The 288,358-nt window shown below is 40.4% G+C and overlaps 1 protein-coding gene and 3 non-coding genes across 8 annotated transcripts; 2 read left to right on the forward strand and 2 right to left on the reverse strand.

Moving 5' to 3' along the window:
* Nucleotides 1-18,549: 18,549 nt before the first annotated feature.
* On the forward strand, nt 18,550-231,791 carry PLD1 (phospholipase D1). 5 transcript variants are annotated; one of them, XM_039480331.2, is made up of 27 exons: nt 18,550-18,643; nt 98,251-98,436; nt 98,667-98,794; nt 101,360-101,505; nt 102,027-102,132; nt 103,874-103,939; nt 112,541-112,599; nt 113,693-113,785; nt 124,045-124,197; nt 127,930-128,079; nt 128,782-128,865; nt 135,085-135,166; nt 143,684-143,794; nt 147,666-147,866; nt 148,888-149,101; nt 149,669-149,782; nt 159,390-159,518; nt 160,261-160,379; nt 162,287-162,400; nt 174,863-174,973; nt 177,702-177,790; nt 188,881-188,994; nt 191,436-191,485; nt 209,521-209,655; nt 218,274-218,427; nt 226,744-226,861; nt 228,854-231,791. In XM_039480331.2, the coding sequence occupies exons 2-27, from the start codon at nt 98,277-98,279 to the stop codon at nt 229,076-229,078; spliced, it is 3,225 nt and encodes a 1,074-aa protein (XP_039336265.2). In that variant the 5' UTR covers nt 18,550-18,643; nt 98,251-98,276; the 3' UTR covers nt 229,079-231,791. The 5 variants fall into 5 exon arrangements, with proteins under 5 accessions (XP_039336265.2, XP_074261537.1, XP_074261538.1 ...); XM_074405436.1 differs by lacking the exon at nt 18,550-18,643 and adding an exon at nt 33,372-34,524; XM_074405438.1 differs by lacking the exon at nt 18,550-18,643 and adding an exon at nt 58,272-59,007.
* Nucleotides 61,479-61,585, forward strand: LOC120368404 (U6 spliceosomal RNA). Its single transcript, XR_005582549.1, has one exon. It is a non-coding gene; the product is annotated as a U6 spliceosomal RNA (small nuclear RNA).
* Nucleotides 142,383-142,486, reverse strand: LOC120368372 (small nucleolar RNA U13). The gene has a single exon (XR_005582527.1). It is a non-coding gene; the product is annotated as a small nucleolar RNA U13 (small nucleolar RNA).
* Nucleotides 231,792-245,371: 13,580 nt separating the features above from the next.
* LOC120368397 (U4 spliceosomal RNA) lies at nt 245,372-245,512 on the reverse strand. The gene has a single exon (XR_005582545.1). It is a non-coding gene; the product is annotated as a U4 spliceosomal RNA (small nuclear RNA).
* Nucleotides 245,513-288,358: the final 42,846 nt, after the last annotated feature.

A 288,358-nucleotide genomic window follows, 5' to 3' on the forward strand; every position in this document is an offset into this window, starting at 1 on the left:
TTTTGAAAATAAATGCATAAGGAAGAAAACAAAGCCACACGGAGTCTCACCTCCCACAACTGTATGCATTTTGGTTCATTTCTTTTCAGCTTGTTTTTTATGTTCACTCATCCCTACTCCATCCCTGACCTCAGGCCTTCCACACATCTCATGAAATCCCCTCAACTGTTCACTCTGTTCCTGCCCTTCCCCCAGCTCGAACATTGAGAGGGTATGAATACAACAAAACCAGAAAAAACGGTGAGAAAATTCAGAACATTAAGGTCAAAAACTGTGTCTTAAATAGAAAGGTTTGCATACGTACTTGTAACAGTGACTATTTGAAACCAGGTCAGAGAAAGCCAAGGAAATCTGAGGTACAGACTTAGAGTTATTACAGCCAGGGGCAGACCAAGATCAAGAGAACACAGCCTCAGCCAGCGCAAGTACTACCTGTCACCTGTGCCAGGGAGCCACGTGGTACCCAGTCTTGCTGATGTCCAGTGGAAGCCACCGGCCAATAGTGGCCAGTAAATTGTCTTACATCATAACCTGCGGCCAAGGCTTTGCCCCATTTGACACAGCCCTTTCTTCAATGGCCCCAAATAATATCACAGAAGAGATAACTCAACTTCAGTGCAAAGCCTTACCTGCATTAAGTGAATTTAAGACCCAAGTAAAATCAGTGCCATCTCCTCTCCAACATATGTATTTTGGGGAGTCACTATGTTTCTGTCAATCTGAGGCTCTGCCAAAACAGCTACTTTATCTCTGCCAAAGGGAGGTGCTGCCACAAACCCCAGAAGCTGGAGACCTACTGAATGCCTTCTTACCCATCCAGCCAAGGCTGCACCCCCAAACATCAACCTCTCGCACTGCTTTGTCCTGATGCCTTCAGCTCGCTTGGTGCCTGGCAGCTCAGTGTCTGCTCCGCCAGCATCTAGTTAGACTGCTCTTTTGATACTCACACAGCTTTAACTCCTCAGGCACAAGCAAGTCCAGGACTTTTCCAGATCCACCAGAATATGTTTCTTAAATCAGATGCCTGTGATCCTGGTGGCACTCAGTGGTGTGCCAGAGGGACTCAATGCCTCAGGACACCCACAGAGCATCTTTCGGAACATCAGTTTAATGTAAGGATACGAGAAGGAACTTTGGCTTTATATTAAAAATAATTAAGGAAGCACCGCGGATTAAAATGCAAAACGTGAATTTCGATGAAGATGAAACACCAAGCTTGAAAGCAATTTGATTGCCCTGCATTCTTAAATAACACACCTCTACCTATAATACCACTTTAGGGTTATGTGATTACTGTCCTCGATCCTCTGAAGTACATGGCATGACACATTTGAGATCCTTTTCCTGCTGTGCTGGAAACTTGCTAAATTCAGCTCAACTCACCCGTCTCCTATTTACTCTGTGACATATAATCACCCAAGGACCCCAGAGCCCTTCTCTGCAAACCCCCTCCTGTTTCTTGTCCCCTATGAGTCTGCCGGACATATCTGTTGTATCTGAACCCGAATGTGGCTGTGGTGCAAATATTTTTCTGCAGAAGGCTTTTTATGTCTAACTCCGTGCCTGTAAAGGTAATTGAAAGGAAAGGCTTTGCTTAGTTTTACACAGCGATTCTCAGGCCCGGGCCAATCAGGTTTTGCATCTTGATTTTAAAATTTAAGTTTAAATTTTGATTACTTTTATCACATTGGTAACTATCATTCAAAAACATTATTTTAAATAACTTTATGGCATTTTATTATTGTGCAAAAATTTAGATACACATGATAAAATTTTTATGTGATTTCCATTTTTTGTGATTACAAATCATATCATAATTAATATTCTTATTTTTAATTTTTAAAACGAATTCATAGTTGTTACCTTAGGATAAAAATCCTACGATTGGGATTTCTAGGCTAAAAGGGTAAGGAAAAGGTTTGAATGTATTGATAGGTATTTGCCAAATTATCCTGAAAAAAGTTAAATTCCCAACGACGAGTTCACCTGCCTGCTTTCCCTCGTTCCACACTGGCTAACAAAGGTCTTATCGACAGCAAAAAAAAAAAAAAAGTTTAGATTTAATACATGTTAGCATGCTATTTTATTGTGCTCTATTTTTTTTTGTTTCTAAACTCCCCGTGAGGCATGCACTTACTGATTTATTCATTTGCCATTTTATTTTTTTGTTTTGCAGACTGGCCACTGTGTATCTCATTTTTCTGTTTTCTTTTGTGTGTCTACAAATTACAAGCAAGCCTTTTTTTTTTTTTTCAACTAGTCAAAAAAGAATCTCTTTAAAGCTTAGATTTCCTGAAGTCGCTGAAGAGTCTTGACATTGAAAGAAGCAACACGCGCTAATTCATGCCTTCCCTGGACTATATATGGAATTCCCACTGTGGTAACTTTTTCAACAACATTGTGAAATCCAAGAAATCCTGGGGCTCTATGTGGCTCAGTTTACACAGTCCTAGTCAGAGTCACCATGCAATGACCACATGCATCATTTGGAGAGATAATTTTTGTTATTTACTTATCACAGTGACTGTAAAGTGGGATCCAGTTCATACCCCAAGCAACAAGGGTCTCAAGCCCTCTCTGAAGCCACACTGCATCCTCTGGGCTAACACTTTCTCTCTCCCCTATTCATATGCACATTTTTCTTCCTCTCCTTTCCTCACTCTCCTAGATCTTTATCATGTAGATTAGCTCAGCCTCTCTGCCCAGATCCTTCCCATCTTCACGTTTGTCTCTCCTGCCCAGTTCCTTCCTCCCTCTTCTCCTGAATATGGATTAAAAACAAACAAGCAAACAAACAAAATAAGGAAGTTGAGGAACATTCTCGGCACAGAGTACTGCAACCTGCTAGCACCCACAGGCCTTTGATACCACCAGAAACCACAGTCTGCCCCTGCGTGGAAATAACTCTGCACAGCACCACAGAGCTATTAACACTTCCCGCCAATTAACTCCCACCCTGCCACTCATCCCAGCTATTCTCAGCCCACCCCCAGCACAGATGCCCCAGTTATTCATCCTCACGTGTGCTGGGTACGTCTTACTCATCAGCTCCCATTGCTAACTTAGGCGTCTTACTCCTTGTGATGGTTAATAGTAGGCGTCAACTTGAGTGGATTGAAGGCTGTCTTGGTTGCTGGTACTGTTTTCTGCGGATGTCTGTGAGGGTGTTGCCAGAGGAGACAGACATTGGAGTCGGTTGACTGGGAGAGGAAAACCCACCCTCAGTGTGGGTGGGCACCATCCGATCAGCTGCCAGCGGGGCGAGAACAAAGCGGGTGGAAAAAGGTGGCATAACCTTGCTTGCTGGGTCTTGTAGCTTCCTTCCTTCCTTTTCCCATGCTAAATGCTTTCTTCTGCTCATCCTACCCTTGGTTATAAAATTTTAGGTTCTTCGGCCTTTGGACTCTGGGGCTTGTACCAGTGACTTGCCTGGGGCTCTCGAGCCTTGGGCCATAGACTGAAGGCCACCCTGTTACCTTCCCTGGTTTGAGGCTTTCGCACTTGGACTGAGCTACTACTGGCTTCTTTCTTCCCCAGTGTGCAGACAGCTAACTGTGGGACTTTGCCTCGTAATCGTGGGAGCTAATTCTCCCTAATAAACTCCCTGTCATATATACATACATTGTATTAGTTCTGTCCCCCCGGAGAACCCCGACTATACTCCTCTGGAGCCTGTGTTCCTTTGTCCTCTAAACAAGCTTCTCGGCTTGAACCTCTCGCTGAATAATATTATATGTCTTGTGCTCCTGCAGCCTATTCCATCCATTGCGGTCCGCCGGAAGGATGCCTCCCTAAGACAGAGCAGTTCCTCAAACAGTCCTCAGCTCCTCAAAGCTTACCCCTCCTCTTTTTGCCAACACCACTTTGAAATGATTTTATCTTCAGTTTAAAAATGTTTTGACCTTTCTGTTTATGAGTTTGGGTTGCTCACATGCAAAAGTTACAAAGGAAAAAAAAAAAAAGGCAGGACAATACATATTTGTTAAATTTATGGTAACATTATTTTACGGGTAAGTTATGGATACTCACACAATACATAAAAGAAGGTCATCTCAGTAAAGTGCCCACGAGGACAATGAAGGGCATTCTCTAAAAATGTTAAGAATAAGTTGGCTGGGGCCAGGCGCGGTGGCTCAAGCCTGTAATCCCAGCACTTTGGGAGGCCGAGGCGGGTGGATCACAAGGTCGAGAGATCGAGACCATCCTGGTCAACATGGTGAAACCCCGTCTCTACTAAAAATACAAAACATTAGCTGGGCGTGGTGGCACATGCCTGTAATCCCAGCTACTCAGGAGGCTGAGGCAGGAGAATTGCCTGAACCCAGGAGGCGGAGGTTGCGGTGAGCCGAGATCGCGCCGTTGCACTCCAGCCTGGGTAACAAGAGCGAAACTCCGTCTAAAAAAAAAAAAAAAAAAAAAAGACTAAGTTGGCTGGGATGGGACCCAGACCTATGATACCGAGTGTAATTCATGTGCCAAGGCAGGACCCAGAGTGTGAAGAAGGTGGGATGGGAGGCCCCTCTGATGGATGAAGAGCAAAGGCCTCTCACCCTCAAGATGGTTAAGTAAGGCTCTGACAGCAGACACTTTGGCCTGGGCGTTCTATGTCAGACTACCTCCAACAGAAGAATTCAAAACCTTAAACAAGCCATCATAAACCTCCGAACCTTCCACCGTGAAGCTCCGTGAGTTTTCCTGCTGTCCGTTCATCTGTCAGTAAACCTAGGGAAGTTGTGTAAGCTGTTCTTCCTTTTTTGAGGGTTCCTGAACACGACTACACAAAATGAACTGCTTGTCCTTCCCCGTCTCTTTTTTTTCTGCTTTTGGTGTAAATAGTGGTGGGGCCTTGTGTCTCTGCTTGTAATTCTTAAGACGCTTTGAAGGCTGGGTGCCGTGGCTCAAGCCTGTAATCCCTGCACTTTGGGAGGCCGAGGCGGGTGGATCACGAGGTCAAGAGATCGAGACCATCCTGATCAACATGGTGAAACCCCGTCTCTACTAAAAATACAAAAAATTAGCTGGGCGTGGTGGCGCGTGCCTGTAATCCCAGCTACTCAGGAGGCTGAGGCAGGAGAATTGCCTGAACCCAGGAGGCGGAGGTTGCGGTGAGCCGAGATTGTGCCATTGCACTCCAGCCTGGGTAACAAGAGCGAAACTCCGTCTCAAAAAAAAAAAAAAAAAAAAGATGCTTTGAGGAGGAAGCTGGCTGTAAAAGAGAAATCCATAAATATATTTCACAGAATTTTAAATTTCAGACCCAACACAACCACTCATTCTTCTGTTCCTCACAATATGTCTGTTCTGGCCCATTATTCATAGTTTCAAACTGTGACGCAATATTTTAATCCTGCCTCTCCGTCTAGCCCCTTTACATCAGCTGTTTTGATTGTTTGCCTGTCTTTTGCTTTTGCTTTTGCCTTTGATGCTATCTCAATAATCAAACTGGGCTTGCAGCTCTGAAATACTTGGAACAGTCCCACCCCAGTCCTTGGATGGGTGAGTTCCCTGGACCCCTCTCTGAGCTCCTGCATCATCATGAGGATACTGGAACAACACCATGTGGATCCCGAGGCAGTGTGGGGATACTCCTAAAATCACTCTCTTATTTCCCAGTGACTACCCTTCTATCCCTATGCAAAAAACCCTGCTCCTTTGAGGTTTCTGCTACCTGACTGCACCACAATCTTGCCATTCTCATTTTCAGTTCTTGACCTTCTGGTTAATATTCCACTTTGAGTATGGGCTTTAGAGCAGGGCTTACAGTCTGACTCACAATGCCAACTCTTGCTATCATCTGTAGTGCCTTCGGTGGCTTTGTGGATGATCCATTAAAAGCCCCAGCCTCATAGATCTTTCATCTCTTCAGCTCCAACAGCTTAAAGCCCTGCTTGATTCTAGACATCATTCTCATAACTCAAGTTTTTCTGTGGCCAGCTGGACTGGTTCGATTGCAATTTGATGCAATGCAGAAGGGCATAAAGAAAGGAGTGACAATCACTGTTGGTGAAAGAAGCCAGAGGCCATCGTCCGAGAAACAGGAGAGTCTCAAGTCTAGGGGATTAAGGGTAAAGGCAAGAGATAGACAGCTTAAACTGGAGAATGACGAATGACCATGTTTGGTAAATCCACGGTAGTGAGCTCCAGGACATTAGTACAGATGCATTCACATACACACATGCAACTTCAGGGGCTTTGGAGACCCAGATTAAAGACAGCTCTCTTGAAGGATCAAGTTCATATTCCATAGCATGTACAGAAGACCGTCTGGTTATGGCTTTCCTCAACCTCCACTGGCAAGCTCCGTGTCCTTTACAAATGTTACTTGGATTCAACTGAAGCTCACTGAATGTGCCACGCTACTTCTCAAGCTTGTGCCTTCTCCCCATTCTCATTCCCAGCATTTCCGTCTGCTAGTGAAGGTCTTTTTATCTGCACTGAAGCCCTGCCTACCTCCCTGGGTGCCGTCCCTTTCTGCTCTCCATAACACTATTTCCTGTCTCCATTGCAGCATTGAGCTCTATTGCAGCAAGGTAACTTCTTATATTTTAATCTGGGCTCCCCACCAGAATGCAAGCTACTTGTGGGTTAAGGACCAAAATTTCTTATCATTGTATTACTGAAATCATGCTCAGCATTTGGTATATGTTAGGTGTTCAGTAAACTGTGATTGAATGAAGTTCATTAGTACATATTATCTAAAGTCACATTTTCTTTCTTTATGAAACCCTGAACAACAGATCCAGTCTTCTGGTGACTCATCTTCTCTCTGACTCCTCAGATATTACCAAGCATAAGTTCTGGAAATGCATCTATAATGTTTTTAACGTCCTAGAATGTCAAGCATCTGTGTTTGAAGACGGGAACTTAGAGAAGCTAAGAGTTGTCTTTCTATCTGAGTCTTCACTTATCTTAGACGTAACCTTTGCGGCTGAATTGTTCAGCATGAAAATTATTCCCTTTGATAGGGACAATGCTAAAATAACAATTAAGTAATTGTGCATTCTCTTTTCCTGGTCTGATGCAGTAATGGTCTCATCTCTTCTTCCTCCTTTTTCTTGCTCCAAATATAGCTTTATGAAATAGTTTTAAAGCATGAACTTAGTATTTGTCATGAGTCTTTTGTTATTCCAGGGTTCCATCTTTTTTAATTTCTTTTTTTTTTTTGAGACAGAGTCTCGTTCTGTCGCCAGGCACCAGGCTGGAGTGCAGTGGCGCGATCTCGGCTCACTGCAACCTCCTGCCTCCTGGGTTCAAGCAATTCTCCTGCCTCAGCCTCCCGAGTAGCTGGGACTACAGGTGCGTACCACCACGTCCAGCTAATTTTTGTATTTTTAGCAGAGACGGGGTTTCACTATGTTGACCAGGATGGTCTCGATCTCTTGACCTTGTGATCCGCCCACCTCGGCCTCCCGAAGTGCTGGGGTTACAGGAGTGAGCCACCGTGCCTGGCTGGTTCCATCTTTTAAAAACAATTCTTACTCTTTGAATATATCCTTGCTTTTGGGTCCCTCTTTCTACCTTGTCTGTTTGTTCTTCAGAGGGACAGAAAACTCTAAGAACTTCCCTTAAGACTCTCTCATTACACAATCATGCCAAAATTTCTTTAAATAATTTTTTGAAAACTGCGTTTCCAACGTTTGGAGTTTGTACGTGAGTAGGCTCAGGGTTCCCATTTGTTGTAGATGTTAAGAAAAAAATACACACTTTCTGCCAAGATTCTGCTTATTCCTATCTTACCAACCAGTTCATCCTTGTGGGTCAGAATTAAATCCTCAATAGCAGATCTCATCATTACAAGCAAGTTATGAACATGGCAAATCAAGAATGTGTTAGACACATCCCTTGTACCAGAGTGAGACTTGCAGAGAAAGCTGTCACTCTGTCTTCCTTGTGAACCACAGTTCAGACATTACCCAGAGTCTCTAGCAGGCCAGGTAATTTATAACTTACTCCTAAGACAATTATTTCTTCTTTGTCTTTCTCTTCTTTGACTCTTCCCCGTCCCTTTGGTTCATGACCTCCCTACAAGTTTATGCTTTCTTAATTTAGAGAGTTGAAGATTCAGCCTTTCTGTTCTCTTTCTTTCTTTCAACAGATTTAACTCATTCACTGTTGTCTTCAATATTTATATGCAAAACTTTGGTTTTACACATGTAGTTTGTGTAAGACTACAAATTATTGCTTATTATCTGTCTGCTCTAACTGATGTCCAGTTGAATCACATGGAGAAAAAAATTCCGAGGACAAAAATGAAAGAAAATAAATGAGCATATTCTTCATTTACATTTATTGAACATAATTGCATTTCAACTTTCATTATGACAGTCTATTTCTCTTAAGTGTTAGCCTAATGAATTTTTTAAGTTCTAGATTGTTAACAAATTTATGAGAAAAAATTCTTTGTTTTACCTATTATATATTAACATCAAATAAATCTATTTTCATAGGGCTCAAGTCTATAGGAATTACTCCATTATAGACAAGAAGACAGAATTTATGAAAGATATTCTCCGATTAGAATTTATTTCTGTTACCTGTAAAATCAGAATTTCTAGGAGCAAATATTAAATTGTATAACTAAACAAAAGAACACCGAGTTTCACAACTCTCTGCAGAGTAGAAAGCATTAAATTTTAATTTATTTTTGTTTTAAAAAAGAAATTAAGTTAATAAAACGTGGATGAACACAGGCACCCTCTTTTAAGTTTTTCTTGCTGAAGTAAAAATAACTAAAATACTGTAAGAAAAACAATATGGCAACCAAACATCAGGAAATAACTTTGGAAGATGCATAAATAATGCTGTAGAAGAATTTAAGGAACAAGTGTTAGAACAAACTACACAGTGTGGGATGCTTGCTAGAGCGCTGGAGGAAAGAATGGACATATTTTTTTCTTTTTTCTTTTCTTTTTTTTTTTGAGACGGAGTTTCGCTCTTGTTATCCAGGCTGGAGTGCAATGGCACAATTTTGGCTCACCACAACCTCCGCCTCCCGGGTTCAAGCAATTCTCCTGCCTCAGCCTCCTGAGTAGCTGGGATTACAGGCACGTGCCACCATGCCCAGCTAATTTTTTTGTATTTTTAGTAGAGACAGGGTTTCACCATGTTGACCAGGATGGTCTCGATCTCTTGACCTCGTGATCCACCTGCCTCGGCCTCCCAAAGTGCTGAGATTACAAGCTTGAGCCACCGCACCCGGCAAGAATGGATATTTCTATAATGTCTTTGCTTATGCTAGATTTTGCAGTAATTATACATTAGAAGTAATTTCTGTATTTTATTTAAGCAGTGGCAATCAGCAGAGGGCATACTGCATCCTTGGGGCATTTTGGAAATAGGGGGACATCTCTGATCAACACAGTGACTGGGAGGCACTTACCAGCATTTAGTGGCTAGAGGCCAAGCTTGCTAGAAGTCCTTGTAGGATTGGGCTGGTCTTATTCACTGCGAACTGTCCTTTGTCCTGAGCAACTTCCAACGGTCTTACTGGACATTCAAGTAACTGAAAAACCTGTCAACTCTCTGAGCCCATATCTAACTCTGTTTTACGTATAAACCTTAAATATTGTTTGCACACTTTTAATATACACTACATTTCTGGGAAATGTCACTAGTATGCAAATGGAGGAGAGAATGTACTTTGTTTGGAATTTTGCTGACAGTTGCTCACTACCAACTCTTGCTTATTTAACAGTCATGGACTCATTGTTCATAACTCCCTTGGCAGCAAAACTAGACCTGAATTGATTTGAGGCTATTTGGAAAGTTATATCACCGACAGCAATAGTTTCATCAGGCTGCAGTTGTAACTGTCATATTCAAATGTCCATGTAAAGAAATGATGTTGATTCTCTCTATTCAAAATGTGGTCCTTGGACCATAGCGTTGGAATCACTCTGAGCTGGCTAGAAATGTCCCACCCTAGACATGTTAAATCAGAATCCATAGTTTCACAAGATCCACAGGTGACTTTTATGTACCTAAAAAATTGAGATGCAATAATGTAGACAATTATTAGATAAAAATTGTTATACTCTTTTTTTGAGATGGCCTCAACCAGTCACCCAGGCTGGAGTGCAGTGGTACGATCTAGGCTCACTGCAGCCTCAACCTCCTGGTTTCAAGTGATTCTCCCACCTCAGCCTCCTGAGCAGCTGGAACTACAGGTGTGTGTTACCACACTAGGCTAATTTTTATATTTTTAGTAGAGATGAGGTTTTACCACATTGGCCAGGTTGGTCTCAAACTCCTGGCCTCAAGTAATCCACCCACCTCAGCCTCCCGAAGTGCTGGGATTACAGGCATTAGCCACCATGACTGGACCCTGTTATACTTCTTAAATAAAAATATATTCATCATAGATAGTACAAACATCTGACTCCTTTATTATGTCTTTAGTGTGGTTTCTTCAAGAATTTTATATATCAAGAGACATTCTATTTTATTATAATTTATTTTTTCTTATTTTGCTTATAATTTATTTTCTCTCATCTTTTGTTTATTGTCAGTGTATTTTACGTATTTTTTTAAAATTATGAATTAATTTCATTTCAAGATGACAAAGAGGATAATGCAAAAATAAAACGGTGTGTTGTTCTGATAGGGCTGAGAGCTACTGAACAAAAAAGAATGATGTATTGAAGAAGAAAAATCTATTTCCAGTGCGTATGATTTCCACTATAAAAACAATGTTTTATGGAAAAAAGCTGTCTCAGTGCACCAACAGAAGAGCTGCTTTGGCTGGAATAAAACTTAAGTTCTAGGATAAGGATACAGAGATAGCTCCAAAAATAAATTTATTCACTGCTTTTAATAAAAAAGCAAAATGTTCTTGTAGCAAAGAAGTTGAAGCTAGAAATGCATAAATTTGCTATAAGATTTCGTTGATATAGTCATTGGTTAATTTTATGTGTCAACTTGATTGGGCTAGGGGATGTCCAGATAGCTAATAAAACATTTCTGGATGTTTGTGAGAGTGTTTTTGGGAGAGATTAGCATTTGAATCCATAGACCGAATAAAGAAGATCACCCTTGCCAATTTGGTTGAGTATCATACAATCCATTGAGTTCCCAAAAGGAACAAAAAGGCAGAGGAAACATGAATTTACTCTCTCTGAGCTGGGATATTCATCTTCTCCTGCCTTAAGACATCTACATTTCTTGTTCTCAGACCTTGTAATCTGAACTGTGACATATCCTATTAGCTCCCTCTGGTTCTTCAGCCTTCGGGCTTGTACTGGAATGGTATCACCAGCTTTCTTGGGCCTCCAGCTTACAGACTGGGGACTGTGGAACTTCTCAGTCTCCATAATTGTGCAAGCCAACTCCTAATGTAAATTCTATTTTATATATCTCTCTGTATATCCTATTAGTTCTGTTTCTCTGGAAAATCCTAACACAAATAGATAATATTATCAGAGACAGGCATTTGTAGTAAACTATTCACTGTTCTTTATAGAGATGATGAGTGATTACGAAAACATTCTGTATCATGGACAAGATCACTGGTTATATCATGGCAGAGTATGTTTTGCCATTGTCAAATTTATTTTCCTACTCGGATTTTCTAAAAACACGAGCGCTCTACATTCTGTCTTTTCTGTTACAACAAGTATCTTTCAGTTCTACGGTAGTAAAGCAGAATTGTTTTTAAATATTAGCATTGTCTCTTCAAAATAAAAGTGTCACTTTAATAACAAATTAGAGAGTTTCCACTTTTGAAGGCAACTTAGGCTATGGTGAGAGCATTCTGAAAGCAGACCTTTTTAGGTGCTTCTTTCTTAAATGATTAACTTCTGAAAATACATATCCTCTATAAAACTTCTCCTATCTGCTCACTTTAAAAAGCTTGGAAATAGGCATTTCTAATTCAGTTAAAAAAAAAATCTTCCCAATGATGACTCTAACGTGGGTTTTGAATCTGTTTGTTACACACAATTGTTAAAGATAAAAAAATGCAAAATCTCTGATTAGTTGACAAAAAATATTGATCTCTGAGATACTGGATGAATTGGTTGTGGTGGAATAGTCTTCTTAAAGAGTTCTTGCTTGTCTGCAGAGTCTACTCCATTCTGTTTTAATTCAGGTCCACAATCACCTGTTCATAATTCTAAAATCCAAAATTCCTGAAAACTAAAGTTTTGTTGTGACTCACTAGGCAGCAAAACCTGATCTGAAATGATTTGAAGCTATTTACGATCCATTTTTCCATGCAGTGTGCCTACTCACATCTTTTGCTGCAGAAATATGAGGGTGTTTAACTATAGGGTGCAGCCCCAGACCTCATCAGGGGCATTACATAATATATGCTGAATGAATTGTATATAATTTCTGAAATCCATAGAATTATGAATATGATAAATTGATCTTATCCTAGGAGTTAAGTCCCAGCACTGAATAGAAGATGAATAAAGAATTGCAGTGTTCTTGACATGCAAGGGTCTTTTCCAATGTGTTTTAATGTTAAGGGTCTATAATTCTGAAATTTTTTTCCCTGATTTTTTGTTGGTATAAGGATAGAAGAACAAAAGTTCACAGTTTTGGGCAGAGGTTCTGTAACTCAGGGTCAGCATGTAAGTCAAACAGATTATCCCACAAGGAAAAAATATGTGTGTGTGTGTGTGTGTGTGTGTGTGTGTGTGTGTGTGTATACAAACTCCCCTGTAGGAGTATATATTTACATACTCCTACATATAATACATATTTTTTCCTTGTGGGACAATCTGTTTTTATATATACTCCTACAGGGGAGTTCTGGTTCCCAGGAACGCCCTGAGCTTGATTGGATCTGAGACATTCTTTTGCTTTATGTGGGGTGTAGGGAAAGGGTGTTTTGACTGGCCTTACAAACTAGCCTAAGGCATGAGTTTAAAAGTGCACCTTTAATGCAACAGATTGTACAAGTGTGAAAAACGATACCAGCAGCAGTTTAGTGTGTCCACAGGATGACCTTTCTCTGGAAAATGAAGAATGATGCAGGAAGATGAAAATGTTTTCCAAACCCCTTGGCTATTAGCAAATGTTTGCCAAGAAAACACTTCCATAATTCTTCAGGGGTTCTAAATAATTAGAAAGGACACAGGCAGGGATCCAACTGACTCTCATCCTGGGAAGTTTTACCATTCTTACAATCATTAAACAACATTTATAACGAGTCTTTCTATTTGTATTCTTTTATAGAAAACATTTGCTTAGAAAAAGCAATACTAAAATTTATATGGAACTATAAAAGACCCAGAATAGCTAAAGGTATCCTAAGCACCAAGAACAAAGCTGGAGGAATTACATTACCTTACTTCAAATTATACTATGGAGCCATAGTAACCAAAATAGCATGGTATTGGTATAAAAACAGACACACAGACCCATGGAACTGAATAGAGAACCCAGAAACAAATCCACACATCTACAGTGAACTCAGTTTTTACAGAAGTGCCAAGAATATCCACTGGAGAAAAGACAGTCTCTTTAATAAATGGTGCTGGGAAAACTGAATATCCATATGCAGAAGAATGAAACGAAACCCCTATCTCTCATCATATACAAAAGTCAACTCAAAATGTATTAAGGAGTTTTTTTGATCCAACGATAGTTTTTCTTACGATTTACAATTAGTTTTCCATTAAAAGCTATGCATACAAATGGCTCCCTTCATAATCCTATGGACTTAACCTGTAAGTTGCTATTATCTTTTATCTTATTTTATTCGTCAAATAGATAAAGACTTAAATCTAAGACTTTAAATTATGAAACTACTAAAAGAAAACATTGGGGAAAGTCTCCAGGACATTGAAGTCAGCAAAGATTTCTTGTGCAGTTTATGGATTTTTTGGTTCAGTTGGGTTTATAGTTCTTTAATACAATTGCAGAAACCATTTGGCATATAATGGTGTTATTCCAAACAAATCTTCATTTTAAATGGCTTTTTGCATGCTTGCTTTTTTACTAATCATGCTAGTTTGCATAAATATGCAAATCCATAAAAAAATTCTAAAAGTTACGTAAACATTGAAAATACAGAAATATTTCAAGTAAGTTATTAGACAGGGGGAGCTGGATCCTTTTGGGCTTGTTAAGCTTCACAGGGGACTGATTATGGGTGACTGAGAAGACTTATCTCGGGTATTGCCGCGGGAGCTGTCAGCGTCAGTGTGGGGCCTTTATAGTCACATGGTAGACAGCTCACAAGTTGACCGTTGCTGGAAGAAATGATGAAACATACAAATGGGCCACAGGAAGCTGAAATGAGGATACAGATACACAATGCTCTGTACATCTTGGCAATATCTGCTGTGTTCCTCATTCTCTCTTGAGATTTTTTGGTCTTAGCCACTGTCAGTTTTTACTGTTACGCTGGTTAAAGTGATTTATGTCATCAGGTGACTGGGGATACAATATCTTGCTCTATATTCTGTGTCTTCAGAGATATGTGTGCATTGGTTAATTAACATTAGCAATTAGACATTTGTGAATGAATGAATGCAATGAATGGTTGCTAATCCAGGGACTGTCAGGTGGACTGAAGGCCATAGAGGTTTTACAGACTATGTCAGTGAGGATTACTGGGGACAAAGAATGAATGCAGATTTGCTATCTGAAGGAAAAGGGCACCAGTGTCTCAGAATCAAGACAAAGTGGAAGGATAGCAGGAACCAAGGAAGCGACAAATGATTGAAAAAAAAAAAAAAAAAAAAAAAAAAAAACAGAGAAAAGACCCACAAAATTTAGGAAGTAAAAGTTTCCTAGGTTTTACTGGTCAGGATGAAGCTGCTGCTGGAACTGCCTCTCTCTCTGTTCAGTAAGCTCAACCCCACAGATCACAGGCTCCATCATTTCCTGAGTTTCAGGTCACCTGAACTCTAGGGTAAATGGAATGGCAGTGGGACTATGACCTTCACTTTTGACCTTGCTGCTTGAAATTACTCTCTTGCCTGGACTGTGCCTATTTGGGGAGAGGTAATTTTCTGTAAGAAAATGGAACTGTCAGACAAGATGACAGATGTTGGTATCCCAAAATGACCTAGATGATCTGGATAGCAGTGTTTACATAAAATGTACCATAAGAAAAAATCTGGGAGAACACCATTAGTATGTCACTTTTATAAAATAGTTCTGTTTCTGCTAGGCACAGTGGCTCACGCCTGTAATCCCAGCACTCTCGGAGGCCAAGGCAGGTGGATCACGAGCTCAGGAGTTTGAGACCAGCCTGGCCAACATGATAAAACCCCGAAACCCCGTCTCTACTAAAAACACAAAAATTAGCCAGGTGCAGTGGCAGGCGCCTGTAATCCCAGCTACTTGGGAGACTGAGGCAGGAGAATTGCTTGAACACAGGAGGCGGAGATTGCAGTGAGCCAAGATCACAACACTGCACTCCAGCCTGGGTGATAAGAGTGAGACTCTATCACAAAAAAAAAAAAAAAAAAAAAAAAAAATTACAAAGCAAACAAAAAATAGTTCTGTTCCTGTTGAAAGCATTATTGCAAATTAATAAGAAATTAATTTGCCATAGAAAAGGATAGAAAAAGAACGGGCACTGGACACGAATAGATCATTTTCAGTAAATGATACAAATAATAACATAAAAAAATAGTGTTCAGCATTACTGATTATAAAATGGTGATTAAAAGAAGATACGATTTGATTCATGACACTTTCAGGTTGTAGGTAGCGAGGTAAGAATACTGGAAGTTATTTTTGCAGCATCACATGGCACCTTAAAAATGTTTCTAAATGTTGATCCAGTATTTCTCCTTTTAGGAATCTATCAGAAGAATTTAGAGATCTTGACAAAGATGATGAGTGCAGTGTTCATTCTAGCATGATTTGTAAACTGCAATAAACTCTGAAAATATCCTAAAACATTTGACAAATGATTGTAACATTCTTCACCCATAGAAATGGTATCTTAAAGAAAATTTAATAATAGTCAGTAATACTCAACTTATAAATATTCAGTGAGATAAGGAAGATTCTAAACTCTGAACAGCATGGTGTTAATTTTATAACAAACCTTTAGGCATAGAAAAATAAGGACATATACTAAAATGCCAATAGAGGTGTGTATGTGGGAGTCATAGGTGATTTTAATTAAAAATGTTTTTCTATAGTCTCTAAAGCTTTGTACTGTTTTAAAATATAGATGTAAAATTATAAAAATCAACACATTTTATTTTTATTATCGGAAGAAAAGATAAAAGTTTAAAAGGATTCCAAATACTGCTTTGACAAAAATGTCAAATGCATATTGAGATGACTGTATAGCATGATTTCTTGGTCATTGCTTCTTGACATCTTTGAAGATATGAAAGATTTGGAAAAAAAAACCCGCAAAATTTCTCAGGAAAATAAAAATAATTATATAAAAAATCATACTACTTCTAAAACTTATGATTGGGAGTCCATAAGCTTAAGTTCATCTCTAACCAACATACGGCATTTTCCTATTTTATTCCTCTATCCCAGGGAGGCAGAAATTCAGTTATAGTAAGGGCAGTTAGATAATTTTCTTTCTTTCTTTTTTTTTTTTTTTTAAATGGAGTCTTGCTCTGTCACCCAGGCTGGAGTGCAGTGGCACGATCTCAACTCACAGCAACCTCCTCCTCCCAGGTTCAAGCAATCCTGCCTCAGCCTCCAGAGTAGCTGCGATTACAGGCCTGCCACCACCCCCACCACCCCTGGCTAATTTTTGTATTTTTAGTAGAGACGGGGTTTCGCTGTGTTCCCCAGACTGGTCTTGACCTTTTGACCTCAGGTGATTCCCCCCATCCCTCGGTCTCCCAAAGTGCTGGGATTACATGTGTGAGTCACTGCTCTTGGCCTAGATAATTTTATTTTTTAAAGAAAGAGTGTCGCTCTGTTGCCCAGGCTAGAGTGCAGTGGCGCGCTCTCAGCTCACTGCAACCTCTACCTCCCGGGTTCCAGCGATTCTCCTGCCTCAGCCTTCCAGGTAGCTGGGACTACAGGCACCCCACCATGCCCAACTAATTTTGTAGTCCCCATGTTGGCCAGGCTGGTCTCGAACTTCCGACCTCAGGTGATCCGCCCACCTTGGCCTCCCAAAGTGCTGGGATTGCAGGGGTGAGCCACTGCGTTTGACCTAGGCAATTTTATTTCTAATTAGATTTAGTAGAAAGACCTATGGTTGGAGACAAATGCCAAATGTTTTCATAGTGACAGTTAAGAATTTGGGATGCAGTTTTATAGACTGCTGCTTCTCAACCATAAGCATTATAATTTCTAAAGACAAGCTTGTAAGAATGCAGTTACGTGTGCACAAGATTTATCAAACCATCTGTGATTAATAAAGCTCGAGAAAGAGGGGAGGAGAGACAGTATTCTGCCTTCCAGTAACATGCTTGTCTTAAACTTGCTAAACTCCTCTTGGGCAATCCTCTGCTCAGAAAGCCATGTGTTTAATTGTAAAAATCTGTCGGTATCATAGGATTCAAAAGACATCAATCATTTATGTCAACAAGGAAAGAGTGAGGGTTGTGTGACTCTTCTATCATTAGGAAAAGATGTGCTCAAGAGACAAAAATGTGGTCTAAGGAGGGCTGAGCAACTGTAGGTTACAGGAAAACCGAGTTCCAGACGATAATCTGACTCCCCTCCCCCGCATTTGGACAGGAATATTGTATTTTTCATTTCATGTAATGCCATGTGTGCAGTAAGACATTATGTAACTTGGTCAGTCTCGGTTGGGTAATATCCACTAAATGCTTTAAAGTGGCTGACGTTATTAGCAGTTTGGTACATGGGGAGGCCATTGCTTCCCTTGGCTGTGGCGGGATGCAATATCTTGTAAATGAGGTTGGAACTGGCCTATATTCAAAATTACGTTCCCAAAGGGCTGCTGTTCAAGCCACATGACAAGTGGTTCTCTTAAGACTTTATTCTAAGTGGACTATAAACAGCAAAATTGCCGCGTTTGAACACTGCCATGGGTGCAAGGGGTCTTTTTTCTGTGTTGCTCCCAATTTATTATTTTATGCTAAGATTTTTGAATTATACCCACTTTTAGAGACATCGGAACACAAATTCCCGTCGCCCTCCATCTAAGCTGTGTGACCTCAGGGTAGTTACTTCTCCATTCTGAGCCTTCATTTCCTTACCTGTAAATTGGCAATAACACTACCCCCTAGCGAGGAGCAAGAAGGCTTCTAAAGACGCCAACAAAGCGCCTCTTAATTATGTCACCTGGGGCCAGTTATTGAGCCGTTTGATTTGCTGATTGCTTACTTGTAAGTTGGACCAGCTGCGGCTACTATCCGCCGTCGTAGGCGAAGCTCCGGGGCGGCCGGCCCTGGGCGGTGCGAGAGAACCAGATCATGGTCCTGCTGGGGAACGCACATGCCCCAGGCTGCAACGTTCGAGTTCAGAAACTTTGGGAACAAGAGAGACCGAGGAACGCGGGCGAGCGCATGCCGGGCCGCGAGACCGCCCGCCCGGCCGGGGCCGCCAGTCTGCGCCGCGCCGCCCCGGGCCCCGGCACCGCCTCGCTCCACCCCTGCGAACCCCGGGCGAATCCGGGCAGAGAGATCCCGGCGGCCGCGCGGCCACGAGCCCCCTCCGGCCCCGACTCCCGCGGAGCTCCAGCCGTGCCCGCGGCGCGCGAACCCCGAGAGTCCCCCTCGCCCCGCAGGTAGGAGCCGCGCCGAGGGGAGCCGGGTTTCCGCCGCCCTCGCCCTCCGTCCCTCCTCCCGCCCAGCCCGGGCAGCTGGCCGCTCCCCGCCCGACTCGGACGGGACGCCAGCGAGCGCGTCGGCGGCGGGTTCCCGGGCGGTCCCCAGGGGCCCCCCTTGCGCGCCTTGGGGTCGGACGCCCGCGGGGGGAAAGCTGACAACTCGGGCTCGCACTTTCTGCCGCGCGGGCGGCTGCCGGGGGAGCAGAGCCGCGCGGGCCCCGGGCTGAAGCCGGGGCGCCCTGTGCGGGGTGTCTGGGGTCCCCGGGTCCTCCGGGCGCCCTTGGCTCGCGTGCGCGGGGCCCTGGACGGGCCAGTGGGGGCGATGGGACCCGCACCCCGTACCGACCAGGAAGCGCCCGTCCCGAGGCTGAGAGCCCGGCGGGCAGAGGTGGTCACGGCTGGGCGCTCGGAGGGGGTGTGGTCTCGGCTGCTGACCGCGGCCCCCGCCACGTGATGCGGCCGCGCAGAGTGGGGCGAGGGGCCCCGGGGCCGGCAGCCGGGCGTGTGGTAAGGATCTGGTTTCCCACAGTAAGATTGAAGGCATTTGGGAGCTAGGGCTCAGATCCAGAGCGCCGTCCTCCAGGCCTGCCATAGATTTCACGACGCTTTGCGGAGCCGCCCTTGCAGGCTCAGTCCTGAACTACCGCCACGCCTGTGTTTGCTTCTCATCTTGGATTATTGCTTTCTTTCCTTCCTCTGTGCAGCACTAAATACACTAAATAGCTTCTTAAGGACAGACCGCAACAGTTTCTGCGTTTGCCCGTCGCGAAGTCTCTCTCTCCAGAATGGGGAGTTCCGTTAACTTTATCGGCCAGCCCTGCCGCCAATTTTAGTTAAGATAACCCTTTGGGGGCCTCTGAGAGACTAGGTACCCAGAGACAGCTGAGGTGTGTTAAATGGTTTAACTGGTGGTGGTGCAACGAAAACTTAAAGAAGAAAAGGAATCTGCGTTAGAACTGTTAACAGACACTGCCTATTTGAATAAGAATCTCTTTAGGCTATTAAATGTTTTGTGACAAACAAGTGAATGTGTACACTGTCTTTTAGCTTGAATTTGTGGACAGGCTTTAAATACTCTCTGGGGATCTTTGGACTAATTGTATAAGCGCTCAGTCTGGCTTCTCAAGAACCAGTACCGTTAACAATCCATATAAAAAGTTTCAGTGCTGGCCGGGTGCAGTGGCTCACACCTGTAAATCCCAGCACTTTGGGAGGCTGAGGCGGGCGGATCACCTGAGGTCAGGAGTTCAAGACCAGCGTCGCCAGCATAGTGGAAACCCCCGTCTCTACTAAAAACACACAAAAATTACCCTGGCATGGTGGCGCTTGCCTGTAATCCCAGCTGCTCGGGAGGCTGAGGCAGGAGAATCGCTTGAACCCGGGAGGCCGAGATTGCAGTGAGCCGAGATCGCGCCATTGCACTCCAGCCTGGGCGACAGAGTGAGACTCCTGTCTCAAAAAAGAAAAACAAGTTTGAGTGCTAAGGCTTTAAGGTAAAAGTGTCCTTACAATGTTTGTCCCTGAATAATTATGAATGATAGTAAGTGCTGTACAATGCTCATTTAGGTTTGTAGACATATTTGTAACCATGTGCTGGGGAACCCTGCTTCTTGGAAGTTGTGTGATTACTTAGTGCGTTTCTTAATTGAAACATAGTTACAAATTTTGTTTGCTTTAACTCTTAAAGGGTTTTAATTTTTGTTCCAAAGGAAAAGAAGGTTTGTCATTATTATTTTTTTTAATACTTTCAAACTTTATTTTAGATTCGGGGGTAGATGTGCAGGTTTGTCACAGGAACATATAGCATGAAGCTGAGGTTGAGGGTACAATTGATCGTGTCACCCAGGTAGTGAGCACAGTACCTGGTAAGTTTTCAACTTTTGCTCTCCTTTCTCCCTCCCACCTCTGTTAGTTCCCAGGTCTATTGTTGTCCAATCTTTTTTTTTTTTTTTTTTTTTTTTTTTTTTTTTTTTTTGAGATGGAGTTTCACTCTTGTTACCCAGGCTGGAGTGCAATGGCGCGATCTTGGCTCACCGCAACCTCCACCTCCTGGGTTCAGACAATTCTCCTGCCTCAGCCTCCTGGGTAGCTGGGATGACAGGCACGCGCCACCATGCCCAGCTCATTTTTTGTATTTTTAGTAGAGATGGGGTTTCACCACGTTGACCAGGATGGTCTCGATCTCTTGACCTCGTGATCCACCTGCCTCGGCCTCCCAAAGTGCTGGGATTACAGACGTGAGCCACCGCGCCCGGCCTGTCCAATCTTTATATCCATAAATACCCAATGTTTATCTTTCACTTATTAGTGAAAACTTGCAGTGTTTGATTTTCTGTTCCTGGATTAATTTGCTTAGGATAATGACTTCCATCTGCATCCATGTTGCTACAAAGGACATGACGGTGTCACTATTTATGGCTGCATGGTATGCTGTGATGCAGGTGGACCACATTTTCTCTTACCGTGTCCACAGCTGATGGGCCTCTAGGGTGACTCCATGTCTTTGCTATTGTCCATAGCGCTGTGGTGAACCTGTGAGCGTGTGTGTGTTTTTGGTGGGACAACTTACTTTCTTGCGGATATATACCCAGTAATGCGGTTGCTGGGCTGAATGGTAGCTCTGTTTGAAGTTCTTTGAGAAATCTGCAACTGCTTTCCACAGTTGCTGAACTAATTTACATTCCAACCAACAGTGTCTAAGTGTTCTCTGACAGGGTGTTTTAAAAGTTTTTTAATTTCATTTTTGTTGTGGTAAAATATGCAAAAACATGAAATGTACCGTTGTAGCCATGTTTAAGTGTACATGTAGTGGTCTTACATACGTTCACATCATTGTGTTACCATCACCACCATCCATCCGCAGGACTCTCTTCATCTTTCTTACAGGGTTTCAATAACATTTCAATGATAATGATTGTGTTGCAGGCTTTAGTTTTTTATTTTTATTTTTCATTTTTTAAAAAATTTATTTATTTAACTTTAGGTGTTTACTATATCTGGCATTTCTCCCCATGTTCTCCCTCCCCTCCCCTCCCTTCCCACTCCCCGCTGTCTCTCCTCTACCCCCCCAACTCCCCCCAGTGTGTGATGCTCCCCTCCCTGTGTTCACACGTTCTCATTGTTCAACACCCACCTATGAGTGAGAACATTCGGTATTTGGCTTTCTGTTCTTGTGTCAGTTTGCTGAGAATGATGGTTTCCAGGTTCATCCAAGTCTCTACAAAGGACACGAACTCATCCTTTTTTACGGCTGCATAATATACCATGGTGTATACGTACCACATTTTCTTTGTCCAGTCTATCATTGATGGGCATTTGCGTTGGTTCCAGGTCTTTGCTATTGTACACAGGGCTGCAGTGAACATACGTGTGCATGTGTCTTTATAGTAGAAGGATTTATAATTCTTTGGGTATATGCCCAGAAATGGGATTGCTGGGTCAAATGGAATTTCTGTTATCACTATGCAAGGATTGAGTTTCTTCTCCTAGCGTTAGAGAAGTGCAACTTTTAAACTATTGTTTTGAGACAGGTCTCACTCTCTTGGTCAGGTTGGAGTGCAGTGGCACAACTTCGGCTCACTGCAGCCTTGACCTCCCAGGCTCAAGTGATACTCCCACCTCAGCTTCCGAGTAGCTGAGACTACAGGTGCGCGTCACCAGCCTTGCCCAGTTTGGTTGGTTTGTTTTTTTGTACATATGGGGTCTCACTGGTTTTTTTTGTAGATATAGGGCTGGTCTTGAAAAACTGGGCTCAAGCGATCCTCCTGCTTCGGCCTCCCAAAGTGCTGGATTACAAGTGTGAGTGACCATACCCAGCCGAGAAATGCACTTTTTAAAACAGGAAAGGTAAAAACCTTGGCCAGACTGCTTAACAAATCTTATCTACGGCAGGAAAGGCCTAATACATTACTGTTTGAGGGTAAGCCTGTGAAGTATTTAAATTTGTGTATAAGAGTATTGTGTGGTTTAGCTATCAAGAGGAAGGAACATGTAAGGGAGTTATTATCATTGATCATTTCCTTTCCTGAGTATCAGAAAAATAACGATTGTCAGTGTTATTCCCTTTAGCAGTGCAGTGGTACCTATCTAAATGATACTTGAGCTCAGATAGTGCTGCCTCTTTAGTAACTAAAAGCTGCATCCATCGAGCTTGGAGCTAGATGCAGCAATTTCCTGTCCATCCCAGATGTTTACTAAAGATCGATGCTAGGGGACCCAACACATAAGATATGGCTCTTTAAACTTGCAGTCCAGCTGAGTCATTGTGTTCACAAGAAAAGCTGTAGCTGTGCAAGGTCTGGTTTGATGTTTACAATCCTCTAAGTCTTAGGACCACAAAATAAAATTTATTTGCTAGGGTGTGGTTAAAAGTTGTTGCAGGGTGAAAATGAGAAACATGTAAAGCTAACTTTCCCATAAGCCTGTGACATTTCTGATTACAAAGAGAATCCTACAAATTGCATCTTACGCTTCAGTGGGGACACATTCCAATGTGTTAGTTTCCCGCAATTCACAGTGCAGTGTAAAGTCTGGATCCCAGCTGTTTTACTGCTGGTTATTAAATGAAGGTATATGTTATGTAAGTGTGTCATAGAGTCACAGGTTTTTTTTCCTGTTGTGAAACTTAATTTTTAAATTTATTGAGCAAACATTAGACAGAATAAAATGAATTATTTATTTAATAAACACTTATATCATGTTTATTTTGTGCCTTGCACTAGTCTAAGCATTTTATAAACATGAATGCATTTAACCCTCAAAACAGTCCTTAAAGTAGGTAATCTTATTTTGGCCATGTAGTTAATTAATTTTTGTTTCATTGCATTTTGTTTTGTAGAGATGGGGTCTCGCTATGTTGCCCAGGCTAGTTTCAAACTTCTGGGTTCAAGTGATCCTCCTACCTTGGCCTCCAGAAGTGCTGGGATCACAGGCATGAGCCACTGTGCTTGGCCTATGCCCATTTTATAGATGAGGCAGTTTGAGGCATGGTGAGATCCCACAACCAGCACGTGGCTGAGCTGGGGATCCATCCCAGGCAGTTTGCACCCAGAGTTTTGGCATTGCTGTCTGTCTAGAAAAAAACATAGCCTGTGATTCCATCCTTCTAACAAACTTTTTTTAGTTTTTTTTTTTTTTTAGACAGAATTTCGCTCTTGTTCCCAGGCTGGAGTGCAGTGGCGGGATCTCAGTTCACCGCAGCCTCCGCCTCCTGGTTTCAGGCAATTCTCCTGCCTCAGCCTCCTGAGTAGCTGGGATTACAGGCACGCACCACCATGCCCAGCTAATTTTTTGTATTTTTAGTAGAGACGGGGTTTCACCATGTTTGTTGGGCTGGTCTTGAACTCCTGGTCTCAGGTGATCTGCCTGCCTTGGCCTCCCAAAGTGCCAGGATTACAGACGTGAGCCACGGCAACTGGCCTTTCGGTTTCTGTTTATTCCCATTTTGTCCTTGTTCTTTGACATAATCACAATTATAGTACAACTCAAACAATCTAGTCAAGTCTTTTATTTTTCAGCAGAGGAAATTAAGGTGGAGCATGGGTATGTCCAGGGGTAGAAGCAGGGGGGCAGGGTCCTGGAGACCCTCTGCTGGGCCAGGCCTTAACTCCTGATTGTGAGGAGAGGGGAGGGTCTGGGAGGCCAGGGTTGTATTTGGGAGAGGTTGCGTGTTATTTGCCAATCCAGAGGGAAGCATTTCAATATTTTAATAATTGTTATGACCAGGGCCGGGCGCGGTGGCTCAAGCCTGTAATCCCAGCACTTTGGGAGGTCGAGGCGGGTGGATCACGAGGTCGAGAGATCGAGACCATCCTGGTCAACATGGTGAAACCCCGTCTCTACTAAAAATAAAAAAAATTAGCTGGGCATGGTGGCACGTGCCTGTAATCCCAGCTACTCAGGAGGCTGAGGCAGGAGAATTGCTTGAACCCAGGAGGTGGAGGTTGCGGTGAGCCGAGATCACACCATTGCACTCCAGCCTGGGCAACAAGAGTGAAACTCCGTCTCAAAAAAAAAAAAAAAAAAAAAATTGTTATGACCATACTGAAGCTAATCTGCTAAATAAGGGCCCAGGTTATGGCCGACTAGGTCACGGGAGGTCTTGCTCCCTAGCGCTCCAGAATCCTGGATTGCTTCCCCTTTGCTGCTAATGCCCATGACCCTCAGCTCCCCTCTGGATTAGTGAAATATTTTATTCCGCACTCAATCAGTTTTTGAACTTTTTGGATCTAGAGTTGGGAACCTTCTGAAAGCCTCTGACGCACCGAAGAAAATCAGCCAAAAGCAACATGGAAATAAAAATAACTTGGTTCAGTCGGTTCTTTTGTTAAGAGAGAGAGAGAGAGACTTCTAAGGGCGTAAACTGGCGAACTTTAAATCAAGAACAGGAAAATGAGGGTCCAGAATTGAACAGTCATCTTTTGCGGAGTAAGCTCTTACAGATGGCACGTTTGGATGAAGGAGAATAGGAATAAACATGGGGAAAAGGAAAGTGCTGGAAAGGGAGGAAAGAAACGAATGTGTTGGCAGATGGCCACAGATTGGGAAGCAGGGAGCGAATACCTGTTAGTTCTTTAGAAAAAGCCTTGCGTCTCAGTGTGTTACCACGGGACGATGCCTTCAAAATATTGAAAGCAGTTGCACATGATCTTTCCTTTCGTTTATCTTGATGGGATCCTCATGTTTAAACGGTCGCTAATCAGCAAAGACTGTGGACAGTCAGACACGCGGGACCTCTTAGCACCTGCCTGGGATCTTCATAGCAGTCTAGTCTAGTTTGGTTTATGCCACTTTCCATGGGTGGGTTATAGATGTAGTGTGATATTAGAATCGCTGGATTTGCCTGTGTTTTTTTTCTATGGACTGTCTTCTTTGTGAGAGGGCAAGAGGTCCAGAGGTCACAGACTGTATTTTTGTCATTTTTGTGTCTCCAGGTCCATTGTAGTGTACGATAGATGTTAGCTGAATGAAAGGGTACTTTTAATGGATGAAGGGAGAAGGTGTAATCCATTTTATTCAAAATAAATAGGTAGTTCCGGAAAATAAGTCTTCATAATTGACGTTTCACTTATTTATTTGCTCCGTGGTACCATTTAACCACTCTTATAAATGTGTAGATGTGGGGTGGACACTCTGTGGCATTTTGGGTAAACAGCTGGACTCACTTCATTGATCTTTTTCTGCCCAAGTTCTGATGAAGGAGTCCTTTGAAATAAAGAGTCTGAGTAGGTAGCCATGGGTTGGGATTGCGGATTCATGACTTGAAGCAGAAAAGCATTTCCAGATGTGTAGGACAGTCCTCTGCTGAAGATGCAGACCCAAAAGTGAGAAATTTAACTAAAGGGGCTAAGAATAGGGGAAAAAATTGAAGATAAAGTTTTAGATATGTTTTTTAAATATCACCATTATTCCTGCTTTGGACTAAAAAGAGACGAGGTAATGTAAGAGTACAGAATTTGGGCATGAAGTATATTTTTGGCACTAACATCACTGTGATGTTAAAAATATTTTTAAAAGATGACAAATACCCACACCTCTGACCACTAATTATTTTACTAAATTTACTGCTCTCTATGCTATTTCTGTTTATTTTTTTAACATGGTAAAAATACTGTAATTATTGCGCATCTTCCCCAAACTGCATGTTCTAGTGATACCATGTGGGTAACTTGGAAATGGCCATGGTAGGAATTTTTTTCTTTCTTTTTTTTTTTTTTTTGAGACAGTGTTTCACTCTTATTGCCCAGGCTGGAGTGCAATGGCATGATCTTGGCTCACTGCAACTTCCATCTCCCAGGTTCAGGGATTTCTCCTTCCTCAGCCTCCCAAGTAGCTGGGATTATAGATACATACCACCATGCCTGGCTAATTTTGTATTTTTAGTAGAGACAGGGTTTCACCATGTTAGTTAGGCTGGTCTTAAACTCCTGACCTTAAGTGATCCACCTGCCTCAGCCTCCCAGGAATATTTGCACCATGGAAATTGGCAGACACTACAGTTAGGGCTTCTCCTCCACCCAGACCTGATTGCTAAGCATTTGTCAGCACACCACACTGGCTTTGCCCAAGGGGAATATCCGAGCTTCTGCATCCCTTCTTTCTTTCTCATTATGACCAAAGAGATTTGTCCTGCACTTTTCTTTCAAACAAACGCATTTGTTTCTAAATTTGGGGATGTGGTTTGGGGGAAAGGAATACACTTAGTTATGCAATGTTCTTATCTCTCTCTGCCTGTCATCCTGTACAGTTACGATTGGTACCAAATATTTTAGGTTTCAATTGCATTCAGTTTAACTCTCGATTCTATCCTTTTGTAGATTTAGAATTTTCCCTGCAAACTCCTGAAGCGCTGGCCTTCCCTCCTTCTCTATCATGGTAGTTCCAAGGTTTGGCTAAACAAAATCACCTGGGAATCTATTAAAACACTAATTCCTAGGTTCTATCACCAAATGTAATAAATTCGGGCAACCGGGTGTGATGGCTTATGCCTGTGATCCCAGCACTTTGGGAGGCCAAGGCAGGTGGATCAACTGAGGTCAGGGGTTCGAGACCAGTTTGACCAACATGGAGGAAACCCGTCTGTACTAAAAATACAAAATTAGCCGGGCGTGGTGGCACGTGCCTGTAATCCCAGCAACTTGGGAGGCTGAGGCAGGAGAATTGCTTGAACCTGGGAGGCAGAGGCTGTGGTGAGCCGAGATCACGCCATTGCACTCCAACAAGAGCAAAACTCTATCTCAAAAAAATAAATAAAAAATACACAAATTTAGATTCTTGGGATATGGGACTCATAATAGTGGTTTGTAAGTTCCCTTGGGAGTTTGATGATTACCCCATGTAATCATCATGAGACAGAGTCTTGCTCTGTCACCCAGGCTGCAGTGCAGTGGCATGATCTCAGCTCACTGCAACCTCCACCTTCTGGGTTCAAGCGATTCTCCTGCCTCAGCCTCCCAAGTAGCTGGGATTACAGGCACCCACCACCACACCCAACTAATTTTTGTATTTTTAGTAGAGATGAGGTGTCACCATGTTGGCTAGGCTGGTCTCGAACTCCTGACCTCAAGTGATCCACCTGCCTAGAGGGGCTTTCTGGGCCCGTCTTGTGGGCTCTTGCTCCCCAGCCCTGGCACCTGTGTACCTTGCTCAGAATCAGGTCCTTTGGGCTGCTGGAACCTGGCCACATTGTAGGGTATCCTTGACTTTTTTGTTTGAACTCAAATTCTGATCCTGTGAAACTCAGAGGCCGCTCTTTGCCCCATTGGCCTGTCATTCACACCAGAGGCTGATTTCCTGTGCTCACTTCTTTGGAGCCTGGGCGCCTAGCTAGGGAGGCAGCTAGTGTGTTGCAGAGCGACTATCAGCAGAGTCAGGTATGCTACATTTCATTTCTACTTGAGGATCTGTGCCGTTGTAGGGCCTTTGAATTATGCTTTTCCCTCTGCCTGGAGCACACTTCTCCTAAGTCTTCACCTGGCTTGTTTCTTTTTGTCATTTAGATCAATGACAAATGGGCAAATGTTACCTCCTTGGAAAGGTTTTCCCTGACCATTGAAAGCTGCCTCCCCTCACAGTCCACATGGCTTTGTTTGCTACCTGATCCGATTCCAGCTTTTTACCTAGGGTTATTTTCATGCTAGCGTTTACCACTGTCTGAAATTCTTTTTCTTTTCTTGTATGCTTATCAGGTTTTCTACACAAGAACTTAAGCTTTATGAGAGTAGGGACTTCCCTAACACACAGTAGGTGCTCACTAACTACTTGTTGAATGACTACCCTTCCAAGTTGTTATATAAATAGATGATGTTAGTGTGAACCTTGCTTCTCAAGCAGTTCCTTTTCCGAATTGTTCTTTTCTGACGTCACAGATGTTGCTGTTTTTATGACAGTGATTCATTGCTGAGATACTACTGCAATTTAGAACAAGTGCTGTTCTCACCTGATGAGAAATAAAATTTGTAGCTTTCTATGTCAATGACTTATTTCATTTTCAGAGAGCTTGCAAAAACTTGTTTCAGTTGCATCTGTTTGTCATATGAGTGTATAATCTGTGATAGAATGGATCAATTAAACGTGAAGGTACCATAACGTAAATGAGACTGATTTGGGGAAACTCCTATTTCCTCCCTTAAGTTCTACCAGGGGTGGTTTTTGGTTGAGTGATGAGGACTAGGGAGGTGTGTATCACTTTGTAAGAAAGGCAGGCCATAGACCGGGTGTGGTGGCTCACACCTGTAATCCCAGCACTTTGGAAGGCCGAGGCAGGTGGATCACTTGAGGTCAGGAGTTCGAGACCAGCCTGGCCAACATGGTAACACCTCATCTCTACTAAAAATACAAAAATTAGTTGGGTGTGGTGGTGGGTGCCTGTAATCCCAGCTACTTGGGAGGCTGAGGCAGGAGAATCGCTTGAACCCAGAAGGGGGAGGTTGCAGTGAGCTGAGATCGTGCCACTGCACTACAGCCTGGGTGACAGAGCAAGACTCTGTCTCAAAAACAAAAACAAAAACAAAAATAAAGGCTTTCCAGAAATGCATGTTGGAGATGTTCATCCTACCCGATCTCACCAGATACACAGGGTAGGTTTGACTAATGGTTAAGTAACGTTTGCAAATCCATTCCAGGAAGGCCAATAAGGTTGGCAGTGAAAGCTTTCAACCTGTATTTGCAGTAGTCCGTCTTCAGGATGGTGCTGAACAATTGATCACCACAGAGGCTTTTTGGTGCTAACACAGTGCTAGACCTAGGCTAGTGAGTCTAAAATGTGGTTCCATCACCACAGTTGATAGCCTAATGCAGTCACCCAAAGGCAGGTCTGAATTGTACGACAGAATCCCACCAGGCCACCTGAAATGGACTGACTTTTATAACGATAGTATGTTCCAGTTTTCCTTGATAGTGCTTTTCAAACTGCTTCATTTTAGGGCAGTGCAGTGGTGTGAATGTTTCTATCTTCCTGAAATTCATATGTTGAAGTCCTCACCCCAAGGGGTGATGGTATTAGGAGGTGAGATTACTGGGAAGTGAGTAGGCCATGGTGGCTCTGCCCTCATCAGTGGGATAAGTGCCATTATAAAAGAGGCCAGAGAGGAACCTCTGACTCTCTTCACTATATTATGTGAGGGGTCAGTGAAAAGGCAGCCATCAGGAAAGCAGGTTTTCACCAGACACCAAATCTGCAAGCACCTTGATCTTGGATTTTCCAGCTTCTAGAACCGTGAGAAGTAAGTTTCTGTTGTGTATAAGCCACTTAGCCTATGGTATTTTGTTATAGTCACCTGAATGGATGAGGACAGGTGGGCTGGAATTGGAGTAGAGATTGGATCTGGAGATGTAGACAGCAGAATTCTGGAGCATCTGTAAACTCCACATTCAATCAGAGCGTCTCATTTAGAAAACGTACTATTGTATATTTGCCTTTTAAAAATTATGTTTGGGCTGGGCACGGTGGCTCACGACTGTAATCTCAGTACTTTGGGAGGCCAAGATGGGTAGATCACTTAAGGCCAGGAGTTCAAGACCAGCCTCACCAGCATGGCAAAACCCCGTCTCTACTAAAAATACAAAAATTAGCCAGGCGCGGTGGCACACACCTGTAATTGTAGCTACTTGGGAGACTGAGGCAGGAGAATTGCTTGAACCAGGGAGGTAGAGGTTGCAGTGAGCCAGGATCATGCCACTGCACTCCAGCCTGGCGATAGAGCAAGACTCCGTCTCTAAAAATAATAAAAAATAAAAATTGTTTGTTTTAGATTTGCAGAAAAGTTGTGAAGCTATTACTGAGAGTTTCAAAGTAGTACACGGTTTTCTCTATTATTTGCATCTTACATTGGTATATGATACATTTGTTATAATTAATGAACCAATATTGATGCATTATTAAGTAAAACCCGTATAATTAGATGTTCTTAGGCTTTCTCCCATGTCGTTTTTCTGTTCCAGTATCCTGTCCAGGATACCGTGCTGCATTTCAGAGTTGTGTCTCCTTGGTGCTCCCGTGGTTATCATGGTTTCTCAGACTTTCCTTGTTTTTTTTCATGACCTTGATCGTTTTGAGGGGTACTGGTTAGGTATTCTGTAGAATGTCCCTCAGTTGGGATTTTGATGATGTTTTTCTCATGATCAGATTGGGATTATGGGTTTGGGGAGAAATACGACAGAGGTAAAATACCACACTTATCACATCATATCAAGGGCACAGACTATCAGCGTGACTCATCACTGCTCACGTGGACTTTCATTGCCTAACTGAAGTTGTAAAGTTTTCCATTGTAAAGATACTTTTCTCCTCCCCTCTACACGGTTCTCTTTGGAAAGAAGTCACTGTGCACAGCCCACAATTTTAGGACTTATATGCTGTACCTACTAGAGAGGGGAAAATGTCCTAAAAAGGTTTCATTCCCTTTACTTCCTTTAATGTTACAGATTTTCGTTTGTATTTCATTAATTTTGGTCTAAAATAGAAAAGTGGTACATGTAAGTGGTCTTGTTTCTGTGCTAGTTCGCAAACACAGAAACACTTTAGAAAGTGGTTTTAGTTGCAGGCAAGTCCCTCTTTCTTTCTTTCTTCCCCCTTTTTTTTTTTTTGAGACTGAGTCTTGCTCTGTCTCCCAGGCTAGAGTGCAATGGCATGATTTCGGCTCACTGCAACCTCCGCCTTCCCAGTTTAAGGGATTCTCCTGCCTCACCCTCCTGAGTAGGTGGGATTACAAGTGTGTGCTACCACACCCGGCTAATTTTTGCATTTTTAGTAGAGACAGTGTTTCACCATGTTGGTCAGGCTAGTCTTGAACTCCTGACCTCGTGATCCGCCCGCCTCACCCTCCCAAAGTGCTGGGATTACAGGCATGAGCCACTGTGCCTGGCAAGTCCCTCTTTTTAAATGAAAGTTGTGGACAGACAATTATGCTCAGAGACCAGATAATCTGGTCAAAGGGACCAGAAAGATTTCCCTGAATCAGGTGTTGGTTAGTGGCTTAGTGTGTGGTGGCTACCCATGAAGCCTTTGTGCTCTGATGCCTGACTGAGGACTCAGTCCTCCTAATAAAGAGTATGAGGCCCATCCCAGCATGGCAGACTCTCTAATGGCTAAGTTCACTTGGATCTGTGTGGCTTAGCTCTCAGGACAGTCAGGTCATGTGCCCAGAGCTGGGCCTTGGGATCTGGCCAGACAGACCTAAAGAGTTTTCTGCTGCAATCAAATAAAGAAGAACAGTATTAATTTGGAACATATTGAGAAGACATTGTTGTAATTAAGCACAAGTTAAGCATACATAATAAAATAAGCACTTCATAAAATTGACTAGAATTATTTTAACACAACCAAAGCAAAAATCCAATTCTCAATCTTTCTCTCTCTTTCTCATGCCAGTGACCATTATTGTGTCTCCTGATTTCACCAAGAATTTATTTTTCAATTTACTTGTTTATGCTCTAAGTCATAGCACTTAATATGATGACTTCTATATAGCAAAGATTTCCTTAGACCTGATTTCCCAGGACCAGGGACTCAAGGAGTCTGTAAAACTTGTCTATAATTTTAAATCGACCATCTGTTCAATGAGTAGGAGAGTTGATATGAAGCAAGGGAGGTATCATAGCCCCAGCCTAAGAAGGTCTCTAGACCCTTTGCTCTGTGCTGCAAAAATAGGTTTAGAATTCCATTTATTTTTTATTTTTTATTTTTTGAGATGGAGTTTTGCTCTGTTACCCAGACTGGAGGGCAGTGGTACAATCTCGGCTCTGCAACCTCTGCCTCCCAGGTTCAAGTGATTCTTCTGTCTCAGCCTCCCGAGTAGCAGGATTACGGTCATGCACCACCGTGCTCAGCGAATTTTTGTATTTTTAGTAGAGATAGGGTTTCACCATGTTGATCAGTCTGGTCTCGAACACCTGGCCTCATGATCCGTCCACCTCAGCTATGTGTCAGTGATTGTAATTCACTGAGTACTCCCTTATCACTTAGTTCTGTATCCCACCGCGTTTTCATCATTCTACTTTGATCCTGTCCGACCACTTTCCTGCCATTGCTGATTATATAATAGGACAATCTTACTTAAGTAGGAGTGAGTGTTACCTGGGTTCAGTGGCCAGAAAATTTTTCCCTTCCCTTTACTATTTCTTTAGGTTTCACATTCTAAGGGTCAGTGACACTTAACTGTTATCTATTCTTTCCCAAATGAGTCATGGAAAAATGGAAAATGAGTTTGAAAATTATCCTCATGTGGCTGCCATCACGAAACTTACAAGGAAAAATGGCACTCAGAGAGTAATAAGCCTCTAAAAAATTCTGAAGATTGAGGAGAAAAAAAATAAACCCTCAAAGAATTTAGCGGACTTCAGTCAGTTTTAAATAGGAGGCCCAAAATAAATGAGAAATTTGAAAACTTCATTCACATCAATACATGCCAGCTTTTTTCATATTATTAAGATATTTGCACATATTTTGGTCAAAAGCTGATTAAAATATATATTCAGAAGAAAAATGTTCATACTATGCTGTAGTATTTTTTTAAAAATTTTTCCTGAGACAGAGTTTCGCTCTTGTTACCCAGGCTGAAGTGCAATGGCGCGATCTCGGCTCACCGCAACCTCCACCTCCTGGGTTCAAGCAATTTCTCCTGCCTCAGCCTCCCAAGTAGCTGGGACTACAGGCACATGCCACCATGCCCAGCTAACTTTTTTTTTTTTTTTAATTTTTAGTAGAGACGGGGTTTCACCATGTTGACCAGGATGGTCTCGATCTCTTGACCTTGTGATCCACCCGCCTCAGCCTCCCAAAGTGCTGGGATTACAGGCTTGAGCCACTGTGCCTGGCCAGTATTTTTTTTTTTTTAAGACAACCTTCTAAGTTTGCCTCTGAAACTATCCTGGGAGCAACTGTCCTCTGGGGATTTATGGTCTAGTGCAGTGGTTCTCACACTCTACTGCGCACCAGAATCCCTGGAGGACTCAGGAGAACCTGGAGCCCTGGGCCTCGCCCTAGAGTGTCTGATTCAGTAGGTCTGGGCTGGGCAGTGAATTTGCATTTCTAACAAGTTCTCAGATAATGCTGATGCTGTTGGTTTGGGGACTACAAATTGAGAATCACTGATCTAATAGTTTAGCTGACACATCAGTAAACACAATTCAAAGATTAACTGTTGTAAAATAAGTACAAGTAACATGCAATGGGAAATCGGGTGTAGAAAAGTGAGGTAAAAGATGAATGAACAACGAAAGATCGGAGAAGCCATAGTGGAAGTGGGAAAGGTTAAGCAGGATCTTGACGCCTTGGCAGGTAGCGCAGGGCATTTTTGGAGATGACACTCTCCTGTTGGGAGGGAGAGTGCAGAATGTATGTCAGAGTGACAGTGTAGTCTAGCAGAGGTGGAGAGCAGGCTGGTGTGAAGGGAGGAACAACCACGAACAGGTGGAATTGAGAATGAGAGAGCTGGAAAGTTAAATGAACATGTTCTTGGTTTTTGGAGTTTGGCAGCAATGTAAAAGCATGATCAGAGCCATACTTAAGAAGGGCAGCTCTGGCATTCCGATGGATTGTGTAAGAAGAGAAAGAGTGATTTCGGGAGAATCAGTTAAGAATTATTGAGGCAGCCCAGTCCAGGAGCAAGGATAGGCTGAAGAAGAGCATGAAGGTGGGAGGGATACAGTCATGTGAGGCGTCTGTAGCAGAAGCCACAGTTTGGTAGTTGATTAGTTCCTGAAAATGAGAGAGAGGGAGGGGTCGAGGGAGAGTGAGAATTCAGAGTCTGAATTGCTGGAGAAGAGTGGTGGTGGTGGCCGGATCTCTCAGAAGAAATACTTGGATAGAAAGCAAACCTTCTGGGCCTTGGTTTCTTCAGGTGGGGAGTGGACTAGATACTCTTAAAGGTTCCTTTGTAATTGTAATTAAGGGTTTGAGGGTTGTTGGTTGTCTGAAATATGATAGAACATAGTTGTACAAAAAATTAATGGCTTGTATGTAACAGGCACTCATATATTTGTTGATTGGTTGATCCATGACAATCATTGGCTCTGAAATAGTTACATCTGCAAATAGTCTTCTTTCTGAGCTCTTCATTTTGCTATGCTTTTCTTACTGTGTTGACTTACTCTTCCTCCCATTTTATAAACTATGAATATCAACCTTTTTTGCATATGTGCTCTATGTATATATTATTTATTTATTTATTTTAAAAGATGGGGTTTCATCATGATGGCCAGGCTGGTCTTGAACTCCTGACCTCAGGTGATCCACCTTGGCCTCCCAAAGTGCTAGGTTTACAGGCGTGAGCCACCGCACCCGGTCTTCTATGTATATATTTTAAACAAGTACAACGTATAATTTAATTATCTCTTTGGTTGTTTCTTACATGTAATACTTATACCACATATTGAGATATTTATACACAATTCTGTCTTTCCCACTGGATCATAAACTCCTTTTGGGTAAGGGACACCTTACTCATTTTTGTCTTCCTTGCTGCACTTACCGTAAATACTTATAAAAAGTGGTCAGCAAATGTTTGAGGAATTGGATTGAATCATTGAGTGAAAGTAAATTACTATCTGTTCTTTTGGAAGAGACAGTGTTTCAGACAATAAAGAGTAATAGTTTAAAGGGAAATGGAAGTCCATATATCCCAGGAGATAGAAAGAGGAAACACATTTAGTTCAGTAGACTCTCCGAACTAGAGTAGAATTATTTATGGACACTTTAGGAACTAGAAGCAAAAGCCCATAAAAAGTAGCCAGTGTTTAACTCTATCCTAAATTAGCCATTGAAAATCTTGGGCCAGATCTTTTCATGCTGGGCCTCCATTTCCTCCTTTGTAATATTGAGGTTGTACTAAACTACAAAGTTTCAGAAATCTCTGAACACCCTTCTGGGAAGAATTCTAAGCAGAGGGAACAGCATGAGTAAAAGATAAGAGATGGGTCATAGTACGTGTGTTCTTTGTGACCAGGTGTGACATGCTAAGAAATTAAGCAGGAAAGGCAGGTGGAGGCCTTGTTTCAGAGGGCTGTTTCTCCTGAGGAGCCTGGACCCATCCTACGATGATAGGTGGTGTTTTGTGCAGAGATTTGTGACAGGCGGTGTAATTGGGAATGTCATCCAGGGAGCATGGGTGAAGGGCCAGGGACAGTCATCCAGGGAAGGAGGCAAACGTAATACAAGGAGGCATTACTGAGGTGCCATTGCTATAGGGAGCTGGTTGCGTTATTCCAAGAAATCATCTGAGAAGTTCTATGAAATACACTCGGTACAGTTTATGTAGAGGAAAAAAGGGAGAGGGTTTTATCCATGTTTCTTGTCTCCCATTGAACAAAGGCGGATTGCACTTCTGGATTGCACATGTATGACTGCCAGGTTCCCATAGGGGACACATGAAGCAGCAACAGAGGAGTCTCGGGCTGAGTGGGCCTGTCAGGTTGCACTTGTGTGAAGCTGGTTAAATTTTTCATGGAACTGGCTGCAATGGTAATGCAGGGATAAGAAGCAAGTTTGAGAGGATTTGAAGTAGTGCGTAAAAGGAGGCCAATACAGGGAGCTACTGAGAGATTTTAAACAAAGGAACATTTAATCAGAATTATGTAATGGTGTGCTGGTAAGTGTTTAACAACCAGCTGTGCAGAAAAGGTGTGTGCAGGTACACATAATAGACATGTGTCTATTATAAATTGTACTGATACAAAAGATGTGTAGCACACAATTTAAAAGGAGTAATACAATACTGTGTATTGTTAAATCTATCTAGCTAATTGATTTAGACAGATTTCTGTTGGTTTTTGTTGAATTCTTGTATCCATAGCCTAGCTATGGTTACAAAGGATGAAAGAGCATATTGATATTTTCTTTTTACATTATTAGGTTGAAAGTGAAAGCAGCAAAGTTGTATCCCAGAACTTTACTTATTCATGAAACATCTTTATGAGTGGGCCAGTATGTTTTTAATACTAGAAGAATATTTCCTTCTTTTTTTTGTTTTATTCACGATATAACTACTACAAGCACCACACATTTGATTAACATTTTCTTCGTCACCTTCTTCACCCTGGACAATTAACAAAACAAAAACGATGTGATCATGGTGTTTGTCAATTTCAGTATGAAACGGTCCTCATCACGGCCAATATCAAGTTACAGGGAATTGGGAAGACAGGCACAGTAGCAGCACAACACAACATTACACAGTCTTTTCACATCAGTAGTCTACCCTCAGCCAAGGGGGAAATGCTCTGAGACCCCAGTGAATGCCTGACACCTCAAATAGTACTGAATCCTATACACATGATATTATTTTCCTATATATACATACCTATGATAAAATTTAATGTATAAATTAGAACAGTAAGAAATTAATAATAATAAAATAGAACAGATATAATGATATACTGTAATAAAAGTTACATGAGGCTGGGTGCAGTGGCTCACGCCTATAATCCCAGCACTTTGGGAGGCCATACTGGGTGGATTGCCTGAGCTCAGGAGTTCGTGACCAGCCTGGGCAACACGGTGAAAGCCCGACTCTACTAAAATACAAAAAAACTAGCTGGATGTGGCAGGGTGTGCCTGTAGTCCCAGCTACTGAGGGGCTGAGGCAGGAGAATTGCTTGAACCCAGGAAGCAGAGGTTGCAGAGAGCCAAGATCGCACCACTGCACTCCAGCCTGGGCGACAGAGCGAGACTCTGTCTCAAACAAAAAGTTACGTAAATGGGATCTCTCTTTCTCTCTCTCTTAGAATAGCTTATTGTACTGTAGTCACCCTTCTTGTGATGGTGTGAGATGATAAAATGACTGTGTGAGAAGATGAAGTGAGGTGAACGGCCTAGGCATTGCAGCATAAATGGAAACGCCAGAAATAAACAAGTCATGTTGAATGTGCACCATTCTGAGTAGTGTGATGAAATCTCTTACTCCCCAATTTCTTCCTGTCAGGATTTCTAGTCACTTGGTAACCATCTCTTGGTAGTTATCAGATTAACTGTGGTGGTATCAGTATCACAGTGCTTATGTTCAAGTAACTGTATTTTACTTAATAATGGATACAAATTACAAAAGTAGTATTGTAATGTAATACTTGTAATATATGTAATATTTCTGGACCATGGTTGACTGTGGGTAACTGAAATTTTGGTTACATGAAACCACAGATAAGAGGGGACTGCACTGCAGATAAAATAGGCATAAGTAACGTCAAGACAATAGATATTATTAAAATGTAGAAAAGTAATAAGTGATAACTTGAGGACTTTTACTTTAATACAATTTATTTTATTCTAACTTTACATAATTTAATTTTTAATAAATTATTGCTGTATTCAAACTCTGACTGGCAAAATTGCTGAAAATTTCCCAGTCTGCTCTCAGGAGCCGGTATGAGCCAGCCCAGAACACTGCTGGAGTTAAAATTTTGGAAGATGACCTTGATAGCAATCTGTAGAAATGTTTTGTAGGGGAGCTATAGTTGAGGTCAAAAGTAGGAGACAGATTATGAAATATCTTCAGACCCTGCCAGTGCGAGGGTTCAAATGATGTCTCGTCAGTGGAGCTTATGCAGATTTCACTGGTTTGTGTTTCCACGTGGATCTGTAGGACCTTTAATGAAAGTCTCCTCCAGGTATTCCTGGTGGTGTCTTGGTATTGTCTCACATGTATTTTGAGGGCCCCACTCCCTTGGGTGGCCTTCCGCTTTGGCTTCCTTGTTGACGACCATGGGCCAAAGGGCTTTGTGGGTGAGGGGCCACCTCAGCCATAGCTGGTATCCTCCTGAAGAGGATTTATGCCAAGGGGAGTCACACGCCACGCCTTGTTTTTTCAAGTTTGCAGATCTGGGGGATGGAGGGGGCAGAGCTCTAGAAAGATGCTGGAACCTGGCATGTGCCCTGCAGAAATGTCCTTGACTCCCTTTGTCACCAGGAGCCTGAGGTTACTGTGTTTTTCTGTGACTCACAGAGGCAGGGGGAAAGACAGTCCTCTCCACTTCTTCCTAGGCTACTTGCTCCATCAGCCTCAGCTACTCTGGGGCTGGGCAGGGAAACGGGTCCTCTTCCTTCTCCTGGTTTGCCCCCTGCTTTGCTCAGAGAGACCTTTGTGTCTGAGGGCCCCCTTTCTCACCTTGCAGATCAGCAGGTGCAGTACTGAATACCAGATGGAGGGCCGGGGCCCCCGATCCATCTGCATTCCCAGAATGCAAGAATCTCATTTGGGGCCATCCAGCCCCCACGACTCTTAGTAGATGAAATAAGGTGGAATAGATAAGAGGAAGGAAGTGGCCTCTGGGTACATGATGGGGCCAGTAATGGAGGTACAGGGTGCCTATGTGGCTGGGCTGTGAGACAGGGAAAGAGGGGGAATTGAGATGCAAGGTGGGAAAGCATGACTGTGTTCAGTTTGAGACTTGATGAAGTAGGTACTCGTGGGGCAGGCAGTTCGGTAGGCGCTGGGCCTTCAGGAGAAAGAAGGAAGGAATGGTGGCATTGGGAGTCAAGCTGTGGGTATGAATGAATGTCTATGAGACTCCTCTCCTATGAGGATGTAGAATGAGGAGACACAGTCTACAGGTAGACTCGTTCAGAAGCCCAAGAACACCAGTGTTTAACAGATGGTGTTGGGAAAGGGGGCCAGGCCAGCCAGAGAGGAATGCCCAGGGAGCTCTCAAAGGAAGGAGATGGCATGAACCAAGGAGCTGGGGCACAGCAGTGGGGACTCACCAGGGAACACTCCGGCCCATTACATTTATGCTTATAGTTTCCCAAGTTTATCTATTCAGGGTTATAATTATGTTAACCTCACCTCCCTTCCTCCCCCCACTTTTTTTTTTTGAGATGGAGTTTCGCTCTTGTTACCCAGGCTGGAGTGCAACGGCACGATCTCGGCTCACTGCAACCTCCTCCTCCTGGGTTCAAGCGATTCTCCTGCCTCAGACTCCCAAGTAGCTGGGACTACAGGTGCGCACCACCATGCCCAGCTAATTTTTGTGTTTTTAGTAGAGACAGGCTTTCACCATGTTGACCAGGATGGTCTCGATCTCTTGACCTCGTGATCCACCTGCCTTGGCCTCCCAAAGTGCTGGGATTACAGGCGTGAATCACTGCGCCCGGCCTCCTTCCTCCCTTTAAAAAGAAAACCCAAAACCCAAAAAACAGTCAAAGACTCTTCAGTATCATGAATGACCCTGGGTGAGGAAGACATCTGACACCTTTATATCATGTCAATCCTTCGATCCAGCCTTCTATAGTCAGTGTGAGGAGAAAACAAATTTACTTGAAGCTAAAGGCCTGGGAAGTGTCAGCTGTTTCCTGTTTGATGTTTCTTGTTGTGTTTTCCTTATTAATCACTTCATTTTCCCCCTGGTCACAGGCCTGATATTTTTCCTTCCACGTGTCAGCTGCCTCGTGTGTCAGGCAGTTATTCACTGTGATATAGAGACAAAACAGAGTTGGAGCTGGCAAGGTTACTGCCAGAAATGTGTGTCACTCTTGATGGTTATGTTCACGAGCATCCAGAAAGCCCAGTGCTTCTGAACTGAATTACAGGCTTTGAAATGACCATGTGGTTTGCATTCAGCAAAAAAATATACCCCAGACATGTGCAAGGGTTGCTGGTTTGGGGAAAATTAGATGACTCCAACGTGAAAAGACAGCCTATCTAAAGAGATAGGAGAGCGAGGTTTTTTTTTTTTTTTTTTCCCCAGAACAAATCTGTTGAATAAGTGGATTTGGATGTAACCACAGGCTTGCCATATGAAATTCTATTCCATGGGAATTAAAGTTTGTGGCTTTGTGAAATCACTTATTGCAGACTATGAAAATTTCTCGTATTCTTTTGCCAAAACATAGAAACATGGAGGAAGACGAAAAAGCTTTTACTGTGGCTGTCTCCCCTAATCCTCTTAAACACTTAGCATGTCCCATGTACATAGAGGGAAATGAAATACAGCTATTCCTGATAGTGTAGCAACTTAGATGTGGACGGCTACTGCTAAGGGAATAGGAAGACTAAAGAGAAGAATTCTTGTATCAGTTAGGAATTGTGTTTTACTGCAAGGATCAGAGCTCCCAGGTAGTGGCTTTATTTGTCATGTCTAAGCAGTCTGGAAGTAGTCCGTCAGGAGCTGGCATGATGGCTCTACAAGTCATCAGTCTCTAGAGCTCTCCAATCTGCCACCTCCAGGATGTGGCCCTTGTCTCATATGGCTGCTGGGGCTCTCAACATCACATTTACATTACAGACAGAGGATGGAGGAAGAGGGGAAGACGGGCATGCCACCTCCCTTTGCAGGCCCCGCTTCATAATTTCCAGTACTCCCAACTACATCTCATTGGCTAGAGCGGAGTAGCATAGCCTCACCTCACTGTGCACCTCTAAATTCTCATAAATCTCATTTTGTGAAAAACTGACTCACAGTCTTCTCCTGTCGTGACCAGTACTGCAAGAGATCGGGAGAGTGCTCGTACAACAGTGAGATTCTTTCGTGACTTTCTGGATGATTCCATGCCAAGAGGTCTTCCTCTGTGTCCTTTCAACAGTAATAACTGTAACATCACGAACCAGTCAGGGTTTACCAGAGATGTAGACTTAGCAGGTTACACATATTAAGGGATTTATTACAAGGAATTGGCTTACTCAGTTGTGGGACTGGCTAAGCAAGCTTGAAATCCACGGAGCAAGCAGGCAGGCAGGTAGAGCAGGCTGGAGCCCGGTGAATGGAGCTGAAGCTTGGAGTATCTGAAGCCAGGGAGGGCCTAAGCCCTCTTTTAAAGGACTCAGCCTACTCAGTATAATTACATCAATTCTACTCAGGATAATCTTCCTTTCGACTAACTAAAATCAGCTGATTCGATATCTTACGTCTGCAAAATCCCTTCACAGCAGCAGTAGATTAGTATTTGATTGAATAACTGGGTAAAGGCATGTGTGTACACCCATGCCTCTTTTCTTTTCTCAACTCTCAGGAGAGAATATCCTTTCACCCTAAGTGGACGCCCACAAGAAAGGGAATTGTGGGCAATGTAGTTCAGCCCAGCTATATCACGTACTATTATTTAGTAGTAATGTAGAGAGAGACCTAGGTAAAAACAACAGTATTTCTTCATTCTGATATTGGCAGCAGGTGCATCATCATTATTGGCTAAAATCAGGAACTGGTATTAATGCGTTTTGTTTTCTGCTTTATTCTCCTCTGTTACAGATAGTGAAGAGTTAGTGAAGAATGTGAGGGTCATCAACCATTGTGAACTCATCAAAGTTAGTAGCACTTAAAATTTACAGACACTTTTCAAAAGAAGACATTTATGAGGCCAAAAAACATATGAAAAAATGCTAGAGAAATGCACATCAAAACCCATTGAGATACCATCCCACGCCACTTAGAATGGCGATCATTAAAAAATCTGGAGACAACAGATGCTGGAGAGGATGTGGAGAAATAGGAACACTTTTACACTGTCGGTGGGAGTGTAAATTAGTTCGACCGTTGTGGAAGACAGTGTGGCGATTCCTCAAGGATCTAGAAATAGAAACTCTATTTGATCCAGCAATCTAATTACTGGGTATATATCCAAAGGATTATAAGCTGTTCTGTTATAAAGACACATGCACATGTATGTTCATTGCAGCATGGTTTACAATAGCAAAGACCTGGAACCAACTCAAATGCCCATCACTGATAGACTGGACAAAGGAAATGTGGCACATATACACCCTGGAATACTGTGCAGCCATTAAAAAGGATAAGTTTGTGTTCTTTATAGGGACATGGATGAACCTGGAAACCATCATTCTCAGCAAACTGACACAAGAACAGAAAACCAAACACCACATGTTTTCACTCATAGGTGGGTGTTGAACAATGAGAACACATGGACACAGGGAGGGGAACATCACACACTGTGGTCTGTTGCAGGTGAGAGGCTGGGGGAGTGATAGCGGGGGTGGGGAGGTTGGGGAGGGATAACATTAGGAGAAATACCTAATGTAGGGGACGGAGGGTGGAAGCAGCAAACCACCATGGCAAGTGTATACCTAGGTAACAATTCTGCAAGATCTGCAGATGTACCCTAGAAATCAAAGTATAATTAAAAAAATGTACTTTTAAAATGAATGAAAAGGTGTCTAAGTTTTTAATAGCACAAATATTTTTTTCTCATCCGTACCTTTTCTTTGTCTTCCGTATACAGATATTTCCACTGTGGCCACTGCCCAAAGGGGCTGTTATCTGAGGAATACTGCTGGCTCTGTGTCCACAGGTTTACAGAGCAATCTTTCCGAAGCACAAATTAGATTACATTATTCTACAGCTTAAATTCTTCTATGCACGTCCCATCACCCAAGAGTAGATCTAAAACTCCTTAGAGTGGCATTCAAGACCCTGCTCAATGTGGGTGCCATGCATTTTTTCAATTTTATTTCCAGCCTTCCAATATATATAGATGCATCTTCCTCCCACACCCTCTGCAGGCTTTTCAGTGCCATGTGCTTTTCTCCTTTGGGGCTCTTTGAATAGGATGCCCCTCCTCCTGTGACTGTTTATAGATAGAAACATCCTGTGCACTGGAGGGGTCTGCCCTGAGCACCATTTTCCCAGCATGCCGAATTACTTCTGTTCCTCTGTGTTTGCACAGCTTTGTTTGTGGACAGTAGAGTTTCGTCAGAGCCATGTAGACTGACCTCCTTCATGAGTTTGCCAGCTTTTTGAGGCCAATGTCTGTCTGATTCATCATCGGATTCTCAGTGCCTAGCAGAGTGCATAGCATGGGTGGTTACGCAGTAGATACTGGAGGAAAGGAATACAATTCAAATAAACAGTTTCATTAACAGATACAAACCAACTCCTGTCATGACAGCAGAGAATCTAAGCTCAAACAAGTGATCAGAGTTGGCAGTTGAAGTGCTATATATAGACGGAACTTAATAAATGTCTGTCTTTGTCTTAAGCCCTTGATGATAGTGATGTGTTTTTGTAAATGTAGATAACCACAAGCAGATGTGTCAAAGCCTTTTTGTCCAGGAATAAACTGAGTTTCGTCATCATCTTGACAGCACTTTCCTGGATTAGTGTTCAGGAAACATGAAAAGTTTTTAGAACAATTCAACAAATGTGTAATAAAAGTTTGTTATCTTATTTGTTGTTATATTGTCTCTTGGCTTGGGTTTTTATGTGGGAAGCTAATAGAGAGATGGGATATTAGAAAACCAGAGACAAACTGCTGGGGTTATTGAAGCACTAACTGAATGAATGCAGGTATATGAGTAATCCAGGAATCCTATGCGTTAAGGAAAAATTCATTTCTATCTCTTCCGTATTGTTGTTACCTTGTGAACCTGCCTTGTTTTTCTCAGCAGTTGGTAAACTGATAAACCTGTTTCTCACTGTTACTTACTTCATCAGTTTACCAGCCCAGAAATCCTCCTTTCAGTCTTTACAAAAAAAAAAAAAAAATGCAGATGCACTCCCAAATACAAGAGTTAATTTTCTTTTTCTTCTTTTTCTTCTTCTTCTTTTTTTTTTTTTTTTTTTTTTTTTTTTTTTTTGAGACAGATCTTTGCTCTTGTCACCCAGGCTGGAGTGCAGTGGTGCTACCTCACTGTAACCTCTACCTGCCAGGTCCAAGCGGTCTTCTGGAGCTGCTGGGATTATAGGCATCTACCACCATGCTGGGCTAATTTTTGTATTTTTAGTAGAGACAGGGTTTCACCATGTTGGCCAGGCTGGTCTCGAACTTCTGACCTCAGATGATCCACCAGCCTTGGCCTCCCAAAGTGCTGGGTTTACAGGTATGAGCCACTGTGCCTGGCCAAATTTTGTTCTTGAGGCTGATAATCATACTCTTTTTTTAAACAAAATATTTTTGTTCCCTTTTTAAAAAACCAAGTTGGTTCTAGTAATATCTAAATTTCATTTAATTATCAGGGAAAAATACTTTCTTTTCCTAAATGAGAATTCGGAGATAATATGCTTGCTGCTCCATGGAAGATGGCTGTTCTTTAACCTGCATCAACCTTCCTCATTTTCACCATGCCCCCAGTGCACACACACACACCACACCATCCCATGAACATTAACAAGGGAAAAATGGCCTGAATTTTATTTTCTGGGAATGATGACATTCAAATGAGTTATAAAATATGCAAATATATTTTAGATTCCTGATGCACAAGTCCATAACATTTTCTTCTAGGTTGATAATATGGTCATCAAGTTCTTAGGTGCTGCATTTTGTACAGTCAACTCTTGCAACGTGAGAGAACCATCAGCCACTTGGGGGCACGGAGATATTTACTTAATGAAAAACAAAAGAAGGCATTGCTGAGGGAAAGTAATTTGATCACAAAAAATAAGAGAATATACTCAAGGCACTTAGTCTATTCCAACGTTACGAATCCAGAAAGTAGGCCTGTATAGAGCAGAGATGACCATGTCCTACAGACATCTAATGTACCACACAGACTCAGTGAAACCCTGGCCAGGGGCTTGTTAGCTGGTACTTTGGCACAGGCCTGCAGCCTGAGAGACAGAGGGGGCCAGAGGTGGATAAGCAGAATGGGCAGTGATTGGCAAGAGAATTCAACTGTAAGCTTTTCAGGGCAGGGACCACATTTGGTTGACTCTCTGTTGTGTGCTGGGTGCCTAGCACTCTGCTGTAGATACGAACTCAATAATATTTGTTTAATGAATGGCTGGCTAGATGAGTTGAGAGATTCTAGAAGGAATCTAACAGGGAATGGATGGACAGAGACTGGAAGGTTTAAAGCAGTGTTAACTTACTGATGAAGGGAGTTAGCATGAGGCGTCACTATGGAGGCATTGCATGTGAAAAATCTCTTTGATTGGCTGGAATGTTTGCATAAGAGTTAAGAATTCATAAGGAAATTCCTATGTTACCTAGTCTAGTTGCAATTTTGCCAGATGAGATATTTTGTTATATTTATTATATATAAAATAAAGACTTGTTGATTCATATTTTGAATAAGTAATTAAACTACATAGAAGTTTAACTGACATGGAAGCTTGAATTACAAATTTTATGGTACCATCCTGAACAATAATGTTGCTTTGAGCAAAAGAAATTCTGAAATGCTGTTTGAGTCCTCAAACAGAATTCAATTATGATAAAAATATCTTAGTGTTCCTAATTCTTTATTCTGTCTAATTCTTTGAAATTAGGATAATTACGTCTAATACTTCGGATATCCAAGTATTTGCTTAGACAGCTCGCTTGCTGCATTTCTCCCTGACTCTGGGCAGACAGGATTCTATAATGCAGAATCAGTCTAACCAGCCATTTCTGGATGGACTTGGGGGTGGCTGCTGCTTCATTTAGAAAGACAGTCTTACTGAATCTTTCTTTATCTTCCTGGACTCAGAAATTCACTTTCATTAGTTCAGCTAGGGATGAACAAACCCTACAGGTTTGTCTAAAATCAGATCCACTGGGGACTGATGAAGACTAGGATAATAGTTAATTATTCTGAGAAATTGTTATTTCCAAATAGCTAGAATAGTTTATTGGTGGGTAACTGTTCTTCTGCCAGGAAAATCTGCCATGAACCTACATTGAGGTGACAAGATAGTTTGGAGAGTACTGAGCCTGACGGCCTTAATCCTACAGTACTGTTTCCAGTTTGGAAAGTCAACCCAAGAAACATTTATTGAGGGTCTGCTGCATGAGAAGGAAAAGAAGCTGGCCGTTATTGAACCCCTCCCTGTTTAGTTCTTTAACTTTTTGGTTTTTTACGTGCTTGTTGCATTTAATCTCATTTAATGGGTAAATCACTGTGGAGAGTACAGGGCTGAAAGAAGCAGCCTGTAGCCCCAGGGACGTTCTAGACCTGTACTGCCCAGTATGATGTCCCCTAGCCACATGTGGTTATTTGAGAATTGAAATGTGGCCTGTCCAAGTTGAAATGTGTTCTAAGTGTAAAATAGACACTGGATTTCCTAGTACACAAGAAATGTAAAATATCTCATTAATAATTTTGGTGTGGATCACATTTTAACATTACACAGTATTCTGGATAAATTAGGTTAAAGAAACTGTCATTGAATTATTTTCACCTATTTTATTGTGGCTACTAGAACATTTAAAATTAAATACGTGGCTCATGTTTGTAATTAATACTGTATTCTGTTGGAATAGGAAACAGAATAGAGGTAAGATATACGTTGCTGAGATCGGGGCTCCCTTCCAACTTTATGACAAGCATTTAAATTGGGGTAAACATTTTGAAGGATACTTTGGCAGTGTCTCACAACAATAAAATCTGAATCTTTCCAGGAATTACTATAGTATTCCTGTAGTGCAGTGTCTGTACTTCAGACACAGAATGCCGAGTTTAACATAGGTACACCTAACGTTGTATTTAACTTTTCCTTATGATTCTCTCGAAAATATATATTCGTATGTTATTAGCTGTTAATTGACTATAATATGTTCGGCACTATGTGAGGTGTCCACTACAGTGGTAGGTAAATATAGAGATCTAGATTCAAATATTAGACGATTCTAAGGTGGAAGGTTCTAGAGCTATTCGCTATCTATAAGCAGCTATGATACCAGATACAAAGTGACAGATGCCTTATGTATGGCAGGTAAAGAGCTTTAGTGGTCACTGTCTGGCTTGGAGCCTGTTGAGCTGGAGCCTGAAGGACAATGGGACGTCCTTGGGCAAGATTGGGCAGGTTTCGGTGGTGGTGATCCAAGGGAGGGAACAGCAAGAGAAAGGCTCGGAGGTACGACATTCTTTGGGAAGAATGGGGCTAATTCATTTTCCTGGGACATGGCACGTGTGCTGGGAAATGATAAGAGACTGGACTTTAAAAGTGGATGGCCAGGCTAGGGAATGTCGATGTTTTTTCTGAGTACTTAAATGTTACTCAAATGGTTTCTTAAATACGCAATTAGCGGTCCCTCTAAAATTATGAATGCCTGAAAGTGTGGTACTGTCTTTTTTTTTTTTTCCTTCTGAGAGTGAACTGACTTAGTGCTTACATGTTTTTAGAATAAATTTTGTTGAAATAATTACTTTGAGTCTAGTTTCTTCAGATCCTCCAAATGTGGTATTTGTTTTGTTCCAAGTAGCAACATGTTCTTTTTAGGAATGAGAACTGTAAGACACAAAGATGTGCTGAGACAGGAGGATCCATTTTCCTCTGATAGCCAATTTCATGAAGTGTTAAAAAAAGTATGCCAGCTCTTTATGTCTTATATTTTCCATTCTATGAAAGAAAAACACTTCCATAGAAATTATTTTTAAGAATATGAAGTCAAATAATACCCGTGGGTCTTGAAAAGACCAAATGGGTACACGTATTTTCCAAACACAGAGAGTACATATAGACCAAAAGTCCTGAAAGTGCTGGAGAGTGTTCCAGTTCAGAGGGTGGGCGGGGCACAGCGGCTCACACCTGTAATCCCAGCACTTGGTAGCCTGAGGTAGGCAGATCACTTGAGCCAGGAATTTGAGACCAGCCTGGGCAACATAGGGAGACTCCATCTCTACAAAAACACTCATACAAAAAGTAGCAGAGTGTGACGGTGCATGCCTGTAGTCCCAGCTACTCGGGAGGCTGAGGTGGGAGAATCACTGGAGCCCAAGGGGCAGAGGTTGTAGTGAACCATGAATGCACCACTGCACTCCAGCCTGGGTGACAGAGTGAGACCCTGTCTCAATAAATAAATACATGAGCAAGCAAGCAAACAAACCCCTGTTTCAATCAATCAAATAAAATCAGGAGTCAGACGTTTGGATTTACATCTCAGCTCTACCATCTGCCAACTTTTCTGCTCTGTCTTCTAATATCCTCAGATCAACAATTGTGTTACGTCCACTCCTTTGACTCCGCCACCTTTTTACTTTCCATCAGTGCCCTGTGTAGTCCAACGTTCCGCTTTACTCACCTTATCTACTTGGTCCACTGTCGTGGTTACTCTACTCGCCTCCCTCCTCTTTCTATCCTACTCTCCCGCAAAACAAAACCCTGGTTAAAATCAGGGTTATTCGGGCATAACTCGCCACTTTCTTCCAAACAGCGGAGCACACCTGCAACACACACACACACCACTCTGATGACATTAAATTGATTACCCTACCGTCCATCCCTGCCTCTGCTGACACTCGGCTCTCTCTGGCAACCCTACTGCATTTCCTGGTAAATAGGAAATCGTTTCCTAGAAACTAAAAGCAGTTTCCCAGCTCCCATATCCTCCTGCATCCATCCATCATCTGTCCCTCATCCCTTTCTCTTTATCACGAACACATGTGCGTCCTCCTGGTTGAGGTCCGTTGCACCCCAGTGTACCTGATCTGTTGCTCTCGCCTGTTCAGAACTCTGCTTCCATAGCATCTGCCCACTATCTTCATTAAAGTACCTCTTTTTACAGGATCATTCTTATTCAAACATTCTATAATGTCTCCCTTCTTTGCAAATACCTCCTCTTAATTCTTTATCTCCCTCCAGATTTGCCTCACATCTTTGTTCCTCTTCAAAGCAAAACTCTGATAAGTTATCAGTCTATTCTCACTGTCTCTAATTCCGTACCCCACACTCTCTTCTAACAATATCTTATAAACATTTCAAACATGCAGGGAAGTTGAAAGAATTTTAAGGTGAACACCCATAAACCACTATCTAGATTCTACAATCAATAGTTTGCTTTATTGCTTGACTATACGTCTTGTCACCCATCTATCGCTCTATCCTTCTGTCCATTCAATTTATGTTTTAGATACATTTTAAAGGAAGTTGCAGGCATCAGTACACTCACTCCTAAACATTTCAGTGTGCATATGATTCATTTGCTTCCCTGTTTGTTTCTAGTTCTCTTTTGAAGAAAAATGTATATACACTGAAATGCTCCAATCTTTAGTATACCATTCAGAGTTCTGAAAAATGCATGTACCATCTTTGCAATCCAAACCCTTTTCAAGGTACAGAACACGACCATTGCCACAGAAAGTTCCCTCGTGTTCCTTCCCAATTCGCCCCCAGACCATCCTCTTATACTCTGCCAGAGGCAACCACTATTTTGATTTTTTCCCCACCATATGTCATTTTTGCCTTTCTAGAAGATTATCAAATTTGAATCATACAGTGTATGTATTCTTTCATGTAAGGCTTTTTTCACTCAGCGTAATGTTTCTGAGATGTTTTCATACCATGTATATCAGTAATTCATTCCTTTCTGAGTGAATCCATTCCTTTCTGAGCTGCTAAGTATCTTTTTTTTTTTTTTGAGACGGAGTTTCGCTCTTGCTGCCCAGGCTGGAGTGCAATGGCGCGATCTCGGCTCACCGCAACCTCCGCCTCCTGGGTTCAGGCAATTCTCCTGCCTCAGCCTCCTCAGTAGCTGGGATTATAGGCACGTGCCACCATGCCCAGCTAATTTTTTGTATTTTTAGTAGAGACGGGGATTCACCATGTTGACCAGGATGGTCTCGATTTCTTGACCTCATGATCCACCCGCCTCGGCCTCCCAAAGTGCTGGGATTACAGGCTTGAGCCACCGCGCCCGGCCTGCTAAGTATCATTTTATCGTTTGATTATTCAACAGGTTGTTTATTCATTTTTTTAAGGGCGGATGCCTGAGTGGCTTCCAGGTTTTGACTACCATGAATACATCTATTTGTGTCTGTGTTTTCTTTTCTCTTGGAAAAATACTTCAGAATGAAATGACTGGGCCATAGGATAGGTGTATATTTAGTTTTATAAACAATGGCTAGAATTTTTTCTAAGCTCCTTGTAGTTTTACCCCCATGGTGAATGTAGTTTTACACTCTGACCCATGGTGAATGAGAGTTGTGCTCTCTCTGCATCCTTGCCAGCATTTGGGTTTGATGGTCTTTTTAACGTTCACTTGTTCTGGTGGGGTTGTAGCAGTACCTCATTGTGTGTTTCTTAAATTTCCTTGATGAATATTAACATTGAGCACTTTTTCATGTGCTTATTGTCACTAGTCTATCTTCCTTTGTTGATGTCCAGTAAATCTTTTGCTCACTTTTATCAAATTGTAGGCATTCATGATGTATTTGAAAATATTAGTTCTTTGTCAGATATATGATTTGTACATATTTTCTCCCAGGCTGTGGCTTTCCTATTTAGTTTTTAAACAGTGCCTTTAAATGAATAGAAATTTTAAAAGTGGCTTATTTTTTCCTTTTATGTTGATTGCTTTCTAAGCCATATCTAAAAGCTTTATAATTTTAGTTTTTACATTTATGTCTATGATCCATCTTAATTTTTGAGTGTGGTGTGAAATCAGGGTTGAGATTTATTTGTTTTTGCTATGTGGATATTTAGTTATTTTAGCATCATTTGTTAATAAGTCATTTTTTTCTCTGTTGGATTTTTCTGTCACCTTCATGAAAATTGAATGAGCATGTAAGTGTGAGTCTATTTGTGAGCTCTCTATTATGTCTCATTGATCTATTTGTTGATCCTGTCCTCATACCACACCGTTCTGATTACTGTAGACTTAGTATGATGTTTTGAAGTCAGGTAGTGTGAAGTCCTCCAACTTTGGTTTTATTTTTTATGATTGCTCTAGATAGTCTAACTACTTTAAATTTCTATACACATTTTAGAATGAGATTATCAATTTGTACAAAACAGTTTGATGAAATTATAACTGGGATACTGTTGAATCTATAGATCAGTTTATAGAGAAAAGAAAACTTAAAAATATTGGTCTTTTAATCCATGAACATGGTATATCCACTTATTTAGGTCTTTAATTTCTCTCAGCAATCTCTTGTCACATTCTCATTTGAGCTCACTTTTTAGGCTTTTGCATAAAATTCCCCTGAGCCCACTCTTGAGGACACCAGTGACCTCCATGTTTCTACATCCAGTGGTCAGTTCTCAGACTTAGGTATCCAAACCCCAGTCCTGAATCTCAGACTTATGTATCCAAGCCTTAAACTTACATATCCAGCTTCCTACTGCTCTTCATTTGGGTATCTAAAAGTTCTCTCAAACTTAACCTACCCAAAATGACACTCTTGATTTGCCCCTAAAACTTACTGTTTCTCCTCAGACCCCCACCCACAATGTTCCCCGGCTTAATAATTAGACTTTTCTCCCTGTTACTCATTTGAGTCCTAGAGTCTTCCTTGGCATTTCTCTTTCTTTTACACTCTGCCTCACAACCCACATCAGAAAATCTTCTTTGCCCTATCTTCACAGTAGATCCTAGATCTGACTACTTCTCTTCATCTCCCACCTGGACTACTTCAGTGTTCTCCTAAGTAGTTTGCCTTCTCTCAGTCTATTCTATTCTTTTTTTATGTTTATTTTTCATTGAGACACAGTCTCTCTCTGTTGCCCAGGCTGGAGTGCAGTGGCACGATCTCGACTCACTGCAACCTCTGCCTCCCCATTCAATCAATTCTCCTGCCTCAGCTTCCTGAGTAGCTGGGATTACAGGTGCCCACCACCATGCCTGGCTAATTTTTCTATTTTAAGTCGAGAGAGGGGTTTCACCATGTTGCCCAGTATGGTCTTGAACTTCTGACCTCAAGTGATCCACCTGCCTCAGCTTCCCAAAGTGTTGGGATTATAGGCATGAGCCACCGTGCCCAGCCCTTCTCAGTCTATTCTTTACCTACCCAACTTGACTTATCTTTTCAAATGGCACAGTGTTTCACTGCCTTAATTAAATTGTTTCAGGGCCTTTTCATTATATTTAAGGAAAAGACCAAATGAAACTATGCAATGGTTTCCAAAGCTGTACAAGATCAGACTTCCCAGTTTCTTCTCTCAACACACCCTCTACTGTTGCTCTTCCTTTCACAGCACCGACTACACTGGCCTTTTTGTTGTTCTTGAACATAACAAGTCTGTAGCCTTTGCAGTTTGTTTCTTCTGCCTGGAACCTTTTCCCAGGTGATTACATGGCCCGTCCCCTTACTTCGTTGAGGTCTCTGCTCAAGTGTCATCTCCCCATGGAGGCCTTTTCTGACCACCTTATCTAAGGAGTGTGCCACCTCCCTACTTACCCCATCTCTCTCCAGTCCCTTACTCTGCTTTGGTTTTCTTAACAGCACTTAGTATTATCTGGCTTTATATATATTTGTTTTAATTTTTGATAGTCAGTCTTCCCTAATAGAATATAAACTCCCCGAAGATAGAAGTTTTCTGCTTTCATCATTAATGCTGATAACAATGCCTGTCATGTAGTAGGTGCTCACTAAGTACATGTTAAATGCCTGACCTTGGGAAATTTAAACTTCTTGGTCCCATTTTCATCACCTGAAAAATGGGGAAAATAATGGTATCTAACTCATACAGCAGATGTGAATGTCAAGTAAGATATTGATTCTAGTAAGATATCATGGCAAATAGTTGTTTGGCAATTATCATTAAGTAACATAAATGATTTAAATATCTTATAAACCGCAAATACATATATGAATGCAATGTAAGGTAGCATTTTTGTTATGTGCTTTTTACAAGAGTCGATTTCAGAGGTATAACTCATAATATGTAGTTACTGATAAGTAAGTGGGAGGAAGTCGGTATAAGCACATGAAAAGTTAAATGCCATCGCTATTTAAATAACCCATCCAGATCAAATAGAAAGTCACAAGGCATAATTTGTTGCCTAATGGATTTACTGCTGCTGATTGCTGTAGTTGTTGAGCGATTTTTTTTTAAAGCAGGGTGGGTGACCTGAAAATACTTTGTAGGGGACAAGGATTTGGGCCGCCCCTTGAAATGCTGGGGAGAATTTGACTCCCTTTACTGCCGAGGAGGGGGAAGGGCATGGATGCAGTGGGGAAAGTGGCACAAACTCAAAAGAAAGAGCTGCGCAATTTGAAAAATGGAATAAGCCAGTTTGTCTGGAAGGCGAGGTCTTGTGAGAAAGCAGATCGAGAGCAATACAAACAACAGGGTAGGATCTGAAGCAAATGGCTTCAGGTTAAAGGAACTGCCAGGGCAACAGGAAACCCTTCCTTAGGTTGGGTAAGCAAGGAAGGAAATGCTTCTGGGCAATTAGGAAAGAAGGCAAATTATCAAGGGCTTGTTCCTGCCAGGTTTAGTACCCTCTTCCCTTATAGTGGGGGCAGCTGTGAGTGAAACCTCCGCCTTTTGTATAGCGGATGGGTGTGCCACGTCCAGAGACAGGCAGGAAGGCCAACTCTTCTGATCCTGGGATGCAGAAACCAATTTTGAACCCTTTTTTAACCACAAAAATTCTCACTCTAGTTTTTAGGTGACTGATTCGAAGGCAAGTGACAATTTTCACTGTGGCTCCTTATTTTAAAAAGGAAGAAAATAATAAGGAAATTTGGAAATGAAAGATCCATCAAGCAGCATAGTAATTTACTTTTTAACTGCATATTAAGAAATGTTCAGCTTTTTTTTTTTTTAAGCAGAAGTTACTGTATTGTGTCAGATTAGTTATATAAAGCCACATTCTCATTGTGTAAAAGGAAGACATGTATTATCACATGAAAAGGGTCCAAAGTCATCTGTGAACTGATCAGGTTATTTAAAAAGAGAGATTATCTAGTTAACCATGAGATAAAATTTGTTCAAAATTATACAGTGTTACGTAAAATTATAGTAATTTAAAAGGGCGCCATCACATGCACCTTCAGTTTTTTGTTATTACAAAGTCACAAAATGATGTCACGCTTCGCAGCGTTAGATTTCAGAGCAATTTGTAGTAATTAAAAATAATCTTGTAAAAGTAAATGAAGCAAAATAAAATATAGACGGGAGCCATGACAGATGTTGCAGGATAGGGAAGGGATGTGAAGACAATAAGCGCTGTTGTCATTGCCGCAGCCCTGGCAACACGCGTCACAGATTAAATAATGAATGCCAGTTTGTGGGCACAGAGACGCGAGAACAGAGAGCCCATTGTTTCAGCTCGTCCATCTCATTTCAAACCAATTGCTTAAGTAAAGGCTTCTCTCTTGGTTAGGGCCAATGGCAAATTAAAGAGCTGAAATATTGCAAATCTTGTAATTCACCCTGAATCACCAATGAGAAGAACTAAATAAAAGAGCTTTGAGCACAGAAACAAATTAAATTCTTAGCGCTGCCTGCAAGTAGAAGCCTGGAGAGAAGTGCAACTCAGTCATTTGGGTGGGCAGCCGCTGCGCCCTGCTCTTGCGATCAGGTTCTAGCTGGTGTGGCATGAGGGAGGGGCTCTCATCTCACTCTTCTGTGCCCATGACTACAGCTCCGTGGAGTGGGGTGACAGGTGCCGCCGTCCGCTGCAGGACCGGGGTAGTGCGGGGGCCCAGGAAGGAGGCAGGTTTGGATTCCTGCCTTTTCCTACTCTGGATCACTGTGATGAACTAATGAGCTAATAGACGTGAAAGACGCCCCCCTGCTTTTTTTTTTTTTTCACACAAATGAAGGGATTACTGTTTTTATAATTTAGAGTGTGGAGTCAGGCGGTGGAAAGAGCGCAAAGTCAGAGGTCCCGGGTTTGCATCCTAGCTTTGAAAGCCGGCTCCATCTCATACTAGGTCCCCCTTTTCCCAATGCTGTTTTCAAGTGTTTTTCCTGTGCCTTTTGCTTTCCCCTTTCATTTAAATTAATTAATTAATTTTGAGACAGAGTCTCGCTCTGTCATCCAGGCTGCAGTGCAGTGGCGTGATCTCAGCTCACTGCAACCTCTGCTTCCTGGGTTCAAGCAGTTCTCCCACCGTAGCCTTCTGGGGCCTGCTGGGTATCCTTCCTGGATGGCTCAGAGGACCTCAAACCCAGCCTCCCATAGTGAATTCCTTGGCTTGGGCATCTCCCCACTCGGCTCCCACCAGCCTGCCCTTCCTCCTCGCCCCTAGCTCTGTGAATGGCATCAGCAAACACCACGTGGCTCCGGCCCTGAGCTGGCTTGACAAGGGAGCCAGTGAGCTCCTGCTGCTGGCAGGGTTACTGCACAAGCCTCCTTGATACAGTTTATGAGGGCATACACTTGTACGTTTTACAGCACTGTTCTGTGCTTGAGTTTACCCGGAATGTATGATTTCTTCTCACCCAGCAAGGCCTCATTCCTCCTCCTTATCCTTTCAACATACATATCTGGTCACTTTCTGGTTTCGTATCCCTTGGTGACACTTCTTTGCTCCATGATGTGACAGGAGAGGATTCTGTCTTCCTCACAGCGTTTTCTTCTGCTGGTCCCTGAGCCTTACTAAGGTCCCTACAGGCAGTCCCTGCAATGGCCCCCACCCCACTTACCCCTTTCCTTTGGCAGACTGAGCAAGTGCCCTCTGCCTGGGGACCCCTTCTCTTCCGTATCGCTTCCAGGTCTCAGTTCTGTGGCTGCTTCTCTGGAAAGCCTTTGCAAGGACTGTGCACAGCGCATGTGTTGTCTGTTGTCTTCCCTCCCTCGCATTTGACCGGGCCTGGCAGGGTTTAAGTGGTATGCACTCAGGAAGACAGAGTTATGAAAGTAAATGGCTAGCGGCACCGACCTGGGTTCTAATCCCAGCTCTGTCTCTAACTGTGCGATCTTGCCAGTGTACTTACTACCTTTTGGATGCCTCAGTTTTCTGTCATCTGTAAAACTGACATAATAAAGTGGTAAGGTTTAAATGAGTTAACACTTATAAAGCACTTTAGAACCAAGCTTGGCTCATCATAAGAGCTTAAATAATAGCTATCCTTATTCATTTTAGTTTTAGTAGTACTCCGTGGACTCATTTAAGAGTCATATTGTGCTGTACACTTAGTATTGCCAGGGTTTTATTAAAGAATATAGTGTCATTTGGGGCCCATGACTTAACTTTTCATCTTCATTAAGGTTAATGTCAGATATTCATTTTAGTAGAATTAATTTATATGTGACAAAAGGAAATAAGTTTTTACTGAACGATAAGAACAATTCTGGGAATACAGACATACAGAATTGTGGAGAGAGTCCCAACAGTAGTTTATCTAGCCGAGTTGGAGATTTATTCACATTTCTTCCATTTCAAAGATTGTGCTGGTTTCCCAGAAGTATTTTTTGAAGCTCTTTGTGTAGAGGAGAGATGGATACTATTTACCAGAGGATTTCCTTGGCCATGCAAATCATCATGTATGTTTGCAAACTAGAGCCACGTAAAAGAGATGGCTTTGAATATAATTACTTTTGTTTTGCATGAGCATTTTTACATCCTCTAGAAATATTTCACTCTTGTGGGGAAACAATTCAATAATCTTTAATGATATATCGCATGTGACATTAATGCGCTCGCATAGCTGATCCTTTCCTGTTTTTCTTCCAACATCAAAGTAGTAACGTTTCCCCTGAGGTTTGCTCAGGTCACCCAGCCTTCTCTTGCTTCTGCCAGCAGGTGGGGTACGAGCTCCTTTGAAAGTCGTCAGCACGTGTCTTCAGGCTTGTTTTTTCTTCCAGCGGTGCAGTTGATTGCCTTGTCCACTCATTCTAAAGTGACCCCATGAGATCCTGTCCAGCCCTGATCTGGGAGTGGGTAGAGGAGGTGGGCAAGGTACGTGTTAGATCTAAAATAGTATCCAGGATTTTCATGGCTGAATTTGTTAAGCTAATGGCTTATATTTCATAGGTTTTGAGTAACTTGAATTTTACCAGAAATTCATGTAAATCGATTTGGCAACAGGTGAATCAAATTTTACTTGGCATATTTAGTCCAATCTTATGTCTTAGGAAAAACAATAATTAAAGTTCAGAAACCTTGACCATTGTGTTATTATTATTTAAACAAAACACAAACCATGGCAAAAAGCCGTTAGAATTAAATCTGTTCTTGGAGTTGAAAACTAGGGGAAAATGTATACTGTGAACACATTGTGTAAAAAGCTAAGCATAGATTCTTATTCTTTTATTTATTTATTTTTTTTGAGACGGAGTCTCGGTCTTGTTGCCCAGGCTGGAGTGCAGTGGCGCAATCTCTGCTCACTGCAACTCGGCCTCCCTGGTTCAAGCAATTCCCCTGCCTCAGCCTCCCGAGTAGCTGGGACTACAGGTGTGCGCCACCATGCCTGGCTAATTTTTTTGTATTTTTAGTAGAGACGGGGTTTCACCGTGTTGGCCGGGATGGTCTTGATTTCCTGACCTCATGATCCACCCGCCTGAGCCTCCCAAAGTGCTGGGATTACAGGTGTGAGTTACCATGCCTGACTCCAGATTCTTATTCTTTCTTAAGCAGTATGCTAGAACATACTGACTGCTTTAAGATTTAACTGCTTTAAGAAATTGATCATCATTTTACTAAAATGAAAAATAAGTTTAATTTCTTACTTTGAAATTATAGCGAGTGGTATTAAGTTCCATTGTAAAAGGCAAGTAAAAGATCCATGTCAAAAGACATGTAGTAGCTTATAAATCTGTTCTAAATGTAGGTGGTGCAACCGAATTATAAGAATGTTTTAGCCAGGTGCAGTGGCTCAACCCTGTAATCCCAGCACTTTGGGAGGCCGAGGTGGGTGGATCACGAGGTCAAGAGATCGAGACCATCCTGGTCAACATGGTGAAACCCCGTCTCTACTAAAAATACAAAAAATTAGCTGGGCATGGTGGCATGTGCCTGTAATCCCAGCTACTCAGGAGGCTGAGGCAGGAGAATTGCCTGAACCCAGGAGGCGGAGGTTGTGGTGAGCCGAGATCGCGCCATTGCACTCCAGCCTGGGTAACAAGAGTGAAACTCCGTCTCAAAAAAAAAAAAAAAAAAAAAAATAAATAAATAAATTAAAAGAATGTTTTAAGATTCACAGGCACTCAGAATCGGAAATTAGAAGATTCTTTGACAAATTTTTCTCTTGAATTTAAAATTAATCTTTGGGTTCGATGAGGTTTTTAAGCATATTCAGTGTTATCTGGAAATAGTCACAGTATCTACATTTGATTATCAGAAATGATAACTTCAAAAGTCCCTCTTCTGCAATGTGAAATTACACTGCTATCTGTTCCACAACTGCCACCCAACTTGGACAACATAAAAGTCATCTCATGGCCCTAAAGGAGGGCAGGCTGTATTCCCTGGTTTAAAATAAATCAGTCACTTTAATTTTCTTGGGCAGCAGGTACAGAAGTGCAGCCTGAAGCTGTAGCTCATTCTGTCTGTGGGTTTTATTTCTCACAGCAGTCCAGTGTCTATTTAACATATGGGGAGTGGTTTCAAGTTCATTACTAAAGCTTATAGGCTAAAGTACTTTGTGGGTTTGGCCACGACTTAAGTCGCCTTTGGGGAGTCAGCCAAAACTGGGCTTGGGAACAGGAAGGCTTTCCCCGTTTATTTGGATTCTCAGGGTAGTCGGTTTTGCCCCCTCTCGGCTATCAGCTGCTTTGGAGATTGGTTTCATAGTAAGGATTCTTTCTTTAAAGTGATATGGAGCGACTTCTTTCACAGGGGCACCAGGTTAGTAAATAACGTTTTGCACTTTCGGCTGCATGTGTCAGATTTTCTTTCTGAGCTCATGGTGTGATGATAGGACAGACGGGGTTGCTGCGTTCTTTTAGAAAATAATGTGAGTTTGTTTAACCTGCAGAGGTATAGGCAGTTATGTTTCTCTTTGTAATATATGCATTGTTTGACCATATTAAATACAATTGGAAGCCAAGAGGAAATGACATACTAATATATGTGTTAGATTTGCAGTCTAGAGGTCTTGTTAGTAAATATCAGTGCCCTCCCCATTTTTTGTTTGTTTGTTTGTTTGTTTTTGAGACAGGGTGTTGCTCTGTCACCAAGGCTGGAGTGCAGTTGAATGATCCTGGCTAACTGTAGTCTTAACCTCTTGGGCTCAAGCAATCCTCCCACCTCAGCCTCCCGAATAGCTGGGATTACAGGTGCCTGCCACCACACCCAGCTAATTTTTTTTTAAAATACTTTTTTTATAGAGACTGGGTTTTGCCATGTTGCCCAGGCTGGTCTCCAACTCCGGGGCTCAAGCAATTCGCCTGCCTCATCCTCCCAAAGTGCTGGAATTACAAGCATGAACCACATTGCCTGGCCCTGTTTCTTTCTTATCATTACTTTTCTTTGTGTCCTCGCACTGAATCTTCTAGGGATAAGTGTGATTTTATCCGCAGTGGGGTTTTTTTTTTTTTTTAAACGTTAAGCAGCGGGGTGTTGTGCCCGAGCTGGCATTGTCCTCCCTCACCACACTTGTGCACGCTTGTCTGATGCACGGTTTTTCCTCGGGCCTGCTCCTTGGAGTTATGGGGAACCAGAATATCATTTTCATTTTCTCTTTGAGAAGTCTGGCACTTTTCTGGAATGCCCCATAAGATACTGGCACAAGAATTGATTCAGGCAGAGTGTCTAAGTGGATTAAGCCCGACTGAATCCCATCTTCAGTTGCTGTTTTTATTTTCAAGGATTCTTCAGAATATGAGATGACCTTATGATTAAAGAACAGCTATAAAAATGAAATGTGACTTGTAAAACATAAATGTATTGTTAACAGTAATTAAGAAATTAAGTCAATATAATTAAGCCCAGAGGAAGACATTGTCTTTATTAATCTCATTGATCTAAAGATCTAAAGAGCAGTTCTGCCTCTGTGAATTTGCCACCAAAGCGATCTGGCATGAAATTGTTCTATAGGAGTAGTTCAATTTGGTGTTTTAAAGTTTGCAACACTTTATGAAATATAGTTTCTCTTGCTTTTACGTTATTTTAAGTATTCTTTATTTCAGGGTAAGGTAGTAATGTTTTAAAATATGCTAATATGCTTCTGTTATTGCAATTTTATTCTCCTTTTTCCCCACTGGGAAATACAGTGTATTAGAAAGGGTCTATTCTTTCATGTTCTTCTCTGCTTAAAAAAAAAATGAGGGAGAAGTGAGACAGAAATAGATGCTTAAGAAAGCTCTTTGAGGTGATATGCTAAACTTTAAGGCTACCTTTTCCATGAGTGCTAAGTTGAAGTTATAATGTTTTGGCTGCATGCTGTTTATACAAAATTGACTATATTTTATACCCCAAAGACAGTACAGCTGTGTTATTGCCCCTGCCTCTGCAGAGATCTTCTTTAAGAGGAAGTTTATTATGTCATTTTAGCTTTCCCAGAAGCGCAAAGATTACTAAGACTTTGCTTAGTTTTATATGTATGCATATATATGCCGTATATTTGCTATTACTGCACATACATTGTGCAATTGGTAATTATTAAATGGTATTAACTGACATTTTAAGGAATAGCTTGTCCACCCGATTGTAGCTGCCTGATGATTTTAGGGAGAAATAGTAAGACACTTTACTCATTGGTTACTTGTTTGTGTTTGATGGGTGCAGACAAAGGTCTTTAAAAGCTTACGTGAGACTCATTTGCATCTTGGAGATCTCAGTTTCTGTGTTGCCAAGTGCTTCATAGCTTTTCATTTAGAGATAGTAACAAAGCAAAGACCATTGATTAAAAACAAAAATAATGTGGCACAGGATTGGCTAACAAAGAAACTCCTTGAAAACCAGATTTTAGGTTTTTTTCAGAGAGTATACACATTAAAATGTTTCCTTCAAACATGAGAGAGAAAAAAAAGGACTGTTCAGTAGAAGTTCAAAATCTGTAAATTGAGATGAATTATCTAAGCAAACCTTTGATTATTCCTGGTTCTAGGTTTGGAACACACATTGCATTTTTGTTCTCATCCTGCTGGACTGGCTTAATTTTGTTACACCTGGGTCTTTTGGCTATAAGACATGGACATTTATCTCATAACATCCATCTAATCTTCAGCTGAGCTTTGTGCTAATTAATTTTTATCCAGCATGCTTTCTTGTTGATATTCAAAGTGATTTAGGTGTCTCACACATCTCCTATGGTTTATGAACTTAGTTATGACCCAGCAGCATGTGATACCCATTTTCTTATAAAATGAATCTGAGTGCTCTCTTCGGCAGCACATATACTCAAATTGGAAGGATACAGAGAAGATTAGGATGACCCCTGCACAAGGATGATATGCAAATTTGTGAAGCATTCCATATTTTTAAAGAATTATAAATTGATATAAAGACACATGCACACGTATGTTCATTGTGGCACTATTTACAATAGCAAAGACTTGGAACCAACCCAAATGCCCATCAAAGATAGACTGGATAAAGAAAATATGGCACATATACACCATGGAATACTATACAGCCATAAAAAAGGATGAGTTCATGTCCTTTGCAGGGACGTGTATGAATCTGGAAACCATCATTCTCAGCAAACTGACACAAGAGCAGAAAACTAAACACCACATGTTCTCATTCATGGGTGTTGAACAATGAGAACACGTGGACACACGGAGGGGAACATCACACACTGGGGTCTGTTGGGGGTTGGGGGGCTAGGGGAGGAATAGCAGGGGGTGGGGAGACTGGGAAGGGATAACATTAGGAGAAATACCTAATGTAGGTGATAGGGGGATGGAGGCAGCAAACCACCATGGCATGTGTATACCGATGTAACAGTCCTGCAAGATCTGCACATGTACCCCAGAACTTAAAGTAAAATTTAAAAAAAAGTTAATCTGAGTTTCAAACTTGTAGGTGAATCCTTAGACAAACTTTTAAAATTTGAATTGGCTACACCCCAAATGTTGAGGAAGTTGCATGGCAGTAGAAGATCAGGACTCTGAGGAAGGAATTGAAGAACTAGGAGTAGTGTTGGTCTTAGAGATGAATGTTCTGACTGTGAACCTCGATAGATTTTCACCTGATGGACCAGTTCCCTTCACACCCAGATCAGTCCTTGCTCCAGAGTGATCACACATAGTTTTAATCTTTGCAGCATGTGGTTTGGGAAGTGTAGGCTTTTGATGTGCAGTTTGTAGTCTTGTCAGCTTCATGTAATGACTAAAATGAACAGTGCCACATCTGCCTTTCCATACCCTACCTTCGGTTCTTGCCCTGCTCAAGAACCAGGTGCTTGTGTGCACATAGGTCTTACGGTTCTGTATCAGAAAATGTGGGAGATGGTGATGCCACCCACTCTGGAAATTCACTATTTTAGTAATGTCAGTAAGAGCTCACCTTCCCAGAGGGATTGCAGAAGCTGAGGACAGAGTATACTCCTGGAGCTGATCTGACCACAGAGCTTCCCAGTTACCTGTTTCTTTCTGAAGGACCCCATTTAATCTTGACCTGGCATTTTGGGGTAGAGAGGCAGTGATGGTAGTAATATTCATAGCAGAAGTGGCAGAATAGTGGTAATAATAATAATAATAATAATAATGAACACTCAACAGACATTTCCTAAGTGCAATCGCGTTCTAAGCCTTTTTTTTTTTTCTTTTTTTTCTTTTTGAGGCAGAGTCTCATTCTGTTACCCGGGCTGGAGTGCAGTGGCATGATCACTGCTCACAGCAACCTCAAACTCATGGTCTTAGTTAACCTCCCACCTTGGCTTCCCAAAATGCTGGGATTACAGGCATGAGCCACCATGCCTGGCCTCTTCTAAGTCTTTTACTTAATCCTCACAATACCGTAAATGGTCGATTTTCTCTATTCTCTCTGTTTTACAGTTGAGGAAGCTATCCAAGAAAGTTAGGTTGATCCAAGTCAGAGCAACTAGGAAGTAGCAGTGATCGTGTTGTGCGTTAGGGAGTGCTGTGGAGGGGAAAACGGAAAATATAATCCAGTATTACAAAACTATAAGAAAAAAATATAATCCAATACATTTTGGATTATACTGCATCCAATATAATCCAGTATTTATTATTGAGATATTGACATCTGTGCTACTCTTCCTTTCGAAGATGCTCTGTTGACCTACTGTCAATAAGCAAGGGAAGCCATTTGTGTCCTTTCACTACTTAGGTTGGGGTGAGCTTGTGCTCTGCCTTCTCACTCACTCTGCTCATGACCTGTAGCAAGAACCTGGAGGCCAATGGCAGGATATAGAGATTGCACATGGTCCGTAAATGAGACCAGTAGTGACCAGTCAACACGGAGACTAGCCCTCCGCACTGAATACTGTATTTTAATTACTTAAGCTACTTTTGGGATTTTAGAGACTTTTTAAGGCTAAAATAGTAAAACCATTAAAGCTAGGAACTTGGACTTTCTGATTGTTTAGCTTTAATTTGGCCTGTATGAGTGTCCTCTTTATTTCTGCCGACTATGACTTCCTGCTGGGAATCAAAGCTGTGGTTACTTTGTCAGTCTTGAAGGTTTTCTTAAGCTTAATGGATAACCAAGATTATGAGACATGTGTTTTTTTAAAAGACATAAATGTGCATTTGAAAATATTGAGCAAGCCGGGCGCGGTGGCTCAAGCCTGTAATCCCAACACTTTGGGAGGCCAAGGCGGGTGGATCACGAGGTGAAGAGATCGAGACCATCCTGGTCAACAAGGTGAAACCCCGTCTCTACTAAAAATACAAAAAAAAAAAAAAAAGTTAGTTGGGCATGGTGGTGCGTGCCTGTAATCCCAGCTACTCAGGAAGCTGAGACAGGAGAATTGCCTGAACCCAGGAGGCGGAGGTTGCGGTGAGCCGAGATTGCGCCATTGCACTCCAGCCTGGGTAACAAGAGCGAAACTCCGTCTCAAAAAAAAAAAAAAAAAAAAAAAAAAGAAAATATTGAGCAAACAATTTCTACCCAATTTGGCTAAAATTTAAACATGTGATGAATAAGTTTGGAACCTTTAGCAATATAGAACAATACAGCCCAGACAGATTAAGGAGCTAACTTAAAAGAAACCAAACCATAAAACTTCTGATCTTTGAATGGGTACGCACTTTCTCTTCCCAAAATCAACAGAGGAAATCACAAAAGGAAAAAGTCAATCGACTTAATTTTTTTAGGTAGGAGTGTAGAAGCTCTAAGTATAAAAATGTTAATTGAAGGATTATTACCATGAAAAGTTGCAAATAATAAAAACAGAGTAGCAGAAGAAAATTGCATGGTAGACCAATTTTCTTTATGGAAAATTGCAATAGGAGGAAATGGTGATGACAGATCTTTAAATTAAAATCCTGGATATTAAACTATCTATACATCACACATCTGAATGTGTTTAAATAGACCTCTCTCTCTGTGTGTGTTCTGCTTACAGAGACAACAGAAAGGGTGATTACCTTAAGTTCACAGGGATTTAGGGGTTAGTTTGAAGGTGGGATTTCTGATGATTTATATTTTCTTCTTACATACTTTTTTACATATTGGTATTTTTAAACATGATTATATTCATTAAAAAAAAGGGAAAAACTTCATGGAGAAAAGAATGAGAATATACCAACATTTAGTAGTGGAAATAGAGTAACATTACTCTTAATCTATTGAAGGTAATAGCTCTAAGACTGATTTTAATTTTCTCAAATTTTTACATATGTGAGGTTTTCTTAAATAAGAAATATTTTTATAATAAAAATTAAAATCAATTAGAAGTGACAGGTTAGAGTTGAGGTGAAATGTGACAGGTTAGAGTTGAGGCAAAATGAACTTTTATAAAGGACAGGATCATTTTACTTTGGAGAACAATTATGTTGCTGCCTTTATACATCCTGTTAGGAAACATACCTTTTTGACTTTTCTGTGTCAGGCTTATAATTTTAGTTAGGTTTCATAGTTAATTAAATCATAAAGTTGATAGTTTAGTTAATAAAGGATATGGAAGAAGTTCACTGAAATACTTGAAACATCAGTCCAGGAAAGATTATTTGAGGGATTTTCAGTATATCCGGATGTCCGGATAATAGTTCTTTGGTCTAAACGCAGTTGGTGATGTGATGAAAGGGACACATCAGCATACCAAGGCAGTCCTTAGTAGGGACGATTTCACTGGAATGCTGAAGACAGACGAAAACCTTAGAGCAGCTGACTTCATTCTTCCCCTTCCTCATTTGATAGATCAAGTCACTGAAGCCCAAAATCATTGTGTCCTCAAGACTACAAAGTTGTAGTAGATTTGAAAGGAGGCTTTTGGGGTCCTTTGACTCCCGCTTTGCTACTCTTTACAATATTCTGCTCATTTTCACACACTTTAGTAATGATGAATGAAACTATATTTCCATTTATCCTAGGTTGGTAAAAAGAAAAAGCTAACGCATTCAGTACTTACTTAATGATTGAGACAGAGGCGGTAGGCTGATGACTCACTCCTCCCGAGGAAGACCTACCAGCTTCACCAGCATGCTCGTTATTCTCACCATTGTCACTGGAGCATTTCGTTCTTAGGTACAAGCTTACTTTACACACATCTGGTTTCTGTGTTTGCTCTGGAAGACACGAGCCACATGGAGTGACTAGAGAACACTTGATACTGAGCCCCGGGAATCATTTTTTAACAGCTTTATTGATATTGTGTAATTTGCAGATCGTAAAGTTAAGCCCTTTAAACTATACAATTCATTGGTTTTTCAGATATCTACAGAGTTGTGTGACCAGAACTATAGTCCATTTTTTGAACATTTTCATCACTCCAAAAAGGAACTTTGTACCCATCCTCCCTGCCTCCCTCTTTTCCTCCCCTAGCTCCAGGCACCCATTATTCTACTTTCTTCCTTTCCTCTTCTCTTCTCCCCCTCCCCCTCCCCTCCCCCTCCCCCTCCCCCTCCCCTCCCCTCCCCCTCCCCCCCTCCCCCTCCCCCTCCCTCTCCCCTTCTCTTTCCCCATTTTGAACATTTCATATGAGTGGAATCATACACTATATGAGAATTCTGAACATTTTGATTTGATTTTCAAAGACCACGTAGGCAAACATGACCTGGTTACTCTGCAGGCCCCGTCTTCCCGGCAGTGTCCTGAGTATGAGATGAAAACCAACTGAACTCTGTCAGTGCCGTCAATTATTTTATTAGATTAAATGACTTGTTTTTGGCCTCTGGAGTGTCTAACTCTTTAACTTTTTAAAGTTAAATAAACGCACATCCTCATTAATGTGAGTCTGTTGTAGGCCGTGTTGCAAAATTTCTGGAGTGAGACCATTGCTTATTAGCTGTGACTTTGAGCAAATTACTTGACTTCTCTAAGACTCAACTTCCTTATCTATAAAATGCGGATAATAATATTACTTATCTTAGAGGGTTCTTGCAAGAATTAAATGAAATAATGTATAGAAAAAGCTTATCATAGCCGGGTGCGGTGGCTCAAGCCTGTAATCCCAGCACTTTGGGAGGCCAAGGCAGGTGGATCACGAGGTCAAGAGATTGAGACCATCCTGGTCAACATGGTGAAACCCCGTCTCTACTAAAAATACAAAAATTAGCTGGGCATGATGGCGCCTCCCTGTAATCCCAGCTACTCAGGAGGCTGAGGCAGGAGAATTGCCTGAACCCAGGAGGCGGAGGTTGTGGTGAGCCGAGATCGCGCCATTGCACTCCAGCCTGGGTAACTAGAGCGAAACTCCGTCTCAAAAAAAAAAAAAAAAAATAGCTTATCATAATGCTCGATAGATTATAAGTGTTAAATGAATATTAGCAATTATTATGTGTCATTGAAAATCAACTGTAGACCAGGTGCCGTGGCTCATGCCTGTAATCTCAGCATTTTGGGAGCCTAGGCAAGAGGATCACTTGCGCCCAGGAGTTTCAGTCCTCCCTGGGCGACATAGAGAAACTCCATCTTAAACATAAATAAAATTAGCTGGATGTGGCGGCATGTGACTTTCATCCCAGCTACTTGGGAGGCCGAGGTGGCAGGATTGCTTGAACCTAGGAGCTCAAGGCTACAGTGAGCTTTGATCACTCATTTTAGTAATGGGAAATGAAATTATATTTCCATTTTTCCTAGGTGCATAAAAACTAAAAGCTAATGCCATTCAGCATTTACCTAATGATGTTTGAGAAAGAGGTGTTAGGCTGATTACTGCTTCCTAGCAACTTCATCAGCATAGAGACAGAGTGAGACTCTATCTCAAAAAAAAAAAAAAAAAAAAAAAAAAGGAAAAAAGAAATAGAATAAGCTGTAGAAAGTTATTTTATTCTATTTTTTATGACTTTATGCTATACTAATTATTTGAATTGGCTTGCAAGAGTCTTCGCATAACATTAAACATATACACATTCATCCAAGAATAAAACATTAAAATTAGGGATCAGGAATAATTGTGTTAGTAGAAAGATAATATCAGAGGAAATAATAACAATAGTAATGAGAGCCAACATGTATACAGCAGGTTCTCTTTTCTTTTCTCTCCCTTCCCTCTTCCCTCCCTTCTCCTCTCTTCTGTTTTAGAGGCAGAGTCTTACTCTATTGCCCAGGCTGGAGTGCAGCAGAGTCATCAAACTTCACCACAGCCTTGACCTCCTGGGCTCAAACTATCCTCCTACCTCAGCCTCTCAAGTAGCTAGGACTACAGGTGTGAGCTACCATGCCTGATCTATAGCAATAATTATTCCTGATCCCTGATTTTAATGGTTTTTTTTTTTCATAAACCTTTCTTTCTTTCCTTGTGCGTTGAGGGAATAATGCCAAATCATAAATGAGCAGAGATAACCAATGAGAGTCCCAGGCGGGGGGAGAACCTTCGAAGGTTTCTAGCCTACGCTCACACTGGTGCATGAGACTTTGCCGTAGATGACAATTTGGTGTGGTATGGTGATGGAACTCAGAGTGTGAGAGTGGGTTCACCACCTCACAATAGGAATAGCTGTTATTTTTATGTATCTTAAGCATTGACTAGGAGCTAAGCTAGAATTAGAATCCGAAATGACTCCAAATCTATATAATCAGGATGTAAAATTGCTTACTTACCAGTTTTCCTGTTAAGAGTTCTATTTTACAGAATGTTCTTACACATGTTAAACTGAAATTTACACTCTTGTAGCCGCCCCTTCACCCTCCCGAGTCTTATAGTATCTTCTACTATAAGGCATTTGGAAAACCAAATGCCTAATCAGATAGTCCTTCAGATACCTGAAAACAATTATCATGGCCTCACTATTCATCTACCTCACTTTCTTGCTCAGACATCCGGAGATACATATACTGTTCCTTAGATGACACAGTCCAACCCACCATACCCCTCCCTCTTTCCTGGAGTGGGCTTTCCACTCACATGAACTCCGAAGTGGTTTTCAAGATTCCTGTCCGGGGAGCTTTACCAGCGGCAACCTCCCCAATGCCGCGATGTTGAGTAGCGCCTCCTCTGGGTTCCCACTACACTTCTGTTCACACACGTGAATTCACTGTGTCCTCCCTTGGCCTGCGAGCCCCTGAGGGAGAGCTCCGTTTATCTTTCCATTCTAAACCTGATCCTAGCCCCTGACACTTAGTAACTTTTGAATACAGTGGAAGAGAGCACTTGATCTTACTTCATGTGGACACCTAACTATATCTGGTTTTAGAGAGGTTGCAACTGTAAGAAATGTTTTTGGATACAAAATGTGTAGGCAACCCTTGATTAACTGAGGGCTGAAGAAGATAACCAAAAAGGCTGTGGCTTCTCCTAGACCAAAAGTAGCATCATCTAGGGAACAAGACTGTGAAGGCTTTTCACTTGGTTACTGCACCATTCATTTTCACTTAGGAAAAGTGTCCACTAACATCCTGATGTAAGTAAGGTGCTTGTCTGTTGGACAGGATTGATACCCACCACCTTTGCTCAGCGAAATGCAGATAACATTGCTATATCTAACATTGTGACATTTTACATATGGTTGAATGACAAAGTTCACGGTAAACTTGATACCGGTGTTCAAATGAATGCTGATAAGAAGATACAGTCCAAAGTTATGTTTCTGTTTTAATCAGAGACCTTTGCAGTTTTCATGGAGTATGTATAGAGATTGTTTCTTAATGTGTGGATAGAGGGTTAATTTAAGAAAAAGTGGCCAGGTGCGGTGGCTCACACCTGTAATCCCAGCACTTTGGGAGGCTGAGGCGGGCGGATCACCTGAGGTCGGGAGTTCCAGACTGGCCTGACCAACATGGAGAAACCCTGTCTCTACTAAAAATACAAAAAATTATCTGGGAATGGTGGTTGGTGCCTGTAATCCCAGCTACTTGGGAGGCTGAGACAGGAGAATCGCTTGAACCTGGGAGGTGAAGGTTGCAGTGAGCCAAGATCACGCCATTACACTCCAGCCTGGGCAACAAGAGCGAAACTCCATCTCAAAAAATAAAAAGAAAAAGAAAAAAGAAAAAGTGTGTTAACTGGGGAAAACAAAGGAACTGGCTTATATCTAAAGGAAAGAAAGTGAATCTTAGGGTTTGTTGTAATTGATAAAAACTAGTCCATATCTTAAATGGATTAATTATGGGTCCAGCTGGAACATTCTATACGGAATGAGCCCACGTGCTGGTTGTTTTGTCTGGGAGTCTCAGGACTTACCACGTGCCTACTCTGAGCACTAGACTTAATACTTTCCCACTCTGTAAATCCTAGGAAACACTGCTTCTTGACACCTGGGTTTGAATTTGCCAGGCTTCTCCATCCAACTTGAGTCTGCTTCCCTTGTGCATGGTTACAGCACTAGACACCCCAGCGAAACCATCTCTTCTTCTTGCTTTTTGCTGGTTTTGCCCTGATGGAGGTCTGGCCTAGGTGTGAAGGAGGAAGAGGCTGCTGTGGAATTCTGAAATTGAGGAAGATGCCGGGGTGTGTTTTCTGAGACCAAGAAGAAGGCTCCTCTGGAGAGCGCTGGCTCTGGGGAACTCGGGCTGATGGAGCATCTCCCTTTTTTGGGAAGCTCTGCATTTTCAAAGGCCTTTTAGCTGTTGGATGGCTTGATGTATTAGAAAGTTAGTAACTTGCCATGGTCTGTAGAAGGGGGATCCAGACCCTGATTTGCCTGACTATAAGTGTGTTCCTACCCCTTGCTCTGCTCCTTCCCAAGTATCCCTCCTGTGAAATTGGCTGATCCAAAATTCCCAGGGCTTTCTCACAAGAATAGCTGCTAGTCCAGGCAACTGCCAGCCTATACATGTATGTGTGTGTTTAAACTTAAATGAGGGTGTATACATTTATCTTATTCAATTTTGTTTAGCAAGGAACAACTTCGTGTATATCCCCTTTCCTATATTTTTACAGTGTGATTACCAGATCAAAAAGCATAAATGCTTCTCTTGCTCTTCAAACATCCTACTCCATGTTACCTGAGAATGGTGTCTCCATTAATAATGCCACCAGCAAGAGGTTGGTTTAGCACAATAGTGACTAGTTTTTAATACAATCCATTGCTGGTCTCATTTGGGCTGGGAACTTGGGTCTCTTGTGGAAAACTCATGCATTTGATTCTCTCCTGGAGTTCCTCAAGTCCCCGTTAAGCCCCCATCACTGAGGCTGACTCAGGCTGGTGAATTACCCAGCCAGTGCTCCCTTGGTAATGGACAACTGCCTCCGGGTTGCAGTGGCCTCTGGATTCTGCTTTGAGCCAGACACTTTGGGGCTGCACTGCCCCAGACTTTGCCCTGCTTGCCTCTCATCCTCTGCCTGTCAGCATGCTCACTTCTTTCCTTTTCTTTCATTGTAAAATCCTGAGTTATTTTAGGCAGTTTATAGAAAATCTCTGAAACTAGAGGATGTCTCATGACAGTCGCAGAGTAAGAGTGTTGAAAATTAAAAGCTATTCTTTTTATAGAACCACTGTGGTTGAAGAAGGGATGTCTTGCAAACTTTTTAATACCTGGATGATTAATTAGCAAGAAATCCATTCTAATTATTCTCGTTATCACTAGATGAAGGCAGGGAAGGTGACAGCAGAAAGTGTGAAGAATGTATAATTGAAGGCATTAAGGAAAAGAACCCACCTCGTAGATTTTAAATCACAAAAAGGATGAAGCTCAATAAAAGAATTTCTATCTGTATGCTCTGCCATTCTCTTAGTTCTAGGAAGTGTAGATTTGTAAATCATGTAATTTAAAAAATTAAATGTAATTTATTTTAAAAATGGGAATAAAGAAAAAAGTCAAATACACATCTTGGCTTCTACTGAAACCCCTTTCATTATTTGCATGACTTGTATAAGTGGAGTTATCAGGGTTCGAGAACTCTATTTAAATGGGTAAGAAATATTGAGCAAAATGGACTCCATCAGATGCTTCCTTAAATCCTAACTCACAGTTCAGCATCACTCAAATCTCTTGGGAGAGGACAGCTACTATCCTGCACCTCTCAGCCAAAAATGCAGGCCGCCTTCTGCCTGAATAAGGAATGCCACTTAAACAGAAAACCATAAACCTTACTGAAAAAACTCATTTAGATCCATTTTTAATTCATTTGTTAGCTTTAGTGTTTCACACGTACTAAACAAAATTGTGTTAATATTTAAAAGGAAAAAGTGACCTCGACAAGAAGCACCTTCTGGATTGTGATGGAAGGTGGTCCTATCATACACATGTTGAGTTTTGTCAATCCACAGGGCAGCTCTACTATGCTTGATGAGTGATTCAGTATTTGCCAAAGTCTCAATGTATTTTTATTGGCTACATGAGACATGCTTCTAAAGAGAGGTTTGGAAATTTCAGAGGAGAGTAGAACGCTAGATACGCTGCCTATAGGTTCAGTTATTGCTTCTGTCATTTTCTCTGGGGATCTTCATAGGTCCTTTATAAATATCATACGCCACCATGCAGGAGAAGGAAGGTCCTGCGGCAGCCATAGCCAGTTGGTTTTGTCCTCTCTGGACACAACGCTTCTGTGATATTTTCCTTCTTGGACATTCTTTCCTCCTGTCATGAAGGAAGTGTATTACTTCGGAGCTAGCCTAAATCGGTGTCTCGGAAGCTGATATGCACGTGACCCTCTCGGATGTCTTGTTAAAATGCAGATTCTGTTTCTGGAGTGTCACCAAGGTTCTGCATTGCCAGCAAGCTCCTGGGTGATGCCTACGTGGCTCGTCCAGGGACCACACTCTCAGTAGCAAGGATCTCTGGGTTTCTGTTGTCAACAGTCCCAGAGAGACAGATGGTGGGGAAAGGTGAGCAATAAAACAGACATTAAATGGAGGAGCAACGTTTGTTCATTGATTACTGTGATTACCTTGGCCAGTGTTCAGGTACGTTCAGAGAGGCAGCAGTGCACATTGATTAAGAACTTGGGCCGTGCCATGGTCTTTCTGCCATCCACCAGCTGAGGCATGTGAACATAAGACCGGTCTCTCTCAACTTCAGTTGCTGAAGTTGTGACACACAAATAATATAAAAATTTACTTTATAGCACTATCGTGATGATTAAGTAATATAATGCGTATGCTTAATGTGTGCTTGCTAGCTATTAGCTGTGAGTGTAATAATCCAAGAAGCATTTATTGAACATGCCTGGCATATTAAGGTAGGGATGGAAAGATTAAAAGCCAACTCTTTAATTTCAGAGGAGATTTAATTGGTTTATTTGGAAGTTCCAGAGTTGAGGTAAGATCTAAAACTTTTGGAGAGAGATCCAAGATGGCTGATCACTAGCAGCTCGGGATTGTAGCTCCCATTGAAAGCGCAAAGAAGGAGAGGACGCCACACCTTCACATGAATTCTTGTTGCTCACGCACCAGGAGATTCCCAGCGGAGGAGCCCCACGGGTCGCCAGCGCGACTCTTGTGACTGTGACCGGCGAGGCGGTTTTGCCGGCGCCTCGGAGCGTCGGTTCTCGGTGCAGAGTCGGAAAAGCACCATCAATCTTAACGCCGCTGATTTAGTCGGCGCAGTGGGTTGCTCGGATTTCGGCGCTGAGAATCAGTAAGTTGGACGTCCACTCAGAAACCCAATTACAAAGACAGTAATTATAAAGACCACAGATGGATAAATCTACAACGAAGGGAAGAAAACGGTCAAAAAAGGCTGAGAATACCCAAGATCAGAACGCCTCTTCCTCAGCAGGGGATCCCAGTTCCTCATCAGCAACAAAACAAGGCTTGATGGAGAACGAGTGTGTTCCAATTACAGAAGCAGGCTTCAAAACGTGGATAATAAGAAACTTCTGTGAATTAAAAGAACTTGTTATAACACAATCTAAAGAAACTAAGAACTTTGAAAAAAGGTTTGACGAAATGTCAACAAGAATACAAAATTTAGAGAGGAAAATAAGTGAATTGATGGAGCTGAAAAACACAATACGAGAACTACGTGAAGTATGCACAAGTTTTAACAGCCGAATTGATCAAGCAGAAGAAAGGATATCAGAGGTCGAAGATCAACTCAATGAAATAAAACAAGAAGACAAGACGAGAGAAAAGAGGATAAAAAGGAACGAGCAAAGTCTCCAAGAAATATGGGACTATGTGAAAAGACCTAATTTACGCTTGATAGGTGTACCTGAATGTGACGAAGAGAATGAATCCAAGCTGGAAAATACGCTTCAGGACATTATTCAGGAAAATTTTCCCAGCCTATTAAGGCAGGATAATATTCAACTCCAGGTAATACAGAGAACACCACAGAGATATTCCTCAAGAAGAGCAACTCCAAGGCACATAATCGTCAGATTCACCAGGGTTGAAATGAAGGAGAAAATACTAAGGGCAGCCAGAGAGAAAGGTCAGGTTACCCACAAAGGGAAGCCTATCAGACTTACAGCAGATCTCTCAGCAGAAACCCTACAAGCCAGAAGAGAGTGGGGGCCAATATTCAACATCCTTAAAGAAAAGAACTTTCAACCCAGAATTTCACATCCAGCCAAGCTAAGCTTCACATATGAAGGAAAAATAAAGTTTTTTGTGAATAAGCAAGCACTCAGAGATTTCATCACCACCAGGCCTGCTTTGCAAGAGCTTCTGAAAGAACCACTACACATATGAAAGGAACAAACAGTATCAGCCTTTCTAAAAAAATTATCAAAAAGAGCATCAATATAATGAAGAATTTACATCAACTAATGGACAAAATAGCCAGCTAATGACAGTATTAAACTCACATATATTATTATTAATTCTAAATTTAAATTGACTAAATCCCCCAATCCAAAGACAGGCAATTTGAATAAAAAACTAAAACCCATCAGTATGCTGCATCCAGATCCATCTCACATTCAAGGATACACAAAGACTCTAAACAAGGGATGGAGAAAGATTTACCAACCAAACAGAGAGCTAAAATAAATAAATAAAAAGCAGAAGTTACAATTAAGCAACAAAGATCAAAAGAAGCAAAGAAGGACATTATATAATGATAAAAGGATCAATGCAACAACAAGAAGAGCTAAAGATCCTAAATATATACGCACCTAATACAGGAATACCTAGACATACAGGACTTATAAAGAGACTTAGACTCCCACATAATAATAGTGGGAGACTTCAACATTAATATTAGACAGATCAATGAGACAGAAAATTAGCAACGATATTCAGGTCTTGAACTCAGATCTGGAACAAGTAAATGTAATTAACATTTATAGAACTCTCCACTTTAAATATACAAAATATACACTCTTATCAGTACCACATCATATCAATTTAGAAGTTTAAATGAAATCTTGGTTGGCTCCTTGTTTGTTATTCTCTTCCCTCATTTTCTTTCATGTCTCCATTATTAAGGACAATTATAGGCATACCCATGTTTGGACTGCATTCTAGCCTGGGCAATAAAGCAATACCCCCATCCTCCTCTCTCCCTCTTCCTCTTTCTCTTTCTTCCTAAAAAAAAAAAAAAAAAAAAAAAGATCTAAAACTTTTGACTCCAGGGCCAGTGCCCTCTCTGTCTGCATGCTCATTGGCTATTTCTTATATTGGGTAGATAAACAAAAACAAAGCTGGTTTCGGACCAGCTTTAATGAGGTAAAACCCATGTGCTGAATCATAGTGAATTGAACGCGTGCTGACTTTTAAGGTCGGGTGATTTACACTTGGTGCCTGTGTTTGAGTGAGGTATTTCTGAGGATGGGAGTTAAAGGGCAGGTTTTTGTTTTGTTTTGTTTTTTTTTATCAGCTGATTTCTTGGACAACTAGAACTGAATGATATCAAAGGCAGGTATAATCAATTTTCATTCTGGTGGATCAAATTCTGAGCATATACTTGCCTTCCACATTTGACATCTATCTTTTAAAGTGATTTCAAAAGGACCCTGTTTTTATGTGACCTAAGTTGTTTTTCTAATAGAGACTAAAAAATGTGCCCCCTGCGTCTTTTCCAACAATTGCCTGTCATAAGTGCATGTGTGCCTTTGAGGAGCTGGGTATTCCTGCTTTGTGCCCATGTTTTGTAGATTTCTGTGGAACCCTGCCTTAAAAAGGAAATGACCACTGACCCAGAATTTCTCTTTTATCTAATTGTTTTTTCTAGTTACTGAGCCTTGCACTTTTTTCTGAACTTATAATAGTTTTCTTTGTGATACGTACTTTTGTAGTTTTTTAAAGACAGTAATTCCCAGTATGATTTTTGTGTTTGTGAAAATATAATTATCTCACAGAGCAGAGTCTTCAGAAGGTAACAGTGGAATTAAAGTAATATTCAATATAGATGTTGATAGATTGCTTTCTTTAAGTTGTTTTGACAACGTCTTTTCCCTTTTTATTTTAGATAAAAGCAATTTGTCTATTTTTGTTATAAGAAATGTAAAAATGATTTTTGCCCCGGGTTTTTCTGCTGTGGGATCAAGGAAAATTACCTCCTCTTTCTTTGGATACTGATTGATTTTTACAGCTCTGCTTATTATTCCTATGCCATTGCTGATTTAAAAAAAAATCTTTATTGGGATATAATTTATAAACCATGAAATTCGCCCATTTAAACTGAACAATTCAAGGTGTTTAGTGTATTGACGGAATTGTCTGTGCAGATTTTTGCTAGCACATTTTTTCTTTCTTTTTCTACTGTGTATGCCTAAGGTTCTCTGTATTAACATTTCTTTAATGAATTTTGCCACTATTTATAGTTTTGGGCAGATGTAAGTACCGTAACAATGACTTTTTTAAAGCTGCTAACTTAAAGCACACCCTGATTGCATCATATGTTGTTGTTCACTTTACATTATTGCCATTTTAATGGTGAATCAATAATCTATCAACTTTGCCCATGTGTTCTTAAGCCTGGCATGTTCTTCATTACCCCTTCCATCAACCTTACTGTTGACACACATCCAGCTTACCTTGTTCACCTTAAATATTGCACTGTTTCTTAAATGTGACAGACAGAATTCTGGTGGTCCCATTAAGGGACTTTACACAGCTGAAACTCATCTGGAAATCATTGTTCACTGTAGCAACTTTATAAAGGGAGCTGGTTTTCTGTTTAGCAGAGTATCTTTTCATATTTGTGAAAGGATACCATATTTTAGCTGGGTAATTAAAAAATAACCAAATAAAAGTGATGTTACTTATCGTACAAGGTCATATTTGGGGTAGCCCAAACTTATTTTTACTAAAGACTTATAAGCTCTAGGACCACAGCATCAAAACCACTCTAGGGGAAAGGGGCTGTTGAGATAAAGTCTAAATGCCTTAATATTACCTCCCTTGTACTGTATGTCCAGGTACACTGCACCTTTTTCATTTCTTCAAACCTGTCGTGGTTATGGAGATAAAACATGGTGGTCAGATGGGAGAGGTATTTAGAATTTGGCCGGTTTTATTAACTGATTGCATAGAGAGATTTGAGAAAGATAATTGCTAAGGATGAGTTCCAGGATTCTGGTTTATGAAGCTGGGTAGACGATGTTCCCAATTCTTTTTAGGAAGAAAACATAGGAAAAGGGGATGTTTTGTGGTTAAAAGATGTTGGATTCTGTTTTGAGCTTATTGAGATGCTCTATGGGATTACACAGTGGGGAAGTTCCTAGGCAGCTAGATAGATAGGTCTGAAGATCAGGACAAGGAACACAGTGGGAAATGGTTACTGAGGGCCCAGTAGACGCTAGTGACAGAGAGATGGCCTCTCTTTTCAGGGAGCCCCCAGTCTTCTAGGGGTGACAGAGCCAAGGGGAGAGGAATGTACTCAATGGTCGTATCCTTGAGGAAAGGAAACATCAGCACGTATTTTAACCATTAGAGTGGATGAGATCACCCTGAGAGGTGTGTAGAGTGAGAAAGAATAATCCCAGGACCCTGAACAATATTAGCATGTAAGTTTTGAGCACAAGAAAAACAGCATCAAAGAAGACTCCCTCTCAGTTGCCAGAGAGGGAGGAGGAAAACTAGAGGAGCGTGAGAACATGGAAGCTGAGGAGACCCTCCAGAAGAACGCCAAGGGTTGTGCAAGAGAAAGATTAAGTGAGATGAGAATGAGGAAGTGTCCTTCAGGTTCTGAAATATGCAGGTGGTTATGAACTTTGGAGACAACTGTTTGGTGCAGTGTGGGAATGGAGGCCAGTGGCAGCAAGTTAAAGAGGGAGGAAAGATGAACGACGAGGAGCAAGTAGACAACTTCCTTAGGAAGCTGACTTTGAAAAGGGGGTGAGAAACAGGTGGAAAGCCTCATAAACGTCAGTCTGGGTAGCTGAGTGCTTTTTCTCCAGCCTTGAGGTAAGTGCTAAGGAGGCAGATAATTGATGTGGCCCAGGACTGAATTTTTCTAGATGACTGCAAAAGAACGACACACCAGCAGAGAATTTGGGACAAGGAAAGAGTTAGAGATGGGCTACATGCTCTCAGCTGGATGAGCAGGGGTGTGAGATCTAGAAGGAGCTGGTGGCGAGTTAACACCTTGTCAGAGAGACAGTAGTAGCTGAGTCTCAAGGGTGACCTTGGATCAGAGTCACCCGCACAGCTGTCCCACCAGATAGGATGGGGATTTTTTAAATAATGAGTGAGTCACAAGGCAAATTTCTGGTCATAAGCCCTACCTTTGAGTTGTTTGGCCAGCTTGAAAGAAGGATATAATATCACTAATATTTATGTTCATCCATCACACTGGAGGAAAATGGAAGTGTTATCGCTATTGTTCTGGTTGTATTATTTCCTTTTCTAGCTTTACTTTTTTTTTGTTAAAATTAACCAAAATTGATTTATCTTCAATTCTAATAAGGAGTTTGGTTAGACACAAGGTGCGAAGACTGGTTTCCAGACATTAGATTTTGGTGAGGAGAGTTTATGGAGATGGTACACATCTGAATATGAAAGCAGTAACTTATAGGAAATGGAAAAAGCAGGGAGGATGAAGTTGAGGGGTCAGGACTGAGTCTCAGACCAACAGTTTCACAGTATGACCTTAATCATTTTGAGTTATTGGTTCTTCAATGAAAAGAAGTTTAAAAATAATAGTTTCCCCTCTAGTATTATTGGGAAAATTAAGATGTATGTGTATGGAATGCTTTGTAATCCAGAAAGTGTTATGCACATGTTCTCTATGCTGGCCAAACTGTGAGCAGTTCTAAGTCTTGTTCATATTCATTCATTCCCATTTGATTCATTCAGAAGCAGTGACAGAGAAACCAATAGACACCAGTGACTCAGGATTTAGAGACAGCCTCTCCCTTCAGAAAACTCAGTGTTCCAGAAGAGTCAGAGGCCAAGTGGAAAGGAAGGTACTCAATGGACTCACTTTGATCCATAGAAACACTGAGAGCAAAGGCACCTAAACCAGACTGGGCTATCAGGGGAGGCTTGCTGGAGGAGTTGTCACCTGATACGAGTCCCAAGGGATGATAGGAATCAATCAGGCAAAGAAGGGGTTGGAGGGAGGCAAAGCTGCAGAGGGAGCAGCATATTGCAAGGCTGAGGCTGCAGAGTGTGGGGCACGTTTGGTTCCATCCAGCTGAGCAGGGAAACCTAATACAAAAAACCACGACTGTGAGTCACAGCAAGAGAGAAGCGACAGAAGGGAACATATGTAATTGAGATACCTGAGAATGTTTTAAGTGGTAATAGGGGAAAGCCACAGGATCAGGAGCAGTTGATAAGGGAGTTTGTTGGTGAAGTAATGAGAGAAGGCTGGAAACAAGCCAAGGTGGGAAACGGGAGAGGCAGAGGAAGGGCTGTCTTCCAGTGTTTTGGTGGGAAAGGAGTCAAAATCACAAATAAGGCGAGGGACATTGAGAGATTCTGTCCTTAAAGCCTCCCTTGTTATGTAAAGTGAAATGCATGAGGTTATTTTATATTTCAGTGCCTAGCATGGTGCTCAGCACATAGTAGGTGTTCAATAAATACCCATTGAGTAAACTACTGTCATCCTGAGAAGCTGCTTAAGAAGCCCTGCAAAGCAGCCGGACTGGAAAGCAAGGTGACTTATCCAACTGGCTGGTGCACACTGACTCCTTTTCCAGTTCATCAAGGTTTGGCAGCCTGCTTTTTAACTTGCCATTTTTCGTTAGTATTGATGCAACCTGTTTGCTTCTGACCTTGGGAATGTTGCAGGAGTCAGGTGTCCCGAGAATATCTCTGTTCCTTAGCACTGTGCATAGGAGCAGTGGTTTCTTGAACAAAGATCAAGCTAGTTCTTTCCCAGGGAGGCTGGCAGCCCGTCCACACCCACTGAGCAGAATCTGGCTGCAGCTCAGACAAAAGCAGTTTATCCTGTCTGTCTGGTTGTCTTTCTTACACATTTCGGACATGGTTCAAGGCTGCTTTATAAGGCAAGAATCTGCCCCTGAAACAGACATGTATGGGCAAGCAGGATGCAAAAGACATGTGAGTTCTCGTCCCACCAATCCTTTGTATGATTCTGAGCCTTCGTCTTCTCAGTGTATTGAAGAGGTTGGACCAAATGAATGCCTAGATCATCATGTGTGCCAGGTATTACAGACCAAGTTTTGTGTCATCCATTGGTTTCTTCAGTCTAAAAATTGTATCCTCAGTTCTTATTCAGCGTCTCCCACCAAATATGTGCACCATACAGGTTTTGAATTGAATTGAATTGCATTAATTTCTGTTCTTTCTAAGACACATACACACACATAGTAAAATACTGCCCACTGGTTATGTAATTCACTTCCCTCATTTAATTCATTTCTTCTCAACAAATACTAAAGAGCTGAGAGAGATCAGATTTGGCTTCTTTCAGAGATGGCCAGATCTTAAAGCCTCTGAAGTATGGGGTAAGAAGAACTAGGAGGTGTATGCAGGCTCAGAGAAAGTAGGCTGTGATCACAGATTAATGTTTGCCATGGAGATGTAACTGGAAAGTCTGGGCACAAGTTTCATTTATTATCATTCTGCATTCTCAAGGAGCTTACAGCTCAGCAAGAGGGAAAGAGCTGCAAATAGATAACTTTGGTTTAGCCAAAGGGAAAAAAAAAAGCCAGATTTGTATGACAGAGACCACAGAAATAAAAATGCACTGAGTCCCTTTTGTAATCCTTGCTCACTGCATTCTTTTCCCTCCTCTCGCTAAAGGTTACCACGCTTCTAAAGTTATTGTGCATCATTTCCTCAGTTAGTTTTTATGTCATACATCTATACATATTTATCCATAGACTACATACAGGATTGTTCTGTTTTGAAATCCTAAACAAAAACTGTAAGCTGGCTTTTCCCCATCAAACTTTGATTTGACATTTATTCATGCTGATATATGTAGTTCTAATGCACTTACTTTCTCTTCTGTATAGCATTTCATTTAAAACATTCATTTACCTATTCTCTGATAGGTGGATATTTTCCATTGCCTAATTTTCTTTATTGTGAATAATGCTTTAGTGCCCATTTGAATATATGTCTTCTTATACCATGGGGGTATTATTTTAATGGACATACTTATGGGAAGAATTTCTGGGTAGCAGGTTCTATCATCTTCAAGTTTACTAGATATTGTGATATAGATAATCGTGAAATTACTTTCTAAAAGGTTACTTTAATTCACACCCCTACCAGCAGTGCATGAACGTTCCCTTTCCTTACGAACACATTGTAATTTTAGACTTGCAAAAATTTTTACCAATCCAATGAATGTAAAATGGAATCTGGTTGTTTCAATATCACTTCCCTGATTACTGGACAGGTTGAGCATGTTTAAAGTTTTATTGACAATTTACAATCGATCTGTGGGCTGCCTGTATATGCTCCTGGCCCTCGTTCTTTCTATTTTTTATATTTCTCTTATGTATTTACATGAGTTCTTTAAACATACTACTTATGTCTTCTCCCAATCTGGACTTCTTAAAAGATTGTTTTGTGTGTTTAATTTTCCCATTTGTTCAATGGACGTTTTAAACTTTCGAGTAGTTGAATTTATAAGTTTTTCCTTTATGGCTTGTGCTTTTTATTCCTTCCCGACTCTAAGGTCTTTAGAACATTCTTCTGTATTTTATTTCAAATGTTGAAATTTTTGTAGTTCATGTTTAGGTCTTTAATCCTAAAAATATTTGTTGTTCACATTTGGGACTATAATATGGAAACTATTTGTATTCACGGTTTGAGGTAGAGAACTAATTTTATTTTATATTTCCCTGAATTGCCAATAGTCTCAGCATCATTTATTAAAGGCCTCATTTTTCTCTATTATTTTTTCCATTCTGCTTTTGTCATATGCCAAGAACTAATATTTGAATAGGTTTTGGGGGTCCTTACTCAGTTCAGTTAATCTATTTCTGTGCTAATAATGTATAATTTTATTTTTTCAGGTTTGTAATAATTACTGATCTATCTGATAGGGCAAGTCTTATCTACTTATTGGTTCTATGAGAGATTCTTGAGATTTTGAATTAGTAGATTTCCTTTGAGGAAAAACAACCTTTATTTACTCGTTCAAATCCCTTGAGGAAAAACAGCCTGTATTTACTCATTCAGTACCACATTTACTGAGCTTTAGGATGTTATTTCAGTCTTATGGCCTCCATTCATTTCTAATGAGAAGTTCATAGTCATTAGTCTGGTTCTCCTGAACACAAGTTGTTTTTCTCTGGCTGCTTTCAAAATTTTCTTTTTTCTTTACATGACAATAGCTTGACTTTAATGTACCTAGGTGTAATTATCTTTGTATTTAATCCTTGCTTGGGAGTCACTGAACTGCTTCAACCTGCAAATTTATTTCTTTCACCAAATTTAATGATTTTAAAAATCATGACTTCTTCATACATTTCTTTTTCTACCCCATTTTCTCTCTATCCTTCTGGGATTCAAATTACATGCTTGTTAGATTTTTAAAATATTATCACACACAATACTGAGGCTCTGTTCATTTTTAAAAAACCTTTTCTCCCCTCTGTCTGTCCTCGAGACTGGATAACTTCTGTTGTTCTGTCTTCAGATTCACTGACCCTTTCTTCTGTCATTGCTATTCTGCTGTTAAGCCCATCTTGTGAAGTTTTTCTTTTCTCTGGTGAGATTTTTCTACTTATTCCTTCACCAAAACCATATTTTGCTTTACATCTTTTTTGTTATAATAGTTGCCTTAAATAATCCTTCTCAGCTTATTTCAACCTGTCAGGATTGGTGTCCATGGAGAGCCTCTGCTCTTCACAGTGAGTCACATCTTTCTGTTTCTTCTATGTGTAATAGTTTGAGGCAACATCGTGACTGACATGTTGTAGAGACTCTGGATTATACCTCTTTCCAGAGCTGGGAGTTTTAGTTTAGTTTAGTTTTACAACCATTTAACTTGCCTTGACTAAAACTCCAGACCCCATCTGTACTGTGGTGGGCAGCAGCAGAAATATCTGTTAAAGTCAATATAGTACTACTAGCTAAGTTGCTTCAGAATGTAACCCATGCCTACATAGTTCAAGCGTCAGCCTATGCAAAATCTGGGGTTCTCTCCCCCTCTCTGGCTCTCTCTTTTCTAGGATTTCTGGTCTCACTTTTCAGCTGCTGTGATTGCTGTGAAGTCTGTTCTTTGGTTCTTCAAGCCAGAAATCTATGGACTTTCTATCCCAGTTTTAGTCACTCAAATTGATGTGATCTGGGACCAGCCCTTAGACAAAAACAATGCTGTTTCTTTTTTCCAAAGGTAGATTTTCTTCCAGTTTCTTCTAGATTTTGGTTGTTCTTCAATCAGTATTTTAAAAAATATTTTGTCCAAAATGTGTAGTTGTTATCTGTCGGATGGAGTGCAATGGTGCGATCTCGGCTCACCGCAACCTCCGCCTCCTGGGTTCAGGCAATTCTCCTGCCTCAGCCTCCTGAGTAGCTGGGATTACAGGCACGCACCGCCACGCCCAGCTAATTTTTTGTATTTTTAGTAGAGACGGGGTTTCACCATGTTGACCAGGACGGTCTCGATCTTTTGACTTCGTGATCCACCCGCCTCGGCCTCCCAAAGTGCTGGGATTACAGGCTTGAGCCACCGCACCCGGCTGATCTTGGATAATTTTTAAATAGTTTTTCATTTTGTAGTCACCACAGTTCCATGTGTTTTCTTCCCAGGGATGCTGAATATGGTGACTTAATCCCTTTTAAATAGATTGCTTAGCTCTTTGAAGCTCTGGGTTTTTTGTAAGACTGTCACTTCCAGGCCACTGCCTCCCATGTTTCTGGGATCTTATCTCCTACAATTTATGTGGGGGAAGAGAACTGTAATCTCAGATGCTTACCTAAGATCCATAACTGGCTGGGCCCTACAGCTTCAGTTCCAGTGTGCCCATCAGACCTTAGTTTCTTCATTCTTAGATACTGTAGGTTCTTTCTTCATTATTGTGTGTGTGTGTGTGTGTGTGTGGTTTTTTTTTTTTTTGAGACAGTTTCGCTCTTGTTACCGAGGCTGGAGTGCAATGGCGTGATCTCGGCTCACCGCAACCTCTGCCTCCTGGGCTCAGGCAATTCTCCTGCCTCAGCCTCCTGAGTAGCTGGGATTACAGGCACGCACCACCATGCCCAGCTAATGTTTTGTATTTTTAGTAGAGACGGGGTTTCACCGTGTTGACCAGGATGGTCTCGATCTCTTGACCTCGTGATCCACCTGCCTCGGCCCATTATTGTTTTTGTTGCTGCTGCCACTGCTGTTAACCTTGAATAAATCTTTCCTTAAAACAATTACAATGTACTTAGCAAATCTGTGTTTTCAGTAGAAAGGGGGCTTATGTATTAGCTTGATCCGTTTAGTTTCCAGAAGTTTGTAGCAGTGTTTTCTGTAGTGGACAACATCAGACGATTCCCAGATCCAGTTCTTACTGCTAGTTCCTATGCTTGGTGGGGAAATGATTCAGGTAGGAATCGATGGACTTTGGGCAGAGATCTTATTGATAGCTCTTAGAATAACTAGGGCCATAGGAGCAGCTAACATTATTTTAGCATCTGGTATAGCCCAAGTTCTAAGCCATGCAGTATTACTTCAATTTTACACATTAGAAAATGGAGACACAGAAAGACTTAAATAATTTGTTTCGCCCTAAGGAGAGTCATGCTGCAAGCTACTTGACTCAAAATCACGTATGTACCATGGTACTGTACTGCCTCAACAAACATGTTTAGTAATTTTATAGAGGGCAAAAAAATTGAAATTGTGGTACATCTACTAGCAGTCGTGACAGAACTCCAAAGCTAATCAGCACTGGAGAATGTGTGGAGGAAATTACGATGTGTGTTTGCCAGGTCCGTGTTTCTCATAGGTGAAATTCATGAGATATCATTGAAAACACTCTCTACTGCCGAAACTCACACTAAGAGGTTGTTTGCCTGTTGCTTTGAAGAGAAGTGAAAGAAAGGAATGCATGAATAATCTATTCTTGGCCATAAAGAAACTGAGTATTCATTTAACATCCAAGGATGTTAATTTTAGAAGTCTGACCACAGTTTTTAGCAATATTAATTATCTTTCCTTGATAAAGAAGGATTTTCCCTTTGGGATCTTTATTGATTTACCTCAATCCAGGAAATGTACAAAGTCTCTGACTTACGCCTAATAAACTTATTCACAGGCTTTGAAGTCGGGAATCAGCCTCCCATGTTTTTTCTTCAAATACAAATCTTTATAATGTGTCTTGTCATTTACAGGGGCAGGAATAAATCTTCTTAGATGTTGGCTCAGAATCCTCATGTAAATGCCGTTGGCATTTGGGCTAGGTTTTTATCTTCTAGGTGGGGTCACTTAGAATATGCTGTTTTTTTCTGATATTCAGCGACGTCGAGAGAGGAGTTTTGAAAATTATAATGTATCTGTTGTGAAGTCCTAAACACAGACAACTTCATATTCATGTAAAATAGATATTTTAATTTTCAGCTTTTAGGTGAGGAAGCTGAGCACTAACTAAGGTGACTTTGCCCAAGTTAGTCAAGGCAGAAATAATAGCGAACTAGATCAGACGTTTGTGTGACCTTTAGCAAGTCGCTTGCCTGCCTGTGCCTTCAGTTTCCTTGCCAATGAAAAGGGGCTAAGAAGCAGCCTACTTCACAGGTCTGTTGGAAGGACAGATTGAGTTAATGCATGCAAATCACCTGGATCACTGCCTGGCACATAGTCAACGTTATGCGAGTTTGCTTTTTAAAGATTACTGTTAACTTCAGCACACTTGGATTTCTGCAGGAGGCAGGATGGTTCAGAAAAAAGAAAAATGAACAAACAAACAAAACGTGGGCTTTGGAATCCTGGTTCTAACATTATCCTAGCTCGAGTTTTCTGTATAGAGCCTCTGAGGTTGCACAGTAGGGTTGAATGGGAGTAGTTAGAATTCTAGAGGAGAGAAAAAAACGAAAGAGAGAGGAAGAGAAGAGAGGCAGGGAAGAATGCAAAGCAGTCATTTCGTGGCTGGCCATAGCTTCCCACGAAAAGCAGTCAGTGCTTCCATCACATAGAGCATCTTCCAGGTTGACTGTTTTGTACCAGTGTTTTCAGCACAGTTGAGGCCAGGAGAGGGGAGAGGCATGCCCTTTTATCACAGGCTGTGTGACTTGGTTCTCTGTCCTCTTACTCCCCCCACCCCCCACAACTCCCGAGGAAGCAAGAGTGCATGTCCCTGGTGGGGCACTTGAACTGAATCCAAAAACATCTGGATGGGCCAGGGCCTCTGAGGGTCCAGTCAGAGCTCAGTGGAGCCCGGGTGCTGTGCTGCAAGCCGCAGAGGCTGTGCCAAAGCCCTGGCCTCGCCCAGAAGGAGGCTGAGATGGTCGGTGGCATTAGAAGGAGTGGGAGCAGTCGTGACTGGGGATCTTTACGGAGCAGAGGCCGGGGAGGCAGATGGGACCCAGTCCATCTGGAGGCCTCCATACTGGAACCAGTTCCACCACTCACAACTGTGCAGCCTCAGTAAGCTCCTGTGGCCCCAGAGAGATTGTTTTGAGGACTGGAAGTAATACATGTAATGCGCCTTTCAGTACAGGTACTCAAGAAATGACAGATCATATCTTCCTAATCATCAACATTTGAAATAGATGTCAATTTCCTTGAGCATTTGTATTTCACTCTGGAAGCAAAGTTTGAATTCAGAGATATGACTGAAATGACCTAGAAGCTGATACCATTGCACAGAGAAAAATATTTAACTCTAGGACATATTAAAGGAAATTACTCAGAAAGCTCGTGCCAGGGAACAAATGACGTGGCTGTTTTTAAAAGGCCATCCAAGGAGGTCAAAGGATTTAGGAAAAATTATGAGAAGCAGGAAATGACTTTCATGCCCCAAAAGACGTGAGTTGTATCCTAATTCAGTATTGGACAGTGTAACAGCTGTCTGGAAGGTTGTCCCTTCTGGAAACCATGATGTCTTGCAGGATTTCTTTGTGACTTCATGGCATAAAACTGCCTTGCTTTCCTTGGGCTATTATTAAAAATGACTGGGAGATATCATTATCAGAATTATTCTAATAACGTACTAGTTCAGATTAGCTGAAGGCAGAAATTATAGAAATTTTAAGAACTGTGTAACCATTTTGCTTTATGTCATTATAGATGTGTTTTTGTTTGTTTGTTTTTAGCTAGGGGAAAAGAAAAGAGAAGATGAGTTCAACTCCTATTCTGTGGACACAGTAAGTCCAGAGTGTTTAGCACTGGTCTGGACATCTCAGGGAGAAAAGCAGCATCGTGTTAAGCCAAGCGAAGGGTTTGATATAAAACCAGGAGAGAAAGATAAGTAAGTGGAAGATTGCTGGGCTTGGGCTTCCTGAGATCAGACTAGACGTGGAGCTCAGTGGAAGCGCTGTGTTTGAGAATCAGACTTCTGACTCTTAGAACCATAGACATGATAGCAAGCTGGACTCACCGGTTATGGACAGGAGAGGAGGCTGGGTGATTCCACATTTTGACATCTCCTTTTCCTGGCACGGGGGCAGGTGGAAGGCAGAGGAGGAGTAAGCGCGTGGCTTGCGGGTCAGCCAGAGCCGGGCTGAGAGCTGGCTTACTGACTTTCTGACGCTTCACCCGGAATGATGATAGTACTCCTCATGAAGTTACTGTGAGGATCATTTGAGATAATGCATGAAAAGCCCTCAGCAAAACCCTGGCACACAGGAAGCTTCACGAGCAGTTTGCTGTGTTAGCTCTGATTACTTTGGCAGACAATCTGTTTCTTACATGTTATACGCCTCTCAGGAGCTTTTCAACCAGAAGGCTTCTACATCTGAGTCTGTCTGCGGTATGCAAAGGCAGTAATCTCTGTGTCATTCCCTGAATAACTGGGAACTGACAGCCTTCTCTTATGGACAGCTCAATGATTATGTCACTTAACAAACACGTGTTGAGCAGGTGCTCAGCTGGGTGTCTGCTGTGAACGCTCATGACTCTAACCCTCCTCCCCCAGGAGTGTCGAAGACAGGTGTGTCACTGTATCAGCTCATGATTGCAGCTCAATGGATATGCTTCTTTACCTAAAGGTCTTGAGGGTAAAAACACGAACCTGTGGAAATACGTGCAAAATGCTGTGTGTAAGCCCATGCACATTTTTTTTTTTCTTCTGGGGTTGTGGGTTCATAAATTTCATCAAAGTCACAAAGGGTGTTGGACTTCTAAGGGAGCAGGAGCCACTGTAGTGAGAAAAGCGGAGAAGTTAGAGAGTGCTATGAGATGCCAAGGAAGGATTGCATGACCAGCCAGGGAGACATGCAAGAAAAAGGAAGGGCATTAGCTGCCTCTGACTGGCTAATGCCTTCCATGATTGTTTTTGCAGAGGAAGGCTTACTGGTTTCTCTCTCTCTCTTTTTTTTTTTATAAAAGAGATCTACATATAATTATATATAATGTATATATATAATATATTTATATCTCTTTATAAAAAAGATATATATATATAACATATATTTATATGTTTAAATATATATGCACTTTATTGTACTTTAGGTTCTGGGGTACATGTGCAGAACATGCAGGATTGTTGCATAGGTACATACATGGCAGTGTGGTTTGCTGCCTCCACCCCCTATCCCTATATCTGGCATTTCTCCCCATGTTATCCCTCTCCTACCTCCCTACCCCCCACTGTCCCTCCCCCGTTCCCCCCAACAGACCCCAGTGTGTGATGCTCCCTTTCCTGTGTCCATGTGTTCTCATTGTTCAACACCCCGCATGCGTGAGAACATGCAGTGTCTGATTTTCTGTTCTTATGTCAGTTTGCTGAGAATGATGGTTTCCAGATTCATTCATGTCCCTACAAAGAACACAAACTCATCATTTTTTATGGCTGTGTAGTATTCCATGGTGTGTATGTGCCACATTTTCCTAGTCCAGTCTATTATTGATGGGCATTTGGGTTGGTTCCAGGTCTTTGCTATTGTAAGCAGCGCCACAGTGAACATAATGTGTGCATGTGTCTTTATAATAGAACAATTTATAATCCTTTGGATATATACCCAGTAATGGGATTGATGGGGCAAATGGCATTTCTATTTCTAGATCCTTGAGGAATCACCACACTGTCTTCCACAATGGTTGAACTAATTTACACTCCCACCAACAGTGTAAAAGTGTTCCTATTTCTCCACATCCTCTCCAGCATCTGTTGTCTCCAGATTTTTTAATGATCACCATTCTAACTGGTGTGAGATGGTATCTCAATGTGGTTTTGATTTGCATTTCTCTAATGACCAGTGATGATGAGCATTTTTTCATATATTTGTTGGCCTCATAAATGTCTTCTTTTGAAAAGTGTCTGTTCATATCCTTTGCCCACTTTTGAATGTGGTTGTTTTCTTCTTGTATATCTGTTTTAGTTCTTTGTAGAGTCTGGATATTAGCCCTTTTTCAGACAGGTAGATTGCAAAAATTTTTTCCCATTTGGTTGGTTGCCAGTTCACTCTAATGATTGTTTCTTTTTCTGTACAGAAGCTCTGGAATTTAATTAGGTCCCATTTGTCTATTTTGGCTTTTGTTGCCAATGCTTTTGGTGTTTTAGTCATGAAGTCCTTGCCTATTCCTATGTCCTGAATGGTTTTGCCTAGGTTTTCTTCTAGTGTTTTGATGGTGTTAGGTCTTATGTTTAAGTCTTTAATCCATCTGGAGTTAATATTAGTGTAAGGTGTCAGGAAAGGGTCCACTTTCTACTTTCTGCACATGGCTAGCCAGTTTTCCCAATACCATTTATTAAACAGGGAATCCTTTCCCCATTGCTTGTTTTTGTCAGGTTTGTTAAAGATCAGATGGTTGTAGATGTGTGGCATTGCCTCCAGGGCCTCTGTTCTGTTCCCTTGGTCTATATCTCTGTTTTGGTACCAGTACCATGCTGTTTTGGTTACTGTAGCCTTGTAGTATAGTTTGAAGTCAGGTAGCATGGTGCCTTCAGCTTTTTTCTTTTTGCTTAGAAATGTCTTGGCTCTGTGAGCTCTTTTGGTTCCATATGAAGTTTAAGGTGATTTTTTCCAGTTCTGTGAAGAGGGTCATAGGTAACTTAATGGGGATAGTGTTGAATCTATAAATTATTTTGGGTAGTATGGCCATTTTCACAATATTGATTCTTCCTAACCATGAGCATGGAACGTTTGTCCATCTGTTTGTGTCCTCTCTTCCTTCCTTGAGCAGTGGTTTGTAGTTCTCCTTGAAGAGGTCCTTTACATCCTTTGTTAGTTGTATTCCTAGGTATTTTATTCTCTTTGTAGCAATTGTGAATGGCAGTTCGTTCTTGATTTGGCTCTCTTTAAGTCTGTTATTGGTGTATAGGAATGCTTGTGATTTCTGCACATTGATTTTATATCCTGAGACTTTGCTGAAGTTGCTTATCCATTTCAGGAGATGTTGAGCTGAGATGATGGGGTCTTCTAAGTATACAATCATGTCGTCTACAAATAGAGACAGTTTGACTTCCTCCTTTCCTAATTGAATACGCTTTATTTCTTTTTCTTGCCTGCTTGCTCTGGCTAGAACTTCCAACACTATATTGAATAGGAATGGTGAGAGAGGGCATCCTTGTCTAGTGCCAGATTTCAAAGGGAATGCTTCCAGGTTTTGCCCATTTGGTATGATATTGGCTGTGAGTTTTCTGTAAATAGCTTTTACTATTTTGAGATATGTTCCATCGATACCTAGTTTATTGAGAGTTTTTAGCATAAATGCTGTTGACTTTTATCAAAGGCCTTCTCTGCATCTATTGAGATAATCATGTGGTTTTTGTCTTTGGTTCTGTTCATGTGGTGGATTATGTTTATAGACTTGCATATGTTGAACCAGCCTTGCTTCCACTGGATGAAGACTACTTGACCGTGATGGATAAGCTTTTTGATGTGCTGTTGCAGTCAGTTTGCCGGTATTTGATTGAAGATGTTAGCATCTATGTTCCTCATGGATAGTGGCCTGAAGTTTTCTTTTTTTGTTGAGTCTCTGCCGGGTTTTGGTATCAGGATGATGTTGGTCTCATAAAATGACTTGGGAAGGATTCCCTCTTTTTGGATTGTTTGGAATAGTTTCAGAAGTAGTAGTACCAGCTACTCTTTGTATGTCTGATAGAGTTCGGCTGTGAACCCATCTGGACCTGGGCTTTTTTTGGGTGGTAGGCTATTAATTGCTCCCTCAACTTCAGCCCTTGTTATTTGTCTATTCAGGGTCTTGACTTCTTCCTTGTTTAGGCTTGGGAGGGTGCAGGTGTCCAGGAATTTATCCATTTCTTCCAGGTTTACTGGTTTATGTGCATAGAGTTGTTGGTAGTGATGGTAGTTTGTATTTCTGTGGAATTGGTGGTGATATCCCTTTTATCATTTTTTTAATTGCATCTTTCTGATTCTTCTCTCCTTGCTTTTTATTAATCTGGGTAGTGGTCTGTCTATTTTGTTGATCTTATCAAAAAACCAGCTCCTGGATTTATTGATTTTTTGAAGGGTTTTTTTGGGTCTCTGTGTCCTTCAGTTCTGCTCTGATCTTAGTTATTTCTTGTCTTCTGCTAGCTTTTGAGTTTTTTTTTTTTTTTTATCTTGCTCCTCTAGCTCTTCCAATTTTGATGATAGGATGTCTACTGTAGATCTTTCCTGGCTTCTCATGTGGGCATTTATTACTATAAAATTTCCTCTAGACACTGCTTTAAAGGTGTCCCAGAGATTCTGGTATGTTGTGTCTTTGTTCTTCTTGGTTTTGAAGAACACCTTTATTTCTTCCTCATTTCATTGTTTATCCAGTCAGCATTCAAGAGCCAGTTGTTCCATTTCCATGAAGTTGTGTGATTCTGAGTTAGTTTCTTAATCCTGAGTTCTAATTTGTTTGCACTGTGGTCTGAGAGACTGTTTGTTATGATTTCTGTTCTTTTGCATTTCCTGAGGAGTGATTTACTTACAATTATGTGGTCAGTTTTAGAGTAGGTGCAATCTGGTGCTGAGAAGAACGGATATTCTGTGGATTTGGGGTGGAGCATTCTGTATATGTCTATTAGGTCTGCTTGGTCCAGATCTGACTTCAAGTCCTGGATATCCTTGCTAATTTTCTGTCTCATTGATCTAATATTGACAGTGGAGTGTTAAAGTCTCCCATTATTATTGTGTGGGAGTCTAAGTCTCTTCAAAGGTTGTTAACAACTTGCTTTATGTATCTGGGTGCTCCTGTATTGGGTGTGTATATATTTAGGATCCTTAGCTCTTCTGGTTGCATTGATCCTTTTACCATTATGTAATGCCTTTCTTTGTCTCTTTTGATCTTTGTCAGTTTAAAGTCTGTTTTTTTTTTTTTTTGCTCTCCATTTGCTTGATAAATCTTCCTCTATCCCTTTATTTTGAGCCTATGTGTGTCCTTGCATGTGAGATAGTTTCCTGGATACAGCATGCTGATGAGTTTTGACTTTTTATCCAATTTGTCAGTCTGTGTCTTTCAACTGGGGCATTTAGCTCATTTACATTTAAGGTTAGCATTGTTATGTGTGAATTCGATCCTGCCATTTTGATGCTAGCTGGTTGTTTTGCCAATTAGTTGATGCAGTTTCTGCATAGCGGTTGTTCCTTTCTATGTTTAGTGCTTCTTTCAGGAGCTCTTGTGAGGCAGGCCTGGTGGTGACAAAATCTCTCAGCAATGCTTGTTTGTAAAGGATTTTATTTCTCCTTAGCTTATGAAGCTTAGTTTGGCTGGATATGAAATTCTAGGTTGAAAGTTCTTTTCTTTATGGGTCTGGTAGTTGCCCAGGTTACACTGATAGTAAGGATAGGTTGTTTGATCTTTCCTTTATACCATTAACATTTAATTTTCTGTCCAAGATACATAGTCACCTTCCACTGATGTTTGTGGAAGCAACGTTTGTTTTTTTTTTTTTTAAATAAGTCAAAGATCCAAGTAAACATCAGAAGATATTTAAAATGTATTTTCTCAAAATATATAGTCTGGAATGTAAAATATGGTAATGTCATTTACTTTATTCAGAGTCAGCTAAACTCAAAAAATATTTATCCAAGGCTTATTGTATCACTAGAGATTGAGTTTAGTACTTGAATCCACATTTATGATTTTTATATCTCAGCGAGCATCAAGTCAGTTCCAGATAGAGTTGTTATATGACGTGTTTTTGAGGGTTATATATTATAGATTCTTTAATTTATTTCATCATGATGGAAAAATGGGAAAACAAGATATCCCCATAACTCAATTTGGTTTTGAACTATCTAATAATAATTCTTTTTATATTCATACATTATAATATGATATTTGGCTTAGGAATCCATTGCATTTCTCTTAATAAGTACAATAACATCTAGAAAAAAATTAGGGAGTTTTGCATATTATATTTGAAAGGAAGCAGTAAGTAAATCATAACTATATTCACAGAGTGAATGTTGATTGTTGTTCTTTTAAAAATTGTTTTACTTTTTAGCCATGCATAGTGGCACATGCCTATAGTTCTAGTTACTCTGGAGGCTGAGGCAGGAGGATCACTTGAACTCAGGAGTTCGAGGCTGCATGGAGCCATGATCACATTGCTGTACTCCAGCCTGGGAAAGACAGCAAGACTCTGACTAAAAAAAAAATTTATTTTAAGAGTATATGAAGCAAAGTGTAAAAGTCTCCCCAGTGCTCATTTTTTCCCACCCCCAGTCCCACCTCTGGATTGGTAAGTAGCTGGGCTTTGAAGTAAGATCAATCAAAGTTGATCTCCAGCTTCATCACTTCCCAGCCGTGTGGCCCTGCCAAGTTTCCTACCCTCTTTAAGCTACTCATTAAAAATGCTGGTAACAATGGGACCCAGCTCCTAAAGTTATTGTGAAGATTAAATGAGATCATGACATTAATCTCTTTGTACACTACGTGACATGTAGTACATATTTAGCAAATATTGGCTAGAGTCCATATTTATGTTAATAATTACAGTTAATATTATTATTGTATTTTGGCTAAGACAATGTTTGTCTGTTATCTGAAAAGGAAAGTATCTGCTTCTCTTTGATGTTCTACTTCCCAATCTTCTTGAAAATTGAGAAAAGAAAATTATCTGATTTCGTCACTGAATAACTAGAGGTCATTAGATCTTCCCGGCAAAGATTTTCAGTTCTATAATTCAAAACCAGAAAACAACCCTTATTTACTTTCCAGATACAAATGCAAACAGAGATAAAACACAGCTGCCCTTATCTCTCCATAGGCACCATCTCTTCTTGGTACTGAAAGAGATAATGATCTTGCAGTTTAATTTTATAAGGAGGTAACAAAATCTATGACATTATCTCAAGTGTAAACACTGAAGCCCTTATCCCATTGCTGGCTAATATCGGCTGTGCCTGTGGCAGCTGCTCACCCCCTACTATAGATTATTTTAGATGAAAGAAAACATTGACTGATAAATGAAGATTTGACAACATAGGAGCACAGATGATTTTACAGCTTGATAGTCAAGAATAAAACCAGCAATACAGTGGTTGGATGAAAAGTCGACACAGAATGTCCATGGGCACAAGCGAAGGTAGAGATGGACAAATCACTTGATTCATCTCCCATTATTAAATAGTAAAGTGTTTACAAAAGCATGAACAAGTATGCAAGTGTTTTGGGTCCACTGAAGTTCCACATGATCTTATAAAACATTATAAACCATAAAAGTAACAGGCTAAGAAGAAACTCAGAAAGCTGTTGAGATACATTGTTTTCATAACTGTAGGGACGGTGGGATTAGCTTGATCCCTTCCAAGGTGATTAAAGTAGAGGACATCTCTTGTCACAGGACTTAAACTTCATATAAAAAATTAATTTAAATTTATAGACATTCAAGCCCACAAAATAAAGTTAACAATTATGGACTTCTGTAACAAACCCCGTTAAGATTTTAGAGCCAGAAAAATCTGCTTTATAAACTCAGCACTGACACTAGTTGAGTGACCCTTGGATGATTGCTTGACCAAATCTCTCAGAATAATCATACCTACCCTGTAAGGTCATTGTGAGTATTAACTAAACTAATTGTGCTAAAATTGTGCTTAGCATGTAATGAACACTTGACAAATGATAAGAAGTTTTTTTTGTGTCACGCCTCACTCTTCAAGTTTTTTGTAAGTTAATATACTTCTTTTTTCTCTGTCTGAATTCGAATATTTATTTTAGCTTGATGCAGTGGCTCTGTAACACTGTGTAGATTACTGTAGTCTTTACATTTCTTAAAATTAACAGGCTTTTTAAAAGATTAGCTCGTAGTTCAAAAGGAGGGTTACTTGGAGCAGCCTTCGTTTTTTTCACTATGTTAAGAAAGTTGGCAAAGTTAATAAGTCTGTTAATAAAAAATATCTGAAGTCTTTAAAAATTAACAAGCAGTAATGATATGATATAATTTCTTATCTGTATTTCCTTGTCTCTTTTCCTCTAAATTTTTCATTACCTTGTATTTTTTTTTTTTTTTTTTTTTTGAGATGGAGTTTCGCTGTTGTTACCCAGACTGGAGTGCAATGGCGCGATCTCGGCTCACCGCAACCTCCGCCTCCTGGGTTCAAGCAATTCTCCTGCCTCAGCCTCCCGAGTAGCTGGGACTAGAGGCGCACACCACCATGCCCAGCTAATTTTTGTGTTTTTAGTAGAGACGGGGTTTCACCATGTTGAGCAGGATGGTCTAGATCTCTTGACCTCGTGATCCACCTGCCTCGGCCTCCCAAAGTGCTGGGATTACAGGCATGAGCCACCACGCCCGGCTACCTTGTATTTTAAATAAAGTAAAAGCTGAAGCATGGTTGTCATCGACTAAGTGTTTGTTGAATGAAAAGGCAAGGCCATACATATTTTAATTTTGACCAAAGTCAGTGGCTCCTCAATGGAGGCCGAATAGATCTTAATTAAATTACTCAGGTTAGAAAACATTCTGCTACCTGCTTCTCTTACTTAAATGCAAAACTACTCTGACTAATTTCGTGGGATAGGAAAAGGCTTAAAGTAATTAAATTATAAGGGAGGCTGAACACTTTTATGGCATCTTTTATCTACAGTTAGGGTTTTAGTGTTGAAAGAACTCTAGAGATGAAATAGCTCAACCTCTTCAATTTATAGAGAGGAAACAGACCCTGGGAAGCTGAATGGCTTCATCCTGGCTTGCAGGAGGTTATTTCCAATTCTTCTCATTAGGGTCCGCTCTTAAATGGACTTGCCCCAAACTACTTATTTATATTAACAGTTCCATCTATTCCAAGACACTTACATATATACAAAGAATAGATAGCAAGATTAAGATTATGGTTGAGAATATCGGCTTTGGGGTTAGAGAAACCTGAATTCCAATCTTTTCTTTACCACTTCCCCGTTATGTGACCTTGGACGAATTGTTTAAAATATTGGTCAAGTTACTTAGTTTTTCTTTGCCTCAGTTTCCTTATCTATGAAGAGGGGATGACAAACTCCTGTCGTGCTCAAAATAAAGATAACAAACCTTCATAGATTTATTATTAATGACAAATGAGATAACGTATATAAACAATTATCACCAGCCAGGTGCATTCTAAACAATTAGTAGCTATTAACTATTATAATATAAATTAGAAGTGGGAGGGAAAGTTGAAGGGAAGAGGTAGTACTATACTTTGCTATAGTAGACCACCAATTTGGCTCCAAGCTTTCTTACAGGCAACACAGAGAAAGAAACATGATTGATTACACAGTTTCAGGGAACTTAGATGCATTAATTTTACATATCTGGCCAAACCAGAACCTCCCTCCTTCACTCCCGTTTTTGAATTTTTAAACACGGTCTCTTTCTCCCAGACATAACGGTATAGGTTTTAAAGACTCACTGAGTTATAATAAGGGCTGTGTAAGTTTGCCTGAGACTTTCTTAGCATTTCCCGTATAACCATTTAGCTTTTTGATAGCAGCTAAAGGAAAGACCCAGCTAAATGGCTTCCTCTGGGCAAATTTCATTCTCAAGAAGCCCAAGACCTTGGAAGGGGCCATGGCTGAACTGAGGGTTCCATACCTCCTTTCCCTCACTCATACCAGGTGCTCCTTAATCACAGAGACCTGGCTTATTCACCTTCACATTTTCATTCATCTCATCTCACACGTGGTGGATGCCCAGCGTTTGTGATTTGTAGTTATACATGAACATGTGCTGAAGAGTTATTGGTGTGAGCGTCCTTCCATTTTAGGGTTTGGTTTTAACAGAGACATTATTTCTACGTCAGGCAAAACAGATGTTTCATCCAACTCTGATGACAGTGTGCAAAGCTTAAATCTCAATATTTTGCATGAAAAATAATATCCATGTGAACTCTTCTGCCTGGCTACTGATGTGCAATGACTTGTGTTACTGAATGTCAGAATGAAATAGAACTAGTTTTCTTTAAAGCAAAGAAACAAAAAAGGAGGGAAGTATATTCTAGCACCTCAGATATCTTTCAGAATAGGTATATTAATCAGTTTCCTTTCAAGACACATATGTCATTAGACCTCATGTCAAGTCCTGGCCAAAATCTCATTTTTTCTTGAAGAGGTGATATCCACTTTGCTTTGGATATTACCTACAGAGAAAATGTAGAAAGGTTATGCTGTTATAAAAATATTTTTAAATCTGTATATTTTGATATGTGAAATATTCTAAATTTTCTTTAGGAAATTGAGTTGCTTATTTTCCATGTATTCTTTCTTCAGCTGTATTTATTGCAGCAAATAATCTGTTTCTTTCTCTGAATCAGCTTTCCCAAACCAATCTCCCTTGAATTACTTATCCAAGTAAATAAAGTTGGATAAAGTTGGATGAGGGAAATGTTGGCATTCAATGTGGTGTTTCTTGTTTTTTCTTTTCTTTTCTTGTTTACAATTGAGTACTCCATTTTACAAGTTAGGAATCCTCTAACTCTTAAACAGGAACATCAAGTAGACCAGGCGTCCCCAGACTTTTTACACAGGGGGCCAGTTCACTGTCCCTCAGACTGTTGGAGGGCCGCCGCATACTGTGCTCCTCTCACTGACCACCAGTGAAAGAGGTGCCCCTTCCTGAAGTGCGGCGGGGGGCCGGATAAATGGCCTCAGGGGGCCGTAGTTTGGGGACGCCTGGACTAGAGGGTTGTTTGGGATAACTGAGGCTCACACAGAGCAGGCCAACTTGTTCCCATATGCTGTATCTAAGTCCGGATTCAAACTGTGCAATAGCATTTCATTTGATCAAAATGGTAAGTCTGTAACCCTTTTCTTCTTTCCTAGCCCCTTTGCTTTTACTCTGTCCAAACATGTCACTGGTAAACAAGCCGCGGGTAAATACCTCTGCACTGCAGAAAATTGCTGCTGACATGAGTAATATCATCGAAAATCTGGACACTCGAGAACTGCATTTTGAGGGAGAGGAGGTAGAATATGACGTGTCTCCCAGCGATCCGAAGATACAGGAAGGTAAAGATGGATGATCTGAGGGGGAAGAAAAGAGTTTATCAGGGTTGGTCGGAAGAGCGCAAATTTGCAATAACCAGCAAATGACCGATTTTCCTTGCAGATGTAACACTGGGCTCAGATCATTTTATAAGAGGCTTACTTGTTTTGACACGTGACTCTGAAAAGAATGCCTGTGAAAGGCGAGTTAGGCTGATCATATATTGCAATAACTTTATTTACTTGTTTTTTAGTGTCTATCCCTTTCTCTGCTGTTTATAACACTCAAGGATTTAAGGAGCCTAATATACAGACGTATCTCTCCGGCTGTCCGGTGAAAGCACAAGTTCTGGAAGTGGAATGCTTCACATCTACAACAAGGGTCAGAGCGATTTACGGACTCACCTTTTCTTTGTCAATATATGTGAATTAGTACATAGCCTTTCATTTTCCTTCCTCCTAAGATGATATTTGCAGGTTTTTGTTTATCTATCATTTCCAAATCATTGTCACCTGCCACGTTTTTGCCTCCTTCCCATTTAATCTCCATTCTTATATTTTTTTTCTTTTTCTTCTTCTTCTTCTTTTTTTTTTGAGACAAAGCTCCTTTTTAAAAAGGGGATTAAGGCAAGTTAACAGTTCAATAAATTGCAGAGTGCCCCTCTTAATTTTCTCTCCCCAGTTTTCTGTTTCGTTTGGACTCTTGATGCATATTCGTCCCACCTGGCATGGCAGGTGTAAGTCCACAAAACGTTTTGCTTTCCTCATGTTTATTTAGCATGAAAATGTTGGTGCTACCTGGTTTTTAAAGACAAAAAGCCAGGATGCTGGACTGGCCAGTGCCATTACCCAAAGCAGTGCTGAGAAAATTCTGCAGGCATACTCTGCCTCTCTGATTGGTTCCTAGAAGACCATCCTTTAGTCCTCGTTCAGGTGCTTTTTCATTGAACACCGAAAAGGCTTTGGAGTAAAATCTCTTCAACAATCAAAGTTATGCCCTTTGAATGGACAAGAAGAAGCTGTTAGGGTAGCTACTTTTCTCTGTTCCTGCCTGGATTTTGCAGTTGTTAAGTCTCCAGGGGAGGAAAGTTGCTGCAGGGTGGTGACCTTTGTCCCTTCAGGCTAATCTCTAGCCATGGCAGAGTGAGGCCACCATTGCCTCCTGCCTCCAGGGGAGCATAGATTACTAACCAGCTGTCAGGCAGGCTTGGCCTTCCCTTCCTCCTTGTCTTTTGGAGGTGGCGTGTTCTGCATTGCTCTCTGGGTGGTTTTGCCTGGTGCTGCTGTCCCGCTCCCTGCACACGTACTGGCTCCCAGCTCACACTTGCTGTCCCGCTCCCTGCACACGTACTGACTCCCAGCTCACACTCGCTGTCCCGTTCCCTGCACATGTACTGACTCCCACCTCACACTCACTAGCTGTCCTGCTCCCTGCACACGTGCTGACTCCCACCTCATACTTGCTGTCCCACTCCCTGTGCATGTACTGACTCCCAGCTCACACTCACTCGCTGTCCCGCTCCCTGCACACGTACTGACTCCCAGCTCACACTTGCTGTCCCACTCCCTGTGCATGTACCGACTCCCAGCTCACACTTGCTGTCCCACTCCGTGTGCATGTACCGACTCCCAGCTCACACTCACTTGCTGTCCCGCTCCCGGCACACGTACTGACTCCCAGCTCACCCTCCTTGCTGTCCTGCTCCCTGCACACATACTGACTCCCAGCTCACATTCACTAGCTGTCCCGTTCCCTGCACACATACTGACTCCCACCTCACACTCACTCGCTGTCCCACTACCTGCACACGTACTGACTCCCAGCTCACACTCACTGTCCCGCTCCCTGCACACGTACTGACTCCCACCTCACACTCACTCGCTGTCCCACTACCTGCACACGTACTGACTCCCAGCTCACACTCACTGTCCTCCCTGCACACGTACTGACTCCCACCTCACACTCACTTTGGCGTCAGCCTCTGGTTTAGGCTTGCCCTGTGAGTTGGGTGCATGTCTCGTTGATACACCACTGAGCATAACTCACTCAGAAATGGCTCTAAGATGAGCTTTGTTTTCTTATTTCGCCTGCCAGCTTTTAGATTGAAAGATAATAATGTGGGGGTAAATGACAGACTCTAGAGCTAGACTGCATGGTTTAATTCATCTTTGCCTTGTGATCTTGAACGAGTGACTTAACCTCTCTGTTTCTGATTCTTCTTCTGAATAAGGGTTATAACACTGCTTACTCTGTAGGTTTGTTATGAAGATTTAGTAGTAATAATATATATGTATTGTATTATTATGTGTTATGAGATGTATCATTATGTATTATACAGAGTATACAAGTATTCACTGTATACACAGTGCTGTAGTCACTTGCTCCACCCAGCCCTTCTTAACACTGGTGGTTCCTTGGGCTGGGTAGGTGGTATAGACCAGGCTGGATCTTGGAATGTGTTTTGCAAGAGAAGGAGAGAAGGCATGTCATAGCATTTCTGAAGAACGAAAAAGAGCTAAGATGGCGCTCCTAGTATTCAATACCTCTCACCCCTTCCGATTGCCTGGTTCACTGTTTATATTTGTGGACTGGACCCTTGAAGGCTAATTAGAACCTTCTCTCATCGTCCCTCCACCTAGCTCCTTCTTTCAGGTGTGTGCACGTGGATGCACGCACACACATATGTTGGAGGAATAGCATTTGTAGGAGTTCATCTTATGTGTGATTGGAAGTTCGTCTTCTGTAATTTATCAAGTGAACATTTAGAGAATATTATTTCTGTAAATGGCTGCTTTTGAAAAAAATTTACTTACGTACTTACACAAAAGAAGTAGGCTGGATTTAAGTATACTTCCCTGTTACTTACTATTAAAATATTGTTCATTGAAAGCTTTTGGAATTTTTGTTGTTATCTAGAATATCAAACATTTTTATGTATCGCTGTAGGTACCGAGTATTAATCTTTACACTATTGAATTAACACATGGGGAATTTAAATGGCAAGTTAAGAGGAAATTCAAGCACTTTCAAGAATTTCACAGAGAGCTGCTCAAGTACAAAGCCTTTATCCGCATCCCCATTCCCACTAGAAGGTAACCATTTTGGAATTAATTATGCCAGTATACAAGTTGGATGGAAGGTGTATTTTGGCTGGCTGTGGTGGCTTACACCTGTAATCTCACCACTTTGGGAGGCTGAGGTGGGAAAATCACTTGGGGCCATGACTATGAGACTAGCCTGGGTAACATAGCAAGACCTCCTCTCTGCAAAAAATTTAAACATTTAGCTGGATGTGGTGGCATGTGGTGGTAGGTAGTAGTCCTTGCTACTTGCGAGGCTGTGACAGTAGGATTGCTTGAGCCCGAGTTTAAAGCTGCAGTGAGCTCTGATCACACCACTGCACTCCAGCCTGGGCAACAGAGCAAGACCCCATCTCTAAAATAAATAAATAAAAAGTGTATTTAATTCACAGTATAGGCTAACTAGTCTATTGTTGGTAGATATTTTCACTTAAATAGTCTCTTAAAAATATGCCATCTCATGAAAGATACACTAAAGTCATAATCAGAGACTAATTTAATAAGTATTTGCATTCTGGGTGTTTGTGTTTTAGACACACATTTAGGAGGCAGAATGTCCGAGAGGAGCCTCGAGAGATGCCCAGTTTGCCCCGTTCATCTGAAAACATGATGAGAGAAGAACAATTCCTTGGCAGAAGAGTAAGTTGCTTCACTATTCTATTGTTTTGAACATAATTTTGCAGTGCTATAGAAACATAGTGTCTGCCCAGGGGTGAAGTAGGTGTGGCTGCACCTCCTCCCATCCACTCATCCATCACCCAGGCTGGTTTAGCTTTTCTGGAACTGGTTAGGCATTTCCTTCTTTCCCCAAGCCATACGGTGGTTGCATTTTCTCAGAAGAGGAAGAGTGTTCTTGGTTAGGACTTAACATTATGAAGAAGCTGTTCTTCCTGCTAGAACGTCCTTGGGCTTGTTGTGAGTCAATATTGAACTCGTTGTGGGTTTTGAGATCTACTTTTTAAAATGATATATTTCCACCTAGGAGCTTCTGTGTTTGTAATAGCTCATCTTAAATATATGTAAAATCTCATTCCTAAACTATAGATGGAGCAGTCAGGGTCTGAGAAGAGTGCAACAGAGTACAGACAGGCACCTACTCCTGGACAGAAAACACCAGGGGAGAGGCACTTCCGCCTGCCCTGCTTCTGACATGGGCGCTGTGGAGTGTGGATGATTAACTTTTTTCTTTTTTTCTTTCTTTCTTTTTTTTTTTTTTTTTAAACTAGAAAAGGAACAAGTGTTTGTTGATTTCTGTCAGTTCTGTTTTATAATCTGAAATGTTTATGTTCCAGAGGGAATGTTTGATTTCTCCTTCGTAGTTGTCATCTTGTTTAAAATCTGTCTTTGTAGCTGTCTGGGCCAAATATTTTCCAAGATACCTAGACATATAAAAATAGATAATTGGCTCACGCCTGTAATCCCAGCACCTTGGGAGGCCGAGGCGGGTGGATCCCGAGGTTGAGAGATGGAGACCATCTTGGCCAACATGGTGAAACCCTGTCTCTACTAAAAATACAAAAATCAACTGGGCGTGGTTGTGCGCGCCTGTAGTCCCAGCTACTTGGGTGGCTGAGGCAGGAGAATTGCTTGAACCCCGGAGGGGGAGGTTGCGGTGAGCCGAGATTCCACCACTGCACTCCAGCCTGGCGCCTGGCGACAGAGCAAGACTCTGTCTCAAAAAAAAAAACAAAAAACAAAAAAAGAAAGAAAGAAAGAAAGAAAAAATAGTTTTGGTTTACTGTGTGCACATGTATGAGTTCAACTGAAAATGATGCTTAGCGATTCAACAAAACCATGCTGGTTTTTATATCATGGTCAATATGATTGACATATGTTGCTCCAGTGCCCCAAGCCTATATCCCTCTCCTCCTCATCTTCCCCCACATATGGTTTAGCATACTTAAAATCAGTGCATTCTACTAGAAAGTGTTTAACCTTTCCCCACTTTTTTTTTTCCTGAAAAGCTGTTTAAAAATTGTAGTGTATCTTTCCTAAGTCCTGTGTTAGAATTGAAAAAAAAAAATGTAAATTTTTGGTAATATCAACAAATGCTTTAACAAAACTTACTCTGAGCAAGTCCTGCTGTATAATAGCTATGGAGGATTAAAAGAATATATAGCTCAGGGCTTGTCAGCAGTTTATAGAAGACCTAAGCATGTGGAAAGTTTAAATAGCAACAAGGTATTTAAGTAATAGTTCAAAAGAATTGTGGAAATAACACTTTGATGCTATTCAGGATTCCTTGCCCCATGATTATATTAATAAATAATTGAATAACTTATAGAAGATGAAAATGATGATCTCATCATTGTCATTACTGTTTAATTTTTTAAAATAAGTATGAGCATGTTAACACGTATCTAAAATATTTGCATTACAGAAACAACTGGAAGATTACTTGACAAAGATACTAAAAATGCCCATGTATAAAAACTACCATGCCACAGTAAGTACTCGTCAGTGATTTAAGTTTGAAGTAATTTTCACTATAGTAAATTGTCAGCTAAATTTTGGATCATTTTATTAACACAAATGATTATATCCACATTTACATTCGTCCTTGAATTGACATAAATCAAGTGAATACAAAGTTGATTGGACAGCAAGGATCGAGTTTACAATGGTGTCATGCTTTTAAAAAAATGTTGAAGGCCGGGCGCGGTGGCTCAAGCCTGTAATCCCAGCACTCTGGGAGGCCGAGGCGGGTGGATCACGAGGTCAAGAGATCGAGACCATCCTGGTCAACATGGTGAAACCCTGTCTCTACTAAAAATACAAAAAGTTAGCTGGGCATGGTGGCACGTGCCTGTAATCCCAGCTACTCAGGAGGCTGAGGCAGGAGAATTGCCTGAACCCAGGAGGCGGAGGTTGCGTTGAGCCGAGATCACGCCATTGCACTCCAGCCTGGGTACCAAGAGCGAAACTCCATCTCAAAAAAAAAAAAAAATGTTGAATGGAATTTAATATGTCTTTAACAGTAGATTTAAATGAACTTGAAATGCTGCTGTAGGCTAGATTATCTAGAAATCAACCTTCTTCTCTTCTCAGGTTTCCAGGAAAGTGCCAAAAAGAGTGTTTAGCGCTAAAGAATAAATAAATGTTGGGTAGGAAGTGATGAAAACAGTTGAGGGGCGCTGAATGCCCAAGGACTTTGTGGTGCGTAGGGAGATGCCATCTGATCGGTTTGTGATGCCTGTTAAAGGCCTGTCTTTTCATGTGAAAGTGAGAAGCGTGGGAAAAGCTAGGAAAGAAAAAACCCTTGAGGAATCCAGGTAAAGAGAGAAGGGGTGATGGGGCTTCGATGCAGCCACAGAGAGTAAGCTTGGGGTGTGCAGCTGGCAGGCAGGGTGGGAGAAGGTTTTCTAGTGTCAGCAAACAGTTAGCTCTGTGTGGTTAAAGGTGGGGTGTTTTTAAAGGCTTAGCCTTCAGTTATCCTGAGGTTGGGATAACTGAGAATGCCCTGGTTTGTTATGTGTATGTATACATTTGTATGAATTATATGGTGATGGGGATTGTATGTGTCTATATCATATATGTGCAGAACTCAAGAGTTGGTGCAATTGGGATTTGGCCGCTAGTTGAGAGAATGGCATCACATAAACACATAAACAGAGAGAGGAAAGACCTTAGTATATTTTGGAGAAGATGCGAGAGCGCTTGGCTCTGTAAGTTTCTCATGACGGGAGCTGCCTTCCTGCTGCCTTGCAGCATACAGTCTGCAGTCTGGTCCAACGATACATCCAGCAGGGCCCCTTTACACACAGCTGACCTGAGTCTAGGTGGTCACTACTTACCTCCAGCAGCTTGCACTGGGGCATTCAATGGACTTGAAGGAGCTTCAAGTCCTGGAGAGCTTAAAAAACCTGGAGAAGGATTTTCTCAGGAAGACAGGAATTTGCGTTCTACCAGATGATCTCAAGAGAAGGATGATGGGAGGCGGGCGTTTCTTTTCTTCTAGGACTCAGGAACTTGTATTGTTCAAATAACATAATAAATAAGGATACTACCACTATTGTTATTAAAAATGATTTCTCCTGTTGTATTGGCTGAAATCAGACATGCTATTTTCTTTAATAGACAATGATTTAAATGTGTATTAGTATTCCTATGCAATAATTTTCCATTTCTTTTACTTTTCTGCCTGCCTGTGACTTTACTTTTTTACTATTTCCTTTGGCTCTATCCGTTCTTGGTGAGTTCATTCTTCTTTTTTCTACATCTGGGATTCTACTATTGACTGAAGAATGTTTACATTTATAAAATGTTCGTTTTAATTACTTTTCCAGTCATAAAGATATTTTCAAAGTTAAGCCATATTGTATTTAGAAATTCCAGAGTGACTTATAAACATTTCCTTTGGAAGGGAAAGCCTCCTTAGCAACTGACTGAACAAATTCTCCCTCTCATTTTTGACGGTTACTGAGATTATTCTCTCCAAAGCTGAATTGTTCAATATGATTCAAGCATAGGATACAATTTCATTACATTAATTCTCTAACATTCCTTTTCTTTAAATGTAGTCTGGCCTAAAGACCAGATCTGTAGGCCTCTGCTTCATTTGTGAAATGAGATTGGAATCCACATTTTTTCTCCAATAATTGTGAGAAATACTAAAAAGTATCTGTTAAAAAAATGCTTTACCAACTGTAAAAAGCATATTAAAAGTTATTTTAACATGCATATAATAAATTTATACTTTTGTAATAAAACAAATCTATTTTAAGTTAATTCAGGTCCTTAAGCAGATGGAATCACGGATCATAGGTCAAGGGACTAAATAAGATATGATATGGGGCCATCCACATCTGTATTTGGAGCAAGTGTGTTTAACAAATAGCTCAAGTGATTCTTATCATCAGGAGTTTGAGAACTAAACTAAAATGCTGTGATCAGCTTAGAAATATCTTGGTAAAGTTACACCACTTTACAAAGTGGACATAGGGCTGGGCGCGGTAGCTCACGCCTGCAATCCCAGCATTTTGGAAGGCTGAGGCGGGCAGATCACCTGAGGTCAGGAGTTGAAGACCAGCCTGGAAAACATGGTGAAACTCTCTGCTAAAAATACAAAAATTAGGCCTGACGTGGTGGCTCATGCCTGTAATCCCAGCACTTTGGGAGGCTGGTGTGGGCGGGTCACGAGGTCAAGAGATCGAGACCATCCTGGCCAACATGGTGAAACCCCGTCTCTGGTAAAAATACAAAAATTAGCTGGGCGTGGTGGTGCGCACCAGTAGTCCAGCTACTCAGGAGGCTGAGGCAGAAGAATTGCTTGAACCCAGGAGGCAGCGGTTGCAGTGAGCCAAGATTGCACCACTGCACTCCAGCCTGGAGACAAAGCAAGACTCTGTCTCAAAAAACAAACAAACAAACAAACAAAAAAAAACAAAAATTAGCCTGGTGTGCTGGTAGGTGCCTGTAATCCTAGCTATTTGGGAGGCTGAGACAGAAGAATTGCTTGAACCTGGGAGTTGGAGGTTTCAGTGAGCTACGATTGTGCCACTGCACTCCAGCCTGAGCCACAGAGCAAGACTCGGTATCAAAAAAAAAAAAAAAAAAAAAGATGGAGATAGTTTTATTATAAAGGTATTTGTATAATAGAATTTTCCTCAAAGGAATTCGGTTTCGGGTTCAAAGCACTGACTTTATTTTTCTTAAATGGCCTTTGAAATTAGACATGGGCAGTTCTTTTCTTTCATTTTTGTATAGTCATTGGTTGGGTTTGTGCTCAGGCCTTTTCTCTGTGAAAACTTCCTCTGCTTTTAATTCTTTTTCTTTTCCTTCTTGTGGTTCTGCAAAACAGAGCTTCTCCTAGTGTTTTAGTCATCATCAGGCAGTTAATTGGTGATTTGTTCAGTTTTCTTTGCTCATTTGTAAAATGGGGAGAAACATATTTCCCCTTTTCTCTAAGCATAAATACATTAAAAAATAGCGCTGGGTGCGGTGGCTCAAGCCTGTAATCCCAGCACTTTGGGAGGCCGAGGCGGGTGGATCACGAGGTCAAGAGATCGAGACCATCCTGGTCAACATGGCGAAACCCCGTCTCTACTAAAAATACAAAAAATAAGCTGGGCATGGTGGCGCGTGCCTGTAATCCCAGCTACTCAGGAGGCTGAGGCAGGAGAATTGCCTGAACCCAGGAGGCGGAGGTTGTGGTGAGCCGAGATCACGCCATTGCACTCCAGCCTGGGTAACAAGAGCGAAACTCCGTCTCAAAAAAAAAAAAAAAAAAAAAAAGCAATATCTGAGTTGTGTAATAACATAACAAAAAAACCTCAAACTGGAATTCCTTTTGTATTCTGAAATTGCATTAGTACTGGCTGTAGGAGAGAACTCACTAGCAAGACATTTTAATTAGTAACTGGAAAATCCTTATCTTACAGGGAATTAAAATAAGAGGAATAAGGAGCAATAAATGTACCTTTTTCGTACTTGAGATTAAAATCTAGAAATGGAACCAATTGTACAATTTCCAAGAAAAGAGCCCTAAGCTGATAGGATCATATCTCTACCTTGAAGTAAATCATTTGACTCATGTGATTCAGATTCCTTATCCCCAAGAAGGTAGTTAGTTTGAAATCTTGAATAAAACATCCCACAGATCAATAATATTGTGTTCACCTCTCCCTTGCTTTGTAGAATGAACTGGAACTTGAGGGGAAGAGTAGGTGAAGAATAAACATGCACACAGTGTTTTTATTCCAACAGGGAAAAGCTGTACTATTTGAACAGCTGCGTCTTCAAATTAAGGGAAGTGTTTTGTTTCTTATGATCAAGTCTTCGTGTTGAGAAGGACGTTAGGCCTTTGTCCACCCTACTAGTTTCCTTCATAGATTAGGTGTCTTCTTTGTTCCCTGCCTTTCCTGGAGTACCAGAGTCTACAAGGACATTGCCAAGCTCAGTGCTTTTACCTTCCTTATATCTGATCATTTTTCACCTGGCCATTTGCTTGAGTTTTTGCTACCCGGGAAATAAAAGGGGCCTCTGAAAGTCACTCATCTCTTACTATACAACAATGAGTGGAAGAGGCAGTGTGTACGTGATGCCAAGTAATTTTCAGGTGTTTTTGTTAACCATAGGGTTTGTTGCTTGTCTTTTGGCATGGAAATATTTTTGCTTCTCTGTTTCTCTAATTTTTTACGTATTCAATTGGTAGATGGTGTTGGAATTTTTAAATTGAGATCACTTTCCATCTAGTGTCAAGAACATTATTTCATTGCACATTTTATAAATTTCTTTGCCAAAAAATGAAGACAAAAAGGCATTGATTATATGTTACTCAAAAGATCAATGGAAAAAGCCTTGTGAAATATTGTTAGGCTAAATTGATCTTTAGATTCTTACTCCTGAGAGTCACCTGCCCAAATGGAGGGTGGAATTCTTATCACTGAAGATGTACTGAGAAGCTTAGAGAACATCATCTTTGTTAAATTTCAATTTTTATTAGTTTGCCTCTAAGTTGACCTTGACACATTTACTTTCAATTAGGTAACTCTGTATTAGAACAACGTTTATTTCTGTGTGTGTTTTTTTCTGAATAATAGGACTGATTCCTTCTTGAAATCTCTCTCCAGTCAAACTTTACTAAGCTATTAGGATAAATTAAATTTCATATTATTATTATTATTATTTTATTTTTTTGAGACGGAGTTTCGCTCTTGTTACCCAGGCTGGAGTGCAATGGCGTGATCTCGGCTCACCGCAACCTCCGCCTCCTGGGTTCAGGCAATTCTCCTACCTCAGCCTCCTGAGTAGCTGGGATTACAGGCACGTGCCACCATGCCCAGCTAATTTTTTGTATTTTTAGTAGAGACGGGGTTTCACCATGTTGACCAGGATGGTCTTGATCTCTCGACCTCGTGATCCACTCGCTTCAGCCTCCCAAAGTCCTGGGATTACAGGCGTGGGCCACCGCGCCCGGCCCCGAATTTCATATTATTAATGTGTAACTTTTAATTTTCTATGTTACTAATATGTGCTTTTCTACTTAGATGAGAGTCTTTACACTTAGCAATTTTGTTATGATATTCCAAAAGTTATGATTTCTGAATGATTTCAGAGAATATTTCTGTTGTCAACTATATGATAATAACAGCTATATAAATAAGAAAATATCCAGGCACGAGATGAGTGGCTCCCTTGATTTTTCTTTTCATTTTCTGTTCTTCCCTTAATCTGTTCTGTGACTTTGCATAAGTTAGTTATGCCCCTGCAGTAGAGTATATTCTTCAGATGTTAGCTAGGACTAGCATTATTTATCTCTCTCTAGAGATAAAAGAGAAAGTTAGGTTTTTGAAATATTGTGGATTTTATGACTGGCAATCTGTGTATCATTTCTAATAACCCATGGGTTACTACATTTTCTAATTAAGCATTTTCACAAACCAGATAAAAATGCATGATACTGAGTGAACTACTTGTTTATATGACAGAAAATTTAAAGACCTTGAGGGTTTTTTTGGTTTGGTTTGTTTTTTCCTTTTTTTTTTTTGAAACAGTCTCCCTCTGTCACCCAGGCTGGTGTGCAGGGGTGCAGTCTCCACTCACCACAGCCTCTGCTTCTGGGGTTCAGGTGATTCTCCCGCCTCAGCCTCCTGAGTAGCAGGGATTACAGGCACGCGTCACTCCGCCTGGCTGTTCTTTTGCATTTTTAGTAGAGATCGGGTTTTGCCATGTTGGCCAGTCTGCTCTTGAACTCTTAATCTCAAGTGATCTACCCATATCGACCTTCCAAAATGCTGGGATTACAGGTGTGAGCCACCATGCCTGGCTGAGATCTTGACTTTTTAAATTCTCAATTTAAAAAATGCTATATGAAGATGTGTTTGACTTAGGATTTTTAAAAGGTATTTAAGTCCTTTTGAATTTTAAAGACCTATTTTCTGCAAATAACCCTAAGAAAAGAGAAAAATGCATGGATTTAAATGAACCTTACAAGGATAGACAGCTTTGAGATATTTGTAATTTTTTTTTTTTTTTTAAAAAAGAGTAGTGTTAGATACATCTAGTCACTTTCATGGAAATAAAACTTTCATGGAAAACTTTTGTTGTGTTTTGTTAATCCCATTTACAGACCTAGACCAAATATCCCTGCGTCTGTGATGTCATATCACAGACTCTACTCTATACCTCGGTAACTACTTTCACATGTATCTAGTGTGGTTCATCTTATAGAACTTTGTTGAGGGGAGTGTTTTCCACGTCTGGTCTCTCGTTTGCTTTCTAATGCTGGGAGAGTGTCCTTTTAGTCTTTGTTTTTCTATCAAAGTTGTTATTGACATAGTCTAAGGATCTGAACTTACTGTTGGTTACTTTTTTAAAAAAAATCTGCAAATCTGCATATACTAAACACTACGTAATGTTGATTTGTTTTTTTTTCCCCTCTATGCCTCCATATTTACATCTCGCTCTTACCTATCTAGTATATACAAGGAACTCAATTTGAGTAAGCTAAATGTTGAATGACTTTTTTCTTTTGCAGCTTAGTTTCGAAGACGCTGACTTTGGTCTCACTTCATAGTGGTTTAATCAAACTGAGTTAATCCCTTCCTGACTATGTGATCTGGGACAGCTTACTTGAATTCTCTAAAACAGAGGCTGGCAAACTAGGGCTCGTGGACCAAATCCAGCCCATTGCCCAATGCCTGTTTTTGTATGTTCTGTGAACTAAGAATAGTTTTTATATTTTTAGGTGGTTGAAAAAAAATCAAAAGAAGAATACTATTTTGTGACACATAAAAATTAGATTATCTTGGTATTTTACTCCATAAATAGGGTTTTATTGGAATGCAGCCACAGTTATTCATTTATGTATGTGCCTATGGCTATTTCCATACTACAACAGCAGAGCTAAGTAGTTGCAGAAGGGAATGTATGCCTACAAAGCCCAAAACATTTAATGTCTAGCTGTTTGCAGAACATTTTTGCTTACCCCTATATAAACCTCAGCTTCCTCTTCTGTACAATGGGAAAAGTAGCACCTGCTTCAAAGGGGTTTGAGATAATGCATGAAAAGTGGTTAGTATGAAACCAACACATAGTTAGCGCTCAGTAAATATGGCTGCAGTTATTGTTATTATATTTACAGTTTTCAACCTTCTAATACAGTGAAGGTGGGCCTAAAATTCTCTTCAACTCATTAAAAATAATTCTTTTAGTTATGCCCGATGTTCAAAGCCCTTTTCACTTCCTTTTCAGCCTACATTGCTATTTAATTTTTCATTCTTTTCCTTCATCTTATTCACTGTAGCCCAACTGTACATCCTATAACCTTCTTGGAACTTCTGTTCTAGCCCCCCATTCATCTCTCATTTCTATGTGCCCCAAAAATGCAGTCCATCTTCCAGATCTTGCACAGATATCACTCCTCACATTCTTTTGTTGTCTGTGTGTACACTGTGCTGCACAATCCCCACCCCGTACAACAAAAACAAACATAAAAGAATATTGGGGCCGGGCGCGGTGGCTCAAGCCTGTAATCCCAGCACTTTGGGAGGCCGAGGCGGGTGGATCACGAGGTCAAGAGATCGAGACCATCCTGGTCAACATGGTGAAACCCCGTCTCTACTAAAGATACAAAAAATTAGCTGGGCATGGTGGCACGTGCCTGTAATCCCAGCTACTCAGGAGGCTGAGGCAGGAGAATTGCCTGAACCCAGGAGGCGGAGGTTGCGGTGAGCCGAGATCGCGCCATTGCACTCCAGCCTGGGTAACAAGAGCAAAACTCCATCTCAAAAAAAAAAAAAAAAAAAAAATATTGGGAATAAACTCTCTCTCGCTTTCTCTCTCTCCAAGCTTCTTGATTATTTTATCTCTACATCTTAGGGCACACATTACTCTCTTGAGATTTAGAAGGTCAAGTAGGGTGTGTCTTAATAATTTATACACTTCTAATCTGCACTCTTTCAGGGCAATGCCATTATTATTGATCTGTATAGTCTGTGGAGCACATCAAACAGTATTTACACACAGCTATACCTAATACATGTTTTGTAATACATACATTTGAATTTCTTTGCTTGCTAAAGATAGATTTTTTGCCTCTTTTCAGACAGAGTTTCTTGATATAAGCCAGCTATCTTTCATCCACGATTTGGGACCAAAGGGCATGTAAGTTCCAATGACCATTGAAAGAGAAGTATGGAAAGTTGATATGCATTAACACTTAATGTAGCAGCATGCCGTGATGATGGAGTCCTCCTGGCTTTACTGCTAGATTCTCTTCTCACCAGTAGAGTTAGAGCAACTGATGGAATCTATTCATACGAGTCAGAGCATCTCCTGTGATAAACAATGGTAGCAACTGCTCCACTGTGTTTGCCACAGGCTTGCAGCACAGATTCTTTCTAACCCAACAGTGGAAGTTTTCAGTACCTATAGCAAGTATGATGTGTAGAGGAATATAGTAAAAATCAAATATATAATATCTCCCTTTATAATCCCTTATAAAGTTAAATGTTTACTACTCATTTTGATGATTATTTTAAAATAATGCTATGTAAAATATATGTTGTATAACCAGATGGAAATTGATGATAATTTTCCTTCATAGTATTAGAGCTTGAAAACATAAAGAGGTTAACTTTCAAGTTCTAGTTAAGAGCATTGTTAGCAGTTGTTTCAGAAAAAAATTTTTTGTTTAGCTCTTGTTATTGCTTTTTCTTGTCATATTTTTCAAAATTAAGATATTACTGTTTCCAAAACTAGTAGCTAGTTCTGCTTCCTTTGGCATGGCTCAACTGGTTCAACAAGCTAGAACTATGTATGAAGAGACACAGAGATGGCCTGCCATCTGTGGGTGAGACACACCATGGTCTCAATGGCAGTGGAAGCATCCCTGTGCAGGCATGTGGAAATGCATGGGGTCTCTTTTAGTTTGTCACAGTGTCACAATGTTGAGGAGGGAACACTCAATATTTAGAGCCAGGAGACAGGATGCGTAAGGTCCTACGTAGTGCACAACAGAATCACGCCACCCCAAATACTGAAGGGGCTATATCTCACGACTGTGTTTCAAAGTTAGACTCTAGAGTACCCAGCCTAACAATTAGAGCACTGAGCTAGTTGAGAACGAGGAGGAGAGAGTAGGGAGGAAAGTCATGTGAGAATGAGATGGTTTATTTAGTCCCATGTTGGGAGGCTGTAAAAGCTAAGTGAGAGTGGGAAATTTGAAGGCGATGGGTTAATTTTATGTCTCTTTCAGAGAAGGTATGATAATGAAAAGATCCGGAGGACACAGAATACCAGGTTTGAATTGCTGTGGCCAGGGAAGAGCCTGCTACCGATGGTCAAAAAGGTAGGAAGTAGTGAGTTTTGTGTGCTAGTTTGTTTTAATACACTGGGTATTTGGGCTAGTTTGACATTACCAGTTTTAAATTATAAATCCTTAAAAGCCATGGCAGAACAAACTTTTAATTATATTTTAAAATCCAAGTTCCAGCATTCAATTAAATATTCTATCCAAAGCTGATCTTGTAGCCAAAGTGTGCAAATTACATACGTGAAAACCCCAGGACACAGAACCCAATTGGGCTGCCAGAATTGGCCAGCCAAAGAAGATTTACAAATGGCCAGTAAGTATACGAAAAGATGCTCAGCATTACTAGTCATTAGGGAAATGTCAATCAAATCCACAGTGAGATACTATTTCACACCCGTGAGGATGGCTATCATCAAAGAGATGAACAAAATCAAATGGTGGTGAGGATGTAGAGAAACTAGAATATTTTCTGGAGAAAAACTTCAGATATTGCTAATGGAAATATAAAATGCTGCAGCCACTTTGGAAAACACTCTGACAGCTCTTTAAACTGTTAAACATAAGAGTTACCACATGTCCCAGCAATACCAGGGATTCACCCAGGAGAATTGAAAAACATGTCTACACCAAAACTTTTTCATAGCAGTATTATTGATAATAGCATTATAAGTGGAAACAACTCAACTGTTCATCAGTTGATGAATGAATAAACAAATGCGGTGTTCTCATGCAGTGGAATATTAACCAGCTGTAGAAGGAATATTAAAAAGCTTCTGCACAGCAAAGGAAATAATCAACGAAGTGAAGAGATAAACCACAGAATGGGAGAAAATACTTATAAACTATCCATCTGACAAGGCATTAATAACCAGAATACATAAGGAGCTCGACTAACTCTATAGGAAAAAAAAATGTAATAATCTGGTTAAAAAATGGGCAAAAGATCTGAATATACATTTCTTGAAAGAAGAGGTACAGATGGCAAACTGATGTATGAAAATGTGTGCAATATCACGGATCGACAGAGAAATGCAAATGAAAACTACAATGAGATGTCGTCTCACCCCAGTTAAAATGACTTTTATCTAAAAGACAGGCAATAACAAATGCTGGTGAGGATGCAGAGAAAACAGTCCTCATACGCTATTGATGGGAATGTAAATTAGTACAATGACTATGGAGAACAGTTTCGAGGTTTCTCAAAAAACTCAAAATTGAGTTACCATATGATCTAGCAAATCCACTTCTAGGTATATACCCAAAAGAAGGAAATCAGTATGTCAAAGCGATATCTGCACGTCCATCTTTATTGCAGCACTGTTCACAGTAGTGAAGATTTGGAAGCAATCCAGGTGTTCAACAGATGAATGGATAAAGAAAATATGGTACATATACACAATGGAGTGCTATCCAGCCATAGAAAAGAATGTCATCCTGTCATTTGCAACAACATGGATGGATCTAGAGATCATTATGTTAATTGAAATAAGCTAGGCACAGAAAGACAGTCTTAGCATGTTCTCAGTTACTTGTGGAAGTTAAAAATTAAAACAGTTGAACTCATGGAGATTTTTCAGAGGCTGGAAGTGGGTAGTGGGGATGGTTAATGGATACAAACAAACAGGATAATTAGGATCTAGTATTTGATAGCACAGCAGGTGACTATAGTCAATCATAATTTAATTGTACATTTTAAAATAACTAAAAGAGTGTAATTGAATTGTTGGTAGCATAAAAGATAATGCTTGAGATTATGGATACCCCATTTATCCTGATGTGATTATTACAGATTGTATGCTTGTATCAAAATATCTCATATACCCCATAAATATATAAACCTATTATGCACCCACGAAAATTAAAAATAATTTTTTTTAAAAGAAAGGAATGAAGACTATTGATGGTTATGGAGTTGCTTTATGGGGTGATGGAAATATTCTGAAATTAGATGGTAGTGATAGTTGCACAACTTTGTGATTATGCTAAAAACCATTGCATTGTATACTTTTAAAAGGTATGTTTTTGGATATGTGAATTATATCTGAATACAAATGAAAAAAATTAAATGAAAAAGGATATGATGTTCTGATACATGCTATAATCCGGATGAACCTTGAAAACATGATAAATGAAAAAATCTAGATACAAAAAGGCACACATTGTATGATTCCTGTTTATGTGAATGTTCAGAATAGACAAATCTGTAGAGACAGAAGTAGATAAACTGTTTCCAGGGAATGGGGAGGAGGTTGCTTTCTACTGATTTGACGCTGGTATGGGGTTTGTTTTTGGGACAATGAACATATTTTGGAATTAGATAGTGGTGATGGTTATCCAACTTTGTGAATATGCTAAAAATCAAACTGAACTATACATTAAAAAAACAAGTAAAATTGTGCAGACTTCAGGGATGATAATTTTGGACTTATATTTATGAAAAATATTTATCATGGTAAGTGTAATATAGACAGACAAGTTTATTTTATATCTTTTTTTTTTTTTTTTTTTTTTTTTTTTTTTTTTTTTTTTTTTTTTTGAGACAGCGTCTCACTCCATCACCAGGCGCCAGCCTGGAGTGCAGTGGTGTGACCTGGGCTCACTGCAACCTCTGCCTCCCAGGTTCAAGCAATTCTCCTACCTCAGCCTCCCGAGTAGCTGGGACTACAGGCGCGTGCCACCATGCCCAGCTAATTTTTTTGTATTTTAAGCAGAGACGGGGTTTTACCATGTTGGCCAGGATGGTCTCAATCTCTTGACCTCATGATCCGCCTGCCTTGGCTTCCCAAAGTCTTACCAACTAAAAACTCCTTGTGGATATAAAATAATATCATATGATTCTTGTCTATATTCCCCAAGTTTTGCACATAATAGGCAATAACTGTTTGTTGCAATAGCAATGTACTGGGATTTTGAAAAACTAGTAAAACACTTAAAAATCAGTTATAAATATTTTATATCTATATATAATATTTTCCCCAAATTGAAAATGATAAATGTATTTATGTGTAAATGTAGAATTGAGCTATGTGTATATTTAAAATATGTAAAACTAATACTGGCATCTACCTTTGCACATATCGATTTAAGATATACTACCAATGAAAAATGCCATTAAGTTGGGCCTTTACTTTCTGGGCTTTGAAAGGACAGAAGAGATTACAGGGCTGAGGTGGGCAGATCACCTGACGTCAGGAGTTCAAGACCAACCTGCCAAAGTGGTGAAACCTCATCTCTAAAAAAAAAAAAAAAAAAAAAAAAAAAAAAAAAAAAAAAAATACAATTAGCTGGGTGTGGTGGCACATGCCTGTAATTCCAGCTACTTGGGAGGCTGAGGCAGGAGAATCGCCTGAACCTAGGAGGTGGAGGCTGCAATGAGCTGAGATCCTGCCATTGCACTCTATCTTGGGCAATAAGAGTGAAACTCCATTTCAAAAAAAAAAAAAAAGAAGAAAAAGGAAATTACAAGGAAAAGATCAGAAGATTAAAGTTAAGAACACTGGAAATTTTTGTTATGGAAAACAATTTTACTAAAATAAGGAAAATAATATACTAGAAAAGGTATTTGCTTTCAGATATACTTCTCTAACTTCTAGAAACTTGAGGATTCCTCTGATCACTCCTCCCTAGTCATTTACTTTGCCTGAGTCAGCTGCTACATGCCAACCACAGTTTTCAGACTGTAACCTTAAGCATTCGTGGTTCTTTGACCAGAGAACTCTCTAGGCTGTCAGAACCCACCTGTGTGCACAGCAGACTAGGAAGTATCAACAGCTGCCCGGAGCAGCCATCAGCCAAGAACTGATCGGAGTTCAGCCTCCTCCCTCTGCCTCAGTTGGGACAATTCTGCAGTATTTTCTACAGTCTCCCAAAACTCCCCAGCTGGCTTACAGCACAGTTGCCCACAATAAAATGCATGAAGATACACTCTCTGTGGCTTCCTTCCTTGCTCTTTCTTTCTGTCCTTCCTAATGCTGCTTCCTGGTGCCGCCTCCTCAACAAACTCCTTTATATACATACATCTTTATCTCATAGTTTACTTCCGGGACAACCCGACAGAAGGCATCTGCTGAAGGAATGGAAGCCGTGTTCTGGTTTATTCAGTCATTTATCGAGTGCCTAATGTATGTCAGATTGCAGCATACTATCGTGAAAACAGTAGTGAACAAGATGAAGTGTCTGCCCTCATGGAGTTCTATTAGACAGGAGATACAGGCACTAAGCCAGCAACTAGTGTAAATTACATAAATTCAGGTAGCGATGAGAGCTTTAAAGTGGAAAAATGGTTTGTGAAGGATTTGGAGATTGGAGAGAGTGACTTTAGCTCTGGGAGTCAAGGAAAGGCTCCTTGAAAAACTGACTTTTGGATTTAATCCTTATGAGAAGTAGCAGCTAGGAAAAATGAGGGAAAGACTTTGTTACTTAAAAGCGATATGCCCCGTCTTTTTAAACTTTGAATTAAATCATAAGTCAACCAGGACAATCTAAAAAGATACGATCCTCCCTGGAATGAAATGTATGCTCACTGCAAATTGTTTAAATTTTTCTGTGAAGATTAGAGCCCTGGTTCCATATTAATAATACATATTTCCTGAGTCGCATTTTTGGGATTTAAAATACCAGAAATCATCTATAAATGATAAAGTATAGTTGACAAAATCAGTTTAGAAAGTTTCTCACAGTTGAAGACTTTTTTTTTTTTTTTTTTTTTTTTAGACAGGATCTCACTTCGTCACCAAGGCTGGAGTGCAGTGGTATGATCTTGGCTCACTGCAGCCTCAACCTCCTGAGCTCAAGCAATCCTCCCACCTTAGCCCCCCACGTGACAGGGATACAGGTGCACACCACCACACCTGGCTAATTTTTGTATGTTTTGTAAAGATGGGGTTTTGCGATGTTGCCCAGGCTGGTCTTGAACTCCTGAGCTCAAGCGATCTGCCCACCTTGGCCTTCCAAAGTGCTGGGATTACAGATGGGAGCCACAGCACCTGGCCAAGAAGACTATTTTATTAATGTCTAAAAGAGACTTACTTTTAAAGGTGACACTCCTTCGTAACTTTTTTTCATTTGTACCCATAAAAATACATTCTTATCAATTTTTAATTTATTCTATGATGACAAATTGAGGGAAGGCAAACAAGGAAATTAAGCTTTCAAGTAGGTCTCATAATGACCTTATCTCAGAGTTGAGTTTAAAAACAAAGACAAACAGAGAAGATGTTTTCCATTTCCTACAAAGTAAAACATCTGCTTAAACAGCACATTTATTGAGCAACTTCTCTGCACCTGGTAGTAAGTTAAGTTTCTTGTTTCAAATAATGTGTTAAGAAAAAGAGATGTATAGATGTGAAGAAATAAATTTAGCATTTATTAGGTGGTACAAAAGTAACTGTGGTTTTTGCCATTACTTTTGATTTCTTAGCACTTTCTTAGTGTTTAATGAACTATGAGCTGTACCAGTAATTAAAATTTTTAGACAGTGATAGTGTCTAAATAGTTTTATTTACTCTCTGGAATCCATTCATGCAACCGTTCTTTAGGGGAGATGGTGGCCTTGCCTGAAGGCTTGCTCTGGGTCGCTAGAAGATAATTCTAGGCATTGGGCAGATAGTGGTGGACATGACAGCCACATTCCCTGTTCCCAGGAATCTTACGCTGTGCTGTGGGAGACAGACTGTAAACAAGCAGACAAATGCTTCCAGATGTACTGCAAAGAAGCTAAAGCAGGGCAGTGTGATGCAGTAGAGGGCTGAGGCAGGGATGGTGAAGAATACCCTTTTTTGAATCCAGTAGCCTGCTTGTAGAGGGATTTTTAAGGAGAGGTTTGATTGACAAGAAGAGACTACTCATGGGAATATCTAGAAGACACCGTTTTTAGGCAGAGGAAGAGCAATGATAGAGCCCAAAGAAGACTGGCAAGTCTAAAGAAATTAGAGACAACAGTAGGAGATGAGGCTGAGAAGGGGAGAGCTGGCTCAAGTGGGCTTATCTGCATTTTAATGCTATGGCAAGTAGTGACACAGGCAGGAGGTGTCTTTTTAAAACATAATCTCACATGGTTTAGAACCAGATTAGTTATAATAGTTCACATGTATTGGGGCCAGGCACTGTGCTAAGCATGTTCACGAGTCATTTCAGTTAATCCTTCATGAATACTTAGGAACCAGATATCGTTGTTAGGTCCTCATGTTGCATGTTTGATGTTATCCTCATGTTACAGATTTTGACATCATGTTCAGTCACTGAAGTTTGCACAAGCAGTGAGTAGCAGATGGAATTGGAGCCCATGGAGGCTGACTTCAGGGCAGGCACTTGATCCCTGTGCAGATGGCGCTGACTCCTAGAAGTCTGGTTGATCAAGGCTTTCTTGATGTATACATTCCTGAGAAAGAAAAGAAAACCTTGTTGAGGAGTGTTGCATCTATGTTAATAAAGGATATTGGCCTGAAGTCTTCTCTTTTTGTTGTGTGTCTGCCAGGTTTTGGTGTCAGGATGATGCTGGCCTATAGAATGAGTTGGGTAGGAGTTCTTCCTTCTCAATTGTTTGGAATAGTTTCAGGAGGAATGGTACTAGCTCTTCCTTGTACATCTGGTAGAATTTGGCTGTGAATCTGCCTGTTCCTGGGCTTTTTGTTTTTTTTTTTTTTTTTTTTTTATTTTGGTTGGTAGGTTATTTACTACTGATTCTAATTCAGAGCTGATTATTGGTCCACTCAAGGATTCAGTTTCTTCCTGGTTCAGTCTTGGGGAGATGTATGTGTCCAAGAATTTATCTGTTTCTTGTAGATTTTCTAGTTTCTGTGCATAGAGTTGTTCATAGTAGTCGCTGACAGTTACTTGTATTTCTGTGGGATCAATGGTAATGTCCCCTTTGTCATTTCTAATTGTGTTTATTTGGATCTTCTCTCTTTTCTTCTTTATTATTCTGTTTTTGGTCTATCTTATTAATTTTTTGAAAGAACCAACTCTTGGATTTGTTGATCCTTTGTATGATTTTTCATGTCTTAATCTCCTTCAAACCACAATCCAACAACACATCAAAAAGCTAAACCACCACAATCAAGTAGGCTGTATCCCTGGGATGCAAGGTTGGTTCAACACATGCAAATTGATAAATGTGATTCATCACATGAATAGAACTAAAGAGAAAAATGACATGATAATCTCAATAGATGCGGGAAAGGCTTTTGATAAAATTCAACATCCCTTCATTTTAACAACCCTCAATAAACTACGCATTGGAGGAATATACTTCAAAATACTAAGAGCCATCTATGACAAACCCACAGCCAACATCATAGTGAATGGACAAGAGCTGGAGGCATTCCCTTGAAAACTGGCCCAAGACAAGGATGCCCTCTGTCACCACTCGTATTTAGGATAGTATTGGAAGTCCTGGCCAGAGCAATGAGGCAAGAGGAAGAAATCAAAAGTATCCACATAGGAAAAGAGGAAGTCAAACTATTCTTGTTTGCAGATGACATGATTCTATATCTAAAAAACCCCATCGTCTTTGCCCAAAAGCTCCTTGAGCTGATAAACAACTTCAGCAATGTTTCAGGATACAAAGTCAATGTACGGAAATCACTAGCATTCCTATACACCAACAACGGTCAAGCCAATTGTGAATGGGGTTGCATTCCAAACAAACCAGGAAGGCAACCCCATTCACAATTGCCTCAAAAAGAAAAAAATACCTAGGAATACAGCTAACCAGGGAGGTGAAAGAGCTACATGTATCAAAATATCAGATGTACTCCATAAATATGTATAATTATTATGTATCAATTAAAATATATTTTTAAAAACCATGAAAAAAACTCATCATAGTCAAAACAGAAATCATCACCTTTTAAATTCAATTTTCAACATCTAGTTGTCAGTGCTGACCAGCATATTTCCAGACTGCCACAACTTGGAGCAGCCGAGGCGGAGCTATTTACGTAGAATACACATAACATGAATGGCACCCGCTGGAGTTGAGCAGTGCCCTGGCTGTGCAATATACCCCAGCCATCTTATTTCAGTTGCTGAACAAGACGATGTATTGCCTATGTGGAGCTTTTGTGAGAATTAGAGAAAAGCTTCCCATTCCTGTGGGATGACGCAGGCTGCACCAGACCCCTTCTTCAGCAGACATTGTGCAGGGCACACCTGGACAGTGGTATCAGCAGCCTAGCCCTGAGGGCATGTTTTGTAGCCTTTGTCCCTAGTGTAAATTAGTACAGCCATTATATTACTAATATTAGTTAAGCCAATGAGCTTGCGTTCTCGGGAGCATCTCTCAGATTTGTTTTCTAATGCCAACGGTGGGAGCTTGGATGTGGGTCACCCCACACTGTTTTCTGTGGTGTAGAGGTCTGATCAGAGCTGGGGCTGGTGCCATTCAGGTATTTTTTACATCCAGGCAGCAAAGTCTGGGATATTTGACGTTCTCCTCAGATACACAGCTCTACCAGTTGTGGTTCACAAAGCCTGTGGCACCTTCCCAGTCAGCAGTGTAGCACACCAGTGCTCTGAGCCTGGGCCACTTTGTCTGTGCTGTAGTTTGCATTAAAAGCCAAGCGGAGAGGAAAGATTGCAGCTAAAGAACTTTGACAGCTATGCGATGCGTCTGCTCTCTATTAGCCTTAACCACATTTTATCAACAGGCAGCTACAGGCCTGGACTCATAATTTAGCCCCATCAGGATCACTGAGTTACCCTTTGATATCATAGCCTTGGTATTTGTATTGAGGAGTGTTCTGAGAACTCTTATAAAATGTATAATTTCTGTATTTGCTTTGAAAGATTGTTATCGGGAATATTATTCATTATGTTGTTCAGTTGTCTTATGTTAGGTCCCAAATGAGAAACTTGGTTTGAAATTTGGTTTTGGAGGAAATCCAGTTATTTCTTTAATTTATTCATTTGACAAGAAAAACCAGGACGCTTATACCCAACATGAGTGTGTCATCTCTGTAATTATACTTACCTTTATGGTTAGTTATTTTAGGTATTTACTTTCTGTGACCTTGACATTTTTCCTTTTTTAACCATACCACATATGTTCTTTGCTGTAAGTTATCCTAAATCCACCCTATGCCCTTTTATTAGGAAGAATATGGCTTATATATTAAAAAACAAATACATGAAATGAAACTATGTGGAAATCCGCGCAGGTTGGTCTACATTAAATTCCAAGTTACAAAGCCATTAAAACATAATGCGATCCCAGTTACAGTAAAGATTTATTATAGATATATTTTAAATATTGAGTTCCCATGCTATACTTACAGTATTACCAAGTTTATATTCAGATGTTCCAACCTTACTATTCCCTAATGTGGAAGTGCTTAGAGTACTTCACTTGGTCTGATATGTGCTGTTAAATGGCCCATTTTTTTAAAAAAAATTTTTATTGCATTTTAGGTTTTGGGGTACATGTGAAGAACATGCAAGATTGTTGCATAGGTACACACATGGCAGTGTGATTTGCTGCCTTCCTCCCCCTCACCTATATCTGTCATTTCTCCCCATGCTATCTCTCCCCACCTCCCCACCTCCCGTCCCTTCCCCATTTCCCCCCAACGGACCCCAGTGTGTAGTGCTCCCCTCCCTGTGTCCATGTGTTCTCATTGATCGACACCCGCTTATGAGTGAGAACATGCGGTGTTTGATTTTCTGCTCTTGTGTCAGTTTGCTGAGAATGATGGCTTCCAGGTTCATCCATGTCCCTGCAAAGGACACGAACTCATCGTTTTTGATGGCTGCGTAATATTCCATGGTGTATATGTACCACAGTTTCCCTGTCCAGTCTATCATCGATGGGCATTTGCGTTGGTTCCAGGTCTTTGCTTAAATAGCCCATTTTGTTACGTCTCAGTTTTCAAATGGTTCCGTCGATCACTCTGCAATTGCAGGCACATAGGAATACATGTTGTTATATGCAGCCTGATAAAGTTACCATTTGCATTCACTGTGAATGGATCCCATCTCCTCCGTCTCGTGCTTTCTGTCATACGTGCTGTGAGTGCTACCTGCCAAAATTAGGGACATTCCTTCAGGTTTTGCCATTTATGTTTAAAGAGCTAATGAATCACTCCAAATTACTTGGTACACTGCTTCTTAGAAAAACGTCATAGAAAGGATTTGTTGTTTTTTTGTTTCCTGGCAATTAAAAAAAATGTCTCCTATGTAGAAAATGTAATTATGTTTACAGTCTGCCAGAGTGATTACTTAAGTCTTGTCATAATAATGAGTTCTTCTCCTTTCAGTTATTCAGTTCAACTTTACAAGTACTTATTACCTTCTTACAGATGGTTAATAGTGAAAGATTCCTTTTTACTGTATATGAAACCAGACAGCGGTGCCATTGCATTCGTCCTGCTGGTAGACAAAGAATTCAAAATTAAGGTGGGGAAGAAGGAGACAGAAACGAAGTACGGACTCCGAATTGATAATCTTTCAAGGTACAACTTTCAAATATTTAAAAAAGAGGTCTACAAAAATATCTTAAAAGCAGCCTTTTCCTCAACCTTATGTAAAAAAGAAGTTTAAAAAGTGGCAGAAAATTGTAATTTAGAGCTCATCCTCAATCAAGTGTAATGAAACCACTTTTTTTCTTGTATATATTTTAAAGAATATCCTATGTGCCACAGTCAGAATAAACAATCCTGTATGTAGATGTTTGCCTATGTTAACAGAATTTACTGCTCAATTTGCCAGTATACTAAACAGATAGAGCGATAGTTCACATTTTAAAAATAAGTTAAACTTTATAAATCAATATTCTTTTAATTAACAAAACACCCAAATAATGATTTGATTCATAAAAATTCTGTTACACACACATTTTAAGAAAGATATCTTCTTCTTTTTCTTCGAGACAGGGTCTCACTCTGTCACCCAGGCTGTAGTGCAGTGGGGCAATCCTGGCTAACTGCAACCTCCATCTCCCAGGTTCAAGCAATTCTCCCACCTCAGCCTCCTGAGTAGCTGGGGCTACAGGTGCCCGCCACTACACCCGGCTAAATTTTGTATTTTTTGGTAGAGATGGGATTTCATCATGTTTGCCAGGCTGGTCTCAAACTCCTGACCTAAAGTGATCTGCCCACCTCGGTCTTCCAAAGTGCCGGGATTACAGGCCTGAGCTGCCACGCCCAACCAAGAAAGATACCTTGAAAGGACACTCATGTACACTTATTATAGATTTTATTAGTGAGTACGTGTGTATGTGATCTTTCTGGAAGATTGTAGTTATACCAAGTATGTGTGTCTTTATACATATAGATCCATTTGTCTCTATATAGTTCATCATCATGTATATGAATATATATGCATTTCTCCCTGTACACAGTTACCAACATAGCTACATATTCCCTTACTAATTTATGCGCGTGTGTGTGTGTGTGTGTGTGTGTGTGTGTGTGTATGAAACGATGCTGAACTTCCTGATGATATTCTGTGAGAATGGAACATTTAAGATCGTTAATGGAAATATAATGTGCCGCCATTACACCTTCCTCCTGCAATCCTGCTTTACAGTGAGCCACAGACGTCTGGCCACAATTCTCACTGGCTCCTCACTCTACTGGCCACTTCGTCTGCATTTACCACCCGTGCTTACTTGTATGTCATTGCTGAATGAGGCCATTCACATGCAGGTCTCATTACCTTCCTTCCTGGCATAAGATTCCCCCCATCGTTTTATCAAATAAGACCAAATTCCCCCACTCATTATTGACGGGCATTTATTTCCCTGCCTTTATTTGAAATTGCTCCCTAAAATGCCTTGCAGGTTCTATGGAGGCAGGATTTTTTCCTTGCCTCTTTCCCTTTGCTTTTCTTATGCATGTGTTTGGAATAGCTCTTCCTCCCCCCTCCCCCCACCCTTGATTCTTTTTTTTTTCTTTTTTTTTTTTTTTTTTTTTTTGAGACGGAGTTTCGCTCTTGTTACCCAGGCTGGAGTGCAATGGCGTGATCTTGGCTCACCGCAACCTCCGCCTCCTGGGTTCAGGCAATTCTCCTGCCTCAGCCTCCTGAGTAGCTGGGATTACAGGCACGCGCCACCATGTCCAGCTAATTTTTTGTATTTTTAGTAGAGACGGGGTTTCACCGTGTTGACCAGGATGGTCTCGATCTCTTGACCTCGTGATCCACCCGCCTCGGCCTCCCAAAGTGCTGGGATTACAGGCTTGAGCCACCGCACCCGGCCCACCCTGCCTTGATTCTGACTCACATCCTGTCATAGTGTCTTGTCTTGTCTCTTCCATAAGTTTTCGCATAACTGGTTTTCAGATGCATTTTAGCTCAGTTGGAGAAGTGCTTGCAGGATGGGTCAAGCCCAGGCACCTTCTGTGCCCTTTTGTCTCCATCCCTAGAAACCCGTGTCTCCTTCACCACATGTGATGGGGATGCTTCACTCCTCTTTCTCTCAGCTCCAGCGTGTCTCTCCTCCCGTCTCCACAGCCTGGCAGCGTCAGCCTCTCTCTGATGGCTTAATGACTTTCAGACAAAAGTCAGCATCTACCACTGACATATCTAGGAAAGCAGTTTGGACATGCCTAATCTTTATAAATGATTATTTCAGAATCTGTGAACACAGCCCCTTTCTCTGCTTCTCATCAGGATCATTGTATTTCCTCAAAAAAGCAACCTCCCTCCTCACTCATAGTCTTCTTACATTGGTGTGGTGGTAGATTTCTGCCTCCATGGCAGGAATACAGCTGGCTGCAATACTCGGTTTTCCTTCGAACTTCAAATTTGGGTAACTTATTTTTCCCTCTTGGTAATAGGCGGAATTCTGACACTTGGTATTAAAAGAAACTTTCTGTGATCCACTCTAAATTATTTTTTAACATTTATAAATTTGCAAGAGTTTAGGATCGTTTAGTTATTAGCGACAGAAAAATCTAATGCAAACTGGCTTACCCCAAAGAGAACTAAATAGCCATGTTGAGCATGACTGATTTCCTTGTGGTAGCAAGATGGCCCGGCTCCGCTCCCACACTCACACCAAATTCTGCAGAAGCAGGAGAGTCCCTTCCTGGCATTCCTGAGCACGTCTTCACAGTTGCTTAGGAATGGCTGAAAGAATACTCAGGTATATTTGTTACAGGAATGTATGAACAAATGTATGTTGAGTGTCCTTTTTTTCTGGTATCAATGTTTAATTGATTATTATTGCAAAAGAACAGTTTTTCTATGATTAGTGAAGTAGAAAATTCACAATATATTTAAGAGTCTGAATTTAGTTGCATGCCGACTGGGGGTTCAAGCTCCTGCCAGACTGTGAATTCATCCATAAATTCCTATCCTAAAGCTACTTGAGTGGGTAGAACTAGCTCACACACTCATGCCAGAACCACCTTCTGGGACCAGGGAGATGGAATATGCCATTTTGCTTAGCTTTGGTGAAGAGAAGGGATATTTCCAGAAGCTGAGGGAATGATACCAGGCAGCACAAAGGGAAGTGTCCTCTAGAGCAGGGGTCCTCAACCCCCTTGGGGTATCAGTCCAAGGCCTGTTAGGAACTGGGCCGCACAGCAGGAGGTGAGCAGTGGGTGAGGGAGCGTTACCTCCTGAGTTCCACCTCCTGTTAGATCAGCCATGGTGGTAGATTCTCACAGGAGCTTGAACCCAATAGTGGATCGCACATGTGAGGGATCTCGGTTGCACGCTTCTCCGTGAGAGTCAGATCACCTGCTCATGACCTGGGCTGGAACAGTTTCATCTCGAGACGACTCTCCGTCATCTGTGGAAACATTTCCTTCCACAAGCCTGTCCCTGGCGCCAAAAAAACTGGGGACCGCTGCTCTAGAGGAGCCAACAGCTCTCTAACTAATCCTTAAAAGCAGAGCCTCGCTTTACCCTCTTTCTTCATCCTCCTCATGCGCTAGCACACAGCTCCAGGTCTATGGTAAGTACCTTTCTGCATGTTTGCATGAGTGAATGAATAAGTAACCTGAATGTTTATTTTTGTTATATTGAATATATTTTTAGAAAGCAACCTTCCTCCTCACGCATAGTCATCTTACCTTGGTGTGGTGGTAGAAATGTACCCCAAAAATGTTAAAACGCCGCTTTTTTGATGTTCTTTGCCTAAAATTTTCAGTTTATGTTTGGTAGACTACCAAATAAAAAAGAACATGAGATAGAACACAGCGTGATCATTCTTTTCTACATTTGGCTTTTCTTGAAAGGACCCTGATTTTAAAATGCAACAGCTATAGACATGCTCGGTGGTGGGGAGGGGCTATAGAAGAATTCATCCAGAAACATGGCACCAACTTTCTCAAAGATCATCGATTTGGGTCGTATGCTGCTATCCAAGAGAACACTTTAGCTAAATGGTAAGTTATTATTGCCCTCAGGCTGTCAGGGCAGTCATACATAGCGTCTAATATTATGCTGGCCTAAATTCACCTGGAATCAGTTTTCAAAACTGTGACAGATTATGCGTTATACCTAACTAGGGCTTCTCTTTTTGTGATAGTTATGGCACTACCTGATGATAGATTAGTTTTTCAATCATTGCTTTTAAGATTTTTCACAGTGCGCTTAGCTAGCTTTAGGTTTTGAAGTTTGAATTTTAAAGCTAACTTCACACTTTTCTTTAATGATGCAAATGGAAGATTTATTTAAGTCATTAGCCCTCATTTAGGAAAAAGCATTTACTTGCTAGATAGTTCTTTTTAAATAAAATCACACTTAGCCTGTTTTTCTACCATTGAATTGGAAGCTGGTTTGCTTTCAGTCTTAGAGGAAAATCTGTAAGTTCAACAGGACAGAAGAATTCATCTGGCACCTTAGGATGATGAGGCTCAATACATTTGTTGTTCTGTAAGCAGAGAAAAATCAGGCTGTTTACTACTTTCTGCCCTTCCTAGGCAGCAGGGAAGTCGGTATTTTCAATCCTTGTTTTCCAATTACATAAAGTCAATTATATAGTGTTATGCGGACCGCTAGGCACTGGCTACCATGTTTTGCTTTACCGTAAGATATGTTTCTTTTCTTTTTTGACAACAAAAAGGAACGATAAACTTGTCTTTCAGGTATGTTAACGCCAAAGGCTATTTTGAAGATGTGGCAAATGCAATGGAAGAGGCAACCGAAGAGATTTTTATCACGGATTGGTGGTTAGTATTTGTCCCTGGGAAGTTTTTCTGCATGTCTCCATGTTTAGAAATGGACCATGGTATAGTGCTGCTCAAGAATTACACATTATGAAAATCAGCAGTATCTATGGATGGTTTGGCCAGCGTCTCAACCAATGAACTGAGCCTTCAGTGAAAGGCCTTTTCAAAAACCCTGGCCTCAACAATATTCTTAAAATACTTAGTTTGAACAATTCGGTTTTGTATTTGCATTTGGGAGCAGACTTCCAAGTATTCATTTCAGTAAAGATTATGCTGTAATGGAAGTACAGTTATAGGGGTAATGGTGTCTTTTTCTAATTTTGGTATGTCTATCATGAGGTCCAGTGAATATACCTCTTCTAAATTGTCCCTTTGATGTTGAAATAATTCCACTTGCCTGTTACTGTAAAGATATCCTCTGTAATGACCAGGCCTGGTCAGCTGTTCTAGAGATATATCAGGTTTCAACTTTGTGACTACCTTAAAAAATGTCCATAGGAGTCACTATGCTTATGCGAGTCACCGGAAGCCTCATATCTGAAACTCATTTACTCCTGGAGTTGCTGTAGGCATTTTAGTCTGACTTCAGTTCCAATCATTCATCTTCCTGGAAAGTTAAAACCCATTACACTTGCTAACACTGGCCATGATGGAAATGGAAATGTCTAAAATGTGTTTTCCTTCTAGGAACTTATTAATAGTTGCCTGAATGTGTCTTACTTAACTCTATCCAGTTTCCTTCCAAAAGGTACCTTATATGAACTGTTACTCTATGATCATAATTTATTCCCTTCAAATTCTAGGTTTTGTGGGCAATGTCAGTATCTAATTCAAGAATGGGAACACATCTTTTGCTTCAGTTGTCTGGAAATCTACAATTCTAAGGCATGCTTTCTTACCCTAGGCCCTGCTGACACCTTGGGCCAGATAATTCTCTGTTGTAGGGGGCTGTCATATCTGTAGGATGTTTAGCAGCATCCACTAGGTACCAGTAGCAAGTTCCCAGTTGTGACAACCAAAAATATCTTCTTACATTGCTGGATGTTCCCTGGTTGGAGGTGGGAGAGGATGCAGGATCCCTGTTGGTTGGGAATCACTGATAGAGGAGATAGACAGGGTATATGGTGACCAGCATGCTCATGCTGGTGGCGGAGCTTAACTCTGGTCTTCCTATTCTTGCAAACTTTATCTTTTCAGTCAGTTACCAGGAAGAAAAAAATGTTTCATGCTTAGGAGCTGTGCTGTTGGTTGAATATTTTATAAACACTTGTGATAATAAATTTGTGCCAGTGAGTACTATAGTCTTTAAAAAATATATTTCTGAAAGTTTGGTGAAGATGTGAGAGAGACTAAAAATAGTATTTCTATTGAGTCCAGATTTTCATGCTTTATGTCTGAACACCAATTTTTTCTTTTAACTTTTAAATTCAGGGGTACAATTGCCGGTTTGTTAAATACGTAAACTTGTGTGGTAGGGCTTTGTTGTACAGATTATTTCATCACCCGGGTATTAAGCCTAGTACCCATGAGTTATTTTTCCTGATCCTCTTCTCTCTACCCTCTGAAAGGCTCTAGTGTGTGTTCTGTGTGTCCATGTATTCTCATCATTTAGCTCCCACTTATAAGTGAGAGCATGTGGTATTTGGTTTTCTGTCCCTGTGCTAGTTTGCTAAGGATAATGGCCTCCAGCTCCATCCATGTGCTGCAAAGGACATAATGACATTCTGTTTTATGGCTGCATGGTATTCTGTGATGTATATGTGACACATTTTCTTATCCAGTCTATCACTGATGGTCATTTAGGTTGATTCAATTAAACATAGAAGGGATGGAACCCTGAATGTTCTCTGCTCTACTTTCAGCAAGAGAATGAGTCAGGAGTTATTTATTTTTCATCGCTGCACTAGGATACCATTTTATTACAACACACCATTAGAAATAAAACCTTCACAGTAATTTCCCTCAACAAGTAATGAAAATTCTTATGCAAGCATATTGCAAAAAGGAGCAGTCAGAAACTTAACCAAATTCTAACATGCAAAGATCAGAGAGAGTGGGGTTATCTACCAGAGTCTCTGTACAGTCTGTATGGTCAATATGACAAAAATAGGATTAATAAAACAGAAGAATACAAAAGAAAAACAATGAACAGAAATTTTTAAAAGAGGGAGTTTGTAAAGGGTAGAGAATAGAAGAGACAAAGGTTGGGCTGGAAACAAAGGTTGTAAAGAAAATAAATCAGCATTGCATTACTGATTGGCTCACAAACAAAGACTATTCTAGGTGAGAGAATATGTTTTCAGTGTATTTAAGTTGGTTTTAAATGCAACTTTTAAAAGTTGGTTTTAATATTGTTAGTGCTTTTCAAATGATGGGTTGAGCTTCGTTAGTAATTGTTTCTTAAAATAATTTAGTAGGTTGTGACCAGCATTTTTTTTTTTTTAAAGAATGGCATAAGATCGGAAAGAGAAGGGAAAAGTAAAGAAAGGAAGGTGAATTGCAAGTGGAACTAAGGGATACTAAATTCGGAGACTTTTATTTCAGTTGTAGATGGATAGATAGATAGATTGATAGATTAATAGATAGACCAGATATTGGTTTGGGTATGTATAATGTGTTTCTTTCTGCAGCTCATAGTCCAAAAGTTTAAAAGTTTGAAAGTCACTGACTTTTACAAATGGTTAGCAAAGTTTTTCTGCAAAAAACCAGAGAGTAAATTTTTTTTAGGTTTTTCAAGTCATGTGTGGTCTCTGAAGCATATTGTTTTTTACAACTCTTTAAAAATATAAAAAACCATTCTTAGCTCACAGGCCATACTAAAGCAGTCTGTGGGCAACATTTGGCTTGTGAGCTATAGATTGTTGACACCTATCTTAGATTTAATTTACCACATTTTATCAAAATTAAGAACTAAATGTAGTGTTTTCAAAAGTTGTACCGTGTTACATTTTCACCAGCAATGTATGAGAGTTATAATTCTTCCACATAATTGCCAGCACTTGGTGTTGTCCATCTGTAGTTTTCCCTGTGGGAAAGTTTTAATTACAAATTCAGTTTTTCAATAGCCATAAAGTCAGTTTCAATTTCTTTTTATTTTCTTAATATTTTATAATATTTCTTAATATTTTGAAAATATTTTATTCAAGTAATTTGTTTTTTTATCTGAAACACCACAAATAATGGCATAAAGTTATTTTTAATAACTATTTCTTTAATATAATTTTAATGCTCCTAGACCCTATAGTGATTTCCTGTCTTTCATTCTTTTTTTTTTCTGGAGACAGGGTCATGCTCTGTGGCCCAGGCTAAAGTGCATTGATACGATCATGACTCACTGCAGCTGCAACCTTCTAGGCTAAAGCAATCCTCCTACCTCAGCCCCTGAGTAGCTGGAACTACAGACATGAGCCACCATGCCTGGCAATTAAAAAAAAATTTTTTTTGTAGGGACAGGGTCTTGCTTTGTTGCCCAGGGTGGTCTCAAATTCCTGGGCTTAAGCGATCCTCCTACTTTTGCCTCTCAAAGTGCTGGGATTATAGGTGTGAGCCCATCCTTTCAATCATTTTTTTGTCTTTTTTTTTTTTTTAGCCTTTACAGAAGTTCACACATTTTATTGATAGTTCAATGAGCCAACATCTAGCTTCATTTAATTTTCTCTGTGGTTTTTCATTTTATATTTCAAATTCCACTTACTTGTTTTGCCTCCATCTTCATTTTACTTTGGGTTTAATATCTTTTTTTTTTCTGTCTTTTAAAAGTGGAAGGATCATTAATTTTAAAATTTTTCTCATGTAAGCATTTAAAGTCATTAAGTCTTCTAAGTGGTACACTTACTTAGAGGTACATTTTGACATCTCTGAAATCAGGGATGCATTTTACGTTCAGACAGTAATAGTTGTAATGATTTTTTCTTTCTTAGTGGTACATGCAGTAACGATGCATCCTACAATTACTAGTGTCCTAGATTTAATGAAATGTAGTATTAATTCTTTTAAACTTTGTTTATAAGTAAGTAAAGATCTTTACATAATAATGCTTAGTAAGTTATAGCTGCTTTCTTCTTACCATGTAGCCGTGGTTTATACTTCATTTATAGCATGATATAACAACATCTTTTTTCTTTTTATGCATTATCCTCAAAATTGAGGGCTCCTTGAGGGCTATCTTAAGATTCTTCAGAGTATCCAGTAGAATGCTCAGTATGCAAGTGTGCAAGTTTGTGGATTAAATTAACCAAAATAAATGATTGGTAAAGACTTAATTGCAGAGTATAACATTAAAAGTCACCCCCAAACTGAAGCTCTTTGAGCCATGTTTAATGTATACATCAAAAAATTGCAGTTGTGTATATGCTGTTGGTTATCTCACTTTTGGTGAACTAGCAGTGCACAGCAATGTGTTTTACTATTTATTTATTTATTTATTTTGAGACAGAGTCTTGCTCTGTCACCAGGCTGGAGTGCAGTGGTGTAATCTTGGCTCACTGCAACCTCCGCCTCCTGGGTTCAAGCGATTCTTCCTCCTCAGCCTCCCGAGTAGCTGGGACCACAGGCACGTGCCACCATGCCCGGCTAATTTTTTTGTATTTTTAGTAGAGACGGGGTTTCACCATGTTGACCAGGATGGTCTCGATCTCTTGACCTCGTGATCCACCCACCTCGGCCTCCCAAAGTGCTGGGATTACAGGTGTGAGCCACCGTGCCTGGCCCCTGTTTTACTATTTAAAACAGACTTCTTTTGAATGCCTCTTTGATCTTTTCTGATCAGTTGCTGTGCTTTATTTGTTTGTTTGCTTGTTCGGACATAGATTACCTTGGAGTTTGTTTCCACTGTAAATTAAATATGCAAACACTTAATACTGTCCAAACTCTTCCTTTGTCCATTTCCTTATTTATTTTACCCAATAACATTTCCTTTAGAAACTTTATCTCTGGGTTTTAATTTTCTTTAACTGAATGAAATAGAGCATAAAATTGATTTCTTTTAATCCCTTCAGCTCCTTAAAGCACTGTTGATTTCACATGCTTAGAGGACTCCCTGGCAAGGCGGTACTCCAGTGCAGAATTCCATAAGGCTTTCATCCTTACAGAGTCTACCCTGCTCCCTCAGATCTAGCAGTTCAGTGGACAAAGGACTGTTTTCTACTGTTTCTTTTCTTTCATGACAGGGATGTTACATTATGTACATATTTAACTGAGAAACTAACTTTAGAACCCAGCCCCAGGGGAAAAATGATTCTACTGTACTCTTAGCTGCTTTATGGCACTACTGAAGGAGAAGAGCCTAGGAGCACCCTCCTGCACTGGAAAACCTTCATCTGTCAGCCTACCTTCCTTCTCCTCTGTCCAGAAAGCCCCAGGTTCCCACAGACGCTGCTCCTTTGTATAGGAAGTGTCTGTGTATCCATTAGCATGCTTTTAGTGTTGGGTAACAGAATATTCAACGAAAGGGGCCTTAAACACTGAGGATTTATTTTTCACATTTAATGTTAAGTCTGAAGTTAGGCAATTCTGGGTTGGCGAAGTGACCTAGTGATTCTGTGTTTGTGGTCCTCTCCTTAAAATTTCAATATTGCCGCACCTCCGTAAGCATCATACTCCTGTATAACATCCATCCTAAAGCTGGAAGTGTGGGCAGGGCTTTCTCTGAGAGAGGGAGAGAGAGAGAGAAAGAGAGGGAGATGGATAAGGAGTGAAGAAGCGAGTGTGTGTTTGTGTGTGTATTTCAGGGAGAAAAAAGTTTCCCATTAACCCCCATGTGTACTTCCTCATGTATCTCATTGTTCAGGATTGTGTCACATTGCGCTCTAGCTGCACAGGAGTCTGGGAAAGCAAGTGTCTAAAATATTCAGTCTGCAGTGGGAGAGAGGCTCTGACAGCAGGGAAGAAGTTGGAGATTAGCTGTTGGGTGGGCAACCAGCAGTATCTGCCTGTGTGCATATGTGTCCATGTGGGTACCAGAGAGAGAGAGAGAAAGACAGAGACAGAGAGAGAGACAGAGATAGAGAGAAACTAAGATGGTAAGATGGACATTTTGTATGGCTAAAGACTATTTTTCCCATATGAAGTTGCACTTAGACTCATAGTAAAACTTTAGAGTACCCACCACAGTGGAGGATGATAATGGCATTTGGGCTGAAATTACCTTTATTTCCTATGACACAATCAGAACTTCATATTTTGTTTTAGTTACTTAAAATCTTGTTTTCATTATTTCAGGCTGAGTCCAGAAATCTTCCTGAAACGCCCGGTGGTTGAGGGAAATCGTTGGAGGTTGGACTGCATTCTTAAACGAAAAGCAGTATGTACTTTCCCAGAAAATGCTGATGCAATTTTTTAACTCTCTGTTGTCGCTGAAATACTTTTCTTTTCAGACCCTTTCACACGTATAACTTTTTACTTTAGAGGTTGATGAAAAGTATAACCGGATAACTAATGTTTTCCGGTTCATCTGGTTCTATTTTTTTCCTATTGCTTTGGGTGCGTAAATATTTTAGACTAATTCACAGCATGGATTGTGTTAGCATCTCTAGTTTTTATTTTTGAATCAGTTATGGGCAGTTAATTTTATAGGCAAAAAATTATAATAAAATTTCATCATTGAATAATAAATGATGAAATAGAGCATAGCATTTAATTGTATTCATTATTTTGTCATTTAAGCAAAAGAAAAACTCTTCTGGTGGATGGTTTCAGCTAAATGGGGCTCACATGGTGTGTAGAATAATATTGAAGGGGGAGGACTCGTCACACTCGGTGGTGTTTGAGCTCCAGTTACGTTAATGGTAATAATGTGAAGCTGTTTCCTGAGTAGTTGACCCTGTACATTCTGAGTGAACATTGAGTGTGCGCTTTTTGGTTATAAAAAGTAAATAACTAAAGCAAGCTAGGCTCACTAATGAGTGCATTCGTATTTCTAATGATTTCTTAAATGCAATAGGCTCTTGACAAAATTAAATGAGTTTAAAATAAAAATAGATCTGGACTGATTATTTTGCACGTCCGAATCAGGAAGTGCTAACTTTTTACTATTATCAGAAACTATCTTAACCTTTCTTTTTTCTTTTTTAAGACAGCTTTTGTTCTTTCTTGCCCAGGCTGGAGTGCAGTGGTGTGGTCTCCACTCACGGCAACCTCTGCCTCCCGGGTTCAAGCAATTCTCCTGTCTCAGCCTCCCAAATAGCTGGGATTACAGGTGCCTGCCACCACACCTGGCTATTTTTAATTTTTATTTCTATTTCTAGTAGAGACAGGGTTTCACTATGTTGGCAGGCTGGTCTCTAACACCTGATCTTAGGTGATCCGTTCACTTTGGCCTCCCAAAGTGCTAGGATTACAGGTGTGAGCCACTGTGCCCGGCCAGCCATTTTTTATCCTATCATTAAACATGGTAGCAGAACTCGTAGAGCATAAATAATTGAGGTTAGCATTTTTCTATTTCTTATAGCCTTCACTCATTTCTTCTTTCCTATCCTCTACATTCTACTTTTCCTTTCCCCATTCACTTTCCCCTTTTTTTCCAGTATCTTTTCCCCATGCATTCCTTGAGGATTTCTGAGGATATTCATAGATAAAGTCAGACCTTCAGACCTCACTGCTAATCTTGAAAGCAAAAGAAATTGATAATCTTTATTTGAAACACGTTCTGCCAAAGAACATCATTTTGATGGAGAGTCTAGTTTGTTTCATCCATAGAACTTCATTTACAGAATTGGACATTTTGATTCTGAAAACATTCACATATTTATTAAATTATTCATTATACAGTTCCTGTCTCCTATGAGTCAGGTTCTACAGTAATTACTAAGAATGCCACCATGAATCGGATTTGGGCCTTGTCCATGGAGAACTTGCTGAAAGATTCTTGGTTTTTTTTTTTGGTCTGAGACGGAGTTTCGCTCTTGTTACCCAGGTTGGAGTGCAATGGTGCGATCTCCACCTCCTGGGTTCAAGCAATTCTCCTGCCTCAGCGTCCTGAGTAGCCGCGACTACAGGCATGCGCCACCACGCCCAGCTAATTTTTGTATTTTTAGTAGAGACGGGGTTTCACCATGTTGACCAGGATGGTCTCGATCTCTTGGCCTCGTGATCTACCCACCTCGGCCTCCCAAAGTGCTGGGATTATAGGCATGAGCCACCACTCCTGGCCAGGATTCATGTCTTGGGTTCGTCCTAGCCTTACCAGACTTCTTTCTACCTATTGAATGGGTGGTAACTTTCTCTATGTTTCTCTCAGTGAAATGGCATCTTTTCCATTTTCCCTAAGGAATCCCTAAAGATTCTATTTTAGTACATTTTTTCCAGCCTTGCCTAGCAATCTGTACTAATATTAGTATGTTTTTTCCTGATAATACTTGATCAACACCTCACTGTTTTAGGTTTCAATCAATATGTATTTATTGAATGTTTTCTATGTGCCAGGCATTTCGCTAATCATATGAGGATGTACATAAATAAAAGCCAATGCTTCTTAAATTGAAGGAGCTTATAAAATCTACACAAGTGTCAGTTGGGTGCAGAAGCAGTTCCTCGATTTAACAGCAAGAGAGAAAGCATTGAGCAGGTCTGGTTGGGGAGCCCTTCACAACATGAAAGATGTGGGGCATTTAGGATGGACAAACATTTTTAAAAAGGAAAGAAGAACTTTCTAGGTGTAACAAGTGTTGTGAGGGAACGGCAGTGCCGAAGACTTTGTCAGGCACGGTAGGGAGGTTGATCACCTCTGAGTGTTAGCATACCCGGATGGGGGATTAAACTGGAACCGTAGTTGCAGCTAGGATGCAGAGGCTTTGTGAGCCGAGCTAGTGGTTTGGCTTTATGGGAGACAGTGGGGGCAGTACTTTGCGGGGCAGGGAGGTGTGGGGAAGCAAGAGTGGTCTGATCAAAATGGGGCGTTGGGAAGGCGACTCTGATAGTGAAAGAAAGTAGGAAGAACTCTGATGCAGAAAGCTAAGTTGTAGATCACTTGAAGGTCCAGGGTCTACAGGACATCTACATTAACTTGAGCGAGCTAGTGCATGCCCAGGCAGGGCTCAGGAGGAAGATCCTGCAGACGTGACTTCCACCTCTTGTTTGCTGGCATGTGCTTGTTTATTGCCCTTGGCATACGGTCTGGTTACCTCTTCTAGCCTCTGCTAGTGAAGAGGTAACTTCTGGTTACCTCTTCAGTAGTGTGGCTTCTCTTTTTTTAAATGGCCCATGAACCCCGGTGTGGTCCCTGGTGGACACCATGGCCAAGTAAACATTATGGCCTGATAACAGTGCTTTGTTTCCATTTCATCCACTACTTGGAGCTTGTAATTTTTAAGTTGTGAGTAATGATTTTTAAAATTTCCTAAAGAAATAGTAATGCTATTACAGATGGATTTCTTGCTGGACCCTTTAGCGGAGTTGCTCTTCCTTAATCTCATTCCACTATATTATTACTTTGTTCATAAATTTTTTAACACTTGGATCATTCCAAATTGACATTTTATATGCACATAAACATGGCTTCACATAAATAATTGAGTTTCTGAAAGCCACACACTAGCTTTGCAAAGTATGAGGTTGAAACATAATATTTATTTTTTGCATTAATGGGTCCCAGAGGCCCACAAGGTTTATTAAAATGAATGTTTCATTTCCTTCTATCCGATTGTGCAGATTATCTGAGAGGAATTTAGGAAATGTCTCTGCCTCATAGCCAACTTCTGGCAAACATCTCTTATACTGGCTATTTTTTAAGAAAAAATACAATATTTTATTTATCTAGTTAATAACCAAGTCGATCTTTTCCTATTTCTTTGGCCTTCTGATGTGCAATGTCATCATTTAAAATAATAAAAGCCAATCTTGAGAGGCAGACGGTTCACAATTCAAAGAAATCAGCATCCCAGGGTTTTCTACAGTTCTGCACTTACTATACTAAGAGGTGAGATAAGCTGCATCATAATTATAGCAACCAAATCCCCAATGCAATTCTGTGTATCTCAACCTTAAAAGCATGTGATATTTCCTATGAAACTTAGATCAACGAGAGAATTTGTCTTCAGGTTGATTGGGTCACAAGGCACAATGGAGAGCTGCAGTCAGTGGCCAATAAAAGGGAAAGGTGTCCAGGATTGAGAAATGAGAGGAGTAATCACATCTCTACAGAGAAAGCCAAATGAGTCTTATCAAAGTGGTGGGCTACAGTGGCTTGCAGGAAAGGTATCTTCAGCTTTCTAGAATGTGCTTCAAACAAAATTGGTTTTTAAAAACAGGCACGTGTGCTTTTGTGCTTGATATCCCAGTGCTGCCTGCTTTTAAATGGTGAAGGAATGATATCTTTATGTCCTTTACTTTTAATATTCTTAATATATTGTACCCCTTGGGGAAGTCCTTGGCAAGTGACAAAAAAATATCCTGGGTTGGGGGTGGTGGTGAGGTGGGCTAAACTGTCTTCAGGCGGTGGACAAACTTGGTTGCATTTAGAAACTATTTTCACTGTGCTACCTTGAGCAATCAGAGGAAAAGTTGTCACTATAAAAATATTCTTTTCACTGTCTTTCCATGTATTTTGACTCTCTAAAACTCCTAAAAATGTCTACTGTTTACAGTGTTATGTCTGCTCTACTTGACAAAAAATTGATTAGAAAAGAGGACCAAATTTTCATCTTTTAAAAGTCATGTTTTATGAAATTTGTTCTCTGGAACCTTTAGGAGAGCTGAGTTCACCAGAGATAAGAAACATTGCATTGATAGGTAACTCCAGGCCATCTGTTTTCCTACTTCTCCTATTAATAATTTCTGTCCCCTTCTCTAAGCAAAAAGTAACTTCCCCAAGGGTATTAAAAGGCACTAAAGCATGGGATGTTTTGAAAGTGTATTTTTTAAATTATGGAATTAACATCAGTCTTTTTTTTTTTTTTTTATGTTTGGCTTTCATTTTGCGAAAGCATTTCTCACATTTTGTATAAGCCTGCAGTATAACAACCTGGAAATGCCTTCGTTCCCAAGGAATGATTCTCCTTTGCCCTTTATGGTTAGAGTTTATAATAGACCTGTAATACCTTGACCAAAAGAAAAAGAAGGCATTGATTTATTATCACAGGAATCTTGTCACTAATTAACTGTTTATTGTGGCAGTAGGTCTAGGTAAATAATTATAAACCACATAAAAATGAACTTTCTGTATTTAATTACTTCCTTATAAGTCATTTGCATTTAAGCTGAAAAGACAAAGTCTCTGCACTATTTCATTTAGAGATATTTCAATGAGAAAAGACAGTATAAAAGAAAATGTCAGGTATTCATAAATGGAGAGTAGTAATGGAATCCATTAGTGTTAACATCTGTATTATTTCAAAAATCCATTAATTATGCAGATAAGTGGAAAACTGTAGGATTCAGGCCAAGTTCCTAATTTGCAGCTTCATGAGTAATAATGTGTTAAGCCTAAGAAGCAGAATTTCATCATGATGAAAAATGTCAAGTGTAATGTTCTACAATATAGGTTGAAATTTTGGGTTTTACTCTTTGTATTTTGTCTCTTACAGAGAGGCTGTTTTTTTGGTAACCATTATAATGGTTAAAAAAAAAAAAACCATTATAATGGTTCAAAAAAATATACAGTGACTTCCAAAATATTCAAATACCAAAAATAGAGCTGAACAGTGGAGGAGAAAAATAAAACAGTTTTGAAATTTTCCTGTGGAGCCCTTCATCAGTGGTTCATTGCAGAGCACTCTCTGGCCAGACCATTAAAATTAATCTGTTCACCTCTTGCTACACTTTCACTTTTTTATTGAAATATGTATTTATATTCTTGATTGTTGCATAATTGTAATAAGTAATTAGCAAGTTCTAAAAGCCAGCTGTTAACCAGAGCATTAGAATGACATATATATTCTTCCTGATCCTGCTTTAAGAGCAAGAATGAGTCTTTTCCTAGTACTCAAATGTTGTTAATGCACACCAAACGTAAATTGTATACCGCCAGAAATGCATACACCTTTAAGATATTACTGACACCAAGAAAGATAGAGTGTTAGTATTTTGAAGTGATGTGTTATTAAGGAATTTAGAGTCCAAAATATGCTTGTTAGTATTAGCAGAACAATATTAGAGGGATGTTTATGTGCTTGGTTTGCTGTAAGATTTTGGATTCTGCGATCTAGAACCTAAATATATTAACTCTTATGTTATATCAGATAGTATAGCATTGCAAAAATTTTTAGTTCTTATGAAATAGGTGTGTGTAACCCAGTAAGATGTCTTAAGTTTTTTATTCCAACTTTTCTTGTAAACAATGACTAATCTGCCGTAGCACCCCAGACTGAGTAACAGAGCAGGACTCTTGTCTCAAAAACTAAAACCAAAAACAACAACAAAAAAAGAAAATATCAATGATGAAGAGAAAACATTGATTTTTTTTATGTGGAGAGGACACTTTTTTCCAGGCTGCAAAGCTGGATCTTGCAGAATTTAAAGAGAAATTCTGCTGCTTTAATTTCCTAATTATCTTCATTTTTCCCCCCACTTTTTATGTTTATTCTAACTACGTATACCTCACAGCCCTTTTTCTTGTTCTGTTGTGGCTACAGGTTTCTCACTGTGGTCTACGTGCCATGTCATTTCGCATGGTACTTTGTAGGTTCTGATGAGAAAGTTGGTACTTTTTAATGCACTGAAAAATTGATTTTAACTAGAGAGTTTGCTTATCAGTATAACTTTCAGATAAGTTAATTAAAAGACTCACTTTCTACAAGTGAGAAGAATGTATCAGTTAGCATGGTTTTATTAGTTTATAAAAGAAAAGCCTTATTAGATTCTCACACAAAGTGTGAAAAATATAGTGTGCTAAAATATATATATATAAGAAATTTAATTTTTAAGAGTTGATTGTAAGTGAACAATTTCAAATTCAATTTTTTGTAATATACTTATAGCACAGCTTATGTTTCTATGCAGAACCTTCCATTTTTAAGTGTGAATGTTAAAACCGGCAAGATAATAAAACGACCTGGATTTAAAAAAAAATTAATCACCATGGATTATTAATTTAAACTGTAACAAAATTATTTTCGTCACTATGATTTATTAGATACACTTGTGTCTGTAATATTCTAGAAATTATTATGGAAAAATTCTTTAAACTCTAGGATATTAAATGCCAGGTGTCATTTAGATCCATAATCCAGTAGGTATGCAAAATGTTTCAGAATGCTTTCAGAGCTGCTAGGTACAAACAATGCAAATTAAAATGGTGCAAAATGTACAAAAGTACGGATCCAAGCCTAAAAGTTAAAAAAGCAATCCACAAGGTGGAGGTGAATAAGCTACAGTTTCCTGGAGGTAATATGTTCTAGACTGTACATTGGAGGGGGGTTCATTTGAGTGGGCAGGCAGAAGGAGAGGGGCATTCCAGTGTGGCGCAGTTTAGCCTAGCCTGAAAGCCTATCACCAACCAGAACTGGAATGGAAAATACCAGTGCTTTTCTATACTATTAGCTACTGCACCTTGTCTTTTGGGGTTTTTTAGAATATTTTTTTCAGATTAGATGGGTAATGTGCAGATGTTGTAAGAAGGTTCGAGGGTGGCACATTGCACACATGTGCGTGAACACACAACCATCACGTTCATGAACTACAAAAGGATTGGACATTGTCTTTCGATGATTAATATTAAATAATTATATTATTTTTCTAGTATGTTAGCATCTATAAGGCACTTTTGATTTAATTTGACTAAATTAAATAGGCCACAGTGGCCTTGCCTATTTTCTTTTAGACCTGAGGTCTAAGGAAGGATGGATCAATGTTAATTTGAGTGTCCATTTTATACTAAGGCCCTGCTAAAACTCGGAGATTTTTAAATACTTAAGAAGCTTAGTTCTGAAGAAGTCATTTCACTAGTGAAACGGACATTAATGATGTAATTATAGGTTAAGAGGGTGAACTAATGCATTCATCTTTGAAGATTAGGAAATGGTTTTATCCGCTTAAGTAATTGTTTTCAATAAAGAAAATTTCTATGAAAATATGTCCAGAAACATTTAAGGGATATTATATTTAAGAAATATTTAGCACAGTTTACTGCTTCAAAATTTCTTATCACTATTCTTCCAACTAATTGAGGTATAATGTAAATAAACAAAAACTCTAATCCTGCAACATGAATCAGGTCACAACTTTCCTCAGTGATGGGTGTTTGGTAATGTTAAAAGTTGTCAGACTATCAGACACTTTTAACCACTGAGGTTACAGTTTTTGTTTTGGATCTTTAATCAGTTACTGACATTCTTTCTTGATATGACAAATTGTAAGAATGGAAGGGAGATAGACTTTTATTTTTAGTATTTGGGTCTCAATATGCACACTTATGTGTCACTTCCTTGTATTGCCTTTTTCATTAAAATTTTATCATACTTGTTTATAAGAGAAGTTAGAAAGTACAGTGCAGGCTGGGTGTGGTGGCTCACACTTCTAATTTCAACACTTTGCGAGGCTGAGGTGAGTGGATCACTTGAGATCAGGAGTTCGAGACCAGGCTGGCCAACATGGGGAAACCCTGTCTGTACTCAAAATACAAAAATTAGCTGGTGTGGTGGCATGCACCTGTAGTCCCAGCTACTGGGTAGGCTGAAGCATGAGAATTGCTTGAACCCGGGAAATGGAGGTTGCAGTGAGCTGAGATTGTACCACTGCACTCCAGCCTGGGTGAAGAGTGAGACTCTGTCTCAAAATAAAATAAAAAGAAAAAAGAAAGATAGTATAGTGTAAAGGAAAAAGAAAATTAAAATTGTAACTTTCCTCCAGAGATACCGATTCCTCAATCTGTTTTCTCTTGTGACAGCAACAAGGGGTGAGGATCTTCATAATGCTCTACAAAGAGGTAGAACTCGCTCTTGGCATCAATAGTGAATACACCAAGAGGACTTTGATGCGTCTACACCCCAACATAAAGGTATTCGGGTTCATCTTGATGACAGCTGTTTCTCTATAGGATTTTGTTTTTCAAATATGTTTTGTTCTGGGCAGTAATGATCTATAGAATTCCCAAATGTATATTTGGTCACATAGCATTTTGTCCTCAGAAATAAAGCAAAATAGTTTACTTTCTTATCTTCCCTACATTGACAGGGGTAAGCAGACCTCACATTTCTGCTTCTCTGACACTTCTCGAATTGAAAGTGACAGTCTAGACAAGAACATGCTTCCTGCAGTTGTTTTGTTGTTCATGAGCCCAACAAGTTCTCACACTTCTCATTAAGATTATTCTGGAACCTCTTAGATGTGATCTCCCTGTGACATTCCCTGATCACTGACAGCAGCACAGAGATCTCCTCTAGGATTTAAAATACTTAAAAATAAAATCAATGGCACCGAGTATAAAATGTTAATCAACTAAATACACATGAAAAGCAATCAGAAAAAGTTCTTTGATATTTTGCCAAATACCTAAAACCTATCAATAAATATAACCCAGTCGTTGCAGTACCTCAAGACATAATGAATTAATAAACCTCCAGCTGGCTTGAAATACGTAACTGTTGTATGTTTCACTTGGTTAGAAAAAATTAAAGTGTTTCCCCCCAGAGAATGATTTATTAGGTTGCATAATTTCTAGATTTTATTTATTCATTCACCAAATTTTTGTCAAGTACCCACTAAAGATGTAATTTTGCAGCACCGACAACTGTGAGGAAAGAGCCGTTAAAGGAGCAGAGATTTGTATGTTACTGAAGTTAAACTGGTATAAATTCAAATTAGAATGTCACAACTTCAGGATGCTACATGTAACTGCAAAGAAAATGGCAGTCAAATATATAGCTGTTTAACAAGAAGAAATGAGAAAGGAATTTAAACATGTCATTACAAAAAAATCAGTCAAACAAAACAGAAGACAGTAATGCAGGAAGTGAGAGCCAAAAAAGCTATAAGGCATGTAGAAAATAGTAGCACAATTACCCAAGTGTCTTACAAATAATTACTTAAAGGTAAATGGATTGACTTCTCAAAAAACAAAGATTGGTGGACTGGCTTTTAAGAAAACATGATCCAACTATATGTTATCTGTAAGAGACTCACTCTAGATGTAAAGACACAAATAGGTTGAAAATGATGGAAAGGATATTTCACACAAATAGTGACCAAAAGAGAGGAAGGGTAGCTAAACCAGTATCAGACAAAATCGACTTTACATCGAAACATGATTACAAGAGGCAAACAAGGACATTATATATTAATAAAAGGTTGAATACAGCAGGATGTAAAAATTATAAACATTTATGTACCTAATTAATAACAGACCATTGAAATAGATAAAGTGAAAATGACAGAATTGAAGGGAGAAAAAGACAGCCTATGGTAATGGTTGGAGACTTCAACATCCCACCCTCAGTAATGGTTAGAACAACCAGACAGAAGGTAAGTAAGAAAAGAGAGGACTTGAACGCACAGTAAAGCAACTGGATCCGGTGGACATACAGAATGTTCTACCCGACAACAGCAGGATACACATTCTTCTTAAGTGCACATGGGGCATTTTCCGGGACCATCTGTTAAGCCACAAAGTAAGTCTCAATAGATTTTAAAAGGTAGATATACAAACCTCTGTGTGACCGCAACAAGATGATGTTAGAAATCAATATCATAAAGACAACTAGACAAGTCACAAACATGTGGAAGTTAACACACTGTTAAACAAGCAGTGGGTCAAAGAAAACGATCACAAGGGAAAGAGAAAATACTTAGAGACAAATCAAAATGAAACAACATACCAACACTTAGGGGACACGGAGAAAGCAGTGCAAAGGGGGAAATTTACAGCTGTGATTGTAAAAAGAAGAAAGATCTCAAAACAACAACCTAACTTTACAGTTTAAGGAACCAGAAAAAGAAGAACAAACTAAACCCCAAACTAGTAGAAGGAAGGAAAGAAAGATTGGAGCAGTGAGAAATAAAACAGGGGATAGAAAAATGATACAGAAAATCAATGAAATTAAGCTGTTTTTTTTTTTTGAAAAGATAAAATTGACAAACTTTAACTTGATGGGTAAGAAAATAAAAAGACTGAAGTTACTAAAATCTGAAATAAAAGTAGAGACATCACTAGCAATTGTACAGAAATGATTCTAAGAGATTACTGTAAGCAATTGTATACCAATACATTGGATAACCTGGAGGAGATATGTTCCTAGAAAGACGAAACCTACTAAGACTAAATCATGAAGAAAAATAGAAACTCTAAATAGATCTTTAACTAGTAAGGAGATTGATTAGTAATTAAATATCTCCCCCAAATGAAAAGCCTGGAACCTGATGGCTTCACTGGTGAATTCTACCAAACATTTAATGAGGACTTATGACCAATCTTTCTCAAACTTTTTCAAAAATTGAGGAGAGAAGACTCCCTAACTCATCCTGATAGCACTGAATTGTACACTTAAAATGGTTAATATAGTAAAATTTATGTTATGTTTATTTTACTACAATTTTTTTTGTTTGTTTTTTTTTTTGTTTTTTTTTGTTTTGTTTTGTTTTTTTGAGACGGAGTTTCGCTCTTGTTACTCAGGCTGGAGTGCAATGGCGCAATCTCGGCTCACCACAACCTCCGCCTCCCAGGTTCAGGCAATTCTCCTGCCTCAGCCTCCTGAGTAGCTGGGATTACAGGCATGCGCCACCATGCCCAGCTAATTTTTTGTATTTTTTAGTAGAGACGGGGTTTCACCATGTTGACCAGGATGGTCTCGATCTCTTGACCTCGTGATCCACTTGCCTCGGGCTCCCAAAGTGCTGGGATTACAGGCTTGAGCCACCGCGCCCGGCCCTACAATTTTTTTTTAAAGTGTTATTAAGAAAACAGTAAGGCCAGGTATGGTGGCTCACGGCTATAGTCCCAGCCCTTTGGGAAGCTGAGGTGGGAGGGTGGCTGAGTTCAAAACCAGCATCGGCAGCATAACAGGGCACCCGTATCTACAAAAACCAAAAAGATTAGCCAGACATGGTGGTACATGCCTGTATTCCCAGCGCCTCAGGAGGCTAAGGCAGAAGGATTGCTTGAGCCCTGGAGTTCCAGTGAGCTGTGATTATGCCGAAGGAAAGGAGGAAGGAGGGAGGGAGTGAGGGAAAGGAAAGGAAGGGAAGAAGGAAAGAAAGAAAGAAGAGAAAGAAAAAGAAAGGAAAAGAAAGAGGAAGGAAGGGAAGGAAGGAAGGACAGGAAGGGAAGGAAGGAAGGACAGGAAGAGAAGGAAGAAAGTAGTTGCCAAAGCTTTTGTAATATTTTTACCTAAAGGCAAATGAAAATAAGATAGATCAGACTGGGATAATTTTGAAAGCAAGAGGTTACTAACTTCTCAAGGTAACTTTTAAATAAAGAGCTGCCAAAATATCTCTGTGCCTATGATTCATATGCTTAGTGTACTGTATTTCAATTCAACGACTGACAGAATATCAATATAATTCATTACAAATTTTTCCAGGGATAAATAGTAAATATTTTTAAAAATATTTTAAGCATTTAAAAAATATATTAAATTTAACGTGATCTTTATGAGGGAAGGGAACCAGCTATCGAATTGAGCCGACCGTTTCCTAGTGTATTGGCAGACCTCAAGCTCAATGACGGCTGCCCCAAAATATAGTATCTGGGGGTGGGAGCTTCAGGAGTAAATAGGAGTCTTTTTTTCTGCTAAATGCTTTCTTTGGTGTATACGTTGTACATTTCGGTATTTGAATTATAGAAAATGCTTTTCAAGGAGAAAGCAGATCTATTTCATTATGCCAGGAAGGAGGTTTTAAAAGCATATTCTAAGTGGGGATTTTTCCCTCTCAAGGTGATGAGACACCCAGATCATGTGTCGTCCACCGTCTATTTGTGGGCTCACCATGAGAAGCTTGTCATCATTGACCAATCGGTGGCCTTTGTGGGCGGGATTGACCTGGCCTATGGCAGGTGGGACGACAATGAGCACAGACTCACAGACGTGGGCAGTGTGAAGCGGGTCACGTCAGGACCGTCTCTGGGTTCCCTCCCAGTAAGTATATTTCACCTTGATGGAAATGTATAACACAAACATAATTTGTATAAGTTTGTATTAATAGCATGGCTGATTGATTCATTGAATAAGAGATGGTGTCTCTTGGAGGGGAAAAGAACATGGAGTCCATCAGGAGGAAGAGCTGGTTTCAAAATGCCAGCCTCCTTACCCAGCTCCCTAAATAGCTGAGTCTATTTCTTTTCTTGTAAGAAAAGAAAACAGATTCCCTAGAATTTTTTTTTTCTGTCCCATAGTCAGCTTTGTTTTCCATTTAAATTAAGATTTATTTTTTATTCAAAAATAAAGTTCTTAAACAAAAATATGTATCAGTCAAGATTTAGGTAGTAACAAGACTTAGGTATCTGCCACAGTTTCTGGAAACTTCCTACTTAAAGATATACAAAAACAGGATAGATGAGTCTGGGTTCATTTCAGGGAAATTTGAGCCAGAAGCAAATAACTTCTCAAAGGGCCTTGTAAATAGAGCTGCCAAAATATCTTCATGTGTCTATCAATCTGCTTGCTATTTCAACTAAATGGATGCCAGAATATGAAAACACTTATTAAAAATGTTGATGGGCTTCATCTTATTTACTGCTGGTCATGTTGGTGACCCATTTGTGCAAAAATGGCCATTTTTGCATAGGGGACAGTGAACATGATTGACAGAAGAAACCTTGCTTACTTAATGCTTATCAGAGGAACAAGTTCAGGAGCTCAGCGGTGAATGTAACCCATGTAATTGTATTTAAGATTAAAAGTTTAATTGGAGTGAAATTCCAAGAATTTGGTCTCCTGAAAAAAGAACCATAGCAGAACCCCTCGTATTCCTTTGGTAGTGTTTCAGCAGCTCACAAGCATCCACCACTGCCCCGTGGCTGACCGCAGGCAGTACCGCATGCCTGTTATAGAACCTCCGTTGTTTGTAAACTTTATACCTCAGCTCTACTTGAATCAAAGAACCATATTGCCGCCTGTCTTATGCAGTGCCTTTTTCAAAAAACAATAATTTTCTCAGGCTGCAGCAACAGAGTCTGTGGCATCCTTAAGCCTCAGTGATGAAAATGAACGTGATCAAAATTTACCCATCCGGAAGCATGCTGATGATACGGATACAAAACTGAAAGGAATAGGAAAGCCAAGAAAGTTCTCCAAATTTAGTCTCTACAGACAGCTCCACAGGCACCACCTGCACAGCGCAGATAGCATCAGCAGCATTGACAGCGCCTCCAGTAAGTCATGGCCTTTGCTAGAATTTATCTTAACTCCATCCTGTTCTTCCATTGCCGGACACGACAGGTTTTTAAGATGTCTTTCTGTAATGGAGTAGAATGAGCAATGTTGAGAGGTACCATGTCATTCTGTTCCACATCCCATTCTGTGGCTTTGTTTGCCTCATTTTAGAACAGATTTATTGTTTTATCCACACAAGAGTTGTAACGACCGTGATTCCTGCTTCTAATGGTAGCGGAATGACAAAAGGTTTCTAAAATATGCCAAGCCGTAAAGGAAAAAGAAAGGTATTAGATGTACTTTATAAACTTTTCTTAGAAGAAATTGTATTTATCTTTCTATCCAGAAATACATCAAGCTTATGTCTTCAAACATCAGACTTTCTACATCTCGTAAATTTACTATTCCTCTGAAATTCGTCTTAAAGCCCTGCAGTTTTCTGTTGCACAGAAAATTATGACTGATGTTATAGCTCTGCCTGGTTTTAAAAATGATCAGCCCTGCTTTCCACTTGAGAAAATTTGATATGTGTATTTCTTTATAAAAAAAATTCTCAATTTCTTTAGGTTATTTTAACCACTATAGAAGTCATCAGAATTTAATCCATGGTTTAAAACCCCACTTCAAACTCTTTCGCCCGTCCAGTGAGTCTCAGCAAGGACTCACTAGACCTAATGCTGGTAAGTGATTTGTGAAGGGGTAGAACTCCCTTAGGCTTCAGCTTCGGTGGTCTTGTCTGCTGTATGGGCACAGTGAGTGTGTTTCCAGATTGGCTTTCTGTTTGCAGTTCTTATGCTACGTATATTATTGAAAGCCTGCTCTGTATAAAGCATTCTGTAGTATCCAAGATCCCCTACACCGTGAGAACGTATAGGAGCAAAGACAAAAACCGACCTAATAACAGCAAATGCATGGCACATGCAATTTAATAGTGTTGTAGAGGTTCTATGGAAGGTAGGAGGAATTTCTCTCTGATGATCCAGAAAGACTTTTTTTTTTTTTTTTTTGAGACGGAGTTTCGCTCTTGTTACCCAGGCTGGAGTGCAATGGCGCGATCTCGGCTCACCGCAACCTCTGCCTCCTGGGTTCAGGCGATTCTCCTGCCTCAGCCTCCTGAGTACCTGGGATTACAGGCACGTGCCACCACACCCAGCTAATTTTTTGTATTTTTAGTAGAGACGGGGTTTCACCATGTTGACCAAGATGGTTTCGATCTCTTGACCTCATGTCCCACCCGCCTCGGCCTCCCAAAGTGCTGGGATTACAGGCTTGAGCCACCGCGCCCAGCCCCAGAAAGACTTTTTAAGGAGAGGAACGTTTGGGTTTGGCCTGGAAGTAATTTAATTGGGGTAGGTAATAGGAAGTCATGCAGGTGAGGGAGGTGAGTTGAGCAAAGGTGCTGGAATGGGAAAGCACCAACCAATTGTTTTCAAATCGTAGAAAATGCATTATTTGGCTAAGAAGCAGTTTTTGATATGAGACTAAGAAGACGACTAGAAATGCATTATTTGGTTAAGATGCAGTTTCGATATAAGACTAGGGGAGTTGAGCAAAGGTGCTGGAATGGGAAAGCACCAACTGTTTTCAAATCGTGGAAAATGCATTATTTGGCTAAGATGCAGTTTTTGATGTAAGAAGAGGAAGATATATGACAGTCCCATTTGGGAATTGAAATCTTATTTGGTTAAATTATTATTATTTGAGATAGAGTCACTCTGTCACCCAGGCTGCAGTGCAGTGGGACCATCTCCGCTCACTGCAACCTCCGTCTCCCGGGTTTTAGCTGTTCTCCTGCCTCAGACTCATGAGTAGCAGGGACTACAGACACACATGATCATGTCCGGCTAATTTTTGTACTTTTAGTAGAGATGAGGTTTTGCCATGTTGGCTTGTGTTGAACCCCTGACCTCAAGTGATCCACCTGCCTCAGCCTCCCAAAGTGCTGGGATTGTAGGCATGAGCCACCACATCTGGCCAGTTAAAAATCTTGAAGGCCTTTGGGTGGATGTGTCATGCTGTGTGGATTTTCAGAAATTACAATCTGATAGCCTTTGGTAAGAAGATACTCCAGATGCTTGAGGAATTAATGAATGACTAATGAGTTTAAATTATGGTGGTGGGAATAAAGAAGGATTTGGCAACTGGTCAGTTATGGGGATAAGTAGTCATCATAATACATGACACTGGTAAAATCATAAACTAACGTTTATTTTGTGCAGACTCTATCCATCACTGCCCTCAGTACTTAAAGTGCTTGGTAAGATGAAGAAATTTAGGATTAGAGATGATACATGACCTGCCCATTGGAGTTCCAATTTATCAGCCTCCTAATGCCCGTGATTAAGACTTGCGATTTAGCAGAAATGAAGATTATTACTATGTTACGCCCTTTTGGCTAGAACCCAAGGCCAAGGCTCTCATGTACGGTTTAGCAGATGAGAGATACAGTCTAGCTCACATGCCTGAATATGCGTCACCTGTGGCTTGGATGTGCTAATGAACCTGGAAAATTACGCTGGACTTTGAGTAGTGATTCCCAGCATTCTTTCATCTAGGGCAGGAGTGTCCAATCTTTTGGCTTCCTTGGGCAACATTGGAAGAAGAAGAATTGTCTTGGGCCACACATAAAATATACTAACATTAATGATAGCTGGTGAGCTAAAAAAATTTGCAAAACAAACAAACAAACAAAAAACCCAAAAACCCCAAAACCCTCATAACATTTTAAGAAAGTTTGTGAATTTGTGTTGGGCCACATTCAAAGCCATCCCGGCTGCATGTGGCTCGCAGGCTCTGTGTTGGACAAGCTTGGTCTAGCTACCCTGCATTTTTAAAAAATGCAATAATCAACTACACACAATGAACTAAAATTTCAATGTAACTATTAAATAAATTTGTGTTTTATAAATCATAATGGCATTGATATATATTTAAAAATGGAGAAGAGGCCAGGTGCGGTGACTCACACCTGTAATTCCAGCACTTTGGGAGGCTGAGGCAGAAGGATTGCTTGAGCCCAGGAATTCAAGATCACCTTGGGCAATGTAGTAAAACCTCATCTCTACAAAAAATGAGCTGTGCGTGGTGGCGCACCTCTGTAAGTCCCAGCCTTTTCAGAGGCTCGGGTGGGAGAATTGCTAAAGCCTAGGAGACAGAGGTTGCAGTGAGCTGAGATCATGCCACTGCACTTCAGCCTGGGTGACAGAGGGAGACCCTCTCTCTCATCAACAAAAACAATTTTTAAAATTAAAAATAAAAATGGCGAAGAACAAATATGGGGAGACATATATTTATTTAGCATACAGCTAGTACTGGATGTGCATGTGGATTCAGGGGCAACTCCCAGTAATTCCTGTGCTTGACAAAGTTTCAAAGTCCTAGGAAGTAGGAGACCTCTGGGAAGTCCAGGGAGCCAGGTCAAAGGTGCATGCAGTGGCAGATATTAGAGGTGAAGAGTTGGAAAGAGCTCCCGGTAGTGCCTTTATCATTTCAGTGTGTAACTGCTGCTTTGTTACTGAAGTTAAAGTAGAGGAATGAGGTTGCTATCCCAGGAAGTTGATGGATCTGAATTATGACTGAGTTGTTGACAGCAGGAATGAGAGCAAGTGGAACAGATGTGAGTGAGGGGCTGAGTCCTGTAACTCACGCCTACCCCAGGTTGACAGGGGTGATGTCCACAGCAGTGATCTGAGACACTGATCATGCATGTGTATGGTTTTCTGTTGCTGATGAAAAGTACCCTTGACATCTTTACAACCCCTCACTGATAAACTGAATGTATGTGTAGTGCAGCATTTTGAGAGAGAGAGGAAGAACAATGTAAACGTCAAAGAGTAGGGAAATGGTGGAGACCGTAACGCATGGTAACAAGTGGAGTTGGGCAATGATTAAAACTGTAATTAGGGATACAAAAATAAACATAACAGATTTATTTATTTAATCAAGTAAGTGTTTATTGAGTCTTGTTATTTGCCAGTCACTATTCTGGGTGCTCAAGATGTGGTTAAATAAGACAGATGAGGTACAGTTAACTAGTTGAGGGGTAAGGATGGGAACTGTTTACAAATAGAGTCAAACAGGTGGTGATAATTATGGAGAAGCGTTGAGCCTGATCCCGGAGGAAGGGCACGGGAGAAGAGTTACTGTTTTGTGAAGGCTGGTTGGAGAATACTTTCATGAGGTGTTTTCAGCTGACATCAAAAGGAAGAGAAGAATGAGGATAAGACAGTGTCTAAGAGAGGTTATTTCGGACAGAAGGAATAGCAAATGTGAAAGGCCATGGGGCAGAGGGGGTGGGTGTGTTCCAGGAATACGACTGTAGTGAAGTGGGCTAGGAGAGGATGATGGGAACAAAATCAGAGGGGTGGGCCAGGCTGGGTTACGTGAGGTCTTGCAGACCACTGTAAGATTTTGGCCCTGAGTGAGATAGGAAGTCACTGGATGGTCTTGAGCAAAGGGCAGGTGAGGGCTGGCTTACATTTTCCGAGGATCATTCTTCAGAGCAGACCAGGGTGGCAAACGGTGATCCTGCAGGTTATGAATATATTTGGAGGATCGAGCTGACAGCATTTTCCAATGAACTCCATATGGGGTGTGAGAGATGGAGAGGACTCCAAATCTGTGGCCTCACTAGAAGGATGGAATTTCCATGAACTGAAATGAGACAGCTGTGGGAAGAACAAGAGAAGTTTGAGGACGATTGCCACTGTGTCAAAATATGTTCCCGAAGGCAGCTGACAAAGGATGTTCAATGATGCTATCTGTTAGGAAGATGGAGCTTGATGTGATTTATTTTTTCCCACATTGTTGATACTGTTTTCATTTTACTTTTATAGTCAAATATGGATACAAATTTAATTTTTTAATATGACAACAATTAGTTTACCTAAAAAGAAAAGCCAAAGGATAGTGGAGTCCTTGAGCAGTGCTTTCCAAACTTGATTCTTTGGATCCTGGAGTTTCTAAAAGGCTTTGAGGAGAATATTGAGGTCAGTGGACCCCAGAACCTTCCCACTGCTATTGGTACCTCTCCAACCAGAACAATCCAACTTGTATCTGTTTTAAACATCGGAGTTTTTTGTGGACTTGTTTAAAAAAAAAATTAAAGAGCAAGGCCCTATATTTAAATCATGTAATACCTTAAAAACTCAGGTTGCCTTATAAAACTTGAAACCCAAATTAAGCATGGAGTGACTCTTCGTTAGAGATTTAAAATTGAATATTAACTTGAGTTAATGACTTTTTTTTCCTGAGAATGTGAAGAGAGTTAATATCTTTGCAGTATCAGTTTCACTTGACTGCACATGACCATGTTGAATTGATCTCCTGTTAGACATCCCTGGTGTCATACAGAAATCAGTGTGGAGTGACCATCACTATGGGTTTTTAAATAGAAAAACTGCACTAAAAACGTGGTTAGGAATCATAGATGTAATACATGTTTTTCAAAATCACTCAGCCTTTGTCAAAAGTTTTTCATTCAGAATTATGTTGTAAGGGGAGAATTTTGCTTGATACTATTTTTAAAGTGTTGAGTTTTATTCCTCTTATTTATTTTTATTTTATTTTATTTTATTTTATTTTTGAGATGGAGTTTCACTCTTGTTACCCAGGCTGGAGTGCAATGGTGCAATCTGGGCTCACTGCAACCTCCGCCTCCTGGGTTCAGGCAATTCTCCTGCCTCAGCCTCTTGAGTAGCTGGGACTACAGGCATATGCCTCCATGCCCAGCTAATTTTTGTATTTTTAGGAGAGACGGGGTTTCACCATGTTGACCAAGACGGTCTCCATCTCTTGACCTCGTGATCCACCCGCCTCGGCCTCCCAAAATGCTGGGATTATAGGCGTGAGCCACCGCGCCCAGCATATTTATTTATTATACGTTAAGTTCTGGGATATACATGTAGAAGGTGCAGGTTACATAGGTATACATGTGCCACAGTTGTTTACTACACCCATCAACCCATCATCTACATTAGGTATCTCTACTAATGCTGATCTTTTCCTTTTAAGCAATATTAAATGGATAAGTGAGGGAAAAATTATTTTTGCAATTTAGTTGAGACAGGCTTTTCAACTTTGAATGTATAGTCATAAGGGATAATATTAAGCTGTTTTTAAACTGTTCTTAGAAATATGATGGATAGGATGTATAAGATTCATTTTGTGCAGTTATCTAATAGGCAAGCATGAGTTTTAAATATTTTACAAACCTAATATTTTAGTAATTCATTGAGTAATTCATTCATTTAGTAATTCATACTCCTACTGCAGAAGTCATCATTGATCCACAGAAGAAATATAGGTCTATAAACCCTTAACCACAATTCTATAATCCAAAAAATTTTGAAAACCAAAATATTTTTAAAAATGTAACTTGTTGAGTACCTGTATTGGAACTGGCCTTCAACATGGGTAGAAATTCAGTAGGTAGAGACTAAAAAGGTAGAAAAAGAGGCATTTTAGGTAGATACTACATCTTTTGTTTGTTTGAGATGGAGTTTCGCTCTTGTTACCCAGGCTAGAGTGCAATGGCACGATCTCTTGGCTCACTGCAAGCTCTGCCTCCTGGGTTCAAGCAATTCTTCTGCCTCAGCCTCCCGAGTAGCTGGGACTAAAGGCATGTGCTTCCATGCCCAGCTAAATTTTGTATTTTTAGTACAGATGGGGTTTCACCATGTTGACCAGGATGGTCTCACTCGGCCTCCCAAAGTGCGGGGATTATAGGCGTGACACAGATGTAGGAAATGCAAAATTATTTATTTCGGCATCTCAGACCTGAATGTAAAATGTGGTGAATACATATAGGTCTACAATCTCTCATACAAACCCTTGGAATCAGATTTCAGAAATCAGAAAGTTGTGGATTTTAGAAAGTTAATACAATACTATTATATTACATTCCCAGCGGGATCCAGGAAATCCCTGGAATGTAGATAAACCATTTATGTTTGTGCAACACCAAGTGGGTTCAATAAAGATAATAAATAACCTCTTGTCAGTTCAGATCAGGTATTGCTGCCCTATGAACTAAGAAATGAGCTGTGAAAATAAGCTATGAAAAAACATTTGAAGTGTCAGAACTTTCGGAGTTTTGGAATTGTGGTTAAGGGCTAGTTAATTTGTGCAGATTAAGCTGGTGGATATATCGGTAGCAGTTTATGGAGAACCTTGAAAATCAGCCTGAGACATTCCACTTCTACCATTAAATGTTGGAAAATCCCTGGGGGCAGAGAGCAATTAAGGGTGAGATTTTATAACGTTTGTAAGAGACACAGGGAGTCTGACAAGGTTGTGCCAGTGAGTTCAAGAATGAAGTAAATGGGAAAACTTTTTTCTAAAAGTGGAATCAGCAGATTTTCATCATGATCTGGGAAGCTGTGGGGAGGTGGGTGGAGAAATCAGTGAAGAATAAAGGAGTCAAAGGTGATTTCAAGATTTGAACTTGAGTAACTACACACAGCAGAAATCTCAAGGAAAGACTTGATTTTGTAGAATGGTAATGATTTTAGTGTTAGACATAGTTTTAAGGTTCTAGTGGGAACTAACTAGGTAAACACTGTCAAGCGAGGCACTAGAAGTGACCACAGAGCTGGAGTCCAAAGCAGAAGCTCGGCTTGCAGGTGGGCATTTAGGAACTGCACAGAAAAAGACAGAAGAAAGGGGAAACCCTGTTAGTGAAGAGGAGCTAGGAAAGAAGAACGAGAAGGGCGGAGAAATGGTAGAACAGCAGAGACATGGAAGCCAAGAGATGAGGAAAAACAAAAATGGAGGATGTGGCAAGACCAGAGGACACCAGGCAAGGAGCAAGAAGGCCCCCTTCTTACAAACTTCAGCAGCTGGAATCTGAGCCACCGATGGAAGAGGAGGCAGAAAATTGGCATGACAGATCTGTGCCGAAAGACAAGGCAGGTGCAATTATGAAATCATCTGGGAGCCAGATAACTGCCTAACGAGACCCCCTTGGGTCAGCATTGTTGATGCCGGAAGTCCTCTCGACCTGTTCATCTGTGCTCATGCAGTTCTGAGCTGTTGTTTTCACAGGAACTAGTATTTGGCTCTCTTGCCTTAATAGTTTACTTGGGCTGGGGAGGACTCTAATTTATGTGGAATGATTTTTAGGCCATGGCTAAAAACAAGAAACAAATTTGAATTGTGAGCAGGCTGAATTCAGTTCGTACCAAGATACTTTTCTGAGACTAAGAATTTGTTTTATTTTCCTTATCATAACTGGTTGTTAGGTGAAAGTTAATTTGTAAACGAGCGTATGTGTGTTTATGGAAAGCCTTAGCTTCGAGTTTTGCAACTGATGAAAGCAAATTGCCTATATGTTTTTTATAGTTGAAATTTGAAATATTATTTTAGAGTTTTGCAAGTGATGGAAGCAAATTGTATATGTATTTTTTATGGTTGAAATTTGAAATATTATTGATCTCATTTTTGGTCCCTTTTGTTTCTTTTCTTGCCCTCATTTTTTCTTTTAACAAAGTGCTATGTTAATGATAAAGAGCCTACAGATAAGCGTACAGATCTACCAGTACTTTGGCCCTTTAGTCTCATAAAGCAGTAAAATGAATCGCTGGGAGAAGTCAGTAGAAGTTTATTTTTAACATGATTTCATTTTGTTAGTCCATGGCACTTCAAGTCATTTTTCTTCTATAGAAAATTTCAATAGCCTTTGGAAGGTTAATTATTCAGTTTGAGATAGAATGTTAGCTTCGTATGCGGTGATTACATGAAAACATTAGTTCTGCATATATTTATGGATTGCCTGGATACTTGGAGCTACTGGCCGTGAGGAGATTTGGTCCCCACTCCCTAAGAGTTTAGAGACTGGTGAGGGATTGTGGCGGGAGGGCATCCTGATACAATTGCATCACAGAGTCAGAGGTATTGGGGCGGTTGCTAATGAGATGACAGCAGTGCTAATGACTGCCTCTCCCTTAGAGGGAGCTGGGAGGTCTCTCTAGGGCAGGTGACAGCTAATGTGCCCCTTGAAGGGCAATTAGGATATCAGGCCAAGAGGGAGAAAGGAGCATTTCAGGTAGAAGTCATAGTCTGTCCAATGCATGGCGACAGGGCAGTGTACACCTGTTGAATTCTAGTGAAACATGGGCTTTTTATGGGGCCTCAGGTTGGGTGGGGAAAAACAAGCACTAGAAAGATAGACTGGCAGCAGTTTGGGAAGAGCCTTCTATGCACACCAGGCCCTTAGGACTTGAACCTTCTGTAGACAGTATGTGAGCCTTCTAGGATTTTAAGCAAAGAGTTTGCCTTTTACAAAGACAGTTCTGGGACAGTGTGGTGGCGGTGGGACCAGTGCATTCCTCTCACTGGCCACTGTAAACAGTACCATTTATTCATTCAACACACATTTTTGCATCCAGTGTCTATTTGTTAAATTCAGTGTCTATTTTGTGCCAAGTGCTGCATTTGTGATTTGTAATTCCGCTGGTCTTTCTACTTCTTCGTTTTCGTATTTCGCCTGAAATAAACGATCTCGTCACAGTTCTTTGTGAAATGCTGCCGTAGATTGCCGCTTTTGCACCTGTATCATAAGCTTTCCATATCTGTTGTTTCCAGTATCTGTCGTTGCCATCTTTTTTATGAATGCCATCTATGATTTGAAATACATAAATGTTAAAGCGCAACAGATTGTAGCTGTTATCTAGGCCAGATTCTTGATTTTACGCATAATGGATTTATGAACTAAAAAGTTGAAGCTCACTGTCACTTAACTATTTAATTCCAGGGCTGGAACATGGGCTCTCTGTAAATCTGAGGTTCTTGCTTTAGTGCAAAAGAATTATGCATCAGGAGTGCACCATGTTAGTTGAGGAAAAACAAGTGGCATGGTATCTTTATTGCCTCTGCATCTCAGGTTTCTCCATCCCCCCGGCCCCGCCCCCTCCACCCCCCGCAAGGCCCCCCCCCACCTCTACTGCTCTCTCATAGTGCCACCTGGTGAGTTCTTTATTCACAGTTAATTCTGTGATGTTTCTTCCAGCAGTCTAGTAGGTGGTGGGTATAAGTTACTCAACCGCATGAGGTCAGATTTCGTTGTTTAATGATGAATCTTGTTATAGCCCCAACTGCCCACTAAAAATAAACTTCTAAGGACTGTGAAACCTTGTTAGCCCACAGCCTCTAATAGAATGGACAGACGCCACCCTAGTTATGTCTTAAGAAATTACAAAACTTGTCAGCATTTAATAAATGAGACTTGAGCCTCCCTTTCTGGGACCCACCTGAACCACGGTCCCTGAGGGGGTCTTGCTGCATTCACAGATACCGGGTCCATCCGCAGTTTACAGACAGGTGTGGGAGAGCTGCATGGGGAAACCAGATTCTGGCATGGAAAGGATTACTGCAATTTCGTCTTCAAAGACTGGGTTCAACTTGATAAACCTTTTGCTGGTGAGTATTACGGTGGTGGGATGCTGGCTGTATTTTGTCTTTTACCTTTGAACATCTCAACGAGTATACATGTGCGTGAAATCAATGCCTTTTGTTTTGCTTCTGTTTAGCTTTTGTTTATTTTTGAAAAATTGGTAAAACTTTGGAGATTCGATTTAGTCATTAGTCACGTGCTTAGGGACTTTTTTTTTTCAGTTATAATAAGAAGAGAACATGAGATAGAGCAGACCTGTCTGAAGCCTCCAGATTTTTTAATAGGCATATTTTTTGGGGCAAAAATCTGTAATTGTTAAAGAAATGGTAGGCTTCATTTGATCATCTTCTATTCTGTGTATTTCCTGCATTTTCAGCATGAGAATGGCATATTTTCAGATTATCACTGGGTTCATATGTTTAAGAGGAGATCGAGATGGTACTACCTGCCAATGTTTCAACAGGATAAAAAAATATAATATCAAAGACACAGCCTTAGATAATTTGTACCAACTCACATCTTGCCATGTCTAGTGATTATCTAATACTAAGTGAAATGGAAACATATTTGGGGAGGTACCTGGGATTCTATGACCCTGAATGTGAAATCTGTTTCCCTTGATTTTAAAAATGTTATTCTGTGCAAGCCAAGAAATATACACACAGTGGGCACTAATGCATGTTTCCTTTTAGTATCATGGTTGGAGTCAGAGAGCCTCTGCCCCAGCACAGAAGTTAATGACTGATCCTTGCCCGGTGCACCGGGCAGATTTCATTGACAGGTACTCCACGCCCCGGATGCCCTGGCATGACATTGCCTCTGCAGTTCATGGGAAGGCAGCTCGTGATGTGGCACGTCACTTCATCCAGCGCTGGAACTTCACGAAAGTACTTGGCTGTTGCTGTCATGGTTTATCCACATGAAGAGAGGCAGGCCTAAGTAGAGAAGACGTTCAGAGGAGGCTGTTGGCAAGAAGAGATTGTTGTGGCCACAGCTGTGTCGCTGCTTTGCGACACAGGGTGCATGTCAGGGTGATGTCAGGGTGCCCGGGCGTCTGGGCAAAAAATGAGGGAAACATTCCTGAACGCCCACACCACAGACAATTCAGAGTTCCTAGGGATAGGTGCTGCGGTGTGGGTCCTGATTTTAATCTTTTTAATTCTTGGACACAGTATTGACTAGCCTGGGCTCGGTAGTCATGTGGAGGGCCGTTTTAGGGGGTTGGGAGCCTGGTTTGGATGGGAGGGTTTGAGCTTTAAAGTTCTGTCCAGTCTTGGAATTATACTGGGTTTATGCTGATACAGGATTCTGAGAGTTGGTTCTGAGCAAAGCAAGCCGTATTAAGAAGGTGGGGCCATTTTCCTTTTCTCCAGATGGTGTCCTCATTACTTTTAAGAAGTTCACCTAACATTCAAACTTAACGTAAGTTAAGTACATTTCATTCAGGCCAGGCGAGGTGGCTTACTCCTGTAATCCCAGCACTTTGGGAGGCCTGGTAGGTGGATCACCTAAGGTCAGGAATTCGAGACCAGCCTGACCAACATGGTGAAACCCCATCTCTACTAAAATACAAAAATTAGCTGGGCATGGTGGTGGGCGCCTGTAATCTCAGCTACTCTGGAGGCTGAGACAGGAGAATCGCTTGAACCTGGGAGGTGGAGGTTGTGATGAGGCAAGATCGTGCCACAGCACTCCAACCTGGGCAACAAGAGCGAAACTCCTTCTCAAAAAAAAAAAAAAAAAAAAAAAAAAAAAAAAAAAAAATTCAGATGTTACTGTGGTTTCACTTTATTTGCTTGAAATGATAATGAGGCATGTTTCCCCTTGGTTATTTGGAAGAAGAATTTAGTTTTATCAACCACTTAGAGTTTCACTTTGTTTTTTGTTCACATAAAGATTATAAAAATTTAGTGACGTTCTAATGGAAATATTTTTTAAAAAAAATTTAGGGGAGATGGATGAATAAACAAATGGGATATTACTTTTAACCTGCTGTATTGGCAAAGATAAAAATCTCTGCTAATACCTGTAGTTAAGTTTGGGTGGTTTTTGTGTGTGTGCACGTGCACGTAATAAAATTAGAAATAGCAGAAATGCTTACTAGTAGGAATTTATCAAGTAGATGATTCTTTTATACCATTTTACCATGAAGTTATTAAAAATAATGATATCCCACTATATTGCTATGGAAGGATATCTATAACATAATCAGTAAAAAATTAGTTTATAAAACAATAGTCTCATTTTTGCAATTATAAACTTCAATAGCTACAGATTATATTTAACCTTTCTTTACAAATGTGAAACAATATGTGCTCTATAAAAGGTAAAAGCAGGATTATGGGAAATAGAAAACAAATGCAAATCATCTGTAGCTCTTCACTTAGAAATGTTCATCATTAACATTTTTCTTTTTCAAATAAAACTGAATTTCTTTTTTTTTCTTTTTTGAGATAGAGATTTACTCTTGTCACCAGGCTGGAGTGCAATGGTGTAATCTCGACTCATTGCAACCCCTGCCTCCCCAGTTCAAGTTATTCTCCTGTCTCAGGTGCCCGCCATCATGCTCAGCTAATTTTTATATTTTTAGTAGAGATTGGGATTTCACCATGTTGGCCAGGCTGATCTCAACCTCCTGATCTCAGGTGATCCCCACTTCTCTGTCTCCCAAAGTGCTGGGATTGCAGGTGTGAGCCACTGCGCCCGGCCATGAATTTCTTTTATAATCACAAAATAGGGAAGATGAATCTTTTTCCTCATCTGAATATTTTTTATCTCTTTTTCTCTATTTTAGATTATGAAATCAAAATATCGGTCCCTTTCTTATCCTTTTCTCCTTCCAAAGTCTCAAACAACAGCCCATGAGTTGAGATATCAAGTGCCTGGATCTGTCCATGCTAACGTACAGGTAAGTTCTGGCTTTTCTTTTTGACAAAATGCTACTGATTAAAATTACTGTTATTATGTTGGCTTCAGATTTTTTCAATGACTGCTTTTTTAAAGCAAAATTAGGACCTTTTAACATTTAGTATTAAATTTCCTATATATATAAAATATATAATAAACATAACATTTAGTATTATATTTCCCATAATATAATGATTCAATTCAGTCTCTTTTTAAAACCCTTATAAATATAATAAATGCATGTCCTTAGAAAAGGCCACAGCCAAGGAAAGGCTATTCCTGTAATTCCTTCTGAAGTGACCTTAGCAACATGATACACAGTAAACCTGGACCTGATACTGCATAAGCACCAGGAATGTGGTTGAAACTTAGCAGCTAGGAAGCTAGTTGTGGGTCAGTCTAATTTTAGTGCCTGATTAACCAGATGTCTCCTACGGGCCCTTTTAATGGAATAAGGAATTTGCTTAATAGAGTCACAACAGTTTACCACATCCAGTTTAACCGTCTCCAACTACAAATAAGAAAATTAGACCCAGTGGGGCTCTGAGGCTTATCTAGGGCCAACCAACTATTTATCAACAGAGGTGGAGCTTGAAGTCCTGGTCTGGTCCAGAGTTACATAGTCTGCTTCCTTTACCAACTATAGATCAAATATCTTGAGATCATGTGGGGACGGGGACAGACGTGGGGTTGGCCGCCTTTGGCATTGCTTCTTGTTTGAAGTCATTGCTATGGGCATCAGAAGAACTGTTTTAGTAAAGTCCAGCAGGCTGCTGCTGCTGTATCATCAGTAGGGACTTATATAATGCAGACATGGATCCTAGTGAACATGATTATATAAATGAAGTGTCTAAGTCAGTTATTTTGTATCATGTGCAATTTGAGGTATGTGTATATAAGAAATAAAGACATTTCAGACTGTAGATCAAATAATGGAACTTTTTTTTTTTTTTTAAAGATAAACCACTTGAGAGAAATATCAGCTGCAGATACTTAGTCATCCCAGGCTAATAAGAAAACTAATTTAAACTTGGAGGCGTAGATAGCTATGATTTATATGTAAGGTGATGAATATTTTATGAACCTGTTTAATTTTATTCTACATGAAGGAGAAAAAAATTACCCATGCTAGAATATAAAATAAGAATCTTGTTATTAGGAAAATAAGAATTTAAGTTTGAACTTGCATTGTAATTGATGGGGTGGTTGATTCATCGAAGTTAGCTGATGTTAATTAAGTATCTGTTGAAAATGGATTGCTGGGAATTAAGTATTTTTGTAATCAATGAAGTTTTAGCATAGTGTTGCATATGTATATATTTTCCACTTCACTGTTGGTAAAGCCCTGACTCGCATAGTCTCATCCGGCTGCCCTGGTGAGGCAGATAGATACTCTATAAAACGCTTCTCTTCATTCACTTTTTCCGCATCACTGGATGTTGTGTGAGAAATGACACTAGACTGGGTGTGGTGGCTCATGCTTGGAATCTCAGTACTTTGAGAGGCCAAGGCAGGAGGACTGCTTGAGCCTAGGAGTCAAGACCAGCCTGGGCAACACAGTGAGACCCCATATCTACAAAAAGGTTTTAAAAAATTAGCCAGGCATGGTGGCACATGCCCGTGGTCCTAGCTACTTAGGAGGCTAAAGCAGGAGAATTGCTGGAGCCCAGGAGGTCGAGACTGCAGTGAGCCATGATTGCACCACTGCACTCCTGTCTGGGCAACAGAGGGGCACTCTGTGTCAAAAAAAGAAAAAAAAAAAAAGAAAAAAAAGAAAAAGAAAAGAGACTAGATCTGATAAGCTCATGTGTTTATCCCTCATATGTTCAGGTGGCCTAGACTCAGGAATCTACAAAGGAAGGATATTTAACAAGACTTACTCAGTGATTCATTCATTTATTTAGCCAACGTATGTTAAGTGTTGTCCGTTTGCATGGTGAAATCATCAAAGCATACTGGGGTGTTGAGGGGGCAGACAGCAAAGGAGTTCTCTGCCTCTGGAAACTTAGCTGGGGAGAGATAGCTGAGATGAATGATTCAGCTAACAGTGCAAGGTATGGTCTCTGACTAAGTGCTGGTGTGACAGTATGGACCAGCATACTGTAAGAGTTTGGAAATCCAGAGGGACAGAACTGGGTGTCCATTCTAAGGAATAATCCCTGCAGTAACCCATTCACTCTTAGAGAGGCGCTGATAAAGGTAGATGGCATAAAGCCAGGTAGGGGCGGCTGGAGTGCTGGCCTGGTGAATTTGGTCCCGGTCCTGGATGCGCTAGTGAACTTTGGATGTTTAGAAGCATGATACATTAATGTTCTATGAAGATAAATGTAGGAGGGAGTTTTCCAAACTTGGTTTACCTGTGAGATGCTGATAACTGATTTCCATGGACAGATAGTTTTGCAGAGTTCTTTTTTTTTTTTGAGACGGAGTTTCGCTCTTGTTACCCAGGCTGGAGTGCAATGGCGCGATCTCGGCTCACCACAACCTCCGCCTCCTGGGTTCAGGCAATTCTCCTGCCTCAGCCTCCTGAGTAGCTGGGACTACAGGCATGCGCCACCATGCCCAGCTAATTTTTTGTATTTTTAGTAGAGACGGGGTTTCACCATGTTGACCAGGATGGTCTCGATCTTTTGACCTGGTGATCCACCCGCCTCGGCCTCCCAAAGTGCTGAGATCACAGGCGTGAGCCACGGTGCCCTGCCTGCAGAGTTAGTTCTTTAATACAGGACTCCTTAGTGCCTTTGCTATGCTACAGTGTATTACAAAACCATTAAGAAGGAATATGATGTGCGCATTTCCCAAGCTTATTTGACAGAGAGTCTCTTGTTTTGCGCATTCTTATCTGTTTCCATCTTTCCAAACAAATAGCTTGACACCAAAAGTTTGTACACATGAAGAACTTATTAGACTAGAGAGAGAGAATGAGAGCAAGGGGGCAAGTGAACAGGCAGTTATGGTAATTCTCACATATAATTAAGGCTTAAACAAAAATGAAGAGAAAGGAGGCCAGGTGCGGTGGCTCATGCCTGTAATCCCAGCACTGGGAGGCCAAGGCGGGCGGATCACAATGTCAGGAGTTTGAGACTAGCCTAGCCAAGATGGTGAAACCCCAGCTCTAGTAAAAACACAAAAATTAGCCGGGCATGGTGGCAGGCACTTGTAGTCTCAGCTACTTGGGAGGCTGAAGGAGGAGAATTGCTTGAATCCCGGGAGGTGGAGGCTGCAGGGAGGTGGTGGAGGTTGCACTGAGCCGAGATCACACCACTGCTCCAGCCTGGGTGACAGAATGAGACTCCATCTCAAAAAAAAAAAAAAAAAAAAAAAAAGAAAAAGAAAGAAATGAAGAGTAGGGACAAATAGGAGGTATTTTTGGGGAAAGAAACTAAGGGACGTTGCAACTAGGAACTAACTGAAAATTTGGGACAGAGGAAAAAGTTAAAGATAATTAGTTTAGTGTCACAAAGTCTCCAAAGAACCATAGGAACTGTGTCATGACTGGTGGGTCAGGGCACCAACTGAGATCACCAAAGGACTCAGGTAGGTCCTAGTGAACATCTAGTTCTGGGTAATATACATTTTCCAGCATGATCATGGAGATATATATATATATATATATATATATATATATATATATATATATATATATATAAACCGAAAGTGATGCTAGACAGTGTTTTGGAAATACAGGAAAATTGTCCAGCTAAATATAGTAAAACGCGTTTTAACACTAGCAAGTCAGAAAAGCACACAGGTGGTGTGGTATGAAGATGGTACAGCAGCATGTGGCCTCAGTGTGCCATCCCCCCTCCCTGAGCCCAGTTTTGTCATCTGAAAACCTTATGTTTGATGTCAATCTGATCTGAGTCCCTTCAGACATGTAAAGGGAAAATTTTCATTTATCATCTTTAATACATGAGGATATCATTCAAAGTACAGGTATTAATGACTTTGTATTTAATCCTCCTGCTATAGTTATGATCCCTCACGAAATAAAACTCAAATGCCCATCGAAGATACACTTCTTAATTTTTAAAGTAGTCAGAGTGACATTTATCGATCACTGAATAGAAATAGAAGCCATTTCTCGGAATTTGTACCTTGATTATTAAACTTGTTTCTATGGATCTCTGAGAGAAAAGGAAAATATCTAAGTAACTTAAAATATCATAGATACATTTAGCCACATGGCAGTGATAAATAGGACAAAAAATTAAAAGCAAGGATAAGAGTTAAGAAAATAGGACGTCACTGATGAACTCTTAAATTCCAAGATTATAAGATTATCCTTTATTTTATTCTTCTGGTCCTCAAAACCTGCTATTTCTATAGTGAACTTTCTGTCATCTCAGTTCCTACAGTAGAATCTCATGCCTATAATCCCAGCACTTTGGGAGGTCGAGGTGGGTAAATTACTTGAGGTCCAGAGTTCAAGCCTAGCCTGGCCAACATGGTGAAACCTCATCTCTACTAAAAACACAAAAATTAGCCGGGCGTTGTGGCACACGCCTGTAATTACAGCCACTTGGGAGCTGAAGCAGAAGAATTGCTGGAACCTGAGCCTGCGAGGCAGAGGTTGCAGTGAGCAGAGATCATGCCACTACACTCCAGCCTGGGCAGCAGAGCAAAACTCCTCTCAAAAAACAAACCAAAAGTTTGCAACAAAGAAGTTAACATTTCTCTGAGTATGTCCCCAGGCTAGTGGTGACATACTCAGAGAAAAGTTAACTTCTAGATAGAAATTTTTAGACACCACCAGGCTAGTGGTGACATACTCAGAGAAATGTTAACTTCTAGACAGAAATTTTTATTCCATCGATGGATTGGAATGGGGAGAAAGAACATTTGACGTAATAAGGTAAACAATAGATAAAATTCAGGTTATTCTTTCATCTGGAGAAGCATACCTAGTTAGTAATTTTTTAATACAAAAACATTGGTTGCACACCACTAGCAATTCCACAGAGAGAGACACAGCCACCCAGGGAGAGGGGAGCTGCAGCGGGCAGTATGGATGCCTGCCCACCAGCGTGAATTGCTGCTTCTGAAGAACTCATCCAGACCTGAGCGCTGACTTCAGCAACTTCCACTGTACTTTTAAAATGATCTTTGGTGTTTCCCCTCCGCTCTGGGCATTCTCAGAAGCCTGCCAAGGGCACTCAGAGAAGACATGGCAGGAAAAGGCGTGGGCAACAAGAGGAAGTGGGAGAGATGGTTCTGAAACTGCTTCTACATAGAGAAAGTGCAGGAACTAGAATAAACTAGTTTCCAGAATGGTCTTAATACATTAGATGCGTTAGAAAGACAGAGGATATTCTATAAAGACAAGGTGAAGGAACTAGAAAAAACTAGCTTTCAGAATGGTCTTAATACCATCTAAGATGCATTGTAAAGACAGAGGATATTCTACACAGAGGAGGTGAGGCAACTCGAATAAACTAGGCTCCAGAATGGTCCTAATGCCATCTAAGATGCATTATAAAGACATAGTATATTTGGCATATCTATTAAGGTGAAAGAAAATGCTGAATGCTATGTCAGCAGCAACACGGGGTCAACACATGGGAACAATCCTTTTTAAAACTCATAGTAGAAAGCATTCCTTGGACAATCATGCTGAGAATTCCAGAGAAATAACTCCACTGGAATCATGTCTCCAAGTCCTATTTATGGGAGAACAAGGAAAGAAGAAAGGGAGGGAGGGAGGAACAAAGGAAGGAAGAAAGAATGAGAAAGAAAGGAGGGAAGGGAAAAAGGAGAGAGGGAGAGAGGGAGAAAAAAATGTACAGGCAAGTGTAAATGACATCCAGATTATACCAGTGGAAAAAGATTGTTCTCACACTTGCAATAAATGTCCAAAGGACATTCCAAAGGATCTATTAGATCTCAAAGGACAGAAAAATGTTTTGTATTGCAGAATGTCATGAGAGAATAAAGTGGATAGGTGAAGAATAAAGTGAGTAGGTGGGGGTAAAAGGAATCCACTCTGTCCATTTCGATCGAAGTTACTTAGCGTGGGAGTTATTTTCCACATGTGGGCCAGGCCTTCATGCACTAACACATATGTGAGTGTTACTGTGGGTCTTGGCTGGAAGACCTGATATGAACAGAGCATTTTCTATGTGCTCAGCACCATGCTAACCCATTGTGGATTATCTCATTTACATTCGGCAGTCTGTAAGCTAAACTCCTATGCAGCCTGTTTCTACAGATGCAACAACTAACACATTGAGAGGTTAAAATAACAATAACTGGTGGGGTCCTGGCACAGTGGCTCACACCTGTCATTCTAGCACTTTTGGAGGCCAAGGCAGATGGATCACCTGAGGTCAGGAGTTCGAAATCAGCCTGGCCAATAGAGCAAAAAAAAAAAACCTGTCTACTAAACATACAAAAATTAGCTCGTCATGGTGGCAGGTGCCTGTAGTCCCAGCTACTCATAAGGCTGAGGCAGGAGAATTGCTTGAACCCAGGAGGTGGAGGTTGCGGTGAGCCAAGATCGTGCTATTGTACTCCAGCTTGGGTGACGGAGACTCCATCTCAGAAAAACAAACAGTTAGTGATGGAGGTGACTCGCTTCTGAGCAGTTTGGCTTCAGTGCCTGAGGTTATTAGCCATGGAGACTGTTTCCAGTAAAACCAGGATGGTTGTAACCACCGGGGCTCTAGCAGAGCAAAGTTTCATGTCCTGTTTGCCTTTGAGTATCACCTTCTGTTGCCACAGCCCCAAATCCACCCCCAACTTTTATTTTCTTTCTGGCTCCCAAGAGTCTCCAACTAATACTTTGTTTCCTGGGACTTCTTTTTCCTTAAGTCCTATCCTTCAATAATTATCTTTTCTTTCTCTCCTTCAGCCTCAAGATTAACTTTTCTCTTTTGTTCAGGAAAAGGCTCATCCTGTGTGAATAACTATGAACTGTGATAGGAATGGCTGAGACTCGACTAAAAAGTGGCTGTGAAAAGAAAGAGCTTGATAAGATGAGGCAGGTTCTTGAACTAGGTCAATTTCTTGATGCACCTTTGCCTGCTCTTCTCCTCAGTATGGACTGGAAGAAAAAGGCGCAGGAATCAGAGGCTTCCCTTCCACTCCCCAACCCATGCCACTTGTGAGCTCCGACACAGTTGGCCTCTGCTTGTGGCACATAAAAAGTGCTTTTGTGCTAAACAGGCTTTGTTCCGTGATTGACTTGGAATCTCAGGGAAATAAAAAGGAATTCATATATGTGCTGAATTTGTAGGGAATCAAAGCGTCGTGGTGAGAGAAAGGAAGGGAATTTGGGACAATCACTAGGGAAGATCCGAAGTTCTCCTTCCGAGAGAAATTTCTGTTCTTTAATCCGTACATTTGACTTGGGCCCAGAGGATAGAAGGTGATCAGGGATTGTGGTTAAAAAGAAGCCTATGTTTTAAGTTAAAAAATAAGACATAGTACCGAGGAAAATGACTAGTCCAAGTTACGGTTTTGAGGCTAAACTATAAAATCCGAAATATGCCATTTTTCTATACTTTAAAATTATATATTCAGACTCGAGGTTTGAAAAGTATGGGTTAGATTTGATTCCCAACACATTTGGGACAGTGAGACAAGCTATATTTTTGCATGTGAGGGAACAGTTTGAGGGTTGTCTCAGTTACATTGGTTTAAAACAGAAATGCAGGACAAGTTGGTGCAGTCAGTGAAGAAAATGAAGCGAGTAAATCTTAAAAGGAAATCTCAGTGGCAATGGTAAAAGGTGAAAAAATAAAAACAAAATGAAAGGAAATCCATCAAAATGGGTGATACGGTTTGGCTGTGTGTTTTCACCCAAATCTCACCTTAATTGTAATAATCGCCATGTGTCATGGGAGGGACCCCGTGGGAGGTAACTGAATCGTGGGGGCAGGTCTTTCCCATGCTGTTCTCGTGGTTGTGAATAAGTCTCACGAGATCTGATGGTTTTATAAAGGGGAGTTCCCCTGCACATGCCCTCTTGCCTGCTGCCATGTATGAGGTGCCTTTTTTCTTCCTTCATCTTCTGCCATGATTGTGAGGCCTCCCCAGCCATGTGGAACTGTGAGTTCATTAAACCTCCTTCCTTTATAAATTACCCAGTCTCTGGTAGGTCTTTGTTAGCAGCATGAGAATGGACTAATACAATGGGTTTGACGTATTTGACTGTTGATAAAACTTTCTGGACTATCAAGCATTTAAAGCAGTTAGGTTGATATGTATATAGACTCAGGGTTTCCTGTCTGTGGTTCAATGGTCTAGGTAGAGCAAGAAGGAAATTCATATTTTCAGTTTTTCTTGTGATAGGGAGATTTTAACTAATTAGAATAGTAGTGAATAAACGACAATCCCAAGTGATTTTTTTTTCCTGTGTTGCTCAAAAGTTATGTTTCAAGTTTAGCCAAAAATGATGACGTTTTTAAATTAATGAGTTTTTATTGTGAGTAAAGCATATGGGCTTAGACTCAGGTAGTGGGATAGATGATGCTGAAGCCCCTCAGGAGGTGGACAAGCCCTCATACTTGATGGTTTTATAGGCATCAGGGAGTCCCCCTCCACTTTTTCTTATGCTCTCCCACAGTTGGATACATTGATACATAAAATGATCTTTTTTTTTTTTTTTTTTTTTTTTTTTTTTTTTTTTTTTTTGAGATGCACTTTTACTCCTGTTGCCCAGGCTAGAGTGCAGTGGTGCAATCTCAGCTCACTACAACCTCCGCCTCCTGGGTTCAAGCGATTCTCCAGCCTCAGCCTCCCGAGTAGCTGAGATTACAGGTGCACACCACCCAAGCCCAGCTAATTTTTGTAGTTTTAGTAGAGATGGGTTTCACCATGTTGGCCAGGCTGGTGTCAAACCCCTGACCTCAGCTGATCTGCCCACCTTGGCCTCCCAAAGTGCTGGGATTACAGGCGTGAGCCACCATACCTGGCCATAAAATAGTCTTCTTTTGGCTTGAAGCTTTACATATTTTAAACATTTAAATCCTCCAGATAGAGAAACATTTACCATTATCCTTCACAGAAAAAATGGCAAATATGTGACCTTCAGGCTTTCCCTTCCATGAAAGGCAGTGAGGATCAACCTCAGATTTCTTCCCCAGCGTGCCTGCTTTCAACAATCACCTCTTAACACAGTTGTCCAGGAAGCTACTCTGAATCTATTAGACTTCATGTGCCAGCTGATACCGAAGCAATCCTCCTATTGTGTATCTTACGTGAATGAGTTTATTGACTCTTACGTGAACGAGTTTATTGAGTCAGAGCAAATTTTGAGAGTGAGAAAGGAAAGAAAGTATAAGGTTTTTGGATTTGAGGGAAAAACTCAGATATTACCAGCAAGGGTGGGTTATAAACTTTGCCTATAGCTTTTTACAGAGGTAGACATACTATAAATAGAACGTCTAGTACCAAGTGCCACATACCATTATTATCACTTTGTGTTTGTCATGCCGTTTTTTCTTTACAGGAGCTTTGGGGGACGGGGAGAGGTCTCAGTTGTACAGTGGAGGAAATTGAACCTCCATGATATTTAAAGGACATGTAAATGCTCTTTCACCTTGGACAAGTCATTTAAAATACCATCGAGGTTCCGTCCAGGCGCAGTGGCTCACACCTGTAATCCCAGCACTTTGGGAGACTGAGGCGGGTGTATCACTTGAGGTCAGGAGTTCAAGACCAGTCTGGCCAACATGGCAAAACCCCATCTCTACTAAAAATACAAATATTAGCTAGGTGTGGTGGCACGTGCCTGTAATCCCAGCTACTTGGCAGTCTGAGGCAGGAGAATTGCTTGAACCTGGGAGACGGAGGTTTCAGTGAGCCGAGATCACGCCGTTGCAGTCCAGCCTGGGCCAACAGAGCAAGACTCCATCTCAAAAAAAAAAAAAAAAAAAAAAAAAAAAAAAAGGCACGGAGGTTCTCTTCTTTCAAGTATACGCTGCAGTTGTATACATTGCCTCCAGAGTTAAATAGAATTATATTAGGATGGCATGAGAATCTTCTCAAAGTAGCCTGCATTTTCACTGCTGTGTTCCTTAGCATCAAAATTAAACATCAATTTGAGTGGACTAAGAATTAAAACTTCTATTTCTTCAACGTTTGTTATTTCTACCTAATGAACAATAATGCAGCTCCTTGGAGATGAGTAAAATCCAAATATTTTTCCAGTATGGATAATATTTATCTAAATTTTCCTTATGACTTTTCTTCTGTATTTAATATATTCATGTTGACATCTTTTGAAATTTTGTTGTACACATTCAGTTGATAGTTTCTGTAATGCTTTGAGATACTTCGTAATAAATACCTCATATTGGATAAGGAGATAACACTACTAAAGATGGCACAGTAAGTGATTTTTAGTAAGTGTGAGTTTGGCATTTAATGGCCTTATGGTTGGAATTTTAAAGTTACTGATTTAAACAAGAATTTTACCAGGCCTTTTATATATAGCAGACATAGAACTGATTATGGATTGCTTTGTGTATTCCTAATGAGTATGGGACCATTCTTTTTATTTTCAATATCAGTTGACTTCATAAGGGACAGTTTTAACATTCATTTCAAACTAGAAATAGCAAGTCTATTTTTATAGCAATTCTTCTGTGTGTCATGGTATTGTTTCAGCACCTACTACATGCCAGCATCATACTGCAATGCCAGTTAGAATGCTGGGGGAAAAACGATGACCGATGGTTGCTGAGTGGAAAATGCCTTCCTTCTGTGTTCTCTAGTCCTCTGTCCTGTGCACAGCATCCCTGACATGACCTGCCACAGCTCAAATGCATCCTCTAATGCTCATTAATAATAACACTTGTAACCACTTAATAGGTACCAGGCCTCCTGCTACACATTTCATAGGAATTCACTTAATCCTATGACCCTATAAAGTAGAAATCCATTTTATAGAATGAAAATCTGAGGCACAAAGAAGTTAAGGAACAGGACCACGATCAGCAGCCAGTAAGTAGTTGAGCTTGGCTTCAAACCTAGACAGTCCTCCTCTGCATCAGCGTGTTTAGTCTATATTCAGGTGGCTGAGCTAGAAGAAGCTCGAGTAATCCAGCCTGAAAGGTGAGTGTCTGCAGAGACAAAGGCAGTGTGAGTGATGACAAAGCAGTAAATCTGAGAAATCCTCCAAAGAATAAACAGAAGTAGATGTGAGATTGAATATAGACTGGAAGGAGAAGAGGCATGCCAAAGAGCCCCCAACGTCACTTACTATAAAGACTAATAGAATAATGGTATGCCCCTGGCCAGTGGGTATTTGAGATGGGAAATGGTTTAGAGAAAAATGTCATGAGCTCAACTTTGATCTATTTAATCTGAGGCTATGGGATCAACTCCAAATTGATTGGTATGACACACAGATGTGATGAAATGGCAAAACAGACCGTGTGGCATGGTAGAAGAACATAGGCTATGGGACGAAAAAAAAAGCAAGTTCAAGCTGTGATGCTGATGTTAGCACCTCTGTGACACCATGCAAGTTTCTTTGCTTCTTTGAGTCTCAGTTTTCTTTCCTGTGATTGGTTTCCTTAATTAGAAAGTTTAGACTAAAGTAGCATGCCATGGAACAGACAGCTAATTAAAAGTAGAATGAAGATTACATGTTTAAATGAACTACCTTTTAGAATGTATTAATCGGAACAATTGCTATTTAGAAGAAAAGAAATAATCACATTGTTAAGTCAGAGTTAGGATGGCCATACCATATGGTCCACACCAGGACGCCCCGGCTTTTTTTTTTTTATGAGATGGAGTTTTGCTCTGTTGCCCAGGCTGGAGTGCAGTGGCCTGATCTTGGCTCACTGCAACCTCCACCTCCCGGTTCAAGCAATGCACTGCCTCAACCTTCCAGGTAGCTAGGATTACAGGCTCCTGCCACCATGCCCAGCTAATTTTTGTATTTTTGGAGAGATGGGGTTTCACCATCTTGGCCAGGCTGGTCTTGAACTCCTGATGTCATGATCCACCTGCCTCGACCTCCCAAAGTGCTGGGATTATGGGCGTGAGCCACCGTGCTTGGCCAACCAGGACCCTTTTAAGGTGCTCTGAATAAATATACCAGAACAACAGGGATTCTGGTGTAATTATGGGACTGTCATAGGGAAGGAATACAAATAGTTACCATACTCACAGCCACCAGTAGAGGTACTTCTGAAATAGTGTTTGTAAAAATCACAATTTGTGGTTTTCAATTTTGAATGAAAATCATCCTGGTTGAAAGAGGGTATATTGAGGATGTGATTTCCAGCTGAGGACCTTCATTTTGGGCTACCTCCAAGGACCACTTCTTTGCCCTCCTCTTCCTTAGCAGCATCCTCCACCCCACTACCCTCCTTTGGTTCACACATGACCCTCCAGCCACTGTAGTCACTCAGTCGTGTGGAAGAAAAAGGAGCGACTTCATTGTATTAGTGTATCGGATGTCCTCTCCCTTGCTAATATTTGTTCATTTCCGATTGCTACCTTGCAGTTGCTCCGCTCTGCTGCTGATTGGTCTGCTGGTATAAAGTACCATGAAGAGTCCATCCATGCCGCTTACGTCCACGTGATAGAGAACAGCAAGCATTATATCTATATCGAAGTAAGCCTTGCTCGTGTAACTTCTTATGAGAAACTGCCTTGCCTTAAATATCATGCAGAGACTTCAGGGTTCCCAAACATAGGACCTGTCATATTAATAAATACACCTTTAGACGTGAAAAGTGCTGGAGAAGTTCTGGTTCATGTCACCTGAATTTGGACCTCCCAAGCCAACCGGGAATTGGCTTGGCATTGTCATTAACTCAAGACTCTACTGGGAGTCTCCCAGATTCTTGCTATTAAGATGTATCATCAGCTCACTGTGATAGTATTAGAGAGAAATACCCCAACGTGGATATGTAGGTTTTGATTTGGCTTGGGTTGAAGGGTTTAAGTGTGAAGGAAGTTCTGTTTCAGGAGAGCATACACAGGGGTGAGTTGCTAAAACAGAGCCCACTGGATGCCACTGGTTGGGACGTGGTGGCTTAGGGAGAGTGCAGGGAAAAGAACATGGAAAAGGAAGATGTGAGAACATTAAGAGCAGGTACCAGCTTCTTCAATCCTTTGTGAACTACTACTCAATATGAATCTGAGGACATTGAGTTTAGTTTCAGAACTTAAATTACTCTTCAAAGTGGATATAAAAATAGTTGAGAGAACTTGAAGAACCCTGAAAAAAATAAAAAGTCACAATAATGGAAAAAATAAGTCAGAGCATATTTTCCTTCTTTATTTGAGTCTTTTCTTTCCCAGTGAATTTTTTTTTTTTTTAAAGTATATAGAGGAATGAGTTAACTGGGGAAAACCATTCTAGCCCTGCTTTTTCTTCTCCTTGGGTTCTGGCCTTCTCCTGCTCTGCGCAGGAACAATTTCTTAAAGATAAGCAAGGAAGAATTGGAGCTTTACTTGTTTCTTGAGCCAGGGTGGAGAAGTCTAAGTTAAATATAATGTATTAGCTGGCTAAATGCAGTGTGGTATCCTCAGTGGTATCATGCAGTGGATATAGGACATTAGTGGAAAAATGAGCAAAGTCTGCATAAAGTCTGGAGCTTAGTAATGACATTAGTGTAATTAATTTCAACAGCTATACTATAGAAATGTAAAGATGCAAAGAGTGGCTCATCTGTTTCCCTGGAATCATTTTGCTTCATCTCTTTTCAGTAGCGTTAACATCAGCTTTTCTGGCCAGGTGCAGTGGCTCATGCTTGTAATCCCAGCACTTTGGGGGACTGAGGTGGGAAGGTCACCTGAGGTCAGGAATTCGAGACCAGTCTGCCAAGATGGTGAAACCCTGTCTCTACTAAAAATGCAAAAAAAATTAGTCACGCATGGTAGCAGGCACCTGTAATCCCAGCTATTCGGGAGGCTGAGGCAGGAAAATTGCTTGAACCTGGGAGGCAGAGGTTGAAGTGAGCTAAGACTGTGCCATTGCACTCCAGCCTAGATGACAAAAGTGAGACTCCATTCAAAAAAAAAAAAAAATCAGCCTTTCTTCTTAATGTGATCATAGTATTAAATGACATCAGTAATGCCATGTAGGTATACATAGTTGGAACATAGACATGGTTGATACTTCTCTAGTCAAGATAAGCAGTCTTCACCTGATTCTTCCAAAAAAGGAGAATTAAAGGGCATGACATGTAGCCAGTCTGTGTATACAGCTGCCGAGGAATGCTAAGCTTCTTTATAATATGAATTCAGCAAAAGAAACATGGTTTGGTTGCCACTGAGATTTTGATTGTTTTGATGCTCGAAGGTGAATCACATCCTCAAAAGACTTTCTGTACCTTGTCTTCCTGTTAAGTTTATCTTCTGGAGGCATTTTATAGATTTATGCACTTAAGTATAAAAGCTTACATAGTCGTAAAAATGATAATGCAAAGGAATGATAATTATGAGTAGTTGCATATATATATCGCTTTACCTTGAGATAATTAGCAAGTAGTACTTTGTAAAAATTATAAATTACAGGTGTGTTATAACAATCTATTCTGTTTGAACACACAATATTCATAATATGTGCACCAAGTTTTTATCATTCCTTTATGCAGCAACAAAATCTTTTGCACTGTTAAGATAATGTTGTACCTGGTTTTCTAGTAACTGTTTTAAAGACTATTTTATTGATTATATAAATAGCAGAAGTACTTAGAGGAAGAAAAACATTTCTTTTTCCATTTTACTAACTGGCTTATATATATGCATCATACAAAAGACAGTTGAGGCTACTCAAAATAAGAAGTTCAGAGATGATAAGAGACCCAAACAAACAAGACAAGGCGAAAGCAGATACCAACAAATAATGGAGGAAGGGCAGAGAAAGCTAGACCAGGTTTTTGCCATCTACCCTGTCAAAAAAGCAAGCTTAGCATGAAATAGAATGCTTTCCAATATAGAATTTTAAATCATAAGCATTTATACAATGTGCGAAGCTGAAAAAAAACTTATTTCCCTATTAATTAAATTTGCAATGTTCCTAAGTATTCTAACAGTGCAATTTAGAAAATCACCTATAAGGAATTCTCATGGTGAGATAATAGTGTCGCTTTTCACTTGACTAAGGTTACAGGTGATATGACCTGGAATCAGATGCGATCCAGAGTGAGATGAGATGGCCTTTATTCTGTGTCATTGACTTTCTTGATGTGATTTCAATGATCAGAACACATCTGCTGTGTGAACCATTTTTAAAAAATATCAGTGTAGTTTTTTGTTATTTACCAGATTGTCCTTATGGATACTGCTAAGAAAATAAAGACTAACATGACTGTCTCTTTTATTTCTCATAGAACCAGTTTTTCATAAGCTGTGCTGATGATAAAGTTGTGTTCAACAAGGTAGGCGATGCCATTGCCCAGAGGATCCTGAAAGCTCACAGGTAACAGCCTTTGGGTAGGAGTTCCTGCTGCAGATGTCTTTGTATTTATTACTAAAATGACTTTGCAAAGCCCATTTTTAAAGTAATGTCATTTCCTAGCAGGCTTGAATTTGGTTCAGCCAGCAACAGGTTATTGATACCTTTAATCTGAGTCGATTGCTAAAAATTTTTATTCCCTTTTCTAAGGAATTTGAATTCTTCCAGGGCACAAAAATTTCTTCCTGGCCAGTCTGTTTCCCACACTTGAGTTTGTCATTTGTTTTATTTAATAGCAGACCGTGAGCTGCGTTTATGTAAAAAACAAAGTAAAATAGACATAATATTTTGCTACAGGTTATATTCTTATTATCATATGTCATATTTATTCAGTTAATGGGATTATTTCTTTAATAATTGCTTTACTGAGGTAGAATTCACATACTGTACAATTCAGCCACTTAAACTATACAATTCAATGATTTTTAATATTTTCATGGAGTTGTACAACCACCACCTAATCGATTTTGGAACCTTTTCATCAACCCAGAAAGAAACCCCATTAGCAGTCGTTACTATTCTACCATTCCTTCTATTTTTAGCCCCTGGCTACCACTGATTTTTCTTTTTCTATAGATTTGCCTAGTTTGGGAATTTTGTATAAATGGAGTCCCACAGTATGTGGTCTTTTATGACTAATTGCTCTATCTTAGCATAATGTTCTTGAAGCTCATCTGTATTATAGCATGTATCAGTATTTCATTTCTTTTCATTGCCAGATAATATTCCAATACATGCATATACCACACTGCATTTATTCATGAGTTGATGGACATTTGGGTTGTTCCTACTTTTTGCCTATTATGAATAATGCTGCTATAAACAACCTGTACTAGTGTTTGTGCAGATATGTGTTTCCATTTCTCTAGGGGTAGAATTGCCAGGTTATAGCGAACTCTGTTTAACATTTTGAGTAACTGCCAGGCTGTCTTCCAAAGCGACTCTGCCGTTTTACATTCCCCGTGTATGAGATGTCCAGTTTCTCTCTATTTGCCAATACTTATTATTCCCTCTCTCTTCGATTATAGTCATACCACTAGATTCCAGCTTAGGGAACAGAATGAGGCCTCATCTCTTTAAAAAGAAAAAAAAAGAAAGAAAGAAAAGAAAAAACTAATTTTGCAGGTTGCCTGCCATGGAGTACCCCCTTTTCACTAATTAAGGCCAAGATGTGCCATTCAAGCTTATGCCTCTCTGTCTTCATAGACTTCTCTGTTCTCTACTTTTCTGAGACTCAGAACTTCCCTGCCAAAGTCACATTCTTAGCAACAAGTATAATTTTGGCTATTTGAGAAAGAATAGAATACAGCCCAAAGCAGACGGAGGGAAATGACAGTCTGCAGTTAGCCAGGCCTCACCAAAGAATATGGGCCCTCTGCCAGGTCCGTCCCACCCTGGAGAAATCTGAGTCTTCAAATTGCAAACTCCCTTGACTGGGCTTAGTCTTTATTTTTCTGCCAGCGCTGGAATCTAGCCTCACAACAATTCCCCTAAGCAATTTCTCGGTTCCTCTCACTTCCTCTGGTTCCTTCTCAACAGCCATAATTCTTTATAGAAATAGGTTTTGCAAAGTCTCCGTGTTCTGACATGACCTAGAGCCTCAGACTCATGTTCATCTCATGCTGACTTAAGAGCAGCTGGGGGAATCAGTGAAAAAGCCCCAGATCTTCACTCTAATAAGTAAAACTGTCTCAGAGTTGAGGCCAGCTGCCAACCCACTTGAGACCTTTCCTTGACAACTCAAATGTGACTGGCGTTCAGGGAGAAAAAAAATCATAATCCACAGTCTAAAACTGACTGTTTTATATCACGTTTGACTAAGCCAAAAGGTAGGACCAACTGATCCTGGCAGAAACATTTTTTAACACTGTGTGCCAGAATGAATGGTTTCTGAGGAGGGTCTCAGAACTTTGGACATGGAAACTTGACATGCATAATTTTTCTGCTTTCGTAGAAATTCAGGAAGTGAAAAAGTGCATTTTATAAGTGTTATCACCAAAAAGTTGATGCATACAACTGCAACAGGCAGTTGACTTAATGTTTCTGTGTTTTAATATTAAACTGCATTGAAAAATATGCTATTAAACTACTTTAAAATACAATTTTGAAAATTGTTCAAACATCACGCTGCTTTTGTTTTCTTTTGTTTTTCTTTTCTTTTCTTTTTTTCTTTTTGAGACAGTCTCGCTCTGTTGCCCAGGCTGGAGTGCAATGACACAATCTCAGCTCACTGCAACCTCTGCCTCCTGGGTACAAACAATTCTCCAGCCTCAGCCTCCCAGGTAGCTGGGATTACAGGCACCTGCCACCACACCCAGCTTTTTTTTTAAATTTTTTTTTATTTTTATTTTTAGTAGAGATGGAGTTTTACCATGTTGGCCAGGCTGGTTTTAAAATCCTAACCTCAAGTGATCTACCCACCTTGGCCTCCCAAAGTGCCCCTCAGGCTTCTTATAACTGTAGATGAGCTGCTGTTTGTCTGTAAGTGGGTGGTATGGGAAATACCACACTGGGGAATCTGAAATTATTGGGGGATCAGATGTCTGGAGACCTGGATTCTCTCCAGCTCTGTTATCCATTGCTCTTGTGACACACTGTTTCTTCACCCACAATGAGTAACAGTATCTGTTCTACCTAGCTTATGTGAATATATAAAAAAGTAGTTTGTAAATTGTGAAGCAGCAGTTCGTGTAAGAAATTATTATAGCATTTCTATGATATCCATCGTTTGGAAATCTGTTGTTCATTGTTAGTTTAAGGATAAAGAAGCATGATATTCAAATAAGCTGCTTCAAAATTAGTATTTATGCTAGAAAAAGAAATGCTTTAATTAAAAAGATGTTTAAATATTCCATACTTTAAATTATTGGATGACTACTTCTAGATAAGAACAATTTGTTTTGGTTTCTTACCCCTGGCTCTTGTTTATCATGGAACAGGTTTAGATACATGATTCAAACACTTCTGTCTAGAGGTTTTCTGCCAGAAACCTATACCTGACTCTATATACCTATACCTGCCAGAAATCTATACCTAAACCTATACCTGGGAATCAATTTTTGATTTCCCTATTATTAATGTGATAACACCCTCCCAAAATATAAAGTAAAACAAAATGTATTCTGAAGCATAATACATGTTTAGTTTAGTTTCAATTTTAGATGCCATTTACTTTGTTGTTTGAAGATATGGAAGTTTTCTAACTGAAATCACTGGTTGATAATTGAATAAAAACGTTACTAAATAGTTTTTGAGTCTTTCCACATAATCGGTGCTTTACCTGTGTTACCTCATTCAGTCTTCCTATCAACTTTGTGGGGTTGGTTGCATAGTTACTTGCATTCTGTGGGCGAGGCAGCTGAGGCCTAGTGAGGTTAGATAACTTAGCCAAGTCATACAGCTGTGGATGGATGGGAATAGGGCTCAAACCATGTCTGCAGGATTTCACCTTGTGCTTTTTACTGCTAAGCTACAAAGCTTCCCCCATTTCTAGGGTCCTAGGAATTTCCGAATGGTAAACCTCCCAGAAATCTATGAAAAATACTTTGTTTTGAAGTTTTAAAAATTGAATGAGCTGGGCATTGTGGCTTATGCCTTTAATTTCAGCACTTCGGGAGGCTGAGGTGGGAAGATCCCTTTAGCTCAGGAGTTCAAGACCAGCCTATGCAGTATAGTGAGACCTAGTCTCTACAAAAAGAATAAAAAATTAGCTGGGTGTGCTGGTCCATGCCTGTGGTCCCAGCCACCCAGGAGGCTGAGGTGGGAGGATCTCTTGAGCTTAGGAGGTCAAGGCTGTATTGAGCCATGATTGCACCACTGCATTCCAGCCTGGGAAACAGAGTGAGACCCTGTCTCAAAAAGAAAAAAAAAAAAAAAAAAAAAGATTTTTTTTTTAAAGTAATACTTGAAGATTAAAAGTTCTTGGGTTTAAAGAAAAATCTGTGTCCATAATTACCATATCCTATAATTTTGTACCAAACTGAAAAGACATGTTGGACTTATTTCAAAGCATTGTCTTAAGGAAATTTCAACTGCAGTTATAATAAAAAGAAAAAAAAACCACCTTATCTAAGTATGCCAATCACTGGTTTCACATTTTTTCTTGTGGGATAACTTCCAAGCTCTGTATGATTCCTGCAGAAGAGGTTACCTTGGGGCACAGGTAACAACAGGCAGGAGACCTTTTGATTTAGATCACGTAAATGCTTTTATTCTGTTCTCAAAATTGTATAAAATTGTAATCTCAGTAGATAGAGAAATGTAATGATTAGCACAGGGCAGGGGCCAGCAATCATTTTGAGCCTGAGCATGTGCCCTGGAAGAGAGAGGAAGGAAGAGGGAGACTTTTAAAGAAAGAGAGAATGAAAACGGGCTGGGCCATAGTGGGAACAGTTTAATATAGGGTTCTGTATAATCTCATTTGGGGGCCACTCAGGGCTAGGCTTGTCAAAGACGATCAAGCCCAGGGTGAAATCTAAGTCAGACATGCTGGGGAATCCCTCAGCCTTCTTATGGTAAGCTTGTCATTTTCAAAAGATAACCAATGAGAGAAATGATGTGTTTGTGCACAATATATAATATAATCTATAAAGTCACATAAAGGATAGGTCAAGTCAGTGTTAAATAGGGCTAGCATTTCCAGTGGATGAGTCGTACTTTTAGCCAGTTCTTCCATGTGCAGAAGAGGAAACTGAGGCCCAGAAGGATCTTCTCCTTTTAAAAGATTTGCCAAGCACAAAATAAAAGGGGTTATGTCCCAAACAACCAAGAAGCTGCAGATCCAATTCCAGCATAATTGATGCCACCATAGTATAAACTTCTCTTTACACACACACACACACACACACACACACACACACACACACACAGCCCTAACCACAATTCTTATTTCTGACAGTATTCACTGCTGCAAAATCTATGAGACAATTTATAGTAGCTCTTGAAGTCTACAGTAATGAAATACGATCTATAAATCTCAAATTCCCAAAAAATAAAATCTCTTGTCTCTAGCAAAGCACATCAGGCTTCCTTGGGGCCTTCTTACCAGCCCTGAGACCCAGCTGTGAGCAGATCAGGCTTCTCCCCACTATCCTTCAAGCTGAAGAGGGGCCGTGAAGTGAAGAAGGAGGGGCTTTTGCAGGAAAGAAAAACAGGAAGAGGACTGTAGAGGCACATCACTGCTGTGACCCGTCCACATGGTGCAATTGTACTCTGCTTTTAAAGATATAAGCAGCTTTATAGCAATCACAGACATTTTAAAGTTAATTTTTAAAAGCCCATGTTCTTACCACCCTGAAAAGTTCGCTCTTCATTTTTCTGTTTCCTTTTTGTCAATATTAACACACACAATACTATTTTCTGTTGAATTGTAATTTACTTTATTTTCATAGAGCTCATCTGAATTTCAAGTGCATTTCCACACAATAGGAGGAGCTTTAACTTGGGCATTTCCTGATAAATGTAGTTCAATCAATTCAGTAATTTCTCATTGTGTCCCCTCTGTATTGCGCATCAGGGTACTACTCCTGCCTCCTCTCCCTCCACATCCCGTCCTTGATCTTGATGCTATGGGGCCCTGGGTCCTTGAAAAGGGTCTTCCAAACACTGGTGTTGATCTCCCTTGGGCCTGTTCTGGCATCTGCTTAATGTGGCTTGGGGACTTCAGCCCTCCCCTTTCAGACCTGCTGCCTCTCTACACCTTCTCTGCTCCTGCCACACAGCATAGCTGCTGGATGACGTGCTCCACATTCCTCTGGAGTTCACTTAAAAGCAAGGCCTCAGATCCTCATGGCTCTCATATTTCACATTGAAAAGAGAGTAGGGTCTGCCGGGCGTGGTGGCTCCCACCTGTAACCCCAGCACTTTGGGAGTCCAAGGCAGACTGATCATGAGGTCAGGAAATTGAGACCATCCTGGCTACCATGGTAAAACCCCATCTGTACTAAATATACCAAAAATTAGCCAGGCGTGGTGACATGTGCCTATAGTTCCAGCCACTTGGGAGGCTGAGGCAGGAGAATCGCTTGAACCCGGGCGGTGGAGATTGCAGTGAGCTGAGATTGAGCCACTGCGCTCCAGCCTGGGGGACAGAGTGAGACTCCGTTTTAAGAAAAAAAGAGAATGGGGTCTATCCTGTTTTCCCTGGAATTCAGCTTGAGGCCAAAGGACTGATTCCCTGTCCTGAGTCCTGCTCTTATTTCTCTGCACTCCTGCCTCAGCTTAGAGAATCTCTCTCTAGTTCCCCAAATCTAAAAGAAGTTGATGTCTTTGTGTCCTGCCTCCTGTGTGAGAGTGCCACCCCGGGAGCAATGCCTGCTTCGTTTCTGCAGTCACAGAGAGGGGGAAGTTAACACATTTAAAGTGAAGAATGATTTAATGTGTTACAGTGTCAGCCTGCCACATTTGTATTGCCTTATGATTGTAACATTGCACTGGGGCCATTTTAACACAGTAGCAGAAGTACTGTGCTACTGAGCCTTCAGAGGGGTCATTTAAAGTGGCTACAAGATGGTCATTTCATTGAATGGCTATAACATAATTTACTTAACCATCCCTTTATTATGGGACATTTATTTACAATTTTTAGCTATTCTACACGGCACTGCCATAAGAGTTAGTGATTTTGGAAGAAAAACTTATTTTAACAAGAAGCCTGAGAATGCTGTTTTATAGAAATTGCTTTGAACTCATGTGGATGAAGGGACTGTAGCATGATGGGTAGTTATCTGTGGCTTAGTGCCCACTAGTTCTTATCTTGCTTTTAAGGTCATAAATAATTTATGCACTAGGGGCTCAGATTCTTAATCCTAAGCTGATTGCTATCATCTGGACAACTCCCATGTTACGAGGATTCAGTATTTCTAGAGGACATTAGATTCCTCAGCAGCTGGAACTCTTATCCTCCGTGGATTGGATCAAGGAGGCAGCTTGGACATAGTGTCCCATAGAATTTTCTGGGCTTTGGCTTACATTCAAGCACAATTTTGTGGCTTCAAATTCCAGAGTCCTTTTTTTTTTTTCCCCCTACAGCAGTGAAAATCTAAATAGTTTCCACTAGTTTGCTGAACACAGTTTAAAATTTTCATCATTTAGGAAATTTATGAGCTACTATATTGTAAAATAGCAAAGGCCTTGATATGGAGCTAAGAGAGTCCTAAAAACAAGAAAATGTGAATATTCTGATTCCTACAAACTAAAATTTGCAAGAATGCTTTAAAATATTTTTATAGAACATTTCTCAATATCCTACGTATGAGATCTCCCTTGTAAAATCATTTTTGCTTTAAACGAAAAACAATGAAACAGAACTGTCTCTTAACAGACGTCATCACATTTGTTTCAACGATCAGCAATACCACTTGTAAGATTTTCCAACAAATATAAAAAATGAGTTTTGTTAGTTAGCATAAATATCAAAATAGTTATTTCAAAATAGAAAAAAATTAGAAGCAATTTAAATGCCTATCAATAGAGAACTGGTTTAAATATTAAAGTACAGATAAATGGTAGAGTATTACATCCCTTTTCTTAAAAAGTAACTATGTTCTGATATGGAAGGATTTCCAAGATACCCTGTTAGATAATAAAAATCATGTTCAGCAAAGTGCTTGAAGTGTTTATAGTATTCTAACATTGGTATAGAAGGAAAAAATACATATATTCTTATAAATTCATACACTATTTCTGAAAGAACATGGAGGAAACTGTTAACAAAAGTTGCCCCCAGGATAAAGGAGTGAGAGAGAATTTTTTTTCACTTGTAATCATCTATCTCTTTCATTTTGTACTATGAGCTTGTTACCCATTTGAAAGGAATCTATTTGGTGGTTTCTCAAAATGCTAAACTTAGAATGACCATATGACCCAGTCAGTCCATTCCTGAGTATAAACCTGAAAGAACTGAAAACAGGGACTCACAGATACTCTGTGCCAATGTTGATAGCAGTATTATTCACAAAAGCCGAAAGGTGGAAGCAATCTAAATGTCCTTCAGCAGATGAATGTGATATGTACATACCGTGGAATATTATTCAGTCTTAAAAAGAAGGGAATTCTGACACAAACTACAACATGGATGAACCTTGAAGATGTTATGCTAAGTGACACAAGTCAGACATAAAGGGCAAGTATTATATGATTCTAATTATATGCAAAATCCAGAACCGGCAGATTCATAGAGACAAAGCAGATTAGAGGTTACTGGGGGTGCAGACAGTGAAAAACAGGGTAGCTATGACTTGATAGTCACCGAGTTTCTGTCTGGGATGTTGAAAAGGTTTGGGAATAGATCATCGTGATAGTTGTACAACATTGTGAATGTAATTGATGCCACTGAACTGTACACTTAGAAATGGGGGCCAGATGCGGGGGTTCACGCCTATAATCCCAGCACTTTGGGAAGCCGAGGTAGGCAGATCACCTGAGATCAGGAGTTTGAGACCAGCCCGACCAACATGGTGAAACCCCTCTTTACTAAAAATACAAAATTAGCTGGGCATGGTGGCACATGCCTGTAATTCCAGCTACTCAGGAGGCTGAGGTAGGAGAATTGTTTGAACCTGGGAGGTGGAGGTTGCAGTGGGCCAAGATCTTGCCATTGCACTCCAGCCTGGGCAACAAGAGTGAAACTTTGTCTCAAAAAAAAAAAAAAAAAAAAAAAAAAAGTAAAATGACAAATTTTACATGTATTTTACTACAGTAAAATGGAATTTAATTTAAATAAATAAAATATAATTTTATTTAAAGAAAAATGTATGTAATGCATACATTTTGCAAATAAAATGTAATATAATATAAAGAAAAAATTCATGTTCAGCTTAACCTCTTCTCTACCAGAAACTTCCCCAGAAACGCTTTTCCAACCTGATCCCATCCTCCTAAAGCAAATAATACTGAGTGCATAGCATGTGCAAAGGTCCTTGATTGGGTGCTACCAAAACCAGAAAGATACGTGGACAGGCATCCTGTGTTTCAGAGGAGCTTATCACATAGCCTAGGGAGCAGATGTGTGTATCCCTATTGTGCAAAGCAGAAAGAGTGCTGAACAGACATCCTGGCCGTGTGCTGTGAGTGCCGAGGCAAGAATAAACCAACTCTGACTGGAAGGGCCAAGATGGCTTGGCAGAGGAAGTAGTCTATAAGGTGACCTAGAAAACGCTGGATTCACTGGAGGCCCAGAAGGCTGATGAGCCAAGCTTCATAGCAGGAAGGTGCAGCTCTGAACAAAGGGCCGTAGTCTCCTGGCGCTGGGCTGTGGTTATGGGAGGATTATAGTTTAAGGCAGTATAATCCCGAATTCTGAAAAGGCAGTTGAGGGCCAAATGGCATCAATTTTTAAGCGTGCGGTTTAATTTATTTTGACTTTTAAATGTTGGCTCTGGGGAAGTAGCTCAGGTTTTTGTTTTTTTTTTTTCTGTTCCTTTTCACTATCCTGCTCACCATTTAGGGATGTGAGTCTTTTATTCTTATCAAGCAACAAACGTTTAACAGTTGACATTTTTTAATGTTTCTTTCCAACTCAAACTATGTTTGCCATCTAGTGATTAATCCACGCCATTACAACAACCTACTTAGGATCCTCGTTTCTTAGCATGGCAGCCACGCACACAGGCCTCCAGATTTCACTGTTGATAGTCATTTCTGCCCTGAATTTCTCTTTCCAGTTACCCAGATGTATACAATGACATTTAGAGACATCGGTAATAAAATCTGATCCACCAAAGAGTACTGATAATATTCACACAAAAGAAAAATTTAGTTGTTTAGAAGAAAATGCGCCTTAGAAATGAAAAGTTTAAGTAGGATTGGATTTGAAAATTAACCAATAACAACAGCTTTGTGTGAATATAGTCCTCTAGATATCCTGGCAAGATTCCTTGATCACAGTGTATGTCACATTATTTTCTAGGCTTTTTCTTCCTCCTGTATATCCTATGAATAAGAGACAAGAACGTTGTTAATAGCTTTTGATTCTGAATAAGTGGTACCCATTTGGAGCATACTTCACATTTCTGATTTTCTGAATGCCTGTCAAAGAGGGAGAGCTACACATTTTTCTTCTATTGTTATATCATTGAGTAGAATTCATTTTCCTTTATTAATCACTTGAGAGAGTGAGGCATGAACTATTGTGTTATATGTGCAGGGGACTTAAATATACACATTGGCCGCTCAGAATTCTTAGAGGGCCTAGAGTAACATTTTGTAGCTGAAAACTCAAGAGTTTCTAAGTAGATAATGATGACTTCTGTTTTGAAAAATATAATGGATCCAGTGTGTCTTTTTGCCCCTGAGATCTAGGCTGTGAGAACTGATTTACTCAACAATTTTTTTTTTTTTTTTGAGACGGAGTTTCACTCTTGTTACCCAGGCTGGAGTGCAATGGCGCGATCTTGGCTCACCGCAACCTCCGCCTCCTGGGTTCAGGCAATTCTCCTGCCTCAGCCTCCCGAGTAGCTGGGATTACAGGCACGCGCCACCATGCCCAGCTAATGTTTTGTATTTTTAGTAGAGACGGGGTTTCACCATGTTGACCAGGATGGTCTCGATCTCTTGACCTCATGATCCACCCACCTCGGCCTCCCAGAGTGCTGGGATTACAGGCGTGAGCCACTGCGCCTGGCCCTACTCAACAATTCTTAACTGGCTAACTACTGTGTCAACTATTTGTTAACTATTAAGATAACGTCTTTTTTTCAAAACTTGGTTATAGCCTTCCCTACCTGCCTCTTTCCATGGGATCCAAGCAAGGATTTCTTACACTGCATTTTGTCCTACAAGCGATTGTGCTGTAGAGAGACAGTGGGTACAATTTCTACTTTACCGCCAAGTTCAGCTTGTTGTTCAGGCTACAAAGGGATAGCCTGGGTGACAGCGTCTGTCCTCCATTCCAACAGCACCCCCCTCCCAAGCCCCAAAATGTGACAGAATGTGTTGTAGGAAACCATTCACTCAGTCTCAAAAAACATGTGAACCGCTTGGCTGCCATGTAAAACTGATACTACCTTTTTTTTTTGGAGGGGGATGGTAAATTTCTCTGCATCTGACCTTTGCAGGGAAAACAAGAGATTCCGGGTATATGTTGTGATACCACTTCTGCCAGGGTTCGAAGGAGACATTTCAACCGGCGGAGGAAATGCTCTACAGGCCATCATGCACTTCAACTACAGGTGCCAGACTCTAGTCTAAATGATCTGTTTTGAGCTTTTGGTCATGCATGTAAGCTGGTGATAGGAATGACGGTGTTTCTCCACTTCCATTCAGTGGATTGGGAGAACAAATGAACACTTTATTTTACTTTCAAATCTTGGCTTGTTGGCTAGTCGATAAAATTCAAATGGAGCCTACAGTGATAAAGGCTTGGCCTAAGACACATGGTGAACATAAAATAACTAAGATATTAGTCCCTCTTGCAGAGTCATTGTCTATTTCAGTACATGTATAATGTTGATGAAAACTTATCTTTAAGTGGTTAAATAGCTATTGAGCTTTACATGTACTTTGCAGTAAGTAGAGAAAAAATTAAATGCCTGACATGGTATGATTTGCTTGTGTTTGGTTATGATTCTTTAGGTAGCAAATCCTTCAACAAGGTTGATAATGATAATTTTTTGGTAAATAAATTCCCAGAGTTTTGTTTTTTCTGCTACATAATTGTTAAAATTTTAGGAAAAGTTTTGTGCTTGATATTTTTAAAAGCTGAGTTTTCATGTTTATTTAAAAAGGCACACTTGGTTCCTCTGAGGCTTCAGATTTGGCCAGTGGAGCACTGCGAAGAGGACTGGGAGGTGCCAGCCGGTGGGGGGGTGGGGGGGAGCACAGGCTAGCGAGGCTGCATAGCGGGGGATGGAAAGGCACCCCCGACCTTCTCTCAGGGTCACCTAACTGCGAAAGGGAACAGAAGCAAAGAAGTGAGGGGCCGGGCCTGGGCATGACTCTGGCTCCATGCTGTAAGTTCCATCCCCTGAGATGAAAAAGAACCCCACTCAGGATCACACTCTGTTGTCAGAACCAAAATCTCTTATTTTTCTGGACCACCTGTAGCTGCTCACCTTTCTAATCCAACCCTTTTGAAAGGTGGGAGAGGACAAATGATACCTGACATAGAACCCTTGGGAAGTAAAGCAGATTAAGGGTCAGAGCCTTGGTCAAATCGGGTCTGCAGGCTTAGATACCCTCCCGCGTGGGCCCCTCCCAGATGCTCCCGCTGGAGGATCTGTGCACAGTTCCGGTGCACCGTGGTGGTGAATGTTTTTGTAATTCTCTTGTTTCTCACTGACTTTTCAAGCTTGTATCTGTTTATCTGCCAGGATTTCAATAAAAGATTTTTGTTTAGAGCTTTCACTATGCTCTGGCCTATATACTTGAACTGAAGATTTGCACATTTCTTAATATCTGATTTGTAAGATGATAAACAAAGCTTTTCAAGTATTTAAGGCACTGGCATAATGTTTAATTGAATTTTATCCATTTCATTCACCATTCTAATATTATTTTTGCAATATTGTCAATGGTAATTATCTTCTGTGATTATTTGCTTGCCTTTGAATCAGCTGCATGAAATAACATATTTGGCTTTTGTTCAGAAACAAGAACTATAACCTTTTATTACGCAAAAACATCTCTGTTTGCTGGCATCATCTTTAATAATGTCAGCATTTCTCAGGCATAAATATACTCATTACTTTCATAGAGAAAGCAGATGAAACATAGAATTTTTGTTTTTGTCAGATTTTATAATTCATCAATGATTATCAGTCTTAAGAAACAAAATCATTAGCAGAGTCCTTTATCTGAGAGTCTATTTTTCATTTTTAAGTGGTTTTTCTGACTTTACAGGCAGCCCATTCTAATAGTTTAATTTGTAAATTATTCTGCTAAGTGCTTACCCTTTTGATCTTTGAGAGCAATGTGATTTTGTAAGTATTCTTATCTACTGATGCATTCCAAATTTATCTTTGCTGTTACCAAGTTTTGTAACAGGGAAAGTTCATTCATGACCCAACTTTTTTTAAACAGCCTCTCTTTCTGAAATGTAACATGAATTTTATAATTTTTCCATTTACCCATCTCAAAACAACTATCATGTCCCATTAGTAACATTAAAAAGTGATATTAAGGCCGGGCGCGGTGGCTCAAGCCTGTAATACCAGCACTTTGGGAGGCTGAGGCGGGTGAATCACGAGGTCAGGAGATCGAGACCATCCTGGTCAACACGGTGAAACCCCGTCTCTACTAAAAATACAAAAAATTAGCTGGGCATGGTGGTGCGTGCCTGTAATCCCAGCTACTCAGGAGGCTGAGGCAGGAGAATTGCCTGAACCCGGGAGGCGGAGGTTGTGGTGAGCCGAGATCGCGCCATTGCACTCCAGCCTGGGTAACAAGAGCGAAACTCCGTCTCAAAAAAAAAAAAACAAAAAAACCAAAAACCAAAGAAGCAAAAAAGTGATATTTATGTAATTATTTTTAGCATTTAGAAATAGATTTAGCATCTTCTCCTAGAAGCACTTGTTCCGTTTTTACTTGCATTAGGATTAAACCTAATCATATAGCAATTGGGATTGGTTGTTTTGAAACCTCTGTGATTATTTTTTCCTTTACGTATTTTCAGAACCATGTGCAGAGGAGAAAATTCCATCCTGGGCCAGTTAAAAGCAGAGCGTAAGTAACCGCCTTTTTTTTTTCTCATATGATTGTTTTTTATTATGAAGGCGAGGTAGCAGTCATCACTAACGTTTCACAGTTTGATTATAGAACTCTAGTCACAAAAGGTGCCCCACAAAATGTGCACCTGTAATAAAGTATTCTCGTTAAGTTGCCCAAAGTATTATTCAAGTGAAGACACCAAGACTTGAGATGAATAGGTAATAAAAACTGAGCATCTTTATAATTTCTATTTATTTTTATTTTTTGGTAATTGTTTTGATTATCATCTTTATGAGGTATTACAGTTGTTTGTTCATCTACTGGATTTTTAAAATATACTTTTCAAAGATGCTTTCTCAGATGTCTTCTTCTTCTTCCTTTTTTTTTTTTTTTTTTTTTTTTTGAGACAGAGTTTTGTTCTTGTTGCTCAGGCTATAGTGCAATGGTGCGGTCCCAGCTCACTGAAACCTCCACCTCTCAGGTTCAAGTAGTTGTTCTGCCTCAGCTTCCTAAGTAGCTTGGATTACAGGTGTGTACCACACACCTGACTAATTTTTTTGTAGTTTTAGTAGAGATGGGGTTTCACTATGTTGGCCAGGCTGATCTGGAACTCCTGACCTCAGGTGTTCCTGACCTCAGGTCACCTTGGCCTCCCAAAGTGCTGGGATTACAGGTGTGAGCCACCACACGCAGCCTCAGATGTCTTCTTAATTGATCCTTCTACGTAGTTCTTGGCTAAATATATTGTAACTAGGGGTTTAACCTATCTATATCTCCCTGAACTATGAGTTCAGCATGGAGTGGACACTCAATATTGCTCTATATCTCTGAGCAATAGATTAAAACTAAGCTGCAATCAGAACCCAAGTTGTATGACTTCCAGTCCAAGTTGGGTCCAAATTGTGAAAAACTCGGACAGGCACATTAAAAAGACTAGATTTTATCCAGAAGGCAAGAAGAGGTTGGTGGAAACCTTTGGGCCCCTGGAGCAAACTCAAACAAGTGACATTTCTATGAAGATTTGTTTACTGTTGGCAAACAGGGTAGAAATGGTGGCAGGCAGGAGACAAAGGTGCATTGGTCATGGAAAAGGAGGGTCACGTGTGAATAAGATTGTGAGGGAAGACTTGAGGGGATGTGGGAGAGGAGAGGAAGGGAGATGTCAGTTAATTTTAAGTTTCAATCCAAGGGACTAAGAGAATGGAGATGCCACAGGACGTTTGGAAAAGGCAGAAGGACTCGTTTTAATCATGTGATGTGGTGTGATGTGACCTTCAGATAGCGTATAAACATCAACTGAGTTTTTGAAGGAAGATTTTATTTTATACTGGTAGCCTCCCACATGGGGTACACTGGATGATGTACTGGAATGTGGGTAGAAAATAATAGACTTTCCAAGTCTGGATATTTTTAGCTTAAAAGTAAGGAATTAGGACATCAGCAGGAATGGCAGAGGAAGGATGTCCAAAAATACAGTCCTACATAAAAGCAGCAAAAATACTGACCAAAGTTCTCACAATCAACTTCTTTGCACGGGGAAATTAACTGAAGGTTTCTAACAATCCAAGGAGTGTCTAATCAAGAGAAACAGCTGAATCGTGGTAAGAATAGCAAGCTTTGTGGCATTTCAACTTGCCATATATCCATCTCCATCTTCTCAGCTCCGCAATAGTCTTAAAAGCCAACGGCTGCTCAAATCAGGGTGAAAACCAGCAGCTTAGTAGCCATAGGAGGGAGCAGATCAGGCTTGGGGCTCCCATGCCCCAACAATTCTCACAGTATTGCCAGTATTTGACCTGTCTGGCACTTCCCTTTAAACTGCCAGTCTAAGTACTTACATTTATTTCACCTGACTCAGACTTTGCTCCGTGCAAGCAGCCCTTTTTTTTAAAAAAACAAAAAAACAAAAAAACAAAAAACAAAAAACCTGGGCATTTATCAGCAACAGTTATTTAGCATCACCGCTGACTGAAGCAGCAGTAGCAGCTGAGTGAGCCAAAAGCCGACTGAAAATCTTAAGAGGAAAAGCTGAGGAAGGAATCCCCTAGTCCAGGCGTCCCCAGACTACTGCGCCGGCCGCATGCGGCCCCCTGAGGCCATTTATCCGGCCCCCCACCCCACCCCCCGCCGCACTTCAGGAAGGGCCACCTCTTTCATTGGTGGTCAGTGAGAGGAGCACAGTATGTGGCGGCCCTCCAACGGTCTGAGGGACAGTGAACTGGCCCCCTGTGTAAAAAGTTTGCGGACGCCTGCCCTAGTGGGCATTAGAAACCTCCAGTACATCCCTGGGAACCTGAAAGGTCATGGGTATGCAGGGCTGAGTGCACACCCAGAGCTGTGCAGATACCTCCCTTCCTCTCCTCTCCCGCATCCCCTCAAGTCTTCCCTCACAATCTTATCCACATGTGACCCTCCTTTTCCGTGACCAATGCACCCTTTCCTGCCTGCCTGCCACCATCTCTACCCTGTTTGCCAAGAGTACGTGAATCTTCATAGAAACGTCACTTTGATGAGCTTGCTCCAGGGGCTCAGAGGTTCCTCCCAACCTCTTCTTGCCTTCTGGGTAAAACGTAGCCTTTTTAGTGTGGCTGGCCAAGTTTTCACAATCTGAATCCAGCTTGAACTGGAAATCTTGCAACAGCCCAGAGCTATGCACACACTCAGGAAAGGCTCGTGAAGGCCCCAAGCTCTCACCTCTGGCAGATCTCGGGGCTCTGTGCAAGCAGAAAGTGAAGCTTAAGGCAGAATTACAAACTGTATGCCTGAGCATGTAAGGCCTGTGGCCCCCACCGGTACACACAGGCCCTCAGTAAAGTGTAAGAAACTCATTTGGGACAGGCATTTAAGGACTTGTATAAAGTATGTTCTCTGGCCATAATGGAATGAAATAATAAATAACAAAAGAAAATGTTGAGAATTCACAAATAGGTGGAAATTAGACAACACACTTCTTTTTTTTTTTTTTTTTTTTTTTGAGACGGAGTTTTGCTCTTGTTACCCAGGCTGGAGGGCAATGGTGCGATCTCGGCTCACCGCAACCTCCGCCTCCTGGGTTCAGGCAATTCTCCTGCCTCAGCCTCCTGAGTAGCTGGGATTACAGACACGTGCCACCATGCCCAGCTCATGTTTTGTATTTTTAGTAGAGACGGGGTTTCACCATGTTGACCAGGATGGTCTCGATCTCTTGACCTCGTGATCCACCCGCCTCGGCCTCCCAAAGTACTAAGATTACAGGCTTGAGCCACCGCACCTGGCGACAACACACTTCTAAATAACCAAAGAATTAACGAAGATACTTCCAAGGACAGTAGAAAATATTTTGAGATGAATGAAAATAAAAACAATACATCCAAACTTATGAGAGGCAGCTAAAGTAATGCTTACAGGGAAATTTATAACTATAAACATTTATATTATTTAATAGAAAATAAGAAATCTCAAATCAATAACCTAACCTTACGTTTTAGGAAAGTAGAAAAAGAAAAGAAAACTAAGAAAACTAAACCCAAAGCAAGCAGAATAAAAGAAATAACAGAGATCGGGGGGAAAATAAATGAGATAATAGAAAAACAATAGAGAAAAGTAACGACACCAAAAGCTAATTTTTTGAAAAGATCAACAAATTTGACAAACCTTTTAGGTGGACTTACTAAGTAAGCAATACAGAAGACTCAAAGTACCGAAATCAGAAACTAAGTGGGGACATTACTACAGGCTTTACAGAAAGAAAAAGGAGTGTGGAATACTGGAAAAAGGTGTATCCCAACAGGGTAGCCCAGATAGACGGACAAACTCCTTTAAAGACACTGTATTCGTCAGGGCTCCCCAGAGAAACAGAACCAACAGGAGGTACGTATAAACTGAGAAGTTATATAAATAGAACTTCTCAGCCTCTGTAGTTAGCTGAGCCAATTCCTCATGATAAATCTTTTCATATATCTATATGAAAGATATATGAATATATAATATATATTCATATAATATACATTGTGTATTAAATAAAAATATATAAATATATTATGTGTACTTTAGATAGATAATATATATAAACATATATCATCTATATATAATATATATTCATATATATCTTTCATATATAAAAAGATTTATATAATGTATGATATATAATTTATATTATATATTAGAAATATAAATTTATATATGTATTTTTATGTACTATAAGTAATGTATAAAATTATATATAAATACATAAAAATATATAATATAGAAATATGTATTTATATATCTTTCATATATATATGAAAATATTTGTTATGAGGAATTGGCTCAAGTAATTATGGAGGCCGAGAAGTTCCACAGTCTGCAAGTTGGATACCCAGGAAAGCTGGGTATGTAATTTCCATCCAAGTCAAAAGACCTGAGAATCAGAGGAGCCAGTGGTGTTGATCTCAGTAAAAAGGGTAAGAGAAGACCGAGATTCCAGTGCAAGGAAGGCAGGAATCAAAAGGGGTGAATTCCTCTTCCGTCCATCTTTTAATCTCTTCTGGCACTCAGTGGATTAGATGGTGCCCACCCACATTGGGGAGGGCAATCTACTTTAATGAATCCATGAATTCAAATGCTAATCTCATCCAGGAAACCCCTCACAGACATACTCAGAAACAGTGTTAAACTGGGCACTTCTGGAAAAACAAAACAAAACAAAAAAACCAGAAAAATAAACTGGGCACTTCTTGGCTTCTTGGCCCAGTGAGACTGATACATACCATGAATGGTATTGTATCAAAGACACAAACTCCCAAAATTGATTCTAGAAGAAACTAAATTTCTAAATAGACCAAGAACAAGTAAAGAGATTAATTTAGCAATCAATAATCTTCCTACAGGAAAAGTCCGGACCCAGTGGCTTTGCTAGATACTTCTACCATCCACAATAGAATTAACACCAGTCCTTCACATATTTTTTCCCCTCAAATAGGAAAAAGGAAGACAGTTATATGTTGCATAATGACATTTCAGTCAACAACAGACTGCAAGCATGGTGGTCCCATAAGATTATAATGGAGCTGAAAAACTATCACCAAGTGATGCCGCAATCATACTCACATCATGGTGTAATTACTTTATTTTTTAATAAATTTAACATTTTAATGTAGCTTAAGTGTACAGTGTTTATAAAAGTGCACAGTGGTGTACAGTAATATTTTCGATCTTCACATTTACTCACCACTCACTGGCACCCAGAGCAACTTCATTCATGATAAGTGCTCTGTGTATCATTTTTGATCTCTTATATCATGTTTTTAACATGCCTTTTCTATGCTTAGATTCACAAATACATGCCATTAAGTTACAGTTGCCTGCAGTATTCAGTATAGTATCATCCTGTACAGGATTGTAGCCTAGGAGCAATAAGCTATAGCCTGGGTATGTAGTAGACCATATGAATTGTGTAGTAGGTTTGTGTAATTAAACTTTACAATGTTCAAACAATGGCAAAAATCACCCAGTGACACATTTCTAAGAACATATCCCCATCATTAAGCAATGTATTACTATACTTCCCAATACATCCTATGAGTCAAGTGTTAGCCTGATACCAAAACCGTAGTCATTATAAGAAAAGAAAAGGGCTGGCTCATACCTGTAATCCCAGCACTTTGGGAGGCCGAGGCAGGCAGATCATGAGGTCAAGAGATCGAGACCATCCTGGCCAATATGGTGAAACCTCGTCTCTGCTAAAAATACAAAAATTAGCTGGGTATGGTGGCACACACCTGTAGTCCTAGCTACTCAGGAGGCTGAGGCAGGAGAATTGCTTGAGTCCGGGAGGTAGAGGTTGCAGCAAGCCGAGATTGTGCCACTATACTCCAGCCTGGTGACAGAACAAGACTCCATCTAAAAAAGAAAAAAAAGAAAGAAAAGAAAGCCACAGATTAATATTCCTTGTGAATGTACACATAAAATTCCTCAGCAAAATACTACTAAACTGAATCTGACCATATGAAAGGGATTATACATCATGACCAAATGGGATTTTTCCTAGGAATGCATGGTTGGTTTTAACATCTGAAAATCAATAGATGCAATGCACCACGATAATAAAATAAAGGACAAAAACCACACTTAATCATCTCATTAGACACAGAAAAATCATTTGGCAAAATCCCAAACACTTTCATAAAATCCCAAAACACAAAACCCCAACAAAGTAGGAATACGTGGGAACTTCCTCAGCCATATAAATGGCATTTGTGGATGTTACATATAAGCTGATATTGTAGTTAATGGTGAAGGACTGAGAGCTTTCCCCTCTGTGGTCAGTGATGAGATGAGAATGTTCACTCTTGTCAGCATTGTACTGGAGGTTTCAGCCACAACAGTTGAACAACGAAAAATTTTTTTTAAAAAGGGAAAGGAACAGGAAGAATAAAACTACCTCTTTTTACAGATGACATGATCTTGTATGCAGGAAATTCTAAGGAATTCACACATACTATTACATATAATAAATTAGTCTAGCAATGTTGCAAGATGTGAGTACACAAAAATCAATTTGTTTTTATAGTCTAGCAATGAATAAGCTGAAAATGAAATTGAGAAAACAATTCAATTTAAAGTAGCATCAAAGAATTTGATTATCTTTTATAAACTAGGAATAAATTTAATAAAGGTAGTGGAAGATATGTATGCTGAGAATAATAAAATATTGAAAGAGATTAAAGAAGATCTAAATAAATGAAAAGATTCTCTGTGTTAACGGATTGAAAGACTTAGCATTGTTAAGATGGCAGTACTCCCCAAATTTATCTATATATTCAACACAATCCTTATCAAAATCCCAACTATCTTTTTGCAAAAAATTGACAAGCTAATCCTAAAGTTCCTGTGAAATTTCAAGGCATTTGGCGTTCCCAAAACAATCTTTAATAAGAACAAATGGAAGGTGTCACATACGTGATGTCAAAACTTGCAGCAAACCTACAATAATAGTGTGCTACTGTTGGGGTTTAGGGGAACCCTTAGCTCCCCTAAGAGGATGTTTCTCCAGGTTCTTGGTCTATCACTCTCTCAAGAATGGGAGAGAAGACCACAGCACAGTGTGCTCGTAAAGTAAAATACTGGACTCAAAAAGTGGTTGCAGAAAGTGATTTATTTAGATAAAGAGAAAAAGGAGAAGGTGACAGAAAGAAACAGCTAGCTCTCACACGTGAGAAGGGTTCCCAGAGGGGGACAACCAGAGAAGGAAATCTCCTCTCACACTGAGTGAAAGAATTCAGAAAGATGGAATCCAGGAGAGGAAAGCAGCTTCCACACTGAGTGGAAGGGAGTAGAGAGAGATGGAGTTTAGGAGGGGAAGACAGGCTTCCACGAGAGCGTGTGGAAGGGGACTCCAGAGGGAAAATCCAGGAGAGAGAAAGACGGCTTCCACGAGGGTGGAAGGGGATCCAAACATGGAGTCCAGAGGGGTGTGGAAGAAGGAAACTTTTAACCTGGGAGGAACCCCCATCTTCTCTAAGACCCCTGGCCAGTGAAAGGAGTTCCTTAGAACTTCCGATGGAGTGATTGACTTTTGGTTCTTCCCATGCCACGAGAATTAGACTGTTCAATCTCTCTGATGGAGAGAAGTGGGAGGGGGGCATGGCACTGGGAAGTTCTTGCCCTTAAAACTACACCCCCTTGCAGACCTGGAAAGAGAATACATTCCCTCACTACTGACATAAAGTTAGACTTATAGATCAACTGAATAGAATTGAGAATCTAAAAATAATTCTTATGATTATGGTAAATTAAATTTCAGGGAGGTGGTGCCAAAACAATTAATGCCAAAACTATATATACACATGCAAAAAAAAAAAAAAAAAAAAAAGGTTGAACCCCTACCTCATGCCATATACAAAAATTAACTCAAAATGGATCAAAGGCCTATATGTTAAAACTAAAACTATAAATTTCTTTGGAGAAAATAATAGACATAAATCATTGTGACAATGGTTTCTTGGATTTTATACCAAAAGCAGAAGGACACATGTAAAAATAGATAATTTGGATTTCATCAAACTTGAAAGCTTGAAAGCTTTTGTGCTCCAATGAACATTATCAAGGAAGAAAAAACACCCCACAGAATAGGAGAAAATTGTTTGAAAATAATATATATAAGGGACTAGTGTACAGAATACATAAAGAATTGTTACAATTCAATAATAAAAATAACTCAAAAAATGGACAAATGATTTTAAACAGGTATTTTTCCAAAGAAGATACTCAAATGGCTGATAAGCACATGAAAGAAAACTCAGTATCACTAGTCACTAGAAATTCAACTCAAACCCACAATACAACTTCACACTTTTACGTTCACTGGGATGGCAATAATAATTGGCAAGGGTGTGTTAATAGTGGAACCCTAACACGTTACTGTTGGGAATGCAAAATGGTACTGCTTCTTTGGAAAGCCAGTTTGACAGTTCTGCAAAAATTAAACAAAAGTTACCCTATAACCCAGGAGTTCTATCCTTAACATTTACTCAAATATTAAAAACAAATGTCCACACAAAAATTTGTACCTGAATGTTTATAGCACCATTGTTCAGAATACCTAAAAAATGGCAACAACCCAATGTTCATTAACTGATGCATGTATAAACAAAATGGGGTATATCCATACAGCGGAGTATTGTTTAGATGTAAAAAGGCATATGCTGACACATGCTGCAACACAGACGAACCCTGAAGACCTTATGCTAAGTGAAAGAAGCCAGGAACAAAAGGCAATATATTGTCTGGTTCCATTTTTATAAAATGCTTTCAATAGGCAAATCCATAGAGCCAGTTAGTAGAATAATAGGGTGTTTGAAAATCATTTATAGGGGCAAGTGGAATGGGGTATAACTGTTAATGAGTATGAGGTTTCTTTTTGGGGTGATAAAAATGTCTTAGAAATTAGGTGGTGGTGATGGTTGTACAGCCTTCTGAATAGTACTTCTTATAAAACATATTGATGTGTACATTTTACAGAGGAGAATTTTATGCTATAAAGTTTATAAATTTTAAGAGTTCTTAAAAGATTTAGAAACTTTAAATACAAATTTAAAGTATTGACAATTAAAAATAGTGACAAGCTTTTAGTACATGTATATAATTTCAAAAGATACATATATACATATACTGGTGTTGTGTGTTCCATAATTTTTTGCTGATAATCTGCTCAACCTACAAAACTTTTGAAAACAACTTTAGACAAAAGATATGTACATCACCAATAACGAATACTTCCAAAAGTTGCACCTCATTGTACTTAGGACAGGTTTGCCAGAGAATTCTCTCTGTCGCTATTTTCTAATGGCCTAAAACGAAGATGATAGTGAATGAATGAATTCCTAAAAGATAATATTGATAAAGCAAAATTGGGAAAGTCATTCAGCACTGGCAGTGGCTTGTAAAAATGCAAATGTGAGGATATAGGAGAACAAAAAAAAAATCAAAAGCTTATTATTGAGTTTCTCAACAGTAAAAATGTCCTGGACTTATTATAAAGTATTTCCTTTGGCTCTGGACCCTTTTCCTGCCTTTGCCTATTCAGGGGGAAAAATTGGATTTTAACACAAGAAGTAATTTCAATACTATGCCTCTTTATAAAAAAAAATTGCCAAGTACCTTGGGAACAGTCGAAATAAGGCATCTCAGTGGGGAAAATGTTCATTTGCTAGACAGAGAGAAAAGGTTAATTACATAATGCCTGTTTCTAAAGTACGAGGTTGTATTGTTGGCTGTTGGCTTTGTTTTTGTATATGTAGTGGGTTTTAAATACATGAACTAGCTAATCTCTAATTGGATAGAGAAATATAGTTCTGTACTGTTTTAATTATTTAGAATAACAAAACTGCCTCTATGAATATGTTAAAATTCCCAAAAAGAAAACCAGCAGCTATTAATATATAATTATCTGATATACTAGTCTTCAGAGATTTCATGTTTAACTTCAAGCATTTGTTTATTATTTTTATAATTTTTGGTAATTACAGAATTTTAGCAGCTAATTTAGCATAATTTAAGATAAGGGCCAGAAGTTTTCAATCAGGATTAGATATGTACATGTACCAAGTGCTGCAAGTTTTTAAGTGACAAAAGCCTGTAACATCTCTTGATGTTCTTTCATGAAATTTCCTTATAAATATCAGGTCTATTGTATTGAATTTCTCTTCTTTTAAAGTACACACACACACCAATGTTCACAACAGGTATGTCCTGGGATCTGAATAAATGTCCAAGTTCTCAGATACCTCCATGACATGATACAATTTGGGACTCTTTCTTATACTTGGGTGTTTATTTCTTCACATTAATGCTTATATATGTTCCTGGCTTTCTCATATTTTCTTCAAAAAGCATATTTCTGTGGCATATCCTCATAACATAAAGTAACATCACCAACTTTGTACCTATTACAGGTTGAGCCAGTTTTTTTTCACAGAATAAAGTACTGGCTGAAATATTTTCTCTATTTTTTTCTTTCCATATAGAATGCATTGCGAACTTACTCACATCGTAAATGGGTGTCCCCGTAGCATTTGGCAGGCCACACTGCATTCATCCAAAATGTCCACTTTCTGGCTGGGAACCATTATCTTTCTTTTATATCCTATTAATGGGTACCAACTGTTAGCTCTCTTCTTAAGGCCATTTTTGACGAAGAAATAGATTTAATTACTTCATAAGAGTCATTGCATAGTCAAAGATGAGTGGGAAGTAGGTATGGACTGTGGGCTGACTGGCTGTCTCGATAATTGATGTTTTGCTGATACTCTCTAGGCCTGCTTTGGCATGGCACAGAAATGTGCTTTAGAAAATTACAAATATGACATATCCTAAACCTTCAAGCTGCTAACAGTATCATTAATCTTAAAAAAATTATTTTGAAATAATTTCAAACTTATAGAACAGTTTCCAGGACAACCATATACCCTTCATCCCAATTTTCCAGACGTTATAATAATTTTACCTTTGTTGCCTTATCATTCTCTCTCAATAGATAGATATGTTGATATGTAGATGTTGGGATTTTTTTTTTTTTAACCCTGAGTCATTTTGGAATAAGTTGCAGCTGTGATACCTATTTCTCCCTATATATATGTGTATTTCTGAGACTACAAGGACATTCTCTTAAGCAGGTATAGATCAAGTATCAAAATAAATGTACATTGATATAATACTATTACCCAGTTTAAAGACCTTATTGAAATTTTGCCAGTTGTCTTAGGAATGTTCTTTACAGCAAAAGAGGAAAAAAGGCTTTTTCCTAGGCTAGAATTCAGTTTACAATCCTGTATGACACTAAGTTGTCATGTGTCTATTTTCCTTTAATCTGGAATTATCTTTCAATCATTTTGTTTTTTGGGGGGGGTCAGAGCTTTCCTGATCTTGATGTTTTGGAAGAGTACCAGCCAGTTGCTCTGTAGACTGTCCCTCAATTTGGGTACATCTGTTGTTTGCTCATGTTTAGATTTAGGTTATGGGTTATGTTCTTTTAGAGCAATATCACAGAAGTGAGGCCATGGTCTTACTGTAACATAGCAGGAAGAACATAGTGTTGATTTATTCACTTACTGATTATATTAACTTTGATCACTTAGTGAAAGTGATGTCTGCCAGAATTCTCCACTAGTTTTCCCTTCATAATTAATAGTATTTTGTAGAAAAATAATTTGGTTGTATATAAATATCCTGCTTCTTATCACCATTCACCTACTGGTTTTAGCATGCATTAATTATTCTCTGAATCAGTTACCATGATAGTAACCATGACTTTCTGATTCCATCATTTTTTCTATATTTATTAGTTTCTTTTAAATTAGTTAGAATTCTGTAAGAAAAGTTTTCCCTTTTTCCCCATTTATGTATTTATGTTAGTATGGACCTATAGCATTTGTTCAATGGGTTAAGATCCTGAAGTTCAGCCTGCCCAGGTTTGGCTAATGAGGGCCTTTTAAAGCTGGCTTTATGCTTTTTGGACATGTGCCCTCATCGTCGTCTTCTACTGGCACAACAAGGTGTCCCAGACTCATCTATTCCCAACGCTAGCCCTGCAATCAGCCATTTCTTCAAGGAACCTAGGTTATTTCAGTGAAAATTGATATTTAGAAAGTAAAGTCTGGGTGCTAGATGTGATCATTGCCACTAGAATATCACTACTTTGGGCCCTCTGTCCACACACACCAACCTCTTCTCTCTCTTTCTCATACGGATACCTCCAATTCCAACCCCACAACATAGGATTCTTCTAGCCATCTCTCTTTTTATGTTTATGACTCATTTCTTTCACAGTGAGAAACCCAGCTTCCATTATCCACAGCAAATTTATGTACTTCCTCAACCTTATAATACCTAGAAAATAGTTGGGAATTGCTGGCTCATACCACTGTGAAAAGAATGAATCAACTTACTAGAGTTTAACACTTGCTTATAGTGTTTTTTTGCCTTTAGCTTAAGGGTATATAGTCAAATGTCTGAGATCAAAAGTACTTGGATTATGTTATTAACTTCTTTTGGTTTGGTTCATTTGCTTTGGTTTATATTACATTTCAGGTTTTTAAAAAATCTCTCTTGATAATTTTTTGAACGTGTGAGATATGCTTCCTGTAGCCAGAACTATAGAAAAAGCATATGTACATAATTGCCACTCCTCCACGCTCTCAGTTTCTATCCTAACCATCTTTTTCACCCTGTACCCACCCATCCCCTATTGGTAACCAATTTCACCAGTTTCTAGGTTAATTTTGTTGTGTTTCTTCTTGGAATGATGCTCAGATAGGTGTATGTTTTCTTATGACTCCTGATCTCTTTCACAAAAATATACTGCATATTCTCTTGTTCACTTTGCCTTTTTCATTTAACAGAATATCCTGGAAATCACTCTAGGTTAGTTCATAGAGATCTTCATTACTTTTTAATGCTGCATAGTCTTCCATATGTGGATTTGCCATAGTTTATTCAATCACTCTGTTATGAATGGGCAGTTAGATTGTCTTCAACAACAAAAAATTATATGCTTCTAATAGAACTATATACAAGCCGGGCGCAGCGGCTCAAGCCTGTAATCCCAGCACTTTGGGAGGCCGAGGCGGGTGGATCACGAGGTCAAGAGATCGAGACCATCCTGGTCAACATGGTGAAACCCCGTCTCTACTAAAAATACAAAACATTAGCTGGGCATGGTGGCCCGTGCCTGTAATCACAGCTACTCAGGAGGCTGAGGCAGGAGAATTGCCTGAACCAGGGAGGCGGAGGTTGCGGTGAGCCGAGATCTCGCCATTGCACTCCAGCCTGGGTAACAAGAGCGAAACTCCATCTCAAAAAAACAAAAACAAAAACTATATACAGTGGGTAACTGTGTATGTGTAAATATACATATATTTTTATTTGTTGGAAATATATATTTAGGGTACATTTCTAGAGTGGGATTGCTGTGTCAGGAGGTAAACACATAGGTATCTTTGTTAGATGTTGCTAAACGACCCTTCAAAAAATTTGTACGAATTTGCATTTTCATCACCAATACATGAGAGTCTGCTTCAACCCATTCTCACTAACAGAATGTGTTGTCTTTTTATTTTTTGCCGATCTTATAGATAAGAAACTGTTTCTCAATTTAGTTTTTATTTGCATTTCTATCATCATGAGTCAAGATGAATATCTTCTCACATGTTTCTCTGGTATGTGTGAATTGTCTGTTCATGTCTTTTGTCCATTTTTCTACTAAGATTTTGATCTTCTTTTCCTTTCAATTATTTAGAGTTCTTTATATGTTAGGACTCTCACCTCTTTATCTGTGATATATACTGCAAATACTTTCTCCCAGTTTGTCATTTTCCTTTTGTTTTTTTGCTTGTGGTGTTTTATGTCATGCAAATGTGTTGTTATATTTTTAATCTAACCAATTTACAATCTTTTTTTTTTTTTTTTTTTGCCTCTGGATACTTACAAAGTCTTTCCAATGTTTGAGGTATACAGGATTTCACCCTTGCTTTCTTCTAACACTTGTCTGGTTTCATTTGCTTACATTTCTATCTCTGATCCAATTGGAGTTTATTCTCGTTAAAAATTTTTGGAGTTTTTTCTTTTTCAGGTGGCTATGGAACTGTACTAGCACCTTTTATTTAAAAGGCCTTGTCCTTATCATTTGAGCTTTTCCTTTATCATACACAAAATTTCCTTATGTATTTGCATCTCTGTTTGGACTTTCTATTTAATTCACTTCCTTATCTATTTATTTGCTGGATCTGCACTGTTTTAATTATACAGACTTTATAGGATGAGTTAATATCTGATAGGGATAATGCCTCATAGCTTTTCTTTTCAGTTTTTCTCCATTTATTCTTGCATGTTTATTTTTCCATACAAACCACAGGTTATCTAATGCCATAAAACCTTGTTGGTGTTTTTACCATTACATTACATTATAGTACATTATGTTAATGTGATCTTATGTAATGCGATGAGATCACATTAATTAATTAAATTTTTTTTTTTTGGTGGGGGGGGATGGAGTCTTGCTCTGTAGCCCAGGCTTGAGTGCGGTGGCATAGTCTCAGCTCACCACAACCTCCGCCTCCTGGGTTCAAGCAATTCTCCTGCTTCAGCCTCCCAAGTAGCTGGGACTACAGCCACCTGCCACCATGCTCGGCTAATTTTTGTATTTTTAGTAGAGACAGGGTTTCACCATATTGGTCAGGCTGGTCTTGAACTCCTGACCTCAGGTGGTCCACCTACCTCGGCCTCTCAAAGTGCTGGGATTATAGGCGTGCGCCACCGCGCCTGCCCAAGATCACATTACATTTATAAATTAATGCACTGGATGCGGTGGCTCACGCCTGTAATCCCAGCACTTTGAGAGGCCGAGGCGGACAGATCAGTAGGTTGGGAGGTTGAGACCATCCTGGCCAACATGGTGAAACCCTGTCTCTATTAAAAACGTAAAAATTAGCTGGGTATGGTGGCACGTGCCTGTAATCCCAGCTACTTGGGAGGCTGAGGCACAAGAATCATTTGAATCCAGGAGGCAGAGGTTGCAGTGAGCCCAGATTGCTCCTCTACACTCCAGCCTGGTGACTGAGTGAAACTTTGTCTCAAAAAAAAACATTTTTTTTTTTTTTTTTATAAATTAACCTGGGGGTTGTTGACATCTTCTAATAGTGATTTGTTCTATCCCAGAACAAGAGCAGTCTTTCCATTTGTTCAAGTCTACTCTTATATCATGATAATGTTTTAACTTTTTCTTTATAAAAGTTTTACACATGAACCATTAAGTTTATCTCTAAATATTTTATCTTCTTTGTTGCCATTCTTAATGGGGCTTTGTCTGTGATTATATTCTCTAAGAGGTTATTGTTTGTGTATATAAAGGCTATTGATTTCTATATGTTAATTTATATCCTTTTATTATACTTAATATTTTTATTATTTGGTATAATTTTATTATTGATTCTCCAGGTATATTAATTATCATAGTGTCTGCAAGTGAAAATTACTTTTTATATGATTTCTCTTATACAACTGTATTGCCTGATAACTTCCAAGGCAATATTAAATAGTACTGAAGATATTATATACACATATATATGTAACTATAAGATACATATTTTTTTCAGCATGTTAAGAAAGTATTCATCATTTCCTACTCTATTCATTGCTTTTTTCAGGAGTGGATACTGAATTGTGTCAAAAGCTTTCCAGCATCTGCTAAGATAATTATATTATTTTTCTCCATAGATTGATGAATATAATGTCTAATAATGGATTTCTTCATATTGAGCTGACTTGCATCCTGGAATGCCCCTCACTTGGTTATGGTGTATTATTTTCTTAGTGTATACTAATCTCAAATAATTATTGAAGCTCTATGGCAGTGCCATTCGAAACAATATCTCTTAGGGAATTTACTCAATTGATTTCTACTGAATCAGAATTCTGAGAAGAGTCCCAGGAATCTGCTTTTAACAAGTTCCAGAGAGGTGGTCTTTATGCACACTGAGAACCACCGGTCTACTATATTGTTCCATGTGAATTTTAATGGAAATTATTATAAAAATATACTTACTTTAGCAAAGGACCCTGTCCATGATTCCTTTGAAAGGCTGCTTTGTATCTTAAACTTACAAATTCTAGCTCATGATCCAGCTGTAGGAGAGTAGATGATACAGAGAAACTAAAAGGCTAAATGTATTTTCATTTCACCTGCCTCCTGAATATTCATTTATCCACTTATGCATTTATTCAATGTTTTTAGCACTGTGAAAGGATAAGAATACTAAGATGTGTAAGACCAAGTTCCTGAATAACAGTAGGATAAATTGAGGATTATATAAATGTTTGTAAGATACTAGGCATTATGTTGGAAATATTTTCCAGGAATTTTATGGGCCTGAGGGGCTTAAAAAAGAAAATAGATCAGAAGAGACTTTAAAAAGGAGGTGATTCTTCAGATGAAGCATCTTCCCAATATAACATTAACAAATGGGGGAAGAAATTGATTGCAAAAACCTCGTTTACATAAAACTTTTTAGAAATGCATCTCTTACACATGATGCAATAGCATACCAACACTTCAGCTCTTGTCAAACACAGCTATACAACATCACTCATACACATATCAGGGGAGAGTTATCTCTAAGTGGGGGCACCTCTATACATAACCTATGAATGAATTTCTTTCCAGGATACTCAGACTTAATAGAAACACTGAAATAACATCAGTAGGAGAACAGAAACCATAAGTGATAAATGGAAACGTCAGTAAATGGGACATGAACTGCCACCCTTCTATAGTACGTTTTGAATTCTCTTAAAGACAAAAAAAAAATTTTATGCTCTCTTTCTATTAGCATATGCGATGGTTTGGTTCCCCTCCATTTATTCTTGGTATCAGACTTTGCTTATCCAAGACAACTGCTGTGTGGGAGAAAGGCCATAAAATCCTGTGACTGACACTCACACCAGGGGTAATGATTATGACTTGGCTTAGCATGGAATGCATTTCTTCTTATCATGTGAACGGCCCTCACATGATGAGATGGAGAGCAATATTTTAAAGTACAAACCTAGTGCTGCTAGCTTTGAAGAGAATTCTAAGTCTAATGGAGTAAGGATTCTTCTAATGATCGAAAAGGAGGAGTGGTTTTTCACTGCCAACATTTATATTTACCCAAAGTCTGCAAAATTTAACTGATGCTTCATTCATGCTGAATGTGCTGCAAAGGAGGTAAGCCTCAGGTAGTTTGGCACACGCCTTGTGTCTGATTTAAACTGCAGCAAGTGTCACACTGAAGTTCTGATTAATCTATTCCGTCTCGGCCGGACGCGGTGGCTCACGCCTGTAATCCCAGCACTTTGGGAGGCCAAGGCGGGTGGATCACGAGGTCAAGAGATCGAGACCATCCTGGTCAACATGGTGAAACCCCGTCTCTACTAAAAATACAAAAAATTAGCTGGGCATGGTGGTGCGTGCCTGTAATCCGAGCTACTCAGGAGGCTGAGGCAGGAGAATTACCTGAACCCAGGAGGCGGAGGTTGCGGTGAGCCGAGATCGTGCCATTGCACTCCAGCCTGGGTAACAAGAGCGAAACTCTGTCTCAAAAAAAAAAAAAAAAAAAAAAAATCTATTCCATCTCAGCTTTAACCATCACTCTTCAGTAGTCACTCATCAAATCTTCAGTAGTTACTCATCGAATCATTAAAATAAAATGTTCTTATTTGAATACCTTTGTGGATTGCCCTAGCAAAGGGAAGACAGAAAACATTTCAATTAAAAAAATCTGTGTGTGTGTGTGTGTGTGTGTGTGTGTGTATCTGAATTTCATATTGTCAATCTGAATGGTGATAGATAGATAGATAGATAGACAGATAGATAGATAGATAGACAATATGAAATTCAGATGCCAAAAATCCTGGGTGGATTCTGAAATAGAAAAAATATACATAAAATGTATTCTGAACAGTCTAAGTAGTATGTTTTGAAAAACAATAAGATTTAAAGTATATTTATTGAGTTAGGTCATATTAATTTTAATAATAATTTCTTTTTAAATTTGCAGTTGGTAATCAGTGGATAAACTACATATCATTCTGTGGTCTTAGAACACATGCCGAGCTTGAAGGAAACCTAGTTACTGAGCTTATCTATGTCCACAGCAAGTTGTTAATTGCTGATGATAACACTGTTATTATTGGTAAGTACAGTATATGGTCTATATATTTGTGGCTATTCCTCCTAAGTTTCCTTTGCATTTGAAAGAGACAGTAACACGGTATCTGAAACATTTCTGAAGGCATCCTTTTCTCTTACGTCCTTTTGAATCCATTTGTTGAAATAGTTATAGGTACAGAATAGGTGTATATATTCATGGGGTTCACATGATATTATGATACAATCATACAACGAATAACAATCACATGAGGGTAGTTGCAGTATCCAAACCTCAAGCATTTATCATCTCTTTGTGGACTAAACTATTTTATCTATGAAGAATCAGAGATAGAGAGCAATTAAACGGACTTTATGAAACCTGCAGCATCCAGAGGCAGCTATGTAACCCAGCAGTCAAATAATCTGCCAATTTCACTAATTCTCCATTACTCCCTTATTTTTTTAAATTTAAAAAAATATTTTTGAGATGGGGATCACTATGTTTCCCAGGCTGGTCTCAAATGTTTCTTTTACCTCAGCCTCCCAAGCGCTGGGATTACAGGCCTGAGCCACCACACCTAGCTAGCCCCTTATTTTTATTTAGAGTCCCAAGTGCCCAGATTTCAGGGATTGGTGGGGATAAATTGGGAGGGAACATGTATTGTAAGTGAGTACCTTGGGGTAATTCATATGTGTCTGCACCACATCCACGGATCTGAAGTTGTGCAAAAGTCGAAATCAGAAGGATGGTAAAATATTGCTGCCTGTATGCATACTGTTACTTTTCCCAACATGCATATTTTGCATGTCATTAATTAGGATGTAGAGCAGTCCAACTTTGTTGATGTGTGTGGGTGAAGTGGGAATTGTGTACTAACGGTAGGATGTAGCGCTACACTAAGATCTGTAGTCTTGTCTTTTCGAGGCTACACAGGAGATTTTCCCAAAGACCTCTTCTCACCGACAGATTCAGGAGAGAGTTACTCTCCCAAGTAACTTATACCTTCTATGCAAATTAGATTAACTTGACCAGAGAGGTAGATGTTTTCAGCTTCATTCTTTTATACACACAGTAAGCTTCATTCTTCCATCATTGAATTATTTTGACTTCTAATATTAATATTATATAAAATGAACATTGAAAGGCCAGGATGACAGAGTACTAATGACCAATGAGATAAATGAGGTGACTGGTGTGGGGCATGTTATTTAGAGATATAATGTGTTGCACTAATGGGAATTATGCTCATCTGTTTTAAATAAAATGTAGTTTATCAGCCATAATGAGATACTTTCCTATTATTCAAGAAACTAAATGTCATGGAGTATTTTTTCAAAATTTTAGGCAATAAATATACTTTCTATTCTCCACTGAGAAAAGAAAAAATAGCTCATATCTGGGACTGTCTTATCTGAAACATGATTTGAAGAGGAAAGAGACATAGTTCTGAAGCCAGAAACTGAGTAAACCGTGAGATACACACACACACACACACACACACACACACACACACAAACACACACACACACACTCTCTCTCTTTTTTTTTCGTTTTTTGACTTTTTTTAAATTGCATTTTAAGTTTTGGGGTACATGTGAAGAACATGCAAGATTGTTGCATAGGTACACACATGGCCGTGTGGTTTGCTGCCTTCCTTCCCCTCGCCTGTATCTGTCATTTCTCCCCATGCTATCTCCTCCCACCTCCCCACCTCCCCGTCCCTCCCCCATTTCCCCCACACACACTCTTTTAATATTTGTATAGCACATTAAAAAATATTGTTCTTGAAAATCAAACACCGCCTGTTCTCACTCATGGGCGGGTGTTGAACAGTGAGAACACATGGACACAGGGAGGGGAGCATCACACACTGGGGGCTGTTGTGGGGAGCCAAGGGAGGGACAGCGGGGGGTGGGGATGTCCAGGAGGGATAACATAGGGAGAAATGCCAGATGTAGGTGACAGGGGGATGGAGGCAGCACACCACATTGCCGTGTGTGTACCTATGCAACAGTCCTGCATGATCTGCACATGTACCCCAGAACCTAAAGTACAATTTAAAAAAACTAAATAAAAAATAATACTGCTCTTTTATCTCCTGGTGCATAGGGGTCAAAGCTCTTGAGGAGTTTATTTACTCCCACACTTCCTCTAATATGCAAGATTTCATTTATTTCTCCTGAGCTACTCTGACTTGCTCTTCAAAAGTAAACCTCAGAATACTCTTTATTAAACTGACAGTGACAGTAAGAAATGAAAAATATTGATGTTTGCTGACATGGGAAAATAAACACAGCCACTTATTTCTTAACCAAGATTTCTGAAGTCTTGAAGTAATAACTGACAGACAGATGTAAATATTTTCCTTTGAAAGGTCATTTTGACTTTCAGCCGTATTTACTTTACATGAGGTATAAATGCAAATTAGTTTTCGATAACAGAGCTAACAGTTAAATAAATTTGTTGAGGTTGTTAATTGACCTGTTTTCTGGAAAGGTCTCTGAACCCTCAGACTCCAGTTTATTTTGGTTAGCAATACGTGATCAATTTTGCACACAATTCTTACTCATGCTCTTGAAACTGAGGATGTGGCCTGGCAGTCTGAAGGGGTCTTACTTGCTAGTCCTTGGAGGCTGGATTCCTTTTTACCTTCCCCAAGTGCCTTAGAGAATCGATTTCTCTGGAGGAAAAAATCCAAACTTTCTTTTGTTCTTTTTATCTCAGTGGAAACTCAAGAATAAGCAGGTTTATTGTTACTGCTCTGACACATTCACCCTATTTAAGTTCCTAACACAGAAAACAGTGTTTAAAATTCTCAGAGAGGAGTATGAGAAGTTAGGTTGAGAATATTTTGCAGGTGTTAAACAACTATTTAAACATTTAAAAGGTTTAAGTAACCTGTGATTAATTTTTCCCCCATGGCAAACTTATGCCAGAATGAACAGCTGACATAAGAAAAATGACCATTTATCCTCATTTTTCTCCTCATAATATTTGTTTTCTCACACTGAAGCTCTCCTTTGTGTAGAGCTTTAACTACCTGCAGCCCTGGCTAACGCTGCTGGTCATGAAATCGGTGACCAAATCCAGTTTTCTAACCCATCTTAATGTTAGCATTTAACCAGACTCACAGTTATTTGCTTTCCAAAACAAAGCAAAGCTACCCTTCAAGCAGATTTGAAGCCTGTCCTGATGACTACGTGAACTAGTTGTTTTTAATGTTCACTGAGCCACTGCAAAGCACAGGAGAGAGATGCCAAACATTAATAAAACAGCGCCACTGCCCTCCCAGAGACGACGGGCTACAGGAGAGGCAGCTGTTCCTTCCACAAGAGAGCAGGCACACTAGAAGGATACTGCCCAACCGGAATAGGAAGGCTCAGGGGCAATCAACAAGTGTGGGCAGGAGGAGAAACTGAGTCGAGGCCGTAAGTCTCGGTATTTAAAGGGCAGGCTTCATTGTGGAAGATGAGAGTCTGGAGTTGAAGGGCTGCCCCAGAAAAGAGGGGGATATTTCCTCATGTCTGCAGTTGACTTCTAAATGGATCAAAACAAAAATATGAATTAACGACGGAGACAGGGATGAAGTGGTATACCAGTGCCTGGTTCCTAGTTCTAGAAATTATGATCTAGTTGGTCTGGTTTGGGGCCAGGCATGTGCGTTTTTTTGGTTTTGTTTTTGGCATCGGTATTTTTTTTTAAAAAGCTTCCTTGTTAGCCTTCCTAGGTAATGCTCATGTGTGGTCAGAGCTGAGAACTTTTGACCTGGAGGAAGAGGAAATACAAGTAGGCAGAAAAGACAGAGTAGCCCAGTGTGCTCAATAGAAAAACCAGTTTTCCTTTAACATAAACTAAAACAGGGTAGAGTTGGTGCATTCGTTTTCCATTACTGCTGTAACAAATGGCCACAAACTTGGTAGCTTAAAGCAGCACACATTTATTATCTGATACTTCTGTAGGTTAGAAATTCGGCTTGGGTCTCAGAGGACTAAAATCAGAGTGTGAGCAGAGCTGTTGCATTCTTTTAGAGGCTGTCAGGAAGAGTCCATTTTTTTCATTATTATTATTATTAATTATTATTTTTAAAGATGGGGTTTCACCATGATGGCCAGGCTGGTCTTGAACTCCTGACTTCAGGTGATCCACCCACCTCGGCCTCCCAAAGTGCTAGGATTACAGGCGTGAGCCACCACGCCTGGCAAGAGTCCATTTTTTGGCTTCTAGAGGCTGCCTGCATTCCTTGGCTCATGGTCCCTTCTTCCAACTTTAAAGTCAGAAACATTATATCTGAAAATCTCTAAAAGTCTCAACCCATTCTTCTATAATCAGCCTGACTCACTTTTAAAGACCTTATGATTATATTGGGTCCACCTGCATAATCCAGGATACTCACCCTATTTTTAAGGTTAGCGGATTCACAACTTTAATTCCATATGTGACCTTAGTTCCCCTTTGCCATGGAACATACATTCACAGTTTTTGGAGATTTGAACATGGACATTTTGCATAGCTGTTATTCTGCATACCACAAAAGAATTCACAATTTCTAAGCGAGACACACAAAATAAGCACAGACCACAAAGGAAAGGAATGATAAATCCAACTACATTAAAATTCAGAAATTTCTTCATTAAAAGGTACTGTAAAGAGAATCGATAAACCACAAACTGAAATAAGATATTTGCAACCCATTTAATGTACAGAACCATATAAAGAATTCCTGTAAATCAATAAGAAAAGACAAATGTTCAAAGAAAAATGGGCAAAGCAATTGTATAGGAACTTCATCAAAAAGAACATACCCAAGGCCCATAAGCATATGAAAAATGTTTATTTTCATTAATATAAGATAAGGGTTGTTAAAAATACCAGACTGGCAAACATTTAAAAGTTGGGCAATCTAAGTACTGGCACGGCTGTAGAGCAATAGAGACTCCCCTCCACTGCTGTTGGGAGTATACATTGGAAAACGTTCTGGTGTTACCTAATCAAGTCATACACCCTGCAGTGTAGCAATCCATGCCTACATACAGAGCCTAGGAAACTCACACATGTCTATACCAAGAAACAAATACACAACTATGTAGAGCAGAATTGTGCATCACAGCAAAACTCTGGAAGCAACCCAAACATCCATCAATAGCAGAATAAATAAATAAATCCCTAGTGTGTTCGTTCGAGGAAAAGAAATGCGTTACAATTATGTACAGATAAATCTCAAAGACCTAATAATGAAAGAAGCAAGTCTCAAAGGACTATCTGCTATATGATTCCACTGACATAAATTTTAAAAAGTCAGAAATAAGCTTTTTTGTTGTTGTTTAGGAAAACATTCAGAGTATGATGAACACAGAATTAAACATCAAGTCTTCCTCTTGGGGAGGGAAGAGTGTGTATGGGAAGGGGTACAAGGCCTTCTGGGATGCGGTAATATTGTTTTTGGCCTGGGTAATAAAATTGGTGATGTCTATTTTATTGTTGCTTAAGTTTTACTTAGCCTTTTGTATCCTGCCATATTTGACAATTTTTAGAATGTTTTCTAATAGCTGACTCAGAATAGGTCATATAAACAACAAGAATGTGTATGGAGTAAAAGATCAAATTTATCCTTATTTTCTTCTCTCTGTTCAATAGAAAGCACCGTTCAATGTGTATCTTTCTAGATCTCTTATTCTGTCTTCTTCCTTATGTGTTACATAAAAATAGGGTAAGACTCTATCTGTTGTTCTGAATTTGATTTTCAGAATACAGGAATGAATGGAAGGAGATTTACCTCCATCATATCTTATTGTATCTGATTGATTCATCTAAAATTTTCTCATTTCTCTCTTCACATGCCTATTAAATAGCAGTCAACACGCTATCAAATAGTAGCCAACACACACTTTTAATGTGGTGGAGAGTCAGGGCTCTGGGTAACTCCATTTTGGCCCTTAAAATACAAGAAACACACCCTCTGTCTAATAATTCCAGCTTAGAATGCTGGGAATGTATCCCTCCCATTGGGAGTGTAAGGGCGCACCATGGTGGAGGGGACTGGGGATGCGTGGGAGAGTGTGTGTGTGGAGGGGGCTTTCCAGGCTGGCTCATATCCCAGGTTCTTCTGACCCTGAACAAGGCAGTGATGTTCAATCCAGCAGTCCCTGCCTGACAGCGGCCTCTCCTGGCTCCGGGGGCACAGTAAAAGTCCTAAAGTCGCACTATGGGAACGCCAGTCTTTTGAGTTCTACAGTTCACACATCGGGAGATTAAGCCAGAGAGGAGGCGTCTTTGAACAAATGCTACATTCCATTAAATGGTCGGTTCCTATGGCACTGTTCTCTGGTGCAGATATTATAGAGTCAACAAGCATCTGATAATAATGCCAGTAGTAATTAACATTTGTAGAGCAGCTTATAAATCATTAAGTGCTTTCACGTGGTCTGACTTAATTCCCACAACAACCCCACAAGGTCTACAGTATTATCTCAGTTTATGAAAGATTATATTAAAGCTGAGAAAGATTAAGTGAATTGCCCAAATTAATGCTGGGCCAACTGGCAAGCTCAAAGATACAACTGCAGATGTTTTAGCATAACCACCATGTACGTATATGTATAAAGGATGACTTGTTGCTAACAAAACGAAGTGTTTCAAAGGTTCCCCCATTCAGTCCCCCAGCAGCATTCTCACATTTCTGCAGGGTGCTTGATGTTTCTCTGTTCCCCAGGGCCATGACGGGGCACCATTCACATCCATAGTCATCATAGATTTATATATTAACTACATGACAGTATTCTGGCAAAAGCAAGTAAAGTCTCTTCAGAGAAGGGCAGCTTTTCTCATTCTTCTTGCCATTTGAGCTCCTGGTGGGGCTGCTGTCATCTTACAGCTCCGGCTGCTCCAGTCAGAGGGCCGCCAGGATGCCTGCTCAACCTGACCCTTCTGCTCCACGTCTGTAGAAGCAGCGAAGTGTTGCAGGTAGAGCAAGAAGAACAAGAAAAGAGTCAGTCGGGCCCTCTCTGTAGTTCATAGGACACTCAAGCATTCAAATGCGTGAATCTGCAGAGATTAATGCCAAACACGTGATGAGGTTTCTGAATACACCCCAGAGGACTGCAGAAAGCACAAGTTGAACTAATATCAAAATATTTGCCCTTCACGTGTGAAAGTCAACATTCTCAGCTCATGTGGATTTAAAAATAAAGTGGATTCTTTGAATGAACAAGGTATTGAGCTAATAAAGAGAAATAATAATTTTAAAAAATAGAATGGAAGGACTGGGCGTGGTGGCTCACGCCTGTAATCCCAGCACTTAGGGAGGCCGAGCTGGGTGGATCACGAGGTCAAGAGATCGAGACCATCCTGGCCAACATGGTGAAACCCCATCTGTACTAAAAATACAAACATTAGCTGGGCGTGGTGGTGCACGCCTGTAGTCCCAGCTACACGGGAGGCTGAGGCAGGAGAATTGCTTGAACCCGGGAGGCATAGAATGGAGGGAAGTTGATACAGAACGTATTGGCATGCTATGAAGGAAAGAGCAGAAAGCCCAAAGCCACAAATGGCAATCTGTGCTTGAGATTAGACTATTGATTATGAAGGTACTATTGAGTTTTGACATTCATAGTTATGTGACTATGAGTTAAAGCCTACAGAGAGCCTGATTCTTAACTCCAAAAGCAAAGCCATCTTTCCTACTGAACGGGGTAGATACGTGTTTTTTCAAGTGTTTGATGATTGTATCAGAATCTCTTGTGCCACAAGGTAGAAAACTCAACTAGAAGTGTGTGAAACAGTAAGGGACAATGTAGGGAATAAAATACATTATTTCACATAACGAAAGGTAAGAATATCCAAAGGTTGGCTAGTTCAATGACTTAAAGACCCAGAATCTTCCTTTTTTTAAATTTTAATGGTTATGTTGTGTTTAGAGATGAGGTCTTGTTCTTTTTGCCCAGGCTGAAGTTCAGTGGTGCCATTAGAGCTCCCTGCAGCCTTGAATTCCTAGGCTCAAGCAGTTCCCCTGTCGCAGCCTTCTGAGTAGCTGGGACTACAGAGACACGTCACCACACTCAGCTAATTTTTAAAAACTTTTTGTGGAGACTGGGTCTCTCTATGTTGTCCAGGCTGGTCTCAAACTCCTGGCTTTAAGCGATCCTCCTGCCTCGGCCTCTCAAAGTGCCGGGATTACAGACCTCAACCACCATGCCTGGCTCCTTTTTCTGCTTGGCAAGTTTTTTTGGGCTTTTCTGTTTGTTCTCTAATGGTTGTAAAATGGCTGCAGCAGCTCCTGGAATCATGTCTTCATCCAGCCCTTCGAGCCAAAATATCCAAAGGATGAATGAGACAGAATCCATGTTTTGCATGTTTATATAAGGGGGGAACTGTTTCTCAGAAGCTTTCCTTCGTGTCCCTTTGGCTAGCACCATGTCCAGAGCCCATTTCGAAGCCAGTCACTAATAAAAATAATGAAATGACCATGGCCAGCTTAGACTGATTAAGATTCACCCCTGGGTTAGGGAGGGCGCCACCTCCCTAAAAGCACATCTTCCCTTGATAACCTGCACAAAACTCCGGTTTTGTTAGCAAGGATGAATTGAGTGACGAGGGCCACCAACAGCGCCCCCGCGTCCTGCCACGCCAGCGTGTCCTTCAGCTTCACTGTCTCCCCCTTACAGGCTCTGCCAACATAAATGACCGAAGCATGCTGGGAAAGCGCGACAGTGAAATGGCTGTCATTGTGCAAGATACAGAGACGGTCCCTTCAGTGATGGATGGAGAAGAGTACCAAGCTGGCCGGTTTGCCCAGGGACTTCGGCTACAGTGCTTCAGGTCAGTTCGCCCACGTGTGTCTCTCTGATGCATTGCTGCTGCAGCCGACACCGGGACCTAGCCCTGAACTTGCCCTGAGCACACAGGGCATCCTAGTTTCTTTTTTGTCTAAAACAGTGGATCCAGAATATAGGCTATATACCACCAGTCGTATGCGAAATGGCTTTAGGTGGAACATGAATATTTTTCATCTTAATAGCTTTTTGTTACTTTCATGTGCAGTAGAAAAAACTACATTGGTATAGTTACAGGTCACAGCAGCCTTGAATCCCTAGGCCCAAGCAGCCCTCCTGCCTCAGCATGCGAGTAGCTGGGACTACAGGCATGCATCACCACACCCAGCGAATTTCTCAAAACTTTTTGTAGAGACCAGGTCTCACTGTGTTGCCCAGGCTGGTCTCAAACTCCTGGTTTTTAAAGCGATCCTTCTGCCTTGGCCCCACTAAGCACTGGGATTACAGACGTGAGCCAATTAAATACTAGTCCTTAACTGATTTAGGACTAGACCAGGTCAATCTCTCCAGCTTTCATTGAAGTTTTTAAAATCAAGTTAATTCCAGTAATACAAGGATATAATAAAAATTATCAAAGGTATTAATAAAAATTATTAAGGGTATAACAATTATTGAAAGATATAATAAAAATTATTGAAGGGTATGTTGATGTCACATTTAGATGTGGGAACTTGTGTTCTCAGGCCTAAAATGACTCCAGGTGTCGAAGATACCTGATCTTTGGCAAGGCAATGCAAGTTTTAAACAAATCTATGGGAAAGCAGAGAGAATACTGGGCTAGAAAGCTGGAGTTGTTCAGGTTGTGTGATCCCAAATGAGTCCCTTCAGTCAAGTGTTATTTTAGAACTTTCTAGGGCTGGGCTCTAACTGTCCGCATCCCCTGTTGTCTATTTTCCTCGACAGAGTGGTCCTTCTAGAACCTTCTAGATCATGTCGCTCTTCTGCTCACTACTGTCCAATGGCTTATCTCGCAAGGAACAAGTAATATAATCTCATCTCCTTTCGCCCTTTCCCTTGTTCCCTGCAGACACTCATTTCCCCACTGTCTGTGGAAACACACTGACGACTCTCTCAACTCTAGGCCTTTGCAGGAAGTCCACAATTTTATGATTCTAGAACTGTATTTGCCATGATGCAATTTCGGTGTGGCCTTTATAGCGGGATGCAACAGGTGGCCCCGATGTAGGGAAGGTCAGTGCTTTGTGCTGTTTCGGGAAGGGCACTGCACTGTAGCACTGTTGTTTTCTTTATGCGTTCATGGTCCCTTTTGGAAATTGGCTCGCTTGCAGATCGGTGCTTAGTGAGCACTGAACTCCCTGCAAAGGCAGAGGCCACTTCCCTCATTCCTACCAGTGCAGACTTTGGCTTCCAAGACCAACATTAGCCTCAGTTCTAGAGACGTTCGTTCTGCTCTCTCTGTCCAAGTAGCTCAAAAAATCCATCCCTCAAAATCTGTCTGTCAGTACCTTCTAACAACTTTTATTGGTGTATTTATTCTCTTTGTTACCACTTGTTTTGCCAGTAAGAAAATTTTCAAACCATTGATAATTCAGTTAGCTTCTAATGTGGATTTGTTTTGCTTAGCAGAGGAGAATTTAAAAATGGGTACCCTGCTAATTAACCCATTGATTGCCTACCACAGCTTATGTAACAGACAAATACTTCCTTTTGTAAGCTGGAATGTATGTTTTATCTTTTCAGTTCCATGAGAACTTAAGAATTCTCTTTAAAGTCATGAGTTTCTTTATAACTTTTAAAATATATAATAATTATAGCAGGTAGAAGTTTTTCATTACAGTACATTTTTATTGTACAAATTTGGCAAATACAGAAAACCAGTAAGAAAATTAAATTCATCTGTAATATCATCATCCTATGATGATGATTTTAACATTTGATATATGTCATACCACTTATTTCTACATATAGATATTAATATACTGTATTTCTTTTTAAAAAACAATTAGAATTTTGCAGGTCTATAATGTTTTTTACTATTTAAATAATGTTACACACATTTTCCATGTCGAGTATTCTTCTATAATATGTTAACAGCTACATTATATTTTATTGTATGTGTATGCCACAATTCCTTTAATCCCTCATTGTTTAACAGATTTTTTTTGCTAATTTAAAAAAAATGGGTACATTTGTAGATACCTTCTTGTTTACCTTCTTAATTGTCTCCTTTGGTCTCTTCTTATTATATCACTAGCGATGTTTTAGAGGGCTTATTCTTTCTATCTTGACTGAGTTTATTTAATCTTCACTAATTTGTTAGATTTCACATGGAATTTCATCATTTTAATTCACATTTCTTAGAGTTAAAAAATGTGTTTATTAGCCATGTATAATTGCTTTTTATACATTTCCTAGCTTATTGGTGTCCTTTGCCCATTATGTTGGAGGTTTAACTTTCTTTTCAAATTTTTATATAATTAAGGAGTACAGGTACAGTTTTGTTACGTGGATATATTGTATAGGGGTGGAATCTGGGCTTTTAGTGTAACTATCACCCAAATAGTGTACATTGTACCCATTAGGTAATTTCTCATCCTTCACTCCACCTCCTACCCTCCCACGCTTTAGAGTCTTTAATGTCAGTTATTCCGCTCTGTACATCCACGTGTATGTATTGTTTAGCTCCCACTTATAACTGAGAACACTCAGTATTTGACTTTGTTATTCATTTAGGAGAATAACCTCTAACTCCATGCATGATGCTACAAAATATATGATTTCATTCTTCTTTATGGCTGAGTGGTGTTCTATGGCTGTGTGTGTGTGTGTGTGTGTGTGTGTGTGTGTGTGTTTTCTTTATCTGATTGTCTGCTGGAGGACACTTAGGTTGATTCCAGCACGTTGCTGTTGTGAACAGTGCTGTGATAAATGTACAAACGCAGGCGTCATTTTCATGACACCTTGGGTAGATACCCAGTTGTGGGATTGCTGTATTGAGTGATAGTTCTATATTTAGCTCTTTGAGAAATCTCTGTACTGTCTTCCATAGAGGTTATACTAGTTTATATTACCACCAACAGTGCATATGCCTTCCCTTTTCTCCACATCCTCACTAACATCTGTTGCTTTTGACTTATTAATAATAGTCATCTGATTGGTGTGAGAAGGTATCTTACTGTGGTTTTAATTTGCATTTATCTGATAATTAATGATGTTCAGCATTCTTTTTAAGTTTTTTGGCTGCTTAAAGAATATCCATTCATTTTCTTTTGCCTACTTTTTAATGGGGTTATTTTTTGTTTAATTTTCTTTTAATGATTTATAAGTATTTTAAATACGTGTAAGATACTAATTCCTTTGTCATATTTGTTACAAATTTGGTTTGCCTATTGCCTTTAGAGCATCTTTAGAGTATTTGGGGGAAACATTTCAATTCTTATTAATCAAATCAATCTGTTATTTCTCCCCCTCGACCCCCCGCCTTTTCCTATATGCTGAGAATAGCTTCCCCAGTGTAAGATAAAACAATTATTTACATTGTCTCCTGGTACTTGTTTGACTTTCCTTTTAACAATGGAGGTCTGCAGTGTATTTGAATGTAAGAAGTGAGGTCGGGGCCCTGACATTTTTTCTCAGCTAACCAGCTGATCTGGAACCATCTGGTATGCAGTAGGACTCTTTGCCTCTCTTATCCACAGTCCCCCTTTAAGATACACTGAAGCTATCTATTCTGACTTCTCACTAGTCTCTCTGTTATGTCATATTGAAAGTCTGTTTACTTGCCTGCCAGTGTGATACCATGTTAATTATTATGGCTGCACATTTTAATACTACATTTTGCCATACGACTTCGTCAGATTAGAATTCTTTTTCAAAATAATCTTGGCTATTCATAAACATTAGTTCTTCCACATGGACTTTAGAATTGTTTACTCAAGGTGGGGCGTGGTGGCACATGTCTATATTACAGCACTTTGGGGGGCCGAGGTGGGCAGATCACGAGGTCAGGAGACCGAGACCATCCTGGCTAACACGGTGAAATCTCATCTCTACTAAAAATACAAAAAGATAGCCAGATGTGGTGGCACGTGCCTGTAGTCCCAGCTACTTGGGAGGCTAAGGCAGGAGAATCGCTTGAACTGAGGTTGTAGTGAGCTGAGATTGCGCCAGTGCACTCCAGCCTGGACCACAGAGTGAGACTCCATCTCAAAAAAAAATTGTCGTACTCAAGTTCTTTCAAATTCTTACTAGTTTTTAAAAATTGGAATTGTAGCAGATTTATAGATTAATAAAAAGAATTGGCACCTTTGTAATACTGAGTCATCTTGTTGAAGAACAAGATATAGGCTTCAATTTATATGGATATTCTTTGATGAAGCTTTGAGATTTCATTATTGGGGGGTAGAAGATTATTCTATGTTAAATAATTCATTATTTTTTTTCTTTTATGCTGATCCTATACTTATGCTAACTTTATTTCTAGATGCTTTCTTTTACTTTGCATTTTTCAAATTGTGTTAAAGAGGCAGTTGTTCTTAAACAATTATTTTCACTAGGTCCAGTGGCAAGCACAGACAATATATTAAAAAGCAGCACAAAAACTTGTGTCAATATTGGCCTCTTTTTATTAGGAAACATTCCCACAGATAAATATTGTGGCCTAGACTACAACCATTTTTTTTTTTCACTTAAAAAAATATAGCTTCACTCCATTTTCCATCTGGGCTATTTTAAAATAGAAATAGAGAGACACATATCAATGTGAAATCAATTCTAAATAGAGACAGAATCAAACATGCACTGAATTTCACAGCTATGAGCTGAACAGTTCGAGTCCTAGAAAATTATCCAAACTTTGCAGATATAACCATCACTCAGCAGAAACCACTGTCCATCCACACGGTTAGGGCTCAGAATCATTTAAAGTGACAGATATGAGGAATGGAAAGAACAGAAAGAGTTTTTTGTGGTTTTTCCCTCTGTCCCACTTTTTGTGATGAATAAGCAAATATTAAATAATTTTTGTTAAATACATCAACATAAAAGCAAACTAGTTTTTTTTCTCAAACTTTAATCCTCAAAAGAACACCCCGAGTACTTCATTTTTACTCTGCATTTAACATAAATTTCTTATAATTAAAATACTGACAGGGAAAATAATGTATTGCCTATTTTAGACTTATTTAAATTTTTTTTTTTTTTTTTTTTTTTTTTTTTTGAGATGGAGTCTTGCTCTGTCGCCCAGGCTGGAGTGCAGTGGCGTGATCTTGGCTCACCCCAACTCCCACCTCCCAGATTCAAGTGTCGTTCTCTGGCCTCAGCCTCCTGAGTAGCTGGGATTACAGGCATCTGCCACAACACCCAGCTAATTTTTGTATTTTCAATAGAGACGGGGTTTTGCCATGTTGGGCAGGCTGGTCTCAAACTCCTGACCTCAGGTGATCCACCTGCCTCAGCCTCCCAAAGTGCTGGGACTACAGGCGTAAGTCACCGTGCCTGACCTTTAAATACTTTTTCTACAAACAAGCCCTTACCTGGCGGACACATTGGCTTATCTCTTGCTCTAATTTAAAAGCAAAGTCACAGAAAAACTCTCGGCTCAATTGTCAGCTCCTTAAATCTGGCCCAAATCAAAGGTATTATAATAATTGACTTACTGTCATCATTTGTACTGTCATTCACATTTGATGCAGTACGATTTTGCTTTGGGTCTCAATTAGCAGTCAATGTCTATGTGCAGACATCTCTTAAATCTCTTTTTTAAAAAAAGCTATTCTCATGTAATCTGAAGGAGGCATTATTTATTTGAAGTGGAAACAGAACTTTGAGGTTATAAAAGTCAAGAATCCTAGAAAGCCTATGGTACCAGATTCATTAAAAAAATTTTTTTTTATATAGTGAAGAATTGCAGACTAAAACTAAAATGAGTGTCCTTTAATATCTACAGACTTGAACTTTTTCAGGAGTTGATAATGTTGGCGAAAACTGGGAGAATACGCATGCTTAATAGTGTATGTTTCGGCATAGCCTTTCTTGGAAGTAATTTGCATATTCCCTGAGCCAAGAATTTTAATTCTAGAATTTCTTCTAATGAAATAATCATAGAAATTCACAAAATAACATATGATGAATAAATTATGTTCATCGTAACGCTGTTTGTAATAATGAAAAATTGGAACTGACCCAAAAGTCCATAATAAAATAATTGGTTTGATAAATTTTACGTGATGGGAAACTCTGCAGCTATTAAAATCATTATGTAAATTTATGTTTATTTAAGAGGGTAACGATATAATGACGTCCAGTTGTTAGATCTGGTGGTCAATTCTTATCTGAATTGGACAGTTCTCCTTGACATATTTCTGGGTAGGTTTCAGGATCCCACATCCTCTGGCTTTCCTCCAGCCTCGCTGCTCCTCCGCCTCTCCCCTCCCCCTCCTCTCTGCTCCCCTCCTGTTGCTGTACACCTGGTCCTCTTCCCTGTCTATACTCACTTATTTGCTGAACTCAGAAAAAAACATACAGCCTATGAGCATGCGCATGAGGACGAGTCTCAGATTTGGGTCTCCAAACAAGCCTCCTCTCCAAGCCCCAGTTCCATTTATCTGCTGCCTACTCAGCACTGCCACGTGCATCTTTCATCGATGTCTCAGCAGGCTCAGAATGGAATTCCTGACCTCTCACAAACCAACTCTACCCACAGAATTACCTATCTCGGCCGAAGGCGGCTACAGCTGTACGTTACTGCTCAAGACAACAACCTTTCAGCCATCTTTGACGCCTCACTTTTTGACACATCCTACATTCACTCACTCAGTAACACCTGTTGGCTCTCTCTTCATCCCCACTGCCCCCAGGCCCAAGGCGCCATCATATCTCAGCTGGATTATGGAAGTAGCTCCTAAATGGGCTCCCTGTTTCAACCCTTGCCCTCTAGGGTCTGTTCTCAGTACAGCAGCTGTATTTTAATATGCGGGTCAGATCCTGTCAGTCCTCTGCACTGATGTCTGCAATCTCCATTTCACTTAACATAAAAGCCAAAGCCCTTGCAAGGCCAATTTTCCTATTGCTCTTTCCAGATAGCACAAGTCTTCTTGGTATTATTTCAGCCTATCAAGCACATGGGAAAAGGGCTTTGCCCTCACTTTGAGTTCTAGCTCAATGACTGGTGTGCCTCTAGACTTTCCCATCTACAGAATGAGACTCATCTGTCCCATGTACCACACAGATTCAGCTGGAAGTGTTATTCAATCCTAAAGCCTTCTCTAAGTACAAGGGCTACTGTGATTTTCAAGTATCACTTCTAAAACTTGTCTGGTTTGCTTGCGAGTTTTTTTTTTTATGTCTAGTCCCCTGTTTATATATGGCCAATTCAGACAATATGTGGTTTCTTTTATGTCAGGCATTCTGAAAATATATACATGTGCAAATTCTTTGAGAGACCATGAACTGGCTACTCTCATGCATTGTATCTATCCCTATGTATGCAAATATATATATATGTATTATATCTATCGCTATGTATGCAAATGTATATATGTAGCATATCTATCCCTATGTATGCAAATATATGTAGTATATCCCTATGTATGCAATATAATATATATAATTATATAATATATATTTGCATACATTGGGATAATATATATTATATAATATGTATTATATAATATTTATATATTTAAAATAAATATATATCCCTATGTATGTAAATGTATATCATATATATATCATATAATATAGAGCATATATATATTTGCATACTATATATCATATGAATATATATCGATATATGATATATATCGATATATGATATATATCGATATAATCACATATATCGATATATATTATATATCGATATATGTATTTATATAATATAGATATATCAATATCTCTATATATTTGCATACATAGGGATAGGTATAATACATGAGAGTAGCCACGTCATGGTCTCTCAAAGAATTTGCATGTATATATATTCTCAGAATGCCTGACATAAATCAGATATGAATATATATTTATTTGCATACATAGGTATGCAAATATATATATATATGACAAATATATATATATTTGCATACATAGGGATAGATATAATACATGAGAGTAGCCAGGTCATGGTCTTTCCAGGAATTTGCACATATATATATACTCAGAATGCGTGACATAAATCAGATATAAATATATATATATTTGCATACATAGGAATGGATATAATACATGAGAGTAGCCAGGTCACGGTCTATATATTTGTATACATAGGGATAGATATAATAGACATATATCCTGAAACAAACTGCTTGATCTCAGTTACTCAATGTGAAGGTCACTTGTATTTCAGGGTTGTCCTTGGCTATCCTGACGACCCAAGTGAGGACATTCAGGATCCAGTGAGTGACAAATTCTTCAAGGAGGTCTGGGTTTCAACGGCGGCTCGAAATGCTACAATTTATGATAAGGTGAGGTTCATATATTTCCTCCCTTTTTTTTCCACTGAATCTCATCCCAAAAAGCACATCGTTGTTTCTGCCTATTATTGGTACAGGGTATTCTTAATAAATGTAAAAACCTAATACATTTCCAAGTTGTAATAAAATAAATGCCTCTTTGTGGACTCTGAAAAGCAGAGCCAAAAAGCATCATGGATTTTGGTTTAGAAGAGGCTTTAGCAGCATTCTGATCTCTCATGTGATGCAGGAATCCCTTCAGGAGCATCCTTAGCACCCGGTTACCCAGCCTTTGTACATGTCTAGTGACAGCAGAAAGGCAGATGGCATCATGAAATAAGCCACAGCTGAGTCCAGCCTAGCTCACCCAGCTGATGGCATTATAACCTTGTGTATAGTAAGGTCACTTCAGACGCTCTTTTTTCCCTCTCCTGTAAATTGGGAGGAATATTTACAAGGGTAGTGATGAGGACAAAGAACAGTTTAGTGATTTTAGCACATAGTAAACAGTATTCATCCTTATGATGAAGCTTGTTAATATTAATAGCAAGATGCCATTTGTTGGACAGCTCTAGTTTTAGAAAGGTGTTTTAAAACCAGCTCCATTTGATGCATATCAAATGCATCACCTGTGAAGTTTATCCTTTCGTTGTAATAAAAAATGTAAAGAGTTAAGAGTTGTGTAACAGTGGAACAGGTTACTTTAAAAAGTAGCTAGTTGCCCATCAGGAAAAAATACTGAAGCTGTATTCCAGCTGAGACTCACTGACCATCTGAGAGAAACTGGGTCTGTGTTCTTCATGACTTCCAGATATAGACATGAACCTCTTTTAAAAAAATTTAGGCAAAATATACAAATTTTCTCTTAGAGCCCCTTCCAGCAGGGAGACTTATTATTCTCAATGAAACGTGACTACTATCTGTAGACCTTCTTTTCTTTTCTTTTCTTTTTCTTTTTTCTTTTAATTGGCATGGAGTCTCACTCTGTCGCCCAGGCTAGAGTGCAGTGGCATGATCTCAGCTCACTGCAATCTCTACCTTCTGGGTTCAGGTGGTTCTCCTGCCTCAGCCTCCCTAGTAGCTGGGACTACAGGTGCCCACCACCACACCTGGCTAATTTTTGTATTATTATACAGGCCGGTCTGGAATGCCTGACCTCAAGTAATCCGCCTGCCTCAGCCTCTCAAAGTGCTGGGATTACAGGCGTGAGCCAATGTGCCCAGTCCCTGTATAGCCTTATTTCAACCTGAGGACTGAAGGCCATGATCAAATAGATCATGTGCATAGAGTCTTTAAAATGTAATTGTACAAATGCAGAGCACAGCCTTATTTGGGTCCTGGATTTGGGGAAAAACATCTATAAACGACATTTTGGGGTTAAGATAAATTTGAATATGGAGCACAACTTAAATGCCATTATGTAATTAATTTTCTTAGGTGTGAGAATAGTGTTGTGATTATATAGACACGTGTCCTTATTCTTAAGAAATGCACGCAGGAGTATTCAGGGGTGAAGTGTTATGATATCCAAAACTCATTTTCAACCAGCAAAGTAAGTATTACATATCAACAATTGATAACGCCATGTAAAGGTGCAGATATAAACCTCTTTCAAGGAAAGTTAGGGAAAATATAATTTGAAATATTCCCCTTGACCAGAAGCTCCAACAAAATTCAGGGATGATTATTGTCCAAAAAAATTAACCTTAATGTGGGGTAACATTAGTGTAATTTCTTACTACTCGTTAGCTTGACATTATGCTGAGGTTATTAAACTTTTGTGGATCAGATACAAGAATCTAGCCATGATTCTTTTAAGTGGAAGCAGATCTATTTGTAGCACATAAGATAACCAACTCTTAAATGTGATCTGTGCTGTAACATAAGACTAATAATATGTTTCATAAAACAGAGGTCTTGTCTGTTGGAATAATTATTTTCCGTAAAGGACATGCGCTTTCTTTTAAACTTATCACTCATTTTTCTATTTTTTTTTCTAATCAGGTATTCCGGTGCCTTCCCAATGATGAAGTACACAATTTAATTCAGCTGAGAGACTTTATAAACAAGCCCATATTAGCTAAGGAAGATCCCATTCGAGCTGAGGAGGAACTGAAGAAGATCCGTGGGTTTTTGGTGCAATTCCCCTTTTATTTCCTGTCTGAAGAAAGCCTACTGCCTTCTGTTGGAACCAAGGAAGCCATAGTACCCATGGAAGTTTGGACGTAAGAGATTTTCATCGGCAGCTCAAGGACTTCTACCCTGAAGACCACACTGCACACAGTGACTTCCTGGAGATGTCATAGCCAAAGCCAGGCCCGATGCCAGCCCAAGAACCCTTTGGAATGGCTGGGGAGGGCTGCAGTTATACTGATGTAAGGACACTGAACATCAGTAAGGCTTTATGATTCCTTTTGCCTAACCTGATAAAACGGGGGCTGCATTCTTGTTGATAGCATGGACTCTGTTGAGTACATACATAGACTCATTTGAGTATGCGTTAAATAAAACACATATTCACATTCCTTAACATATACCAAAATCCATTTCCTCTGTAACAAGAATTTACCTGTAACTGTGAACTAGGTTGCCAAAAGTTGTCTGAACCTCCTTATTCTTCTCTGATCTTCATTTATGCAGCCAGTGTCTGGCTGGACCTGCCTCTGTCTTGCAGTTGATACAGGCACTGTTTGAGATACTGTTTATTACCAGATGTTGTAATGTTGCTTCAAGATTCTTCATGGTTACATGGGATGCCCCTGCTCATCTGGTCCTGAAGTAGTAACATTCACCCAGATTAGGACATAATAAGGTCCCTTTTCCTTTGAATAATGAGGTAATGATTCCTTTTCAGTCACTGTATGAACAAGACAGACCTTAGCTTACACAGTAGCCTGTGTTTGCCACTTCTGATAACATTGACACTGTATCTTGACACCACGAAGCAACAGGAAGGAATATATTCCAATATTGAGACAGATGTATTTCATTTTGCTCCCAAAGGCACAGGCAAGATGAGTCTTTGTGATTAGGCCCACCTGATCTGGGTGCTATTTGATTACATAGCACCCAGATAAAACTGAGAGCACGCAACCTTCAGAAACCCCCAAGGTATCAAGGGGGATCAAATCCAGATAAGAAAAGATGATTCCTTCTAGTCCTGTAAATTTTCTGTCATCCTTAGCTGCTGGGTTGATTGGAATTCGATCTCTACATTTCAAAATCAAACCCATGAATACAGTTTGTCTTTCAAAAGAATCAGAGGCATCATAACTCCTACCAAGTTAGTAAGTATGAGTCTAACCTTGTTTGACATTCAGCTCTACTGCTATGTTATCTTCTTTGAGAAAAATTAATTGATTATAAAATAGGGGCTACTTCGCTTGCATTGTTAAATATGTATTAACATTCCACCAGGGCTTCCAAAGAAGTTACGATGCTTTAGTCTGTGAATTATTCCGGAAACGTGTTTTTCCTTTTTGGATCTTAGAGTACCCTTTGATAATTTTACTAAACAGAACAACTCTGACAGTCTTAAGAGCTAATGTGGGTTCCCAAAAGGCCTGTACCTGTCAAACCAGTGCGGGTGTAATGATTACACATGTCTATGGATTTCCTCGACAGACTCTGATTTGGGTTGTTCTTCAAAGCAGCAAGCACCTGATCCCTGTTTTCATGAAGCTAATACTTCAGTTGGAAAAATTAGGAGCAGAAAGTCAGGGATAGGGGTTAGCAGAGAGAGAAACAGTGCCACATCAAGGAAAGGATTTCATAGCTAGGGAACATTTCACAAATGAGGTGAGATTTTGTAACCAGTAATAAAAATGAATGTTTTTTTAATAAGTAAATAACTTATTTTTCATGTGGCTAAAGAGGGTAAAGTGACTTCGTTCTATATCAGTTGTAAGACATTTGCTATTGAAAGAAGTTTAGATTGGCATTTGAAGTATTGAATGTAATTGGGATCTCTAAGGATTTCTTAGATTTTATTTTAAAATATTTTTTAAACCTTAGAGCAGTCAACAAACTGGCTCTTGATTTTGTGCAAGGTTATTCCCTTAAAACCATAAAAAATAAAAGCCTGAAAGGACCCTTTCCTTTATAAGTCATTTAGTCCAATTTCTCCCCATTTTATAGATGAGGAAACCGAGGCTTAGATTAGATGAGGACTCACCTAAATCCACTCAATATACAGATGGCAGAGATGGGACTAGCAACGTTGCTGTACCTGGTGTTGGCCTAGCTCTTGACTTTATCATTGCCTAATAATGAGGATATGCAGTAAACAGATTCCAGGCAAGTTATCTCTAAGCTGTTTTGAACCCTCTGGTATTTTGTGTTTATGTGTTTGTCTGTCTCCCCCTACTAGAATGTAAACTCCATGGGGCAGGGACTTCACTGTCTCTTGTTTCTAGTGTATCCCCAGAGCCTGGACCAGTTCTTGGCACATAGGAGATGCCAATAAATGTTTGTGGAATTAATAAGGTGAAGGAGAGAGCTAATGAAATGAAAATCTTAGTCTCATCTAGGAAATCTTACTACGCTTTCTATGGCAAGTTTCTTTTCCATTGCATCTTCTCAAAGGCAAGATGCTCATCTGCAAAGAGGTGATAAGATTTACTTGGAGGGATTTTATGGAAAATTCAGTGCAATAATTGCTTTTTTTTTTTTTGTAGTAGCAGTTTACGTAGTACAGCATTCTGCAAAAGTCACATGAAATGTGCACACAAGATGTACTGTATGACCTAATTGCTTGTCATTCTCTGCACCATTACTACCTACTAGAAGTTCAAATAATTTATCTTTGACATTGCAATATCTGATAAACCTTTTAAAATGTAAATAATTCAAAGCCTTGAAAATCTATTACGAATCTGCTCAACATTTCAAAGTGACTGTAATCTTTTGAAATGCCTATAAATGCTATATACCTGACACCTTGCTAATTTCTGTAATAATTTTTGTTTTCAAGAGGGAAAAATTCTATTATTACAATGGATGAATGCTGGAAAGTGGTCATGGTCTAGTAAAGCTGTTCAGATTGGTCACGCTCAAGTCATTGGAGGTAACCTTAGCAAGTCTGGTGCAGGCGCTTGTTCTGAATCTAGTGTCCAGCCCATGACTCGTTCAGTGGGATGTTTTTCATTCTCAGCTGTAATGCATCACAGAAAGGTGTGTGGAGCTGGTCATTAGATAATTGTGAGGCATACTGTAAAACATTTATTTTCAAATCACCTTTCTAAAGAAATTTTGCCTATAAGTACTGAAAATATGGACAGTTCATTTCTTATGTAAGAACTTGGGAAATTATAGTATCATGAATTAACACTTCCAGATGAAAACAACAAGCTGAGAAGTCATTTTGCAGATATAAGACAAGGAAAAAATAGATTTTACGTATATAAGCCTGTACTTTTTCTGCATCTTTTCATTTCCTTCCTCCCTCCCTCCCTCTTTTCTCCTCTTCTACTCTTTTTTCTTTTCCTTCCTTCCTCCTTCCCTCCCCCCTCCCCTCCCCTCCTTCCCTCCCCCCCTCCCCTCCCCTCCTTCCCTCCCCCCCTCCCCTCCCCTCCTTTCCCCTCCCCCCCCTCCCCTCCTTTCCCCTCCCCTCCTTCCCTCCCCCCCTCCCCTCCCCTCCTTCCCTCCCCCCTCCCCTCCCCTCCTTTCCCCTCCTTCCCTCCCCCCCTCCCCTCCCCTCCTTCCCTCCCCCCCTCCCCTCCCCTCCTTTCCCCTCCCCTCCTTCCCTCCCCCCTCCCCTCCCCTCCTTTCCTCCCCCCTCCCCTCCCCTCCCCTCCTTTCCCCTCCCCTCCTTTCCCCTCCCCCCCTCCTTTCCCCTCCCCCCTCCCCTCCCCCCTCCCCTCCCCTCCTTTCCCCTCCCCTCCTCCCCTCCCCTCTCCCCTCCCCTTCCCTCCCCCCCTCCCCTCCCCTCCTTTCCCCTCCCCTCCTTCCCTCCCCCCTCCCCTCCCCTCCTTTCCCCTCCCCTCCTTCCCCCCCCTCCCCCCTCCCCTCCTTCCCTCCCCCCTCCCCTCCCCTCCTCCCCTCCTCCCCTCCCCCCCTCCCCTCCTCTCCCCTCCCCTCCTTTTCCCTCCTCTCCTCTCTTCCCTTTTTTTTCCTTTTCTTTCTGGATTTTGCTCTGTGACCCAGGCTGGAGTGCAGCGGCATGATCTCGGCTCACTGCAACCTCTGCCTCCTGGGCTGAAGCACTCCTCCCACCTCAGCCTCCTGAATAGCTGGGGTTGCCACCACACCCAGCTAATTTTTTTTTTTTTTTTTTTTTTTGTAGACTGCCTTCTTGTTGCCCAGGCTGATCTCAAACTCCTGAGCTCAAGCCATCTGCCTGCCTCGGCCTCCCAGTGCCAGGCAGGTAGGCTGCTTGAGCTCCCTCCTCTGTGCTGGGATTACAGGCGTGAGCCACCCTGCTAGCCTCCTCATTCCTTATTCCTGCAATCTCTGTCTTCTTATGTAAAAATTATTTCAAAGGACAAGAAAAAGTATCCTGAGGAAAAAAACAGAAGCCTCCTATTAGTCTGCTCAGGCTGCCGAAACAAGATGCCCTAGACTGGGTGGCTTAAACAACGGAAGTCTATTGCCTCACAGTTCCAGAGGCGGGCAGTTTGAAATCAAGGTGCCTGTGTGGTGGGTTTCTGGTGAGGACTCTTCGCGGCTTGGCGGAGGCCACCTTCTCACTGCCTGCTCACATGGCCCCTTCTTGGTGTGAGCACAGGAGGCAGAGGCAAGCTCTCTGGTGCCTCTTCTTCCAAGGCCACTAATCCCATAATGAGCACCCTACTCTCATGACGTCATCTGACTCTAATGACTTCCCAGAGACTTCCTTTCCAAATACCACAACCTCAGAGACAGGGGCTTCACATGAACGCAAGGGAACACACAAACATTCAGTCTGTAATAAATCTTAACTCACACTTTAAAGTGACTGACAGAAAACAATTTTTTTTCACCCAGGTCATTGTTCTTGTTTTGTTTTGTTTTTGTTTTTGAGACAGAGTCTCGCTCTTTCGCCAGGCGCCAGGCTGGAGTGCGATGGCGCGATCTCGGCTCACCGCAACCTCCGCCTCCTGGGTTCAGGCAATTCTCCTGCCTCAGCCTCCTGAGTAGCTGGGATTACAGGCACGCGCCACCATGCCCAGCTAATTTTTGTATTTTTAGTAGAGACGGGGTTTCACCATGCTGGCCAGGATGGGCTCGATCTCTAGACCTCGTGATCCGCCCGCCTCAGCCTCCCAAAGTGCTGGGGTTACAGGAGTGAGCCACTGCACCAGACCTGTTTTTCTACTCTTTAGCAATATGTAAGTGCAGGAAAACAGCCTGTTGCGTGGTAAGAATAACGCCATCTTGAAGCGAAACTGCCATGATGATGAATGTTTGATTCCTGCGTAACAAGGTGTTCTGCAGCAAGGTTCTTAAAGCATGCCTGTTGCATAGATAATCCCTCATGAAGATGCTTATCTTACCTCCCTCGAGCCCAGATCTCTCTCCTAAATTCCAAACACCCCGAAGATTACGTATTTCTACTTGCTTTTTTCATGCGCTCCTCAACCTCAACCACACAGACTATCCAAAACGGCAACCGTCATCAACATTCTCTTCCAGTCTCCAGCCAACGTGCCCACAGGGTTCCTTCTGTTCCTCATATTAAGGAACAGTCCCACCAGCCACCAACTGCCAAACTGGAAAATAATTATTCTTGATTCCTCCCTTTCTCTTACCTTCTCCATATCATTAGCCACCAAGTCTATCAACTCTGCTACCTCAATATCTCCCAGTTGCTCTCAATTATTTTTCCTCCCAATGCCACTTCCTACTTCACCTTGGTCACCATCACCTCATCTGCATTAACTAGTCTGTAAAATTTGGTCCCTCCCAGATCTATTCGTTGCAGTCAGAGATATTTTTTTTAATTGTAAATCTGGTCATGTCTTTTCCAGCTTAAATTCCTTTAAGAGATTTTGTTTTAGGGTAAAGTCCTAAAAAGATTCTGCAAGACTTTACAGACTGCCCCTTTCCTTTCTCTCTCTCTTTCTCTTTTTTCTTTTCTTTTCTTTTTCTTTCTTATTTTTTTTTTTTTTTTTTTTTTTTTTTGAGATGGAGTCTCAATCTGTTGCCAGGCTGGAGTGCAGTGGCGCAATCTTGGCTCACTGCAACCTCCACCTCCCAGGTTCAAGCGATTCTCCTGCCTCAGCCTCCTGAGTAGCTGGGATTACAGACATGCACCACCACACCCAGCTAATTTTTTTTTTTTTTTTTTTTTGTATTTATAGTAGAGATGGAGTTCCACCATGTTGGCCAGCATCGTCTCCATCTCGACCTCCTGATCCATCCATCTCAGCCCCCCAGAGTGCTGGGATTACAGGTGTGAGCCACTGCACCTGGCCAACTGCCCCTTTCTTAACTGTCCAGCTGAATCACCTCCAGCTGCCACTCTTCTTTTGAGCAATACTCAATTTCGCTTCTGTATATCCCTTTCTCCTGGCTTTCTTAAAGCCTATTTTTGAGTTTGCTAAGTAGCCTTCTCTGACCTCCCCATGTCTGGCTTAGTACTGTGGCCTCCTGGGTGCCTCCACAGCATGCTGTTATTTTCATGGTATTCCCACACCATATGTGATGCCTGCTACGTCATTACCCTGAGCTCTATGCAGTGGAAATGCATGAACCATGACTATCTTGGACATTGGGGCACCCCAGAACCTAATGTACTTCAGACAGTACAGATGCCTAGTAGATAGTTGGTAGAGAAAATGAATCAATCTGAAAAAGAGATGATGGAAAAAGAGAGAGATAGCAGATTGCTGCACACTTGCCAAGATCTAGGAAGAATAGAAGTGTTTAGACTGTGTCAGTGCCTGAGCTACAAAGGCCATATTTAAATGGGCAGTAAAAAGAAGAAGGCATATGGTAGGGCTGTCTACCCTGGCAACTTCATTCTCAGCCAGCCTCTCAAATGATCAAGGGCAACCAGCAAGAAGTGAGGCAAACGGGAGCCTGTGCTGATTGCATTAATATTATGTCTTGTTCCATCACTAGGGAGTTGAGAAGTGGCAAAGTTGGAGGGGAAGAAAATTTTGTCTTTACACATCTTGACATTTGACTATATTCTGTCTGATGTGTTTTCTTTGGGTTCCCCCTGAAGCAAACCTTGAGAGAAAGATTTGAATGAAAGTAATTTAGTTAGGATGTGTTCTGAGGAAGCACATGCACAGGAGTGGGCAGTTTCTCTGCACACAGTTGCTGGGTTGGAAAGAGCCAGCAAGGAAGCAGAGAGAAACCCATTCAGGGCAGAGCCACCAACTTGGTGAGAACTGGCCCCTGTGGCTGCAGGTAAACTCACAGCAGGCTGAGGGGTCTATGTGGCTGGACATCAACAACACCAGGTAGAATCAACCTCTAATTTTTCACAGCAGTTGGTACAACTATTATAGAAAATATTATGGAGTTTCCTTAAAAAATTAAAACTAGGACACCATATGACCCAGCATTCCCACTCTGGGTGTATATATATATATATATATATATATATATATATGTAAATAAAATGAAATCAGTATCTCAAAGAGTATCTGCACTCTCATGTTCATTGCAGCATTATTCACAATAGCCAAGATATGAAATCAACTTAAGTGTCCACCAACAGATGAATGGATAATGCAAATGTGTGGAATGGAATATTATTCAGCCATAATAAAGATGGAAATCCTTCCATTTGTGGCAATATGGATGAAGCTGTAAAATAGAAGGCTGAGTGAAATAAGCCAGACTCAGTGAGACAAATACTGCGTGATCTCACTTATATGTGTAATCTAAAAAAATCATACTCATAGAAGCAGAAGGTAGAATGGTGGTTGCCAAAGGCTAGGGGGTGGGGGCAGTGGAGGAAGTGGGGAGATGTTGGTCAAAGGGTACAAACTTTCAGTTATAAGATGAACAAGTTCAGGGCCGGGCGCGGTGGCTCACGCCTGTAATCCCAGCACTTTGAGAGGCTGAGGCGGGTGGATCACGAGGTCAAGAGATCGAGACCATCCTGGTCAACATGGTGAAATCCCGTCTCTACTAAAAATACAAAAAATTAGCTGGGCATGGTGGCGCGTACCTGTAATCCCAGCTACTCAGGAGGCTGAGGCAGGAGAATTGCCTGAACCCAGGAGGCGGAGGTTGCGGTGAGCCGAGATCGCGCCATTGCACTCCAGCCTGGGTAACAAGAGCGAAACTCTGTCTCAAAAAAAAAAAAAAAAAAAAAGGATGAACAAGTTCTGGGATCTAATTGTCACTACAGCATGGTGACTATCAGTTATAGTACTGTGCTGCGTACTTAAAATTTGGTAGGAAAGTAGATCTTAAATGTTCTCCCCACATAGAAAAAAACTGGATAATTATGTCAGGTGATGTGTGTGTTTATTAAATCGATTATAATAATTATTTCACAATGTAGATGTTTATCTAATCATCACATTCTATACCTTAAATAGGTACAGTTTTTATTTGTCAATTATGCCTCAGTAAAGCTGGGGGAATTTCACCATGCAGTAATTCTTATCTACTCTAGAAGCATGTAATTTCCCTCAAGACGGGAATATTCTAACTTTTTATACATGTTGTATTGAGCTTAGCACAATGCTGAGCATATTGTTAAAGTTACGCAAAAATTGAACTGAAAAGTGGCCACCTCAATCCTCTTCCCCCAAGGCTTTGTATGCTTACGATATTTGAGATTCATTAGGCCAATTCATAAAGCTCAGGGGAGAACCAAAGAAATGAAAGCTGTTTTTATATTAGAGTGGTACAGTAAAAAGTGGATTTCTAAATTTTCCTTTGGTATTTATGTCTCCATCGTTTTTTTAAACATAAAATACAGTTAAAGCTGTGATAACAGAACTAAATGTCAGGTCACACTCTCATTGGAAAGATTATGGAAAATTAAAATTATACAGTTTTCCCCATGATATTTGACTATTTCTAGAATAGAAAAAAGGGCTGGTTTAGAACTGTACCAATAACTCTTTCATGTGCCCTCTTTTTCAAAGCCTAAATGTAGTTTTCCAACTTTTTTCTTTAACGAGTTTTGGACCTCTAGTGCAAAGGACAGAGTTCATCACATCCCTCAGTTCAAGGTATAGTAAGATCTCTCTTGTTTAACTCATTTATTTGTTTTGATCTTCATAACCCATTCATTTTTCTTCTTGCAACAGGCATGCATTTTAACATATTTTATGTGTATTTTTTCACATGACTACGTTCTTGCAAAATGTGTATCGTCATTTTGTGAATTTTTATCTACATGAATGAGGCATGTTGCATTCTGTTTCTGACAAAGCACGGTTTTTAAGATCCAACCATATTGATGTATGTAGTTCTAATCTTGTTTAATCATTGTATTTAATGTTAAGTAATCACACTTTGCCGATCACTTTTGCAAAAATTGACACCTGAGTTACCTCCAACTACACTCTACCACAAATACGCTGCAGTGAAAATCCTCATCTTAACACACGGACACACTGTGGGGAACAGCACACACGGGGGCCTGTCGGTGCAGGGGTGGGGAACGGGGGAGGGAGAGCATCAGGAAGAATAGCTAATGGATACTGGGCTTAATATCTAGGTGATGGCTTGATATGAACCGCAAACCACCATGGCGCATGTTTACCTATGTAACAATTCGGCACATCCTAAACATATACCGCAAAACTTAAAAGTTGAAGAAAAGTATAACAAGAAAGTCTTCATCCCATAGGGCTGCTCACTACTGGGCAGACGGCTTTCCCCAGGTGAATGATCCAAGAAAGAGCAAAGCAGAAGTCACAGATCTTTTATAACCTAGCTTTGGAAGTCACAAATTATCATTACAATGATATCCTATTTATTACACCAGTCAGCCCTGTTCGATGTGCGAGAAGATTACGCTACAACATAAACACCAGGAGGCTGGGATTATTAGAGTCATCTTGGAAGCTAGCTGCAATACACATTGGACATTGTGCTCCGTTTTTCCCCCCAGATTTCTTGTTTCCCATATAGATGTTTGTGGATGTATGTTTCTCTGCTTTTTGCATGGATTATTTGTGTAACAGCTTTGCTTCTCAGGAGATGTGTTATCGTCCTGTGCTTACAAAAACTCCAGCCCCTATGTCTTCATATTCCCACTGAGTTCTATTATGAGAATTGCCAAATGGCTGCCAAACACAGTTTATAAAAAGGAAAGTCATGAGAGGTTTTTAACACCTGGAAAAAAAGCCTATCATATTCAAGAACATAAATTTTGATTAAGCCATGATATTTTTGTACACTTAAGCCAGCCTAAGCTCTTCTTTCTATTGTTGCAAGTAGCGAGATTTGTTTCAACTGATTTTATTTTTCTTTATTCTCGGCCGGGCGCAGTGGCTCAGGTCTGTAATCCCAGGACTTTGGGAGGCCGAGGCAGGTGGATCACAAGGTCAGGAGATTGAGATCAGCCTGGCTAACATGGTGAAACACCGTATCTACTAAAAATGCAAAAGATTAGCCAGGTGTGGTGGTGTGTGCCTGTAGTCCCAGCTACTCGGGAGGCTGAGGCAGGAGAATCACTTGAACCCAGGAGGCAGAAGTTGCAATGAGCAGAGATCACACCACTGCATTCCAGCCTGGGCAACAGAGCAAAACTCTGTCTCAAAAAACAAACAAACAAACAAAAAAAACCCAGAAATATATAACATGTATAGATTAGTAAGACTGTTGGCCTTTTATTAAAAGTCAAAAGAAGTATAGAGAGGAGAAGCATCCTCTGACACTTTTTCAGGTCAGATAAAACTACTGTATAACAAAAGATGGTTTTAAAACAAAACGTTTTATTACAACAGAAAATGGTAATTACAACAACTCTAAAATAATACCACATGAAAAATGAAAATAAATATTCATTTTGTTTCTGCTAGTCTGTGACCCTTGAGTTTTTCACACATGACATTTTTCTTTTTGCACATCGAATAAAAGGTTAAGGAATATGAATAACAGCAATACAACAGAAAACCAGATATTCATTTTTCATCAGGAAAGGATAAAAAGAAAGAATGTAAACTGATCCTTATCATTTTTAATTGATTGAGGCAAAAATGCCTTCCAGCACAAATGCAATATTACCATCCAAAGGAGGAGATCTGTGGGCATTGCAAGTCCAAGGGGAAAAGAATGTTGCTCAATCTGAGTGTCTCTCCCATCATGTAGGCCAGAGAGATCAATTATTTGCTGAGACAGCCACCTAAGTTTGTAGAATTGCCACAATTGAGAGCCTCAGCACTGAAGGAAACCACTGCAACTTAATTTTAATCTTGGTTGCTAATTCCTTTTATGTTAGGGTGCCCAGGGTGCCTGAGGCCCTCAGAGAGTTCCTCACTGCTCTGCTAAAATAAGTACATGGCAGGCCATTAACAGCCTCCTAAGGGAAGTATTCCTCTCAGAAAGCTTGGTATACCTGCTCAACCCGTGTCTGACTTGAGGCAGAGAGACACATGCCAAGGGACCACTGATTTATGTCCTTCCCAGACCACACCGAAGCCAGGAGACCTCCATATTGAAGATTGATTTCTCCGGAGATTTGTAATTAGGAGTGGAAATTTAGGGAAATGAAAGATACATGATATTGCTCAGTCATTACAGGCCATGCTTCTGATTTTACCGTTGAGAGAACTGAGGCTAGCGCTTGTGCTAAGGAATACACGAGGCAATAAACGAAAGGGCTCTGACATTTTAAAAGCTCCTACAGTACAAAACCTGTGCCCGAGGCCAGAAATAGCTTCAGGATTACTTCAGGATTTTTGTCTTGGGCTTGGCAATTCCAGTTAGTATACACTGGACCCAGATACTCTGCATTTTCTCTGGTAAATGTACCTCCTCTGCTTGATAGCAAGGAGCCAGGGCCAGGAAAAAGTCTGGACCTCAGATGGGATGGGCTGGTGCGTGATGGGAGTTTTCACCACAGATCATGTTGTGTTTCATTTTTCACTTCAGAATCTTTATTCATCAGGGTATACTAGGGACACATCATAGATACTGACAAAGTCAACCTACGGAAGGCAGACGTGATACCAGTCAATAGTTCACCCTCCTCACCTTCAAGTGTGCTCTCAGAATAGCTGCTTATGGAAGATCACAGCAGTTACTATTTTTTTTTTCCCCACATTTCATGGAGCAACAAGCTGAAAGATTAAAGGACATGGACGAGGTCCGAATAATGAGTAGAGAGAATAGAACAGAACTTCAAGGGCTTCACTCTCACTGAGTGAGGCCCCACTACAACCTCCCTATGAGATTGAGAGAGTGAGTCCAGCTAAAGCAGCCTGTGCGTTCCCTCCCCCTCAATCATACTCTCAGGCTGCAAATAACATTAACCATAGTCCAGGTTTAAATGCTTCCTGGCCTTCTCCATTTCAGCTCCAAAATTTCCATTCCTCTGTTTAATTTTCAGATTGTACTTTTAAAGTATTTGGAGAAAATTTTAAACATATACATATGAAACTCTGAAAAGAACCCCACATAAGCCTAGTGGCTAAATTAGTCTTTAGGCAAAGGTAGTATTGTTTAACAGTTAAGAGAATGTAATTTGAAGTCAAATCTCAGTTCTGTCAGTATTTTACTTGGTATCTTTGGGCAAGTTACACAATCACTCTAAACCCGGTTCTCATAGGTTTCTGTTTCTCTGGAGAACTGTGACTGTTATGTGTATTTTATATATGATCTCATAGAAGATTTATTATGAGAATTAGCTCACATGTTTGTGGAGGACAAGAAGTCCTACTATCTGCTGTCTGTAAGCTGAAGAACCAGAAAAGCCAGTGGTATAATTCAGCTGGAAGCCAAAGGCCTGAGAAGCTAGAGCTTCCATGTCTGAGAGCTTATCTGTGAACAGTGGATGCCTTTCTACTTATTTAGATCTTAAATTTCTTTTAGCAATGTGTAGTTTTCATAATTTTTGTGTTGTTTTGCCAAATTTAATCATGGATCTTTTTTAGTAAAAAGTATTCTTCATGCATACTTATTCTAAAGTATAAGACGTACTCACACTAAAAAAATTATTCATTGTTTCTGTAAAATTCAAATTGAACTGAGCATTCTGTATTTGATCTTGCAACCCTGTCTTAAAGGAGATCAAATTGCAGAATGAAGCACCTAAGCCTAAAGCTATGAAGGGCATTTGGGTATCCAGGGAATGGAAGAGAAGCGAAGATAATTAGAACTATACAAAGGCAAATGTTTAGCTTACAGGAGGTTATAACCATTAAGCATCAGTAAGCTATTTTGTTCCCAGAAAGTGCTGGACTTTAAACTTTACTCTGAAATACATGTTTCTTTGAGGAAGAAAGTAAATGTTTTGAAAAGAAGTGCCATGAATCTAAACTCTCAGAAAAGAGTATTTTGGTGTTGAGTTTCAAGACAGTAGTAATCCCTTAGTTATGGCTGCTCCTCTCATCAAGACAGTCTTCATTCTCCTATGTCCAGAAATTTTCAATGCCCATGAAGCTTATGTGACACTGGTACGATTTGCTGATATAGTTATACCCTTGAACTGTGGTTGGGGTTGTTTCATTTTTGAGAAATGATTTCTTTTTCAGCCTAGTGTCTATTAAGAAATAACTCCTAATGTCAAAATCCTGATTGAGACTTAACAGAATTAACCTGACCATGGAAGAGAACAGAGCCAGAAAAAATGAAGTCATGACAGAGCAAGGAAAAAAGAAAGGCAAAGAACTCTCATAGGAGAGAAAGTGCATTTCTGGAGTAACAAGTGGCCTAACAGCAGGAACTTTTGCAGAGTAGACTGGAGAAAACAAAGCTACCTTAGAAATCAAATTTAAAAACAGTACTTCAAGTAAACATGAAGTATCCAGAGATATAAAATCTATGAGTAATGAAGGCCCTGATATTATTATAAATGATGCCACATCCCAGGCAGATTTGCCTGGGTCAAGGAAACTACTAGACACTCAGAAATGAATCAGTAGAGCTAAGCAATGTTCTTTAGCAGGGAATAAAATGAACCCTCTACAGGAACACTTCTGTAAATCACACTGACTTAATATTCTTACTCTATCTTTAGAAAAGGAACATTGCATGTGGTATAAACTCTCTGTCTATTGTATACATGCTTATATATAATTATGCCTATGTTGATTTTACAGTGGAACTTTCTTATACATATATTTAACTTACATGTATGGAAAGGCACATCTAAGGGCCTGAGATGGATAGCTATTTGGGGCCACATGAGGAAATTCCAAGCAAAAGATAGGTCCTTTGTTTCCATTAGAATTCGGGCATTTTCCAGGCTCCTCTTGTAACCACGTTTGTTCCCATTCTGATGTGCCATCTTTACACAGACCCTAATGTCTAGGAGATTTCATTTCATTCCCTGGTACTAGGTTTTTGCTTCTTATTCTAATTCAGTGAGGGGGAGTTCCAAATAAAATATCAAACTTTAAATACAAGTTTTAAGTTATTAAAAAAAGTAAGAAAATATTTAGTCCTTCATTTCTAAATAAAAACCCTGACAGAAAGTGAGTGAAAATGGATTTGCATCTTAAATAAACAAACAAAATTGTATCTGCTTTTTTGAAAATAGATATTTCTTGAAAATACGTGTAATTGTATTTCTACAGATTAAAGATTGCAGGTAACTAAATTAACCAAGTAGAAAATAATCTTGAAAATTTTGAAAGAGAAAAATTATTCAATGACAAAGAAAATGAAGCTGATATATACAAAAATTTCAGGAGAACCAATATAGTTATATTAATTCTTCAAAAAGAGCAGAAGCCACAGCCAAAGAAATAACAGAAGAAAACTCCCAATCCAAAGAAAGATCTGAGTCTATAAATGAAAAGGGCTCACCAACCACCAGGCAAAATGAATGAAAAGAGACATCTTAAACCAGTGTTTCCAAGTAGGTACTCTATGGAGTCTCACAAGATTTTAGTAGGTTTCTATGAAAAAAATTAGTTTTATAGGTAACAAAATTTGGGGTTTAAAAATTTCTTTACTGTAAATATTTCCAAAACCTTGATATAATTATGTGATTATTAATCTATGGAAGGGAAACATTAAAATATAGTGTTTTTCAAATTAGTGTACCACTGAATTATTTTTGTCACGGAACGCCTTTTAACATCTTTTAAAATATACTCTTAGGGAATAATGATGTTTTTATTGAAAAATCAACTTTGTTTAAGAAATATATACCACCCAAGGAGAAAAAAATATTAGAATTAAAGAAAGATAGTATATTAATCCATTCTCACATTGCTATACAGAGCTATCTGGGACTGGGTGATTTATGAAGAAAAGAGGTTTAACCAACAGTTAAATAGGCTGTACAGGAAGTTCTATATGCTGTACAGCAAGCATAGTCAGGGAGGCCTCAGGAAACTTTCAATCATGGTGGAAGGGCAAAGGGGAAGTGAACACCTTCGCATGGCAGAGCAGGAGACTGAGAGTGAAGGGGGATGTGCCACACACTTTTAAATGACTAGATTTCATGAGAACTCACTCACTATCATGAGAACAGCAAGGGAGAAATCTGCCTCAATGATCTCATCACCTCCCTGCAGGTTGCTACCCCAACACTGGGAATTATTATTCAATATGAGATTCGGATATGGATACAGAGCCAAACCATATCAGATAGCAAAATGTTAGGAGAGCTTATCCCTAGGTGGAGGTCTTATTTCTGCTTTTATTTTTCTTCTTTTCTTTTTCTGTTTTTCTTTTTTTGTCTTTCCAATGTTCTCGTAACACTTTTAGAATCAAAAGTACAGAGTCTGTTAGTTGCATCAGTTGATGGACTTAGATATATTGGATAGCAATTGGAAGTGTTGGCCTTGCAAAGCAACTAGGTATGGTACAGTTCCAACTCAGACCTGTCTTCAGTCTTTGTCCCAATTCCTCTGTCCAATCAACTCTACCAGGGATTTTTGGACTGCCTGTATACTTCTGCCACTGTCTCTTCTCCTCTTGCTGTAAGCCAGAAGGCCTTGCCAATTCTTAGGGGGTACTACAGACTTCTTCCATAAGGCTAATAAATGAAAATTAATGCAGCAGAAAACCCAGTTAGATTTATTTGTTTATATTTTGTTTTTATTTTTTTGTTTCAATAGGTTTTTGGGGAGCAGGTAGTGTTTGGTTACATGGATAAGTTCTTTAGCAGTGATTTCTGAGATTTTGATGCACCCATCACCTGAGCAGTATACGCTGTACCCAGTGTGTAGTCTTTTATGCCTCACCCTCCCACCCCTTCCCCCAAGTCTCCAAAGCCCATTGTATTATTCTTATGCCTTTGCGTCCTCATAGCTTAGCTTCCACTTACGAGTGACAACATGCAATGTTGGGTTTTCCAGTCCTGAGATACTTCACTTAGAATAATGGTCTTCAATTCCAACCAGGTTGCTGAGAATGCCATTATTTCATTGCTTTTTATGGCTGAGTAGTATTCCCTGGTGTATACACATGTGTGTGTGTGTATATATAATTTTTTTTTAAATTCAGTTTCCATAGAGACTATCAAAAATTGCCAATGCCAATTATATTTCAAGTCATTATGGTGGGGTATTGGGAAACGTTTTTAATTAGCAATAATCGCACCTCAGATAAACCTCATTGGCTATGATACTGCCACTGAGCAAAGCTATATAACATTTTCTTTACCCACTTGTTGATTAATGGGCATTTGGGCTGGTTCCATATTTTTGCAATTGTGAATTGTGCTGCTATAAACGTGTATGCAAATATCTTTTTTGTAGAATACTTTTTTTCCTCTGAGTAGATACCCAGCAGTGAGATTGCTGGACTGAATGGTAAGTCTACTTTTAGTTCTTTTTTTTTTTTTTTTTTGAGATGGAGTCTTATTCTGTTGCCCAGGCTGGAGTACAGTGGCAGGACCTCAGCTCACTGCAACCTCTGCCTCCTGAGTTCAAGCAATTCTCCTGCCCCAACCTCCCAAGTAGCTGCGATTACAGGCGTGCACCACCATACCCGGCTAGTTTTTTGTATATTAGTCGGGGGGGGGGGGGGGTTTCACCATGTTTCCCAGGCTGGTCTTGAACTCCTGACCTCATGATCTGCCTGCCTCAGCCTCCAAAAGTGCTGGGATTACAGAGGTGAGCCACCATGCCTGGTCCTCCTTTTAGTTCTTTAAGGAATACTTAGGAATATACCTACCAAGGAGGCTAAAGACCTTTACAAGGAAAAGTACAAAACACGGCTGAAAGAAATCACAGATGACACAAACAAATGGAAATACATCCCATGCACATGGGTGAGTAGAATCAATATTGTGAAAATGACAACACTGCCAAGAGCAATTTACAAATTCAATACAATTCCCATCAAAATACCACCACCATTCTTCAAAGATCTAGAAAAAACAATCCTAACATTCATATTGAGCCAAAAAAGAGTCCTCTTAGCCAAGGCAAAACTAAGCAAAATAACCAATCTGGAAGTATCACATTACCCAACTTCAAACTATACTATATGGCTATAGTCAGCCAGGTGCAGTGGCATGTGCCTGTAATCCCAGCACTTTGGGAGGCCGAGGCAGGTGGATCACTTGAAACCAGGAGTTCGAGACCAGCCTGGCCAACATGGTGAAACCCTGTCTCTACAAAAAACAAACAAACAAACAAAACCCACAAAAATTAGCCAGGCATAGTGGCACATGCCTGTAATCCCAGCTACTCAGGTGGCTGAGGCGTGAGAATCATTTGAACCCTCGAGTGGAGGTTGCAGTGAGCTAAGATTGCACCACTTCACTCCAGCCTAGGTAGCAGAGTGAGACTCTGTTAAAAAAAAAAAAAGGCTATAGACACCAAAACAGCATGGTACTGGTATAAAAATAGGCACATAGACCAATAGAAAATAATAGAGAACCCAGAAATAAAGCCAAATACTTATAGCCAACTGATATTCGACAAAGCAAACAAAGACACAAAGTGGGGAAGGGACACCCTGTTTGCAAATGGTACTGGGATCATTGGCAACATGTAGGGGAATGAACCTGGACCTTCATCTCTCACCTTATATAAAAGTCAACTCAAGATGGATCAAATACTTAAATCTAAGACCTGAAATCATAAAAATATACACGATAACATCAGAAAAACCCTCCTAGACATTGGCTTAGGCAAAGACTTCATGTCAAAGAACCTAAAAGTCAATACAACAAAAACAATGATAAATAATGGGATTTGATTAAACTAAAAAGCTTCTTCACTGCAAAAGAACTAATCAGCAGAGTAAACAGGCCACCCACAGAGTAGAAGAAAATCTTCACAAACTATGTATCTGACAAAGGACAAATATCCGGAATCTACAAGGAACTCAAACAAATCAACAAGAAAAAACCAAACTACTCTATCAAAAAGTGGGCTAAGGACATGAACAGACAATTCTCCAAGATATACAAATGGCCAATAAACATATGAAAAAATACTTAGAATCACTAATGATCAGCGAGATGCAAATCAAAACCACAATGTGAGACCACCTTACTCCTGCAAGAATGGCCATAATGAAAAAAATAAATGTTGGCATGGATGTGGTGAAAAGGGAATGCTTTTTTTTTTTTTTTTTGAGACGGAGTTTCGCTCTTGTTACCCAGGCTGGAGTGCAATGGCGCGATCTCGGCTCACCGTAACCTCCTCCCCCTGGGTTCAGGCGATTCTCCTGCCTCAGCCTCCTGAGTAGCTGGGATTACAGGCACGTGCCACCATGCCCAGCTGATTTTTTGTATTTTTAGTAGAGACGGGGTTTCACCGTGTTGACCAGGATGGTCTCGATCTCTTGACCTCGTGATCCACCCGCCTCGGCCTCCCAAAGTGCTGGGATTACAGGCTTGAGCCACCGCGCCCGGCCGAAAAGGGAATACTTTTACGCTATTGGTGAGAATGTGAACTAGCGCAACCACTGTAGAAACAGTGTGAAGATTCCCAGCTAAATTTACAAAGTGAGGACTTCAAATAAGACGAAAACCTAAGTAGTCTCACTCCCAGCCGTCTGACATTTGAGGAGGAAGATTTAAAAAGAGGAAAAGCTTTTTCAGGGTGGGTGACGTGAGGTCGAATTAATTAGCCACAACAAAAATCAGAGCACATTTCTTCCCCGACCCTATATAAATCCGTGGAAAACCTTTTGTGTTAGCTCTTCCAAATAATCTGACTATCAATTTTAGATATAGTATATGCTCCAGTTTCTGTAGAAAATTTAACTTTCTATTAGCTGTTCGGAATAAATGTGACCGTGAAGATCTGATGGTCCTTAGATTAAGGTTCTCACAGTGTTTTTTTTTTTTTAACTAACCCTATAAAACAGCCATCTATGTCAGCCGCCTAGTGTCAGAGTAATATCGCTTGACAGTTTCAAAATCCATCAGCTTTCAATACCAATCCTCTATTCTTGCTTGTATATTTGTGGATTGGCTAGAGGTCTGCCGATCTAGGCTGAGTATGAGTCCAGAACTGTTTCAGGTGGCATCTCTCTTCCTCCTCCTTGGACCACCAGGCTCACCAGAATATTTTCTTCTCATAACCATGACAGAAACAAAGGTAGCAACTGAAAACACGAACGCCTCTTAAGGACCAAGCCTGGAACAGCTACATGGTCCCTCTGCTTGCATCCTATTGGCCACAGCAAGCAAAATATTCAAACCCAACATATAAATGCATCTAGCGGAGGAATTTCAAAGCCGCATGACAATGGCTGTGCCTACAAGGCTATAAAAATTGGAGCCAATAAGTCAGTATACAAAAATGCCTAACGCTGTTGCTATTTCCTTACTTAGAGTATATAGCACCAAGTCAATAGTATCTGATTTGCTCTAAGATACCTGAAGAACCCATCTGCATTTCTTTATTAGCTTAATGGAGCTGCATTCTTCTGCTGACAAACAAGCACATCTAAAAACCTGCTTCTTCCTCAGATTCTGGTTTTCCACAACAGAAAGATTTCTGGAACTCATTCTGATTTCGGCCTTCTTAGTTTACTGGTTGGGTGAATATAAAGGCAGTTCATGGAAGATTCATCTGCCCTGCACTAGATTAAATAGGAGCCTTCGATTTTTCTTGGGGAGAAATTCTCTGATTTAAATATTTTTAAATATGCTGTTTTATTATTTTAGATATTATGGTTTTGTTGAATCTTTGATATATTTGCTTGCAACAGAACATGTATCTCATTCCTTTGTTTTCTCAGAGGCTTAATACGGTTCTGGCTGTGTGTTCCTAACTACAAATCAGGGTGCATAGGCTGACAAGAAGCCTTTTTAAAATTGGCAATTACTGCATTTGACATATCGCCTATACTGATAATTTGTATTCTTCATATTTCCTCTCACAAGGTATTAAATTTTGATTAAAATCAAGGACCTCTGACTGTCATCCTTTAAGAGGGAGAACTCTGTAGAGTCCTAGACAACATTTTTACATGCAAAATGAGTCAGTAACCTATCACGCTAATTGGTCCAGTGTAGATCCCCCTAAGTCCTAACCAGTCCCTTGGGATTTGCACTAAATCCTTCTATGAGTCTACAACATTTTGGGTGATAAGCAATATTTTTTAATGTGGTTCCACTTCCACAAACATTTTATCATCTCTAAAGAAGATGTATACCTTTGTTTGCCAGGCTCTCGGGCCAGAAACATCCAATGAAATGATGTAAGAGGTTCTCAGAAATAACAGAAGTCAACATCACTGTTTCTTGGTATCTCAAGCACAATCCAATCTTACAAAAATAACATCAGAACTCACTGGGTGCCAGGCCGTATGCTAAGTGCTTTCCATAAGGTATCTTAGCGAATTCTCACAACAGCCTTGTGCGATAGGTATCATGGCCTCCTGGGATACTGATGAGAAATCTGACCTCACAGTCCTTATAGATACTAGCAGAGCCTGGATTTGCACTCAAATGCATCTGACCACATAGTTTATTTTTCACTTTGAAATGTCCCCTTCACCTCTATCGTCATGATTTGGAGAGATCATAATGGTACTCCAGTCTCCAACCTCAGATGTGTTACCAAAGTCTGCATTAGCTACATAGTGTATTGATCCAACATTAAGAAACTCTTTAAAAACTGTCATCGAATGCTGCTAAACCATCAGAGAAAATTCTGAATAATTTTCCCCATGCTGCTTCTGTGTTTCTGTAAGACTATGACTCCAAGAACTCCTTGGTTCTGGGTACACATTGAATCAGGGCCCAGGATCTGGACGCCTTTCCGGAACTTAGGCATCTCCTGATTGTTTATTCTGTTTTTTCTCCTCAATACCCATAATTTATATATAACCACTCTTCTTCCACATGTTTTATTCACTGCCTTGTTTATTTTATTCACTGCCCTGTTTACTAATTTAAATTTCTTGCTTAGTACAACTTCCATCCAAATACTCATAGCAACATTTTTCAAAATAGCAAAACACTGGAAATAATCCAAATGTCTATCAGCTGGTGAATGGACAAATATAACTGGGATATCAATACAGGGGAACACTACTCAGCAATCAAAAGGAATGAAATACTGATAAATGCTACAACATGGATAAACCTCAAAAATATTATGCTAAGTGAAGAAGCCTGATGCAACCCCCCCCACACATTTTATTAGTCCATTTATATGAAATTCCAAGAAAAAGCAAATCTACTGTAATCCCAGCACTTTGGGAGGCCGAGGCGGGTGGATCACGAGGTCGAGAGATCGAGACCATCCTGGTCAACATGGTGAAACCCCGTCTCTACTAAAAGTGCAAAACATTAGCTGGGCATGGTGGCACGTGCCTGTAATCCCAGCTACTCAGGAGGCTGAGGCAGGAGAATTGCCTGAGCCCAGGAGGCGGAGGTTGTGGTGAGCCGAGATCGCGCCATTGCACTCCAGCCTGGGTAACAAGAGCGAAACTCCGTCTCAAAAAAAAAAAAAAAAAAAAGCAGCAAATCTATGGAGACAGAAGTCTGGTGACTTCACGGGGCTGGGTGAGAATGGGGATTAACTGTAAAAAAGACAGAATCTTTGCTGGCACAGTGGCTCATTCCTGTAATCCCAGCACTTTGGGAAGCCAAGGCGGGCGGATCACCTGAGGTCAGGAGTTCAAGACCAGCCTGGCCAACAGGGCAAAACCCTGTCTCTACTAAAAAATACAAAAATTAGCCCAGTGTGGTAGTGGGCGCCTGTAATCCTGGCTACTTGGGAGGCTGAGACAGGAGAATTGCTTGAACGCTGGAGGTGGAGGCTGCAGTGAACCAAGATTGTGCCATTGACCTTCAGTCTGGGTGACAGTGAGACTGTCTCCAAAAAAAAAAGAAAAAAAAAAGAATCTTGTTGGGGGGATAAAAATGTTCTAAAACTGGACTATAGGAATGGTTGCACAACTCAGTAAATTCACTAAAAATTATTGAACTGTACATTTTAAATTAGTTAATTTTAGCGTATATAAATTGTACCTAAATAAAATTGTTTAAAAAATAATCCATGGATAATAATTTTTGGTCACATAAAAAATTGATAAAATGTTTTGGACAGTAAGTCAGCTGATAAATGGATTTTTTATCGGTACACAAACACAATTATTTGAATATCAAATCAGATATTAAAATTTAAGTGCTTTGAAAACTGAAACACGGTCGGTGAAGATTCCTTAGGTTCAGTGGAGAATGGAAATTATCTCATTCTGTCCTGTAGGTGGTGCTAGAATCTAAAAATGAGCAGCCCCATGGTAAATGTGGCGGCTTTGTACAAAATGACCTTTCTTTAATAGACAACATCCCTAAAGGGAGTTTTCAGTCCAACTGATTTCTAGTCCAGACTTCTCCTATATTAACATTAGGATAACAGACATCCAACTTCAGTTCTAGTCTTCCAGCTATACCGATGATTTTTAAACTTTGAGTTTTGTATGGTTTCCTTTGTCCTGTTGAGCCAGCCATTCATCATCCATTTCTTCCCACTTTTACAAAAACTTTAGCTTCCATCACCTTTACACTTCTTTTTAATTGACTTTTATATGCTGTTAGTACTTAAGTGGGGATGAGGGAGTTGATTTGTCAAGCCATTTGTAAAATCGAAAGAAACCCACATATTGGGAGGCCAAAGCGGGCAGATCACTTGAGACCAGGAGTTTGAGACCAGCCTGGGCAACATGGCAAAACCCGTCTCTACTAAAAGTAAAAAAAAAATTGGCCAGGTGTGGTGCCACACACCTGTAGTCCCAGCTGTTCACGAGGGAAGCAGAAGGACCACTTGAATTCGAGGAGTGGAGGTTGGAGTGAGATCGTGCCAGTGCGGTCTAGCCTGGGTGATAGAGTAAAGCCCTGTCTCAAAAACAACAACAAGAACAGAAAAACCAAGCATAGCAAACAATGGCCACAGCAGTGAAGAAATTCAGCTGAGGGACCCCAGCCTGCCCCTGTCATCTGTTGGTGGTAGGAAGACCTGATGCGCTATTACTTTGCTGTGTGATGCGCAGTTTTTAAATGTAAGAAAGTTCATGCATAAAGAGTTGTAATAAGAGCTTTGGTACCAGGTTCAGGACTTCAGTGTGAGCCTAGCCTTATTCATCTATCAAAGAAATACATAAATAAATAACCCATAGATTTTTAGACTGTCTCTTTGCTCTTTATCTGATGGTTTCTAAAAGCATTTGGATCAAGCAGGAGAGCTGAGAGTCCACAGCACAAGGCATACTGGCTCTGCTGTACAGCAAGAAAAGTAAAGCGTTATTATCTCAGCCCCTGTGCTTCCACTGGAATCTAATGAGTGGCAGGGCTGGTCCTTCCAGGGAGTAGGAAACCGGAAGTTTGTGTCTCATGATGTATCTTGCAAAAGGAAGCATACAGAGCAGCATGCAAACATGCATTGAAGAGTTGTGCAAACAAACAGCTCACTACTGAAAATTCCTCACTGGCGAAAGTACTTTTGCACAAGGGGAAGGGTTTGAAAAACAGCTCTTGCCTCCTGGATTCCTTTCTGTGGTGGAAACAAATCAGCTTTTAAAATACAATACCGTAGTGGCTTTAAACAGTGGTATTTAAGCAGCATGGAAATAGCCTATGAGAAATTAATGCAAAATCAATTCAGGCACATAATTTACATCTGCTGTGTTACCCAGAATGGCTCTCTTCTATAACTGGAAATCTATGGACCTAATTCTGGGATGACTGGAAGGAGTTTTATTATCTTCTGGGATGTAGCCGAACAATCTGTCACCAGGAGGGAAAACCTGTAACCCTTAAGGGACGGCAGAAGCTAGGGCTCTGTTGTTAGAACAAACATATACTTCAAATTAACAGCCAACAAAATAGGTGGTGTTCACGGTCTAGACCTTTAAATCCAGCCCTGTGTCCAAGCTCGTAGCCTTTCTACATCCATCAGGTTCTGTCCTTCCTGAATATAGTCCACGAATGTCTGAAGGAGACACAATCAAACTCATTGCTGTGCCGGACCTGGCATCCTGGCTTCTCACTGAATCAGTGGGCAAACAGAAAGCCCGCAGTGGGTCTTCCTCTGTTTCCCATCCCCGCCCTGGGCATGATGCCGACTCAGTTCATCAAAACCATGTGAGTTAATTTGCACAAAGTACATTTCAAGTTCACGGTTTTGAAAGTAATTATAATGAAAGAGAACAAGCAGCAGCATCTCAGGAGTGGGAGGGGAATGAGAAAAAGATGACCTCAGGAAGCCTTGGGAAGTCATTAGAGTTTCAATAAAAGGGAATTTCAAGGACTAGGAAGTGGGTAAGCGGGTCAAATGCCACAGGAAGATCGGGACTCCATGTGCCCATTAGGCTCAGCCTTGAGGGCAGCACTTTGGGATACAGTTGTGTGAAGTGAGAGGCGAAGCCGGGGGTTGAGCGACGAGATGAACAGACAAAGGCTGCCTTCTCTTGTGAAGACAGAGGGGAGGGGCATTGCCATGTGGAAGCAATAAATAAGAGAGAAGATTTTTTTTATATTGCAAACTTTGTTATAACACTGCATGCCTCTATCCAGTGCTGAAATCATAGACTGGGAATTCTAATCTTGCCTGAGGCACCATCTTCCTGTGAGTGGCACGTAGTAGGGTTTTGATACATATTTGTAGGAGGAAGCAAGTCTGCGCTCTTGGAACTGCCCATACGCAGCTTATGTTGAAAGCAGCAGTACTTTTTAATCGGACTGAAGGATTTCCACCCTCTTCTTTTTTAAGGGTTTGCGGGTCTCAGTTGTGTGACCTGGGACTAGTTGCTTCACTTCTCTGGGCCTCAAGTTCTTCATGTATAAAAGTGTAAACGTGCATGGTTTATATAAGAGTGCATACGGCCATGTGCAGTGGCTCACGCCTGTATTCCCAGCACTTTGGGAGGCTGAGGTGGGCGGATCACAAGGTCAGGAGTTTGAGACCAGCTTGGCCAACATGGTGAAACCCCATCTCTACTAAAAAAATACAAAAATTAGCCGGGTGTGGTGGCACATGCCTGTAATCCTAGCTACTCAGGAGGCTGGGCAGGAAAATTGCTTGAAGTTGGGAGGCAGAGGTTGCAGTGAGCCGAGATTGTGTCACTGCACTCCAGCCTGGGCAACAGAGCAAGACTCTGTCTCAAAAAAAAAAAAAAAAAAAAAGAAAGAAAGAAAAAGAAAGAAAAAGCATAGTTCAGATTAAGCAGATTACACTATTTGTTATTATTATTATTAGTTATCCTGGATCGAGGGGAAACAAGTATTATCTGTACTATAAATCCAAATAACTTGCAAAATATTGTTGTCCAAGGGGAAGAGTTTAAAAAACAGCTCTTGGCTGTGTGCAGTGGCTCAGACCTGTAATCCCAACACTTTGGGAGGCTGAGACAGGTGGATAATGAGGTCAGGAGATCGAGACCATCCTAGCCAACATGGTGAAACCCCATATGTACTAAAAATACAAAAATTAGCTGGGCGTGGTGGCACGTGCCTGTAATCTTAGCTACTGGGGAGGCTGAGGCAGGAGAATTGCTTGAACCAGGGAGTCAGAGGTTGCAGTGAGCCAAGTTTGTGCCACTGCACTCCAGCCTGGGCAACAGAGCGACGCTCTGTCTCAAACCCAGCCCCCCACACCAAAACAATAAAACCCTAGCTCTTGCCTCCTGAGGTCCTTCTCACAGTGAAAACAAATTAGCTTTTAAAATCTAGTACCATAAAACATCTTTGTAAATGCCAAATACAATATCAAAAATGTTTTTAAAAAATTAAATGAGTCTACAGCGATGTAGCCTGCCTAATTGTGCTTGTGAAGGAAAGAAACCAGAGCGTCATGTCGGGGTCACAGCAGCCCACCTGGATCAGGGCTGTGTGGCACTGGAGGGCTGGGTGGGCAGACAGCTCTTCTGTACCAAGGCGGTCATGGCTCATGGCCATAGCTATGGCCGGATGGGGCGACAGCCTCCCTGCTGCAGGAAGGGCCCAGAGGGAGGGCCTGGGTGTGTGCAAGCCCAGAACATGCCTCTGGCAGCACTCCATGAGATCCTGACCAACTCCAAGCCAGACAGCCCCTTGGGTCAGTCATCTGTCCTCTCCAGGCCTTGGCTTTCTCCCTGTATGTGGACATGGAACTGGATGAGCTCTGCAGCTCAAACTTGTGATGGACAACTGCCTTCAATCCTACAAACTAACAATCCTACAAAAAAATCTCAGTGTGAGAGAGGGACCCTGTAAAAATAAATGTGCTAAGAGTTCATTGGTATATAGCGAGACAGAAAAAGACATTTATGCATGTGTGTGAATATAAGGAAATGCAAGAACACTGAGAGAACCCAGGCAAACCCCCATGGGGAGCCTCCGGGCTGTACGCCTCTGTCACACTGAGTGACCAGTCCTCACCTGTACCCATGATGAGGTGAACTGAGGGGTTTCTTAGGAAGTGCCCCAAAATGAGACGGAGCGGCAATCTTACAGAAGCAGACTGTCCATGGCATAGAGGCAGGGGTGCCCAGAGGTTAGTGCCCGACTCTGGGTTGAAATTGTGATCTCATCACTTAGCTTGGGCAGATGGCTCAACTTCTGACCCTCAGCTACTCATCTACCAAATGTAGTTAATAATAAGGCCTGCCTCCATGTATACCTATGTAACAAACCTGCACATTCTGCACATGTATCCCAGAACTTAAAGAAAAGGCTGGGTCTCCATGTTGGGCCCACAATGGCTGCTTTTTCCTTAAGTCAGCAATTCTAGCTCCTGCCATCATCCATCCTCTACTTTTGTCCTTCACTGAAAAGCAACATTTCTAAATGTTACTTCCAATTCCTGATGTTTCATCAGCTTCTAGGGAGAGTAACAACTCCCTTCTTTGTTCCCACAAAAATCCAGGATCGAAGTTGAGGAGGGGTTGGTGATAAGCTTGTTTTTCTTCTTTCTAAAGGTCAGGGAGTAAGTTCATGTTTCTCTCAGTGGTTTCTCGTTGACTCATCTTAGTGCCTGATGCAAATTATGCATTTCCTGTCTCCTTCTCTTGATCTGAAAAATGGGCTTTATTTCATCATTTTCCCTCCCTGCCTTTCTGCACAACCTCACAGTTTTGAGACCTATAATCTATAAACTGCACTCAAATGTTCTGCTTCCGATTTTGTCTTTCAGGAGATATTCTAGATTCCATTCTAGAACACAGTTTTGAGACCTACAATCTATAAAGTGCATTCAAATGTTCTGCTTCCGATTTTGTCTTTCAGGAGATACTCTAGATTCCATTCTAGAACACAGTTTTGAGACCTACAATCTATAAAGTGCATTCAAATGTTCTGCTTCCGATTTTGTCTTTCAGGAGATATTCTGGATTCCATTCTAGAATACTTAGAATAGTAAGGAATGGGAAACTCATTCTGCCGTGGTATCCCTGGAGAACAATACATAGAGCGGAGGTTTTCAATTTGGGTGATTTTGCCCGAGGGGACATTTGCCAATATCTGGAGACATTTTTGTTGATCACAATCAGCAGAAGGAGGATGCTACGGCATCTAGTGGGTAAAAGCTAGGGATGCTGCTAAACATTTTGTATTGCGTGGAACCGCCCCACAAGGAAGAAGTGTCTGGCCTCAAATGCCAATAGTGCTAAGGCTGAGAAACGCTGCCATAAAGGATCTCAACATGTGAATTTTCCTCAATTACTTTTTCTTTTTCCGTTTACACTGTTGTCCTTAGTTTCAGTTCTCATCCTCTCCTCCCTCATCCAGACTCTCCTCCCTCTCTGCTATCCAATTTTCGACTCCTTCCCCTTCTTCGTACTGAGTTCTTTTTCACTCTCCCTACCTTCTGCTCTGTCATTGTTCAGTGTTCCCTTCAAACGTTGCCATCATTTCCCATTTAGTGACCCTCCTTCAAAATTCCCGGCCTTTGGAAAATACTCTCCAAGTTGCCATCCCAGCTTGGTCACTAAGTAGCCTCTTGGGCCAAGAATTCTCACCTCTCCAGGCCTTGGCTTTCTCCCTGTAAATGGGCATGGCACGGGATGAGCTCTACAGCTCGAACTTGTGATTGACAGCTGTCTTCAGTCCTATAAACTAACAATCCTACAAAAAATCTCAGTGTGAGAGAGGGACCCTGTAAAAGAAATTCACTAAGAGTTTATTGGTATACAGTAAGAAAGAAAAAAGACATTTATGCAGGTATGTGAATATATGGAAATTCAATCCTGCTAGGGCAGTTGAAGTTAAGGTAAAATAAGTAGGTGGCTAACATTTTCAAAGAAATCTATGGAAAAATTAAATGAGCTAAAACAGTATTTATTGCAGCATTATTTATATAATAATAATTGGAGACAATATAAATAGCCAACAACTGGAAATTGAGAAAAAAAGGTCATTATTTATATGATAAAATACCATGCAGCCATTAAAAATAATTATTATATTATTAATAACATGGACAATGCTCACATTCAGGTCAAAAATTATATGTAGTATATATGCATATTTATTCATACTCATATTTGGTAAAAAAAGAATATCATGACCTATAGTGAATATATTTATTTAAATTTAATAATTTTGTCTTTTTTACTTCACAGGTAATACATGTTTATTTGCAAATAATTTTAAAAGCTCAGACAAGAAAAGGAAAAAAAAATTATCTGTAATTCTGCCACCAGAGTTAACCTCTGATACGTGATTGTCCTTTTTCATTCATTAAAATAAAAATGGGCCTATACTGCTTTTGTGAGCTCCGTCTCTTTTCCTTGTCATTAAACAGTCCTCTGCAAGAGCATTTACATTCGTTGCACAGTATTCCTGTGTTATCTGTACTGGATTTAACTTGAAGATTGGAGTGGTGAAGAAACTTTTTTCAAATGGAGAGTATCAGTTCACAGTCAGCAACCTGGTGGACCTGAACTATTGTTGCCTCTCTTCATTAGTAATCAAGGACTCAACATAAAGCAGAGACTTCAGTAATGTGGGCTTGTTAGCGCCTATCCCAGAACCACACGTTGGCCAGTTTGGGTGGGGACAATGGAAGGAAAGACCTTTCTCTCCCACTCCACCTCCCTATTAAATGGGTGAATAGGGGCTTGAGCTTCCCACTAACCTGTAACCTGTATGTTTGGTTTGATCAGCCCAGAGCAAGAGAATAACCTGTATGTGCCCCCATTCTTCTCCAGTCTACCCCTGACTTCCTCCCTCCATCTTGTTGAGCTGAAGGGGCTGCTCTTTTCCTAAACCCTTTCTCCAGAATGTTGGGGGGTGGGAGTGGGGGCTCCAGGCCCTGTTTGCCATCAGGTTCCCATGACACAGACTCAGTCTGAGATGTTTCTCCCTCTGTGATTCACTGCCAAATCTGCATTCTGCTTTCATGTCTGGGGATGTTATGATACCAGATTTATCTGGTTAAAGAAAAAATGCTTACTGGCTCATTTCTTTACTGGGGCACAAGAGCTACTCTGAAAATTCTCTGAGGTTCACAGGAGGCTTATCTCCAGGATCAAAGCCTCAAGCCCCTCAAGGATGACTGCTCTGGTCAGGCCCACTTGGTCACAATAAAATTCCAACTGGAGTAAAACTTGCCTCTGCCCTCTGAGTCCCTGTCCCATCTCTTCCCAGCGGGCAGAAAACACCTGACAAACTAATTTTCCCATGTTCTTTGGAGAGTCAACATGATGGCATTTTTAAAGAGAGGCATAAAAAGGCAATACTTCATCCAAAGACATGACATCCAAAGACGTGACTGGGGGGCCGTGGGTGTCCCTGAGGAGCTGTTTGACCAACAGGTGTTTCCACAGCTTTCCGCTGGGGATGCACCCATTTCATTCCCACCAGAAGGGTTGGAGTAGGGAGGAGACCGACATTCACCCACAATGTGCTGGGCATGGTCCCAGGTGCTTTCCATGTTTATTCCTCCTAACACTGTTCACGAGGCAGTTATCTCAATTTTAATATAGAATCACTGAGACTTCAAAAAGTCTTCCTTGGCCCAAGGGGCACAGTCAGAATTTGAACCCAGGCTGTTGATTCCAACACGACATCATAACCATCCCATGAGACAAGGACTTGTATATTTTTAAGAGAAAAAAAGTGAGTGAGGCTAACTTAGAGACCTTCTGTGCTCTGGCTTATCTGTTAATACCACGTCTTTGCATGCAGCAAGCATCTTTAATGGAGCCCTTTGCCCCAGGCATTGTGGATGCTACACAAATTTGAAGGACAAGAAAAGTCTCCTCCAATCCACGTGCGTTGGTTCCAGTTATTGCCTCTTGTGTCTTCCTTGCCCCTTTGGGGTTGCTTCTGTCAGTCACAAGGGTGAGCCACGGTGCACCTGGAGCAGAGTCTCCAAGTGTGGTCCCCAGACCAGCAACTTTGTCATCTCCTGGAAACATGTTGGAATTCGATTTCTTAGTTCCAACCCAGACCTGAATCAGAGCTTCTGAGAGCGAGACCCACAATCTGCATTTTAACAAGCATTCCAGGTGATTCTGATGTGCTAATGCTTGAGAACCACTGACCTAGAGAGTGTCATTGGCAGAAATCCTTGGCTCCATGCCCCGCCCCCCATCCAGTGTGTTGCTAAGCTGTGAGAATTCTGCCTCTGCCTCCTGGTTGGGCTGTCATTGTCCTGCTTCGGGCCCTGCTGACTCCTACCTACACTGCACCAGCAGCCTCCCCACGTCTCATGCCTCAATTTCTCCCGGTCCATGTCACCCTCTGATACAACATCAACTCTGCTCTGATGTTGTCATGCAACTGTTGGAATAAAATTCCAACTGCTTAGCTTGATATTCACGATCCTCCAACATATACGTCCAAGTTTCATTTTTAATCTTATTTTGAAGTCATACGAAACTACTCACGGTTTGCCACGGATTTGAACTTTCTCACTCTGGGCCCGGAATTGCTTCTCACTTGTCCCTACACATCATTTAGGGTCCAGCACAAAGACTTCTCCGTGAGTTCTGTTTGATCCTTCAAACTACAGAATCCCTCCCCTCCCCTCCCCTTCCCTTCCCCTTCCTCCTCCTCCACCTCCTTCTCCTCTCCTTCTTCGTCATTATCTTCTTCTTCCTTCCTTCTCATCCTCCTTCCTCTTCCTCTTCTTCCCTCCTCCTCCTTCTTCCTCCTCCTCCTCCTCCTTCTTCTTCCTCCTCCTCCTTCTTCCACCTCTTCCTTTTCTTCTTCCCCCTTCTTCCTCCACCTCCTTCTCCTCTTCCTCCTCCTCCTCCTCCTCCTTCTGCTTCTTTCTGCAGAGTTTCACTCTTGTTGCCCAGACTGGAGTGCAATAGTGTGATGTCATCTCACTGCAACCTCTGCCTCCTGGGTTCAAGCGATTCTCCTGTCTCAGCCTCCTAAGTAGCTGGGATTACATGTGTGCACCACCACGCCTGGCTAATTTTGTATTTTTTCAGCAGCGACCAGCTTTCACCAGGTAGGTCAGGCTGGTCTTGAACTCCTGACCTCAAGTGGTCCACCCGCCTCGGCCTCCCAGATTGCTGGGATTACAGGCATGAGCCACCACACCCAGCCAGAGCCACCATGCCTGGCCCCTTTTTTGAACTCACATAGAATTTATTTTTACTTCCCTTAGGGCTCTTATTACATGACATGATATGCTTGCTTGTAAATGTGGTTGGTCTCCATTGCTACTAGGTGGTAGGGAGCAGAGCTGTGCCTTTTTCCATCTTTGCATCTCCTACAGTATCATGCACAGTGGCAAAGCTTAATGCATAGTTGTGAATGAATGAATGCTTTGGACAACATAAAAAAATTGAATCCATACTTATGGATTCAGTTATGTTGGATTCATGTTAAAAAACTGATTTTCCATCCCTTATTTTTCTACAAGTTCTTATCAAAATTGATGATATTATTGTTATTTTACTAACAAAGTATTGCCCATTTTATCTCCTTTCAAAACCAGGCCAGTTAGAAAGCACACATTACAATACAAAGTTATCAGGGATAACGGTGTCAGTAGAAGCAGATAGCTGCTCCACAGTATCTGTGGCTTCCATAACTATATAGGAGAAAGAAATTACATATTTCGTTGCTAACTTTCACCTTGAACAGCATAATGGATAGCCGAAACCTAGCAGTTCCTCTGGCTAAGAATAAGGCAGAAACAACTCTCAAGCAAACACTTTCTGAAACCTTGGAAGTCCCCAGTTACAGATATTAGCCTGGCTTCATTCCATAGTTGGGAAAGAGACTGTCTGCTCAGAGAAAATCACCTACATAGGTAGTGAACTACTTCTGCTCCATCTCAATATCCCCATCCATTGAAGATCTTCCTCCATATCAGCTAAAAGGATGACGGAGGAGCACTTTTCAGGCCCTCCATCATCAAGCATGCGTGTTCAGCACCAAACAGAAACCAGAGCGGCAACCCTGGGTTTACCTTGCAGCAGGAAGCCCGTTGCTATGGAGACACAGATGTGCCTCCAGAGCGGTCATGATTCTGGAAGGTTTTAAATGTCCTTAGAAATTCCAAAATTAAAGATACAGTCTCTCCAATCACAGGCTATGGACTTCTGGCTCTGCATGAGGCTTATGCTGCATCTTCTCTCTCGCTTCACAATTGTCATTTCTTATGAAAGACTCCCTTGCCATCTTTCTGGGCACTCACTCCTCAAGAGGGCAGGCAGCACTTTCTACCTGACCCTCATTCTGACAGAGGAAGAGACAGGAAAATGGCACCATCACCACGGTATTGTGCCGGCTACAGCTTGACCTGAAGTGGCCTCGTCTGCTTCTGCCTCACTAAGCAGGACGACTCCCTGGCAGTGTGCAGCCCTCTCTGCTGTCACCTCAGCCCTGGGACTTGTCTATGATGTGTGCTGGCTCTAAGTGATAAGTCTCTGGGTGATCTTCTGTCATTCTTGCTTTATTTTCTGCTGCATGAAGGTTCTCATAAAAAGCACGTGCATTTCCTGGGTCCATATTTCATTTTGTGTCTATTGTGAAAGGCTTTTCTCTGAGTGTCTTGAAGTGCCTGAACAAAAAGCTCCGTATCTTCCCTACATCTCAAGATTAGGTTATAAATGGGCAGTTCATGTTGAGGGTGGTGCCACTGTGAGGCAGCCAGCTGGCAGTGCCAAAAAGTGCCGTTTGGGAAGAATAAATATTTAATAGTATGGAAAGATGATTAGTATATATTATGATACAGGTTTGGGTTATGAAATAATTAACATTATAACACACTGCATATACTTACACATAAGTATTTGTAAAAAGATTCCAAAAAGATAAAGATTAACAATCCTTATCTCTGGCAAGTCAGTGGGTTTTTTGGTGTGTTCTCTTTTTCTTTTTTCTTTTAGGTACGTATGTTTACTTTCCAAATTTTCTACAATGGATAGATTTTGTTTTGATAATAAGAAAAGATGAGCAAAATATATATTTTTATTTTCTAAATAAATCTTGAACTTGAACTCCCGACCTCAGGTGATCCTTCCGCCTTGGCCTCCAAAGTGCTTGGATTACAGGCGTGAGCCACCACGCCTGGCCTTCTAAATAAATCTATATCCCAATAAACAAGTTTGGATTCATACATCCAAAAAGAAGATGGATTGGTACATCTAGGGCTTCAGGCATACAGCAGGATTCTCTGTGCTCAGCAATACAGGGCAGGTGAGCATGGACGGCTGGGACTTGACACAGGCCCCACCCCAGAGGCAGGCGAGACCTAGGCGTCATCCCATTTCAGCCAGAGCTGTCCCCAAAGGAGCCTGTTGGGTAGCAGGTGATCCTCAGGAGTCAGGCACATGGGCTTTCTGCCTCAGCCAGATTTGGCAACTCAAACTATGGGGTAGGAGTAGCAGTGGCCCTCACTCTGAGGAATGAGAAGGCCATCCGAGGAGCTGACAGGGAGCCCTGCCTTCCCATAAGGATTGTGTTATATATGCTTCTTGCCAGGGAATGGGCCTAACAGGATCATTCCCTTTCTCTGTCTCTTTAGTCATAAACAAAATCTCCTAGAAAGGCCTGTTATTTCATGTAGATAGTGCAATACTCTCTGCTCCATCTTCATGACCCAACTCACTGAAATGCTTCCTCTGTTGGGGCTGAAAAAGACGACGAAAGACTATTTCCAGAGATCCTCATTCACTTTATTTATTTATTTATTTATTTATTTATTTATTGAGACAAAGTCTCACACTGTCACCCAGGCTGGAGTGCAGAGTACAATGGTGCGATCTCTGCTCACTGCAACTCCTGCCTCCCAGGTTCAAGTGATTCTCCTGCCTCAGCCTCCCAAGTAGCTAGGATTACAGTGGTGCCATACTATGCCTGGCTAATTTTTCTATTTTTAGTGGATACAGGTTTCACCATGTTTGCTAGGCCAGTCTTGAACTCCTGACCTCAAGTGATCCACCTGCCTCAGCCTTCCAAAGTGCTGGGATTACAGGTATGAGCTACCGCACCCAGACAATCCTCATTCTTTACATGGAACAATTCTAGAATCTATAGCCCAGTCATGGAGATAGAGAATTACCCCAAACCTCCTTTAGCATCAGAGCAGTGAAAAGTCAGCCCCACCCACTCTGAGGAAAGAGACTGATGGCTTGGTGAGCCACACTGACTGGGTAGCTCCACTGAGGATGACCGGTAGCTGGGAGAAATAGGAAGCATAGGTAGAAGTGAGAGGAATCAGCGTGTTCCTGCAGCACCAAGGAACATCAGCCTTCTGTGGTAGAAGATATTCCTCAGAATTGGGGCATCTCAGGCCATACAACTTGTTTATACCAAAATCAACCCATTCTAAATTCAAACTCCCTTTTAAGAAGGCCTAAACCAACCTTAAAGAGGATGTATTATAGAGATGGTTTAATCTCTAGAGATGGAGACTGAGTATTAGTATTTTTATAATCCATCTCCAATGGGCGGCCCAGGTTGAGAAGCACTGCTCTTGATTGATGGCAGATACTCCACTGAATGGCACCAGTGGGATCCTCACCACACCCATTATGCCATGAGATTGGGGCTCTGTTCCTGTCTGGGTGGCCTGCTAGCTAGGTATAACAGCTCTTCTCACAATTCTGTAAACAACCAAGACTTTTAAAGTAAATATATTTTCTACCTAAATCAGCTGGGGTCATTTACTTTTACTTACACTAAGAACTTTGACACAAACTCCAACCTCTATGTTGGCAAAACTCTGGCCTCAGCTTACTCAACCTCTCGGGCTACATTGGACGCAATTCATCCATGAGTTTCTTTCTGAAGTACTTCCAGAACACTTGGCATTTTGTGAACACTCCAAATAGTTCTCCAACTTCAGTGATCCCTCCTTCTGTCTCTTTTCTGATTCCTCTTTCTGTACTTTATCTCTAAATCATGGGTTTCCTTCTTAACTCAATGTGATCTCATCCTGTCCCATAGTTTGAAAACCATTGACGTGTATGTATCTCCAGCCCTGAGCGTTCTCCTAAACCCGAATCTTACGTATGACAGCTAATCATACACAATATCTGCTATGGGATAGCTAATACATCTCAAATTTGGCATGTCCAAAATGAAACTCTAGAGTTCACTCTTAAAACTGTTCTTCCCCATTTCCCCAATTTCAGGAAATGGTTTCACCATCCATCCAGTTGCTCGAGCCAAGAATGCAAGAGCCAGGCCTATTTTTTCTTTTTTTCTCACTCCCGACATACAAACTATCGAGTACTCTCAGTACAAACATATAATCCTAATTCAGCCTCGTCTTTCTATCTCCACAGTTCCTACCTGGCCCAAGCCACTACCAGCCTCTCAAAGCCTTTTAGCTGACCCTCCAATTCAGACTCTTCATTCCGCATTCCAAATAGCAGCCAAGGTGATAAAGAAACAGACAGATATAAATCAGGTCCTGTTCCTCCCGTGGTTAAAACCTTCTAATGACTGAGAATGAGATCTGAAGCTTTTGTGTAGGCCCATAAGAGCTATGCTATTTCTACATCTTCGATTGTATGTTACTCTCCCTTTCTACCATTAGGTTTCAGTCATACTGGCCACTTCCTATTATTCTAAAATGTCAAGCTGTCTCAACCTCAGGGCCTTTGCCTTGCTGGCCTCTCTACCTGGAATGTTCTCTCCCCAGATACTTACATACTCAACTTCTCATCATTCAGGTCCCAGTTCATATCTCACTCCTCAGCAAGGCCTTTCATTATCACCTTATTTAATGAGTCATCCTCCAACTTCTACCACTCTCTATTAGGTATACCTTTTCTACTTTTTTCATAGCACTTATCGCTTTCTGAAATTATCTTATGCATATATTTGTTTTTCTCACTGGCATAGAGGTTCCATGGGAGCGAACGAACTAATTGACAATTTGTTTAAAAAAAGAGTTTATCTCATCACCTGGTGAATCTAATTAAACGTCAGCCTCTCCTCCTGCCTTATAATGCATAGTGCACTGAACAGAACTTTTCCTTCTATGATATCTGAACATCTCGTAGCAAATAAGGGTCACTGTAACCAATCAAATGACCACATGGGAAGGGGATGGATCTCCTAGCCAGACTTGGATTTCAGTCCTGTTTTCACCATTCATTCCTTCAACCCAACAGAAGACGTGGATAAGGGGGTGGGTAGCACACAAGCAACAGTTGAAGTCATGGGCATTTATATGAATGGAAAAAAGAAAACACAACGATCCCTGGGTGATGTCAACATGCAAGGACTGGACCAGGAAAGTCTCCAACAAAGTGGTTTCTAGAAGCCAAGGGCAAAGCAGTATGTGGTCAACCCACCAAATGTACACGAGGAGTCCGGTGAGGTAAAGACTGAGACTGCAGGGGCAAATAGATTATTCTTAAGTGTGAAGGTGACTTCTTAAGCCTGCTGACAAGCTGAAGAGAAAAACTCTGGGATATGGACAATTGATTTCCCTCTCCAAAGTCATTTCCAACTTCATATAATGAGGATCTGTCTTATCTGCTTTAGATGACTGTCAAATAGGATGTGTTCATTCAGGTCTTCTAATAATGGTGGACATGCAGAGATTTATTAAGAAAAGCACCTGTGAGGGAGAGGGGAGGAAGCTGGAAGAGGCCAGAAAGCCATCAGGTCAAGATGCCCATCTGAACCCGGTGGAGGAAAGAGGAAAGGATGGGAAGTTGGGTATAGACAACGCTTCCACCACTTTGCAGTTCAAAGAAAATTTCTGCCAGGCTAGTGGGGAGTCCTCAAGTCTTGCAGAAACAGGTCTGCCCTAGACTTTCTGCCTAACTCAGCTGTTGGTTCAGAGCAGGCTATGGGGCACCTGCTTCACCTAAACGGATGGATTCTAGAGCACAGCAGCTGAGGCCGGAGGTTTGTTAAACTCCCACCCTCTGAGATCTGCATTTTCGTGGCCACCATGTAGATTAAGAGGTTCTGAAGTCCTCTTTAAAAGGGAAAACAGGTGACTAATCCAAGCTGTTAATTTAAATTAGCAAGTGTTTATTGTGGCTTACTGAGAAGGTAAGAGAAGGAAAGAAAGTAGTAAGTTTCTGCACTCGAGTTGCTTAAATTCTCTAACCATGTGCTGCCTCACCTAAAATCAGCATGAGACTAAGGTTTAAGTTAGTAGAGAATTATAAATAGTTGAACTCTGGTTAACAAAATCTTGACCTTAATGCCAATTGGACCAGGTTAATCAAAATAACTGTTATCCATATTCAGCAAACCTCTTGAACATTTGTGCTCCCTGGGCCATGACGTCTACCTAGTCAATGCCCAGCTTCAGATAAAGTTCTCATTTTTCAAGGCCTGAGTAAATTAGGTGCTAAGAATTTTGAAAAGTGTCATTTATCTGGGCTGCTGGGGAAAGTTCGCATAATTGCATACAGTACCTTTCCTGATAAAGCAACTTTGCATTGCATTGTCTCTGCGTCCTTGATTGCTCTAATTCATCTCTGCAACTACTCCATAGAAGGGAAGTCATCTGCGTGGTTCCAACGCCTGTTCTGAACACGTTTGCAACTTTCAGAGCTGCCTTGTGTGACAGAATCAGGGATCTCTATGCCCTAAATCTGAAGATTGGCCTGGTTGAAGCAGAGCAAGAATCAATACTCCTAGTAGAGCTGCCCCACCATCGTTGTAGAAGAATTCCTCAACTACTGTTCATCCTAGAGGCTCTTCACCTTGAAGATTAGTATAACAAGGAAAATGTGTTTACGGGGTTCTAGCTCTCTTGCTAGGGCTCGTATTTTCTAAATGGTGCTATCCAATCTGTTGAAAGCTTGAGGCTGAACATAAGCTTCTTTTTCATTTATTTTTAACACTAAAAACACATATTAGCTTTTCATTCCCTGTGTGTATCCCACTCCCCATAAGGATCACTTTTATTTATAGTATCAGGGCAAAATCCCTGGGTATATTGGGACTTCTCCCAAGGCTGCTTTAAAATTAGTGGTTCTCGGTCAAATCTCAGAAATTTACTAGAATAAGAAATAGAATTATTTTCCTAAATATTTTTATTAACGGTGGATCTGAACAGAGGCTAGAAGTCATATTTAAAATGTAAATGAGCAAGAATTTGAGATTTTGTTCGTGTGATGTAAGCCCAGTAAAGCTATAACTCATGGCATCTTAATGGAAGTACTGAATATCTATCTTCTGTCAGTGGCTAAAGCGCTATCGTCCTGGACAGATGTTCCCTTCTCTCCCAAATCACTGAAAATTTTATTACAAATAAATTAAACAAGAAAATTTAGCTTTTAACTTCCCCCAGAGACATTTCATAATGTCCCGAGAGTGTGACTTTAAGAGGTGGGACTAGTATGATCTCAAGTACATTTTTAAAAATATGCTTATGCATAGAAAAAAGTCTCCAGATTGTGCTTAAATAAAATTTGGAGGTGGTAAAGGTCGGGTGATTGTTATTTATTCCCTTTATTTTCTATACTAGGTATGATCGATTTTTATTATTGGAGGAAATTAAGAAAGAAGAGTTAATTACTAAACCACAGTAATTATGTGGCTTATGGAAGCAACTTCTGTATTTCGTAGGCAGACAAAGTCTACATTTAGGCAAACTGATCCGTAGTTGGGTCCTCTTGAATTCTTGTCTCATCTGTTTGACCTTGAGGACATATGACTGCTTGGGTGGTGTTTAAGAGAAATATGGTTTTTTTTTTTCAGCTATAAAAGAAAATTCCAGTTGTCAGGGAGCCAAGGCTTATAAAAAGAAAGCTTTTGAGAAAGAAGCCATTTTCCCTGCCCTTTGTGCATTCCACCGGGTGACCGGAACCGTGTTAATGACAGAACTCCTGTGTGCAGACATGTGTGGCGAAGTTCCTGCAATACAGAGTTGCTTTGTACGCACAGCCTATGCCCCAGAAGCTGACGGCAGCTGTGTGCCCTTAGGTCAACATGAACAAATTCCCCTACAGAAAGGGAGCCCCACCAGATACCTAAATGAAACCAACTCAACTAGGAAAGGCTAGAGCTTCTGTAAAGAGTCAAGAAGTTTGGAAATCTGCGGCAGATAATCCTACAAGTAACTAGGCTTCCTTTAAGACTCCTTTCTAACTTAAATGTGGTGGGGGATGGGGGACTCTCTCACTGCATTCACCTTTTCTTTTTCAGCTCTCTTTGCCCCAATGTTGATCTAGCCTTGCTCTTGATAAGAGCTTCTTTGCCCGGTAGGTGATATCCCTAAGCTGACCCTTAAGATCAAGGAGACAGAATTAGAAAAAAAAGTCAAGGACCCAAGCTGTGTGATATCATTTACTATGAACAAGGGAGAGAAAAGGGTCATTCAGTGACTGTAACGGAGACCTTGGCTTGAGGGGGTTCACAGGAAGAGGCCTAGGAGATTACCTCATTAGCTTCCAGATGGGAGAGAGAAAGAACTCTGGCCAGGCCCGATGGCTTCTGCCTGTACTTCCGGCATTCTGGGAGACCCAGGTGGGTGAATCACCTGAGGTCAGGAGTTCGAGATCCCACCTTGGCCAACATGGCAAAACTCTACTAAAAATACAAAAATTAGCTGAGTGTGGTGGTGGGCACCTGTAGTCCCAGCTACTTGGGAGGCTGAGGCAGAAGAATTACTTAAACCTAGAAGGTGGGGTTGCAGTGAGCCAAGGTCACACCACTGTGCTCTAGCCTGGGCGACAGAGGGAGAATAGGTCTCAAAAAACAAAAACAAAAAACAAAAGACAACAAAAGAACTCCAAAACTTCCCAGTGTTGTAATTTTTCTCCTACCTGGCTGTTGGGGCTTGGTAACCTCCCAGGACCTGGACTCTCTGAGTATCAGAAGTAAAAGCAACAGCAGAGATTATATATCCCAGAGATTCCAAAACCCAACAGCTCATGCCAGCTGTAAATACCATTATCATTTTGTGTGATGTGATATCATAATAAATGATGTCACACAGCACTGTAAAAACTCAAGTGTCTACAGGGGCCAGAAAAGTGACCCAAACAAGTGAAGAAGACTAGATATATGATAATTAAAAAAAAAGTAGGGGCTAAAGGGAACCGGAAAGTATATGCATTTTTAAAAACACCATGTGAGCCAAAGAAAACAAAAACTACTAACCATGTTGTCACGTAGGCTGCCCATTTGTGACATACGATTTATCCAAACTAATTTTGTGAATGAAGAAATAGAGGCTCTGAGAGGTAGAGTGACTCGCTGAAGGTCACACAGCCAAGTAGTGACAGAACCAATAATGGCCCCTGGACTCTTACACCAAGATTCTCCCCACCATGTCATGCCATCTCTCTGCCCGCACCTTGGGTAGAAGTTGGGTCACTGGAGAAAGCATCTCCCTCTTATTATGAGAGCTGATACTGGGAGTTTCAGTGAGATCCAGGGAACTTTTTCCAGTAACTCTACATAGATTCTGGTTTACCCAACAGGTCATGCCAATGGTAAATACCACTATCATTTACGACTCTATCACACTCTGAATTTCTTTTTTTTTGACAGCATAGAAAGGGGTTCCCCTTACAGGTTCCCTCCTGGGTATAATTTGGGAACCAGTTATACCAGGCCAACACTTCAAGCAACAAAGCCATGATCTGTGTAAGATATTCTGAACAGGCCGGGTGCCGTGGCTCACGCCTGTAATCCCAGCACTTTGGGAGGCCGAGGCGGGTGGATCACGAGGTCAAGAGATCGAGACCATCCTGGTCAACATGGTGAAACCCTGTCTCTACTAAAAATACAAAAAAATTAGCTGGGCATGGTGGCGTGTGCCTGTAATCCCAGGACTCAGGAGGCTGAGGCAGGAGAATTGCCTGAACCCAGGAGGCAGAGGTTGTGGTGAGCTGAGATCATACCATTGCACTCCAGCCTGGGTAACAAGAGTGAAACTCCGTCTCAAAAAAAAAAAAAAAAAAAGATATTCTGAACATCAGTACAAGTTTTACTGCAGTTATGTTTAAATTTGTCCCTAGGATGTTGGAGGAATTAATTACTAGTTGTAAAACACTTTGAAAATTGGGAATGAAATAATCCATGGATTCACAAAATATTGTAATTAATGAATACCTATCAATAAACTGTGATGAAGAATAATAGGCATCCTTCACAGATTCTCAAGCTAAGGCATTATTCATGAGTACATCAGCTATTTTCCGGAAATCTTTTCTTTGTAATTTGCTCATAAAAAGTTTGTCCCATACAAAAGGTCCTTTTGCACTTTTAAGAGACTATCATTAATATTTTTAGATACCATGAGTTAGTAACAATGCATAATACATACTTAGTTTCCATTCATAATTTCTTATCCTTGAAAACTTTTTCAAATTTCCTCAACCTTGGTTTCAGGGAGAATTTTGTCAGATAATACATATTTTTAGGAGATTTCCTCCCTACTGGTCCTCCATCCAAGAAGTCAATACCCTTCTGATATTCTACCTAGGAGAGACTCTTGATGCATAAATATTAAACATCTGCAGGGCTCAGGGTCTACACATAGTAAGTGCTCAATAAGTGTGTTGACGTAAGCACTCTAAGGTGGGATGCCACACCAGCTCTTCAGGTAAGTGGACAGAATCCCCTCTGGTAAGTGGACTTGGCTGGAGACCTTGATTTCTGAGACTTGGTTTGGATTTCCATCAATTTCTCAAGCCCTTTTAGTGACTGGTAGTGGCCTTATTGCTCAGTGGTGATGCGCACTGGATTCGTAATTACAGTTCACTTCCTTTTGGACCACGTGTAAAAGTTCCAAAGCTATTGGACCTGAGAACAGAACAAAGCTATTGGGCCCGAGACTCACAAACCACGCAGGTACACTTTTGAAGAAGTTTAAATCGTAGCCAACAATTACAGCAAATACGTAAGCAGCCACTACATTGTGCCTGCGTACTATCTCATTTAATCCTCGCAACCCTCTTATGAGAGAGATGCTGTCATTGTGCCCATATTTAGGGGGAAAATCAGAGGCAGATAAGTAATTTATCCCAAATTATACTGATAAGTAGCAAGAGTTGGGTTCTGGGTTCAAGTGTGTCTGGTTCTAGAGCCTGAGCCTTTAATCTCTACACCGTATCGCTTCTCATCAATCTCCAGTTTGCCACTTACTACCTCTGTAGCTTTAAATGAGTCCGTTGGCCTCTCTGGGACTTGGTTATCTCCTCTTTCAAGTAAAGGTAGACACATCCACTTTGCAGAGTGTGTACCTGAACAACAGCCTCTGCTTTGCCCTTCCTTCTGACTCTAACCGTAATGTTCAAAAGGAACTGATTTTTTCTTACTTTCCCATGCCCAACCCCGTTGATTGGCCAAAGAATGAGAACCTCACTAGAGATGCCCAATCAGAGTTGCCTATCGCTCTGGCCATAGATTTTTTTTTTTTTTTACACTCAAGTCAGGCTAACTGAGCCCCTCTCTGGGATTTTAAAACTTGGCACCAGAGAAGGTGAGCCCTAGGCCCCTGGTAAAGCAGAGAGATGGGAGCCAGGCTATGCTGCCCACAAGTGGAGAAAGCCTGTCAGAGAGAATGAAACCAACATAAAAACAAAAACAGAGGGAATAGTCAGAGGAAAGACGTAGGTCTATCCCCAAATTCTACTGGCTCTGCTGCCATTTCTCCAGTATAGTTACGGAGCAAATAAATCCCCATTTATGCCCATGCTAATCTGAGTTAAGTTTTTGTTACTAGCATACACACACACACACACACACACACACACACACACACACACAGAGAGAGAGAGAGAGAGAGAGAGAGAGAGAGAGAGAGAGAGAGAGAGAGAGGTGGGAGCGGGGATTCTGACACGTCCACGCCATTGGGCCTAAGTCGGTCGGTCATATGAGCACATATAATAGAAATCTATTTACAAAGGATGCAGATTTTAGGTATATCCTTTTTCTTGTGCCTAAAGAGGAGACTTGAGTAAGTTATATCAATACTGGAAATGATGTCCACTAGAGTTTTCAGGAAACAGCCTTTGTGCTGCAGTACCATAGACATGATGGTAATATCTTCCCAAACTTTATATCTGGCCCATCTCCTCCCAGTATAAACTATTGCTCTCATCATGGGCCTTTGGAATCTTGGCTTTCACCAATGATGATATTTTTGGAGAGAGCTAATGTCAAATATCAGAGGGGCAGAAATTAAATACGTGCAAACTTTTCAAAAAAGGAGAAGACAATGATTATATTCAGGACTTCTCAAGACCACAAGTGTCAAAGGCATTTTGTTCAATTGTTTTCAGTATCCTATTTCCTTAAAGACACTACCAGGATACCTTTTTATTTCTATATTGTCAGTAGCTGGAATTTGAACACACAAAAAATGGCGAGATGTTCCCGAGGGTCAAGCAAGATTCAGAAGTAGTTCAACCACTTGGCATGTTATTTTCCATAACTCTTCCTTGCTGAAGGTAGAAGACATGCATATTGTTGTTGTTGTTTGAAATTTATAAATGAGGAATTAGCCCAAACAGACTGCTCTACAATCACAGAAGTGACATTGAGGGTCTAATACATGCCATGATATTATAGTTATTAGTCTAATAGACATCAGTTTATGTTTACTAGACTAGACTTGTGTATCACACACATACAAGTATCTCTTGGCTTCTAGACGATCACTTTTTGAATTTAAGGACCAAATAGATATGTACAGAACTTTACACCTATGCTGTCCTGTCCTATTTGTTCTCCCTTTGCTCTCCAGATCCACCCTCCAGTGCATACTCTAAGCCCCGGAGGCTGACACCTAGCATAGCATCACCTGGGTTGCTTTGCCCTCCAGTTTCTAGTTGGGCACGGTCAATGGGAGATCAATGGTGAGCACGTTGGGGGTATCTATGTCCTTCCTCCCCTGTGGTAGACACTGTTGGTGCCACACCCACATGCCTGTTTTTGAGCCTCCATTTCCTGGTTTCTGTGTTCTTTGTTTCTGTTGGCTGACACCTGCAGCTTTCCTCAGAAGCCCACTTTGGGCCACAGAGTCACTTCATCCAGTACAGGTGGACAGCTGGGGGTGCCTGGGAGTTTATGTGGCTTCCTGGACATTAAACCAACCACTGAGGTAAGAGGTTGAAAACCAGCTCCCTTTCCCTGAGGTGAAACAAACTCTGAAGTGTGATGACTGTGATGTCATCACACTCTGATGTCACCAGGGTGGAGTGCAGTGGTGTAACCTTGGCTCACTGCAACCTCCTCCTCCTGGATTCAAGAGATCTCCTGCCTCAGCCTCCTGAGTAGCTGGGACTACAGGTGTGCACTCCACGCCTACCTAATTTTTGTATTTTTAGTAGAGACGGGGTTTCACTATGTTGGCCAGGATGGTTTGGATCTCTTGAGCTTGCAATCCACCCGCCTTGGCCTCCCAACATGCTGGGATTACACATGTGCACCACTGCGCCTGGCCTCATTAAATCCTTTGAATGAAACATTACTTTCTGACTGGAATTCTGACTGAGAATCCTCTCTGCTCCCTCTTCCAACTCTGCTGCTTACTGGCTAAACATCGAGAACCAAATGTTGATTCAGATAACAAGGCATCTCTTGCTATCCAAACTCTCTGTCAACAATCTCCCCATGTGAACTGAGAGAGCCAACAGATTTTGGACAATGAGGGTAATTACACACATACTCATACATATAGACACACATATGCACTTATATATATATATACACACGTGTCTCATACCATATGCAGAACTGAAGGTAGACTATGATAAAATAAAGATGTATAATATAGGCTGAGCACAGTGGCCCATGCCTGCAATCGCAGCACTTTGGGAGGCCAAGGCAGGTGTATCACGAGGTCAGGAGTTCAAGACCGGTCTGGCCAAGATGGTGAAACCTCGTCTCTATTAAACATACAAAAATTAGCCAGGTGCGGTGGCAAGTGCCTGTAACCCAGCACTTTGGGAGGCTGAGGCAGATGTATCACAAAATCAGGAGTTGGAGACCAGCCTGGCCAAGATGGTGAAACCCCGGCTCTACTAAAAATACAAAAACTATCCAGGTGCAGTGGCTGGCACCAGTAATCCCAGCTACTCAGGAGGCTGAGGCAGGAGAATCGCTTGAACCCAGGAGGAAGAAATTTCAGTGAGCCGAGATCACTCACTGGAGCCTCTGCACTCCAGCCTGGGCAACAGAGTAAGATTCTGTCTCAAAAACAAAAAACAAAAAACAAAAGACAAAAAAACCTCTAGAACAGTCACTAAAAATAAGCAATAACAACAAGATTAAAGAAGTACAGCTAATAAACCATTGGTGAAGATAAAATGAGATCATAAAAAAATAAATTTTGAAAAGGGAGGTAAAAGAGGAAGAAAGAAACAAAGAACAGATAAGACAAACAGAAAACAAACAGCAACAAGACATTTTTAAACCATACCAATTATATGAAACATAAATAATCTAAACATTCCAATTAAAAGAGGAATTATCAGTGTGGATTAAAAGACCAATTATATATTTTTTATAAAGAACCCACTCTAAGTAAAACAATACAGCTAGATTGAAAGAACAGGATGATAAACAATGACTATATAAACATTAATGAAAACTATGGTGACTATGTTTATATCAAGAAAAGTGGGCTTTAGAACAAGGACTATTTTACTGGAGATGAAAAGAAACATTACATAATTATAAAGAAGTCAATTCATTAAGATATCATAACAATCCTTACCATGTAAGCATCCAATAACAAGAGTTCCAAAATACATGAAGCAAAAACTGGTAGAATTTTTAAAATAGAGAAACTCACAATTATATTTGGATATTTTAATACTCTTTCATTGGAAATTGATAGATCAAGTTGGCAAAAATCAGTAAGCACTTAAATGACTTGAACAACACTATCAACCAACATGGCCTAGCTGATGTTTATAGAATGCTATACCCAACAACAGCAGAACCAGTCACAATTATAGCCCACATTCTGGGCCAAAAAGAAAAAAAGAGTGGAAGTCTCAATGAGCTAAATAAATAAAAAAGAATTCAAATAATACAGAGTATGTTTTCTGACCACAGTGGAATTATTCTAGAAATCAAACAGCAAGCCATCTGGAAAATCCTTAAATACATAGAAATAAGTAACACACTTCTAAATAACCCATAGCTCAAATAAGAAATCACAAAAAGAAATTAGAAAATATTTTAATGGAATAAAATTAAAAATATGACACATCGAAATCTGTGGGATGCAGTAAAAGAGCGCTTAGAGAGAAATTTATAGCATTAATCGCTTCTATTAGAAGAAAATGAAAATCTCAATTGTCTAAGTGTCCCTCTTTTTCTTTGAAAATATCAATACAATTATAAACTCCTACCAGACTGATCAAGAAGAGAGAAGAAACAAAATAACAATGTCAGGAATAAAAGAGTCCATCACTGTAGATCTTATGGTCATTCAAAGGTAGTAAAGCAACATTGCAAATAAACTTCTGACAACAAATTTCATAACTTAGAAAACATGGAAAAATTTTTTAAAGACGCAAATTGCCACACAAATAGAAAACATGGAAAAATTTCTTCAAAGACACAAAGTTTAGTCAACGAGAAAGAAAGAACCTGACTAAATTCAACTTCCAAACTCATTTTATGTAATCAGCATTACCCTGACACCAAAACCAGGCAAAACCATTACATTAAAAGAAAATTATACACCAATCCCTCTCATGAATATAAATGCAAAATTACCAAAATTCGATCAAACTGCATCTAAAAATTTGTGAAAATAATCCATCAAGACTAATAACCAGTATTCTAGCATTATTTACGATAGCAAACTTTAAAATGATCCATCTATCAACAGGAGAATAGCTAAATAAATTAAAGACATGAATATAGCCAGTAAATATGACATGAAAAAAATGACATTAGGAAATGCTAACAATATAACTAGAAAAAGCAAATATGCTACGCCCTCAACACATAATACAATGAACACAGGGGAGAAATACACGAGATGTTACAAAGCCTCGTAGTAGGCCCTAGAGGGGCCCTGCCCGGTTGCTTCTTACCTTAACTGCTGAGAATGTTGGCTAATGGCTTCAGAAGAATACCCTTTGTTCACAGGAGGTAGTATGCAATCCATGACTGACTGATATAAACGCTCAGCCCTTTTGACTCAAAGTAAGACAACTCAGTGGTGCTGTTCACATTCTGGAGCCCGCTGTGGGATCAGGCCAGGGCAGGATTTCAGCTGAACCTGCTTTAGTATTCTTCCCCACCTGTATCCTAACTCCCTCATCTCTCTTCCAGGTTTTACCTAAGAGCACTCCGTAAATTACTTGCCTCTTCTCAGGCTCCTTTGAGGCAACCTGACCTAAGGCAATTGGTTTCAGGAGTGATTCTGGGACCAGACTCTAATGATAGGATCCTAGAATTGGTTCACTCATCATACAGATAACAATGAGGACTTCCTCATTGGTGGTAGGTATTGATAACTCCTAGCATGCTGCGATAAAATAATTGCTAAAACTTTCACTTGTAGACAGCAGGGATGGAATATGGGGGAAGGGGATGCACTAGTTTGTGCTTTGTCTCTGGCACGTGAAAGATATGAGGGAACTAACTCGTAAGTACTCTGTGGCTAAATTAAAGCGAAGTGTGAGTGCCAATGGGACTCCTGGACAGCATTTCCTTCTCCCAGAGGGCATAGTGAGCTGAATGCCATGCACAACTATTGTAAGAGAAGTAGAATTCTAAGAGGAGCACAACTCTAAGAGAAGCTGAATTCTCAGTGTAGGGAAGCCCTGTGTCAAAGTCAGAGCCCTGATAGGGAAGGCGTGGTAATCCGAAGCTTAGGGTGGAGATATCTAGGTAGATGCACCTGAGAACCTCAATCCATCTAAACATTCTGGGCTTGCAGAAGTATCCCTCCTCCTTGTTTGCATATTATGCAAATAGCTTATAAGATAATGCTTTTCCTCCCCAGGATCTGCCCTTACCTCCTCTCCAGGCATACACACTAATAACTAGGGTCAAAGATAAATATGACCTGTCTAGGGAATGCTTAGCCTGCTGAAGAAGGAGAGGAGTTACATGCTGAAGGAGTTGCAATACCTGGATTACACGGACCAGCAGGAATCAGGAGTGTTTCTGGGAGAGGATCTTGAGGGTATCATATCCAGGGGAGTCGAGTGGAATATAAAGCTGCATAATAGCTTGCCAGTATGTGAAACATTTTCTGTAACACAGTATTTAATACTATTGCAGGGGCCCCAGCAGCCAGACGGTATTAATCTGCTGCTAGGAAGGCCCCTGAAATAAAAAAGCAATGACCCACATTAAAATAAGTATGGCATGGAAGAAGGAATCAAAAAGCACAGCAAACTGAGCCAGTTGGAAAAAATCTACAAGATAAGACTAGAAAACCAACCAACTAACAATGTGTCCTGGGAAACTGTTATGAACTGAATTGTGCCCTCCCCTCAAACTCATTTGTTGAAGCCCTGACCCTCCACTGACTATATTTGGAGATAGGAGCTTTAAGGAAGGAATGAAGGTCAAATGAGGTCATAAAGTAGGCCCCTAATCTAATAGAACTGGCACTCTTGTAAAAGGAAGAGATACCAGAGATCTATCTCTCTCTGCACACACACACACAGAAGAAAGACCATATGGGGACACCGTGAAAAGGCAACAACTTGCAAGCCAGGAGGAGAAGCCTCACTAAAAACTCAACCTGTTGGCATGCTTATTGGATTTCCAACCTCCAGAACTGTGAGAAAAATAATTTCTGTCATGTAAGCCACCCAATCTGTAGTATTTTGTTATGGCAGCACTAGCAGACAAATACAGAGGGCCTGAAGGATACTCTGATGTGAAAGGCAAGAAAAATGATGTGGTGAGAGAGCCACCAGCATCACTGAGAAGCTCAGTAGTAGCTGTCCTCTATAGCCAGGGTATTCCGCCCCTGCGCCACGAACCCATTAGGAACTGGACTGCACAGCAGAAAGTGAGTGGTAGGCAAGCAAGCAGTACTGCCTGAGCTCCACCTTCTATCAGATCAGTGGTGGCATTAGATTCTCTTAGGACCATGACCCTATTGTCAACTGCGCACTCAAGGGATCTTGGTCATGCATGTCTGATGAGAATCTAATGCCTGATGATCTGAGGTGGAAAAGTTCCATCCTGAAACCATCCCCTACCACCTATCCGTGGAAAAACTGTCTTCCACACAACCAGTCCTTGGTGCCAAAAATATTGGCAACTGCTGCTTTATAGGTAAGGACTTTACAGCAGTGAGCTTCCTAATAACAACAGATATAGGATCCAGAAAAGCAGAAGCCAGATGAAAACAAAACCCTCAGAGCAAGGATGTAATGAACACAATGGGCAGTCAGGAATGTCTGATCCACAAGGATTTATGAAGCTGACAAATAGAATGCAGTGTTCCTAGGGACCAGATGGATAGGCAACTGGTGAGGATTTTGGTCTACTCTATCCACAAATCAAAATCTCTTTGTCATCAATTTTCAATCATATTTCTTCCAATTTCCCAAACCAATTCCATATTCCCCTAGTTCCAGAACACATAATTGGTGCGGACATATTTAGCAGCTGACAGAATCCCAACACCAGTTCCCTGACCTAGGAACCGATGGTGGGAAAGCCTAGTGGAAGCCATTAAAATGCCTCTACCTAGGAAAACAGTAAACCAAAAGCAGTACATTTCTGGAGGGATTGCAGAAATTAGTGCCAACATTAAGGACTCAAAAGACACAGGCATGGTGATTCCCACTGTAAGGCTGGTTGCCTTGCCCCGGAGTTTGGACACGCCCATCTCCCTCCCTGCTTGAAAATTTACATTATCATTTGCTCACTGTTTTAGCCAGGGTTTTCCAAAGAGACAGTAGCACGTTTCCCTGGTTCTCCAGCTTGCAGACAGCCTATTGTGGAACTTCTCAGGCTTCATAATCAAGTGAGCCAATTACCTGAATAAATCCCTTCTCATCTCTCTCTCTCTGTATATATATATAAAAAAAGTGTGTATATATACATATATATATATATATATATATACACACATATTTTTAATACATGATTTTATATATAAAAAATCAGTCTGCCTCTTTGGAAAACCCTGGCTAAAACAGTGAGCTCAGCAGAGGGGGATGTTAATAATCAAATGAATGGGATGACCCGTTTTTGTGGATATCAGTCAGCCTCTTTCCCTAGCTACCTCTGTCATCACTGAAAGTCCATAAACAAAGTGGCCATGGTGGCAGGAACAGAGGTTATAGATGGCCTCAGCAACATGGATTTTTACTAATCAAACCATCCTCTTTACAACCACCACTGAGTGTCCAAGTTACCAACAGCCAAGACGAACACCGATTCTCCAGTATGGCACCGTTCCTCAGAGAGATTAGCCAGCTACCCGATAGCAGGTTGATAACATTGGACTGCTTCCATCATGGAAGTAGCAGTGTTTGGCCTTGGACTAGACATTTACTTGGAATATGAATTTGCCTTCTCTGAATGCGATGCTTCTGCCGAAACAGCCATTCATGAAGTTACAGAATGCCTTATCTACTATCATGATATCCCACACAGAATTGCTTTTAACCAAGGAACCCACCTCACAGCAAAAGAAGTATAGCAATGAGCCTATGCTTATGGAATTCACCGGTCCTATCATGTTCCCCACAATCCAGAAGTAACTGGTTTGAGAGAATGGTGAAACGGTCTTTTTAAGACTCAGTTACAGTGACAGCTAGGCAGCAATACTTTGTAGGACTGGATCAAGGTCTCCAGAAGACTATGTTGCTCTGAATCAGCATCCAATATATAGTACTGTTTCTCCTCTAGCCAAAATTCCTAGGTCCAGGAATCAAGCATGGAAATGGGAATAATACCAGTCACTGTTACCCCTTACGGCACACTGGCAAAATTTCTGCCTCCTGTTCTCACCACTTTATGCTCTGATGGCCTAGAGGTCTTTGTTCCAGAGGGAAGAATGCTCCCACTAGAAAACACAGCAATGATTTCATTGAACTGAAAGTTAAGGCTGCCAGCCAGCCATGCTGGCTCCTTGTGGCTCTGAATTCATAGGTTAAGGAGTTATGGTGTTGGCTGCGGTGATTAATCCTGACTACCAAAGGGGATTTTGGAGTACTACCCCACAATGGAGGTAAGGAGAACATGTCTGGGATATAGGAGACACCTTAAGGCATCTCTTGGTATTTTCACGCCTTGTGATTAACATTATTTAACAACTGCAACAACTCAATCCAGGAAAGACTAACGAGCCAGACCTTTCAGGAATGGAGGTTTGGGTCACTCTGCCAGGCAAAGAACCACATCAGCTGAAGTGGTTGCTGAAGGCAAAGGGAATACATAATGGGTGGAGGTAGCTATAAATACCAGCTACAACCATATGACCAGTTACAGAAACTAGGACTGTAATCATCATAAATATTTTCTCCTTATTTTGTTATGAATATATTTGTGTATATGTAGGTATTTTTTTCTTTTCTCTCTTATTCTCCTATCATAAGGTATACTGACTTTATATCATGACATTGAAATATTGGTAAGCTTATATTAGAGTATTTAAGTTCTGGGAGATTAAGAAGAGTAAACATTACTCAAGGACTTTATCTCCTCTTCTGGCAAAGGGGTTAATGCATTTTTGGGTGTATCACGATAATTATGTCATGTTAGGCAGAACTATGATCTTACTATCTTCATTTGGAGATGAGGTGTAATTTAAGGAGATGTCTATGGGTTCCAGGTTGACAAGGAGTGGACTTGTGATGTTTAATTTTATTTGTCAATTTGACTGGGCCACAAGATACCCAAATATACATGGTCTCTGGGTGGGTCGGTGAGTGTTTCTGGATGAGGTTAGCATTTGAAGTGGTGAACTGAATAAAGTGTATGGACTCTATATGGTCCTTCCCAGTATTGGTGGGTATCACGTAATTGTTGAAGGCCTGAAGAGAACAAAGGGCTTCACTGCTTGAGCTGGAGCACGTTTTCTCATCTCCTGCCCTCAGATTGGGATTTATGCTCTTGACTCCCCTGGTTCTCAGGCCTTTAGACTTGAACTGAATTGTCCCGCCAGCTTCCCCAGGTCTCCAGCTTGCAGATGGTAGATCATGAGCCTACTCAGCCTTCACGATCATGTAAATCAATCCCTCATAATCAATACATGTCCTATTTGTTCCATTTCTTTGGAGAACCCTGAAGAATACACTCTCTGTCTATCTCACTTTCCTCTAAAATAGATGAAGAACAGATGCATAGAGGACTGCTGAGCTGCCCCGATAAAAAGAGAAAATCTCTTGTCCCATTTCCTGATCTGCGCCAGTTCTCGGAACCAGAATGCCTCAATGAATAGGTCAGTTTCCCTTAAGAAAGGATCCTGCAATACCACAGCAGGATATTCAGTAGGAATTCCTTCAGTCCTTCCCCCAAAGAGGCTTATGACGATTTATTTAAGAAACCATACATTGAAGAAAAGAGAATAACAGTCTTTTTGAGCAATATAGGGTCCAGTGATTTCCTGAGAAATCTATCCAAAGAAGATTTTTTTATTCAATCCAGCAATTCTCTTCCTATTTATTTACCCAAGGAAAATGAAACATGTATTTATAAATAGCCCAGTATGGGCTATTATATTCATAATAGCCAAATACCAAACAACTCAAATGTCTGTGGTAGAATAAAGAATATGTCTTGGCTGGGCACAGTGACTCTACACCTGCAATCCCAGCACTTTGGAGGCTGAAGCAGGCAGATTGGTTGAGCCCAGGAGTTTGAGACCAGCCTAGGCAACATGGCAAAACCCCGTCTTTACAAAAATACAAAAATTAACTGAGGGTGGTGGCCCACACGTGTAGTCCCAGCTTCTCAGGAAGCTGAGACGTAAGAGGATCACTGGAGCCTGGGAGGTCAAGGTTGCAGTGAACTGTGATCGTTCCATTGCACTCAAGCCTGGGTGAGATCAAAACCCTGTCTTCCCAAATTCTATTACCTTTAAGAATTGGCCTATAAAACAGATTCTGAGACAGCCTCTATCAAGTCCAGGGTGGACAGATAACAATGACTACACAGAGTCAGAGAAGTCTAATTTTTCCTTGAGATCACAAATCTATTGCCTCACTCCATCAAACAGCCCAGGGTTTGCCTTATAACCAGCGAAGAACAAATTATTGGAATGCCCTTTTTCAGTGTGCCTCATGTCCCTATTCACATCATTTGAGAGGATAGCTGATCTTCTGAATGCATTTAATTTCTTTCTGAAGGGTGCTTCTGGGCATAGCAGGGTAGCTGCAGGCAATTTCTCCTATACAATCAGGTTGACCTTCAGGAAAAAAAGAAGCATTTTTCTTCCCCTAGAATAAAACTTACGAGAGTTCCCAGATGTATAGATTTAGTAACATTTTGCTCATCTTTGTCAGCTCAGCAGAATATTCTTTTTTGTTATAATTGTGGAGGAGAGGGAGTAGGGAGATTCTCGTACCTAAAATGAATAGCTTTTAGGAAGGCCTTCTAATGTCTTTAAGAGTTTCCACCTTATTGTAGCACATTTCAAGCCATATTAAAGTTGTCTTATTTTTCCTATATTTTCTTACAAGCCTCCAATACAATCAAACAGTTGAGTTGATCTCACCTCTCGTAAAAATGAAAGAAAAAAAAATGTTGTCAGGCAGGCAGTCAGGCAAGAAAACGGACAGGCATATAAAGAAAACTGCCACCAACATTGCCTATAAACCTTCTCCAATCACATATAAATTATTTGCCACTGTGGCTCTGGAGCTAGCCAGCTACGCTTGACGGTAGCCTTTACCCACTTTTGTTGGTTCGTATCACTTGTTTCAAATGCTCTGCCTTTGTTAGATGCTTTTCCACTGGGAAACCTTTTGTAATGAGAATCATCTTATTATTAATCGTGAAGCATGGCGACTCATTTTTTTGTATTGATATATGTTGAAAGGACCAAGCACTGTTATTGGAAGCGAGTGGCTGAGTCCCTAGATCAGACAGAATAAACCCCTCCAGCAGAGCCAGTACATAAGCAGAGCTGTCCGTTGACAGATGAATGAATTTTTAAAATATGGTACATATATATACATATATACACACACACACACACATATATACATATATAATATATTTGTATATATACATATGTAGTATATATATACACGCACACATGTACACACGATTGGAATACTGTTTAGCCTTAAAAAAGAAGGAAATCCTGTCATTTGCAGCAATACATATGAACCTGGAGGAAATTATGCTAACTGAAATAAGCCAGACACAGAAAGACAGATACTTCATGATCTCATATGTGGAATCTAAGAAAGTTAAATTAATAGAAACAGAAAGTAGAACAATGTTTTCCAGGGCTAGAGAATGTTGCGGTAAGAAGATCTTGGTCAAAGGGTACAAAGTTTCAATTAGACAATATCAGCAAGTTCTGGAGGTCTATTGTACAACATGATGACTATAGTTAATAATATTGTTTTATATACTTGGGATTTACAAAGACAGTAGATCTTGCATGTTCCCATTACACACAAAATGATAACTAAGTTGATAGATATGTTAATTAGCTGAATTGCTGTAATCATTTCACAATGTACACGTATATCAAAATGTCATGTTGTACACTTTAAGAACATACAATTCTTATTTGTCAATTACACATCTATAAAGCTGGGGAGAAAGCACAATGCCTCTCTCCCTGTAAGACAAACAGAAATTCAATTGATTCTTTTTATTCACAATAGCTGTGTTAAATAAAGTCACTGCAAACACTGAATTAGTGAATTGCAAACCATTGATCATAGGGGAAATACAAGGCTAGGTTCCTGCAAGCCTCTGATCCCAATGTTTTTGTAAACTGATCGATATATAACCTTGTTTTCTGTTTCTCTTTAAACACACCTTATTTGCGTATGTTATTCATTTATTAACATATACATCACAGTCAACAGCAGTGTAACTCATACCTGAATGAAGCTTATCTAACACATGAATTTTCTCTATAAGACACATCACAACCTTCTCGCACTAAGGAACACTAGAGAGCACTTCAGCAGTATGCTGAGGGCCATTTTAAACAACAAAATCAACAAAAAGCACAATAATGCAAAAAGCATAGCACTAAATAGGCCAAGAGAAAGACACTGTTTACATCATGAGCTGAAACAAGAACACAGAGTATTGCTTTGTTTGACCTCAGCTGGAAACATGCTTGTTGAGCAACTCAAATTTTTCACAGCCCTGTGTACATCCAAGAATGATCAGGAATGTGCCGTGAGTGTTAATTTTGATGTTTCGTATAATTGTAGTGAGTAGGTGAACTTACAATGTGGAAGCTGTGAATAATGAGGATTGACTCTATGTGCATACTTGTATTTTGTACTTTGGGAAAACCTCCTTCGTATTCACTGCATTCTCCTTTAGATTGCCGGGGTAGGGGGTGGCTGGTCCAGTGGCCCTTGCATATTAGAGGTGGTCACATGGTGACCTTTCCCAGTACTTCTGGATTTCTTGTCTGGGAGCTTAATTTCTTTAGTTCAAGGCTTTGATCCCTACTAAAATGTAAATCTCCATGAGAGACATGACATTCTAAGATATTATCAGTCACTTTTTGATATGAATCAATGAAGTTGAGAACTTCTGTGGGTAAACAGGCTATGAAAGGCAGAGTTTGGACCCAGCCATCCCCTTCGAGTATTGACCACCTTCTTGCCACACGGCCTCAGTTATCTGATGACCTTCCACTTCTTCCTATCCCTTCAGTTAAGAGGCTTTCTGTAGCCACAGCTCCAGCTGGTAACTCTATCATGAGCTCCAAGCCGTCTTATGAATGCATCTCTATCAGTTTGAAAATAGAATACATAGAATGGAATGAATCATCCCCTACCTGCCAACCCAGGTCTTCAGACTACTATCCAAGTAAAAGAGGCTTCCTTTTCTCAGTCACCCAGGCTAGACATCTTATTGTTATCTGCGATAGCGTTCTGTTCTCCACGTCTACTCAATAAACACACACAAGTAGCCCCTTCTCGACAACATGTCTCTTCTAACTCACCTTTTGCATTTCTCCCGCATTTCTGCAATAACCTTTTGATTAAACCTCTTTCCAACCCCTGTCTATCCCACTTCAGATTCATCTGTACATCAATGGTATAACCTGAAACTGGTGCTGTTCAGGTCCAAAAGAACTCCTCCCTATACAACACATGCAAAAAGTCTCATTCCCTTTTGTGGCATTCAAAGCCCTCAATAATCTCAAGCAGCTAACTTCCCACTCTCTCCTCCCATCTCTCTCACCACCCTGACTATATTTGTTGCAATGCTTGAACAAATGCTAGAGTAACTGGTTTTCAAACCTCCAATCAGAACGCTTGCTCTGATGATTAAGGAGTAGTTGTGAGGCTGTCGAGAGAGGATGCTGTCAGTCCTTACGGTATTGGAAATGTCTAGGTCTTTTGCTATAATCTCTCCTCAGTTCTTTCCTGATTCTGTGTCACCGTGTTTTCTGTTTAGAAGCATCCTTTACGTCCGCATTTCCTCGCTCCCATTACCCAGCCTACTGACAGTCCATGTGTCTACCCAGGCCCGGATCTAATGCACACTCTCCATTGCATGGTTGAATATCTCTGCATTTTGTGCTGTCAAGCCACTTCCAAAATCCTTTATATATTTTCCTTGCATTAAAGAAGTGTGTGTGCCTGTGTATGTTATTTGCCTTTAAGTCCCTCTCAGCATCTAGTTATAATAAACTATTCCTGTGTCTGTTTTGTAATGAGCACTCATTACTTCACTTCATTCTCACAGCAGACGTCTCATACGTTATTGCCATTTTCCAGTTGAGGCAATGGCATCTCATGATGGCTAAGTACCTTGTCCAGATTCACATGCTTAGAAAATGATGGGCCTGGAATTCAAACCCGGTTATCTGGGACATCAGAGTTCTGCACACACAGGAAGTGCTGAAAATATGGTCTTTTCAAAAATTGTGTTGAATCGGTTGCACCAAAAGAGAAGGGAGTAATTCTGTGAAAGCTGTTAAAATGGAGAAAATTAGAGGCCTGGTATGTTTTCTTCCTAACAAGGAAGGTACTGAACAATTGATCAGATTTCAAAGGTCATTGTGGATAAAGTATAAGGAAAATGAATGAGAGCAGAAAATTAAAATAGTAGTAATAAAAGCTTTGTTCAAAATGAGTTTTCTCTCTCCTCTATCACACATACATCTTTCCCCTTCTGCTGCTTGCTAGGCACTTGCTCAGCCATCTTGGCACACACTGAGTCACATACTGAGTCAGCAGGAGCAATGTCCTGCTCTTTCAGCAGACTACCACAGGGCACAGGCCATCACCTTAAGGGCCCCGTGGGCCCCGGGCTCATCCCACACCATCCACTTACCTCCCTCCACATCATATACCTATCCCCAGAGAGCTGTCACCTTGGATACAAAAATGACCTTCCACGGAAGAGGACCAGACAGCAAAACTTATGCTGCTCCATTCGAAGCGTTCTGGGGAAAAAGGCCAATTGTAAAGAGACAGCAAGTCTAAAGTGTCCTTGGAAAATATTCCATCTCCTCTTGGCAGAGGAAAGGGCCCAGCCTTTTCTCCCGGGCAGGGACTGAAATGGGGAGTGGTATCGCAGTTATCACTGCCTTTAGTATTAATGTATGGCTCCCTCTTCTGTCAACCCACCTTGATGACCTTACAGCGGGTTCATTGCAGGTCTGTCTAAGGTTTCCAGAGAGAAATTGCTTCATCAAATTTGGAGTTTCCTGATGAGATGCCTCTGGCTTCATCGTGTGATCAGTTCTCATGAAGTTGAAAGCAGGCTGCTATTCCATTTTAATTTCTTTTTCTTTTCTCTTCTCCCCCTTAGGGATTTTGGATAAAAGAGTTTATTAGCTGGCTTCACTGGCTTGTCTCCACAAAGCCTGAAACCATACTTCAAAATTAGCTAAGACTCTTTCTTTTTTTTTTCTTGAGATGGAGTCTCACCCTGTTGCCAAGGCTGGAGTGCAATGGTGTGCTTTTGGCTCACTGCAACCTCCGCCTCCTGGGTTCAAGTGATTCTCTTGCCTCAGCCTCCCGAGTAGTTGGAATTACAGATATGTGCCACCACACCCGGCTAATTTTTGTATCTTTAGTAGAGATGGGGTTTCACTATGTTGGCCAGGCTTATCTTGAACTCCTGACCTTCTGATCTGCCCGCCTTGGCCTCCCAAAGTGCTAGGATTACAGACGTGAGCCACTGAGGCTGGTCAGAGAAACAAACCAAAATGAAAATTTTAGGCCACTATCTTTGATGAACATCAGTGCAAAAATCCTCAATAAAATGCTGGCAAACTGAATCCAGCAGCACATCAGAAAGCTTATCCACCACGATCAAGTCAGCTTCATCCCTGGGATGCAAGGCTGGTTTAACACCCGCAAATCTATAAATGTAATTCCTCATAAACAGAACCAATGACAAAAACCACATGATCATCTCAATAGATGCAGAAAAGGCCTTTGATATAATTCAGCATCTTTTCATGTTAAAAACTCTCAATAAACTAGGCATTGATGAAACTTATCTCAAAATAACAAGAGCTATTTATGACAAACTATCATAGAAAATATCATACTGAATGGGCGCAAGCAGGAAGCATTCCCTTT

This window comes from Saimiri boliviensis, chromosome 9 (assembly GCF_048565385.1).
Source record: "Saimiri boliviensis isolate mSaiBol1 chromosome 9, mSaiBol1.pri, whole genome shotgun sequence".
In the NCBI taxonomy this organism is placed as follows: Eukaryota; Metazoa; Chordata; class Mammalia; order Primates; family Cebidae; genus Saimiri; species Saimiri boliviensis.

Excerpts from the sequence above, each read along its gene's own strand:
- PLD1 (XM_074405436.1), top strand. The coding sequence starts at position 34,389 with ATGAGAGAGAGGGAGGGGTCGAGGGAGAGTGAGAATTCAGAGTCTGAA. Across the intron at positions 103,940-112,540 it reads ATAAAAACTACCATGCCACA|ACAGAGTTTCTTGATATAAG; the intron begins GTAAGTACTCGT and ends GCCTCTTTTCAG. Across the intron at positions 191,486-209,520 it reads GGGCCAGTTAAAAGCAGAGC|TTGGTAATCAGTGGATAAAC; the intron begins GTAAGTAACCGC and ends TTAAATTTGCAG.